General features: G+C 39.0%; 17 protein-coding genes across 21 annotated transcripts; 11 read left to right on the forward strand and 6 right to left on the reverse strand.

The window, feature by feature from the left end:
- The first annotated feature begins 511 nt into the window (after positions 1 to 511).
- On the forward strand, positions 512 to 14,271 carry LOC146626848 (cadherin-related family member 1a). Of its 2 annotated transcripts, XM_085360852.1 has the most exons (18): positions 512 to 572; positions 816 to 818; positions 1,016 to 1,111; positions 1,469 to 1,614; positions 1,707 to 1,757; positions 2,025 to 2,114; positions 2,257 to 2,343; positions 3,564 to 3,680; positions 5,123 to 5,266; positions 5,354 to 5,432; positions 5,561 to 5,661; positions 6,709 to 6,912; positions 7,551 to 7,703; positions 8,354 to 8,518; positions 9,187 to 9,254; positions 10,570 to 10,798; positions 11,472 to 11,726; positions 13,729 to 14,271. In XM_085360852.1, exons 1-18 carry the CDS (start codon positions 512 to 514, stop codon positions 14,269 to 14,271), a joined length of 2,592 nt encoding a protein of 863 aa, XP_085216978.1. The 2 variants fall into 2 exon arrangements, with proteins under 2 accessions (XP_085216978.1, XP_085216977.1); XM_085360851.1 differs by lacking the exon at positions 816 to 818.
- Positions 14,272 to 21,999: 7,728 nt separating this feature from the next.
- Positions 22,000 to 24,101, reverse strand: LOC146626849 (leucine-rich repeat, immunoglobulin-like domain and transmembrane domain-containing protein 2). Its single transcript, XM_085360853.1, has 3 exons — positions 23,992 to 24,101; positions 22,993 to 23,774; positions 22,000 to 22,787 (listed from the first exon to the last, which is right to left on the reverse strand). Exons 1-3 carry the CDS (start codon positions 24,099 to 24,101, stop codon positions 22,000 to 22,002), a joined length of 1,680 nt encoding a protein of 559 aa, XP_085216979.1.
- A 1,567-nt stretch (positions 24,102 to 25,668) lies between these two features.
- Positions 25,669 to 28,336, reverse strand: lrit1b (leucine-rich repeat, immunoglobulin-like and transmembrane domains 1b). Its single transcript, XM_085360854.1, has 4 exons — positions 28,215 to 28,336; positions 27,435 to 27,895; positions 26,881 to 27,186; positions 25,669 to 26,747 (listed from the first exon to the last, which is right to left on the reverse strand). The coding sequence occupies exons 1-4, from the start codon at positions 28,334 to 28,336 to the stop codon at positions 25,669 to 25,671; spliced, it is 1,968 nt and encodes a 655-aa protein (XP_085216980.1).
- A 4,150-nt stretch (positions 28,337 to 32,486) lies between these two features.
- rgrb (retinal G protein coupled receptor b) lies at positions 32,487 to 38,720 on the forward strand. The gene is made up of 7 exons (XM_085360856.1): positions 32,487 to 32,863; positions 33,180 to 33,336; positions 34,833 to 34,954; positions 35,389 to 35,542; positions 35,678 to 35,795; positions 37,876 to 37,989; positions 38,234 to 38,720. Exons 1-7 carry the CDS (start codon positions 32,788 to 32,790, stop codon positions 38,372 to 38,374), a joined length of 882 nt encoding a protein of 293 aa, XP_085216982.1. The 5' UTR covers positions 32,487 to 32,787; the 3' UTR covers positions 38,375 to 38,720.
- Positions 38,721 to 44,311: 5,591 nt separating this feature from the next.
- slc18a3b (solute carrier family 18 member 3b) lies at positions 44,312 to 45,880 on the forward strand. The gene has a single exon (XM_085360857.1). The coding sequence runs from the start codon at positions 44,312 to 44,314 to the stop codon at positions 45,878 to 45,880; it is 1,569 nt and encodes a 522-aa protein (XP_085216983.1).
- Positions 45,881 to 47,995: 2,115 nt separating this feature from the next.
- chatb (choline O-acetyltransferase b) lies at positions 47,996 to 57,169 on the forward strand. 2 transcript variants are annotated; one of them, XM_085360858.1, is made up of 14 exons: positions 47,996 to 48,040; positions 48,757 to 48,948; positions 49,439 to 49,557; positions 50,886 to 50,939; positions 51,050 to 51,230; positions 53,238 to 53,415; positions 53,516 to 53,685; positions 53,762 to 53,862; positions 53,972 to 54,100; positions 54,194 to 54,316; positions 54,413 to 54,554; positions 54,791 to 54,853; positions 55,257 to 55,394; positions 56,903 to 57,169. In XM_085360858.1, exons 1-14 carry the CDS (start codon positions 47,996 to 47,998, stop codon positions 57,167 to 57,169), a joined length of 1,902 nt encoding a protein of 633 aa, XP_085216984.1. The 2 variants fall into 2 exon arrangements, with proteins under 2 accessions (XP_085216984.1, XP_085216985.1); XM_085360859.1 differs by having other exon boundaries at positions 53,981 to 54,100.
- An 18,494-nt stretch (positions 57,170 to 75,663) lies between these two features.
- On the reverse strand, positions 75,664 to 99,823 carry LOC146626854 (poly(ADP-ribose) glycohydrolase). Its single transcript, XM_085360860.1, has 17 exons — positions 99,296 to 99,823; positions 99,118 to 99,206; positions 98,273 to 99,021; positions 97,876 to 97,998; positions 96,352 to 96,438; positions 96,034 to 96,108; positions 92,329 to 92,421; positions 91,595 to 91,749; positions 88,656 to 88,735; positions 88,510 to 88,570; positions 88,315 to 88,390; positions 87,043 to 87,190; positions 82,644 to 82,722; positions 81,758 to 81,866; positions 79,024 to 79,129; positions 77,718 to 77,846; positions 75,664 to 76,384 (listed from the first exon to the last, which is right to left on the reverse strand). The coding sequence occupies exons 1-17, from the start codon at positions 99,406 to 99,408 to the stop codon at positions 76,209 to 76,211; spliced, it is 2,448 nt and encodes an 815-aa protein (XP_085216986.1). The 5' UTR covers positions 99,409 to 99,823; the 3' UTR covers positions 75,664 to 76,208.
- Positions 99,824 to 100,006: 183 nt separating this feature from the next.
- LOC146626855 (disintegrin and metalloproteinase domain-containing protein 9-like) lies at positions 100,007 to 106,146 on the forward strand. Its single transcript, XM_085360260.1, has 14 exons — positions 100,007 to 100,013; positions 100,616 to 100,710; positions 100,793 to 100,869; positions 100,955 to 101,033; positions 101,115 to 101,222; positions 103,087 to 103,217; positions 103,399 to 103,561; positions 103,749 to 103,838; positions 103,959 to 104,154; positions 104,285 to 104,396; positions 104,896 to 105,076; positions 105,229 to 105,315; positions 105,390 to 105,495; positions 105,989 to 106,146. Exons 1-14 carry the CDS (start codon positions 100,007 to 100,009, stop codon positions 106,144 to 106,146), a joined length of 1,590 nt encoding a protein of 529 aa, XP_085216386.1.
- Positions 106,147 to 108,181: 2,035 nt separating this feature from the next.
- On the forward strand, positions 108,182 to 116,549 carry LOC146626856 (disintegrin and metalloproteinase domain-containing protein 9-like). The gene is made up of 22 exons (XM_085360861.1): positions 108,182 to 108,251; positions 108,552 to 108,658; positions 108,745 to 108,821; positions 108,901 to 108,979; positions 109,063 to 109,139; positions 109,358 to 109,550; positions 109,642 to 109,704; positions 109,959 to 110,030; positions 110,123 to 110,292; positions 110,422 to 110,512; positions 111,032 to 111,162; positions 111,661 to 111,832; positions 112,662 to 112,751; positions 112,863 to 113,058; positions 113,187 to 113,298; positions 114,362 to 114,542; positions 114,697 to 114,783; positions 114,878 to 114,983; positions 115,346 to 115,466; positions 115,555 to 115,654; positions 116,261 to 116,298; positions 116,426 to 116,549. The coding sequence occupies exons 1-22, from the start codon at positions 108,182 to 108,184 to the stop codon at positions 116,547 to 116,549; spliced, it is 2,457 nt and encodes an 818-aa protein (XP_085216987.1).
- Positions 116,550 to 119,199: 2,650 nt separating this feature from the next.
- Positions 119,200 to 122,055, forward strand: pstk (phosphoseryl-tRNA kinase). The gene is made up of 6 exons (XM_085360862.1): positions 119,200 to 119,464; positions 120,165 to 120,402; positions 120,486 to 120,687; positions 120,793 to 120,868; positions 121,651 to 121,744; positions 121,841 to 122,055. Exons 1-6 carry the CDS (start codon positions 119,246 to 119,248, stop codon positions 122,053 to 122,055), a joined length of 1,044 nt encoding a protein of 347 aa, XP_085216988.1. The 5' UTR covers positions 119,200 to 119,245.
- Positions 122,056 to 124,028: 1,973 nt separating this feature from the next.
- LOC146626858 (zinc finger protein Pegasus-like) lies at positions 124,029 to 125,946 on the reverse strand. 2 transcript variants are annotated; one of them, XM_085360863.1, is made up of 4 exons: positions 125,922 to 125,946; positions 125,485 to 125,641; positions 125,205 to 125,393; positions 124,029 to 125,028 (listed from the first exon to the last, which is right to left on the reverse strand). In XM_085360863.1, the coding sequence occupies exons 2-4, from the start codon at positions 125,618 to 125,620 to the stop codon at positions 124,100 to 124,102; spliced, it is 1,254 nt and encodes a 417-aa protein (XP_085216989.1). In that variant the 5' UTR covers positions 125,621 to 125,641; positions 125,922 to 125,946; the 3' UTR covers positions 124,029 to 124,099. The 2 variants fall into 2 exon arrangements, with proteins under 2 accessions (XP_085216989.1, XP_085216990.1); XM_085360864.1 differs by lacking the exon at positions 125,922 to 125,946 and adding an exon at positions 125,773 to 125,803.
- Positions 125,947 to 126,551: 605 nt separating this feature from the next.
- acadsb (acyl-CoA dehydrogenase short/branched chain) lies at positions 126,552 to 131,232 on the forward strand. The gene is made up of 11 exons (XM_085360865.1): positions 126,552 to 126,618; positions 126,947 to 127,112; positions 127,201 to 127,301; positions 127,400 to 127,606; positions 128,417 to 128,587; positions 128,900 to 129,025; positions 129,113 to 129,205; positions 129,284 to 129,373; positions 129,477 to 129,614; positions 129,909 to 130,008; positions 130,531 to 131,232. The coding sequence occupies exons 1-11, from the start codon at positions 126,586 to 126,588 to the stop codon at positions 130,605 to 130,607; spliced, it is 1,302 nt and encodes a 433-aa protein (XP_085216991.1). The 5' UTR covers positions 126,552 to 126,585; the 3' UTR covers positions 130,608 to 131,232.
- Positions 131,233 to 133,516: 2,284 nt separating this feature from the next.
- hmx3b (H6 family homeobox 3b) lies at positions 133,517 to 134,669 on the forward strand. The gene is made up of 2 exons (XM_085360866.1): positions 133,517 to 133,796; positions 134,077 to 134,669. Exons 1-2 carry the CDS (start codon positions 133,517 to 133,519, stop codon positions 134,667 to 134,669), a joined length of 873 nt encoding a protein of 290 aa, XP_085216992.1.
- Positions 134,670 to 136,449: 1,780 nt separating this feature from the next.
- On the forward strand, positions 136,450 to 140,467 carry bub3 (BUB3 mitotic checkpoint protein). Its single transcript, XM_085360868.1, has 7 exons — positions 136,450 to 136,575; positions 138,441 to 138,635; positions 138,726 to 138,795; positions 138,898 to 139,049; positions 139,560 to 139,718; positions 139,829 to 140,006; positions 140,247 to 140,467. Exons 2-7 carry the CDS (start codon positions 138,441 to 138,443, stop codon positions 140,465 to 140,467), a joined length of 975 nt encoding a protein of 324 aa, XP_085216994.1. The 5' UTR covers positions 136,450 to 136,575.
- A 13,552-nt stretch (positions 140,468 to 154,019) lies between these two features.
- On the reverse strand, positions 154,020 to 172,344 carry LOC146626862 (uncharacterized). Of its 2 annotated transcripts, none has more exons than XM_085360870.1 (7): positions 172,236 to 172,344; positions 171,704 to 171,823; positions 170,624 to 170,724; positions 170,225 to 170,373; positions 169,132 to 169,360; positions 167,192 to 167,412; positions 154,020 to 155,445 (listed from the first exon to the last, which is right to left on the reverse strand). In XM_085360870.1, exons 2-7 carry the CDS (start codon positions 171,820 to 171,822, stop codon positions 155,278 to 155,280), a joined length of 987 nt encoding a protein of 328 aa, XP_085216996.1. In that variant the 5' UTR covers position 171,823; positions 172,236 to 172,344; the 3' UTR covers positions 154,020 to 155,277. The 2 variants fall into 2 exon arrangements, with proteins under 2 accessions (XP_085216996.1, XP_085216995.1); XM_085360869.1 differs by having other exon boundaries at positions 171,704 to 171,828.
- Positions 172,345 to 190,531: 18,187 nt separating this feature from the next.
- LOC146626863 (G protein-coupled receptor 26-like) lies at positions 190,532 to 194,217 on the forward strand. Its single transcript, XM_085360871.1, has 3 exons — positions 190,532 to 191,199; positions 191,827 to 191,940; positions 193,989 to 194,217. Exons 1-3 carry the CDS (start codon positions 190,532 to 190,534, stop codon positions 194,215 to 194,217), a joined length of 1,011 nt encoding a protein of 336 aa, XP_085216997.1.
- Positions 194,218 to 207,130: 12,913 nt separating this feature from the next.
- On the reverse strand, positions 207,131 to 235,990 carry cpxm2 (carboxypeptidase X (M14 family), member 2). Its single transcript, XM_085360872.1, has 14 exons — positions 235,545 to 235,990; positions 232,882 to 232,983; positions 228,419 to 228,528; positions 225,793 to 225,932; positions 220,884 to 220,968; positions 219,202 to 219,352; positions 218,821 to 218,909; positions 215,673 to 215,796; positions 215,302 to 215,498; positions 213,449 to 213,628; positions 212,438 to 212,735; positions 212,045 to 212,184; positions 211,618 to 211,717; positions 207,131 to 207,776 (listed from the first exon to the last, which is right to left on the reverse strand). Exons 1-14 carry the CDS (start codon positions 235,825 to 235,827, stop codon positions 207,520 to 207,522), a joined length of 2,256 nt encoding a protein of 751 aa, XP_085216998.1. The 5' UTR covers positions 235,828 to 235,990; the 3' UTR covers positions 207,131 to 207,519.
- Positions 235,991 to 244,261: the final 8,271 nt, after the last annotated feature.

Raw genomic sequence — 244,261 nt, forward strand, 5'->3', positions numbered from 1 at the left:
ACCAACACTAGCCTTAGCTGCACTCATGCACTTACAGCCAATAAGCTTTCTTTAGATCTTGCAGTCTACTTTCCCCAGGAAACCTAGTGACCTGCCAGGTGGCCCGTCTCAGCACAAAAAAACATGACAAAACAAACCGCTGATAATAACAACCAAACAAAAATCTGAGCTGCAAACATTTCCTATCAATGTTTCCAGACTAAACATGGATTCTGTGCCTCATGTGTGCGCCTGTCATATGTGTGGCGAGGTGCGATGATCACACCATATTGTGTGAAACTTGAACTCTCGTCTCTCAATGATCCAGGAGAATTTGGAGTGAGAGCAATGTGGTAGAAGATGTGTGCAGAGAGAAGGGATGCGTCACTGGATTAGTGCCTGAGACGCTGTCCCAGCCTCTTCCTACTTCTGAGCCTGCTGAGACGCTTCAAGAAGGGCACGACACTCACTGCTCGCTTTCCCTCCACCAAGCCTTCCACATGAGCCAGCCAAGCCTTACCTCCCCACCAGGATGAAGAAAGAAAAGAAAACGCATGCTTTACTGTTTCTCCTTATGCTTCACTTCACCTCGGGTAAGGCTCTGCTTTTCTTTTACTGTCTTTGTTGTGTGTGGTTAAGACTTCTTGCCTCGCACTTATCTGGTTAATCCTCTAACACAGAGAGGGCATGTCTGTCTTAGTGTGGACTTTCATGTTGCTTGTACTTCATAAATTTCAACATGCAATGCCGTTTTTGTCTGGGTCTTAATACTACAGCCTTATTATTTCTAATTTAACTCTTTTCTCCTCCCTGCTTTCAATTCCTGCCCTTGTTAGCAAGTGAGTGCAACTCTTCTCACTGTAAAATAATAATTAAGGAGAAAAATAATTTGATGTGGTGAGAGACATTTGTGGGGTTTGTACAGTGTGTGGAGCAGCTTCCTTTTAGATTAGGTCATTGTTTTTCTTTTATATCTCTCTTCTGCTCAAATAATGTGAATCGTCTTTTTCTTTCTTATTTTTTTTTTATCACAAAGGGCAATCAGACTATGCTCCATATTTTTACGATAATGGTCCCAGCAGTACAAATGGAAATATGGCCTTGTTCAGCATCTCTGAGGATACACCCGTTGGTAAGGCTCCCGTAAAATTACATTTTTTTTAAAAATTATTATTGTTATAATTTAATATTTTTAAGTTTGGTATAATTTGAGCATGTTTTTACATTTAGTGTAGTTTGAGATGTGTGTTTTAAGTGCCTAAGTGTTGTATGAAATGATCTCACATGGTGCTAAGGCTCCAGCTAATCGCTATAAGATCTTTTGGATTGTGACGTACATCACAGTCTTACGGGAAGAAAACATTATGGGTAGAGGGCTCATCTGACCTAACCTGTCAAACGTGCCTTTTACACTAGTGCTGCATATAGACATGTCACGTTTCTGCCCCATTTCAAAGGTTTTGTCCCTGTATGTGTTCTTTTCTCATAGGAACACAGATATATGTCTTGAATGGCACAGATCCGGAGGAAGATCCAGTACGATATGGTCTTGCTTTTGAAAAGGGCTCTACAGAATATTTTAGAGTGGACCCAAAGTCAGGAAATGTGACTCTAATTCAGGAGCTCGACAGAGAGGTAAGCATTTTAATAAAGACTCCTGGTTTGGAAACACACAAAAAAAAAACCCACTTTGGCTCAAAGTGATGTGACATCTTTATTTTTCATAGAAACAAGATGAAATCTCAGTGCACGTGAGCATAACGGATGGCCGTAATAAAGTAAGCTCTATAAGCTACAGTGCAATTCAGTTTACAGTCACATTTTAATACTGCAATTTAACTGGAAACTCTATCATAAATATTAGGATTAAATAGTACTTCAAAAAAGTGCCATGACAGCCTGTAAAATCTATTTAACTGTGCATCATGACATTTTCTCTGATCGCTATTTAGATTATTTCTCTGCAAACAATGTCATTTTTTTAATAAGCTGTAGCAAAAGCAGCTGTTTTGGAAATTTGTAATTGCTTTTCACATGTGTTTCAGGTTGTTGAGACAGTGAGAGTCTTTGTCATGGATACCAATGACGAGCCACCTGAATTTCTAAATTTGCCTTTTATTATTGATATTCCAGAGGTATATTATATAAAATAACTATACAGTTACATGCATGCATTCTAGAGTGTTTTTTCCTGAATGTAATAAAAGTGTCAAACTAATTAAATAATCAAAATTCAATAATGTTTGAAAATTATTGAACTTTTTGCTCCTTTCCCAGGACACTGCTCCAGGAAGTAGCATCTACAGAGTCCAAGCAGTGGATAAAGATATGGGCTCAGGAGGAAGTGTTTCCTATTATCTACAGGTAACTTCACAGCCTCACTGTAATGTGCTTTTGTTACCATGGCAACTTCAAAACAACTTGAGTAGTAACTCCCAAATTGCAAATATTTTTGAAGTTGAATTGAAGTAAAGATGCACAAAGTCACCAGTAAAATTCAGGCACGTTAAAGAAGCTGTTGTGAATTTTAAGAAGTTTTGTTTAAACTCAGGTGAAAAATGCCAGCCACATATCACAAATTAGAAACTATATAATGCACAAAGATCCAAATATCATACTTGATTAATTCTGGCTACTGCATCTATGTTTACTGAGCCATCAGTCAGAAAAAAGCACTCTCCAAAATATAGCAGCTAGGCTTCTACGGCAGCACGTGCGCTGAAAAGTGACCCAGTGTAACCTAGGCTAAAGTTAAAGCTTTTTTTAGCCGCGTTGCACATGGCGTCCAGATGAATACTGAGTTGATTGTAAGAGAGTACTAATCACAGAGAGGGCTCTTTATAGCTTTACACCTCTTTACATCTTCAGCTCTCTTAACTCTCACATCCTGGAATACTCCCTGAAGTCTGCCAACACCTTTATCCTCTTAGAGCCCAAAATGTATTTAAAACTGTTAACAAGTTGGGTTTTTTTCATAATTTTAGCATTTCATTTTTTTCATATCTTAATTTTTCTGGTTGTTCTAGGTTTTTTTTTTAAGCTCTTCTATGGTTTGATTCAATTTCTGCTTTGCAATCCATTTAAAAATCAATTACATTTTTTATTACCAAGACTGCAATGCAAAATAAGCAAATAGCAACACTTTTAACTAGCGTTGTATGACCCTAACACTCAGGGATAACCAGAGGTCGACCTGACATCACGAGCATTGCGCGTGATGGAGGGAGGAAAAGGGCATATGAGTGATGGGACAGTGATGCAGGGAAAGATTAATCTCATACCATAGAGCAATCTGGAAATCGTGTTACTTTAGTGGATTAAATTTCAATTACATTTGAGCATGGCATTGAAAGCTTAATAGGGGCTTAGGTTTGGTCTGGGCGAACAGCTGACAGCACAGTGGTTGTTAGTCTCCATGTGTCAATTGTGAGACAAAGCTACCCTGAAATGCCAAGGTTAAAATGAGCCAGGCTAAAATTGATCGGTACCATATCAGAATTAGCTTTATTGGTTTTCATTGCTAAATTTAAGTCGAAATAAAGCACTCCTACTATCTTTATTAACTGTGACTGTTATATTACCAGACCTCCCCATTCACCAAGTTCACCATTGATGGACACAGTGGGATCCTCAGAGTTAAACCTGGTGAGACTTTGGACTTTGAGACCACACCAACGCATTTTGTGACAGTAGTTGCAAAGGTGAGAGGTCACTGTGACACTTTTACATTTGGGTTGTGCCTTTATTTGCTTAATCAAATGGTCTTAATACATGTAAACACAGTAAGTAGCTTAGTTTGCAGGTATTTCTGTCCTCAAATGTAAAGGATTTTCAACTTTAAAGTCATGTATTTTTGACATGCAATTGCATCAATCATGGGGTTTAAAAAAGATAAATGAAATTGCAGTTTAAAATTATTTAATTCTAAGTAGAAAATTACATAAAATCTAAAAATTAGTTATTGGAGTTTATCAATAACATTCCTTCTGATACAATTTGTTCATATAGAACCAAATCCTGCATATTGTAAAAAAACAACAACAACAAAACAACAACAACAACAACAAAAACAAAAACAACATTATACTAAATACACACATAACATAATTATGTTCTATGAGCAACCCATTGCAGTGACTGAGAGGAAAACTTCCTTTTAATATGAAAAAAAAAACCTGCTGCAGAACTAGATTCAGAGTAAAAGTTGTTTTACCTTCACTGATTTGGGTGAGAGAAAAGCAAAGAGTGAAAAAGGGGAACAGGGAGCTAAAAAAAAAATCTGTTGGGAAGTGGTGAGATTTTAAGTTGCTGGTCTGCTGACGCACTGAAAGTCCTGCTCCCAAAAATAAGTATAATTTATCACTGTGAATAATAGTTGGTGGTGAGAGCTAGTTTATTTTTTGTAGCCTCGGCTCTGGCTACTTAAATACCTGGCTGTGTAACATTTAGTAGATAATCCAGTTATTAAAAAGGTAAAGCTATGATGTATAAAAAATATTATATTATAGTGTTCCCAATTAAAAATGAATTTCATTGCCTAACTTTTGATTTTTATTAAGGTGCAAGTTTTTCCTAGGTTTTTTTGGCCTTTTTCAACTTTAGTCGATAGACACAGTGAAGATAGGACAGGAGAACAGAGGCAGAGAAAGAGGGGAAGACATGCAGCAAAGGACCTTGGGTTGAACTCGAACCCGGGCCAGCAGATCTCAGTTGTATGGCACGTGGTCACAAGCTCAATGCACTGAACTAAAGTGGCAAATAAGACAATAATTGCTTCTAAAATTATACTAAACCATGAACATGTATCTAAAATCTTATGCATGTTCTTTCTGCAGTTTGTGATTTTTAGCAAGTTAAGAAAAAACAAACTCTTAACTTTTTCAAGCAAGACATCTCTTTAAAGTGCAAGTAACATAGCATTTAGGTTAGAATACTAAAAAAATGTATATTTTTGGTTAAACTAAATTTTTAGTGTTTTTTGTGAGCTGGCTTCAAGCTGTTGTGACAGATAACATGTAGCAGAGATCCCATAATCCCAACATGGCCAAATGTAAAATAAACTTAACCATGTCTTTGATTAAATATAAAGGGTTAGCTAATTATGCCATGTGGTAACTTTGCTTTTACCTTGTTGTTGTCACAGGATGGAGGTGGAAAGTACAAGGGGAAGCATCAGGTGTTGACTTCCACAGCCACAGTAACAATTAATGTTATTGATTCCCAAGACATGCCTCCATACTTTGTAGGAACACCATATTTTGGATACATCTATGAGGTCTCTGTTCCTGTAAGTTCTTGTCGCATTCACTGAATTAAATTTGATTTCAGTTATTGCTTTTGTCTCCATTGTGTTGATGTACTTTTTTACTTCTAGGGCTCTGAAATATACACAGTGTACGCTAAAGATGGTGACCAAGGCAATCCTAAGCCGATACATTATTCCATTATTAATGGTAAGAACAATAGCAAAAAGAGAAAAGTGCAAGATTTAGTTGCTTGTTTGTAAGGCAAAAGTGTGTTACTGTGTCTTCTTTTAGATTATGATCAGATTTCAAACAAAACTTCTATCAACACCTTTCAGGTAGTGATGGTGTGTTCGACATAAATAGCACAAGTGGTTGCATCACCCTGACAACTTTTCCATCTTTGCTGAAAAATGAGCTGTATGAAATCAAAGTCAAGGTAACAAGTTATTTTCTACTTATCTTCATTTTTAAAAGAAACTTTTCACCGCAGTAGCTTTTGAAACCACCTTCAGCAGCCATAAGTTGAACGGATAGATTTTTTTCTTTGTACGACTTTATTAGTCTCTCACATGGTTGTGGATAAAGTTTGGTCCACTCTTTACAATATTGCTTCAGTTCATTGAGGTTTGCAGGTATTTGTTTATGCACAGCTCTCTTAAGTGCCAATCAAAGTATCTTAATCAGTTTTAGGTCTGGCCTTTGAGTGGGCCATTACAGCACCTTGATTCTTTACCTTTTCAGCCATTCTGTTGTAGATTTATTGCTGTGCTTAGAATCATCATCGTGGTCCATGACCCAAGTTTGGCCAAGCTTTGTCTGTCAGGCAGCTGGGCTCACATTTGACTCTAGAAAGTATAGAAAGGAGTTCATGGTTGACTCAATAATTGCAAGGTGTCCCAGTCCTGTGGCTGCAAAACAAGTCCAAATCATGACCCCTCCACCACCGTGTTTCACAGTATGAGGTGTTTGTGATGATATGCTGTGTTTGATTTTCACCAGATGTAGTGCTGTGGATTAAGGCCAAACATTCACTTTGATCTTGTCTAGCCAAGGGACATTGTTCCAGAAGTCTTGGAGTTTCTTCAGACACAACTTTGCGAACCTAAGCTGTTCTGCTATATTCTTTTTAGACAGAAGAGACTTTCCTCTGGCAAACCTTCTAAAACATGTTTGTCAGGTTTTGCCCGGCCTTGGGGCGTATTTTCTGGGATGTCCACTCCTAGGAAAGTTGCTACATTGTGTTAACATACACCTGAATGCTCCAGACCAGCAAAATTCCAAAACTTGTTATCGTACAGAGGTGGTCTCGCTGATGATCGGTTAAATAAATGCATTTGATTAGAATCATCTTGCTGCTTCTTCTTCTGCTTCTGGAATAGTTTTTAACAGGACTGCATAGAGTCCCATGAAAACCTTTTTTCACCGGTGCTTCTTACTCTCATTGACTATAATTTTATTTACTTGTGTATTTTTTAAACTGAAGGCATCTGAGATAGGCCCAAACAATGAGCTCCAGGACTATGATGTTACCACAGTGACTGTCCGTGTGGTTGATCTCAACAACCATCCCCCAACCTTTTATGGAGAAAATGGGCCACAGAACAAATTTGAAGTCACCATGTATGAGCATCCACCTGCAGGGGAGATCCTCCGTGGCTTCAAGATCACAGTCAACGACTCTGATCAGGTACATGAATTCCCAAATTGCAAATATCTGATTCATTCCTTGGACATGCAGCAGTGTGCTATTACTAATCAATAACTGTGATCAAAGGTGGTGCAATAATATTAAAATTTAAAGAATATTAGCCAGTTGACAGATCCATTTAAAGAAATTACGTACAAAGTTAACTAAATATGTGAAAACAAACGTGTTGTGCAATAATGCCGCCCCAAAGTTGCAAATATCCAGCAAAAGTATTGAAAGTAAAAATGTCACTCACTATGCCACCATGGTTAGTCTCCTCTACCTGTTTATAATAGCTCATGTAGCATTACATGACACTCTTATACTCTTATTTATGTGGTGGCAACAGCTCAGGAGGTAGCACAAGTTATGTTATAATGTTAATAATAAGTTGGTGGTTGCTCCAGTCTGCATGCGAAATCCTTGGGCTAACTGCAAACCCCAAGTTGCATCTAATGGCGTGTGAGTGTGTATGAATGTATGTCAGAAAGCACTTAAGCATAAAAAAGTGTTTGTGTGAATGGGTGAATAAGACATGTTGTATAAAGCGCTTTTAGTGCTTAGGTAGAGTAGAAAAGCGTTCTAAAAGAACCAGTGAGTTTATGTAATGGATTTCTGTATTGTGCTGACATTTTTAGGGAGCAAATGCCAAATTTAAACTGAGGCTAGTTGGGCCGAGCCGAGTGCTTCGTGTGGTTCCCCAGACAGTCCTGAATGAAGCACAGGTGACCATCATTGTGGAAGACACATCCGGCATCGACTATGAAAAGGGGCCAACTCTCTCTTTTAAGGTGAGGCGCCGTATGGGCAATATTACAACATTACAATACGTTATTATTAACAAGTGTCGAAGAAATAATCCTGTTAGTTATTTTACTGGGTGGGTAATCTCTTTTGGTTACTAGGAAATATGATTTTGATTAATGGCTTTAGCCCATGAATTAACTGCATTTTCATTAACTTAAGCTTTGCCTGTATACTAATACTTTGTGAATGTTGCAACATAAATACATAGCTCACCTTTTGTAAACTGCCACAAAGATAATTTACTCCAATCATTTGTGCTTTGTAAAGGACCCAGGCTAGAAATCCATCTATCAATATGACTGTAGATAAGCAATAACAACATGAGCGCCCTAGCAAGTCTCTGATTTATTTCACTGACTGCAGTGACATTAATTTTAAAAATCATAAATCAAATCTGAAAATATTTTCTTTGCTTGGTTTACAGTTTCACAGAGTAGCCAGTGTGGCTTTAGATATCTGTATATCCATGAACTCATTGATTATTCATTCATTTATTTGTTCATTTTCAGGCACAACAAATACCTATATTGAACATAAAATGCACAAAACAAAAAACAAAAATTGCCTGAAAAAATTATGAGTTGACTAAAGCTTTCAGCACTAATTTAATCACTCTGAGTGTGTCTTCCTGCAGCTCCTGGCAGTGGAGATTGACACTCCCGAACGGTTCAGCGCAACAGCGGACATAGTGATCAACCTGCTGGACACAAATGACAACATCCCTAAATTCACATCTGAGTATTACATCGCCAGGGTCCCTGAGAACTCTCCTGGAGGCTCCAGTGTTTCATCTGTAACAGTGAGTCAATCACAGTTAAACTCAGCTTTAACCTGATCAAAGTGATTATATAATCCATCTTTCCTCTATTAAATGCATATTGCTCAGCACAGTTCATTAGATAAAAGCAGATTGGTGCCAGACAAAAACAGGCTTAGCGCTCTCTTGCTTCAGTTTGCTACTCCTGGTTATGAAATTTGTTATCTCCATGTCACAATCTGGCATGTTGGCCTATGTTACTCCTCATCGAGGGAGATTATTAAAAAATATATTGGCACATTTGTCCCTTGCTTGTCATCATACTGTAGAAACCCTGCAACCAGGCAATGTGTCCAAGTTAAGCAGTGAGAAGTAAAAAGCTTAATTTTGCTTCAAGGTTAATCATGTTGACCGATGCTTGCTGAACATCCCCTCGCAACACACTGTATATGAGCTTAAGACTCTATCTAGTTGTCCACAGGGGGTTTTAGTAAAAATAAATGACACAATAAATTATTTTCAGTCACCTTAAAGTAATCATATTTATTTAAGTTACATATCTATACACTATTATGATGTAATTTTCCAAATAAGTAATTAAAAAATTTTAAAGTGTAATTTTTTAATATTTTGTTGTGTAAGCATGAGTATGTATGTGTGGTATGTAGGAGTATGTAGGTGTATAATCGCCTTCCTTTTTTTCTCTGTAGGCAAACGACCCAGATTCCGGGTCTTGGGGTGAAGTCAAATATACGATTTATGGATCAGGATCTGATTTGTGAGTATAAACCTTTCATTGCTGCCAATTTAGGTTCATTCTGATCAGATCTTTAATTCTGGCATTTCCACAAAATGCATTTCACAGCCTAAAGTTATTTTGAAAGTATGAGTCAAAAATGCTCAGAGGCTCAGGGTGTTTAGTGCCAGCAGGACACTAGTCTTGAGTCATCTTTGTGTCTTTGATGAAAGAGGTAAGCGGGAAACTGGTTTGATCGGCCCCTCTGCTGCACAAACAGCTCGCTCTAAAATGGCTGTAAGATGCTGGCTAATCTCCTAATTGGATTGGTAGGTTAAAAATAGAGAGCCTGGCCCATCTCACATAGGCAGAGCCAATTAATATGCAATGTGACAGCTGGAGCCACAGAAACGGCAGCTTTGAGAAGCAAGGCAACATACAGCGAAGGGAAAGTGAGAATTTATGCCTGTCTGCAGGCTGCAACCTGAGTTAATTGTGTGAAAGTTATCAGTTCCAAGAAAACTTGTGAAATTTCACAGCGAAAAACAAGACAGAAAAGTCTGCTGAATAAAATGGCTGCATGCCCAATGTTGAACTAGAAGGCACTCAGAAAGCTCCTGGCAAGCTTTAAAATGAGTAAACCTGCTGTGTGTACGAGCAAGTATTTATTCCTTATTGTATCCCTGAAATTGTTATGAATGTGTTTTTAGGTTAGAGAAATATAACAGGTGGTAAAAAAAATTAAGCCCTACAGGGTATAGTCAAGCTCTCCTGATTAGTGATCACTTTAAAACAACCTCTGGAAAGTCTGAAAATCTCAAATATACATTCACAATGTTTGAAATGACAAAATAGTTAGAAGCTTTGTGGTTCCAGATCCTCAGAAAACACAAACAGTGTATAACAATAAGAACAAAATTGAAAAAAAAAACTTGGCAATTATTGTGTAAATCAATATTTCTCTACAGATGTACATATGCATTTCATATGCTGGAGATCTGTCTTTAAGGAAGCAACTCATTAAACATATTCTCCCTGCAAATCAGGGTTCAGGATTTTTCACCCAAACAAATAAGCATAAGCAGCAAAAATGTACAAGTTTGTTTTTCCTACACGTTTTTTAAATCAACTGGATTAACATCTGAAGCCTTACAGTACAACACGTCTGTCCAACGATGGCTGTAAAGTTGTTTTTTATAGCAAAGTGTGAGTCATGTAGAGATTCACAGGGAGCAATGAAAATCTGTCACTTGAGCTGTGAATTACGATGCCTGTATTAGAAACGCCTGGTTAGTTGAGATGAAGCTAAATGGACATCTGTGGTTGTGACTCATGCACTGTGTGATCTGAACTGCAGGTTTTCCATTAACGCTTCATCAGGCCTCATCACCACACAGCCCTGGACCAGCCTGGATGCAGAGGTCAGGTCAAAGTACAACTTTTTTGTCAAGGCTGAAGATTCAGAGGGGAAGTACAGCTTGGCTGAAGTCTTTGTCACAGTCACTGACATGAACGACCACGCGCCAGAATTTGATGAAGTGCTCGTGGAGAAGACGATGATTATTGGCACGCCTGTCAAAATAGAGGTACATTTTGCTTTGAAATTGATCTATCTCGTCTCTTTTAGCTTAATCTGTGATTCTACTTTCACCAAGTTTCAGCTTTTTTGTTGTAAACTGAATGTTTTGGGAGCTTAGATAACAGTAAACATTCAATGTATTGAGCTTTGGTTCTAGAAAAGTTATGATTGCATAATTTGGCATCAAAAGACTAAGATTTTGGTGTGTAGAGCTTTCTAAATTTGTTAATATTCCATGGCTATAAATACAAAAAACACTATTTGCGCCTTTCTGATAAAGACTACAAAAAACAGCTGTTTAAAATGTATTCAGTTGTGTGGATTAACTAGAAACGTGTAACTAAATTAAATAAAATTTGATTTCAAATCTAAGGAAAATCTGAAGCCTGCAGTGGATATTCTGCATTAATACCTGGTTTAAAACACTTCTTATAAAGTAATCAGTGTGACTAATTAAAATTATTAATAGGGAAACAACAATTCCATAGCCAAGTATACGGATGATAAATTGACTCATCTTAAAATGTATGCATATATGTGCCAAAGCTAGGTTAAAGAACGACATATTGCATGCAATATGTCAAATCTAATGCATTTTACAGAAACATCACAGCCTAAGAATAAAGATTTATTCGTTTACATTTTAACTAAACGCTATTGATGCATGATGCTTTTTACAGGCCGTGGATGAAGATGCGGAGTCTCCAAACAACGTCATTGAATACTCCATCATGACCGCAGATCCTGACAATGCATTTGACATCAATGCTGACACTGGCGAGATCAAGCTGAAGCCTTATATTAAGTCTATGGAGATTGTACAGAACATCACCAAGCAGAAGGACTGCAAGTGGTCTGTGGTGGTCGAAGCCAGGGACCGAGGCTCTCCGTCCTTCAGCACAACAGCTGTGGTCAACATCGATATCACAGAGGCGGTAAGACTTGTTCCGACTCGGAGCATGCTTGCAGTGCTTCCTGTCCCAGAGCTGAGCTGTAGACGTGCATTTTAACATGAGTCAATAGGGACTGTTGCCATGCTACTATATGCTTCTGCTAAATCAGCGTCCTTGTTTCAGCTAGTCACATTTCACTAAGTTCATCTACTTTAAAGGATAACACTGGTAATTTCTTATAGTTTATTTAAAGATCAGAACTAACAATAAAGTTTCCTACTAAGAAGTGAAAAAAAATCCATTAATACTAACTGGACTATCAGGTTCTGAATGCAATCTAATTTGTGGCTTTAAATATGAATTATTACAGAGTTTTAAAACCAATTAACTCTAAATTTGTAGCTTTCCCTTTCAGAACAAAGTTTTATCATAAAAAATTATTTGGACAAAAAAACAGTTTTAACCATTCTGGGATTGATCCACTGAACAGTCAAAGGCCACTTCATTAGTTACACTTTTTCATTTACTGGTTAACACAAATATTTAATCAGCCAATCATTTGGGCTCACCAAATAAGACAAGAGGAGACTCAAAAATGTTGCCTAAACTGATGAGTCACAATTGTTGCTGCAGCATCCAGATGGTGGGTCAGAATTTGGCATGGGCAACATGAATGCATCAATCCATCCTGCCTTGTCAGCAGTTCAGGCTGGTGGTGGTGATGGTGGTGTAATCATGTGGGGAAATTTTTTGGCATACTTTGGGTCCCTCAGTACCAAGTGAGCATTGTTTAAACACCACAGCCTATCCGAGTAATGTTACTGCGCATGTCCATCCCTTTATGGCCAATATGTACCCATCTTCTGATGGCTGTTTCCAGCAGGATAATGTGCCATGTCACAAACCTCAAATCATCTCAAACTGGTTTCTTGGTCATGACCTCCACAGTCATTCAATAGAGAACCTTTGGGATATAGTGGAGCAGAAGATTTGCATCTTGGATTTGACACCAACAAATCAGCAGTAACTGTGTGACGCTATCAAATCAATACTTAGCTCTGAGGAATGTTTCCAGCACCTTTTTGAATGTATGCTTTGGATTATTACAACAATTATGAAGGCAAAAGAGCCAAAGCCAACCTAGTGCTGGCAAGGTGTGACTAATGATGTGGCCAGTGAGTATATATGGTCATGGCTACACATTTTACTTGTTGATGGAAAAATTCACACTCATTTTGATCTTTGAAATATTGATATAAACATTAGCATTATCCTTTGAAGTTTTTGCTCATTTGCATTGATCCATATTTTTCTAATACTTTTTGTGTTTTCATCCTGAATCCATTATTTCACTCTCCATGATGTTTTTGGTTCTGTTTGTGTGTTGTGTATCGTGCTTTTCAGATAAAAGGTCGAGTTGTTTCATACTTCATGGGCCTCAGCAAGCGTCCGCTGACTGTTTTTGGAATTTTTTTGAGCATTCTCACGTCCCTTGTTTTACTAACAATCTGCATATCCACCATCCTGTACTGTAACGCAGTGAAAAAGTCCCGAATCAACCCTGAGAGTAACTACATTAAAGTGGTCCGCAGAGTCAAGTGAGAAATAACCAATGCCTCTCCTTCATTTTCATTCATGAACATTAAAATAATGTTTACTGGCTGGGTTAGGTCTGTAAAAGAGTACCGGTGTACATTGAAAGAAAAGTCTTTTTTATTATTTACTATTTTTACTTCCACAAACTTTTTTGGTCCCATGAACTGGTCATTATTATTGTTTAGCCCTCGTCAGTCAAAGAGAAATCCTAATGCATCGCACTGCCAGACGCATTCCTAAACATTAGAGACATATGTAGTTGCTAGCTTTCCTGTATTGTAGGGCAGAAGATGGATGTCTGGGTGCGAGTGTGAAAGTGCTAGAGTGTTCATAGACATGTTGTTTGGGCCTCCTCTGTCAGTGCTTTGGCATCCAATTTCATGTTTGCATGCTTTTGACAAATACTTGGAATTGAGGTTCAAACTGTTTTATTTATGCTCTTTTACAGACTCCTCTCAAGGGGCCTATGGCAGCCTTTTTAATGAAAAGTAGGGACAATCCTTTAAAAGCTCTAGGCATGGTCACTTTTATCATTAGTGTTTTGGTAGGAGGGACTGTCTTGATCTCTACGGCTATGTACATGCGCAACTCAAAGTCCAACAGGATCATGCCAGCACGCCGCATCATTAAGAGGCGACCCAGGGACCAGCAGCCTTGGACCTTCAAGATACCTGTTATCAAATTCACCAACCCTGGAGAAAAGTTCCTCATAACCAACCCGGAGAGCAGCCTCCAGCAGGAGACAGGTAGCCCCCGGCTGAAGCCTCCACCTCCCATTGCTCCCTGTCTTCCGCCTCCACCTCCCTCTAACGTGCGGCCCAATGAAAGGCTGCGTGCAGTCCCAACAATATCTGGCGCACTGGCATCCAAAGGCTCCAAGAAGGCTAAGTCCAGCCGCCGTAAGGAGGGAAACATCAGCTCTGCTTTAGTGTCGGAGCTTAAAATGAAGCTTGAGCAGAAAATACACGAGAACAACCAAGGTTATTATTAACTTTAATGCACAAATATCTTCTTTGATGGCTCTTAACTCACTTCATCCGAGTTCTGTGTGATGATGAGGTTACGTGAGCCTACCTTTATGTTATTTACAAGCAAACAAAAGAAGAGAGTGGTTTACATAATTATGTCTTAAGACAAGATAGAAGTGGGCTGCAGTGTATTCTCAGTTGACCTGCTTTAGATAAAAACAGGAGACAGCTTGAGTCAGCAGTACAGTACTAGATAATTCACCACACTGCCATCTTGAGGAGGATTATCATTTTAACATTAAGAAGCATTACAAGAAATTGAAAGCTGAGAAGTTGCTCTTTTGTATGATGAAAATGTGCCACTGTAGGTTTTCACAGTAAGAGCATCTTGCTTTTATTTTGTTGAGTGAGTAACTGTAGAAAATGCTTTTATATAAGTGGATGTGGATCTATTTTAATTGTACAGCACTGTAAACATGGCAAAACCGCAGCTGTATCATGATGCAGTAAATACAGCAAAGTCAAAATTAGACCGTCTAACTCCTCTTGAAGGATGTTGTTGATAAAAATCAGTCATATGCTTGAAATTTTTAAGCTCAGATTACTATTTATATAAGCTGCTTGGACACTTAATTCATATGGGTATTTAAATGTAGTGTCAAAAATGTAGGGTCTTTGCACTGCTACTTTCCAGGTTACTTTTAAATGCCTTCAAATGTAGGCAAATACAGTGTCATCACTGCAAGAAATATGATGTTCTTGATTCTATCTTAGCTTACTATTGTAAATAAGTTTAGAAAAACTATATATGTTACATATAAATAACACTTGCCTGGTATTTCAAAGTAACATATTTGTACTGTCTTTGTACTGTCTTGATTTTGAATAAATATTCAAAAATATCTTGGTCTGTGCTCAATTTTGTCCTGGTGGTTTGATGTAGTTTTTTAGTTTTTTGGGGTTGTGGTAAAGACACAAAAACTAAGACACTGATTAAAATAAAGAAAACAATACATACATTATTTTTACACAGCAACACTGTCCCCATAGTTGAAAAGTTCACTGCAAATAATGCATTGGCTTAAGTGGACTGGCTTAAGTACAGCGCTTAATTTTGATGTTTTGGTACTTTTTATGGTTAATCTTGCCTTATGAAGATCATAGCAATGCAAGGGGAGGGATCACTAGTGCAAACAAGCGTGGGACTAATGTCAGTCTGTTATGTAATGTAAATCACAATGTTATAGCAGCTGTGCTTTGTTAGTCTCTTGTTGTTGTTGTGAATTTCTAATGTAAATGTCACTGTTTTCATGGCTGAGGGTGGAACTCAACCTGGCTATCGATGAACCACCATGACTAATACTACAGCAGTAAGTGGTAACATGTGGCCACCCTTTCCATGTCCAAATTCCAGTACAGTTGTAGCCATGGGTTTGACCAGTGCATAGAAGTCTTTACCTTCTTTTAACCCTTGTATGGTGTTCGGGTCTGTGAGACCCGTTTTCAGTTTTTCTCAAAAGAAAAATTAAACAATTAATTATTTTTTCAACCTGAAATTCATTGGCTTTGGCTTATTTTCTGTGAAGAACATGAATCCGAACTAATTTTCAATGACCTCATACTGTACCTCCCCCCACGCATTTACATTACATACAAGGTGTTCGGGTCCACTGGACCCAGGCCTAATAAAGGAGGTGGAAGGAGATGGACCAAATTGATCTGCAGGCCTACTTTGGGGTTCTTATCCTTGCAGGAGTTTTCAGGTCCAAAGGGGAATCCACAGAATCCTGTGGGATGCAGAAACCGGCAAGAACCTTTCCATGCATCAATGTCTCTGGAAAACTTCCACAAAATTTCCAGGATTATCCGTTTTGATAGCCGAGACGACAGACCAGCTCGACGGCAGAGAGACAAGCTAGCTGCCATCAGGACAGTGTGGGATAAGTGTGTGCACCACCTACCCCTGTTTTACAACCCTGGGCCTAATGTCACCATTGATGAGCAGCTGATCCCATTTAGTTGTGAAACATATTGCTTCACGTGTAAATGTGTTGTCTTTCCACTCACTCCACTTGATTATAACTGATTTATGTTTTTATAACATTTTATAAAAAAAAAAAAAAAAAAAAAAAAAAACGAGAAGCACATTAATTCATAAATGTGATCTAACAAAGGTAAAGGGAAAAAATTAACCATGTTTACTGTTCATATGGCTTGTAATTGGGATGAAGTAAACATCTGTTGAGTAATTTAACATAAAATTGTTTGATAGTGTTAATTTGGAAAGCCAAAACTCTAGCGGGTCCACCAGACCCATGAACACTGGCTGAGTAACAAAAATATGAACACCACACAAGGGTTAATTGTTGAGCTTATTGGGGTTATGATGGTAGGTTGTCTACCTCCATCCTATCCCTAGCACTCTCTGACATGCCAATCATGAGTATGTTCTCCTCCACTCTATGGTCTTCTTCTGTTCCTTCTGTCTAACCTTTGCTCAATATCTCCAGTATCCCTCCTCTGCACATGTCCAAATCATCTCAGCCTTGCCTCTCTAACTTTGTCTCCAAACTGCTCAACCTGAGCTGTCCCTCTGATGGACTTGTTTCTAATCTTGTCCGTTCTAGTCACTCTCAACTAAAGTCTAAGCATCTTCAGCCTCACCACCTGTCTTCTTGTCAGGGTCACTGTCTCCAAACCAAACATCATAGCAGGTCTCACACCCCTCTTGTAAACATTCCCTTTCATTCTTGCTGCTATCACAATTCACCCCTGACACTTATCTCCACCAGCTTCATGGTGCCTACACTGTCTTCTTTATCTCTCGTGTGCACTGTCCATTGCTTTGAATAGCCGATCCCAGGTATTTAAACTCATCCAACTTCACTATCTCGATTCCTTGCGTCTTTACCTTTCTACCAGCCTACCAGGTTTCAACGTAACTTTATTCTTTCATGAGTTATTTACAAGTTTCTGACCACTTATAAAATGTGTTCAATGTGCTGCCCATTGTGTTGGATTGTCAATGCAACCCTCTTCTCCCACTGATAGCAACACCGCAGGAGAAATGCCAGCACAGGCATCCAGTATCCGTAGTTTCAGGTGCTGCACATCTCGTATCTTCACACCATAGACAATCGCCTTCAGATGACCCCAAAGATAAAAGTCTAAGGGGGTCAGATCAGGAGACCTTGGGGGCCATCCAACTGGCCCATGACGAACAATCCACTTTCCAGGAAACTGTTCATCTAGGAATGCTCGGACCTGGCACCCATAATGTGGTGGTGCACCATCTTGCTTGAAAAACTCAGGGAACGTGCCAGCTTCAGTGCATAAAGAGGGAAACACATCATCATGTAGCAATTTCAAATATCCAGTGGCCTTGAGGTTTCCATTGATGAAGAATGGACCCACTATTGTTGTACCCTATATACCACACCAAACCACTCTCCAGTGACGTGCAGCGAGTGCTACGCTGTGGGTTCTTGCTGAATGAAGCTAGGACAGCCACTGATGTTTCTTCATTAGTGACAGTTTTCTTGCGTCCACATTTTGGCAAATCCAACACTGAACCAGTTTCACGAAACTTAGCAAGCAGTTTGCTAACTGTGGTGGTCTCGTCAGGTGTCTTGCATTGAAATCTGCTGCAATGACCCGGTTATTGCATTCACCAGATATCAACACAATTTTGATCCGCTCCTCACGTGTTAACCTCTTCGACATGTCAATGGCTGTGAACAAAGAGAAACTTGTAAATAACTCATGAAAGAATAAAGTTACGTTGAAACCAAGCACACCATTGTTTTTCTTGTGACATTACCAATAAGTTTGATATGTCACATGGCCCTCTTCCTATTGAAAAAACAAAAGTTGTATCCAAGATGGCCGACTTCTAAATGGCCACCATGGTCACCACCCATCTTGAGGAGTTTGCCCCCTCACATATACTAATGTGCCACAAACAGGACTTTAATATCACCAAACATTCCCATGTTATTACGGTGTATCCATATAAATGGCCCACCCTGTATTTCTCCAGGCTTTCTTGCACCTGCTCCCTACTCTCACTACAGATCATAGTCTCATCTGTGAACATCACAGTCCACAGAAACTCCTGCCTGATCTCATCGGTCAACCTGTCCATCACCACTGCAAACAAGGTGCTCAGGGATGATCCCTGATGTAATCCTACCTCCATCTGTTACTCCAATAGCACCTTTCCTCACAGTCTTGCTACCCTCATGTATGTTCTAAAAACCATGTCTTCACTCACTAGTATATTTGCATCTCTAACCTTATTCACTTAATCTACTGCACATCCTTTCCAGCTCGATTTCTGCCTCTAGCCAACTAGTACAAGTCCTTTTCAAGACTTTCTTGGCTTGGTTTTTTCTCAATCTTTCCAGAATGTCTGGAATGTGAACAATTTCTAAAATACTTTACTGATAAAATTCTATCTCTCAAATCCTCACTCCCCCCAGTGGTGAGCCTTGCTTTCACTGGAGAATGTGCTTCTACTTTTCATCAGTTTGAGCCAGTGTCACTCTGTACACTTAAGCAAATTGTCAAGCAACTGAAAATTACTAGTTCTGCATATGAACCTCTTCCGTCTCGCATTGTGAAGGACGGCTTTGATGTAATTGGGCCCAGTATTCTATTTTTAATGAACTCATCATTGTCTTCTGGCTATGTTCCCTCTGTTTTTAAACATGCTATAGTGCAACCTGCTCTCAAAAAAAGGTGTCTTGACCATTGTGATTTTGTTAATTATAGGCCGATATCCAAACTTCCATTCCTCTCCAAAATCCTAGAGAAGATAGTTCTCTCGCAACTCCAGGCTTACCTGGATGCGCATGACATCTGTGATAAATTTCAGTCTGGTTTTAAACCACGCCACAGCACCGAAACAGCTTTGCTGAGAGTCCTTAATGATCTTCTCTTAATTACTGATTCAGGGCATTCTGTTGTATTAGTCTTATTGGATTTGTCCTCAGCTTTTGATATGGTTGACCATAATATCTTATTAACGAGGTTAGAACGCACTGTGGGCATTCGGTGTGAAGCCCTTAACTGGTTCAAATCATACCTTTTGAACAGGTCTTTCTCCGTTACCTTGGGTACTTATTCTTCCTCAACTGCATCCTTATGCTGTGGTGTGCCCCAAGGCTCTGTACTTGGCCCAGTGTTATTCTCATTATATATGCTCCCCCTAGGCTTAATCTTTCTCGAGTGCATGAGAGAAGTCAGAGAATGGCTTTCAGGCAATTCCCTTATCCTGAATGATAAGAAAACGGAAATTGTGGTGTTTGGCAACCATATCCCTTGGGGCCTATTAGCTGATACCTTTGGTTCCTTTGCCACTTCTTTCTCTGACTCAGTTAGTGACCTAGGTGTCCTGCTGGATAGCTCTTTCAAATTTAACAAACAAGTGTCCTCAGTAATCAAATCTAGCTTTTACCAACTGCGCCTTATTGCTAAGGCTAAGCACTATGTTCCTCATAAAGATCTTGAAAGGCTCATTCATGCTTTTGTGACTTCTAGATTGGATTACTGTAATTCTCTCTCCTTTGGTCTTCACGCCGCTCTCCTTCACAGACTCCAGCTTGTCCAAAATGCGGCGGCTCGCCTCCTGACTGGCACTAGAAAGCATCACCCCTGTTGTTATTGATTTGCATTGGCTACCCATAAAATATTGCATTGAATTTAAAATATTGTTGCTCACCTTTAAAATTATAAATAATTTAGCCCCTCGTTATCTTGTCGATCTTCTTAGTCTATATGTCCCTGGGCGAGCCCTCAGGTCTTCAGCCCAATTACTCTTGACTCAGCTTAGATCTAGACTTAAATCTAGGGGTGACCGTGCTTTTGCCCTGGTTGCACCTAATCTGTGGAATAACCTTCATCGCTATCTGTGCGTCAGACTCCATTTTATCTTTTAAATCCCGTTTAAAAACTCACTTATTCAACATAGCTTTTCCATCTAGTTAGTGTACTTATTTTATATTTGGTTTAATTTTTATTTATGTACTTTACCTTTTAGCTTTATCTGTTCTTAGTAACTTTGTTCTTATATTCCCTTTTATTGCTGTATAATTAGTGCCCTCAACCTGATGACATATGTGGTACTTTGTAAATAGTCTTTTATTTAATCATGTCTTAATTTACCTGTTTTTATTGTAAAGCACTTTGGTGTACCGCTGGTTTTTTAAACGTGCTATACAAATAAAGTTGTATTGTATTGTATTGTATTGTATCTTTCCATAATACACAAAATCAGTCTTTTTCTTTGTTTTTTTTAGCCAACTCCTACAACAGGATCAAGAGTTGGCATCTTAGGCTCCTGCAGGTACTTATGAAGATCCAATATTATAATGTTATTTTGACACCTAACAACCACCAAAAAAATACAAATCACAAAGTTTCTATAGCTTGGACAAGTACTAGCTGCTATAATGAACGTACATTAGGGTTCCCATTGTTCTTCTAAAATAAGCAAAACCTTCACTAAAATTGATCAAAGCTGAATTAACCTTGTTTTTTTTTTATTTAGAAATACATTTATTTGGAATAATTTGCTATACTGAAAGAAACAGGTAACAAAAAAGAAGAAGAAAAAGAAAAGTCAGCATTACATAACTTTTCCAGTCTTTTACTACTACTGTCCCTACTTTTCATATACCATCACTTTCTTTTTAACTGGGCTGTACATATTATATTAAATCAATTTATTAATCAATTAATCACCTTTCGGTGATTAACTTCTTGAAACAACTATGTCTGGAAAAAGTACTATATATTAATATATTATCTAAATAATAGCCTTTTTCAATTGTTTTATTTATCTATTAAAACATAAAATTATTATAACATGCAGTAACTGATGCACATGTAAAAATCATGTGAAAATACAGTCACCGTGTGGACACAATCAGCTCAGAGGCATTAAATGGAAATATCATGTTCTGCTGACTAGGATTCAGATAGAAAATCACTTTAATCTGCTTAGCAGTGTATGTATAAATTCATGGGAAAATACAGCTTATGTAACAAATCCTCTGAGTGATTGTGATAAAAAAATCTGAGTATGTCTCAGCATTTGTCTTTGACTTCTTTTTAATCCACATCAAACGCATTTCATTCAGTCATAATAAATCTGCAGTCCTTAAGAGAAAACACAAAAAGATTAAAAACATTTTCAAGACAAAGTAAATCAAAGCAAGCCAGAAACACACGTACAATCCACAACATCATATTGCAGTACTGCATGATAACTTAATTACACACGATTAATTTTTTTATTTCACAAAGTGACACTAAAATAGAAAATAAACCCTCCATTTAACAAGGAAGAAAGGCATCTCCATTTTCAGGTGACAGCTTGCAATATACATACATTCAAAGTGGATGTGTGCGTCTGAGTTTATATAAGCAGCAAAGTCAAAAAGAGGAATTATAACAAAAGTCCAACACTGAAAGGGAAAACATGTTTACCCCATGAACAAATGTGTTACTTTACCACATAATATATGTACAATTCAATTTTTTTTTAAAGTTTTATTTTAATGTTTTTACTTACATGGTCACAAGAGTCTTCAAAGTGTGAACCAGAAAAATAATGGTGCATGTATTTTAGAAAATAGTATACTTAGCTTTGTAATTCAACTGTAACACATACATTTAGAGGCACAAACTTAAACTACAAATAAACTTCATGTAGAAATGTATTATGAATGCAGTTCTTGACTTTGATGCTAGTACAGGTAAGCTGCACTTCCTCCTTTGGACTTATCCTCAGACCTCCGTCTCTTTGTTGGCTTTTCCATCGAACTTTTGCACAAAGCTTCATCGCTGGTTGCCTGCAGGCTGTCAAAAGTGCCCTGCCTCGCCCCCTCCTGCAGGTTTTCATCATGCATTCTGTGCATCCTCCACAGATCCACAAACCGGTCCACACAGCTGAACCTGGCCTCTGTGGTGCAGGCATACATGCCAACCGGCACAGCCAGCACCATTGCGCACACAATAACTATAATGTGGATTAACCTTTCTTTCTGCTCCATCTCACTAATGTCACTTCCTGTTACAAACACAATGCACTGACCTTCCCTTGGTGGGTGGTTCTTCAGGGTCACACACACCTCGTATTTGGTGACAGGAAGCAGATTACTGACCGAGTAACTGTTGATGCCCGGGCCAATGTAGATCATTTCCTTCTTTGGTGAATCATATTTGCCAAAGTGGATGGTGAACCAAGTTTCTGCAGGATTTTCAGTTGCTGCGTGCCACTCTAAGGTAATTCCATAAACTGTCTGTTTGGCTATGTGTATTTCAATGTAGGCATTCTCCTCAGATGACAGCATAGGGACAGGCGGGAGGAGAGGAAGGGAGGAATCAGAAGAGGCGATGTTAACTGTAATGTTGACAGAGGAGTTGCCAATGAAATTGTTGGCCGTGCAGGTGTAGAGTCCTCGGTCTGCCAGATGAAGAGAGGGGATCAGGAGCTGGGAAGAGAAGGTCTCCTCATCGATGTTTGTCTGTGATGCTGCAAGGTGAAAACAGCATCAGAGCAAATCACAGGATTTTTTTCATCTGGTAATGACATGCTCAGGTATTCTGATATTATGCAGTAAGTATTGTCTCTTTCAAAACACTGCAGCCTGGGAGTTCACTATATATACTTCGCTAAGTGCTCCAACAGCAGGTTCACAACAATTTAATGGATGGTAGTGATTAAAAAAAAATCTTACCAACAAATCCTCTTATAATCTTCAGACTGTACATCCACTGAATGGTCGGCTCTGGCCTGCCCTTCACTAAGCATGTTAGGGTTGCATTTGCTCCCAGAGGTAAAGTGATGTTGGTTTCTGGGGCAGAGGTCACTGGCCTCATGCATGATTTTAACTGAATCTCGTGGAAAAACTTGTGAGCTTTGAGAGCTGGACCTGAACACATCAGATAAGAGTTCATCAGGATGATGGGAGGGCTGACTGCCCTGGTGAACTCCACAAAGCCTTTGAGGCGGCAGTCACACAACCAGGGATTATCATGCAGCCCCAAAACCACATTTGACACCATCCCTTCTTTTGCCCAGGCTTTCTCAGCTATTTGAAAAAGGGGCCAATTAATGAAGACTTCTTTTGCTATGACACTAAGCTGATTGAAGGATAAATCTAAGTAGGTCAGTGCAGGTAAATATCTCAGAGCATGTTCGGGTAGCACATCCAGGTGATTGTGTTTTAGGTCCAAAATCTTGAGTTTTGGTGTATCCTGAAATGCTGTCCATGTTACTGAAGTCAGCTTGTTCCCTTGTAGCCTTAGCTCAGTCAAGTTAGTGAGCCTCTCTAGGCTTTTCATGTTCATCAGAGCGATCTCATTAAAATTTAGCCAGAGGAACTCCAAGGCAGGCACTTTTGAGAAGGATCCTCGAGGTAACTCAGTCAGATGGGATTTTTCAATTCGGATTTTAATGAAATCATGTGGGATGTCCACTGGGATTTCTCCCATGGAGGTTTCCATACATAGTAAAGACCTAAAATGACAGACAAGAAAATTTGTGCTATACAAAGATAATGGTGTAGTACACTTAGCTTAAACGCAAATTTTGGATAGTGTTTATTTGGGCATTTCACACTAGTCATGCTATAAGTAATGTTTATTGTAGCACGTAACTTATTCAAAAGAGGACAGACTCATAGCAAATATACAACCGAGCTTTACAATGTAGCATATTTTTAGTGGCCACTTACCTTCCTAAGATATCATCTGTGCAGGAGCAACCGAACAAACAAGTTGACGATCCAAAAGAGATGAACTGGAATACCAAAGTGATATGCAATGTGACATAAAAGGCGTCCATGATCCTAGACACGCATATGAAATAGGCCTGTCAGGGCAGGACATGCTCATGGGCTGCGTGAAAGAAAGCCCATTACCTTAATCTCCCTTGACGTAACCCTTAAGAGGCCAAATGACATGTGAGACACAGGTGTATTTATAGCAATGGTCCACTTTTTCTAAACACAATGTTAGATCTTTTCAAAAGGACATAAAGAGTTAACATTCACAAGTGTTTTTCAGTCGAGAGCTATGAGTTCGGCTTGATAGTAGTTCTTGTCTCAGATATGACCCCAAAATGCTTCGCATCAGATTAATTTAATTTATTTGTTCCCCACTAAAGCAGCAGCATTGACATGACAGGAGGCCCATCTGTGTTAAGTGGGCCGGAGCCCGTCAGGCTTAGCAACACTGAGAGGGAGGGCTGCACAGAGACAGAGACAGATGTCTGGAGAGGACTGACCTCAATAATCTAAACACTGTTTGTCTCTCAGGTTGATAAAGGCCAAATCAGCATATACCAAAGCGAGTGCGAAAACAAACATCTACACTATAGCTCTGCAGTTTCACATCCTTTAATACCCACGCTTTTTATACATGCGCATTATAATTTAACAGATAAACAGATTAGCCACATGTTCAGCATTTCAGGAAATGTCTTTTACATAAGGCATATCATAATCGTCGTTTATTGCTACAGTTTGCTTGAATGCTGAGTTAATCATACAGAGACTGTACTAGTAGGTAATTTAGATGCTGGAGCACCCATAATCAAAATGATAAAGACTGATCCAATGGAAAATATGAATATTAGTCCAAATTTATGCCATTATATGTATCAACTGTAGTGATTCATATATTAATGCTACAAAAACTGCCTTGGATTTGTCTACAGCTGTATTAATTGATTGTATTTACTTAGTTTAAGCATGTTTTGTAGCAGTTTATAGATACAGGGGATACGTGTGGGTGTTTTTAAGGAAAGTAAAGATGTAGGAAAAAAGTAAGCATAAATCAATATAAAAATATTTATTTTTATACAGTACATTCATACATACACATATATTTTAGGTTACAAATATTTACACATTACAAAATGTACTGTATTTCAGGTTTTTCACCCAACAGTAAACCTGGCACATTCACATCATACTGACATATAAAACAGGCTAAATAAACTATTGTTTCCCTAAATACGTGTAGAATAAAGATTTTCACACAAAGCATAAGTTACATCTTAGGAAAAAACAAAGAAAAGTGAATGTATTGGGTTTAAGAGAGTTTAGGGCATCGAGAGAGTTTTCTCTTATTCTTAAAAGTGCACGATGAATTAAAAAAAGTTATTTCTACACCACTTGTAAATTTACAACTGCGTTACTGTGTATATTTTCCCTTTTTGTTGTTTCCCACCAAATGAATGGTAGCTTTTACTCCCACAAGGCTGTAATTTATTTGAATAGATCCAGTCCTAAAAGAGCTACAAGTGTCCTCTGGATACCCCTTTAAAAAGAGGATCATTTGAATCTTTCTAACAGTGGAGCACGGCGGTGCAAAGTGCATCCTTTGGGAACTGAGGCATATGTTTGGTTTTAACAGAAGTACTCATTAGGTAGCCCTTCAGTCCTGGCTGTGGCCTCTGAGTCAACACTAGATCTCGCTGAGAGCAGCCTGTTGGATTCGTCAGGATTTAGCCTCGTTAGATACTCGCCTTCCATCCCCTTAGCTTTGGTCACAGGGCCGAGGGTCTCAAACGTGACATACGAGTCCTGTATTTCTTTGGATTGCTTCCCCAGCAGCTTTTGGCAACGTTTCTTTATTGCCCCACAGCACACAATCAGTGTAAGAGGAACAGCAATCACGCATGCCACCGTTATCACCACCACATTAATGAGCTTCTGAGTGCCACTGGCACTGGCTGCTTCATCGGTTGAGAAGATTACACACTGCTCCTTTTTTGGGATCAGGCCTTTGACGCAAACACAGGCAATGTACTTTGTCTTTGGCACAAGGCCGTCAATTGTGATTCTGTTTCTTCCAGAGCCCACATTGATTCGACGCATGTCTCTCTCACCAAATATAGCATATAGGACGCTAAACTCGGTGGTATTTGTGGCTGTAGGGGCTCGCCAGTTCAGAGAGACAGTATGGTCAGTGTCACCAATCACCTTTACAGAACGCACTATCCTTTTCTTAGGAGCTTGCTGTAACGATGAGGCATTGGCCGATAGGTTACTTAAAGCATCCTGTTGCACGTCCAGTGGCTTCTGTGCATCCGAACCTTTGCCTCGTCCCTGAGAAACACCATCAGAGATGCTGTAGCTCTCAATCTCATACTTCCCAGTCACCCCCTTGCCATTAAGAGGTTCAATGATGGGCTGTGCAGCTGTAGATGTAGGTGGAGGAACGTATCTGGCAATAAGCTTTTCCTGGTATGCCGCTCTGCCAATGCCACCATTTTTCTTCCCCCTTGATCTCTTAGAAGTACCACCACCGCCACCTCCTGCTTCTTCTGACCGAAAGGAATCTGTGATCACCAAGGAGATGACAGCGTCTGCCGTGCCCACAAAGTTGGTCGCCTTGCAAACATATTTCCCAGAATCCCGGTAAGAGACAGCAGGCACGCTCAGAATCGACCAAATGATGCCTTCCTTTGAGATCTCTTGCTGAACTGAAAAAACAAAAAGGTAGAGATCCACAGAGATAAGCAGATTGATAAAAAAAGAATAACTTTAATGTAATTGACACGTGTGCAGAAATAAATCAAATCTAAGCACATCTGGAACAAATGCAACAAAACTCACTGGTGCCGTTCATTTTCTTGCCATCAGCACGGCTCCAGAACAGCTCTGGGATGGGGACTCCAACTGTGCCGCAACGCAGCAGCACGTTGTTGCCCAGTGAGCTCCGAACACGAGCCACAGCCGTATGCACTCGAGGGCCTTGGCACCTCTGCAGCTCTGCTTCAGTGAAAAAAACCCCTGATAGGCTCTCAGGATCAGCGCATCTTAGTCGAGTGTCAATGAGAGCCACGGAGGACGAGGGGGACTTCTGAAACTGAACCAGATCATAGAGTCGACAGTCACACAGCCACGGGTTATCATGAAGACCTGCAGAGGAATGTATGGAAAGACTTTATTAGTGAAAACAATAAATTAAGTTGTTTTACCCAACACTGAGTCATTTTAAGACCAGACCATTACCTGGGATTGAGTATAAATAAACATAATTAGCCTAACAAGTTGACACACTGCACACACAGTATATTCACACTAATCCCTAACTGAGCTTTAAAGAAGTAGCTCTCATACAAGGCAGATTACAAAGAAATCTTAATACATTAACATTCAATCCTCACCAAGTATTAGTTTAGAAGAATCAGCGTCCTGGGGTGGCTTCACACTTAGCCACATTGTGAGAATTTCACCAGGAACGGTTGTGAGACTGTTGCTAGACAAGTCCAGGTAGGTTATGTTCTGTATATACATGATGGCTTCTGCAGGCATGCTGGAGATCTTGTTGTTGTGTAAGTCGAGGAGCCTCAGGTTTGGCATGTCTGTCAGAGACTCCCAGGGGAAGGAGGTAAGGGAGTTGCCATCCAGCCTGAGCTCATTAAGGTTGTAAAGACCCCGGAAACTGTCAGGAGTCAGGGAGTTCAGGGAATTGAAAGACATCCAGAGAAACTCCAGACTGTTGAGGTAGTGGAAGGTGCTGCTAGAAATCCGTGTGATTGCCGTCTTCTCAACGCGGAGCTTTGCCGTGTCAGTTGGGAAATTTTGAGGAACCACAGTGATTTCCGGATCATTGCAAAGAACACTCCTGCAAGAAAATAACAATAAAAAAATATGACTACCTCTACAGAACATGTAGCAGTAACAATATTAAAGATACTTTTAAATTCAAGATGAAAGCATATTTTATACGTTAGTTTTAAATAAAAAAAATAAGTTTAAAAAGTTCAGTTTATTAAAGAAAAAACGTAGCAGACTATTTTTGAGTTATACGCAAATGGGATTAAGGAACAAATCCAAGTTAATTCCAGCACACGGAGTCACTGAATATAGCAAAGCTATGTTCTCACTTTTATGGCAAAGCATAATAATACAATTGTGCTCTGAATTCAATTCACAGAGTTTACCTCGCTTTTGATCCGTCGCTTAGTTTGTGAAAGAAGCAGCTGCACTGGGCAGGACACGGACTGCTCATCAGAGGAAGAAAAACTAAAGCCAAACAAAAAGCTGCAGGAAAATGTCGACTCATTTTGCAAGCTACTGAACACTATGCAACTAAACTACAGTTACAAAGCATGCGCCGCTACTCGGTCTAACGGGACGCGGGATGCATCGTGGTGTTTTGCACGCTCACAGATCCACTCTGCTCCGACTGGTCTGAATCCTGAGATAAAAAGGATAGGCAGGGATTAGAGAAGGACTTGGGTTATTTTCATTCACACGATTAGGCTATTGCTTCCTGGAAGCTGATAGGTTACCGCGTTTTTACTTTCATTCTTAGACATACTTTCCAAGCAATGATTGGATGGACAGTTATGTCACAACTACCTGCAATTATAGGACATAAAGAAGCAGCAGGTGGACGAACTACAATCGCTAAATCTACCATACCTGAGTGAGCATTTGCTTCTTTTTTTTCGAGTAAAAGGGGAAATATCTGAACACATTTAAAACGTTATTCTTATCTTATCATTTTTATCCGTCTCTAGGCTTTCTGCTCCACGTAAATTGACCAAGTTTCACCAAAAACAAACAAACTGAATAAATTCTGATATGAAACACAAGACGATAAAAACTCCTCTCGATTAGGTTTAAATGTCCTCAAACCGTCGTTTTTGTTAGAAACTTCATTTACAGACTGTAGTTAAATAGTAGCAGTGAGCGACCACTAGATGGCAGTGGGAAGTCACTGAGTGTAAACAATTGTTAAACACTTACACTGCTTGTCTCCGTCCAGGTAATCAGTGGGTTTGAATACAATTTTAAAACAGTTTTTCTTATGGAGAGAATTTCTAATCTCTGCAAGACTGCATGAATCTACTTCCCCCCAAAAAGAACATTAATAAAAACTTGGATTTCATCATGCTTTGTGATTTTTTTTCTGTGCTATTAACACATGTACATTCATACATCATCATATGCAGGCTATCTGAGTATGACATACTTTGTGGATGACAGATGTATTGTCACAGTCTGAGGGTTTTTTTTCACAGGTAAAGAGGTTTAAAGACATGGCTGCTCGGCAGGGTTTTCAAATCCTTTAATCCAGTCATCTCTCAGTCTCTTGATAATACAACTTTGTTCCATTTCTTTCAAGAGGGCTGTCCCAGACAGGAAAACCTCCAACCCCGCATCTGTCCCTATAACATTTCCCCATATGACCCCACATCTTGAATTGGGGTGTAAGGCGCATCTTTTAATAATGCCTTTATAGCAATTAAGATTTATTTACAAGAATAAATGATCTATCAACGGGAAAGTGTTATAATAATGAAAGAAACTGATGCAAAATGACATTTTTCATTTTTCATTACCAAAAATATACATTTTAAATAAATACAATTATTAATTTAAAAAATATTAAGTCAAAATAGAAGCAATTCTCTACATTATGGAAAAAAAAACATGTATCGCTTTCACAGGACTCTATGCATAGATTTTTTTTGAAAACAAAAGAATTAAGAAGGCAAGTAGCAGCAAGGGGCTGACAGTCAAACACGGCAGCCTGCACACTAAAGAAATAATAAGACTTCTAAAACAATATCCTTTGGACAGGGAAGGAAAGATATTTGCCAAAATGCACAGTTCATGAAATCCTGTCCTTGACCAGTTCATGAACTCCTCTGTCTACCAAGCAATACAAAGTATTCTACAGTCAAATTTGGGGCCATCTGTCCGACAGCTGAAGCTTGGCTGAAATTGGGTCATGCAGTAGGACAATGATCCCAAGCACACGAGCAAATCTACAACAGAAGGAGCGAAAAAGAAAAGAATCAAGATGCTGCAATAGCCCAGTCAAAGTGAAATGCTGTGTTAGGACCTCAAGAAAGCTGTGAAGAAATTAATGTCTGCAGGCCTCAGTGAGCTGAAGCATTGTTTTGAAGAGGGGTGGGATAAAATTCCTCCACAATAACATGAGAGATTCATAAAATCACACAGAAAACTATTACTATTATTGTTTATAACGGTGGTTCTACAAGCTCTTGCTCACTGGGTGTTCTTAGTTTTTCACAGGAGTCCTGTGAAAACTTTTCTTTTCACATGCCTGAAAGTACAATACCTAAAGTAGGTGCTGTATGTAAACACAGTATATTGGCGCCTGTATGTGCACTGGGGTGGGGGCATTTCCATCTGAGCTGTTTATGAGAAAAAGGTAGAAAAAGACCAGTGTCTAGAAAATGGGAGTTATCCCATTTAACTGCTTCTAGTTTTAAATTAGGAAATATATTTTTAAAAATGCTTTCAGTTCCTGGTCATTTGTTCAAATGGAGTTTCAACAATAAAGCCTTTGTTTCATTGCAAAACCAACAGATTATGCTGCAGTAATTAACTATTTGTCAACGGATCAATGTTTAGCCTTTGTAGGGAGTTGTAGCCTTGTGTTTTATGCCACAGTTTCATTTGTGTGTGGCTAAACACGACGAATTCTCTCTGACTGAGATGATGTTAATTAAACAGTTAAATTAAAGAAAGCTACAGTCCTGATCTCTGGCATTATGTTAAGTCTGGCAGTGCAGGTCATAGTGCAGCTGTTGGACTAAAACTTATTCAACCTCAAAACGCTCTTTAGTTACTTCAATGCTCATATTTTAATCCTATTTTCTTCACACTCAGCCCCAGCAGATTAACAGATTGTGCTATTAAATATTTTGAAATTGAGAAACTGGCATTGCTTTATGTTCCTGAATGGCATCACACTGCTCCACCAGCTTCTAACAAACACCTCGCTAGGCCTTTTGTTGGGATTGAGGGCACCACACAAATATTCTTCGATGTGATTCAGATGCTCCAACTTGTCAATTTATCTGTGAAATATTGGCATTTTTACCGCCCCAAATGTTCCAGAGCAGCAGATGCCAGCAGATGACAAGTACACATGTCATAGCTTTTTTGTGTGTGTGGATTGAACACAGAGCTTACAGAAAAGACAAAATGGACAGTTTAGAAAAGGGTATTATAAGTCCATTGGGACAATTCATTACTTCATAGTTAATGAGGTTGTGGTAATCTGTGGCAAGCTTAGTGGTGCAATCAGACTCTACCCAAATGTTACATTTTAAAAGGTTTAAGCAGCCACAATAGCCAAAGGTAACTTAGGACAGCTGTGACATGGGATGACAACATGCCATGTCACAGATCCTCAAATCCTCGCAAACTGCCTTCTTGAACATGACAGCAAGTACGTAACAGCAAGTATCCAAATGGCCTCCACACTCACCAGATCTCAATACAATCACAGACCTTTGGGATGTGGTGGAACAGGATGTAATCCCACACGTGCAACCAATAAATCTGCAACAACTATGATGCTATCTTGTCAATATGGACCACAATCTCTTAGGATTTTTTCCAGTACCGTGCTGAATCTATGCCAAAAGGAAATAAAACAGTTCTGAAGGTAAAAGAGGTCTACTTCCTGAAAGTGATGTGTAGGCTGGTCTGGAAAACATTTCGTTCTTACAGCAGAAAGAAAAGAGATAGCCTGATGTAGTCATGAAAGTGAGTACTGGCTCTTGACATTAAGTAACTTACGGTTGTTCCCAAAGTTGCCTGAAAAGCCTCCAATTAATCCAAAACTCAACAGTGACTCCCTGTTAAACCCAGAATTGAATTTAAGATCCTTCTTCTCAGATACAAGGTCTTGAACACCTCCCTTGTTATCGTAACAGAGCACTTGTGATTTTTGAAAAGAGCTAAAAGTAGAATTGGAGGAAAGCCTTCAGCTTTTAGGCTCCTGTGGAGCCAGCTCCCAGTTTTAACTCAGGAGAAAGACACCTTCTCTACTAGTTTTTTGGAAACCTGGAATGTAAAGGTCTCTTTTTCTAAAGCACTTTGGGTCAACGTCTGTAATTTGAATATGCTATTTACTATAAATAAAATAGACAGGACGGTCAACACAAAAAGTGCATGTTCGAGGTATATTTTTTTTTCATTTGCAAAAATTTCATAGATCCGCCCACCTCTATTCTCCACTCCCCATGTGTTTATACACCATTATTACATTAGTCTGTGCTTCATCTTGTCTTCTTATGCCCACCCCAATCGGTGGGGTGAGGCCTAAAGTGCATTTAAGAGTTGTAACTGTCCAGACTGCCGGTCAAAGTCTGCTTAAGAGTCCAACACTCTTTTAAGTTAAAAGACAACATTTCCCATGTTTCCTTTCTCTTATCGCTTACAAAGCTGTAGGTTGGTTTCGCCACAGAGTGTTCGGCAATAAACTTTCAGAGCCTTTAGATGACAGAATTGCGCAGAAAACTCGCAAAGTGTTTGCAACCACTCACTTGCAGAATGTGTGCAGGAAGTCTGCTTGTTAGGACATTCTTCGGGGGATTGTAAAGAGGGCTTTGCTAAGATTAGCGCGTTCGTGCTTTTTCACGTGAAAGCACCTTTATAAGGCCTTATTGTGGCACAGACTGTGGGTGGCTACGCTGCAGGAAAACGACTCGTCTTCTTTGCAAAGTCTAATTTGTGTGCTTCATCATGGCAACATATACGTTACCGGAGGGATTCACAGAGTTTGACATGTTTACATTCGGTTCAGCACTCCTTGTTGGCGGTAAGTGAAGCGCGCTGTATGGTTATACAAGAAGGAAGGACCCAGATAACCATGAATAAATTTGGAAGAGCTGTATTTTTAGCGGGATTCCTTGTTTTTGTTTGTTTGGGGGGGGGGGGGGGGGGGGGGGGTAATGCTTGGAGATGAGTTAGATGTTAAAAGTTCCAAACCAAAACTACTTAAATTGCATTTTGTTTGTTTGCACACTTTGTGGGCCAAAAAACCAATAAGATCGGCCATGCAGACAAATACAGCTAGAGGTTAAATGTGAAACCAAATAATAGAAACGTAATTTATTCTTTGTTTTCACTTTTAGGGATGCTGGGATTCTTCCTCAATGCCATCAGCATCCTTTCTTTCCTCAGGGTGAGGGAGATGCGCAATCCCAGCAACTTCCTGGTGTTCAACCTTGCTGTAGCTGACCTCAGTTTGAATATTAATGGACTCACTGCAGCCTATGCAAGCTATCTCAGGTAACAAACAGGGCATGCTCTGTTAGAAATGTATTTTCTGGCCTTCTACAGTCACTTTATATCTGAATCTTTCAGCAGAAGTTTTCATATTAAGCTGTCCAGCACAAGCTGACTAAGTCTCGGGGTTTCATAATAAAATCCACAATCTACTTTGTTCACATTTGGCAAGAAAATATGTTGAAAGTGACCAAACAGCCCAAAGTTTATAAAACTTAATGTGCACTGATGTTGTGAGACATTTCCAGCTTGACCTATTAAGAAAGCTGATTTTTCCTTAAAATTATTATGTAAAGTGTTACGCAAGACAGTTGTTTTTGTACAAACTACAGTGGGGGGTTTTAATTAATACATTTATTTAAGTAAAATCAACTTGGTTTTTGCATTTCTCTTCTCATTTTTTGCTTATTGTAAAAATGTCCACGTGTTTAATTGGAATCCAGTTATCAAGCTAACCACTTTTTCAAATTTTAGAATCAATTGTTTAAGTTTAAGTGGGATCATTTGTAAGTACACCTTCATGAACCCAGCAGCCCACTGCACTCGTAGTGTCACAGCTATCATAAAATGAAGTTAAACTTTATTTAGTTTGTGCAGTTGAACATAATGAAACACAAAAACAACAACTTATTATGATACAGATGTGTATACTGACCCATCATATGATATTTCATATGCTTGTTGTCTGCTGCTTTTAATATGTGGCAAAGCATCCATCCATTCACAATTCAAAGACTTCTCCTTCTAGAGAATCGATCCTATTTTAGTGACACGTGCATACAACGATAACCTATTGATGCTTCACCCAAATTCTGCTCAAGGTCAGAGACACATTTGGTGTTACATTGGGACTTTTCCCTTTTCACAACATAAGCTTTATGGATTTTATTTACAGTTTGAATTTAGTGTGCACAAAATGATAAAGAAAACTGCATGAAATACCAAATGAGGTGATAGCTTGACTTTTTGCTTTGCCTCACATGTGCCCTACATGGTGATAATGACGTTATTGTTCATAATTATGGAGGGAGTGATCCTACTGGTTGACTCCCAGTTAGGGCCTTTCTGTCACCACTGTCTTAACATCAGTGATATGGTCACATATATTTATGCCGTTTACTGAATGGCGATGGTTACTGCTGACCATGTAGTCATAACACTCCTCAACTTAAACACTTTTATTTTGTGTTGATCTACATTAATATGTCCTGTATATGACTATTTGTGAAACTTTTTGACTTCTTTCAATTTAAATTCTCATTAGAGAACTCAATGACGAAAAAACTTTTTGTGCTTCACAAATTACAACAACCTATGAATTATGATGGGTTGTGATCAGAATAGCCTCCACATCAATGAGTTTCTGGTTATTTTATTTTATTTTATTGAGCTGTATACCTTTATACCTAAGCACTTTGTTTTTATATATAAGTTTGTGTAACTTTAGGTGCATTTTTCTGCAAGTTGTAGTATGACACATGTTTCTTTGTCTTCTTCAGATACTGGCCATTTGGTCAAGATGGTTGTGCCTATCATGGTTTCCAGGGGATGATATCCATACTGGCATCCATCAGTTTCTTAGCTGCAATCGCTTGGGACAGATATCACCAGTACTGCACCAGTGAGTAAAGGCACTACAAATAGGTGTTCAAAATGTTAGTTAATGCAGTTTTATACACAATTGAAATGAGATATTCAGAGAAAGTCAGTCTTAAAAAAAACTGAAACATGCATATTTTATCTGCCCCTGGGAAATGGTATAACTTTTTATTTATTCATTTTTTGTTTCATGTTGGGCAGGGGATAAGCCGCTTTATAAGCCGCTTTGTAAACCATGTGGAGCAACTCTTAAACGTTTACATTTTATATTTCTTCATGTTTTTGTCAACTGAATCGACTTTATATTTTGTCGGCGATAACCTTGTGATATTTAGTCAACTTAAAATAAAAGCATTTCGATTCCCAAAATAAGACTAAAACTAAGTTATGCTCACGTCAAAAGTTTGTGACTAAAACTAAATCAGATTTTTCTGTTAAAAAATGAACACTGTGTAGGACAGAAGCTTTTCTGGACCACATCTATCATGATCAGCAGCATCATCTGGATTCTCTCCATCTTCTGGTCTGCTGTTCCTCTACTGGGATGGGGCGTCTATGACTTTGAGCCCATGAGGACGTGCTGCACGCTGGACTACACCAAAGGGGACAGGTAAATGTGTAAATATTAAAAGATAATCTTACCATGAACAATAGTTTTCTGTTTTCATACCTGCCAGTTCACATGGAAAACGGGTACATAGACTTTTACAGCTGTTGTTGTTGTTCATGGTTGTTTTTCTAACAGGGACTACATCACCTACATGCTAAGTCTGGTGGTGCTCTACCTGATGCTCCCAGCTTTTAACATGTACTCGTGTTATGATTTGATCTACAAGCATTTCAAGAAGATCCATCACCACCGGGTAATACATGCTGCAGTCTTACTAAAAATCATTGTGTATTAGCACATCCAATTGTGCCTTCAAAATATTTTGTTTTGTTAAGTATTGGACAGTCGTACAAAAGAGTCTGATCACTGGCTGTGTAGAAGAAAGCAGCTTAAATGTTATTTTGCTCTAATCAAAGGGGCTCTAATCAAACCACGAGTTTAAGAAGATTAATTTTACGCATAATGAAACACAACCTTTAAACCTGCTGGTGAGTGCTTTTCTTTTTCTTCTTTATTTTATTTAATCTTTAACAGGCTTATTATTTCTCCATTCTTCTATTTGCATGCCACTCTTTATTGTAGTTTTTTTATGCTGAGCATAGAAGTGAGACCGGTTGCAATATTAGGGCCATTGTAGGTAAAAATAGTCATTATTATTATTAAAGCACTCAGGTACAAAAGGATAATAAACTCAGGCAAAAAAGTAATTTCCAAGAATAAGGTTATGAATAAAATAAAATAAAAACAGGGCAATTTACAGAGGAAAAGTCAAGAAAAACATTCTCTGAAAAAATATTCTGTATTTATTTATTTTTTCTGTTAATTTCCAAAATTGTATTATTTTGCTTAAAGTCCACAGACAATGAACTGAAGCAAAGTTGTAAAGAAGAAAATCCTCCAAAAATGTGAGATAATGATTCATTTGTATAGAAAATGAAAATTATGGCTTGATAAAGGCACGGCACTTATCTTAGACAGCAGTCTAAGCAAATAAGCCCAGATTTCCCTCACCCTAGCCACTTCCTCCTGCCCATCTAGGGGTATTAAGCCCAGAAAACCTCACCTAGGAGGTGTCCGGGAGGCATCCTAGTCTGCCCAAACCACCTCAACCGGCTCCCTTTGATGTGGAGGTGCTGCGGCTCTATTCCAAATCCCTGTTGAATGATCAAGCTCCTCACCAACCCTGAGAGAAAGCTCAGATGGCAGCCCTGGCATTGTCCAACACTAATCAGAATTAAGTCCGACTTACACTTGGTCAGCATTCTGGTGGAGTGCTGGAGAGGGTTTCACCAAGGGACTCTAAGAAGGCTGGGCCCTCTGAACTGTCATTTGGCATATAGGCACAAACAACGGTCTGGATCTAATCTAAACCCCAAAACACAGGCAGCAAAAAACAGGGATACAAGTATAAAAAACAACATTAAGCCTGACCATAGCTTCTCACCGAAACTCCAGAATGGAACAGAGTCAAACCCCTCAGTGAGAAGGAAACTGGTTCCATACCCCAAGTTGTACGTTGAGTGAGTCAGACTATATCTATATCAGCTTGGACTCGTCCCTCATAAGTGAGGTGATATTGAATCTACCACAAACCAGTTTTGGAAGCCAGGGATCAGAGTACCAGGACCTCTGCTCTGACTGCCAGTCAATCCACTAAGCACTGAACACCTCCTGTGGGCCCCTCCTGTGGGTGGTCAACAGGAGGATGGACCTATGTTGCTTTTTCAAGCTGACACCAGCTGGGCCCCATGGCTTAAGGCCTGGCCATCAGACAATTGTCCTCGAGACTGTACCCCAGGCCTGGCTCCAGGGTAAGACCCCAGTAACCCTATCCCAGGCAGAGAGCACTGGACCCCTGGATTGTTACGCTGCATAGGTTATGTGTACCACTGTTTTGTCATAGGTAAGGAGTCAGACAATCTGCCATGGCAGACCTTACCAGAGCAAATTGCCCCAACCACATAGCTCCTAGATCAATGGGAAACATAAACCCCTCCACCGTGATAAGGTGGCGATTCATGCAGGGGATCTCAAAAAGATGGCAATCTGAAAAGCAACCCATGTAAGGTTCTGAGTTGGTTTCCATCCTATTCAAGTGTGATCTGTTGTCTATTAATTATTCATCCAGCAGTTATGCCACATTCTAACCTTGTGTTGACCACATACTTTTGGTCACGAAACCACTGAAGTGCATCTCTACTTCATCTCTTGTTTCAGCAACTACACACAAGCTTGATAAGATCATTATCACTATCATTATTAGACTAATTGTGACACACTCTTTCTGTTTTTGAAGCCTTGTTGTATGTAACACAATGGATTTTATTTTACAGTTTAACACCAGTTTGCCTGTGAGGGTACTGCTGATGTGCTGGGGCCCATATGTCATCATGTGTGTCTATGCCTGCTTTGACAATGTGAAGCTCATCTCTCCAAAGCTAAGAATGGTATGTATTTATTTTGTTTTTTGCAACCTAACACTATGTGAAAATGAAACAGTTAAACACCTCTTTCTTCTTCTTATTGTTGACTTTTAGTTTAACAGTTTCTTAGTTGCAGTTTCAGTCATCATTCTTGTGACTTATTCCACAAGCAAGACAATGAAAGGAGTCAATCATTTTAATGTCACACTTGCCATAGTATGTGAGACAACTTAAACCTTTGCTTTTTTGTGTGCCTTTTCCCTTGTAGATGCTTCCAGTTATTGCAAAGACAAATCCTATATTTAACGCTCTCCTCTACTCATTTGGAAATGAGTTCTACCGAGGGGGAGTTTGGCATTTCCTCACTGGACAGAGGATTGTTGAACCAGATATTAAGAAGTCAAAGTAAAAGAAAACCCAGTAAAATCGGGCAAAAATCCAAGATCATCAACTGCTTTCATGATAGGTTCCTCATTCAAACGTAGTAGGATGTTTTGAAATAAACATTGCCAGGTCAGAGATGTACAGTTGTGTTATTTTCATATTTCATATTTGTACAGTACATGACATTACAGGACGGTCTGTTTGCTTGGAGCCACCATACCTCATGTTGGACTTAGCTCAATCAACAAAAAAACATGCTGCAGGTAATCTGACCATTTTAAATGTTCATGCATTCTTTCTTTCAGCAGCTTGACTTTAACCTGCACTGCTCAAGCATCCACGTGAATCCAGTGACAATAAACACAGATGTTGCTCCTCTTCTGCTGTTTGCGCTTTCTATTTTAATCTGATTAATGGAGATGCTTGTAAGCAAGAAGCCTAATTGCTGCAAGCAGAAATGTGCCTTTTATCACATGTCAGTGTCAAATCTAAAGTATTTTAATAAGCAGATTATTTAATAGTGGTTTTGTTTTGTAGACAGCTAAATAATACAGCCCCTCTGTACAGTGAGGAAATATTTACTGTGTTAAGCCCGTTGCGCAATTAAGCTCCTTCTTAGGCGACGTGGACTTAATCTCATTTCAGGTACTTGTCTAAATTAGGAAATGCATACACTAAACTACACAGAGTTTGGTAGCGTTTTGTCTTCATTTCATATTAACTTACACTGAGCTAAATTTGATGACATATTCAGTTATATTTAAACATATTTAACAATTTTGTTTTTACTTTTCAGTGCGCCGAATAGTTCTAAAACAAATGCTGTAGTTTTTTTAGTAAATAGGCAAACGTTTGCATTTTCTGTCTGCATGCACATGAATAGATGCTTCAGAGCAGGAACACAGTTACCCTTAAGCTATATTGGCTTAGCAATTTCATAATACCAGCAATGAAATGTCTTTGTGGGTTGAGTTACTAAGCCACGTATATTCCAAAGATCACCACAGAAGGGGCACATACTGTAGAGCAGGGCTGTCAAACATAAGGCCTGGGGGCCAGATTTGGCTCATGGAGGACTCTATTCCGGCCCACTTGATGACTTTGGAAAATGTGAAGGAGGGCATAGATTTTGGATTTTTAACTGTTTTACAGTTTTTCCTACTAATAAGGAACCTCCTTTACTGTCATTCATACTACATCAAAGTAATTAAGTAATAGATAAACAATAACAAAACACAAAAAAACGGTTTTATCGCAATCTACTAAAGAAATTTATGTTAAGCTTTAGAGTAAATTTAGATTTAGCTTTTTCTGTCATTTTAGACATGCTCACAGATGTCAGCATTTCTTTATTGTGTAGAAAAACTTGAGTTGTACTGCTGAAATTGCACTTCTTTTTCTTGGATTAAATTGGATTAAATGTCTATATAAACTTCTTTACACTGACAAATAGAGGGGTTTCCCTGCTTCGGCCCACTTCAATTCAATTCAATTTTATTTATATAACGCCAAATCACAACAAAAGTCGCCTCAAGGCGCTTCAGATCAAAGTGGGCTATATGTGGCCCACGATGTAAAAAGAGTTTGCCATTTCTGCTGTAGAAGAAACAACTCCAGCTCTGATGCTAAATGTATCCACAGCAGAAATAATCCACTGTGAGACGATCCTTGTCACACTAACCTCCGAGGTGTGACGTTGTTGCCCGCAGGCTGGTCGTAAGGGGATTAAATTCTCTCACCATCAATGGCAGCCTTCTTTAAGGGAGAAGGACTCAGCCTAATGAGCAACAGTGAAGCAGTCCTGAAATTAGACTGTTGGCTGCTTAAATTAGAATGATGAACCCCTGCATTTAAACGTTGAATTGCATGAAGTCATAGCCCTGATCATTTTTACCCCAGTAAGGCATCTCTTAAAGTTGCTATTTGAACGCTTTTGTTTTTAATAGTGCAGACAGACAGAAGACTCGAGTCAACTCAGAACTAATGTACAGTATGAACAGTGACAATACCTGCAAATTAAATGATATTCCCATTTGCTTCAACTGCACTTTCAGTAGCATGCCTAACCAAAATAAAAGGCTGAACATTGTGCTAAGTTAGCAATGTCTTTGTGAGTTTGTATTTTTTTCTGTATCTTTTCTTGAATGTAAAAATGTGACAAGTGGGGATAAAAGTAAGTTGAAAAGCTTGAGCAGGGGGAAAAAAAATGCATCGCCTAATCAGAAGCTGCCTCGGGAATGCTGTTATGCAGCCTGCTCATTAGCATCGGATTTCCTTCCAGTATATGAGCAAGCTCTGCTCATTAGGAGGAGTTAAATATTTGGCACAATCATGTCCTTCCTCCAACGTCTCCTGCTGCGATCAGGACTTTTCTTGAGAAAGATTAAAGAACTAAAAGATCAGCATCAAGTTCTTAGAAACAGTTGGCTGATTGTGTGTGTGTGGTCTAGTGATCTAATTTGGTCAGAGCTGTAGATAGACACTGTGGTAATAGCAGAAAGTTCACAGGAAGAAAGTAGAACCTGTCACAGACAGATAAAGCCTGACTGAGCCTTCCCCCAAAACAAATAAGCGATTACAACCCTTTTCATCCAATAGAAACGTTAAGATTTGGGATCCACCCACCAGGCAAGCTGAAGGTTAATAGAAAATAGAGGTGTGCTAAATTTATTACTCTTCACAGACAATGTTAGAAAACAGAATGATGCCTGTCCTTATTTGGCAGCTTTCTCTAATATAAGGATGAGGATAATAATAACTTCAATTAAAAAAAATAAATAAATAAATAAATACATCCCTAGAAAATAAAAGTCCAAGATGTTTAAAGAAGAGCCTTAAAAATCTACTGTGTGCCATTTATATTTGGCTGGAAAAATAAATTAGGTCACTAAAATACAGAGGATATCACTGCTTTAACATTATCTTCAGTTCTAAAAAACACTTATTGACCTACCACGTCAACACCAATCAATTGTAGGCTTGGTTAATGAAAAAGCGTCATAACTTCCAGTGTTGTAATCACTTGTGAAGATTGTTCTTTTGCATGCTTCAAAAGAACCTCAGTTTGTTACATGCCCTCCCCTACTCTTCTATCCTAGTTTAAATTGGCACAATAGTGTTTAATTCCGAAACAGCAAGCCGATATAATGGAAGTGTATCATTCCAAAAGCATTTATTTGTGCAGCTGAATTAAATTGGTGAAAACATTTTGAAGAATTTTGGTCGAAGAACACTCGCTTTGCTAAACGGCCCTAAAATATCTAAAAACAGGAAAAGTGAGTGATGCAAAAATCATCTTTGAAGTTTAGCCACAAGGGGCGGCTGAGTGAAAACACTATTTGTAAAACCTCCAGAGACACTATATGGACCTAGCTGGTGAAGTCCTGCATGTTTACAGCATTAATACTGAGCATGTGTTTACTCATGTAAGAGACAAAGGTGAAAGCTGCCTATCAAAGAAGAAAGCCAAAGGGCAACTAAACCCTCCATTAAATATTACACACTACAGTCCAGAGGTCAGATCATATCAGTGGAAGGAAGCACGTTAGATGGTAAAACCCAAGCTCTGATGCTTGGCTTAGTGTTACATAATACTATCTGTTCATAATAGTTTCTCGGTCACAAGTGTTATCATAAATTTTGATGCCATTAGACCACGAACTGTGTCAAAGATGTGACATATCTGAAGTGGATTTTTCATGCAATGATTTTTAAAGAATTAGATCACGCCTGTGTCACTAGGCATCTAGAAAACCTTGCCCCTAGTCTCATCCATTAAGCCTCTCTGTTGTACTGTCTTCACGTCAGAGGCCGAGTCATCATCCATAATTCAGCTCTGAGGATTAGGCTGAAACTCTTGACTCTGCCAAGTTATGCATGAATGATGTATAAGGCAATAATATTATACATTTTTTTAAGTGTTTATGTAATATGTATGTTTATCTCTCTCTCTCTCTGTGTGTGTGTGTGTGTGTGTGTGTGTGTGTGTGTGTGTGTGTGTGTGTGTGTGTGTACCTACACATATACATATATGTATATAAATCACTTAGGCACCGTCACTTACATAAAGCACATGCTGCTTAATCTTTATATCTTTTTTTTTTATCTTTTTATCTTCAATATTTAATATTTAATCAAACTCATGTGCATATTCATACACTTTCCTGTGCAAAACTCCTGAGCCACCTCTCCCATCTCCTTATTCCGTGTTTCCAAGGAATAGAGCAGAATTATTTTTAAAGGAATGACCAAGAACTATTTGAGCCTAATTATTATTCTTATTATTACTACTATTGTTGTTGTTGTATTAGCAAATTTTAATTTAATAAATTTAAATGTTATTCTTTTTTTTTTACCCAGATTGCTGTACTTCAATTAATATTAGTTTTCTAGTACCAACGAAGAGGTGCCAGTCTTGTAGTCTGTCCTTGAGCATGCGCTACCCTGTGATTTTAATCATTTGTAGGTCGTTATCGCCCTCTACTGACAAACAGAAAGAAGTCTTGTTAAAATGCATATATTAGAATCACACACTGACAGAAAGTAAGAATAACAACTATAAAAAAAATATTTTGCAGTTTCTTTTGTAGCGTCATACAACGAACAACAGACTTAAATAGCAATAGTACTGCGCAAGACAAATATTTGAAAGAAACCGAAACTAAAGCACTTAATTGAAATTCTTTTAATGGGTCCTTTGGGTAGTAATAGCCTGTAAATAATTCTACAACTGTATAAAATGTCAGGACTGTAGTACTTAGTAAAGGTAATGCAGTGATTTCCACTCCTGTTGTTTGTACCAATGAATTTTCTCCACGAGGTGTCGCCGATGTTAAACTTGTACCCTGCACAGTGTCTGCGCTGATAGCTGAATGCGACATTATTCCGTGTAAATGCAAACGCTAACAAGAGCCATGACTTTTGGGAGTTTAGGCAACATTTTTAAGAAGGCCATGAAAAGTATCTTTGCTTCAAAAAATGAGTGAGAGACTCAAACCTGGCCGTTTAAAGAGCCCGTGGGGGCTGAATCTGTCCACGGTACTGGAGTCTTTTGGGTGCAGAAAAGGGCAGTGTGACAAAGTAACTTTAAACAATAAGGTCAATGACGTTACTGGCAAGTCTAAGAAATGTCGTAAATGTTGTGTTTTGTGCGATTGATATGGATAGACTTTTATTCTGAAAACATGTACCGTCTCTTGTGCGTATATACTGGTGATGACAAAGCGCAATATATTTTTCTATATCTCCAAAGTCTAGAGTCACACACTGAGAGTACGAAACGATTTTTCTTCTGCGCCTTTGTAATAGTGTTCACCAGCTCTTATTGGTTGAAGTGATTGCTGCCAATGGTTGGAGATTAACATAAAAGAGACAAGTGGAGAAGGGATCCACTTGGGGGCAAGCTGGTGATGCGTCATAGCACTTGCTGAAAAGAGGAGACAAAAAAAGGGACTAAAATAGCGCCGAACCTGCGGGTTAATGTGCACCAATGGCCACGGAGTCACTCGTGGTCTCGGAGCAGAGCGCAAAAGTGCCACAGGTGATAGGAGGTATGACAACAGAGATAAGCGAGATTGAGTGTTCTCTGTTGTGCAAATAATTATCAAAATCGCTCCAAACAAAAACTTTGATATGTAAGAATAGAAGCTGAAACCTCTGCAAGGTGCAGAAAATCTACGATTTCACCACGTCACTTCTCGGGAGATCATGAAACATCATCGGACGTGGCTGAGCCGAGGACAAGAGGAGAAAGCTGAAGAAAACCATCTTCACAGATGAGGCAACCAAGTTCATCTGCGCCTCTCCCTTTACGCACAGGCGAGGTGAGGACGGAGAGCGTTACTTCAGTGTAAAGAAAGCACCAATGAGTCATCCGAGGTGTTAAAAAGATCGGCATCAGACGGAAGAAGCACAAATACAGTTTTGAATCGAAAATCCTTTTTTTTTTTAAGAAAAGCACACCATGGATGGAGAAGGAGGCTCTTCGGGGCTGGCCAAATCAGCCGCTGTAAAACTGTCCGAGATGGGTGAAAGAACCAAGCAGTTAGGCACCGCGATGCGGGATCCTCACCAGCAAAGACGGATCATACTGGTGATTGTTTGCGTGGCTCTCCTGTTGGACAATATGCTCTACATGGTAATCGTGCCAATTATTCCAGACTATCTTGCTGATCTGGAGCTTGAGCAGTCAGAACACGTCCACGTTGTGATGCACTCCAACACTTCGGCAAACAGCACAAGCCAGGACAAAAGCAACAAGGACAATTTAGATATCCAGATAGGAATACTTTTTGCATCAAAAGCCATCCTCCAGCTCTTAGTTAACCCCCTGTCGGGAACTTTCATAGACCGGGTGGGATATGACATTCCACTTTTAATTGGACTGACTGTCATGTTTGTCTCTACCTGCATCTTCGCTTTCGGGGAGAATTACGCGACTCTCTTTATGGCCAGAAGTTTGCAGGGCCTCGGTTCTGCTTTCGCAGACACCTCTGGAATCGCAATGATAGCTGACAAATACACGGAGGAGGGAGAGAGAAGCAGGGCGCTCGGCATTGCTCTGGCGTTCATCTCTTTCGGGAGTCTGGTGGCGCCTCCCTTCGGGGGCGTCCTGTACGAGTTTGTCGGCAAACGAGTGCCGTTCATCGTGCTCGCCTGCATTTGCCTGGCGGATGGCTTAATGCTACTGACCGTGATCAAGCCATTCTCTAACAGGACTAGAGAGAACATGCCAGTCGGCACCCCCATATACAGACTCATGATTGATCCCTACATAGCTGTGGTGGCCGGGGCACTGACAGTGTGTAACATCCCCCTTGCCTTTCTAGAGCCAACTATAGCCAACTGGATGGAAACCACCATGCACTCATCTCAGTGGGAAATGGGGCTCACCTGGCTCCCAGCCTTCTTCCCTCACGTTCTCGGTGTTTACATAACGGTTAAATTGGCAGCACAACATCCAAATTTGCAGTGGTTTTACGGAGCTGTGGGCATGGTTATCATAGGGGCGAGCTCCTGCACAGTTCCCGCATGCAAAACTTTTGGGCAGCTTATCGCCCCGCTGTGCGGCATCTGTTTTGGCATAGCGCTGGTAGACACTGCCCTGCTGCCCACACTTGCATTTTTAGTTGATGTGCGTCATGTTTCTGTGTATGGTAGTGTTTATGCTATTGCAGATATTTCCTACTCTGTCGCTTATGCTATGGGTCCCATAGTAGCCGGGCAGATAGTGCACAGTCTCGGTTTTGTACAACTTAATCTTGGTATGGGTCTTGTCAATGTGCTTTACGCACCAGCCCTGCTGCTGCTGCGCAACGTGTGCCAAATGAAACCGTCCTACTCAGAGAGAGATAACCTGCTAGACGAAGCTCCGCAGGGGCTGTACGACACAATCAAGATGGAGGAGAGGAGAGCGAAGAAGAAGGGCTACAGTTCGGCAGGGAATTGCCTGTCGGTAGATGAGAATGGGTTTGACCCTTTCAGAGGACAGCGGTCCTTGTCAGAAGAGTCCTCCGGCCCGGAGTGCACTTAGACCGGTTACAATCCGACCGACAAATCAAAACATTTGTGAGATTTGTGAGGCAGACAAATTACAATGTAGTGATTTAAAATTTTATGTAAGTACCGATGTGCAATATAAACACCTAGTCACCAACGTCACAACTGTGTGACTCGTTTTTCAAAGTTTTCTTTCATCTTTTTTCTGACTGTGGTTTCATTGTGTCAACAAACAAGTCTATGTAGCGTTTGTCAAGGATGTATAACTCGAGTTTTGTGAGAGATCTTTCAGCTGCCGTTGAATTTGTGTGTACTATTCAGTATTATATATACAAACTATATAAATAGATATAATGTGCGTACAAAATTATATGGGACCAACTGTAAGCAGCACATTTCTCCCCTTCTCAAAATAGCCTATATTTTTAGTCTCGGAGGAAACTTTTTTCACTTGCAAATCAAAGGCCTCTTTCTGTTTTGTTGTTAAAATTGTGGATTTTAATAAGTAGGCCTCTTTGTTTTATTTATTTATTTTGTTTGAAATTAAATGTATCATAATAAATGGATTTTGTACATATGTGGATACACGCACAATGTAAATTGTTCAAATAAAAAAAATATATATATCCGTGGATCTCTACAAAGTGTGTATGCCGTTGAGCGCGGGTGTGTGTGTACGAAACATGTTGTCAAGACGTAGCTAATGATGTCAGTCCCCTTAAGATGAACTAATGTGTATTAATTGAATAATTGTGGTTTTAATAAATCTCTGTTTGGATCAGTGTGACGGTGGTGATTTCATTTTCATAATTTTAATTTCAAATGAATAAAACAACATAAATGCCGGATTTGTTTCGATATTAATATAGGAACTGTAGACGATAAAAGTGGCTAAAAGTCCGCATCACCCCTCCTGCAAACATAAAAACACAAGAGAAGTGTTATTTGATTTCATTATTTATTTATTTTTTAAACGATCAGGAAAAAATCTTTATTTTTGAATGTTTGCTTGCTGACACAGGAGGCGCACATTAGTCACAGTGCGTAAACAAAAATCGAACAAATTCAAGTGTAACACGCATAAACTGATTTAGTTCTCGGTTATAACCTCACCACGTTGTCAAACCCGAGACCATGAGACAAGCTTAGCATTTAAATCTAAAAAACAAAAAAACAAAACTGTGGACCCCGCAGGGTGATCACAGGACACCTGAATGACAACCAGACGCTCGGTCAGTTTTTGATATATATTAAAAATTTTATAGGGTGTGGGCGGGAGGGGGGAAGCAAGCTGTCAGATAATATGTTCCGCGAATAGATTTCGATGGGAGGAGTTTCTTGCCTCAAGGGGGTAGGTAAACGCAAACACCTTCAGCATCTTTTCCAAGGCGTGCTTTAATGTGGAGCCACAGCCGTATGGCGACGCGTGGGGACAGGGGAGCAGTCCGTCTAAACGGAGTTTTCCTCTAACATGGGCTTTCACCGCTTGGACGTGGGAGGTGATGCCAACTTTCACACACTTCTCTGACCTTTTGATCGCTTCGCTGATCGGGTAAGGCTCTGATAAACTGTAACAAACGGAGACTTGGTGTTCATTTCAAAAGTTACCATCATCATCATCATATTTCTGAGCCTGTTTGGCGCACAGCGGGGGGAGATTTCTTTACTTTACAGTTTTGCTCAAGTTAAGTTTTAGTTAATCAGTCCACTTGTTTTCCACTAAAAAGACTTGCATCTAATGATGCTCCTCTTCATTGTGTCTCTTTAGGATTTTAGCACTTTTAATATTAAAATTGATGTAAAAGAAAAACCTCTTTATTTTGTTTTGGATTTTTTGAAGGGAAGGAAATAGGAAAGGGCTTTTTAAAATGTTTATCTGTCTGCAGTGAGTCAGGAGGCGCAGCTGGAATGCAAGCACAGGAAGTAAATTGCGTTAGGCTGCAACTTGATCAAAAATGGAAGCCTGCTGGCTCACTTTCAGACAGCTCACAATTGTGTAGTTACATTTTATCAACAGGCCTAATTTTTATTTATTTTTTGCTTCTTTTCTCTCCTTGAACACGCTTCATGCAGGAACGGCTGAAGCCAGACCCTATTAAGGGTGGGGGGAGATTCCGAGTTATATTCACTGGTCGAGACTGGACTAATCATGCCAATCTTGGAGAGAGGGACGGCGAGAGACCGAGACAGCCAAGTATGAACACACACCGCTGCTTCTTTACGTCAGCTTTACTTTTTTTGTGCCGAGCGCCGCCCGTGGTGCCTAAGTTGGCAAAGTAAGGGTACTGGCTTTCAGCACCACGGACAGCGCCAGCTTCATTTGCCTAACTGGCCGCTAGGGGCAAAAAAAAAAACCTTCATTCGTGAACATAGAAAGTATGTTCAAGACACTATAGCACACATTAATTTTGTGCAGAAATTTGATCAAAATGATGCAGCAGACTATAATATAACAGAGACAATGCTGCGTTTACAGGGTCAAACCAGTGCTTAATTAAATTTATTTATTTATTTATTTATTTATTTATTTATTTATTTATTTATTTATTTTCTAAATACCAATTAAGGACCTTCTGAAAATATCTAAAGATTTCCAAGAATTTGCAGATACATTGTTCTGCATTTGCACTGCACGTCTCCATATTATAATCTTGGCTTACCAACAGCATGCAAATGACCAAACATCACACAGATAATATTATCAATTTGAACTTACCTCATGGGTAATTTGCAATGCACAGGAGACTGTGTAGTTTATTCTCAAATTGGCCTTGAAGCAGTCAAAATGCATTATTAACTTAGGTTCTAATAATAAACGACTGCTTTAGCTAATGAACACTGAATCCCATTAAAATGCTGACAGTTGCTTTCCTTCCATTACTCTTCGTGTGATGTTTTTTGTGATATCAGGTGCTGCCAAAGGTCCCCGTTCCCCTGCTGAAACAAACCCTTGACACTTACTTGAAGTGCGTTCAACACCTGGCGAAGGAGGAGCAGTTTAAGAAAACAAGAGCCATCGTGGAGAAGTTTGGGGCTCCTGGGGGCGTGGGAGAGACTCTCCAGAAGAGGCTTTTAGAGAGGAGGGACAAGATGGCAAACTGGGTAAACACAGACCTAACAGATGAAAAGTTGTTTATGTGCATGAACAGGAAAAATTACAGTGTGCATCCTACTTCTATCAATAAGGAGCTTCTGTATTGTTTTGACTTTATGACTATATAAATACCTGCATGTGTTTTTGCACTGTTTGTTAGATAGTTGAATTGCTGAAATCAGCTGTAAATTATTTTATTTAGGATAAAGAAATTAGTTAAAAAAGTCTTAAACTCCGTGATAAACATTTATCCCTGTCTCCGCTTGTGCTTTGTCTGGGTGATCGGTCAGTCCACTAGACATCCAGCTCAGTGAAATCTATCACACTCCCACTCTCACACTAGCACCACTCTCCCACTCTCCTTTTCATCTGGCAGTGATACACTGTAATGGCTTTTTACTTCACTGCACAGGTCTCAACTCTGAAAGTAATAACTTGAGTCCAAACACATTTAACAAAGCAACATTTCTCAAAAACTGTCCCTGTGTTCACATTTAGGTCTATGACTACTGGCTGGAGGACATGTACCTGAACAACAGGTTGGCCCTGCCAGTCAACTCCAGTCCTGCCATGGTGTTTCCTAAGCAGATGTTTAAAGATCATAAAGACGCCCTCAGGTATGTTCTGGACTTCTGCTATGATGACTTTTTTTTATTCACCCTTCCTTTGGAGGTTGTAAAACCAAAGTTTTTTTTAGAATAAAAGGTCAAACTAATCAAAATCGAAGATGCAGATGTTTCCATTTCGGTATTTAAATTCTTTAGCAGGTGATATTTGAGTCAGATAAACATCCAAATTTAGTTTGATTCTCTGTAAGTTGTCTTTCTAGGTGTCTATCAAGGGAATGAATGACAAAGAAGCATATTTATCCAGAGGGGAAAAGTCTCAATAAGTCAGAACAAAAATAAATATAGCTTTCTTTTATTAACAGTGAATCTACCTTTCAATTACTGTCTTAAATAACAGATTTCTTTAAAATTTGAAAACCATCCGAAATCATGAGTTTATTTTTCTATATGATCCAGAAAACACAAGCTGGAACCTTTAAATAGTTGTTTTAAATGTATGTAAATGTGCTGAAAATATTCTTTTACTTATTATTACTGTTATTCTCTGATCATCTATCCTTAAAACCAATATTCTCTGTCAAGCTGCAAGCAAATGTGGGAGAACTACAAAGTAACTCACTTAATATGTCACACAATGACTGAGCATAAAGTGAGTGTGCGCTGTAAGTTCTGTACCAAAGGAAAAAAAGGCCACATGCTGAATGTTGCACACAATACTGCGCAAACACATAATCAGCTCTTTAGCTGCTGACAGATTTTTATGTTCTTTTGTATAGATGCAGACTCAGATTATTATCTGAATTTTACAGTCATGGAAAGAATCTTTGACCGTTATTAAATGAGCTGTGGTCTGCCAGAAATTACACCGGTCCATCCAGCCCTGTAGCTCAACATTAGCTTTTGTCAGCTTGCACAGCCACTAAGTGAATATTTCCAGAGCACCCCAAGCAGCTGGTAATCTACTGACACGGCCACTTATTAGATTGGGAGTGACAGGGCCAAGCTCTCCACGGAGACTCTTAGTCAGGCCTCATTTAGGGGTGTGGTGCACTGAGGCTGCCTCCTTTGTATTGATCTGGCTTTGAACGTAATAACACCAAGACAAATGATATACAACATGAGACCTGACAAGCCGCTGCGTTTTCCCTCTTTGCCCACTCACCCACTCACACATACAGACCGGCTCTCTCCCTCTCGCAGATGAACACACGCAACTCTCACACTGTATCCCAGTAATTCACCATAATGTGATTACTGTTAGTTCTTTGAGAGATGGGAGTATATGTAATTACAATCACAAGCCATTCTGCTGTATAACTTTGGTGTTTCACAACAATACCACTTTCAAATTTCACCCTCCTTCTTGCTCTTTTAAGATTTGCCGCCCGTCTCATCAGTGGAGTTTTGGAATACAAGGCTCTCATCGATACGTAAGTTCAACCTGCAAGCTATGTGGATTGAAGATTAAAACCAAAATTATATAATAATGAATCACAAGTCTTTTCATAGGTGATCTGGTGTGTGTAAAAATGTCTCTCAGGCGATCGCTGCCAGTGGATTTCACTCGAGGCCAGCTAGCTGTCATGCCTATGTGCATGGAGCAGTACTATCGCCTCTTCACCTCCTACCGCTATCCGGGATTAAAGACAGACACGCTGAAGGTCCAGATGAAGGCAGCATCCTCAGCACTGGAGCACATGATTGTGGCATGCAAGAATCAGGTCAGGACACTGGCCGTTGAGGAGACTTCTCACACTCAGTAATACTGCTGATTAAAGAGTGTTTTCTGTCCATTTGAGAGAATACATATAGAGTGACATACAAGTCAGTTTCTATGTAGCAGAGATGCTCAAGTCAGATTTTAAAGTAAGGACTAGTCTAAGCACCTTTACTTGAGTGAATATAATTATACCTTTTTTTCCCTGTGGTAACAGTAAATAAAGAAACCTTTTCTACACCCCTCTCAAATACAGAAAAAAAGCTAAGAAAAATAATAATTGTAAGTAAAGTCATTATTGAAAGGAATCTGAGAAACTTACCCAATGTACCCACTACTGCACCTCCTGAGGATCATCTTATAGACCTTTTGCATGAAGGACAGATAGAACAGAATTAGACCTGTTAGTTATTTGACTAATTTTAATTCTGCTGTAACAGGGGAGTCAGTTCTTTCTCAAAAAGCAGCGCCTGCTATGAAAGTGTGACTATCTGTGGCTGACTGTGTCTATTTGAATATTTAAACTGGCCAAAGTTTCATACTGGGACAAGACGGACCAGGAAGTACTAAAAAGGAATTGTCATAATAGACAGCATGTAGCGGTAAGGTAAGCTATAGTTTCACAGCAGGAGCCAGGTGACAGAAGTCATTTAAATCCCCAATAAGGCTCTCCTACTTGACTTTTATAGTTTAACTGCTTTATTTTAAACCCAGCTTTTAACCCAGCTTTAAAATAAAGCAGGTAAGAATTATGTGTGTGTGTGTGTGTGTGTGTGTGTGTGTGTGTGTGTGTGTGTGTGTGCGTGCGCGCGCGTGTTTAGATATTTTCGTGAGGACCAAAAACTATACTTGCTACTATACTTGTGCTACTATACTTGTGGGGACCAACAGTCTCTTAAGGGGACAAAATAGCCGTCCCCACGAGTTTAAAGGCATTTTTGAGACTCAAGCTGTGGTTTTAGTGTCAGGGTTACAATTAGGTTATAGTTAGGTTTAGGCATTCAATTTTGATGGTGAGGTTTAGGATAAGCGGCTAGGGAAAACATTATGTTAATTAGATGTCCTCACTAAGATATTAAAACAAGTGTGTGTGTGTGTGTGTGTGTGTGTGTGTGTGTGTGTGTGTGTGTTCCTGTCTAGCTATCTTTGTGAGGACCGAAATCTGCATTCTACTATGCTTGTGAGAACCAACAGTCACTTGTGAGGACACACTCACCGGTCCTCACAAGTTTGAAGGCCTTTTTGAGGCTCAAAATGTGGTGTTAGTGTCAGGGTTACAATTAGGTTATGGTTAGGTTTAGGGTAAGGGTAAGGGTTAGGAATTCATTTTTAATGGTTATGGTTAGGGTAAGGGGCTAGGGAAACCATTATGTCAATGAAGGTCTTCACTAAGATAGCTGAACGGGCTTCTATGTGTGTGTGTGGTCTTTTCCTTACCTATCATCTAACACAATCCCCTGTACAAAACAGCCTGTACTCATTATCATCTCATCTCAGAGTCACATCAAAGTCACCGATCCACATTCAAACACATGCCACCAACATCTGCAGCATCTATAGCCCATGGCTAATATATTGATTTTTATGAAGGTTAAGAATGAGACTGCAAATTAACATGGAAAAACTCAGGAACTCTCCCCTGGAAATGATTCTGGGAGCCATCAATCTGTAGCCTCTAAGGGCCCGTCCCTATGGAGATACAGCGAGTTAACTTAATTACTGCAGATTAAATCGGCCACTTTGTCTGAGAGCTTCCTTGAGTCGCATGTTAAACTGATCGTGGAAGAGAAGCAGGTAATTGGCCCTTCTCAGTCCCTGTCATTATTACTAATGTCGTTATTATCTCAGCTGTTCAAACAGTAGCCGTAAGGTTAGCTATAAAGCGCAATTAGCATGCAAGGAAATATTTTAACTTAAATATTCTCTTGTCAAGTTGAATCACCCTGGTGAAGCTGTACTTGATGGAACAGTTGAGAGACTTGTGATTGCTGTAATTTATTTTTCTCACTAGTTTTTCGTGTTGGATGTAGTCGCAAACAGCAAGCAGCTCAGTGAGGAGGAGATCTTATCCCAGCTGGAGAAGATTGTGAAAATGTCTGAAAACGCTGAGGAGAAGCTCCCCCCTTTTGGCATCTTGACATCTGATGGAAGGACAGAATGGGCGCAAGCTAGAGAGGCACTAATAAAAGGTCTTACCACAACTTCATTCTTACTCAATTTAACATTTTAATCAAATTTTTTTAGAAAAAGCAAATCCAGGACATGGGTTTCCTTCTTTCATCTGTCCAGATCAGATCAACAGGGACTCTCTGGCACTGATTGAGAGCTGCATCTGTGTGGTGTGTCTGGATGAGCCCAGCGGCCTGCAACCCAGTGACACCAACAGGGCCCTGTTGATGCTACATGGTGGAGGACATGAAAAGAACGGTGCAAACCGCTGGTATGACAAGTCAATGCAGGTAAGACGATATTGCAGGTGCTTCAGTTTTCCATGACTGTAAAATTTGGATAATCATTTAATCCCCATTTTCTCAGTTTGTTGTAGGCATGGATGGGATATGTGGAGTGGTGTGTGAGCATTCACCATTTGAAGGGATCGTTCTGGTGCAGTGCTGTGAATACATAATGAAATATATGTAAGTTAGCCCACTGTAGCAAGACAGGCTGCACACTGAATATGGTCATCTAAATGAATGCTGATGAGGCCAGAAGTGTCTGAAAGAAACGTGTTGTTGTTCTGAACAGAATGGAAAGTCCTTCCAAGATGGTCAAGTCCTCCAGCTATAGAGAGCTTCCTCCTCCAAGGAGGCTACGCTGGAAATGTAACCCACATATCCAAGGACTCTTAGCAGCATCTGCAGAGAGATTGCAGAGGCAAGACTAGCACAAACACACAACTACAATTATAAATAAGTACAGATTTTTTTGAGACTGGAAGTCACAAAAATCTACTGTTTTCTTCTTCAGGCTGGTGAATAATCTTGACATGAATGTTTTCAAATTCAAAGATTATGGGAAAGAATTTATCAAGCAGCAGAAGATGAGTCCAGATGCCTTCATACAAGTTGCCTTGCAGCTTGCATTTTTCAAGTAACAAATATTCAATGTGTGATATCATAAGCATATCTCTAATTGAACTGTTTGCCATCAAGGTGCAATTTCAAATCATGTCTGCCCTGCACTTAGATGCACTGGAAGGCTCGTGTCCACTTACGAGAGTGCATCAATTCGGCGTTTCCAAGAAGGTCGCGTAGATAACATTCGCTCAGCGACCGCCGAGGCCCTGGCCTTTGTAAAGTCTATGGCAGATGAGAGGGGAGCGTTCTCTGTGAGTCATTTTTCTCACTTCCGCTTTAATTACTAACTCCCACTTTACTGCTCATCGCGCCTCACTTATGAAACAGGTGCGACTGGCAACCTTGGCAAGGAAAAGTCAGTCAACCAGATGATCCCCCTGAAGATTTAGCGGATCTATGAAAAATGGCTGGCTTTGCTGCTGTCTCGATGCAACAAATGTCCTGTGTCCACTTTTTTTTTCATTGAATGACTTTTCTTCTCTGACAGGACTCAGAAAAGATGAAGCGACTGGGGGATGCAATTAAAGCCCAGACAAGTTATACAATTGCAGTGAGTATTAATCCAAAGTTCTCACCACACCAGCCAAGAAATGGTCGACATGTGCAATAAAGCATGCTATGTAATTAGCTTTAAAAGTACTGGTAGATTCTAGATTCTAGATTCGATATCTATAATGCACAGATGGAAATTCTACATTAATCTCCTCATCTAATTTTTGGTAAAAAAAAAAATTAGAACAAGTTTTACTTCCAAAATTCTTTTTTTTTTGGTTTTGCCCCAAAAATGACAGTAAGAGGCTGGTGAAAGCTTTGATGAGGCTCTGGTTGTGGCTCAGCTGTATTTCAAAGAACAGTGAGCCACATTTCTGGGATAAAGAAGTCCGTTTTAGTGAATGGATGTGGAAAAGTAACTATTCATAAAACCCTTAAATTGTCAAAAATATGTTTTTCAGGCGATTACAGGAATGGCGATAGACAATCACCTCCTTGGACTTCTGAGGATCGCAAAGGAGCTCAACATGGAAAAGCCAGAAATCTTTTGTGATGAGACATATCTGGCCAGTAACCACTTCATCCTCTCTACCAGTCAGGTACTACATAATCATATGCTATTAAAATATATATATAATTGATACCAGAAATACAAATCCTCTGCAGAACCTACACTCTTCAAGTTATACGTTTCCCTTTATCGGGACAGATGAAACACCAGATGTTCCATGGAGACAAAAAGAGAAATACAGATGTTTCTCTGCTTTTCCACAAACTAAGAATGAAAAAGAAAAAAATGATGTGTTAATATACCTGTAAAGCACAAATAAATCTGCTATTGTGTTTTCTGCAATTTGAGGATACTCGTGTGCATTTAATTCAAGTTAAGCCGCTGTGGAGTTTTTTAAGGGCAAATTTTCATTCAGTACCACACTCTATAACCAACAAAGACAATCAAGAACAATGAAGAGACCTCTTAAAGAGAATCACTAAACCATAAAGTAATTATTTTAAAGCAGTAATGGAGTCTGCAAATGTGCACGTGCCAATTTCCAAACTGCAGAAGCCTAATTAAAGATATTAGGTTTAAGGAGATGCAGAGGAGAGAGGGCAGTGGACTTTTTCACCACATCGTTTGTCACAACCTTAGAGACTGAGATGACGTCTGATGAATGGAGAACAAGTGTACTGGTAGCAGTTTTTAAAAACAAGAATTATGTGGACATCTATAATAACTACAGAGGGATAAAGCTGATGAACAACACCATAAATAAATGGGCAAGAGTTGTTGAAGCTAGGTTAATAAGAGAGAGCCCCTTCTTGTTTGCAGTGGTGATGGACAGGTTGACAGATGAGGTCAGGCAGGAGTGTCCATGGACTATAATATTCGCAGACAACATTGTGATGTGTAGTGTGAGCAGGGAGCAGGTGGAAGAGAGCCTGGAGAGGTGAAGGTATGCGCTTGAAAAGGAAAAGAAGCAGATGTTTGTGAATGAGACGGAGACAGGTGTATCAGTGAGGCTGCAAGGAGACATAGTTAAGGTAGACGAGTTTAAATACCTATATGGTCAACCCTCCAAACCAATGGACAGCCCACAAAAGAGATAGAGAAGGGATGTATGGGTGGGTGGGTGCAGATAGCAGCAACAGTGAAAGGGAAGGTTTACAAGACGGTAATAAGGCCTGCTATGGTGTTTTTAGTGAGATGGTAGATGATCCACTAACAGCTTAAAGAAGAAGAAAAGGAAGATGACAATGATGATGTTGTTTATCCAACCAAAACATTTTTTTTTGTTTTTGTTTCTTTGCTAGACTTCACCTGAATCTGACGTCCCCTGATAGTGAGTTTATTCTGTTAGACCATCTTTAGATTTAGCTTTTGCTTCCCTCAGAACATTTTCACCCCACAGTAGCAAATTAATCAGGTCTATTCCCGTCCTTTGGCAGCTTCACTGGCTTCCTGTAAAATATCACATTAATTTTAGGAATCTGCTTCTTACCTTTCTATGATGTCTTCAACTGTGTCCTTTAGTGTTTTAAAAGGCACCTATAAATAAAATGTAGTATTATTATGATGATGATTATAATTATGTGGTCTTGACTCCAGGTTCCTACCACTGTGGAAATGTTCTGCTGCTATGGCCCAGTAGTGCCCAACGGTTATGGCACCTGTTACAACCCACAGTCAGACCACATCATCTTCTGCATTTCTAGTTTCTGGGACAACACAGAGACTAGCTCGGTCGTTTTCGTTAAAGCCTTGAACGAGGGCCTGCTGGAAATCAGGGACTTGTGCAATAGAAGCAATGCTACAGCTAGCAAACTTGCTGTCTCCAGCCAGGGAGCCAGCCAGCCTCATAAATCAGGGAAGTAAGCCATACTGAGGGAGTACGCCCACTCAGCTGCTCCACTCACCACTGTTAGGCTTTAGCATTAGACTCAGTAGTTAAGATGCCTTCACATGTCTTTGTTGTCTGTGCAATAGTGTTACTTTCATAACAAAATTTAAAGCCTTAAAGTTCACATGTAACTGTATATAAAACATGTACATTTAAAAAAAAATTATATATATATATATATATATATGAAAACTAAAAGAAGAAACAAAAAGTTTTCTCTTGGATCTGTGTGGACAACAGAACGATTTTGGTCCAGCACTGATCCTGCTTGACTTGGTAGACTGACATTAACTGGTCTGCTGCCTTTAGGAAACTAAAGCCATGTCCGCTTTGTAGCACTGATCTGAGGGTCAATTCCTCAGTCAGTGAGAGATTCAGCCGAATGATCCTAGTGTATATTTTAGACTAGTAACATACTTTACATGGCAAAAAAAAATACCAACACTAAATAAAAGTCACTTATAACAATCATAACATCCTGTAAATGTGATTCTGCAAACCTCACTTGTTGTGTGCTGTAAGATTTAAATGTTCTAAAGTTAGTTTTTTTATTCTTCTGATGCCATCAGGTTGCCAAAGAGGCTGTGCAAATGTGAAGTCTGTGTGATGATGAACTTTAAGATGTTTATGTCAACGTGTGTGTGAATACCTTCAAACATAGAAAAGTGGCTGTAAGTGAGTTATGTGATATGGTTTCAGTGGCACATTCAAAGTTGTCTAGCTATAATGTATGTACTGTATTTAATAGCAATAGTTATATTATGTGTAAAGTGTTATAAACAGTGCCGCATTATAAGCAAGATACAGTCCACTAATGACTGAGGCATACCACTGTGTTCACTTATGTAAGTGCTTTTTATTTGCACTTGGAGGTAGAAGGAAGTTGATGTTAGCTACACTGTAGGTTCTCTGTGCAATAACACAAAATCAAGGGTATATGTGCAATTTGCCAAAACAGCTCATTAAATGCATGGAGCTTGTGTAATTTTAAATTAACTACAGTGACCATTTTTAATATTCAGAATAAAACAGAGTACGATTTCAGTTAATTCCGGTGATCTACATCATGCATGATGTTATAGCATTTAAATGTTCACTAAAACTGGGATGTAGATTTGTCTACACATATAAATTGTGAGTGGTTTTTTTTAATCTCGTGTGGTGGCTTGTGTTACAACGAAGCAAATCCATGGTTAATTAGTGGTGCGGTGTGTGAGAATATTAGTTGTGTGCAAATGACACATAGGATATGTATCTGTGTATCATCAGCCAAAGTGAATGTCACAATTTCCAAAACTATGACCAGAAAAATTACTAGGTGACACATCCATGTTTATTCTTAGAATAATAGCTGTATTTTTATATGTCTGTGTGGAAAGTCTTATAATATAGTGAAATATTGTTAAAGAGAATTTAAAAAATGCCTTAAAACTAAAGTCATGCAAGCTGTTTTCAATAATTTCAATAAATTGTTATAATCTATTGATGTTCAAAGCTTTGATGTTAATTTGATGTGTTTCCTCTTGGTGTTTGCTGTCTAATCTGGGTGATACATGTAAAAGAATATATTTGTAGCAAAGCAGCCTGTTTAATTAATGTTACACTCATCCATGATAACATTTTTATAAAAGTAATTAATGTGTAACATGTCTCTGGCAGATCAGACATGGTGTTTTATGAAGTGCAGTGAAAAGTCCAGTCTTCTTTATTTTGACAAGGAAAACAAAATGCTAATTTATTTTGAAAGGCAGTAGCAATATTTTGTTCACAGAAGAAAATACACGTAAAAGCTGTAATAAAACTGTCATGTAGTAAAACTGGAAACTATTCCATAAATAAAAATAACTTAAAACTAAAATCGCGTCAGTGTTTTATTTTTTATTTTTTTCTTAGAAATTTGATGCCGTGTCTTGCTAATTAATCAGGTTTTATGGCGGTTTTGATTTTTGTGAAGGAGACGCTCATGACTCATCGAGTGTCACCACTCACTGGCTAATCAGTGCATGCAGTCTGTTATTTTCTGCATGACTTTTTCAGTCTCTCACATCACTGTGGAGGAATTTTGACCTACACTAGTTCACAACGTTGCTTGAGTTCATTAAGGTTTGCGGGCATTTGTTTATGCAAAGCTACCACAGCATTTCAATGAGCTTGAGGTCTGGACTTTGAGTGGGCCATTACAACACCTTGATTCTTTTCATTTTCAAGCATTCTGTTATAGATTAGCTGCTATGGTGGGATCATTTCCCAGTTTGCCAAAGTTTTAGCTGACAGATGGTCTCACATTTGTATAATTTGTGAACAGTGGAGCTCATGGTCAATGACTGCAAGGTGCTCAGCTCCTGTGGCTGTAAACAAACCCAAAATCCTCACCCTTCCACCACCGTGTTGACAGTTGGTATGAGGTGTTTGTGCTAAAGTTCTGTGTTTGTGTTTCTTCATTTTGGTCTGATTTGTCCAAAGGACATTGCTCCAGAAGTCTTATGGCTTGTTGCATGCAGCTTTGCAAACCGAAGCCATGCTGCCTTTTTAGATAGAAGAGTCATTATCCTGGCATTGTTTTTTTTGTTTTTTTATTGTACTGTCACCCAATTTAAAATGTAAGGACTGTAGAGTATGATATGTAGCTCTTGGGTTTTTTGCAGTTTCACTGAGAAATGCATGGTTTGACTTTAAGTTGAATTTGCTGTCATTGGGTTAAAATACAGCTGAATGCCCCAGATTTGCAAAATGTCAACTTCGACTTTTTTGCTTTTAGAGGTGGTCACTCCTTCCAATGATCTATTAAACAACTGCATTTGATTAGCAATGCCTGGCTGCTACTTACCTTCTTAACTCCTATGGATGCAGTAATACAGTAAATTTCCTTTTTCACATGACTGGAGAACCTCAATTAAAAGAGAAAAGCCTTGAAATTCACAGAATTGTTTAAATGGGGTATCGTTTAACATATTCTTGAACTGCTAATTTAAACATTTACTTTGCACAGTTAATATGTTGCTATGCTGCTGTAACTGGGAATGGATACTGTCATCCATACCTGCCCTCCCCCTCATTTCTTTTCTGTTAATGTGACCACACTGCAAACTCGGAAACTGAGCCCTAAAATCCAATAAGTATGTCACGAATTGCTATAACATTAATTGATCATCTCGATTACTGATGCAGCTGTAGCTTTTTCAATCTTCCAAACATGCAATAAAATCTGTTTAATCAACAACCAAAATGCCTGGCACTAGACAGTCTAATAATTAAATATCAGATAACTAACTATTACTGTTCAGATGCTGTGAATGGTTTCAGGTCCAGTAGTCTTAACAGTTGAGCAAAACAGCCTCATCTTGAAGTAGAATGTCAGACAGACAAATACAAATGAGCTTACTTTAATTTCTGTTAGTGCAAAGCTAACATAGCTTTAAAGAAAACCCTAACAATGATGATTAGTCTCAATTACAGCTGTATGTAACTGGACTCATTTGCATGGGGTTTTCTGTTTGCAGCATTGCCACTTGAGTCACACGTTCTCAACAGATGGCCTAATTTCATTGGCATCAGATGAGGTCTTTAGGGAGAGAGACACATTTAATTCTCCATTGGTTAAACCACTGAACCAGGTCGACCAAGTGCCCATTTAGCAAAGCTTCCATGAACTGGTCCAATTAAATCTGGACTAAAAATTAGGCTAAAGAAAAATGTGGACTCATGTGGATGAAACAGCTCAATGTGTCAGTGGTAGCACACTCATAGCTGTCCAGTTCCACAATAATGCAAATCATCATCTCTGTATTCAGTGAAACAGTGAAAAATGTTTAATTGAATCAAAGCACCCAGGAATACAGGATACACTCTTGTGCCTCAAATGCCTCCAGGTTAATGTGGGATTTTCTGATGCTGCCTTTACTTTAGTCAAGCAAATATTCTATATCATGGATCAGCTGAAGAAATAAATTAGTTGCAAGCAACTTCTTTCTTGAAGTATTTACATCTAGCAAATACTACTATTGGTAGTAACACTATAGAACTAATCGGTCCGTGTCTTCTATCTTGCTAAGGGAAGGAGAAGTGTTTTCTGGTTTATTTTATTTATTTATTTATTTTAATGACAGCCAGTATCTGAGTTTCCATTTGACTGACCTCCTGCAGCCTGAGATGATGATCATCTGCAGTACAAACTGTGCCAAACCACTGAGGGGCTTTTAGTCTAAGTGGCACCCACCAGAGAAACGGGCAGAGCTGAGCTCCCATGTCTTTTTGGGTCTGCTTCTTCCACAGATAGGAGTTTCAATTTGGTCTCAGGAGTTCTTAACAAGTCTTCTTCAACAATCCACCCAACTTATCATTTTTATAATGGATTGCATTTATATTTATATATCAAAACACTTTACAATTCCACTATTCATTCACTGGTGGAGTAGCCACAGCTGACAGAACTGACTGACAGAAGCGAGGCTGCCATATCGCGCCATCGGTCCCTCTGGCCATCACCAGTAGGTGAAGTGTCTTGCCCAAGGACACAACGACCAAGACAGACAGAGCTGGGGATCGAACTGGCAACCTTCCGGTTAGAAGATTAGCTTCCCAACCCCCTGAACCACGGTCGCCCTATTTTATGGTCAAGGGGGAAACTGGACCCTATCCCAGCTGTCACAGGGTGAGAGGCAGGATACACCAAGGAAAGGTTGTCAGTCCAATTCAGGGTTAACACAAAGCGACAGCAAACCATTCCCGCTCACATTCCCAGAGAGAACCAGAGACAGGGATACAGGAAATTCTCTCTTGCTGTGAGAGAGCAACCTTTTCACACATATTGTATTTACACTGATCAAAATAATTAAAGGAAGACTTTTTTAATCAGAGTATAACATCAAGTCAATTCATTTTCTGGGATATTGATCTGGCCAGTTAAGTAGCAGAGGGGGTTGTTAATACGTTTCACCTGCTTTGGTGTTAATGACTTCATGGGGGCCTGAGAGCCTGAGCCCAGTGTCTAGTGGGCCCTGTGCTCACTGCCTGTTACCATTAAGCCTGGCCTTGGCATTTGCTATAGAATACCCAAATTAGCAAGTCCATCGGCACCCTGTGTTTTTCAAAAATGTTACAGATGTGACAGAGACTGGAGAACGTAATGCTGCCTGTAACGTCGTTCAGCATGACCAGAATGGTGGTGAGTTTGTGATGGTGTGGGGATATGATGCATGGAGGGAATGCATACAAGCACATGTATACAAACTACTGAGCACTATTTTGAGTTGCTGGAATTAAATTTTACCAAAATGAACTAGCTTGCCACGTCTTTAAATTCAGCCCTCTGTATTTTGATAATTTTCATTTCAAACAAACAATCTTTCATTCCGAATGCATTTTAGTATAGATATCTATTATCTTTTTTTCTTTTTTACATTGAAATCTGATGTGTTTCTTTAATTTTTTTGAGCAGTGTATAAAATATGGATACAGATGGATGTAACCCTCATGATGGTCTAAAAAGTGATGCACACTAAAATGCCACTGACCAGCACAAGGCTTAAAAACAGTCCGCTATCTGACATCACCCAGTTCCTACTAATGGTAAATGGACTTGTAATTTGGCAGTGCGTTTCTACTCTGAATCTCAAAGAGATTCAAGCAAGCACTTGTTGTGTCTAACATTCACACGCGCACTCCCAGTCTGATGAATGCACCACTTACAATAATCCTACAAATGTACTGTTTACACAGAGTGATTAAACAGGAATTTGTACTTGCATCTGACAGGCCAAAGCAGTGGCTTGACAAATAAAGTGCTTACAGAATAAGCATTGTTTGTAAAGAGCTCAGGACGCCAACTAATGCAATAACTTTTTTTTCCGTTATGTTTGTTGACATGACGTCATGAATTAACTGAGTGAGAATGCAGGTGTAAATTCTTCAACCTAAACGCTATATGGAATTATGCCTATATGCTTGCTTTCAATAAACTCTGAGCTGTTTATTGGCTGAATTTAGCTCCACAATAAGGGACAAACAGCTCAAAGGTCCAATATTGGCTGTCCAGCTCAAAGGTCTATTGACAGAACACTACGATTGGTTGTGAAAAGTGAGTGCTGATGGCAACCAGCGCTTTCACTTCATGAGGAGCAGCCTGTGACAAGACTTGGCGGTGAGATCAATGGCGGAAGCCCACCTGGAGATGGATGATGGGAGAACATTACCACTAATAAGCCTCTGCCACACTGCCGACAGAGTCAGGACCTTGCTTGCTAGCTGCTATCGACTAGAGAGGGAGAGTAGAGCAGAGCTGTCCATTCACATATCCTCTTTCCTGCTCGTGTGCTTGGCAGAGTACAAGAGAAATGAAAAGCAACTCTCTGTAACAGAGAAACACGAAGGCAAAGTAGGAGAAGAGTTCTTGAAAACTGAGAAAGTATTTTCAAATATTACTTCTTTAAGAGTGCAGAAGCACTGAGGATCACAAATCATGCAACAGTTATAATCACTAATCCCGGTGTACTGTGCTCATAATGAGGATCAGTAATTGGACATATGAAACATGTATATTTAAAAAAAAAAAGCTACAAGATTACATGACTCCATTCAGCAGCTAATTAGTTACTCTGAACCTGTCCTTTCACTGTTAATATTATCATCAGGTAATTCAGAAACCCAAGTACTCATGCAGCCTGCTTTGAAAATGAAAATGAGCTTGACATTTTCCCTCCAAAATGGGACAGGAAAGAAATGTCCTATTGTCTTGTGTCTCAAATATTGACATTTATGAGGGAATTCAAAGACATTACCACTGCCATTCTTACAATATTTCAATTAAGGCTGGGTTTATAGTTAGCTGTCTGTTTTCCCTCACAAAGGTATACTGATAATGGCCATACTGGCATTTATGGGGAAGCTGATCCCAGGGCAGGAGCTACATTTAGACATGTTCTTGAAGCCTAATTGGGTGAGAAGTGAGGTCCCATTAAATAATATGTCACAGAACAGTATGTGCCAAGAGCTGAAATGAACTACTTCCACAGTACCGGTCCCATTTAATGTAGATGTGAGAGGATCATTCACAGTAATTTCCAAACCTGGTGCATTTCAGCTTAGATTAAGCAGCTTTTTCAGAGAAGGAAAGACAACATTAAAAGCTAGGCGAAGGATTTGTTTCCATCAAATAAAGAACTAACTATTCATATTTTCTGACGGACTGCAGAATAACAGCAATAATTATTACTGAATGAAAATGTTGAAATGACTCCAGTCTTTATCACACACTTGAATTTCACTGTAGTAGAGCGGCTAACTTCAAGCTCTTCACTTCAGCAACTGTCAACAGTTTCTTCAGCTGTTGTGATAATGTTATAATGAGGCTCTGTTGGATGACAGCATGACACCCATTCATCTCAAAGCACACTGCCTCTAACTTATTTTCCTATTTACTCTGTTCAGCCCAGGTACTTGTTTTCTCATGGTTTCTAAACTATAATCCATCCCCAGACTGCACATTATCCAAGCCAGGCTACTGTAAACGTAGCACCTAAACAGTGTTGGCAACGTATGATTCATTTTGTGATTGGAAGATCAATAACCAATTTGAAGATGACCTGGTGGAGAGGATCAAGATTGCGAAGCTATGCTCCGATGTGCAGTGTAAATCTCGGCTGGTGGATGTGTGTCCAGGCCTGCCACAGGCTCCTGCTCCGGGGGAATGATTTATGCCTCGGCCCTGCGATGAGTCCAGCAGTGGTTGTACTTTCATCGAACAGGCGTGGCTAATTTGAGTGGCCTTGATAAAGGAGGTTTCTGTGTGAATAGTGGGGACGGTAAGTGTAAGGGTTTTACAGTTAGAAAAAGTGAAGAAAGTTGTGTGTCGGGGAGGAGGAAAAAACCTTAAGAGTCATTGAGCATTGCAGTCATCAGCATAATCATTACTATAAGCACCTCACAGCAATAAAGATGTCTCTATGTCTTTGAAACACTTGCATGCGCTTATTATATTTAAGGAGACAAACAAAAAGAAACAGAAAGTCTTAGTCCATGACTTGAGCAAGTTAAGAAGGTAAATGGTTGTGCCAGGCCATCATCTTAAGACCAGAGTCAATCATACACTAAAGCGCTGTGAAGAGACAAACGCTTAAATGCTCTCGTCACATCGAAGTAACAACCGCTCGTCTGACTGCACGACCTCCCAGTTCAGCATGAGAGCTGGTTGCATAAGTGCAAAATATGAATGGATCCAAGGCGACAGGAGGGAGAAAAGTTAGATGGAAGGAAGTCATTAGGAGAGCTGCACTCTCCTCACAAACCCTATCTCAGTAATGCAGAGAAATTTGCAAACTGGCCATGAGTTCTGAAGGAAATCTCATAACACTTGACAAGTGAAAATCGCCACCAGGCAGCTAATGGCTATGCTGTCAAGAGGGCAAATAAAAAGGCATGAGTTCGCATGCATGTAGGCTTTGTGGCTCTGGTCATGTGAGACATGTTTTCCAAAAAGGCAATTCTCTCATTCCCTAAATTCCCCCAACAGATCTACTTAGCTGCCAGGCCAGATGTGAGGTGCGGGGATCGTTGGCCTTAGGAAAAAGAGGTTGACTGAGGAGAAGAGCGGCGAAAAAAGGTGTGCTTCATTAAGTGCTCAAATCCCAGGTGGCCATTTGTCCCAGTAGCACTGTCCCTGTGGAGCAGAACTGTGTAGGGTGAAGAGGAGATGAACAGAGGCCCCCGTCAGCAGAAGCAGCATCCTCGAGCCCACAGCTGCCAATGCCTCCATCGGTCTCAAGACGTCAGTAACTAAACCACACACCACGAAGCAGGGCTCGCTCCCTGACCGCTGCCAATTACAGTGACCCATTAAGAAAAACAACTGCTGCTTCAGCAGATGGAAGAAAATAAATGTTTATTTGCCTGTTCTGTGAAAGAGGAGTGTAAACTTATTTTGAACCTCTCATCTAACTGAACTTTACTTTCTTATTTTCACGTAACATTTCAGTTCTTAACATGCCAGAGGGTGTTTTAAAGGGCCATTTTACCAACCTGACTTAACAGCATTGTCCAGGAATGTACATCTGAAAAAGCAGTTTCATTGATGTTTTTTTTTTTTTTTTCAGAAATTATGGTACAGTTATTGAAAAGAAATCCACACACCTTGTTGTGTGCAATTTGAAGCAGGAAGTATTTTCTTTTGCAGAAGCATGAAGTTAACTGACATAAGGGGGACACCGGTCATGCACTACCATGAGCCTCTCATCATGGGTAGGTGCATACTTTCTTCTGTCATTCTGTAGAAATAAAAAAGTCCTATATGAAGGGGCTCAAGGCTTGTGGACTTTTCTGATTATCCAGGTCCAGATCCAGGTTTTCCGGAAAGGCAGAGCAAGTATTCTTATATTCATGAAAAGCCAGATATCTCTACCACACATAGATCACCAAAATTAGATAATTAAGGCCAGATTTTGAGAAGGAAAAAAGATTTTAAGGTGAATTCTAAGAAAAAAAACTTTGTAGTGTTATTTTAACATGTACCGGTATTGTTGTTTATTAAATTATTTTTTTTTCATCTTTCCTATTAAGAAAGATGAACTGTTACCGATGTTTCTGTGTGTGACCTTATCATAAATATAGTTTATGCTATATCAACAAAGACCATACATTCCCATTAGTTTCTATCCAAATCAGCAAAATAAGTACTGTGGATATAAGCTAATTTCATCAGCCTTTACAAAGCTACATTTACCTGATACCTGGAATGTTGGTAGAAGTAGTTTTTATTTTAATCCACGAACCTAACTAGCAGAAAGGAATTTAGATTTTTGTTTATCATTCTTCCCCTACTGGTAAAGCAAATATCACAACTGAAATACAGACAATACCATAGGGAATGCACATACTGTGATCAACGAACACATTATGCAACATAGTTCACAGGGGACTTCCCTGTGATATAAACTTAATCCAACCATGAAGAGTTCTTATGAGAAATAAGATTAAAAACTTTACAGACGGCACAGCTGTGAAATAATGCCGCGTGACCTCTTTTCACAGATACAGCTTAAGTGTTTCCTGTACATTCTTGGGCTCATTTGTGTCTATTTACTTCCACGGGGCCGTGAAGGCACATGAAGGAGGTGCTGAGAAGGCGAGTCAGCGTCGCAAAGTAATGGTCCCGAGGTAAATGAGCAGCTGCAGCTTGCAATATCTGGTGACACAGAGAATCCCTTTGCCGAGTCTCTCTCACAAGAGAAGGGCTCATCTTAAATCATCCTCTGATTTCTACAAGCAGCGCAACAATATCTCACTCCAAAGACCGAAGCTGCGGCTTTTTATGGGTGCTCAGGTAATTGAGCAGCAACAGCAGAAAAGATCTCATTCACTTATGCGTGAAGGAAGTGTATCTAAACTAAATGACTGGTGAACTGAAATGGGGATCCCACTCTCCATCTCTTTGTCGCCTTTTAGGAATATGTCAATAAGATGTGTTTGTGAACTTGCAGTGTTTGGCACTGGAGCGATGGCGTTATCTGGGCTACATGTGTCCTGGTGTAAATAAGCTTGTCAGTTTAGCCACAGGTTCATATGTAATAGAGGACAGGGCTGAGGGATGACGGTAGTGCTGCTTTATAGCTCCTCAAGCCACACTTGTCAAGGGAAGTGGCCTACAAGACAGCTCAGATAGGCACAACAAATAGGCTTTGTGTCTGTAGTTTACAATTACCCAACACTGAGATAAACTATAAGGCGACTGACTCAGAAATATATGCTAGCAAAGATTCACCGTTGCTTATGCCAGACAGAAGCCAAACATCATAAAATTTTACAACACTGACAGCTATGCAAAGAAAAAATAAGAGAATAAGGATTTTATATTATGGTCGCATGAAAAAGAACGAGAAAAAACTGCCAACATTTGTAAATCTATCCACTTTTTTTCTTTTGTGATGCGCTTTAATATATCATATTAACCTCATGTTAAGAACTCAGTCATGAATAATCTTAAGCAGAGAGGAAAGATAAAATAGTCTTTTTCAATTAGAAGCCATAAATCCCCTGAGTTATCTGAGGTAGCTGCTAGATGTTATTATGTTTCATTTACTATGTGTTGATTAAAAAAACATGTCTCCTAAAGGACCGGGGGGCTTTAAAAAGGCCAAGCAGGAAATTACATTTTAACCAGGAAATCCTCAACTCTCGCCCTGTGGGAACAAAGACAAGTACTACATTTGGTTTCTTAATTTATCTGTGACTAACAGTCAGCTATGCATTTCTTGTCCTACATCCAGCAAAGGGACCACTGCATTGTGTGCTGCCACCCTAACAGTGACAGTTTTGTAACAAGCCCAGTGCACAGCAGAGCCTTGGGGTTCACTCTGCCAAAGCTACTCTGAAAAGCCCTGAAAGCGCTTTCAGACAACTCCCTTCACTCAACGGACAGACAGAAACAGAGTCAACATGCGACACGTGACGGGTCCTTGCCTCGAGTCACCACGCAGTGCTATTCTCCATGGTCCCCACCCTGTCAAAGACCCATCACATACATGCACAAAACAACATATCAAGCATTTTATGGGATACGTTAAAGGAAAAATTGCAGCTATGGCTTTCTATTGAATGTTTAACTGTTTGAAAGTTAATCTCAGTATTGAAAAAATGTAAAACTGCAGGTTTGTCCGATAAACAGTGAAAAACTGTAAAGATCTTCAATTTGCAGTGCAACATATCCTCATGTTTAAATTAGAACCCACCATATTTTGATTCATTATCTACGTCTTAGTGAGTAAAGTCTACTTAAACTTATTTTTGTTACTTTGTTTTCTCCCCAGTGACCGTGTGTTGGAATCTAATCATATCCTGAAAATGATCAAGGCCAAAAGCCAGGAAAATGTCTCCTTTGAAATGTTTGGGAAGCATCTGCCTCCGGCACCTTTGAAACCCCGATAGAGACATCTGTCTGATGCGGTAACATGCCCAAAGTACCCGAAGATCAACACTGACATGTATATCAATACATTTCACTTGAACGTGTGGCTTTTTTCAAATAATACAGTAATTTGAAATATTTTTAAAGCCTATTTTAAAGGTGTGTTTCATATTCCCTAATAAGATTCACTGCTTTGAAATTTTTGCCAGGGAACGAAATATGTTTTTCTCTTTCTGAAATTATGATTGGTCTTGTGCGGATATGGAACAGATGGTGTTATCTACCTCACGGGTGAGTGGAGCAACAAGTGTGCAATTAAAGGCCCGAGGAACTACTTCATTCAAAAACACAAACTCCAGAAAGCAAACCAGCACAACTTTAAAAAAAAAAAAGAAGAAGAAGACAACTTCCTGCATGGTGCATTTAGAGAGTTAAATTTGATGTAGTGAATCCAAATGCATGGCAAAAATGGAAAATCAGCAAACATGGGCACTAATGAACAGTTCATGCAATTTTATGTGGTCAGCACTTTGCAGGTTCTCTCAGTTTTATACACTCACATTTGAATGTGCTCTTTCTTCTGCAAAGGACTATCCAGCAGATTTTTAAGAACTCTGACACTGAATTCAATAGAAATGCTAGGAAGCTAACACATGCATTTTCTCCCATATACAATTATGGCCAGAAGAACTGCTCTTTTTCCAGTGTGGAATGATTGTACAGCAAATGTCTTTAATGAGGTTTAAAAAAAAAGAAATGCTCGCAAAACACAAATTGAAGCCAACATATTCCTACTCCTGCATGCCAGAAGCGATGGCCTTCCTTCATCTTTCATTGAAGCCGAGTCAGTATCAATCACATGACACTCCAGTGACAAATAGGCAATCAAATAACACAAGGAGCAAAAAATTATTTCACTCACTCACTCCTTGACCTTACAGAACGAGCAGTCAGTTTAGGTATTACTGCTGGCTATCAATTAAAATTGATTTTTCTTTTGGATCAATTGCTGTGTAAACATTTAAACAAAAATGGTCATAGAAAGCTGTCACTAATAAATAAAAACTGTTTAAATGGATTTATCCACTACCTCCACGCTCTATACAACAGCCCATATTTATTTTGGCTGCTGGCTGTTTAGGCCAAATAAAAGACAATGCAAGCAAATTTTCTGGGCAGCAAAGGAACTGCCTTTGGACGAGGAACCATCTCAGCATGTGTAGAGCCGGAGGAGAGACAAAATTACCATCAAACGATGGCAACTATGCCACTGCTGAGGCACCACACAGGACGCAGAAGAAGTAGTCAAACATTTAGGTCACACTGAGTTCAAACACACACACACACACACACACACACACACACACACACACACACACACACACACACACACACACACACATACACAGATACAGCTGTGTGAGAGGGCATTTACAGATACAGCTGTGAATCATGATGGCACAAATCTGATTAAAGGGCAAAGCAGTCTGAAATTTGTTAGGTATATTTGTTCATCTGCTCTCTAACACAAATATCACATGGAAACAACTCAGTGCATTTTGACATTTAGAAATGATCAAGATAACCTGCTCAAGTTCAAAGTAAGCATCAGAATGTGGCAGAAAGGTGATTTTTGTGACTCTGAATATAACAAGTTTGTTGGTGCCAGTGAGAGTCAGCCACGTCGAGGAATTAGTGGTTTTATTAAGTCCAATATGGCAGAAAAATATCAAGCAATATGTGTATGGTGTCATGTGAGAAACCTCAATAAAAGATTAGAAAGTGTTGTCTGGTTTAATAACTTGTTTCTGCTAAAACGTTCAGGCCAGGTCAGATATGTTGGCATAAACAACATGAAATCGTGAATCCATCCTGCCTTGTATCAGTGGTTTAAAGCAGTTTCTTGTACATGAAAATGAGTTCACTGCACTCAAATGGAGTAACCAGATCTGAATCCAGTAGAGTTCTTTTGGGATGTGGTCAAACTGGAGATTCCCATCATGGATTATGGAGCAACTGTGTGACGCTATTAATTCAGTTCAATTCAGTTCATGCAGCAGCAAATCACTACAACAGTCGGAGGAAACCTCAACAATTATACAACCCCTTTGAGCAAGCACTTGGTAACAGTGGGAAGGAAAAAATCCCTTTAAAGAGGAAGACCTGTTAAAAGGGCGTTTTAACAGGTCTTCTAATACTAGATTGGAGTCCAAGCTAATATTTGCAAGGTGTAAGTAATAAAGTGTATATCTAAACTTTAAAACAAACAAACTACCACTGCATTACACTTCAGTAAGAAAATTTCCCACTTTTCTCTAATTAAATAAAACAAACCAAAATGGAAGCTAATGCACAATTTATTTCAGCTGCTGTTCTGCCAGTGCATCCCTAAATGACACATCTCGTATTTCTTCTCATTTACCTTTGACTTTTGTCGTAGTAAGTGCAACAAGGGACAAAAATGTCCTGCACATAAAGCGGGACAACCTGGTCACTCTAAACTTAGCTGACTGTGTCCCGCACCAGCAATGTAGCTACTTTAATAGGATGTACCTGCGTTAAAGATCTTGCTAAAGAACATTGTGCAATAAAAACTGCAGCGCGGAGATTAATTAGAGCACGCTCAGAGCTCTTTGATGTCTAAATATTTAATTATAAAGAGGTCATTTCTTTAAAAGTTCAGTCATTCAGTTTTAAAATGAACTGCTTATATGCACAATGAAGACAAATTAGGACATACAAATCCCCCAGTTTGATTCTACATAGGCTGACCTTGGGTGAAGTTTTAGGTTAGTACGCTTAGTTCTGTCTATTTCGGTGTTAGCAGTGACTATTTTTACATATATTAACCATCAATGCTACTACCAATACTGTAAAAAACACAACCTATTTTCCTAGATCAGAATCATTTGCAAATTAGCTGCATGCCATTAGAACTCAATTCCCCAGGTGTATTTGCAACATTCATCCTTTTTTTCCCCCATAAGGACTTTACCATGGAAAAGGACACAGTATGAATAATTAGCAAAAGGCTGCTCGTGACAGCGAATCCTATTTTGGTTTTATGTCTTCAGTCCAAACAAATACAAGCCGCAGCTCCCAGGGTTTCATCAAACATATCAATATTCAGCTGATAATACCTTTAATCTGTGGCCAAGAAAACCTTGCATAACTCCTCAAAATGCTACAGGGAGTTTCCACTAATGATCAAAAATGATGAGGAAATATGAAGTAAATAGCTTATAATTAATTTTAATAGGCCTCCCAATTTATAATACAGCACCCTACATTATCCAAGCTGACCCCCTTGGATGGAAACAAAACACAAGTGGATGTTTTTTTATTTTTCAAACTTCAAAACGAATTTATTAATGGGCTGTTTAATGTGTTGTCTTTGTTGTCTGGGCTGCATTGATGATTCGGTCATAATCATCAAATAAGATGGCTTTACATTAGTACGCCATGTAGTCTATTTTTACAGTGCATGTGTAATTATTTCTGCTAACTCGCCTTATTTAACATATGAAACATAAACTTAAATTTGAGTTTGTTTTATTATCATACTGCTGATAATTTCCTCCTAATGATGCAAACAAGCCCCATCCAACCATTCACGTACACAGTTCCACAAGTGCCTTTTGTGATGCCTACGCACATTTAATGTCACAATCACATTGTGATGGATGTATCGGGTCAACTCGGGGTTCAGTACCTTACCCAAAGATACTTCAACATGTACACTAGAGGAGACAGGGATCAAACCACCAACCTTAATAGGTGACATGATTTAACTCCTGAGCCACATCTGCCTTAATTAATAAACATAATAACCATCCACCCATCCATTCATTCACTTCTTATCCCGTTCAGCCACCACTGGACAGGTGGTCAGGATATGGTAGACGATTCTCGAGGACAGCTTTTTCAATGATAAACTTCCTGAGTACCGCACTTGGAGCCTAGCGCAAAGCCTGGAAAAAACGTACACTGCTGGAAACTTTGTTAATAATTACTTTGTTAACAGTGCAGTCACCATGGGGAAAAATACCCCAAGTGGCACAGGAAACCTTTTTCCAAAGTCCAAATTTATTTACTCAAAAAGCTTTTTTAATAGTCTAGTGGTTTTTATTTGGATCAGCCTGCTACAAAAGAATCACCTTTTACTCCAATGCCAACTTTTGTTTCTCTTTGAAGCACTAAAGGGGCCGATCTTTTGTAATTTAGCTTTAGAGATGTGTACATTTGTCTGCACTAAATTTCATCACAATCCATTTACAATTTTTTTTTAGAATTTAGCATTAAAGCAAAAGTGGGTTCCCATATTAATTAGGATTAATCACTGAATTTATGTACACAGTGTCTTGCTCGATGTCTAAAACAGCAAAAGATATTCTACATACTATAAAATAAATAACCAGTGGAAGCAAGCTGAAGAGCTAACAGAATATAAGCATACACAACAGAAAATTACTTTAAAGGACCCACTCCATACTGAGATCAATCTCGAAACTCCATTATTAATAGGACTTTTCATTACCAGACTGCATTACAGAGATGTTTAGAAGACTAAACACAGGGCATGTTTGTGACTTTCTGACAGATGGCAGGCTAAAGGTCGAAAACACACATGAGGCTCACTGTAGAGGGATCAGTCCAGTAGGATACCCCTGTGTGTCTATGGTGGAACCCCTCTGGAGAGATGCCACCAAAGGCTTTTTTGAAGCCAGCAAGGTACAAAGAGAGACCCCCTGCTTCAGGCCCTGATTCTATAAAGGCAGACAGCACCAAGCTTAGAGGCACCTACATATCTCTCATTTACTTACAAGCTCCCATGAATCCATTCAGCAAACAAAACTAAATTAACATTCAACAAAAAAAAATATCATATAGTACTGTGCAAAATTCTTGAGCAGATTGTAATTTATGTTTTACTTACAAATGAGTCAGGCTTTCTTGGGACAGTTGCTGCTTTTTCACTCATTTTCAGTGCAGTCTTTGTACCTGACAATTTTCAGAAGAATTTATTTTCATTTATTGAACAACTTGGCAATCATCTATACATCCTTGAAGCTGAAAAAGACACCTAACTCAAGGGATAAACCAGTGTTGTGTCTCCACACAACAGACAACTTAGCAAAGAACCAATTTTATATTGTACTGAATCCTCAGTAGAGCTTTGTTACTAGCAACGTGTCACAAAAAACACAATTTGTTGCCCTTTCTTTTGTTGACTTTATTAAAAATGCCAGTTGTAAATGAGTATTTAGCCCCAAATAGCTATTAACAGAAATATTGCAATGTTTGCAAAGGTAATTTTGAGGTTTTGAGGATCTTGTCAAACTCAATGGAATTGTAAATACTGAAAGGTACCATTAGATTTTGATCCACCATGCATCTCCAGCACACTCCCAATGCGGTTTAAGCATACCTGGACAGAAAACACTGGAACACTATCAGTCATGAATTAGTCTCCTTAAAGCCTGGTACTCAGCATTATTGAATCAGTGTGGGGTCATTTTGAAGAGAACAGAACTAAAGCCAGCCAACAAGCAAAGAAGAGCCATAAATGTGGTTCAATAAGACTGGAGAACTATTCCTGAAGACTACTTTTCTAAAAGGGTTCAGGCTGATTTTGAAAAATAAGGTGGTCCTACCAAATATTGCCTTTCAAACTCACTTTTCCTAGCAAAATAAAGAAATGACAGGGGGCTCTAGATTTTTTTTTCACAATAGTGCATATAGACCTCTGCAGACTGGCCAATCTATAAATTGAAAGATAACAACTTTTGCGTTTGAATAAATGATGGTCAAATGTGAAATAAAACATCATCTATTTCATTGAAGTACACAATTACAGCTTGAGCCCATGCTTTAGTTACCATTAAAGGATAAAACTGTATCAATGTCAGACTGCTAATGGTGTTAATCAGCTTTTATTTAACACAAATTGGCTTAAATACATAATTGTAATAAAGACCCATGGAAATCCATGAAAGCTAAACACATTGTGCCAAAGATCTACCTGCAGAAACTTCGGTCAGCCAGCTTCTTGACGCAAAAGAAGCTGCATTTTGTATAACAGGCAGACGAATCACACAGATTCCCACTACCTGACTCCCAGATCTGACTGGATGCTCTATGATCTACTCTTCACTTAATGAGGTGTCATGTGCAGTTTATATAAAAGGTGTGACCTTATTAAACTGTGAAGGAAAGGATGAAGCAATAGTTGGGGACAGATAAATGGTAAGGCTGTGTAGAAAGTCATTTTGCTATAACATCTGTGGGACAAGGAACCATCATTCATCAAGTCAGAGATGAGATTTGTGGCTCAATTTAAATTGTGCTGTTGATTTTTAATGTAACCTTTTTTAATTCTTTGAAAAACAAAATTTGCCAAGAATATTTATTTTAATTCTAGTGATGTTATATAAAAATTAAAAAGGCAAAGAAAACTGTTTTACATTGAAATGAATGGAAGACGCAAACACTTATTTTTTAATATCTTAATTGCAATCACAAACAGAGAAACACCCACAACAATGTAATCTGAATGGATCCATTTTCAATGCCTGCAAATAAATAAACACAGAAGTTAAGCGATTATTGCTGAGAAATAGGCTGCTCTTTAAATCAAACCACTTTTCTGGGACCGCAAGCTTTCCAACACACAATTCTTATTACTCTTTTCCTCTAACTTGATTTCTGACAGCCAATTCAATTAGGCTGGATATGTGCTGGTGTAAAAAATAGGCAACATGACAAACTGAGAAGATGGATGGCAACCTTTGCTTCACCATTAAAATCACAATCGCGTCACACTGAAGCTCAATCTACTGCAGTATTACCAGCTACAGCCAAATGAACACATCTTGGAGTACAGTGCCAGACGCGGCCATAACTAACCACCCCCTGCCTTTTTTAAAGGGTATGCATGCTAGACCTTCATTATCATTTTTATCAGCCTGTGGTTAAAACCACATCTGGTACATCCACCATCATATGAACAAAAGAAAATAGATTTTGTTAAAAAAGCAAAGGAACTGAAAATATTTTATTCATTTAATGTTCATTTTTTAAAGGCAAATCACGGTGACTCATTTTTAAGGGTCAGCGAAGGGTTAATGGCAGTCAGTGGGTGCGTGTTGTCTGGCTGAACCCATGTTGGAGTCATCAGGCGCCAGGGAGGAGTTGACCTGCTGGTAGATGAAGGAATAGAGGCTGACGTCAGGGCGTCGACCAAGGCAGTTCTTGCACTCTGAGCTGTAATACTGCCCCAAGAGATCATACGCCTTTCCTGTAACAAGACAAGGAGATATTGTCTAATCTTCATATTAGACTGAAATATAGGATGGAAATTTCATGGTTCATGAGATCATATTATTTTCCAAAACTCATAACAAAAAATAATTGGATTATTACAGCTGGTAAAAATAATAAAAATTTTCTAAGTAAATATGTTTCGAAAGGTGCTATTGTAATGAAATTCTCACCAGATGTCGGCAACAACCCATCCAATCCAGACATTCAAAGAAATCAAACCATAGATGTAACATAATTATGTTACATAATGAAGTGACACGAGAAAAAGTATCGAACATGCAAAAGCCTGATCGTGATGACAGCTTGAAGACGCCTCCTGTATGGAGAAACTAGTCACATGCCACGGCCATTCTTTCACACAGTCTTCAACTCCTGAAGGTTTCGTGGGCCCCTTCTATGAACTCTGAGCTTTAGTGCTTTCCATAGAGCTTTATGTGCTTTCTCCAAAACCAACTGAAAGTTTCCTTGGATGTTTCCATTGTCTTTTGGTAGATGGCAACAGATTTTTAGCAAAAATATCCCCAGTTTTTCCATTCATCCTTCCTTTTTGTAGCTCTCCACAAGTCAGTCAACTCCATTGTTCCTGAACAATTCTTCTGATAATTATTTTCACTCCTCTGTCTGAAATCTTGTGGGGAGCACCTGGTCATGGCCAGTTTATGATGAAATTATCTTCTTTCCACTTCTGGATTGTGGCCCCAACAGTGTTCACTGGAAAATTCAGTAGCTTAAAAATTCTTCGGTAACCAATATCATGAGTATGTTTTACAACAATAAGGCTGCAAAGGTCTTGATAAAGCGCACTGATTTTACCCATCATGAAATGTTTCTTGTGTGACACCATGGTAACGAGATACCTTTTTATAGGCCATCGGTTGGGAACCAAACCAGTTGATATTAATTTGCACAAAGTGGCAGGATTGCTTTCTGATTACTGATAGATGTCAGCTGGTGTCCTCTCTTCCCATGCCTTTTCGCACCTCCCTTTCTTCACGTGTTCAGTACCATTTCTGTGTCACTTCTCATTGTTACATATAATTTATGGACATCTATGGTTTGATTTCTTTGCATGTATGGACTGGATTGGTTATTACAGACATCTGGTGAGAATTTAATGTCAATAGCACCTTTAAAACTTATATTACTTATATTTACTTAGAAAATTGGTGGCGTGTTCAATACATATTATCTGTATTTACTTTATTTCTTTAATTGCATCTTTGACAATTTAAAAATGTTGAATGTAAAAGTGCAAAAAGTTTCATAAAAACAAGAAGCTGGCATGATGCCTGGGCTGTTCCCCTTACCAACACTGATATTTTTCTGAATGAGGAAAGAGTGCATGTTGTGGACATCTGTCATGAGCTGGCTGTCACCAAAGGTGAAGTAGGCTACGTCTCGGCCCGCCTCAGCAGCTGCCAGCATCTGGAGCAGAGCTGGAGGAAAAGAAGGCAGTGATGAGCCTCAATAGTGTATGTGACACAAAATATGTTTCAATGCAGTATATCAACTAAACTGGACTTTAAAAAAAATTTTATTTATAGTTCGAAAGGAAAATAACTGAGTATTCAAGTATATTAAGGATTCAAGCAAATGCTTGAAAGGAAAATATAGAAGCTAAAAACAATTTGAACATTCTTTTGAAGAGTTTTCCACACACGTTCATAGATTCAGTTGCAAAAACAAAACAAAGACAAATAAAACAGAGGTCTGAAAAGTCATCCAATAGCTTTTGTTTAAAACTGAGAAGTATCAGCTTCTGTAGCCTACAGCAAAAGGTAAGTTATCTGGGGAACTGGTCTCACCCCTACTGAGTATGCTGGATTAGTTACAAAGGGAGTCCAGGTCTGGCCCCGGTGAGCTGTGAATATTTTAAGAGACCGGAAATGTGTCTACTGATTAATGAATGTTAGTACACTGCCAAGTTAATGAGCAAAACTGAATCAACATTTTCACAGGATTTCTGAGCTGAATCTCTTCATTTCAGCTGTTTCTCTCCCCTTCTCCTTTCAACTCTTTCCTCAAAAATTATCCAGCAATTAAAAAAAAGGGGGTCTATGCGATGCTACAGACAATAAATCGAGGCAGAGAACAGCATCTGAATTACAGAGCTCTTCCCTGGAGGCACATCATTAAGCAGACAGTAGTGATAGTGCCTATAACGGACTGTACCTTGCTACAGCTAATTAATAAATGGATGGATGTATACTTTGTAAGCACAAGGTCTCCAAGTCAGATAGTAAGTGAGAAGCAGAGCTATTACTGCAAATTGTTGGCAAAAAGGAGCTCCCTTTGCTGTGACAGTGATACAAGGCACAGACAGAAAGCTGCAACAGATTGATGGACTCAAGCAGGCGATCAATTTCTCTATTAATGAAACATATTAACTTTGTCATTTGATCAATAGAAGGAAGCCAACGAACAGGCCTTAAGTAAATGAACGCATTCCCAGAAGACAAATGGAGCTCACACTGATCTGCTGGAGCTTTTCTATCTAAAATACATTCTGTTATATCGAGGAAGAGACTCCAATTAGACTGCCAAGTGCACAAAGATTACAGGAGCCCATTTCGCCACGAGATCCTCTGACGGCAGTGTTACGTCAGTGCTTACCTTTCAGACGTGTGTCACCTCCGAAAACCCCACAGCCCCAGTTTCCTGTCGCAACTGCTGAAAGGTTCTGACTTTTTTCTTCAGGGCATGCAAAGCCACAGTAAGCCTACACAAAGACAGCAGAAAATTAGAAATGCAATCATTTAATGTAATTATATTGTAAGCAACACGAAAGGACGGATTCATTTTGCCTTGTATCAATGGTTCAGGCTGCTGATGGTGGTCCTGTAATTTATGGGGGATATTTTTTGGCCCCAAATGAGCATTGCTTCAACACCACAGCCTACCTCAGTGTTTCTGGATTGCAGTGGCAGGATGTGGTTTGTGGCTTGGCTGTAGGGTTCAATACTGAGTACATGTCCATCCATTTCTGATCACAGTATACACATCTTTTGATAGCTTCTTCCAGCAGGATAACATGCCATGTAAAGAAGCTCAAATAATCTCAAACTGGTCTCTTGAACATGACCATGAGTTCACTGTTCTTCAAAATCCACAGTCACCAGATCCTAGTCCGAAAGGGCAACATTGGGATTTGATTAAATGGGATCTTAACATCACGGATGTACAGCTAAAAAATAAACAGCAACTTTGTGATACTATTGTGTCAACATGGACCAAAGTCTCTGATAAATTTTTCCACAACCTTGTTGAATCTATGCCATGGCCAACTGAGGCAGTTAAACCCAGTACAAGCATGGTACACCTAACGAAGTGGTAAAATAGTGTAATTGTCCAGCTGTGATGTAAGTGAAATGGTTTGACTACAAAAAGTAATTGAATATTTGTTTTGTAATAACAATCATGCTGCTGACAGGCCATGAAAAATAAGGTTTGGTTGACTAGGCTGAACATGTCTTTTTAACACGATGTCATTTAGCATCATTGTTCCACTTCATGGCTATTCACTCAATGTTATCGATTCGTTTGACTAAACCCATGTGTTATAACCAAAAACATATGAAATCACATGTTGGGTGGGTTGTAAGTGACATGGCAAATTATTTGCAAAAGGTTGTTACATGAGATATCTGCAGGGGACTCTTAACATTAATGATGTATACTGAAAACGAATTGTAAGTGCCCGTCCTCCAACTGACCAGTCATAAATTCTTCCTGTGAAAGGGCAGATATGACAGTTAACTGAACAATAGTCGAACTGGGATTGATCTTCATGTTGGTCCATTTTTTAAATCCTTGTCAGAGCTGTCAAACCCCTCCATGATTTCTGACAGCAGACCTGACAACATCAACATCTTGATTTTCTATTACAAATAGATATGACAACCATGGGAAGATTACACATAACAAAGGACTTTTGTTTTTGTTTTTTGTGTCTTTAACATGATGCAAATGTGCTAACGGTGATTAATTGCACTAAGGTTAATTATGCTTATTAGAATTCATGCTGGGCCTAATGGACAGTGTAATGAATATGATTATGTTTATTCTTTACAAATACAGCAATCTATCAGTACGTATTACATGCATATGGCACGTCATAATTCATCTATTTAGCCTGAGAAAAGTAAACACAAGTCAATATCAACTCAGGTGACATTTGTGATGAGACTTTTTTCCCCCATTCGCAACCAAATGGCTTCAGACCATTAAAACAATGCAAATCAAAATTCTAAAATGAAATTACTTCAGTGGCAGTGATAGAAGTTCCCTACAGATTCACCATCATGAATACAAATTTGTAAAAAATTAACCGAGAATTTAGAAATTAAGAGTAGATTTTTTTAAAACCTAGCTGCTCTATAGTGTAGTGGTTAACAAAGTCACTTGGCAGGCTAGGCTGCTACACATATCCCTCTGCATGCAGTGTAAAAATTTGCCAAATCAAAACGTACAGTGCTGCCCTTAAAAAGGGGGGGAAAAAGTATATTTTCAGCAGCACTCACTATGTATGACAATTTTCTTTTTTTTCTATCTAAACAGGTGTGAAGCATAAGACAAATTATAGACTGGATATAAAAGATGGCTGCACCTACTATGACATAACCAACTGGTTTGTGGATTACATCTGTGAAGTTTAGTTATCTGTTGTTTAGCTATTGTTTTAACTGCATCTGGGTATTGCAGTGGCTTGGCTGTGGGGTTCTATGTGTTTCAATTCAATTGATTTCAGTTCATATAGTGTCAAATTCCAGCAACAGTAAACTCAAGAATTGGAGGGAGGGGTGGAGCAGGCACACCTGATAATTATTCTCTCTCCTCATGTAGCCGGTGCAGGGCCAGAGGAGATGACAGAGATGAAGCACAAAGTCATTAACGCTTACCGGAGTGAATCTACTACAAGGATAGAACTGGCGAGTTAACAGTCAGCACACAATAGGTATGAAGGTGCAGCCATTATTCACTATGATAATAAATGGGATGTTAATACTGGCTAATATGAGACAGCCTTACAACAAAACCAACCTGGCATGCAAAGAGACCACATCCCTTATTATACTAAATTTAGGCCTTTAAAGATGTGTGCTATGGTAAAATTCTTCATAGGAAGTTGTAAACATAATTCTTTCTGCTGCAAAGCTGTCCATGAAGTCTGTGAGGACTCACTTTTGGAGCTAGCTATAAGTGACCACACCGAACTCCGAGATTTATGGTCCTAATTTCAACAATTTTGGGCAAATACTTTACTCAACTCATCGTAACATACAGAGCGAAGAAAAACAACTGCAAAAAATAACACAAAATAAGGAGTGAAACAAAAGTAAAAGACAACCTTGTTAAGTTCTCGGTTGAGTCGATCTGGTTGAAATTGTTCAAGAAAGTTCCTGAACTGCAGCGCATCGATGGCCACAATCGTAGTGCATCTTCTCTGCCAGCCATCACTGAAAATGAAATAAAAATTCAATCAAAGAAATGGTTTTGAAATGTTTTAGTGGAACAAAATGCTGCCCTGAGTCAGAAAAGACAAGGCAATCCATCCATTGTGAGATTTAAAGTTAAAGGAAAACGTATGTGTACTAAATATGGTAACCTTTCTAAATGGGATCTCAGAGTGGGGCCAGCTGGCCAGTGGAAACCTTGGTTGAGTTTGTGTGTGGCTTGCATGCATTTCAAGGAAAGAATCTACCACTGCATGTTTCCTTCAGTAACTCCTTTAATAATTGCAGCTTAAATTCCATAGCTACCACATCACTATTTAATGAGAAATATATAAATTTTTCTTTCAGATTCACAAAATTCTGTCTGGACTCTGAAAGTAATTAGTAATTGTGAATTTCTATGTATGTAGATGGCAACAGATTTGCAATATCTGCTGATTTATCAGAGTGAATGGCCATATTATCACAAACAGATTGCTTGTAACTGGCAACTTGGTCTCAGCCTGATAAAAAACTGATTCCATCTCATTTGGGTTTTATGGCTGTGTTGACATAGCAACTATTTCAGAAGCAACAATTTCACAGGTTCATTGCACACGCTGGCAGTAATTTTGGTCATGCTACAGTTTGACTAGTGTGACTATTTTACAAGATATTTCTAGACCAAGGTGGTGAAAAAGACAAGCTAATCAATGTAAGGAGATCTAACAAAGTTACAACAGTTTTTATTTATTATTTTAAAATGTTAAAGGTCTTAAACCAAGTAAAATTACCAGATACCTTGGAGTTGTGTCCAAACGGCTGCCACCCCACTGGTAGGTCTGTGCATATCCTGTGTATTTACTGTACTGCTGCGTTCCTAATAACAAACAGGAACTTCAGGCACACTTAAGCAGGCAACATATAAACATATAAATCTCAATTTTATTTACACATACTTAGAATTAAAGATTATTTATCTTTCTCTTCATGATTCAAAACTAATATGTGGGTTAGTTTATTGTGTTAACATACAGAATAACAAATCTTTGATAGGTAAAAGCAATGACATTTAAAAACTCTGTTAGGGCTCCCACCTAAATGCTATCAGTAGTTGAAACCCCATGTTACTATACTTTAGTGTAACACAAACAACTGGCTCCTAAACCCAGCTCAATGCTTAAAACCACAAGGAAAATTAATATTGTTAAAACAAGTCATGCACACAGAAAAAGAAAACAAATTATTACTAATTTTTTGCACTAAATACTTTTTAGGGGGTTAAAAGTGATCGAAGAGCATCCGATTGCTGAAAAACAGAAGGTCAAGTTGTTACCCCTCTTGAAATGATGCAAGCAGCAATGACTGACCACCAGCACACAGCGAAGCACTCAACACCCGTAAAGAGGGAGCAGAGGGGGGTAGACAACAGGACAGTCAATATAATTGGGCCACAGATTAACTTCCCATTCATTAACACTCATTAGTACCTAGCTGTTGAGAGCACTTGCAGAGATGCTTCATGCTGCAAGGTGAATAAACCAAGCGATTAGTAGAGAAGCCTTGGTCAGCAGCTATTATTAGTAACACATGGGGGAATCTCTAGGGTGCACTCCACTTGACAGACACATCATTAATAATTAACCAGCCTCTATTTTTTTAAATAAGCAAAATGAGTAAGACAATGACATACCTCGTGTAGTTTAACAGCGCTAGAAAATAAACCTTCTACATGACTTATGTGCCCATATGAAGTTTTTTGAGCTTCAGTGCCATTGGCACATTTGAAATTAGAGATGCATACTTTGGGTCAAAAGGTCTGCAAAAGACTGAGGTACATGCAAAGGTACTTTTCAGTCACGCTATTGATGGCAAACACATGTCAACTTGCACCCAGCACTATAACTGAATAAAAAAACCCATAAAGCTACTACTTAATAAATACTTTCGTGATGTTGATATCTAATCTAAAGATGGGATATTACAGCTGTTGTACTAGATGGTTTTGTGTGCATACACTATGCATACACCTGACCTTTACTGGTTTTCCAAATAAGATTTCTTTTCTCAAACATTTTTGCATTTGAATGGCACATTCTTCAGGAGCAAAACAGATTACGCTTTTGCTTTTTATTCAACCCATTTGCCATTTAAAAATTTATTCTAGTAAGAATTGAAGAGGATCGATCTTGGCTAGAAGAAGATGTGTCTGTTCCTTAGAAATTATTTATAAATGAACAGGTCGTATTAAAAAACAGCGGGTGTAATTCACTGAAGGTCGTCCCATTCATGTGTAAATGCATCAAAACAAATTGTCTCACATTCTTGTGGAAGACCAGACACTAGAAAGTCAGCAGTGTATCTCATTTTAACAAGTTTTACTTCTGCATTTGAACGAAAGAGGATAGCACATGGGTAAAATATAGCTTTAATTATGTTCAAATTGTAGATGCTGTAAAAAAAAAAAAAATACTGTGAAAAAATAAAAATGAAAAATCCCTATGACTGTCTCCTGCATGCACCGAGCATGAACCACATTTTCTGGTCAGCACCACCATTCATATGGTTCATATGAGTTCTCCTTGATACTATTTATACTTGTGACCGCCCCACTGGCAGCCAGATATCTAGCAATCAAGGAAAATTCAATTAGGATAAGGCACTTTTGCAAATTTCAGTGCAGGAGTACGATCCATTAGCTTCAGTACTGTATGCCAAAATGTATCACAAGGGAACATGATTTACCACATGACCACATTGCAGCAAAGGCTTGGACTTTTACCGTGGAGGACAAGAGATACAGCCCGGGTTTAATAAAGATGATGGAATGGAAGAGTCCATTAGTAGAGCAGGTCTGAGTCAGGTCTTCCAGCTATAATTAATTCTGGGCCCAAGTAATAAAGTTAAGTGGCATAAGCAGAGACGCGGGAAAGGCGGCCAGCAAGAAGTCTCAAGGTGACTCTATGAGAGCGAGAAACTCTTATGCTGCAGTATGACTGGTGCCTCTAGGACCTCACTTCCTGTTCTTACCCAATGCACGTGCTATGTAAGGAGGACGTTTAATTTAAGATGTTTTTATTTAAACATGATATAATGTAATCCATGATGTTTGTTGTCCCTTAAGGGTATCGAAATGAGTTGTGGATTAACCAAAACATTGCAATCAATGCAAAACAACAAGCTGAAATAGGCAAAAACATAGTAGATATTTGGAGTACTTCATAGTGATTTTACTCAGCATGATTTCAAAAATGTGTAATATGTGGCCTGTGCAGACACCTGGATTAATTACAGCAGCTTATATGTTCTATCAGTTATACAAAATAAAATAACTCAAATAAATGGTGCATAAATAAGTCCGGTGGGGCCAAAGAGAGACAGATCTGACTAATTTAAATTTTTTTTAATACACATATACATCAATGGAACACAGTCAAGTCCATAAGTATTTAGACAAGGACAAATTGTTTTGTTTTTGTCAAATCAAAAATTCAAGCTGTGAATAAAGTGCAGACTTTTAGCTTTAATTCTAATAGTTTAACAAAAGAATTGCATTAACTGCAAAGGAATTATTTACATTACATACCTCTGACATCTGCCAGAGGCTCAAAAGTACCGTAATTCCCGGACTACAGAGCGCACCTGATTAAAAGCCACATGCTCTAATTTTAGAAAGAAAATCAATTTTGTACTTGTACAGGCCGCACCGGATTTTAAGCCGTATGCGTTTCACTCGTAATATGAGATATTTACACAGAAATACTACATGTGAGGATTTTTAACGTTTAATTCAATCCGTAAGGTAACATAAACATGGTAACATAAACGTTATGGTAACATACAAAAATACATACTGCAAATGCTTTTTTTCCCTCGAACAGCGCCTGTAACACGGCTACCTTTAAGTATACGTACGTATCGGTAACACACAAATTACGTTGCTTATGGTTTTTTTACGGAACAGTGCACAAACAACATTACAACGTCTCTTAACAACCGCTAAAAATATATACTGTATATATACTACTTATCAATTTTATTGGTCTACTGTTACCAGGCAAAATGTTTTTGGCCGCATGAAAAAAAAAATGCATTAGCCGCACGTCAGTATAAGCCACAGTGTTCACAGTGTGGGGAAAAAGTAGCGGCTTATGACCTGAAAACTACGGTAAATGGACTAAACTAACAGAATTTTAAATACTGTCTTTAATACTTGGATGAAAATAATTTTCTGTCAATGACTACCTGAAGTTAGAGCGCATGAACATCACCACATGCTGTTTCTTCCTTGAGATGGTCTGCCAAATCTTTGCCCTAACGTACTTAAGTTGATGATTGTTTCTGAGTTTCTCTGTATTCACTTTAAAGCTTTTAATAACTGAGTAGCACACTCTATTGAGCGGAGATTAGATGACTTGGCCACTGAAGAATATCAAATTTCTTTGCCCTGAAAACTGCTTTGGTTGCTTTAGCAGTATGCTTTGGGTCACTTGCACAGTGAAACCAATTAATCTATTTCTGTTTACTTCTATCAGAAGGCACATCAACCATACTCACTAGTGTGACTTGGTTCCACTAGCGGCCTTTACTGTCACATTATATTTGAGAATTTGAGTATGGTTTGTTTATTTTGTTTGTTTTTTTTGTTAGTTTGTATCTTGGTTGGTTGTCTAAAGTCTTCATCGAACACAATCAAGCCACAAAGCAGACAGGTGCCATCAGCCTCCTGCTGGGGCTCCCTAAGGGATGCTCTTGTTACTGGGTCTACTGGCCTGTTCCAGCCTTGTTTGTGGCAAACACTCCTTTCTGAAGTATTACTCAACAGAAAGCCCCAACAGCGCAATCAGAACAGCATAGTCTGTCTCCAGAATTTACCGTGTGTACCCAATCAAAAGAAAACAGGTGACAAGGACAGATACAGAAAACAGGACAATTGCCACAAACATCCTTTAGCCCCATGCTGAGTCAGAAAGCTGTAAACTGAAGCTGTGCAATGTGTTCTCCATGCTGGGTTTGACTAGAAATCAATGCAATTTCTCTACTGTCAAATTCGAAAAAGCAAAGTAGAAGAAAAGTAGAAGAATGAGACTATGGCGTTATTGATTTGATCGGAATCATATGATTAAATTGTGAATCATTGAATAGGATTCCTTTAGTAACAACTACTGTTTAACAAGGTTAAAGAGTGTTTGTCACTTACCTGTGATAATCAGACATTCATTATGATCCAGTGCTTCAGTGAAGAGACGAGAAACAATTAGCTCGGGGTTAATAAGGAAACGTATTTCCTCTTGAACCAGACCAGACCCGGTGACACCTCCTCCCACAAACTGATTAGCAAAATCCACCTGCAAATCAAGACAGATGGTTGATGATGAAGGAAAGATTATGAAACATTATTAATACTCTTGCAGCATCTATTGTTTTGTCACATGTGAAAATGTTAGAAAATAAAAAGAAAATATCTAACTGCTAACATTCTGTCTGACGTTAAAATGGACAGCTTTGGAAACAGGAAGAAAGCACCTCATGAAATGGTCTTTGCCCTTTTTATTCAGTTTGTGACAGAATCCCTGACAAGCTGATTGGAAAGGTGCCCTAAGGTGCTGGCATTACTCAGAGATCTGTCCTCCATGCCAAAATAAACTCTTCCCAGGAGAGGCATTTCGGTATGAGGCTGCCAGTAGCAAATTTCAAATGAAGAGAGCAGTCCTACAGGTGAAAATAAACATATTTCTCCAGTCACAAATACTGCTATTTCAGTCTGTTTGTGATTCAGAACAAACGTTCATCTCATTGATTCAGCTCAGAGAGACGTGAATTGATTGTTTTAGTCAGAAAGCACCCATGTGGAACATATAATCTTACAATTTCATCTCTGACAGTTGCTCATTGGCCTGTAGACAGACCAGACCAAACCCCTCACAACCCCAGGAAGAAGCTGCAAAGGGATGAGCAGCAGTTTGAGAGCAGATCTCCCTAAACTGGTCACTCATCTCTGGGACAGCGAGCCAGCCTCCAAAGTCTGCTTTGACAGGCTGTCAACACCTCACCACAGCCCCCACCCCAACAAAGCATGGAGCATCCATCAATCCAAGTTGCAGTGTGCCCCGGAGCTTTTCATGTGTGCACATCAACTGTCAGTTTGTGGCAACTGGAGGCAAACAAAAGGTGAAAGCCAGAGCAGGCCATCCTGACAGTATACAGGAAGTATCGTCGACCCAGAGAGCACAAGAGGCTCAGAGGCCTCGACCCCAGTCCCAGCGCAAACTCCCTCCGACACATCAAATGCTCCCTCAAAGGCCTTTTCAGCAGTAGTAAGCATTCTGGGTGGAAGACTCTAGAATGAGGCGGCTCAGTAAAGGGAAAGAGGATGGGAACCAAGCACACTCCAACAAACAGCTCGTTTGGGCAAAGATTCAATGGGTTCAAGTCTCTCCAACTCGTGCATTCCTCGCATACTCTCTCTTACCTGAAGCATTCCATACCCATCATCTTCAATGGTTCCTTCACAGGTGATGTGGAGCTTCGTGAGTGGAGTCTGTGAGCTGAAACAGTTTCCAGTTTTTAATCAACATCAAGAACATGTGAACATGTATCCATGCTAGTTTCCAAACAGCCCAATGAATACATCATATAATATTATTTTGACATCATATTATTATACCTTTTCCAATTTGGTGGCTTATTCAGACTTTTTCGGGTGAATGTTACAAGACCTGTAGGCACTGCAAAAAACAAGGGAAATGTTTTATCTGGCAAGACAATTATGTGGCAGTAAATTTTTAACATGAAGAAAATGTGACCACTCACTTTTCTCAGTAACACTGTTAAAATAGCACATAAGGGTTTTCAGCTTTTCAGTCTTCTTTGCAGAGGACCCCTCAAAAAGCCTGCAGATGAGAACAAATCGTGGATTTAATTACATAACTGTTGATATTGTACATCCGGTTTTTTAAACAAAAATTAAAAGCTTACTTCTTAAGAAAGTTGGTTTAACACAGCATCCCAACCAAATGCCCAACCCTCACAATCAAAATGCCACAGCTAGGACCAAGAAAAATTGAGACACAGGATGTCCACTTTAGCCATGTGAGTTCAGTCATGCTTTAACGTTTGATATGAATTAGTTCACCTCTCACTCAGTTCCCTTTTCAGTCAGTAGCCGGTTATGTAGGAGCTCCTTCGCTGTTACGACAACGGAGTTGCCCCAGGCTTGCCATCACAGAGCAATACTCATGTGCCACTTCACAGCACTCACTCAAAAAGGGAGAGAGAGAGGGAAACAGGCCTCCCTCTTTGGGGATACATTAAGAAGCCCCGTGTCCCTTTTAAGCAACAGAGTCCTCAGGAGGCAAAAAGGCAATCCCCCTAGAATATAGCACAGATACACACAAAGCTGCTAACAGCGAGGCGCAGTGGATGGGTTTGAATACACTTTGAGCATTAAGCCCACCATCTCCCACTCAAGCACACTCTAAAAAACCCTGCAGCTCACCCCACATGCCACAATATAAAGAGAGAAATTCCAAGTGAAGGAAATGAAATAATGACAAAAGCTCAGTGCACTGAGAGCCCTTTAGGGGATGGGAAACTCATTCATTGAAGTCAGTTCCAGCACTCATTTCTCTTTGTCAGCGTGGACTCGAGAAACAATCATGCCTCATGTAGTCCCCGGGGAAAATGTCTTAGACATAAGGTAGCTACTACATAAGGCAGCCTTTTAGTAACAGATCGCCATACAGTCTTTAGGGAATACGGTATTAATATATAATTATATAACATAAATTTACCTCCAACTGATGTACAGAAGGTATGATGCAACTCAGTAAAAGGGTGTATATAGCTACATTTAGTGTAACTGCTGGGTTTCTAATAAACTTAGCTGCACTCTGTGGTAAAATAATAGATACAGTTTCAGGAAGAACATGTTGAATGGCAGAGTCAATGCTGGAAAAAAACCCTCAAAGATAATAGTGTTTATAGTCACTTTTGTCTCAATGCAAATAAGAAGACTGCTTTGAGATAAAAATAAATAAATAAATTCGCAGATAATGAGTGTTTGTTTTTCCTTTAGTAACCCTCTGGGTATTCCTGTGAAATAAAAATGTATTAAGGATTTTGAATAATGAAATAAACTTAATTTTCTGTCTCATACCACATAGGATATTTAGGACACTTTTGCGCAGGAAGAAAAGGGGACGATGCTGCAGTTTCTTTGAAATTACAGCACAACCATAACATAAATGAAATTCAGATGCCAGTGAACTCCTTTACTGCCTTTTGCAAAATAGCCAACGGCCTTCTCTATTGTCACAAGCAGCCATCTGAGTCAATGTTAATCTAATTTCCTCTTCCATTTAGGTAATTACAATGTGATGCCAACAGAGATGACTCTGCAGTGAACTGCAGACTCATTTACATTACACCGCCCACACAATCTCCACAGTGAAAGTTTGCAGAATTAAGAAAACACCCTAATGTTTGTCGCATGCAGTGTTTTTGAATGGAATGCACTTGTTTTTACATTCTCATACTGGAGAAACGTTCAAGTGCAAGAGAAAGCAAACAGTAGCATCGTTCAAATTCGATGAATAAATGTAAATTTATGTTCAACGGAAAGCACCAGCACCAGTTCGTTCAGAGAAACACTCCCTTCAGGGTTGGCTCTAGCACATTTCTGTTCAACCTGTCATTTAGGTCATAGTTTGTCACTTAATCTTTGCAAGATTATTATAGTTAACTGAAACTAAAGCAAAAACTAAAAGCGGGTGTGTAAAAATTTACATAACAAAAATAAAAATAGAAACTAGACCTAATTAGAATTAATTGAATAACTTTAATGATTTTCCTAACTTAGAAAACTTAAAAAAATGCAGGGAACATCCATATTTCTAGTATTTGTTAGTTTGGTAAAATTGTATTAACAAAGTGCCTGTTGAGGCACTGATGGGCGTGTTTATTGAGACTCTGTAAGTTGTGTTTTTATTCTCATAGCTGTACCAATTTCCTAAATCTTTCCTCTGACAAATCACCTTCAAATAATAATAATCAAAAAGACAAAAAATTAACAATGAAACCAATGAAAACTAAAATTGAATATTTTCAAACAGCAAAAACTAAACTGAAACAAGAAAATCTACTCTGGACTCTAACTGAACTAGACTGCATTAAAAACAAAAAAGAAAAAGGAAATGAAAGTTAAAATCAAAATGCAAAGAAAATGCAAAACTATGTAATATCTCTAAATTCTTGAATTGAGCTCACATACATTTTACTGATGAATTCCCATGATGCTTTTACATCTATCTCTGAAGCAAATTTTCATGAACAAACATTTCCTGAGACATCTGTGTTCACTCAGTAGAAAAAATCCATGTGAAAATGCGCCATTATCTATCTTCTTCTATGTATGAAAAAAGTTCAATGATAGGCTTGATGGATGATTTGCATTTACCAGGAGCTTGCTGCGTGGCTCCATTAGCGAACACTGATACTCCTATGTTCAAAATGTTTTACTACAGGATTCCCTTTTTGCACATCCTGGGCCCTGGTTTCCCTCAAGCCATGCTTCATACTTTCCAAGTGAAGACCTACATTGATAATCCTGACAAAGACCAGCATTATGTCATGTGACAATAAGGAAAGCATGCATAGTGAATGAAGTTAGTTGTCCCGAATACATACTTTACCGAACAACATCATATTACGTTTAGCACCATGAGTCAAAGAGTAGTACATCCCCAGATTACCTGAAAAAGTTAATGTCTGGGTAGTTGGAGTACTCGGTCTTTCTAGAGTTCCGTCGGGGGAAGGTGCAGAAGAAGGCGTTGGCGAGCAGACATGCCACCTGCTCCTGAGACATGGTGATGGAGTGGTTCATGCCTGCCTTGAGGAGGGGTATTGGCTAGAAGAGGAAAATAGGTACAACCGAGGAAGGTCAAAATAATTTGTTCTGTCAATTTATTGAATTAGACGCTGAAAAAAATCCTAATAATCTTGCACCATTATGTGCTTCCTAAATCAACCTTTAATTTAAATCAAAGTCCATACACCCTCATGTCTGGGAGATTTACAGTTATGATTTTATAAATAAATTTGTATAAGCAAGGAAGAACAATGCGGAGTTTGCTACATGAATAATGTTCCCTTACAAATCTGTTTGGCTAATGTGCCTACTTGTGAGGGACCGTTTGAGTTTTTAAATGAATCACAGTAGAAATAAAATCAATGCAGTGAAGTAATATTTAACAAGATGATAGGCTGCTTGGTCAAATTAGGGCATGAATTTTTTTCCTACTGCAAAAACACACTAACTACACGATGTAAGATCCAGATGATCAAAACATCTCATCTTATGTGTTTTGAACTCATAATTTTTACTATGATTTTACAGGATTATATGACTTTTCTGATCAATGTGCTGCAATGATCTATAATGTTAAAGACCAGTATGTCGGTCTCCATTGGTTAGCAACGGATTTACCTTGGTACAGAGCTCAGATGCTCTCAGCGCTAATTGCACCATGTCTGGCAGCAGGGACTCAAACAGATGTTCAGCAGCATCAGGCTCCAGGACCTTGGAGAGAACCAGAGATCTGTTTATATTTGTTGCTTTGCCACAAATATCAGCTGTGACATTATTAGCTGTTTCGGCTGATTAGTTTGAGACAGACAGAGAAAATCACGAGCTATGATCCATATCAAAATTTTTAGGGTGAAACAAATACTGTTGAAATATCTGCACTATAGAAAATCAAAGGGCATTCCAATCCACAATATGCAGATGTAAAACATCTATGGGAGCTCAATGACTGTTACAGCTAACTGTTCTCTTCTTATACTGATAATTAAAAAGAGAATGTGAAAGATGTGGTGACATATTATAAAAATACATCAAGTCTAAGTGGGACAGGTCATCTATGTTAATAATAATATCACCCCATAGTAGCATATCCTCCATGACTACACCACATTTATGAATCGTATAGATAACAGACATTATATATTCTTTTTTTTTTTACATCCATATTGGCTACAAAATGTCAGAATGATCAATAACAGAGCAATTTCATCAAGGTTACACTTGCATGCCAACTGATTAAACAGTCTTCTTGGAAGAGATGCAAATGACCAAGTGTCTGAAATAGAAAGGACAGTGTGTTCCCAGCACATGAAGCCTTTACTGTTGATTTAGCCTTGGACATTTATATTATGGCAAAAGAAGCCTGACTAAACAGTGTTGTAAGTAATGACCTAGCTGACATCGTAAACTGCTCCTACAGGCATTATAAATTAAGGCAGCTGACGGAGGAGACAGTAGAAATAGCTGAGGCAGTATAAGCTGAACTCTTTAAATCAGAAGAAGACGTGCATCAAATCAGCTATACTAACTCTCTGTATGACCTCATACTGCTCTGTACATCGCACCGAAATGACAAAGCAATCAACCAAGACGTGGGGGTGTAAGCAGCAAGAAACCAGAGGTTTTCCCAACAGGTCTACAAATTAAAGCAATCTGCTTAACCAAGTCCACGGACATGAGACCATGTAAAAGTAAAACACACATGCTCCTAACTGTAAATACAGCACTGACTGGGCGGATGAAAGAGAACAAAACTGATGCTTTCTGTCAACAGCTGTTCACTTATTCATAAGGAATCCGTCCTCAGATGAATATTCAATGAAAATGCCTGGCCCGTCACTCCATGCTATTCAATCCCTCCTTTTCTCTGACACTCAAATCATACAATGTGGCAAGGAGCACGGGAGACGTCAGGAGGTGAAAAGCTGCGTGCATTATTCTACGCTGTTCGCTTTTCCACACAATTGGAAGTAAAGCAAACGCTTTTATTTTTAATTAAATGTCAACAAATACTAAACTCTACTTGCTCTCTTGGATCATTTACACACATGAAGACTATTGGCTTATTCCAGGGTTAATTCTGGGTTCAACTAGGAGAATTACCCTTTAGTAGAAATTAGTTCCACTGAAACTATAAAAAGCAGAAGACTGACAGTTATTTAAATTTATTGTGTCATTTGTGCATTTAAAAAACAAGCAATCTTATTTTTTCTGTTTATTATAGAATTATCATTCAATAAAATATTGTATCTAAAAGAGCTTATAGGATTAATATAAGAAACTGTGTTTCCATTAGTAGAATAACTGGAATAGCTGTCTTTTAATTCTTTACTTTTTATTCACTTGGCATCTCCTGAATTTGTAATAATAAGTAATAATAAGTCTACTGTGGCTAACTTTACTGTGTTTAAGGGGCAATTCTGTATGCGAGTTTGTGATGCTGATGGAGCTAAAGCTGAGCTCTAACAAGCAGTGATTTCGTTATCGGGAGGTGGAGCTCGGCTCTGGTGGCCTCAGCCCTTTAATAATAATGATATAAAAATCACAGATTTGTAACACATGAAAGTTCTGAGTAAATTCTATATGGCACAAAAGTAAAAGAGTTAAGTACGGTGCCCATCAGTGACACTTACGTCACTAGTTATCAGCTGGTATCAAACATAACCCTCAATTATACCAATTTTTGTTTTTACAATTTAGCAGTCAAATGTGCACACAAGCAGATGTTTGATGTCTCTATCTACACTTTACAAGGGGCCTCATCTAAAATGTGACTTTATATGAAATGTTCATTGGTAGTTGGTATTTTTTTGTATGATATAAGACAACTTTGTCATTCAAATTGACAAATGACACAATCCAAAGCCAGCTGAAACAATAATACTTAGCCTATGGCTAAAGCTTCTCAGCCTTAACATGTTGAAAATTTGCTAACAGAATTCCCTTTATAACATAAATTATATCATACATACACCATACAATTTATTTAACATCATAAGGCTGGAATAAATCAGTTTCCGAGAATGTAAACTCAACCACTTTCATTTCTGACAAGTTACTAAATGTGACCTTTTGACTAAAGACCAAATATTTTCTCGACTCCCATTTTGCCTGTAAAGGGCTGCAGGATTCTGTCCCGCTGTTAAATCCATTATTGCTCAGCAAAATAACAGAAACCCATTTGGTATAATGACATTGATGAAAAAAGGTTTACGTGTCCTTTTTCATGCGGCATAAGAGATATCGGTGAAACATATAGCTGATGCCATGTAGTACATGGTGATGTAGCAATACTTCACCGTGAAAAAAAAAGAGTATTTCTTACTCTTACGGGCTCAGTGCTACTTATATTAAACATAAAAACACAGCTATCGCTTCAAGTGGAATATTCGCATCCCCTTCATGAGGCAGATTGTAGTACAGTCCTCTGTGATTCTCTACACAGAATGACACAGAGCACATTAAGACAGATGATGGATGGGCTCCAAACAAGGCCGGAGAAGACGCTGACAACTCTGAGCAAAGACCTGTGAACCAACAGTGCTCTGGAAATTATGATGCAACTCAGGCTCATCTTTGTTTGTGCTTTTACTTAGCTTGGGACAGTACCAAAAAAATCATGTAAACAACATCTTAAAACCTGTGAAATTCTCTATAATTATGAGCAATGTTTTCACTCTCATGTCTGTAATGCTGGAAAAGGAAAGTCTGAAAAAGGGCAAAACAAATCAAATGTTTTCAAGGGGAATCTATCAAAACTTGATTTCCTTACATTAGTAAGAGAACTTTAGAATAATTTAGAATTACCTTATATTCTCCGTTAAAACAATTATCTTAAGTTTTTATAAGGTACAATTGTATCATTTTAATATCCTTTTAATGAAGTCCAGGTGTGGATGGCAAGGATTTAACCAGACAAATCTCTCTTAGTATCAATAACCTCAAACAAGTTGTGTCTGTAATGTCTTCATAGTATTTGCAATTATGGAGCTGCAAATTTGGTTATTAGTCTTATCTACTGATACTGATTCATACTGCTTTTTAATAGTGTTTTTATAGCAGAATAATTAACAGATGAACACGGTGCTTTCTGCTGGCAATTAAGCATCGTGATTGGACAGTTAATACTTAGCTACTTAATACTTTATTATACTACAGCTAATCTTTTGACATCTTTAAGATGTGCTTGTGTGTGATTACAGACCTCTGTGTCAGTATTAATTCGATGACAGCTCCAAACAAAAGATGCTTAATTCACTATATTTTCAACGCGATTAAAAAATCAACAATTATTAATCATCACACTCTGATAGCTATGCTGTTTACCTTTGTGCAATACAAATGAAGCGCTGCGAAGTCCCATTTCTTGGCATGTGATGCACTGTACTTCAACATTGCATTCTGTAATATCACAAAAATAAACATATAAGATTGATAATCAAAATTAATCTTAAACATCACTTCAAGTCACAATTACTCCATATGTATGCATCCCTGCATTTTTAAAGTGTCAGCTTACTTAAATTCTGTGACAGTATTTTGGTTTCTGGGTTAATCATGCCATCTTATGGTAGAGTCTGGTAACAACAACTGAGACATACTAGAGGAGACATACTGTCTTGCCAATGAAGGGACAAAACGTACCTTCAGCTCATGAGGATTTGTAAATGTCTTGTTTAAAGTTTCCTTGATCAGCTCCCACCGACTTTTATTCTGCAGTTCTTGTGTTTCCTGTGGAAGTATACATTTCAGGTCTGAGATTTTTTATGTATAAACAATAATACTGTGTTGTTTTGTTGTACTTCATAACTTCAGAGATGTGAGGAATCTTTACAGCTATTGTTGAAGGAATAACCCCAGCCTGGATGAATAAGCACCATACGCTTTGCTATTTTTTGACATCTTGCCAGCTATAATGTTACAAACTTAGAACTGTTCTAACTATTGCAACTAACAAGCAGGAGTTAAAGTGAGCTGGCAGGATCCAGAGCAGCATTAATGAGTTAGTGAACCACATTTTAGAGTCCATTGAATTCACAAAAATATCAAAGGAGTTGATTTTTTTTCTGTGTTGCAGCCTGGTGCTGCTTACCTCTGATATCAGCGAGAAATTAACGCCACCCCATGGTCCCATCTGCACACTGCACACATTGGTTTTTTTTACTTCTCATTCCTGTCATGTGTTCATGTCATTAAAGCAAGTAAAGTTGCAGTTTTTGGACTTAGCAATTCATGAGCAACCATAAACAGAGTTTAAGATGCTTCATTTTTAAATGCAGCTCAACAAATATCAGCAAACATACAAACTCCCTCTGTGCAGTTTGTAACACAACCTGCATCAATTGCTCTATTTCCCTAGAAGAAGAAAAATCTTAAAGTGTGACAGCTTTACTCTCTGAAATCAAGAAAGAGGCATGAAAGAGAAGACAGGAGAGAAAGATAATACTGAGGTCAAAGGTAAGGCCTAAGCACGTGACATTTGATGAACAGTAAATTTAAAGGTTATGCATTAAATTTTAATTAATGCAAGATTTTTTTTAAATCACAAAGTACATGGAATGTTCCTGACGTTGTTTATTATTAATAAAAGTTTTTGATTTAATATAAAGAAATCTTTAAAAACTAACTGAATTATGATACCTTTATGTTATCAAAGGTTATTACAGACAGTAAACAAAGGCTAAACTGGGTAGAGTTTACAGTGATGGCCTATGTAGCACTGGTGCAGAGAAGCTTCTAGCATCCACTGTCACTGTTATGTTAGGACACTATACGAGTAAGACGTGACACTCAAAACACTATGTGATTAGTTATTTGAGCATGAAGCATCACTGCCTCATCAGATAGGACATTGCACCATGCACATTTGTCCTAAATATTCTCTTTTCCACATACTATTAATTTACTATGACTGTTTTTTACATACATCTTGTTTTTTTTACATTCATTCATCATCCATAGTTTTGCCATCTAATTATGGTTCTCTTTAGATGCTTTAAATAATTAAATAGTTGCCTTCAGTAATGTGTATCATGTGACTGCACTGATTACATAACCCACAACTTAAACAACTTAAGTAGAACTTGCGAATTTATGCCCTCAACCTGTAACTTCATGTGCATTTCTTAATTCACATCGAAAATAAGTTTTAAACACTTGAGCCTTTACCTCATCTTCTATAGGAAATAAGTTCCTGCTGGAACAAGGCATCTTGACATGTACATCATCCCAGGCATCCTGAAATCTAGTGGGATATGGAACAGGAACTTTATCCTTTTGAAGAAGATCTGTCTGTTAATGGGAATCAAAATAAATGACATTAGTATGGACATTCCACGTACACAAACCAAACAGTCTCATGATTAATAATACAAGTATGTCTACTCTATATATTCAGGATAAACACTGAGATGAAATCACAACAAAATCTCTTAAAATCACATGTGAATTTCAAATTCAATTAATATTGAATTCTTGAATTTTTAGGTTTAACATTAACTTCTTGAATTGTTAGGTATATTACTATATCTGTGCTGTCATCTGAATAGAAGAGAACTGATCAAACCCTAATCATCACGGTGTGATGGCCAGGAACATTCTTCAGTGGAGGAAGTGGTTTGCCACATTCTGGCATCCTCTTTAGCTCATTTATTGGTGTCCCGAGCCAACTGACTTCAGAAGGGTTAGGTTTATTTTCTGTATCTTGTTTCTCTGGAGACTTTTCTGACCTGCGTCGTTTCCCAGGAAAACCTGGTGATGACACCCCCGAAAAGAAGTCTGTAATTTTAGAATTGAGTTTGACTGAACCATCGGAGGTTGCTGGGCATGTGTCCATTTTTGTTGTTTCTAAATCATCATCACTTTGAAGCAATGTTGGTGTAAGATCACTCCCTGCAGAATCTTTGGCAGCTGGTGATACAGGAGGATCTTGATCTAAGTCTGCTGGAGTTAATGGCTGGGTTTCTTCATCTGTGTCAGTGACAAAAAGTATTTCAGCTTCTTTGGACTCTAAAGACTGAGCTGAGGTGCTTTGAAAACCATCATCATCCATCATTTCTTCATCATTTTGGGTTTGGCACACATCTCCTGTACTCGAGGTTTCCATTGGCTTGATCAACCATCTTTCAAGAGTATTTCTGAACTTTTGTTGCTGTGTTGGACCAATTCTTTGAAGGCGACCTTTCATTTTGACACCTCTTAAGTCACCTGCTCCACTTGTTTTTGGCCTTATTACCACCTTTCTCTCGGTTTTATTTTCCATTCTTTCTTGATCTGAAGTCGCAGCACCGACGCTCTGACTACTCGAAAGTGAGCCTGACAAATAAAACACAGAATTTTTATTTTACAAAGGGGGGATACTGCAATGTAGTAATATGCTCTGCAGGGGGGAAAATATTTTTAGACAAATACCTCCACGAGAAGATGAAGACGACAATGGAGCACTTGTTCCCACCTTTAGTCGTTTTGCTAAAGGTTCTAAGTCTGTCAGTGCAGTCATTCTACAAAAGAATAGAACAACACATAAAACATGTCCGTGCCGTGCGGGTTCAATTTAAACTTGAAGACTGCACCGTACATGTGCACTTACAGGACAACTTGAGCTGACGCCAAAGATAAGATGCTGTTTTTTGCACAGACTTGATTCTTATACAGTCCCTTTTTCAGTAGATGAACAAATCCTAAAAAATGGTGCGCAGCCATACATAACGCAATCTCTTTTTAGAAAGTAGATGCCAGTGCTTTAGTTATGAACGTAATTACTAAATTAGCCCATTAACTTACTAGTTATCACACTAAAAATTTAATGCATGGCAATAAAGGGAAACATATGTTTGCATTTCACATTCAGCAGATAGTTGATAGGCTATCTACAAACGACTCACGCAGTCGTATCTTTTTGGTTAGCCTACGTGCTAACTATTTTTGAGCCAACAATGATCCAAAAAACTTGAGCAGCTGCTGTGTTAATCGATAGCGTTTTACTTAGAAAGAGACTCGAAGGACAGCATAGAAACTTTTCCAGCCTTTTGTTATTGTTAAACCGTAGACCCGTACTTTTTTACTTCACTGAAGCGATGCTACAGTTTATTAGCTTACTTTAAAAACAACAAACACTTCCGTGAGAGTGACGTAAGATCTCTACGAGAAAAACGCGATAACTCAAACGTACATCACTTGAAAGCGCCCTTCGAAGGCCGGAAGTCTAACCTGCTCTTGTTGCATCACACCCATCACACGATACTACCGTCGTGGTTTACAGCATTGTTTTATAGAAACAGAGAAAATCGTTATTTTTATCATGTTACGTAAGTGTTTCACATATTTGAGGTGTATTTGGGAGCTCATTCCATTCAACAGCTCTACACACACCTGTCTTAAAAGTCCACACATATAATTAAAATTAAATAGGTGCACCAATGCATACCTGTTGTATGACAAATATTTTAAATTGCTGTTATTTTCCGCCTAAATTTATCATACCTGTTTTTCCCGTCAAAGGAGGTTCCTTATTACAAGCAAGCAAAAAACAGGTAGACCTACTTTGGTTTGCCTCGAATTAAGCATAAAAGACACTCAGTAGACTCAACAGGCACGAGACCTGGATACATCACATTTGAGATGGGCTAAATGTTGTGTTGTTTGTCTGCTGAACTTTTTCTTTTGTACACTCATAACGACAATTGCTACATATTGTTGTTCATTTGTATTTTCATTATTACTCTGACTAAGAGCTTTGTTTGCTCTATAGTGTATACTTAATTCTTTCTCATTTAAAAGGATTGGATCGCAGAAATCTGATTGTGTTTTGAGTGTTGGCATTTAAAAGACCTTTTACTGATAAGTGATAATGAGATTATAAGTGAGTACTTCTCAGTATTTATAGTATCTTACTGAATTTACCTTCCAGATGTTTTCCATGGGGTTTCCAAGTATTCCATTGTAAATCCTCAGATGATTCACAGATTGTCTAGGAGCATTAACAGTCCACAACATTCAAAAGAGGTGGGTACCTGATACCTGACCTAATCATCTTTTCAGCAGATGGTCTAATATGGAACATTTAACATTTTTTGTATACATTTAGAAATATGGAGATGAGACCTTGTCATATGCAGTCACTATAGACAATAAAAAGCATGTCCTTCATCTGAAAAAGAACAGGTATGTGCAGCATTAGGCCACACAGATATTAATGTAAGTTCCTTTTTTGTGCTTTAGAATAATTTTTTTTTTCTCTTCCATTCAGAGACTTCTTACACTCAAATTTTGTTCAGTATTTGCGTGATGCCACCGGTAACTACGACACATCATATCCAGCAAATCAAGTAAGTTTAAGCTCAAACTCATTTGTAAGGCTGGATCTGAAGACTAGTTCTAAAACCTGTTTTTTTCTTTGCATTTCCCAGGTGCATTGCTATTACCACGGAGAAGTGGAAGGATATAAGAATTCACTTGTAGCAGTTAGCACATGCTCTGGTCTCAGGTATAAACAACTCTACTTCATCTGGAGTCAGGCTAGTTTTGTACTCCTTCTCCTGATAACTGGAAGTAGCTTTCTAGTTCCTCCTTCAGTGTTAGGATCCCTGCGTTTTGGTCCCAGTTTTTTTGCGTTTTTTGTTGTTTTCCCATTTCCTGTTTTTATTTATTTATTAACAATCTATAGTTTTGTTTCTTATCTAGTTCTGTTCTGTTTTGCTTATATTGTATCCCTGTCTGTCCCTACAGTTGTGCCCTATGTCTTCCGTTCTAGTCTCGGCTTTTTCCCCCTCTTTCTGTCCAGCCTCTGTGTCCTGTCTTCAAAGTGTGTGTGCTCTCATTGTTTGTTCACATTTTCCCTATGTTACTGTAAATTGGAATGTCTGTGGTTTGGTTCCTGTTTTATTTTGACAGTCCCTCACGTTGCATGTTTTATGTTCTGCTTTGCTTCCTGATATGTGCTGGCCATTCAATGTACAGCAGCCCTGCTGAGATAATACATAGGCTAATGTTACGTTTCGGTGTGTCAGTGTTTTGTTTTTGCGTGACTGTCATGTGTTTCCTGTTTTACTTTGAAGGTCTGTTGTTATCTTAGTGTGTTCAGTTTACATTTTCCCTGTCTCGTCAGTTCTAATTTGCCCCAGCTGTGTTTCCCTCCTGTGGTCCATTCCCTAATTGCTCCTTCTATGTATTTAAGCCTTGTGTTTCAGTATGTCATGGTCGCGATCTCCCCCGTGTTGTAAATAGTTTGGTGTTTTGTTGTGAATAAATAGTCTGTTGTAAATAGTTGTGACTGGGTTTGTTAATACTTTCGTCATGGGATATTTTCGTTTTGGGATTTTGGTGGAGAGCCTTCGTGGTTTTATTTTTCCTTATCTTTGTTTTTCTACGTTGCACCCCGGTTGCCTAGGCCGGGGTGTAACATATGGGGGCTCGTCCAAATGCTGGGGGGGGTCCGTGGGGCCGCCCCGGCCTTCGTCGTCTGCTGGAGGGTCCGTGGGGCCGCTCCAGCCTTCATCTGCCTCTGCTGGAGGGTCCGGGGGGACCGCACCAGCCTTTGTCGTCTGCTGGAGGGTCCGTAGGACCGCTCCAGCCTCCATCAGCTTCGTCTGCCTTTGCTGGAGGGTCCGGGGGACCGCTCCAGCCTTCGTCGTCTGCTGGAGGGTCCGTGGGACCGCTCCAGCCTCCACCAGCCTTCATCCGGTTTTGATCAAACATTTCACTTGGGGTTACATGTTTGATTTTTGGGTAGGGGGAAATGTTACGTTTCGGTGTGTCAGTGTTTTGTTTTTGCGTGACTGTCATGTGTTTCCTGTTTTACTTTGAAGGTCTGTTGTTATCTTAGTGTGTTCAGTTTACATTTTCCCTGTCTCGTCAGTTCTAATTTGCCCCAGCTGTGTTTCCCTCCTGTGGTCCATTCCCTAATTGCTCCTTCTATGTATTTAAGCCTTGTGTTTCAGTATGTCATGGTCGCGATCTCCCCCGTGTTGTAAATAGTTTGGTGTTTTGTTGTGAATAAATAGTCTGTTGTAAATAGTTGTGACTGGGTTTGTTAATACTTTCGTCATGGGATATTTTCGTTTTGGGATTTTGGTGGAGAGCCTTCGTGGTTTTATTTTTCCTTATCTTTGTTTTTCTACGTTGCACCCCGGTTGCCTAGGCCGGGGTGTAACACTACATACCACTGGATATGTAATAATGTATCAATTTATATATATATGTATGTGTGTGTGTGTGTGTGTGTGTGTGTATACACACACACACACACACACACACACACACACACACACACACACACACACACACACACACACATATTGCTTACAGAGACATATATACATTTTGGCATAAATGTTATTAAAATGTCACAATTTAAATATACTGGTGGGGTTTTTTTTACAGTTCAGCGACAACAATTTGGCTTTTGTCTCCACTGTGGTGGCCCATGAGATGGGCCATAACCTGGGCATGAATCACGACACTGTGAACTGTCTCTGTAATGGAACAAGTTGCATCATGTCAGGAAGTGCTAGGTAAGACATTTTCCACAAATAAAAAAGTGTGATTTATTGTGTTTTCTACATGCTTAATTTTTCAGCATTTATTATTCCTTCAAGTGGAATCATATGAATTATTATTATGCAATTATGTAATTGGATATGAGGCATATCCAATTGCATATTTCTATTAATGGATTATCCCGTTACTTTGTAGTGGTGCCACCAGTTTTAGCCAGTGCAGTGCATCAGACTTTGAAACACTGATTTCAAGAGGAGGCGGCGTGTGTCTGACAAATCAGCCCACTGCATCATATGTGACTGAATGTGGCAATGGCCTACTGGAGAATGGGGAGCAGTGTGACTGTGGCAGACCAGAGGTACTACTTTAAGATACGGTCACACACACTGGAAAAAATACCTAATGTTATCATTTGTATTCTTGGTGCAGTGCAAAATCTAAAATGTTACGCATTTTATTAACTAGGGTGCACATAAACATCTGCGTCATGACATATCTTTTTGTCTGTGTAAGTAAGAATAATTATTTCCATCTATTATATACAGGAATGCAAGAATGAGTGCTGTGATGCTGCCACATGTAACTTTACTCGTGGGTCCATGTGTGCTCATGGAGCATGTTGTGACAACTGTCAGGTCTGAAATGTGTTGGACTTTGCTTCTGTGTTGCAATTTTTCATTTCTTGTGCATTCCAAAAACATAAAAGTAGGTTTGATTTGAGTTTTGGGTTTTTTTCGTTTTTTCTTTTTTTTAAGATCATGGCTTTGGGAACACCATGCAGAAAGTCTGCTAACACCTGTGATCTTCCTGAATATTGTGATGGCACAAATGAATTTTGTCCAAATGACTTCTATCTCATGGATGGCCTACCCTGTGAAAACAATACTGCGTACTGCTATGAAGGACGCTGCCAGACATACGATTATCAGTGCAGACATCAGTTCGCACCAGGTAGATCCAGTAATAATTTATTACTTTTTTATGCTTTTAGTTTTCAGTAATGTGGTTACGATCACTAGGCAAGATAAGAATTCTCAGATTTGTCTTGTTTTTATCTGGATATTATTTCTCTTTTTGGCAGATAATGCAATAAAAGCAGCAGATATTTGTTTCCAAGATGCAAATATGCAGGGAGATCGGTTTGGTAGCTGTGGAATCAACAGCAATGGAAACTACATCAAATGTACTTTAGCGTAAGTACTGTCTTTTAATGATTAGACATCATTAATTTAACATGTTGTGAATTTAAGTAGTTTGCTCTCTCTGTACCTCCATTGGTTCTCCCTTGGGTATCCTGCTTATTTCCCACAGCTCAATTAGGTTAACTGTTGATTCTAAATTGGGTCTAGATGTGCATGTGAGCATGAGCTAATGTCTGTCTCAATGTGATAAACTGGCACCTTGTCTAGGTGTACAGTGCCAACTAATGAAGTTCACTGTTCGTAAATATTACATGATTACTTTTAGCTACCTGAATCGTTTATTGTGAACCCACATCAGCGCTTGCTGAAACTTTTTGTGGCAAGATTAAAATTTTCAAATAAGCTATACTTTCCGTCCAAGTGAGATAATGCGAAAACTTTTAATAAAAGTGCAATTACAAAGAGCCTTTGATTAGAATAAAGAAAATAATGGCATCTTTGGCATACCATTTAAAGGTTTGTTGATTGTTTCTTTGACTTCCTGATGCAGAAATGCCATGTGTGGAAAGGTGCAGTGCGCCAATGTGGATGTGTATAACCCTCCTCCTGGTGTCACAGTCAGTATCAAAATAGTTGCTGGGAAGACTTGTGTTAATGCAGACTTCAACCTTGGTACCGATGTGGTAGATCCAGCCTATGTTAACCCTGGCAGCCCTTGTGGTAAAGGAAAGGTGAGCAGACTCTCGTTGCTAATGACAACAGAAAGAAATGTAACAAGTAATGCAAATGTGATTTCACTTTTTCTATGACAATAGTGTTTCTATAAGAAGGAAAATCTTCTAATGACTCCTTTTAACTGCAGCAGTAAGTAATTTTTTTTCAGGCCTGTCTGGACTTTCAGTGTGTGAATGCCTCAGCTCTCCTGCCCAACCTGGACTGTGATGCAAATACCACCTGCAATAGCCAAGGGGTAAAACTGCATTTTCTTTTTTCATACAGACACTTAGGACATGTCAGACTTTCTCTTTTTAATGTTTATTTCAGGTATGTAATGATCAAGGGCACTGCCACTGTGAAGATGGCTGGGCCCCACCTAATTGTGACAAGTCAGGGCACGGTGGCAGCATAGACAGTGGTCCTGCTCAGGTAGGTGGACTTGAATAGACCTATGATCATCAATGCTGAGTTGGGCTAACAAAGTCCTTTGAATTCATCATTAGAGACACAGTATTTCAAATTACTGTTGAATAAATTGTTCTGTTCCTCCACTGACATGGTTGTGGTAACTTATTCTGATCTAGGCAATTTGGTGAAACTGTTTTGTGTAAATTTCCCAGTTTAACTATATGCGTGTTGGATCAGAAATAACATAATTATCAAGTTATGATGTGTGATCATCCATGTTCTATCTAACAGTTGATGCCTGCACAGATAAAAAGCTAAAACTTTATCTGGTTTAAATTTGGTCACAACAAGTGAACTATTTGTGCACCTCTTAATAGCCTCTGGCACTGATACTATTACTTGTTACTATTTATTAAAAGTCACTGATTTTTGGTAATCTGATTTAAAAACATGACAAAACAAAAAGTTATTGATATACGTTGCTAATCCATTAAGTAATAAGACTTTCTCTACCACAGACTGCTCTTTCAGGAACAGCCTCCTGGTCTTCTTCCTGTTGGTGGTTCATCCTCTGGTCTTTCTCATTCTGGTGTCGCTCTACATTTTGAGACACACTGTAAATATCTTAATCATCTCGACAGAGAAAGGAAACACTGCCTTTTTTGTTGTTATTTAAGGAAGAAATGATGCTTTTGCTTAAAATGTAATCAGTGCAGGGGCAAGGGAAGTTGACTAAATTAAAATTAAACTCATATTTTTAATGTATCTTTCAATAATATCTTTATGTTCACTGATTTCACATCTACCTTAAAGGGAGATACACAAGCTGATCTGCCTAACTGGTTTCACTTGAATTAAATGTCAGTGTTTGGTATGGAGAACTGGAATGTTGGAATTCAGAAAAACTATCAGTTCCGGTTCATGTTCTCCTTTGTATTTTTTTTTTATCATTAATACCTGTTCAGGAAAACCATGTATGAGCCAAAGGTTCAGTTTGGAAGAATAGAGGAGAAGGGATGTGTGGTTCAGTTTTGTCATGAAACCGTCAGCAGGGGTCACTATTTTAAAAGCTTTTGTAGACAAATAACACAGGTCAGTGGATTGAGATCAATGATAGAAACGGTTAATAGCTCTGACACAAACAAACTGAACAATCACTTTAATTTTTCTCAATACTTTGAAACATTGACTTCTAATTACTTATCCGTCTTCTAAACCTTAAGCATACTTTTCTGCACTGAGAGACTCCAAAGTCAAGGCAGAGAGACATTTCACTGGATCAATCAGACCCTTTGCTCCTTATTGTCACCTTTGCCCTGCCTTGCACCCATTTAGCATCATAGTGCGAGCCATTTTATTTGCTGAAATCCAAATAAACCTACCTGAGACTGGAGAATTGAGACTAGAGTTTATCAGGTCAGCTTTTTGGACTTGAAATTCTGTGTAAGTAACTATTATTATTTCTGTCATTATTGTAATGTATATTTTCATGCAGTTCACAAAGGATCTTCTTTTGATTTGGCCATTGTAAATCTCAAGTCTGCTTTTAAAAGACAACCAGTTTGCAGCCAATGGTACATAGTAAAACTTTTCATGGTGACGAAACTTGAATGCTTGGTTGTCATAAATAGGTGTACCTTTGGTTGGGTGTTGTCTGGAATGCAGACTCAAAGTACACTGAAAAGGTACTTTATTAAGGTGAAGCCAAAGATCCAAAAGGCCATTATACAAACAGAATCCAGAAATTCAACCAGTGGCAGCTCAAGTAGCCAAAAGTAGTATAATGTAACAAAAATCTAAAGCAAGAAGTGGGCTTAAATACATACAAAGTGATCAATGGAAGTGGACAAAGCAGGATAATGAGAAACACCTGATTCTGATCAAAGATAATGAGGCAGGAAGGTATTTAATTACAGCTCATTTTAGCTGCACTTCTTGTCACACTGAACTTGGTAAGAATGGATTTGACCAATGAAATGAGCTACCAAAAATAAAATATTAATGAATTCATAAAAAAAATATGAAGCTAAATTCTGGTTGTTTTTAAAAAAAAAAAAGAAAAAAAAAGTTATAATTACATCCATCTGCAGTTATTTTTTTCATGCCTTCTAGTTTGTAAACGTGAATAATGTGCTTTGTCTGCCTACTTTTTGAACTTAGACTGTAAATGTCTTTTGTACACAGGTATTTCTTGGGGAAAATAAATCTTGATCTCAGTGATACAACCTGTTTAAATAAAGAACGTAATGATAATTTCTGTGTGTAGCCTATACTATGTCATCACTAGACTAATATGCTATAGTTGGTTTATCCAGAAGCTCCTCGAATTTCTGACTTCCAAATAGCCTCCGAGATCTTAACCCTGACGTAATATATATCGAAAATATCCACTCAGCAAGTATTGTTAAAAGATTGCAATCTTTATATTAACAACACAAACAAACGGAGGCGTCTCTTGGTAGAAAAGTTATTTGGGACAAAGTTGTAAGGTAGGACTGAAATATAACCTTTAACGCTTAAAAGAAAACTTCTCATATAAAAATCCTCTGACAAATCGCTTTGAATTGTCACTGCAACAAAGTCCGGTTTTCTAAGGCGCTCACCTGTCCAAAGCCACACCCATCGTTAGCCACCTGACAAGGAGCAGGAAGCAAAGACACAACGCAGGCACTCTGTGGGCCTAACCGGGACGCAATCTACAGACTTCAAAAATGATCATCAAAAATCACATCCTAATAACTGTTTTTGTTTTTTCCTTTATTTCTGGGATCGATAACAAAGGTAAGACTCCTCTGAGCTTGACTAAATGCGTAGGCTGTCGATGTTAAAGGACATACAACGAAAACTTGGAATTTTTCATTCTTAAAAAAAAAGGGGGGGGGGGAGTCCAGAAAAAAAAGCTGTGTGTGATTAATCAGGACATATTTAGCTCCTGAAAGTACAGCAAAATAAGCTTAAATGTTGTTCTGGTCATTTTAATTTGGGTGTATTCTTAAATGTCTCTTTTCCTGAAGACTAGCATTATATAATCATGGAGCGACTTCTCTATTTTTATAGTATCTTGTTGAATTTACATTGCAGATGCTTTCCAGGGGTTTACATCAAAGCTTTCCAAGTATTCCATTGTAAATCCTCAAGCGATTCATAGAGGGTCTAGAAGCATCAACAGACAACATCATTTAAAAGATGTGAGTACCTGATACCTGACTGAATTATCTTTTCAGCTGATGGTTTAATATGAACTTTTTTTTTTAAATGCTCTTTACATATTAAGAAATATGGAGATGAGACAGTGTCATATGCAGTCAACATAAACAACCAAAAGCATGTCATTCATCTAAAAAAGAACAGGTATGTGAATTTGGTTGTAGTGACATTATAAGCTTATATTAATGCTGCAGACAAATATATATACATCTTTTCTTTTCAGAGACTTCTTACACCCAAATTTTGTTCAATATTCACGTGACGCTGCCGGGAACTACAACACATCGTATCCGAAAGAACATGTACGTTGAAACACACCTTAAGTTATAAGGCTGGTCTTGAGCATTAACTCTAAAACCTGTTTTCATTTTGTTGTTTTTTTCAGGTACATTGTTATTACCACGGGGAGGTGGAAGGCTATAAGGATTCAATGGTAGCGCTGAGCACGTGCTCTGGTCTCAGGTTTGACTATCCCTATTTAAAACAATTCAAATTATTTTCCAGTTATTCTGGTTATTGGGAAATGCTCTCGATAAGGGCCAATGATTTGCTTTAACCTTTTTGAGGAATAGTATCTAAGTTTCCTGAGCTCATAGTACCTGCTACAGGATTGCCATGCCAAGCCCCTGAATAGAATTAGAGCGTTTGTCACTTAGAATGTCTTGAATGCTTTTCTGTAGGGGTGTGATCTTCTTTGAAAATAAGGCCTTTGGCCTGGAGCCTGTGCCACAGTCCACAACCAATGACCACCTTCTCTACCTTTTGGAGGACGTTCAGACCGAGCCCATCACCTGTGGAGTCGTTACTGAGGCTACTTCAGTGCCGAGCCACGAACCCTTTGAGCCTGGCCAATCCCTGACTTCTCTGCTGCGGGTTAAATGCTCATTTGTTACTTCAACATATATTTGCAGTGTTAAAAGGTTATGCAACATGAAAATCATTGGGGTTTTTGTTGCTTTAACAGAGAAAACGCAATTTACCACAGACCAGTTATGTGGAGTTGGTGCTGGTTGTGGATAATCTCAGGGTGAGTGTGTAAATATATATGTAGATAGATATATATGTGTCTATGAACTCACTGATATGGAAATAATGACTAGGCTTTTGTAAACTGATGCAGTAAATGAATATATTACTCCTGGTGTCACCAGGCATATAATAGTTTTTAAAATAACTTTTCCCACAAAATCTGGAGTGCTTATATTGTAAAATATAGTGCCAAAGCTATTGAGCAGCATGTTAATGTAAATGCCATTAAATACAAATTAATTGTGTTGACAGTATACTTTTAAGAAAAACAATGCAACAGCAGTGAGAGAGGAGATGGTGCAAATGGCTAATCTACTGGACGGGGTGAGATTTTAAGTAGTTTGTAAAAGAAAACGTGCCTAATTAAACTAGATTCTGTACTAAAACACTGGTATTTTTTTTCCTCTTTGCTGTAGTACTACAAGCAGCTGAACATCCGAGTTGTCCTGGTGGGCCTGGAGATTTTTAAGGATAGTAATCCTTTTAGTGTGGACGGCAGTGCAGGAAATGTGTTGGGAAATTTTGTTCAGTGGAGGAAGACTTTTCTGATACCCAAAATCAGGCATGACATTGGACAACTCATTGTGTAAGTAACACGTGGTCTTTGTCCTTTGGTTTATTTATTTATTCTGAGCAAGATGTTGTATCAATAATGCTTAATATCAGAATATCAACTGCTCTCTGACACATTTACCCCTTTTTCCATATTTGTTAGTGGTCAGTCTGGGGCATATCCAGGAGGTGTATTAGGTATGGCCTTTGTGGGCACAGTCTGCTCTGCCTCAAGTTCTGGAGGAATCAATGTGGTTAGTTCATCTCTGTTAACTTCTAACACCAGCTGACACACAGAAACTGATACCAATCATACATTATTCATAAAAACTGCAGCTTATTCTCGCAGGCTTTGAATACATTCTACTCTAGTCAAACAAGTTATACTTGAATGCACTCCACCACCGTGACAATGCATCTTTCTTTGTATTATTACAAAGTCTTTTTGGAAACTGCTTTTCTTATTAGTCCAACAACATAATGTATAACATGTATCAATTGCTATTACTATTGCAGTTGAGAAAGTGATTACATCAATAAATTGATTTCTAATATTAATAGAAATCTATATGTACTATATAATATTATATTTTTTGTAGATATATTTGATATATGCTTTTAAGTTCATTTACATTTTTTTTCTTCTGGCTATACACGAATAATGATTTATCATATCATTGATTTAAACTCTCATTTCAAATTCAGGAGCTGCAAATTGGGCATAAATTTTGTTAAAATGTCACCATTTAATGTCCTGTGTTTGTTTTTTACAGTTTAGCAACAACAATTTGGCTTTTGTCTCCACTGTGGTGGCTCATGAGATGGGTCATAACCTGGGCATGAATCATGACTCTGCGAACTGCGCCTGTAATGGAAAAAGCTGCATCATGTCAGGAGGTGCCAGGTAATACAGTTTTCACTAATGTTCAAAAAATGTTTAATTTATTGTTTTTTCCGTAGAAGTCTTTTTTTTAACCTTCCTTACAATTCCAATTCTGAAAATTTGGGACGATATGTCAAATTTAAGGAAACAATGAATCCAATCACTAGTAAAGGTCTAGCTGTATGCGAACGTTATCTGAAAACGCCGTCACTAGCTCATTCCAAATGAACTGAACCAAAGTGAAAAACTGTTCTGTGGTTGTACGAATCAAAATTTGAAATTCTTTTTCGGAAACCTGGGTGCTGAACTGAAGAGGAGCGTTAGTGCCTATGGAAATGGCAGCTTTAACATCTGGAATGGCACCATCAGTGCTGAAAGATATATAAAGGTTTTAGATCAGTATAGATATTTAGAATTTGACAACAGAAACCTTTCACTATAGTAGGGTTTTTAAAAACATCTATATGAGGCCTGTCCAACTGTATATTTCTATAAATGATTTATCCTGTTATTTTGCAGTGGTGCCACAAATTTTAGCCAGTGCAGTGAAGCAGATTTTGAAGCACTGATTTTAAGAGGAGGAGGCCTGTGTCTGAGAAATCAGCCCGCTGCATCAAATGTGATTAGCAATCCTGAGTGTGGCAACGGCCTACTGGAACAAGGGGAGCAGTGTGATTGTGGCAAACCACAGGTAGAGTACTACTGTCAAATATAGTACTGTGCAGAAGTCTTGAACCAACCCTCATTTCTTTATATTTTGCTTCCATTTATTTATTGAACAATAGTTTTTCAGACTTTCTAAGAGTTCATCTAAAGGTCATTTCTTTTATTATTATATTTTTTAAGCTACTTCACTTAAATGTTTGAATATTCAGGAAATACCAAAAATAGCGTAGTTTAGCAATCATAAATTGTATTTTTGCACCATCAAGGTGATTGCCAAAGAGCCATTAGCCAAAAAACATGGCATGTTTGGTATGGTGTGCAAATCTTTGGGGAAACTGGACAGATGGGGGGGGGAGGGAGAAGTGACACTGTAGTTCCATGTATGTTTGCAAATTTCAGTAAATCACTGCAATTATTTTCCAGTTTCCTTGCAAACTATAATGAAATAAAGGGTTGCTTAAGTCTTTTGCTCAGTACTGTAAAGTCAAACACACTGAAAATAATACTTTATAACAAGCATTAACAATAGGTAATCATGTAAAGGTTTTTCTTACATGCCTTATAAATTTGAATTAACAGTACCATCTGTTAAATTGCATCAAGTCTTAAGAGGGAATATTAGATATCATATCATATCAGGATGTCTAAATATGGAAACGGACATTTACAAAGTAAATACAATGTGCAAAGAATTGCAACCTTTTTTGTAAATTAATTTCACTTATTGCGGCACAATTACCCAATTACACTTCTGCTTCATGCCTCTGAGAGTGAAAATGCTCTGGCGGTGTTGAAGTTTTGTATCTTTTGTTTAAATAATTAATAACTGTCTTTTTTTCATCTGTTTCATACAGGAATGTACGAATAAGTGCTGCAATGCTGCCACATGTACATTTACCCACGGATCTGCATGTGCTCACGGAGCATGTTGTGAAAACTGTCAGGTCTGAAATGTGTTGGATTTAGCTTTATGGTTGATTATTGTGCTTTTTGCACCAAGAAAAAACATTTGGAAATGTGGGTGAGTTAACTTTTTTCTCTCTTCTGTTTTTTAGCTGAAAGTTGCAGGAACGCCATGCAGAAATTCTGTCAATACCTGTGATCTTCCTGAATATTGTAATGGAAGAAATGAATCCTGTCCGAATGACTTTTATCTCATGGATGGTCTGCCCTGTGAAAACAATGCTGCGTATTGCTATGAAGGACGCTGCCAGACATATGATTATCAGTGCGGACATCTGTTTGCACCAGGTACATCTAATAATAATTCATTACTTTTTTCATGCTTTTAGTTTTCAGTAATGTGGTTACGATCACTAGGCAAGACTTCTCAGACTTTTCTTGTTCTTTTTTCTGGATATTATTTCTCTTTTTGGCAGATAATGCAATAAAAGCAGCAGATATTTGTTTCCAAGATGCAAATATTCAGGGAGATCGGTTTGGTAACTGTGGATCCAACAGCAATGGAAACTACATCAAATGTACTTTAGCGTAAGTACTCTCTAATGATGTCATTAATTCATCATCTCATGAATTTAAGGATTTTAGATAACATGTGTTGAAAAAGTACTGCGCTAGTCATGTTGAACATCGACTTTGTTTTTATAAAGTTGGTCAAATCTGAGAAGAATTCCCATCTTAATCCCATCCCCTCAGACTTTGCTCTTTTTGTACAATGATGTATAGCTATATCTAATGAAAACATGGACAATTTTACTCTTATAATTTGGCACTTTCTAAGTCCTCTTATTTTCCATTTTTTGATCCCCTGTTGGAGTTCACTTTTCAAAGATGTTTGGTTGAAATAAGCACCTTCCTAACTATGGTTTGATACTTAAATCTAGCCATGATTTCTTATGGAACAACATTATTTGTGAACAAACTTGTTTCCTTTTACTTGCCAAATGTTAAATGTGAGATTATATTTACTCATTGAACAAAAACATGAGAAACCAGAAGTGTAGATTATACTTGTTTTTAAAATAAAAGTGTGGTTCTTGGGTTTTAACTTCAACCTATTGCTGATAAGTATGATGTCATGAATCTCCTCTCTCATCGTGAGCATGTGAAGCTTTGCTGGTACACTAAATTCAGCATGTATTCGATTAAGCATATGTGAATGTGTTTGAAAAAAAAGTAGCATTACTTTATTTTTATTTTTTTTTTACTATTTAATTTGTAAAAATGTGTATACACACACACACACACACACACACATCCAGAAATGCATATACTATTATATATTGTACATATATTTATTAGTTTCAGGTTGGCCATTCTTGTATTTTGCTCGTTTGTGTTGTTGTGTTTGCACATCTCTGTTGCTTGTGGGGCTCGCACACAAGAATTTCACTCGCATGTGCTGTGCCAGTGTGCCTGCACATGTGATGTGACAATAAAAGTGATTTGATTTGATTTGATTTTGATGGCAGTAACTGAGTGATAAGATACAATTGTAACATTTCAGTTAATGATTAGATTTACCTTTTTTTCATCCAGTGTTTAAGTCATTTGCAACTGTGATTCATTTTCTTAATTTAACTCTGTTACACAGAAATACCATGTGTGGAAAGGTGCAGTGCACCAACGTGAATGTGAATAACCCTCCTCCTGGTGCCACAGTCAGTATCAAAATAGTTGCTGGGAAGACTTGTGTTAATGCAGACTTCAACCTTGGCACAGATGTGCTGGACCCAGCCTATGTTAACCCTGGCAGCCCCTGTGCTACAGGAAAGGTGAGCAAACTATTTTAATGACAAAGTAAAGAAATGTAACAACTAATGCAAATACGGTATCACTTTTTTTACAAAAATACTGTCAACATCATAAGGAAAAACTGCTAATGACTCAATCTAACTGCACCAGTAAGTAACATTACTTTTCTTTTAGACCTGTGTGAACTTTCAGTGTGTGAATGCCTCTGCTCTCCTGCCCAACTTGATCTGTGATGCAAAAACCACCTGTAATGGCCGAGGGGTAAAGTTTCTTCTTTTTTTTTTTTTGTCTGTCTTTACTCAGATTCCAGCCACTTAGGACCTGCTGGATATTTACTCTTTAATGTTTATTTCAGGTTTGTAACAACCTAGGTCACTGCCACTGTGAAAATGGCTGGGGCCCACCCTACTGTGACAGGTCAGGGTGGGGTGGCAGCATAGACAGCGGCCCTGCTCAAATAGGTACGTCTTAATTCACCGGTTATGACCTATGACAAATAAGTCCCCTAATACCACATGTGTGGCAATATGACCATCTGAATTCATCATTAGATACACAGTCATCTGTTATCCCCTCATTAGTGGAGACATTATTGCCGTAGCATTTGTTGTTGTATCATCTGTATGGGAAAATTTTCATTTTTACCAACGACATGCAGGGTATGTCTGCTGAATCAAAAACAATGTGATAGTTCACTATTAATTTTCATCTAATAAAAAGCAGAACTTTTAGAAAGTTCCCTCCTGGTGCAATAAAATTTTCACTATTGTTCCTAATTCACATCTGAACTTAATAAAGAACAAACATCTCTTTTTTGCACAAGACTACTCCCTCAGAAACGGCCTGCTGATCTTCTTCCTCTTGGTGGTTCCTCTTCTGGTTCTTCTCATTTTGGTGCTCCTTTACATCTTTAGGAGAGAGTCCTTAGAGCCTTGCCTCAAAAGGTAAACTTCAACTCAAATTAAGTGTACATACTAATAGTTTTGTTTTTCATATGGTGTTGTACATTTTGATTTTTTTTTTCTTTTTCAGGTTACGTAAGACTCAGACCAAAAACACAAATGCAGGCTCAAACAGCAATGCTCAAACGGGTGCCAGACCCATACCTCCACCTGAGCGTCCCACCAACCGGGTAAATATATTTATCCACTTATCTTCATAGTTATGGTAAAAAGAAAGTACACTCTCTGTCGATCCAAGGCTTTTACGTCTTAGGGCATGTTACAAATGTCCTTAACAGGTTCTAAAATGATTTAAATGCAAGAGGAAGAAGTTGACCAAACTTTGCAAAGCAAATTTGTAACATTCTGAAAAATAAAGGAGCCAAGTCAAAGAATGGCCCAGTCAAAGTCCAGACTTAAACCAGGACTTTAAGAGAGCTGTGCATGCAAAGCTCAATTAACAGAAGCAACATTGTCCACAGTCACGTGAGACTTATAGAGAAAATGATTACATGAAGTTATTGCTGTTTAAAGTGATTTTAGATGCTGTTGGATCACAGGGTGTAGTTCATTTTTCACACACTGTTTCTGCATTTTGGCTGACATCATGCAATATGTCATATCCTTGTGCGTAAAACCTTAAAACTTAAAGAGTGTGTACTTGTGTGAAGGACGTGAAGTGCAATGTTTGTTTATTTTCTAGTGAAAATGCAAATCCCTAAACAGGAAAGGTAACTCTGTTAGATGTTTAGTGTTTAGTGTTGCTCATTGTTGTGTTTGCCTTGTTCTTATTCTAGCCTGCATTTCCAGCAGCTGCCTCAACTCCAGTTTCTGGGTATGAACGGACTTACTTTTTTACTTAACTAAATCCATACTTCCCTCATAGATAAATGGAAACTGAAGCTGTCAGTACACAAACAAACATGTGTGATTGGTTTCTGACTTTAAACATAATCTGTCAGTTTCAAGTACGGAGAAACGAACTACTGGGATGATGAAAACAGTCATGACCCCCCTGAACAACCACCTCCTGTACAAGGCCCTGGAGTACCCAGACCAATCCAACCGAAACATCTACCAAGCTAATTGCTTTCATACAGTATCATTTAAATTATTTTCTGAAGTTATGAATTTGCTACAGATCAAAACTGTATGAAGAGACTATTTTAAAATACTAATTAAAGGCACGCTGTTTGTAAGATTGACTGTTATTATGTGGTAGTGGATGAGGCTGGTAAATGTTTACTGACTGTTTTATTAGGTCTTTTTACTATTTGGGGATACATGCAAATAAAATTCAAAAAGAGTTTTATATTTTACATCATCGTGCTTTTAAAAAAATAAATATTATTGATGTTTCTTGCAGTTAAATGCAATTGTTATAATGTGTGCGATGTAATAATGAAGGGTATCAAAAATGGACTTTGATTGTTTCGTTGTAACTGAGTAAAACATTCTTGTGGCTTTTAAATTATTTCTACACTAAGAATAGAAACAGAAACACTGTGTGTAGAATCATAGAGTCAAAATGGCAAAAAAATAAATAAAATGTAAAACTAAAAGCTTCAGCATCCAGCCCATTTTGGCCACTTAAGATGTGTTGATAGAACTGCAATTTATTTATTTTGAAATTTCTGTTGCCCTCAATACTATGCCTCTTTTTTACTCTTTTGTTTTTGTTTTTTAAATAAAGGGTATATAAAAGTGGCTTTGCCAATAACAACTTCTTGAGGCTTCTACCTTGTGACAGGAATGTGACTCAAAACTAACTTGAAATCATTTCATCACATCAGATATTTTTGACATATTTTGAAAGATGATAGAATATTATTTCAAACATGCAAATATAATTGAAATAACAAGAGAGAAAAAACAAAACTTAAAAATCATCAAGTTTTCATATATATTTCTACATAATGTGTGTGCTTGAAAAGGAGTAGGATGAAGTTTACACTTTTCCTGTTCCTACCCCCTTATTTCAAATTTCATTGCTTACAAATCCATCTCCAGAATTCAACATTATTTGATCCATATATGTTTAACTATGTACAAGTCTAACACATTGAACATACACAAATAAAACCATTTTCAGCACATAAACCAAAACAACAACAAACTACATTTTTACATAAACTAATCACCCTGTGTTTAACACTTGCTTAATGTGTGAATTTTTGCATTGATTTACTTTTCTTGATTTCATCAATTTCATTGATAAAAAGTGGATTTGAAGGTTCTCTTGAAGTAGCTTCATTTGTTATCCTTATTGCTCTTTTTCTGCAGAATGTATATTGGATGGGTGTGTGTTTTGTACTTGTTTCCCCACACAACCACACAGTATGTCATGTACCGCAGTATGATAGAACAATACAGAGTATATAATGATGTTTGATTTATGAGATCCTTAACCTTGCCAGAGACTTCGATATTTTGCCTTTGATATAAGTAATGTCTGGAATCCAGGATAGTTTGTGATGTATTATCACACCAAGGAATTTTATTTCAGGTACTGTTATTTATTGTCAGTTTACTATTAGTAGAATATGTGCATTTCCCAAATATTATGAATTTTGCTTTACTCAGGTTCAATGTTAATTTATTATGGTCAAACCAGGTCTTCAGATTATTTAATTCATATTCTAGTTCATTCAGAAGTTGTTCCAAGTTACTTCCACAGCACAGTAAGTTTGTATTATATTATATAATATTATTTTCAAAGATGTTGAAATTGCACATATCTCATTAATGTACAATATGAAAAGCAGCAGCCCCAAAACTGATCCCCAAGGATCAGTTTTGGAACACAACGGATTTCAATTCTGACTTTATGGCATTTATTTGGGTAAATTGTTTACGGTTTTTAAGGTAACTGTTAGCCCATGATAATGCCACCCCTCTGACCCCATATGTAGTTTGTTATGTAAAAGGTTGCGATGAACTGTATCAAATGCTTTCTTTAAATCTAAAAAAAACTCAGACAGCATATTCTTTGTTTTCAATAGCAGTTGTTACTGTATCTATAAACTCCATTAAGGCATGCATTGTGGTCATTTTAGGTCTAAATCCATACTTGCTTTATATATAGTACATTGTTTTTTTGTGATAAAGTCATATAATCTATTGTAAAATATTTTTTCAGTATCTTAGAGAACTGCAGTTGTAGAGAGATGGGCCGATAGTTTGCTATCTCCAGCTTTATACATTGGATCTAACTTTGCGATTTTCATCTTATCTGAAAATAATCCACTTTGTAATGACAGATTACAAATGTAGGTAAATGGTTTCACAATACATCCAATAATATCTTTAATTAAGTCCATATCAATGCCATCACAGTCATTTGGTTTCTTGGAGTTAAAGGATGTAACTACATCCATAATTTCCTCTTCATCTACTCCCCTCATAAACATTGAGTTTGCTACATTGATAGTTTTAGGAGGGTGCCCAGATTTTACAATTTCTTTAGCCAAGCTAGGACCAACATCAAGAAAAAAGTCATTAAAACAATTTGCGATTCGTTTTATGTCACTAGTCGTTGTATTTTGTATTTGAAAGTTATTTGGATATTCCAATCCTTTCCTTTATTTACAATATTATTTAGTACTGTACAACACAAGGTTGGTCAAGACGTCGTTTACAATATTATGTGCTTTTATTTTGAAGGACGTCGGTAGGAAATGGCACGCGGAAGAATATGAGGAAGTTAATATCCAACATGGCTGCAAACAGAGTACAATTGTAAGTAGTAGAAGCTAGGTTGTGAAGCTGCTCTTTCGTAGCCCATGGCAACTGAGGAGGCCGTGAGTGTCAGCAGGGCTTCGGCCTGTCTGTGTGTCCTCTGCGGGCTACCCGCTGCTGGGAAGTCCACCCTGGCCCGCCGGATTCTCAGTACCGCCGCACAGCATGGATGGAGAGCCACTGTGGTGCCATACGATGACCTGATCCCAGAGCAAGCTTTTCGAACCAAAGTGGTCGAGGATGGTGTTAACCTGCAAGAAATGGTAAGGACATGATTCAAATGTAATGTGAACCAACCATCCTGCGTAATATTATCTATAGTAGGGCATTATGACTATTAGAGAACGCAATCAAAATAGTACAGCTTTACATTAAATAACATAGTTTGGTGCTAATTAACAGAAAAGGTAAAAAATAAAAATAAAAAATTTAGCTCTTTGACAGCACTAAGTTAGGTCAATGTACCCATCCATGTAAGTAAATTGCATGTGTTCAGTGCTTGAAGATTAGAGGTTAGATTTGTTTTGGGGTCTTTTGGCTAATTCAGGTAACTCTCACTACACTTTTCCATCAAATGTTTTACCCTTTCCCAGTTTAGGAAAGGGTAAAACATTGACATAGATAAAACATCAGCTAGTTTAGGCCATGGTAAATTTTAGCACTTGCATCATAGGATATTTGAGGATAAGTATTTTGTCCAAGGACACTTCATCATATACAGTCCAGGAGCTGGGGATTGACCCAACATTAGTAAACAACCTGCTGTAAGTCTTGAGCCAACATAAACAACAAGCTTCTTAATTTCCCTGTAATGTTACCTTCTGCTACACGATATGTGACTGTATTAATTATTCAAAGTACTTTTATTCTGCAGCAGATTGTTTTTAAAATCCATATTGTCTCCATACATCATAAGTAGCTTGAGTATGTCCTAGTAATTTTAGAACTGATTCTCCTCTCTAGCACACTGAATGGAAGTCACACAGACAAGCTGTGTTGTACTGTATTGAGCAGTTCTTGCAGAAGTCAGAAATACTGCCAGAGGCACCAAGCAGCTCTGGGATCAGTGTTGCTGCCTGGGAACAGTGCACTCAAGGTCTGATGGGGCCTAAAGGTCTGAAGCCACCTCTCGTCTTCCTACTGGACGACAACTTCTACTATCCAAGTATGAGATATGAAGTTTGTCAGCTTGCAAGGAAGTGTAAGACCCCTCTTATCAACTGAATATGCCACTTAACGTATGCGGCTCTTCAAATATTAGGTTAACGTCTTCTGATGTTGCAGATTCGCTGGGTTTCTGCCAGGTCTACCTACAGTGTGATTTAGAATCATGCATCAGCAGAAACCAGAGCAGGTCTCAGCCCGTTCCCACTGAGGTGATACTGGAGATGGTGAAGCGGTTGGAGTCTCCGAATCCTCAGAAGAACTCATGGGAGATTAACAGCATTACACTTAACAGCACAGGAACTGTGTCCAAATCTGACATGTAAGGCAGCAGAAAGAGCAGCCATAAAGATTAATTACCAAAGTCAATTCATAAGTCAGGCTTTAATTTGTTGCCTCTGTGTTCTCCTATGTGGCTTATCCTCAGCCAGAGGGTGATGGAGTTGATCTCCTCTGCACTAAATAACCCACTAAGCCTGGGAGAAGACAACAAAGAACAAAAGGTGCGTCACTGTAGAGTAAACTTGAGACACATGCTAGTGATGTAGCTACAGAAGCAGATCATTTCTATCATTTCTAAAGGTTTAACGTATGAAATAACGCATCGTCAAGAGTCCTCAAATCAACAGTACCTAATCAGAGGGGGCCAACCTCAAGCATGACCCCCCCTTTAAAACAGCCCACAGACCCTAAGGAGTGAGACTGTTTATAAGTGGGTTGTCAGTTGAGTAAAATAGATTTTTGTCTATCTCAGTGGTAAAGAAAGTGACCCAGAGCCTCTTCCATGTAACTCTGAAAGTTTTAACCGTCAGCTATATTGGAACATCATTACACCAAGCTACCGTTAAGGGGATGGATGAGGGATGGGAAAGGAGACAGAGAAGGAAAAAAATGAAGGGGAGGGGTTAAGATATAACAATTATTACCATCATCATCAACATGCAATAATAATAACAATGACTCATTATTAACACATACTGTTTAAAAAAAAAAAAACTCACTCATGATCATAAACAACAGTACTAGCAGGTAGTCTTGTCTTGATATTACATAGTAATAACAGGTCCCTTAATACTACATATTATAAGTGGAAAATTAGAAATATATTAAAAGGACGGTTTTGCACTGAGATAAGAATGCATCATTAGTAGTGGAAATACAAGAAGCCAGAGAAATACCATCATGCATAACTGATTTTTTTTTTAATCTATGTTGCTGTTTTCATATATACATTGGTATTGGCTTAAGACATGCACCTGCACATATATCATCATCTATTTTGCAGGATGCTGATCGTCTGAAATGTGCCAATAGTGTTGTCCACCAGGCTGACCAGGCCTGTCGACGCCTCATCTCTGAAGCCATGAAGACTGCCAGAGGTCAGCTTTGGATAATATTTATTATTTCAAGTTTACCAGAGCATGCTGCCACTTGAAGCCTAGCTAAATGATCAACTCGTCTTTCCCTAATTTTAGAGAATAAAGTACCTCCTGAACGCATGAGGTCTTTGGCTGCTCAGCTGAGTGAATCCAAAGCAACGTTTCTTCATAACCTGGGGAAACATTTCCTCCATGAAGTGCCATTTATCCAAGGAGAAGAAATCAACGTAGAGCATGCAGCGAAGAGAGCAGCTGAAATTTTTAATGATGACTTGAAAGAAATCTTGTCTAGAATCATGAATGACAAATAAGCTTGACTGAATAGCCATTACATTAAATGTAAGAATTTAAAAATGCTTTTTTAAAATTATTTTTCTGCTACTAAGTGAAACACTCGTAAATGGTTGTAATGTAATAACTTGGTTATTACAACTGTGAATGAAATGTTTATTTTTTAAAATAAATTCTCCTCAACTGATTTCAGATGTCTACGTGACTTCTCTCCTGATATGGTACAGTGGTGTAATTAAGAGTATCATTATTACATTTTCTGCCCATACTAACATTATCATGTACAAACAAGTTAATGTGTCCAAGATTTGCACAAACGAAAAGCCACTAACATTAGTTCACATTACATGTAACATAATGAGGGTTATATGGGATCTATAGAGCTTAGAAAGAAAAGCGTCTGGACTTCTTTAAGTTTCTTGAAGATGTTTCACCTCTCATCCAAGAAGCTTCTTCAGTTCTAGGGTCAAATGGTGGAGAGTCCCAGATTTTAAGCCCTGTGGGAGTGTCCCTCCAAGAGGGACAATGGACCCCCTTTTGATCCTCTACCTAATCATACGAGCCAAGGTGTGAAAACGGGTGTAGGTCACAATCAGCCATGGTTTCATGTAAGCTCATTGTGAAACCCTATCATGTGATTTCCTGAGGTCAGATGGCCCAGAATGTGAATGGGCGTTGCGGCGTCTGGGAAGGGAACTCAAACTGGATTATAGATGGCAGACAGCTGGCATCATAAACCACCCCAGGTTATATGGGATCTTTAATATGGCTCAGCATTGGCTAATATACAGACAGTAAGTGGCTACAATTAATTTTAAAGTTGTATGTACACAAAGTTACTTGAGACAGTATATAAATATTTTTTAAAAAGGGATATAATACAACTGTAAAAAACAAAACAAAAAAAAACCTACTAATTGTAGTCTCTGAGGTTACATATAAATAAATATTAGAACTACAACTCCCACTGAGGAATGTGTCTGGCTAATTTAACCATGATTGAGACTTTGGTGTATAATTATTAGGCATACAAGCAATTTACAAATGGTGGTGAGAATGGCACCTCGACGGCTCCACTGTGAATACAAAGCTGGTTGAGCTTGAAATGTTTGGTGCTTAATACTGCTTTGGTGTTGTATTTTTTTTTAAAAAGCCCCACACCCAACAGCCACAACATTAAAACCACCCTCATAATATTGAATTGGGCCCCACCTTCCTGCTGGAAAACAGAGATCTAAGCATTCACAGTGTGGACACAGCACCTTTGGGATGTTGGAAGCAGGGTGATTCACTGTGGGGCTTGTTATGGGTGTGCTAATATGTGCCACGTGAGTGCTACACATTGTGCCACATGCAAAATCTTCCCATCTGAACACTGGCAAATGAACTGGTACTTGTATAGCTGCAAGACTTCATTCACCCAATCACACCACACATTCACACAGCACTTTGTAACATTCTCACGTACACTCCAACTGATACTTTGGGGGCAGTTTGAGGGTTCAGTAGCTTACCCAAGGATACTTTGAGGATCAACCAACCAACCTTCCAGTTAGTAGACAGGCCACAGAAGCCCATTTCATTGCACTGTAACTAGATAATCACTGTTATTCATTTTGCCTGTCAGTGGTTTCAATGTTCTGGCTGATCAGTGTATATAGCTGCCTTTATAAATGTGATTACTCAACAGGCTGAATGAAATCCTAATGACTCACTCCAAAGTGATGAAACACTGCAAATCCCATCCCAGTCTAATGCCAAACCCAATAAGTTGCATGAGCAAAGGAGTACAGATATCACAAGGCATTAACTAACTCTCACAACAAACTATGATGTGTTGTAAAGTGTCATTTGTGGTTTTGTACGTTCACAACTAATACGACAAGCCCAAAGTAGGGATCAAGGTAGAAAAGCAGTAAGGCAACAGTATAGTGCAGATGTAGAAGTGTAAAATGAAAAAACAACTTAAAACATGAAATGTTAAACAGTCTCACTATGTTTAGTTGCTAAATATAACCAATATAATAAAAACAAGGACTCCATATAAGTCTGTGCTGTCAGGAATCACTTTTTATGTTGGCCACGGGCAAAATGGCAGGCAAAATCGTATTTGTCTGCGCATTTATGCCCACAGCTGTTGCACTGGAATGGATGTTCATAGCCGTGGCAGCCCATGTGAATAGTGTAGAGGATATTGTCAGAAAAGTGAATATCACAATGTTGGCAATTATACACGACCTGCTGGTCCGGTATAGTCAGGGCAGGGGCGGGTGTGCCCGACTGGCTGTTGCTAACACACGCAGTCAGAGCGTTCATGTTGTTCTCAAAGCCAAGGCTCAGAGCAGGACTACAGTTCTCGTGGCGTGAGGTGGGAGATTCTTTTTTAAGTGATGATATCTGCACTCCATTTGAGCACATTGCAACCTGTTCACTGGAGACATTATGTATTAGGATGGGCTTCTCATCTTTTATTGACTCCCTGTCTGGGGACACGGGAGTCTGAGACTCAGGGTGGAGCTCAGCCAACTGACCGGCTAGTGTAGACACCTGGTCGAGTGGGTTTTTAAAAGTCAAACCATTAGCACTCCTGTTGCGACTTTCCTTCTCATCTACCCTGGGAGCGTTCTTATACTCGCTGCTGTTTAAATGGTGGATTTTGTGAGACAAGTCAGTCAGAAAATCCGATTTTGGCATCATCACAGAGGCCGGGTTGAGATTGATCAGGAGGCGCCGCCCGAACCCCAGCGAAGCTGTCCTCTTCTGCAAAGCGCTCAGCATTCTCTTGTTGGAGAAAGGAGAGCGTGCCACCCTGGTGGGCAAAAGCTTGTGGCGGCGTCGCCGATGGTGTGACAGGTTGCTGCGGTCACTGCATCGGAAGGCGCAGAGGTCACACTTGTAGGGCTTCTCTCCTGTGTGTGAGCGCATGTGGGCTTCCAAGTGACGCTCATACGCAGATGCAAATGGGCACAGCTGACAGCGGTGAGGCTTTTCTCCTGGGCAAGGAAATAATTGCAGTTATAACTCTGATATTAACCAGCATATTTTACTGTGATGGTTTGCACAGAGGTAGGGAAGTGTCTATTAGACAAGGTTTAGACAAGGTGAAGCTTTTCAGTATTTCACTTTATCAGCTGTATATTGGGAATATTTACATGGTGGGAACGCTGACCTGTGTGGATGCGGATATGCTCTATTAAGCGAGCCATGCCCTTGTTTGCATAGCTGCAGTAGCTGCATTTATACTTTCCATCGCAGGTCCTCTCCAGGCCATCCATCTGCACATCTGACCCATCCTCCACAGACAGTCTCACCTCCACAGACGGGGGGTCCAGACCATTTTGCTCGCACCTTGGGGCAACTACAAACAAACACAGCATGACTTCAACATATGATTTTTCTTAGAAAACACGTAAATCAGTTGTTTGTATATTAGTGTGCTTCCTTCTCACCGGCTTGAAACGACTCCGCTGTCTCTTTTTCACCACACACGGAGCCTGAAATCATGTTGACATGCTGGGTTTGCTGGGTCAGGTATTCTTGAAATTCCTTTACAAAATCCACGGGCTCGGTCTTTATCTCCTCCATGTTCCTTCTCGTGTGCTGAGCCTGAAGAAAAAGATTCAAATGTGATGGCGATGTACTACAAGTCTGCTTTGGTATTCTGACAGCAGCTAACCTACTGCTGCTAGCGTTCTTAATGACTAGCCTACTGCTTTTAGCAGCAGCGCTAACATTACCTAGATTTAAGCTCTTGTATTTTAAATTTTAACACCCAAATTAAGCACAATCGTTACTGTGGTCCATATTTTGCCGTAACAACTCTAACAAACGCTTTTTCTTCGAGCTAACAGCAGAGTTGGGACAGTTTATCATCTCATGCTGTTACCTGGCGAACATGCGATCGCTTCCGTTTTTTCTGATATGTTAGCGGCCACCCAAACGCAACTGTTGCCTTCTCTATTATCGGAAAAACATAGCCTATGTTTATTTTCGTATGGGGCTGTCGTTCTCTTTCTCCCTCTCACTCTATCTATAATATATAACTGGTTGTCATTAATATATATTTATATATATATATTTATTATATTTTTTAATATGTATAAATCTGACTGCGTGAACCACACGGATCACACACAGAGATCTGAATACGCGCACATGGGTTTCAGTACGCACAAACAGATGGAAACACACGCACATTCTCACAAGTCTTCAACAATGGCCCTATATTTTTGCACAGGACACATATATGACACTGACATAAGTTTGTATATTTCGTTTGATTTCTTAATTTAATAAGTACATACAAAAAGTTAAAAATTCACAACATTAACAGGACAGACAGTGAAGCACTTGCCATTTATGTTTTTTTTCTCCACTCCTGCTCATAACGATAATCCCACAAGGACATGTTAATGATTAATGTATTGCCATTAAAGTCTCCTACATAGTGTAACTTCTCGTGTCTGACTCTTACAGGAGGTCACTGAAGGCAGAAATAGAAATGAGCCCTCTGGTGGACGTACGCTGCTGAACGTTTCATAACAAACATCATGGCTATCCCGTTGGTCAGGATTTTCTCAAAGGTTATACAGAATATTTAGGTCATTATTATTTGCATTTGAAGAGTTTCTGCGCTCATTTGAATATCTTTTCTACGGTATAACCCTTTTTTATCATTGAATTTTGTAACCTCTCTGGCTCTTGCCTACGTGACGTTTTTAGCTAACTGATGCTAATATTTGCTAAAGCTCAAACCTAAGTAGTTTCATCCCAAAATAGTTTCAACACTCAATCCTCAAACAGTGGTCAACCGTGCCCGAGATTACTGCGTAATGCTCAGTCACACTGTGTGTTCATTACTAATTATTTTCTAAGCGATGTTACATATTTCTACTGCTGTTTGTTTTTCAGTCTTTCAAACAACTCTCTCGTCCATGGGGGGCATGCCAGGCAGGATGGAGGAGCACTTCCTCCAGATCTGTCCCAGATGTGGCTTCACACCATCCCGCCGAGGTGGTCTCCTCTTTCCCTCCACTTCAGACATACACAGAGGAGGAAGGCATGATGAGGGAAGCAGGTAAGCAGGACCTCTTGTTTCATGTTGTAGTGCACAGCTGGAGACAGGGTTTCTTAAAACGCTAAATATCTGCATTGCTGCTTGACAGTGAAAAAATATGCACAGGAGCGCATCTTCCCACTTGTGTCACAAATGGATGAGAATTCGCAGATGGATAAGGAAGTGATCAAATCCCTCTTTGAACAAGGTGTACGTAACTAATTTAATCGCGAATTAACGTATATGTCATTAAAAGTACGCCAGTGTGTCATTTTTTTCCCTTCTAGTGACTCATTTGATTTTTGCAGCTCATGGGCATTGAGATCGACCCCGAATATGGCGGGACTGGCTCCTCGTTTTTCTCCTCTATTCTGGTCATCGAGGAGCTGGCGAAGGTGGATCCCTCTGTGGCTGTACTATGTGACATCCAGAACACTCTGATCAACACGCTGTTTGTCAAACTCGGTACCCCAGCTCAGAAAGAGAAGTACCTCAATCGACTGTCAACAGACATGGTAAGCAGCTTGATAATCTGGAAGAAATAAAAACAGTGTACATCAATTCAATGTTAATGTTGTCAAGTGCAACTGATTAATGTTTTCTGATCATGCTTTCAATTCTGTTTAGTTTTATTTATTTATTTAGTGCTCACAGCAGCAGTTGAGTAAAGGAGTGGACATGGTCAGCAACAAGACTATTTAATTGAAGTGTTTAAATGATGCTTAATTGCTACTAAGGGGCCTAAAGGGTAATATGAAAATATCTCAGACAGTGATTTTACATTTTAATATTGCCAAGTTTATGTGAGCCCTTATAAATTGTGGTCTCAGTTTTCTGTTCTTAGTTTATACAAGAGAAACCTGGTGTGGTCTTCTGCTGCTCCAGCTCATCTGCTTCAAGAGCACTGAAAGATGCTCTTCTCCAGGACTTGGCCATAACCAATAGTGATTAATTGCCTTTTATCATGAAATAAGCATGGCCTTCCACTGAATAAGACACCTTCGATATGCATTTATGTGTCCCTTTACTGTCACGAATTCTGGCTTTTGAGCTTGTACACTGTTGGTCTTTCTCCTCATTAGTCCAAAGATTTGCTATTTGATTCCAAAAGTCATCAAAAAAAAGGAAACATTCTTTGTTTTATCATTCATCATGTGATTTGTGTTCTTTGTACTGGTTTAATCTGCTGTTAAGTCAAAGAGCTTTATTTATATATATACATATATATATGCCGTTCTTTTTTGGAAACCGTATGTGTAATTTCTCTATATTTGTTCCTTGTTTATTTGTATTTTATATTAGTATTTTTGTATTATTTATACCAGATTGGAAGCTTCTGTCTCTCTGAAGCAGAGTCGGGAAGCGATGCTTTTGCTCTGAAGACGCGTGCTGAAAAGCACAAGGACTATTATGTAATCAATGGATCCAAGATGTGGATCAGTAATGCAGAGCATGCTGGTGTTTTCCTGGTAATGGCCAATGTGGATCTCTCTGCTGTGAGTAACTGCTGATGTTTCTATTCTCAGAGTGTGCAGTATTTCTTTTTGAGCCTAGATTTTTAAGGCCCCTCTCAACAGTCGCTTCTGAGCTTATAAGCTAATAACAATATATTGATTGCGTTTTTTTCTTTATCTTGGAAATTACCAAGACATGCTGGATTTTTTTTTATCAAATTCATTTAACAAAAACATCAAGTGAAACTATACTTTATAATACCCACCCTCTATAGGTTCTATTGATGCTTTGTGGTGATTAAATGCGTTCCCCTGTGACAGAAAGGTAAATATAAAGTCATCTTTGTTTGGCAGGGATACAGAGGCATCACCTGCTTCATCGTGGACCGGGACACCGAGGGGCTAGAAATTGGCAAGAAGGAGAACAAGCTTGGACTGCGGGCCTCCTCCACCTGCCCGCTCAACTTTGACAATGTCAAGGTGCGACCATACATCATGTACGTTACCAGAGAAATGCCTGGCAAGTGCGTTAGATAGATTTTTTTTAAACTCTGCTCTCTGTTCTAGGTGCCAGAGAAGAACATTTTAGGAGAGATCGGTCATGGCTATAAGTATGCCATCGGGATGTTGAATGAGGGTAGGATTGGAATAGCAGCACAGGTAAATTAAAACACAAAATCTGCTCTGTTAAAATGTCAAATTCAGCAGGGCGGTGTTCTAACTCTGTGTGTGTTTCAGATGCTTGGATTGGCACAGGGTTGCTTTGATCACACTGTTCCTTACACCAGACAGAGGGTGCAGTTTGGAAAACGTATCTTTGACTTCCAGGTCACGATCCATATTTGGACTTTGGATTTTTTACAACACCTTGTGGTGATAAGGCTTGGTTCAATAAATTCTGATGCTGCTTTTGGTGCTCCTTATATTCCAGGGGATGCAGCACCAAATTGCCCATGTAGCAACACAGATTGAAGCCGCTCGGCTGTTGACGTACAACGCTGCTCGTCTGAAAGAAGCCGGAAGAACTTTCATTAAAGAGGCCTGCATGGCTAAATACTTCAGCGCAGAGGTGAGCTTACTGTTTTTGTGGTAGTACACTGTAGGACAGAATAAGGATATTTTTGGACCTGTTTAGGTATGTTGCCATAACGTTATTTGTGTCATGATTTCATACAACCAATGGTAGAAGAAGTAAAAGTTGTTGCTGAGACTCTCCTGAAGCCATGGCAGTTTTTAGGTTCTGTTACATCCTATCATTTCTGTGATATCTCTGCTGCTGTCTCAGCTAGTAATTATTTTTACAAGTTCAACTCAAAAAGTCTTTTTATTTTCTCTGTCTCTTTTTATAATTTACTTTCTTCAGGTTGCCACCCTTACCACATCAAAGTGCATCGAGTGGATGGGAGGAGTAGGCTTCACTAAAGACTACCCTATTGAAAAATACTACAGAGACTGTAAAATTGGTGAGCCTAACTCGACAAACGTGCTTGGACTCTGGATCACTCTGCAAATATTGGCTTGTGTTTGTATGCTGTTAGTGAGATTGCTGCTTAAATAAGGTGTACTTAGTGTAACTGTGGCTGGAGTCCTACTGTGAAAAGAACGAAACTTGTGAGTGCTACAGGAGGGTCAGGTGTAGATGTTCGTGATTGGAGCAGAGTGGGGCGGAGAGAGAAGGCCCGATAGCAGTGGCTGTAATCGGACTCTGCTGGAATTCTCCAGTCTGACCCCTCAGAGTGCCATTATACCAGCACACAGCCAAGGAAGCTGCCATTTCAAAATGTTACTTTTCCTTTCATCACTGCCACTTTGGCTCCCGAGCTCTCTGGCTGGAGCACCGGCAGACCTAGCTCCACGCTAAGCCTCCTTGTCTCCTGCTAGTGAAAGCGGCGGATGCATGTAGTGTGCAGAGGAGTTTGACAAAATGGACTTTGTTGTGTATGGCAGGAATCTGTGCTAATGCTTTGTTTTCTCTCTTTGTGCAGGTACCATTTATGAGGGCACGACGAATATCCAGCTGTCCACTATGGCCAAGTTCATTGATAAGGAGTACAATGTTTGAAACTCTATGAGCAAAGCCTAAACGATTGTACTCTGCGATGTTACACTCCGCATTTTTCCCCCCAGTGATTATAATGGGATTGATCCAGACCATACTACTATAGATTAGTTCTCGTGCAGCAGCTCATAGTTACTGGTGTTTTGGTTACGTTTCTTCAGGTTTAGAGATAAAGCTGCTCTGGTTTAATGATGTTTATTTTGCTTTTTGTATTCAGTGAGCTTTCCATCGATTCAAATACAATGAGTAACAAACTGTATATCATTTTAAGACCTTTACAACCTTCACCCCACATTTGTTCTAGGACTATTATTAATGTAATAGTAACATAAATGATCCATACATTTGCAATGTGGGAGTTAGTTGTTGAAAGCTGATGATTAGGATTATGTTTTGGTGCCTTCGGAAGATTTGCGATTACTGAGATCAGTGATGTAAAGGTGTGTGTTCTCTCTGTATGATTCTACATCCTTTTAGGAAGTCATCTGTAAAGAATGATCTGTCAGTACTATTAAATGTGAAGTATGCTGTAGTGCAGTGTATGGTTGTTTGTATTTGCTGAGGAGTCCAGGTTAATACCAAGTTCTCTCACTAGATGGCAGCATTTTCCCGAGTGACAGCCGCTCACAGAAGCGGCAGTCAATTATCATGTCTTTTAACAGCTTGTCACCTCTAATGATATTTTATATCAATTTAATTATGCCGGTGCTTCAGATGAAAAGAGCTCGCCTTGCATAATTGACTCATTGATAATTTTGTGGGTGTGACTGATTAAATTTGCACAGGCTACATGTGCTGTGCAAAATAAGGTCTATTGTTTGAACAGCTTTTAAACTTTTAGCCAAGACTTCTTACAAATAATTATGTGGTGATATTTTTTATTACTTTTAAATAATGGAGAGGGGAAAATTAAAACAGACACGGATACTATTTGATGATTTTCATTAGTCACACCGTTTCCTAATACAGAAACTTAATGTTTTTGTAGCAGATAATTTTATATTAAAATTTGCTTTTGCTTCTTATTTCATGTATTTGTATAATACATTTGAAGAGTGAAAGGGACTGAAATGTATTTGCCCTCATAAAAAATTTAGGATTATGTGTGTGTTTCTAAACGATCAGTATAATTCTTGACACCACCACTGTATCTGTAACAAAAGCTTTGAATTTAAATATGAATTGAGTGTTATTTACTGCTGGGACTTTGCTGATAGAAGTTAGAATCAAACGTGCTAGGCTGCAGTGTAATTGCATACAAACACCTGTTCTTTAAACCTAAATTTCTGTCTTTTTTTAATCACATAAAGATAGAACAGAAAATCAAGCCTGCATTTACATCACTGATTGAGTGTACTTTGTTTGCCCCTCTGATCCACTCTGACTCGTGGACCCTCCCCCCCTCTCTTTAATGAACATAATCTGATGAAAACACAGCTATTTGCTTTTCACTTTGCATCGGCAAAATGCTGCTCAGCTAGCCTCTTTCTCCGCCCCCATCTTTAACACAGCTATGAGACCTCTAATTATGCAAGGATTCAAGTAGCTTTTCACAAAACACAGTGTTGTCCTCTAGAGCTGGAGAGCGCTCCACGAGCTAAAAGGACAGGCTGCATATTTGCAGGTTGAGCAAATTCAATTTGTTTGATTAGTTCTCTGCATTTGCTTCAACTTTGGTTTAAATGGTGCATCTTAAATGTTTTTAGTGTCTCTTTTTTTCTTTGCGTATGCCTATACCAAATAGACACGCAAAATGTTGATATCTCTTCCGTTTTTGGAGATATATGCTCTTAGTCTAAATAGAGATCAGAAAAGCAGTGTACTTATAAATTCATTTTCTTTCCTGGTCTTTCTTTCGTTCATCATACGCACAAATAAAATGTGACCAAACAGCTCTTATACATGTCTCTTCAGGTACACAATTGAAATTTGCTTAATTCAAGTACTAGCACTGTTGTATGTGTGACAGAAACAGGCCTATTGTCATCCTCGCGCATTAGATCACCTGCTGCCCCTGTGGGTTTGTCTGCTTTGGTACTAAGCTGATGTGAAAAGACTTTATCACGATGGTTAAACATTCAATTTGATGTCTGCCTGTAGCGCTTCCTGGCTAATAAAATTACACCGAAGTCAATGCGCTCCGGTGCAGGTGAAACGAACAGCTTTCCTGCCGAACACACGCGCGACAGGACGCAACAGAATAGTGGCACGCCGAAATCGTGCGTCATAGTGTTCAGCGTCCGCGTTTAATGACAAAAATCATTAAATGACTAAATATTTAACAATTTTCTGAATCTTTTTGTGCGTTAAGAATAATACTTCGCCATTTTGTTATTGTATATCGTAGCTTACATTCGTGCGTAAATCCTATGCGTAATTTGTTTAATAAGGCTAAGTTGCTTGATTTCGCTGGACCATTTAATCAATGGACCATTTATTCAATTTACTGACAGGTAATTGTGGCTCGCGCACACCCCTCATAACCCTGATACATTTTCCTCTTTTATCTAATTGGTTGACAAGTGGGTGCGTACTGCTGAGCCCGAAGCCAAAACTCTCGCGCGGCCTTTTTCTTTGGAGTCCATTCTTGTCAGACCCCCACGCGGTTTCATCTCAAATCCCATTTGCTATTGTACCTGTCCAATAGCAGCGACCGAGCACGCTTTAACTCGGATGGCATTTTTATTTCATCACCACGGTCGGGAGCAAGTCTGACTCAGTGATCTCTGCGCTCTCACGCTGATCATTCTCGTGGGGGGGAAGCTGGGCACAGCTTTACGCGACTTTCTGAGTTTTCCCTCCATCTTATGCGAACTATTTTAGCTCGGACTTTAACGCCAGAGAATCCTTTAGATCTGTTTAATATCTTTTTTCAGCTTTTGATGGTGATCCCTGTCGGACAGTAAACGGTGATGGCAGACTCTGATACTCAAGAGGCTCGCCAACCTGCAAAAGACTCGCCGTTCTCCATAAAGAACCTGCTGAATATTGAAGACAAACCCACGAAGCCAAAAAGCATCCTCAGCTCGCACAAGGGGGTTTTGGAAGGCAGTTTCTTTTCTCGGCTCGGTGATTTGTCTGTTCCTCGATTTGAGCTGCCAGCACAGAGAATTGGACTATCCGCGCAATATCTGGAAAGAGCATCTACCTGGTGGTACCCCTACACGCTTGGAGCACATTTTAGGACTGGAGGTAAATTATTGTTTTGCTTTAGACGAGGGACGTATAGTGTTTTAATATTAATTCACGTTCTTCTATCGGGAAAAGCTGTGGTGTATTCATCATCGTGAATGGATACGTAAATCTTAATAAAAACGTTTTAAATACTTTAAACTCTAAATTAAACTTAATGTATCCCAACAATAAACCAATTACATAAAGGGGAAAATAGAATAGAGGTAGGATAGCTTTCACTGCAGAATTGTTTGTCGTTGAAGAATAGGTTTTAACAAAATAAAATGTTTTTCTCCAGGGTCTGAGAAGGTCAGCTTAAGAGAAGCATCACAGGCACCGGACAGGCGCTCTCCGGATCTCCAGAAAAGTGATCAAGATGCCAAAGATGAAAGCGCCGACGATGACATCGCCCTGGATGAAAGTGACTCGGAGGAGCCAAAGAAAGAAACAGACCAGGAGGACGACTGGAGGAGAAAAAACGACGAGCTGGACTCCGAGAAGAAGCCCTGTCGGAAGAAGAAGACGCGCACCGTGTTTTCCAGAAGTCAGGTCTTTCAGCTGGAGTCCACTTTCGACATTAAGCGCTACCTGAGCAGCTCAGAGAGGGCAGGCCTAGCCGCGTCTCTGCACTTAACCGAGACACAGGTGAAAATCTGGTTCCAGAACCGGAGGAATAAGTGGAAAAGGCAGTTGGCCGCCGAGCTGGAGGCGGCCAACCTGAGCCATGCGGCGGCACAGAGGATTGTGCGGGTTCCCATACTCTACCACGAGAATGGAGCCCCAGAAACGAGCGGGGGCCCTGCTACAAACTCACCGGGCGGCCAGGCACTCCTGGCTTTCCCCCACCACATGTACTATTCTCACCCAGTCCCACTGCTGAGACCCGTTTAACATTTGTGTCATAAAGCATTGTACATTTGTTTTTAAATGAGAGTGATTAACTGAAAAAAAATTGTTTTGTATATTTTGTAGATTGAACGGACACAGTTATTATTATTATTATTATTATTATTATTATTATTATTATTATTATTTGTAATCATGCTTTCTTCTACTAAAGTGTCCTTGAGCAAGACAGGGTCCCTTTTACAGCTCCCACGCGTGTGGGGAACAAAAGTAATGGATTTTCTGGTTATTTTCTTTTTTCTTTTTAATTATTATGATCCATTTTGGGTGCATATATTTGAACGTATTAAGTTGAACAGGGTTGGCTGTCTATATGTAATTTACAGAGATTTGTGTCAGTGTTTGAATGTGGAATTAAATATTTTAATATTTTTCAATATTGTGCAATACTGTTGGCTTTAAATTAGGCTGCCAGCCTTTGTCTCCCATAGGCCTATAGCTCACTTGGTAATAGTCAGGACAATCATGTCATTCTTAAAAGACCCCCCCCCCCCCCCCCACCCCCACCCCACCACCAAAAAAACAACTGCAGATGATACAGGCATTTGTCTTTTTGACGCAGTGGTTGGCGTAATTTTAAAGCCATGAAAAAGCCAAAAAAGCCTCTGTTTTTTGTGTATGGTTTTCTTCTGATGTTGTTATTGAAATTCTGTATATTATATGGTCTCGCACTCAGTAAAAATTAATTCAAGCAAGAAATGTTTCCTTTTATATAGCCTTGGTGTGTGCAACACGAATGTTTATTCAAGTCATGTCGTTCTTGGTTTCAAACATTTGTGAGGGGTATGTTCTTAAGGGTTCTTAAGCTTCCTCTAATGCTGATCCGTGTTTTATTTTCGAGCCTATCGAAAATAAAACACGGATCAGCATTAGAGTGGCAACAATATTTATACCGATCACTTAGAAAAATAAACAACTGCATAGGAACGTTGGATGAACCAAATGTTGGGTTTCTGTGAAGCATTTAGGCCTCAGCGTCAGCTCTTTTCATCATATAATTTTTGCTTTATATAATTAAGAAAAAGTATTGCGGAAAACATGTCCTATAATTAGAAGAAGAAGAAAACTGTCACATATCCACACAAATTAGAATGTACTAGCCTAAATTACAAAATGAATCAGAAAGATTGAGAGCCGGCCTTCTTAATTTTTCATAAAGTCATCACGTTACTATATGCTTTATTTTATTATTCTTTTTTATTATTTTCCTTATTGAATAGCGCTTGAGAGCAGCTTAAACTAAAATATACCATTACATGTGCCTCAATATGGTTGATTTATGGTGGTTAATTTATGTGGTAAACTCCTAGTCAAACTTCAAAAAGCAAAAGCAAAAAGCCAAAAACAAAAAAATGGACAACAAAAAAAGGCGCATTGTAAAGGTGCCTGTTTCAAAATGTGCTCACTTTTCTCTCAGCTTTTCTGCTACATGTTTATTTAACATATGAGCTATACAACTTCATGATTTTAGAGTAAAACCACAGATAAATGCTTGCATAGATAGATAGATAGATAGATAGATAGATAGATAGATAGATAGATAGATAGATAGATAGATAGATAGATAGATAGATATCAGGCCTATTCATCTTAGATAGGCTCTAGGAAGAAATACGGCGTAAGACAGAAAAGGGACCCATGTCACGTGTTCTGTATTGCGACAACGGAAATAACCATAGAAATCAGCTCAGCCAATGAAATCGCAGGCGCGAACTTGAACATTTCTTTCAACCAATCAGCGCCTTGTGGACCGTCGGTAGCGAGCTATCCTCACGCAGCCACATTGTGTTCTCGTATATTCATATATTTTTATAGTTAACTAAAAAGGTATAATAATCGCTCTTGGCAAATAAACCAACTGATCACGTCCGAACGACATCTGACTGAAGCGGTAAGTGAAGTGAAACTACTAACATTTGTGCTCGTTGCTTTTGCCCTTTCGAGCTAGCATTAGCTAACACCAGTGGCAAGAGTAGTAGTGGGCTTGGTGTAATTCCTGGATTTAACTGAACAATGAGTCCAGTCAGTGTGGAACAAAAAGTAATGCGGTTATAAAGTCACAAGTAGCGCAGTCATTCAACTGACAGAAAGGCATATAAACATGTATTTTAGTTTATATGGTTGCTAGCTACTATTTGGGGCGGGTATTCTGTCGGTGGGCTGCATTGAAAACAAGCAACAAAGCCTTTAACCAACTGCTGTTAGGCTGTGTTTGCGACCAGGGAATTTATGTAGCTTTATAATGTGTATGAAAACGCATGTTTGGTTTTCACTGAAGCCACTAATAACTTCTAAGTAATAGTAACCCTTTATAAGGGAGTCACTGAAAGACGTGGAAATTCAAAATTTCAAATCTGAAGTGTCATTGGAGCACGTTGTGTTGCAAATCACAATCAGTATAATGACTTCTCCCCATCTTAGGTAAACATGTTTCCAAAAAGTGTGTCTATAAAATAAAGTACTGGAAAACTTAGAGATTTTAGGGAAACATTTTTATCTTGAATAATACTGGCATTTGTCACAACGATAACAGCAGTCCTGTTCTGTCACAGGCCTTATGATACTTGAAGCTTCTGTAAGGTGACATAATTTCCAATAAGACATTGTAACTAAATATTTATCATTTTCAGCAACAATTTAAGTTTTTTCGCTGCATGTGTATCCACCTGGATCTAGGGTTTATATACGGCATGGTACTTAAAAAAAAAGTTCCAACTACACAAATGCAAAATAAAAGAGAGAACATAAATATCCAGCCATCTTTGAAGGTGCGCATTAACAGTGAAGCCTAAAATGAATCTAAAACGGTGATGCAGAAATTGTAAATGTATAACAAGGAGTAAAAAATGGTATAACTAGTGGTGGTACCACTTATTTTCTCTTACATGTAATTCAGTCCAAAATAAATTAATCGCATATATTGAAATACTAAGTCAATTTTAGCAGTAACAAGACTCACGGTAAAAAATACATGGATGTATGCTTATAAAATGAACTAAATATAGCATCTGTGGTTCTATTTATAGCCTGAAAATGTCAAGTGGAATACATTTGTCACTGAATCACTTTATGTTATTACACAAACTTGTGGCAAGGTTCAATATACAATTGACATCTGCTGTCCTACGTTTATAATAGTTTTTTATTTTGTTTGTTTTTCATAACACAAGTATGGCTTGCTAGATACATCCGGTGTATGTCTAAAATGGACTTGACATCCCTTGTACCAGTTTCAGGTGAACAGGTCATATGATCAAATATGTTGCTACAGTTTTTATGCCACACACGTCTCAAATTTCTAGAAATCCTAAACAAACAACACCTATGTCAACTTCTATCACAACTATACAACTGGAACTATATATATATATGACCTGATCTTTGCTGACTCACTGGGAGGAATCCATGGCTCTACAATTTCAATATGAAGCATTGGGGTGCTAATTTTGGCTATTAAGTTACCAAATATAGCTCCTTGCCCAATAAAGTGTTAAAAATTTCTGTACAGACATTTTTTTCCAAATGAATGAGGAAATGAATAAAATATGTGTTTTGACAGTGTCATAGATGTTCATAGTGGAGCAGTATTTAAAACTGGGCAGTTAGATCGAAATTAACAGCCCAGTTTATAATGTTTGACCTCTGTTGTGTCCTGTTGTGATTCCAGTCTAAATGTCAGTTAGGTTGCATTAAAACACCTTGCAGGGTTGATTACTATTAAAGTTGAAATCGCCTGCTCATTTTTCTCTGCTGCAGATGACAGGCTCAAACGAGTACAAGCTCAATCAGGGACCAGAGGATGGCATCTCTGCTGTCAAGTTCAGTCCCAGCACAGCCCAGTTTCTCCTGGTTTCCTCTTGGGACTGCACTGTCCGTCTCTATGACGTGGGAGGCAACACCATGCAAATGAAGTACCAGCACACGGCTCCAGTTCTGGATTGTGCATTTTATGTAGGTCACATATTTTCTGCTTAGGTTTCTTCTTGTTATGTTATAGCCTTGAAGTCTGGTGTGCTCAAATGATAAACCTTTAACTTTCAGGATCCAACACATTCTTGGAGTGGAGGTTTAGATGCACAGTTAAAAATGCATGATTTGAACACAGACCAAGGTATGTTACTAATCTGGTAGGTGGATTAAAAACTTCCAGTAGTAAAACATATTTGTTGGAATGCTTTCATCTATATTCTGCTGGTTTCTTCTCTTTAAACAGACACAATTGTTGGAACACATGATGCTGCCATTCGTTGTGTAGAGTACTGCCCAGAAGTTAATGTCATGGTAACAGGTAGCTGGGATAGATCAGTTCGACTGTGGGACCCACGAACGCCCTGCAACGCTGGCACCTTTACTCAGCCAGACAAGGTAAAGCAGTAGAGCCACCACTGAGCTTAACCATATTGTTTATAAGATTGTTATATACATGTTTTCAGATCTAAATCACTAGAATTGCTATTAAAGTTTAAAAAAGAAAACATGACATTTTTGGAGATTCATCCTTTTTCAAAGCAACAAAGTATTTTGGATTCTCAGGAGGGCATTACAGGTTTAGCAGTTGTTATTGAGAATGAGTTGATAAGACTATTAATGAAAACAGGAAAATTTTTTGATGGATTTTATTTACATTTTATTTTGGCTTTACTCCTAATACTGGTACACAGTGATGTAGCTATTAATATATTTTCTAGAAAGCTCCCTACATTAGACATTGTAATTGTATTCATTTACTTTCCCATAATGGTTAACAAAGAAAAAGATGTTAAGTTTAATATGTTTGCATGTGGTTAAGTAATGTTGTATGCATATACATTTCATATGATTTTTGGCACTGCTAGTGATGTCGCCATCTTGTCTCATAACTTGTCTTTGTCAAAGGTGTATACCCTCTCTGTGGCTGGAGATAGGCTGATTGTTGGCACAGCAGGACGACGAGTACTGGTGTGGGATTTGAGAAACATGGGATATGTGCAGCAAAGAAGAGAGTCCAGTCTGAAGTATCAGACGCGCTGCATTAGAGCCTTCCCCAACAAACAGGTAGACTATAAAATATGAAGACTGTTAAAACCTGGCTGATAATTTGTTCTTAATAGAACCTGATAATATAGAGTCAAATTTTAACCTCATATTTTCTGTCTTGGCTCCAGGGGTATGTCTTGAGTTCAATTGAGGGACGTGTAGCTGTAGAGTACCTGGACCCAAGCCAGGAAGTTCAGAAGAAGAAATACGCTTTCAAGTGCCACAGGCTGAAGGAAGAAGGAATCGAGCATGTTTATCCTGTCAATGCCATCTCATTTCACAGTGTTCATAACACCTTTGCCACAGGTAAGATTGGCTAGTTAGTACTTGACAAAAGCAGGTATTTGTTTATTCTTAGATCTGTCTTAGCTTATATATGTATATACAAAAAGAGTCAGCTACAGAAAATATCTTAGATTTTTCTCTGACCTTCACCTCTTAACTGCCAAGGTTGCATCCAGAACTCTTGTTAATATAGATCCATATCTCAGCAATAACAAGGCCGAAAACTTTTTGAGGTTGACCTTGAACCTCTCCTTTTACCAGGTGGCTCAGATGGCTTTGTGAACATCTGGGATCCATTCAACAAGAAGCGTTTGTGTCAGTTCCATCGGTATCCAACCAGTATTGCATCACTGGCCTTTAATAATGATGGCACCATGCTTGCAATCGCCGCTTCCTACATGTTTGAGAAAGGAGACATCAGCCACCCAGAGGATGCCATCTTTATCCGCCAGGTCACAGATGCCGAGACAAAGCCCAAGTGAGTCTTCCTCTTGTCTGCTGTGCAAAGTACTGCTCAGAATGGCAGTTTCATACCGCTGAATCTCTGAGCAGTGCTGTTTACAATGTGCAGGTCGAGCTGCAGCATATGCTGATCTTTATCTCTGTCCATCCACTTTTCAATATCCGATAGTGAAAGATAGATGAGAACTTGAAGTCCTCCTTTCACTTTGTACATCTGTGGCTGTTATAAATATCTACTCAGTGACCAAATAAACATAAACCTTCTATATAGCATGAGGCAGTCCATTAAAGTGGGCCTGTTATAAATACTACCCCTGTTTTGTCAAAGTCAAAAGAATTGAGGTGTTCTTTTGACTTGTTTTTCAATCCAGACCTAAAGTATTTTAAAAGGAATTCTTAATATTTCCCTCTATATCTAATTTGAAATAAATCATAGATTTTATTAGAGTTCATTTTCAGCTTTATTTGAGTAAGCTGAATAGGTACTGGCAGGTAAACATCCATAATAGTCTATAAACATCACAACATACTTTTCAAATACCAGATTGTCTCTTTCACCGTCAGCCATACTGGTTGCAGAGCTCAACAGTTTCTTGTCATGTGTTTGGTAACCACGACCTGGCATTTTGAGGCTTATCTTTGTGGTGTATATCATAGCCATGACTATACTGGGACTCTGGCCAAAAATCCAAATCTCTTTAAGGTTATCTTTTCCTTCACCTCAGGATGCCTTAAATGTGCTTTTTTTTTTCATTGGAGCTTTTAGATGTAGAAAGACTGATTGTAATCTCAATAAGCAGATGTTAAAAGTAATTTTAAAGTACCGACTTAATTAAAAGGTGAGTGGCTTTTGTCGAGAACTTCGAAAAGAAGCAATGATACAAAACTGTAGTTACCAAATGGGATATGACTTGTCTCCATGTATCAATTCAGTGATTGCTCAAGTTAATTGAATCTCTTCTTGTGTTTTTTGGTTTACAGGTCAACCTAAGTGCACAGAGGAAGACTTCCCTCTGCCTTTGAAGCCTTTATCACATTGGATTTATCTGCTGGCATCCAGTGTACCATTACTATATCGTTTCCTGTCATTTCTTTCCATTCCCAAACCGCATTTGTAATTTAAGTAACAGTTGTTACATTTTCTGCTCGTTTCTGGTCTGTGTTAAATATTTCATTCTTTTATGTATTTGTCTTGTTCTTTCTCGACTAAAATCATTTTTGTATATACTGTACCTTTTTGACTTTTCTTTCCCCTTGGTCTTTTTGGTATTTTGACATTTTAACAAGGCACAGTTGCAGCTGTTCGTGGATCAGTCTTTCAGTGCTCACAGTTTGATACTTGGAATTTAATAAATGTTCAAATATGACCATCATGAAGTTAATTTATACTTTGTCACATACTACCTGCATGAACAACAGCTGGAGAAATGCTAGGAATGTGTCAAGGCAATAAGGATTGTTCTCTTGATGATGTGTTGAGGGAAAGTGATGATCCACTCATCTTGCTGTGGGCTCCACTTGCCCCCAGACAGTGACCTCTGCTGATAGACATCAGAGGTCTTTGGCCTAAACAAGATCCAGGTTTATTACTGGGGAAAATTGGGAGAAAAAAACAACTAAACTTGATGACCCAGCCTATTTAATCATCCTTTTTTTCATCATCCATTTTTAAGTGTGTGTGTATATACATCTCTCTCCCTCTCTGTCTCTCTCTCTCTCCCCAGATATAGATATATCCCTTAGTAGTGGATTTATGGTAACTTCCAACCTATAAACAATGAGCTAATTCTGCTGTTTTAGCAGATGACAGCAGTGATGTTTCAGAGGGCTAAAACTTTTTAAAAGTGTATTATTATCACTGAATTTATCTATAGACTGTGCCAGTTGTTACACTGATGACAGAATTAGATGCAACACAGGCTTTTGTAATGCAGTATTTGGTAATATACGACTGGCACAGTGCAGCTCTGGAAAAATATAAGCGATGTCTTTTTCCCGCAGATTTTCAATGGCATCTAATGCAGTTTCTGAAACCTTTCAGCCTAAGCATGAGAGAAGATATAGATGTCAGTTATTCTATTTAAGAGATCCTATTTTTTTCCCAAATGGTTTTATCTGCTTCTGCAGTATCCTGGAAATGATTAGTCCACTTTGGTGAAATGATGTAACTAATTCCTGTGATTGTCGATAATGAGTCTGTCTTTGACGTTAGATTAGGACTGCAGCTTAATATGAAATGGCATTCATGGAAATAGAGGGAGAATGGGCAGGGGTTTGTTATTATGGGTGTAGTGAATTACCTTGTTTCCTGCCATTTTTGGCTTCTACTAAATTGCGAAATTTAGTGTGTTCATTAAACCCATATTGGATAGGTGTTACACAGGAAAAAGTAATTTAGCAGTCTATTTGAAAGGTGCATTAAGGCAGTTAGTATTTTTCCAACCCTTTTATTAAAAGATGTATTAAGCTCTATAATTTAACAAATTGTTGCAGATAGCTGGATTATCTATCAGCATGTTCTTCCAAATGTCTTTTTTTTTTTTTAATTTCCTCTAGCAAATGTTCAGATAACCACATCTGTGGTTGTGTGGCTGGGCTCTGATTTCCAACCACTGAAGTGTTGCAGACACTTTGGCTCTACATGAAACCGTTACATGACAATTAAAATGGGTGATTGTCCTCCAACAGCCTGTCAGGTGCATTTAACCCAACCACAAAGGGCTCTTATGTTCACTCAAGAGGGCGCAGATGACCTTCAGCAGACACCTTATCTCTCAAGACTGGTTTCTAATATTATATCAAGCTGATGATAGCCCTGCGTCGTTCGTGAGCTGGGGAAAAATGGGGAAATCACATGATGCATCAGGAAAATATTGACCACATTCTGGTTTGTCTTACGTTTCATTGTTACTTACTGTAGACCACAAAGACACAAAGTGACACCATGCTATAATGCAGTTTCTTCAAGCTTTTAATTGTGAAATCACAATTTTAAATGATAAAAATTAAACTATGGTAATTTTTAATGAGCATAAATTATATTTCATGCTGGAAGAAAACTGATTACAAGATTTCATAACCATATCAGCACACCTACTATGGTTCAGTGTTCGAGGTTTTACTGACACCCTAACAAAGCCTCCTTTAATACTTTACAGTGCTATGAAAAATGTTTGCCCTCTTCCTGGGCAAACATTTTTTCAGTTATTTTTGCATATTTGTTACACAAATTATCAAACAAATTTTAAAATTACAATAGAGTGATAGTCTGGAGCTGCTTTGATCCTGAAGGAGAATGTCTGGTCATCAGTTTGTGCCCTAAAGCGCAAGCACACCTGGGTTTATGCAGCAGGACAAAGATCCAAAACACACCGGTAAACTCACCTCTGCTCAAAAAACCAAAATGAAGGTTTTGGAGTGGCCTAGTCAAAGTCTAGCCCTAAAACTGAGATGCTTTGGCGTGACCTTAAACAGAAGGTTCACGCTCGAAAACCCTTCAATGGGCTGAATCAAAAAAAAATTGTCAGTAGGTCAGAATTCTTCCACAGTGATGTGAAAGGCTCATTGTCAGTTATCACAAATGCTTGATTGCAGTTTTTGCTGCCAAGAGAGGCACAAGCAGTTATTAGTTTTATGGGGCAATTACTTTTTGGCATGGGTGAGGTAGCTTTGGATAGGTCTTTCCCCTTAATAAATGAAACCATCATTTCAAAATAGCATTTTGCATTCACTCTAGTTATCTTTGTCTAATATTACAATTTATTTGATGATCTCAAACATGTGAAAAACATGCAAAAAAAAAATATGGATGGGGAAAGTACTTTTTCATAGCACTATGCCACCAGTGAGGTTAAAAAGTATTTTATTTTGTAATTTTTCTAAAATATCATTCATACATTTAATTTAATAAAGAAATATAATCCAATTTTATAATTTTAAAGACCTTATTTTTATAAGGTCTCTAAATATTTTTAAATGATTTAAATAAAGATTTGGACTGCACTGTATTTAACCTAATCTCCAGCGCAAAGCTTATGAGCCAAAATGGAATGTCAAACCAAATATCTGTGACCCCCCCTTGTCATGCCCAGAGATTTTTAATTTACTATAGTCCAGCTCCCAGAGGAGTGCCCCTGTCCCCTGTCAGCCCTGTAAAAGAGATGGATAGCTGTGAGTGTGACACCTAGCAGTGGGTTACATGGCCTTAAGCTTTATCGCCTAATTACGCTCTAATGTAACTACAATGCTCTTGAGAAGATGTTGTCTCGCCCACCAAAGTTCCTTTAAAAGCCTCCCTGGGGCAGGGGCAGATAGGAGCGAGGCAGGCCACAGCCATGCCCGAGTGAAAGGGTTGGGTTTCGTTCCCCCGAAGTTTGGATGAAGTGGACACAGCATGCTAAATCTGGGGAGGACAAGACCATGATCTTTACTTTGGAGACTGTAGAAACTGAAAGAAATTATACCAGTGTAACAAACTTGTATAAAAACTCAATTGATGCTGTTTTAAATTACTGAGCCACTAATGTGTTAATCACACTACCACATCTTATTAGGTTTTACATTTAGACTAACTTCACTATAAAGGGCATCGCATAATAAATGTATTTCTGTGTTTTACACAAACAGCGTAAACAAACTTAAGCATTAATATGTGGAACGTTCGGCTACCAGGTTATCAGTTACACTTGTGTGTATCTTCCATCAATGTAAACTGTCCAAGGCCTCATAAATGGACCATTTGACCACTTATTCTTTAGAAGAGTGGTTAGCAGATGCAGATGGCACATTCAGTGGCAGAAAGTAGCTGTGACTTTTTCATAAAGTAATAAAATGCAGATTTTTTTATAGTTACCTTTGTCAAATATGAACATTTATTTGAAGATTTAAAACATTTAAGTGTGAGAAATATGGAAAAAACTAAGAAATCATGAAAGGGACAAATACTTTATCAAATGTCAAATATAAATCTGGTTTGTCCGGCATCTGGTTTTGAGCAAACACATTTACGTTTGGTGCTAATTAGCAAACGTTAGCATGCAATCAATGTAAATTGGGATACTGTTGTGCATAATAGCATTCCTGGTAATGTTTTATCACTAGCATGGTTTTGTATTTTGTCTGGCGTGTTTTTAGCAATCTATGCCTAAATGAAAGTTCAATCTAAATAATTAAGGTTGGTGATTCAGTGGCAATGCTTTATTGCTCCTGATCATAAAGAACACCTTTTCCATGTACAGGGTGTCATATGTTACCATGACTGGGTTGTTACCCTCCAGGGCGTGAAACCACAAGCACTTAGACATAACTGATCTGTCCTGTAGAGAGACACCCAAGTTCTCTGTCTCACACAACAGACTCCAGAACCTTTTGCATTGTACAGATGATTTGCGGTCAGTTCTGGAGTGACAAGCAGTCTTACTTTAAATACAGGGAGGGCACATCCCCGGGGAACCTTTGAAAAACAGTAAGTAGGTATCCCCATTTAAACTGAAATCAGATTGCAGGTCTTTTCAGGCAAACCTCTTTGTGCACTCTCCATACCTATGAACTCTCTGTGCTGTTTAATGGGTTCATGGCCACAGGGCAGGGGTTACAGTTTGTCCTTCCTGCAATTAGCATTCACGGTTAGCTTAGCAGAACTAATGCACCAAATCTTTGAGGCTCAAGTTTCCTCTGTGCCTCTGGGTGAGTGTGGCCAAGATTTAACTTACTCCTTGTATCCATTTCAACCTGCTTTATTAGAGGTTATTGGCAAAATCCCTTGCAGAATACAATTTCAAGACAGCCATTATCAGACAATTAAGTGTTAGTGTCAAATAGAAGAAGGCACAGCTAAACTTGGGCTTACCATGCAATCATACAGCATAGCTTAAGGTTAAATACTTGCATTTATATGAACACTCAGGTCACAATGGGTGAAAGGAAAAGCCACAGTAGCCAGTGGCCTTCATTTTCAGTTCAAATCAATATAGTCCATTTCCTTTTCACTATCAATCTATATTTGCTTCTTATTTATTTGTCTAAATCCTGCATTATAAGAAAATGAAAACCCTTAGGACTATTATTGCTTTTTGTGTTTGTATATGCCCTGTGACATTTGGGTCAAGACACTGATCACAGGAACATGTATACCAATGCTATTGTCATTGTGGGCCATGAGGATCTCATGGGTCTAGAGTAACATAACTACTTAAATGAAGCTGCTTGGAGCTGTTTTCTGGTATTAGCTTTCTTTGTATTCAGTAATATTGACTAGTTTATATTTTGTATTTATTTATTTATTGTCCACAGGTCCTTTATACAAGGACCTGTGGACGTTTATGTAGGTTGACCATAGTATTGTTTAAAAACTACAAGTTATACTACGATATTTGGCAGTACTGATGCTAAATAATATGCACTCAAATGCCACTTTGTTAGTTACACCTGTTCAATTGTTCAACTGCTCATTATGTCAAAAATCTAATCAGCCAATCCCATGGCAATGACTCAGTGCATTAGGCATGTGAACATGGCCAAACAACCTGCTGAAGTTGAAAACAAGCATCATTAGGGAAAAACTATGATTTAAGAAACTTTGAACATGGCATGGTTGTTGGTGCCAGATGGCCTGGTCTGAGTATTTCAGAAACAGTTGATCTACTGAGATCTTTCCCCTAAACCATCTCCAGGGAATGCCTTGTTGATGCCATAGGTTAGAGGTATGAAGTATGAAGAAGTATGCAGAAGAGCATCTCTGAACCCAAAGCATGTTATACCTTGAAGCAGCAACCAAATGGAAACCGAGGCTAAAATACACACGGGTTCACCAAATTGGACAACATAACATTAGAAAAAAGTTCTGGTCGAATCATCTCAGAGTTATTTCTTAAACATGAAGAGAGAGCACCGGGATGTGGTGGAACGAAAGATTCGCATCACAGATGTGCAGCCAACAAACCTGCAGCAACTGTTGATGTGATCATACTGCAACATCCCAGATCCCAAGCAGTTCAGTGACAAAAACTGAAGGGAATTTGAACTGTTACTACATCTTTGTTTAAACACAACGACCTATTTTAAACATGTTCTTTGTCCAAAGTTAGCGTCGGTAATTGTTATAGAGAAATACATTTGATTGCCCCTCTGTTTAAGCTCCAACCTGTTACCTAAGCAAGGGGGGAAAAATCTATGTTATTGAATATAAAATACATTTGTCATTTTCTAAGTGCATTTTGTCTGAGTGATTAGTGATTGCGGTGCATTATGCTGCCTAATCAATGAGACAAAAAAGGAGATGCTTTCATAAACAGCTTTTGATTATTGGACATGATAAACTTTTCTGAATTCGGTGAAGTGAAACAGTATGTTGTCCCATCGACTCAAATACAGATTAAGCAAACTAATGTGAACACAGAGATCAATTCATTCATCCAATAATGTTTCTGTGTGTAGAACAGCAATGCACTGAGAAGTCTGGCTCTAATTCATCATTGTCCACACATTATATTATTATTGATGGCTCTTGCCGTGGGCAAGTGCATTTGTTTTTCAGATTTGTGACAGGCGGCAGAATGCTGGATGAAGGTTTATTCTGCAGCCGGGCCAGAAACATCGCACGCGTCTCTCTTATTTCTGTATTGATCGTCATGCCTCCCCATAATCTGGCACCTGACACATTTCACAACATTATGTGGAAGGGGTCAGAGGACAGTGCTAATGAAACTGCATGATGGATGCTGTTATCCGCAGCATTAACCCAGCATTTACTCACACATAACTGTGACTCTGAAGAGCCTGCTGGAATTGTCATAAATAATAAAGAGCTGAGGTGGTCCAGAGGTATGATTGCGACAAAATAAATAAATAAAATAAAGCATATTCAGCATAATAAAGCATATCAGTGTCGAAGTGGTTTACTTGTTTAGGTTACAGTTTTTCAGCAACGTTTAAATGTCCGTGTTTTAATGAAGTAGACTGACTTCCAAGACTAAAATCTCTTTTGTACCCAAATGTTTAAGATAAAAGAGCACAGTGAGCAGATTTGTGTGGAAGTCTTAGGAAGCAGAAAAAAACTTGGAAAAATCACATCGTGTGCGAGCACTGTGAGTGAAATCATAAGAGATCTGTAATACCGGGCGTGAAGTGAGCTGTATGACTGCGAACTCTCTGCTCTGCTCCTCTCCACCACATCCATCCTGCCAGGCTAATGTATCCCTCTCAATAGCCGGGGATAAGGGGAGAAAAGACTGCTTGTGTGAAGCACAAAAAGCCCCACCGTGGCCGCATTCGCAACAGTAATTGGCAAGGAAGCTTTATTTTATTCACTCCTGTATGTCTTTTGTTGTCCTGTAGGTTCGTTCAAGTGTGGTGCTTTTGAAAGTTGTTTCAAAACTGGCTAATTTCTGCAGCCTCCTGTCTCTTCCTGCCTGCGTTATTTATTTATTCATAAATACACAACTGTTTGATTATTTCCTCTTTTCTTTTCTTTTTTTTTTCCGGACACTGAAATGTGTTAAAAACTAAACATTAAATTGAACATTTAATAGAATTTCGATGACACTTAATTTCGAACATCCGCAAGAGGCGGGAAAATGTTTAATCTCTTACGAGTCCTGCTGCTTTCACACTCTGAAAGCTTTATTGCTGTTCAGCAAAGTAGTGGTGACAGAATAGGGGTTGGTGGGCATTAGAGGGGCGGCTCGTCTCCTTTTATCATCACATTGTAGTAGTTGTATAAAAGCCTGTAAAATGTAGCTTGCAGTTGTATTTTCACCAAAATTACACTTTATGCTGCAGTAAAATGCATTCAAAGATTTTTCGCTGTGTTACACCAGTACATTATTCTCTTAAGCACTCTTAACCCTCTCATACATTAGTTTTATAAAAATACAGATGCCAAGAAAGTTCTCAGGGGGAATATCTACTATTTGCTTTTGCTGATATTTTTCAGGATTATTCCCAGCTCATGATTTTTTGATTTCCTCATGGATACTGTGCTATACGTGAGTATTTTAAGCATTTACTATTCACACATGCAATAAAATTACATCACAACACTTTAAAGTATAGCAGTGGTTTGCTTGTAAGCCTTTTTCAACCCTCTTGTCACCCACATCTCTGAGCTGTCAGTTCAATCAATGATTCATAACTGATTTACCTCTTTCGATTGTTTCTTTTTTAGTTTTGGGAAGCAGAATTTTGTTCCTTATTCATTTTTCTACATCTTCACAAATCCTGGCCCCATTATTTCTTTAGTATAAAGATTGAAATATGTTTACTGGAGATTAAAATGTGTATCCATTGATTTTTAGCTGCGTGAGTTTATGGATGGATGTAAGCTTTTTGGTCTGTAAGATCCATGACCAAAAAAATCTGGAATAACTGTTGGTACGAAAGTACCAACAGTGCGTTTTTCCTTCCCACTTTCACTTTTAAGTACTTCATCATAGAGCGCTGTCTAATGGTTTCTAATTTTGGAGGGTCTTTCAATGTGCGACTGTTGTCACAACTTGGTGCTACACAAATAAAATTTAATTGAACTAAACTGGTACAAGGTTTTACTTATCTACTATGATATCTTAGTACTAGCACACAGTACTCTGTAATGTTTGTCCATTTCACACATTGGTAATGCTTTTGCAATAATTCGATTAATATTTGTAGGGTTTCTGATCAGTTTTGTTTTTGTGAAATTTCTCAAAATATATGGATTTATTCCCCCACCCCACCCATTGTCATAACACCTTTCCATGAACAGATTGAATTAGCTTTTACACTAATTACACTGAATTTAGCCAAATCCCATGTGGTTGATAACTCAAAAATGGACACATGCAAAATTTAAGTAAGAAAAACAGCATTTTCAAATTTGGGTGACCTGACCTGTTCTGGTGATTGTGTAAGATTTTGCCAGTTTTTTTGAGTTCAGGATACATTAAAGTGTCAAAACCGGGACCAAAATTGCCGCTGTAATTACAGGCAGATAAGAGATGCAGAGTAAAGTCGAGAATTGTTAACTGCTGAATACAAATTCACTGGCAATTTCAGGCATTTTGATGTTCAGAGTGTTTATGTTAGGGCACAACCAGAGCCAGGAGTTATTCCTACCCATTTCCCCACTTACAGTAAACCACAGGGTTATCACGTAGGGTTAGGCTCTGAGTACAACACAATTTCATCTCTAGGGCCCTCTATAGATGAAACAGGCTTGCATCTCAGAAAATATTACAGTTAAAAAGAGTGCATTGACCTGGGTCTGATCAGAACCTTTGAGCTAGTCGAGCTGAAGCAGCAACATCACAGAAGATGTGCCGCTCACATAATGGGGTCAAACTGTTTGTTGGATTTGCGCAGTGCTGACATTCTAGTGGGAAACTGCAGGTGAAAGGGAGTGCAGCAAACATTTTGGAGAGGAAAAACAGTTAAGTCCTCAAGTACTGACTGACCTATGTGAGTACAGTTACTGTGGTGTAGAAACACAATGGTTGTGGCTGAGACAGCGGCTTGTTCGCTGTTATTTGAGAGGGATTAAGCCTTCATCTCTAAGTTGCAAGAGTTCCATGTCTTGTACAAAGAAAATGTCAAACCAGCTACCTGACCTAGCCACCCTTGGGACCATATTGAATGACGAGAGGTCAAAGTTGGACACCTGTAGGTTCAAACGATAGGTTCAATTCATGAATGTTCTGGTTCAATGAGATGTTCAGAACACCCATCCGCAGGTTACCAGACATATTCGTACAGCTACAGCAAGGGACAGCTGTAAATTTACAGCTGATTATGTACTTCCAGATTCACCTAAACTCGATATCCTGGAGAATTTCCATTTTAACAGAACCCTCATTGATTCAGTTTTTTAGAGGAATTACAGCCTGGATCAGTTTACCTTGTTACATTGTCACACTATGTTCTGGTCTGATCTCCATGTCCATTTCCGCTCAGCCTCCCCTCCCAGTCACCACAGCGCTGTCCAACAGACTTTTCTTTGTCCCTGTGGCCAGCCATCCATTCCTAATCTCCAGTCTTTTACTGTGCTGGAGACATGCTGCATGCTTTCAAAGAGCAGGGTAAGCTGTTGATGGATGCCCTCCATCTCACTAATAAGGCTTTGAAGAAACCTTGTGGCCCAGTAGTGACAAATGACTTTGTATATGGGGTTCACTATTACAGATACCTTATAGCTTTAGGGAAGCAATTAGGTACAATATTAAATATAAGTAAAAACATCTACCTAAAAACCCTACTTTTTTTCCAAGTCTTTCAGCAAACCTCACTTTTACTTCTTAAATATTTGAAAAACAGTTTCAAATTATTTATGTCACGACTCCGTCATAGCAAAGTAACAACAGTGGTGACCAACAATCATGAAATAGGTTTAGACGACTGACTCAACCTCACATTTGTCTTCCTATCTTAATCCTGCCTATGACACCCATTTATCACACAATTATATACAGACAGTGAAACATATTGTCGTTAAAGGAAACAGAACATGAATATAATATGAACAAAAATATAAAAACCCAAATTTTCACTATACAAATGTGATCCTTAATCAATGTTATTAAAAAACACTGTGTTTTTTATGTTTATCCGAGTCCTGATCAAATGTCACACCTCAAAGGTATCTTGAGCCCACAAAGGTCTGAACAAGCTATGATTCTAAATTCAGACATAATTGAAGTAATTGTATCTGGAGCATTTGGTTTAAGAGATCAGGTAACTGTCATCTGAGAACAGTGAATTCATCATCATCTTCAAGAAACCCCTTTGAAATATTTTGAGCTTTATGATATGGTAAGGCTGTTCGATATAACGATATATATCGGATGACGATATAAAAACGTCTATCGTTTCATTTTACGCTATCGTTTGTTTCGTGGTGTCGCAAAATAAACTGTTTACGGCAATATTTTTTCATCGTTTTGATGGTCACTGTAGTGGCTATATTAATTTCTTAAAGTTCTCTCTTTCTCTTATATTTTATATAACCACACTACAGACGGACAAGCGCCTGTTTTTATGCGTTGTGGTTAGCAACAACGACGGTAACAGCATCACGTGTCCGCTTGTCTATGTTCCACATAAACCTTTCACAATAAAGCTGTTGAGACTTTTCAAAATAAACTGAATCACGTGAAAGAGCAGATTATTTAGGGATAAGAAGCAAAAAAGAGCCGCCAGGTGCTAAAAAATAAACCTTAGACTCAAACGTTAGAACAGGCTTTCCCCCGCAGCACGCCGTGTAATAAATACTCACAAAGAAAACGGCGGCCTTTGCAACTTATGTATAAAAATGTATAGTTTCATGCATCGGTTAAAACACTCGACTCCAGCTACATGACGCGCAGCAGGAAACACTTCCCGCAAGACGAGCTGCCCGAGATTCACAGAATTTACAGAAAATGTTACATTTTTGTGATTTATATCGTTATCAGGACGATAGAATTCTTATATCGGGATATGAGATTTTGGTCATATCGCACAGCCCTATGATATGGTGCATTAATCTTCTGGAAGCAACAATTAGAAGATAAGTATGCTGTAGCATTTAAAAAATGCACAATTTGTACTAAAGGAGCCAAAGTGGGCCAAGAAGACTTCATTAAACCATTACACGAGCAATGGTGTATGAGCAGCAGCATAACTTCGATACAAGGCAGGATGGATCCGTGAGCCATCCGTGTTTATGCCAAAGCAAAAATCCAATTTTGGTGAGCAATTGTGATTTGTAGCTTCGGTTTCCTGTTTTTAGCTGACAAAAGTAGCACCTGGTGTGCTCTGGTAGCTCATCTGATACAAAGTTCAGTGTGTTTTGTGTTCAGAGTGCCTCCTCTGCATGCCTTGTTGTTGTAATGAGTGGTTATTTGAGTTGACTGTTGCCTTCCTATTAGCTCGAAGTAGTCCATTCTCTGACGTCTGGCATGAACAAAACTTTTTCCAATGCTCGATTGAACTTCAGCAGGTTGTCCTAGTTACATGAATAGAGTGGTTGCCATGTGATTGGCTTATTAGATTTGGCACCATGCTTCTTAGTATACTCAAAGCATTTTCCACTAAAAATTAATGCAGGAGTTGTACCTATGCGTAAGTACATTCTAGCATTCACATGCACATACAGTGAATAAATACACTGGGGGCAACTTGGGGTTCAGTATCTTGCCCAAGGACACTTTGGCATGCAGACTAGAGCTGTCAGTGATCGATACACTGACATTCAAATTGGTGGACAACTCTTAGCCAAGTTGATCAGATACCCCCAAAAAAGTGGCTGTGGAGTGTATAATTGTTATGAGACACTAATATGCATTTGTTACGTTTGGATGATTAAGAACATTACGATAGTTTGGACTCTAAAACACCAGAATTTAAACCAAAATGCTGCAGCATAACATCTAAGAACTACAGAGATAGAGCTGCATCGGCTGATTCCAAACCATTCCTGTTATTCTGCTGTATCCTAAGATGATTCAATAACGACACTACAGAAATAAAACAAACAAACAACAACAAAAATAGGACTGAGATGGTTGAGGCCACTTCAGTCCAAAATGGTAAAAATAACTAACTGAACCAACCAATAATCACATCTCTTTATTACAACAACACGTGGTACAAACATTTGATAACACTTGATAACTCAATGACCTAAAAACCCCACACACCAATGAATCAAGCAAGCATGCCTGAATAAATCAACTGAGAAGCATGGTTCAATGTATAATGAAATTACAGTAAAACGTGCATGCACCCACCACTTATCAGATATTTCCTTGAAGTCCTTCCCATACCAGACCATCTGATATTGCAAATATTGTTTGTCAAGTGCTTTGGAGAAAACAGTTCCTGAGGACTATGTAGGTTTAAATATGTATAGGCAATAAATTCATGAAAACACCTATAATTTCAAGCAATGTTGACTCAAACCACAAAACAACCAGTCTCAAAAATGTGCAGCAACCAATGTAAACAACTGAGTGATGGCTTTAAAACTACAGATGATCTACCCCTCAGGTAAACCAGTAAACAGACATTTGAAAAAGCGAGTAGCTTGAGTACAGTGTAATGATGTTTCAGGTAGACATGCCATACAGAAAGATACCATCAACAGAGAGAGCTGTTAGCTAAAGGCACTGATATCCTGTTGGGAATAACTTCATTATGACCACTGCCAGGCCCAGTAAATGCAATTGCTAGCTGTTAGCGCAGCTGTGGAAGCCTGGGCAACTGATGGAAAGTGACTCAGACACAGTTATGAATGGTGCTGGTTGCTGTGCCTGTGTGCTCTTGAATAGTTATCATCTCCTCCGTGCGGTGGAGCATATTAATAAAGCACCTTACAGTTCCACTGTCTAAACAGACCGTAAATAACTTCCGATTAAACCCACAGAGGCAGTTACATCCTCGGCCCTCGACGTGCCAGAGGCCACCGGTTTTTAACCGCCACAATTAACACATTAAACACTTCAGTCCTAAATCGGTGTGACACAATCAGCTTGCATAATGATTAATTAATGGCTAGTGTAAAGTGTGGGCCAGCTCTAGAAATTCAAAACAAGAGAAAGCTAATCGTGCTAATTGTCTGAAACCATCTACATTAACATAATATTGTCACTAAGGAGAATCAGGGAAATTGGCAAATGGGACCTTTTTTCTTTTTCCTTTTTTCCCCGATAAATGCGCACATAAAAACATCTGGAAGTCCTACAATATTGCAAAGTACAATCACTGCATGTTAAAATGCACTCAGTTTTTAAAAAATGCTACACACAAGTAAGCAATTTTTCTTCCCCTTGCTTCTTCAGTGCCATGTTGCGATGGCGATCCTGTTTGTATTATCTCCACACAGTCATATGCTGAGCGTGATGCTGTGAATGGCGTTTGCTGGGATTTTAGCATCTGATTCTTCGCCGCTGATCCTGAAGATCACAGAGGTGTTGGAGGGGATGGTGGTGGTGGCATTCAGGGCCTTCCCCAGCCAGCTGTTAGATCCACGCTTATACATTTTAACGGTTACCTGCAAAGTGCCAAAGAGAGAAATAATTAGAAATTTTGTTGGATATTTCTTGGTTTTAGGACCGTGTATACAACCTACGTGGTGGTGGTGGGGTGGGGGGGAGAAAGTCATTCTGCCCGGTGGAAAAAATGACTTATTTTATTGGTGTAGAAAGTAAACATCTTTGTTTACCTTGAGGTCAACTTTCCCCAGAAGTCTAGATTTGGCAATCTATTATACTTCGTGGGTATTCTAAGGAATAATAGGATAAAAATAAACTATACTTGGGAGGTTTTTTTTAGACATCAAGATGATCTACATGATAACTATATGAATTTGTATAGAGCCGAATCATAAAGTCACTTCCAGATTAATTTAATTTCCAATACCATCTACAACATATAACTCAGAAAGAAAGTCTGTTCCACTGTTGGATTTTAAGTTACTGATGCAGTGAATTGCATTTTGAATGAGGTTTTTCAGCTGTTGTCTTTTAAGCTCTCTATAAAACTGAAGTAGAAGGTACTGGTATATATTTAGATGCATCACACCTGCAACGTACTAAAGTAGTACTTCAGGTAATGATGTTTTTCATGGCTGGAAAATCTACAGTTTCTTTTGTTATCACTGTATCAGTTTATAACAATGTTGAATGAAGGTACTTTCACCTGCTCCTTGTTACAATGGGTGTCTCTGCATATGAGTTTTAACGGCAGATGCCACGACCCAAAAAGGGATTTATGTCTTGCGCTAGAATAAAACCAGCGACTTGGCAATTGAATGTGTAAACCACAACACTATAGAATCAATTTATAATATGTAAACCTTACTAAAATAATTGTAGCGTATGCATATATATCTGTATGCACCCCATCTCCTCCCATCCTTAACTGCTGGGCCAATCTTGAATGAAACCTTGCGCCAACACTGACACGCATACAGCGATTATTACCATCTATGTTTTGTTTTTTTAAAGATGTATTATAATACCGAAATCTGTATCTGACTTACCTCTAAATATGGAATGTGGAATTAGAAATAAAGTTCTTGGATATCACAGACATATAGCTCAACAGATGATGATTAATTATGGTAAAGTAGAAGGCGTTCCTGACGACCACCAAGACTGCATGACCCCATGTAAATTTTAAAATGTTATAAATTGTAAAACTGTATTTTTAATTTGACATTTTTTGTAGTTGTTAATTTTTCATGTATTATATACAGAACAGATTTAAATATAGACGTTCAGTTATTTACTATGAAGTCAGCAGTTTGAGGTTAACTGATCAGTGGGCAGGTACATTTCAGGTAAGATGTGTACAATGTGTATTACAACTGGGATCTTAAATTATTGACCAAACAAAATAATACATGCACTATATTACTATCTTTTTTTAAATTACAGGGTAAAGGCACATGTTTTTCTTTTTTTAGATTATCACAGACAACACCAACATTAAGGCATTTACTTAAACATCAAACTCAAGGTTTACAGGTTGGGTTTTGTGTGTCTTATAACTGAATATATAAATAATACATAATATCAAAGAAATTATAAATTATATAAGAAAAGGTAAAACTAGTAAAATATTTGCCAGTCTGCTAGTTTTGTTCATCAATATAATGCCCGTCTGCATGGCCTAGTCTAGTCTGAATTAGGTCAACTGTTTTACACAGTAAAACAAACCAGATTCTGCTTCTATTGGATGCTAATCCTTCAATACTCCTTAAAACATATTTAGAAACGTTCTTTTCAAGCTTGTTCGAATATTGAGCTCGAACTCTGTTAGAACAGTGATCCAAATGGTAGCCCGAAACAGACTAAATAATAAATTAACCTCGGTCTCACTGTGAATTTTAATTCCCTCCGCATCTTGAATGGAGTCATACCTCTCTTGATTCTATGTAGGTTGTAGGGCATAATACGCTTTAACACTACAAAAACTGCCTGTTATGTTTCGAGCCCGACAATGGAAGCCTTAACTAGATTTAGACATGCAGGTAATTGAACCACATCCATTTCAAAAAGAAGGCCTTGCTGCATCTCTTGTTTGGCTGCATTTACCGGGGATAACAGAATATTACAGTGCCTTTTCACAGTTCCATTTTCTTTCACTTTAGCATTAGGCAATTTTTCAATTATTATTATTTTTTCCATGTACTTTCATCCCCGGCTCTCCATAATGTCTGGGCCTTTTAGTTAATGGTAGCGACAGTCAGAGCCCAGTATATCGGCCCTTGTCCATTTTGCAGGTCATTGTGAAAGCCCAATAGGCCTTTTATTACGCCGACATCAAAAGGCAGATAAGCATTAGAGGTGGGGAAAATACCCTGCACTAGATATGTTCCCTCTTTCCTTTGTCTGCTATTGAAAGTGATCATTTTAATAGTGAAGAGGTTGGTGAGCTTTGGGGCTGATGGAAAGTGCGACACCCCTGACAGCCTACGAATATGAGCAAGTCGATAACACAACATGAGCACACAGTACACCCTCAACACCTGCACACTCTTGCTGCTAACCTAATTATCTACAACAAAGGCCACTGCGATTTCAGACACACATCTTTCCAGCATTTACTTACTTATTACTGTGCATTAAAACAGGGATAAAGATGAAAAAAAGCTAAACAATTGCATCTTATATTGCAGCCTTGGCCAAATGCCATGTGGCTTCTGCTACAATAGCATCAGACACTTCAGAGTGAGTGAGTGTCTATTAATTTGGGATACATGAAAAAATAGCTTAATGACAGCTGGTGGCAGAGAGGCACACAAACCGAGACAAAGACATCAGAAAGGAATTATTCTAACAAATCACAGCGCAGCGCAATAGTTCATAATCAGCAATTAGCTGATTTAATGGAGCCAAAGTTGAGTACTTCCATACTTGTAGTGCACAAGAGGCAGACAATATAAAACCCACACTGAAGCAGGGAAGCTATAAAACCCGCCGCAGAACAATCCTGCAAATTATATTAAGAAACATATTTACAGTAACAACCATGCTAATTTGCTGCCCGTGGTTGCTTTGGAGTATACATAAATCCTGTCTGAGAATGTTAGCGTAGAGATGAATTGTGTCAAATTTAATTTACAGCCATTTAAATTCATCATCGTCCATTTCTGCGGCATCATCCGCCAAACAATAGTTACCAAGTAGGTAAGCTACAGATTTCAAATACAAAAGAGCAAAACAAGTTTCTGTGTGGTCTAGACAAGCTGCCTGCCAGATGTTGCTCAGCACGGACCACGTGCCAGGTACAGGAACTGTCACTGCATGTTATCCCTCAAGTGAATGAGAGGGTGTGTTAAAGAGTAAAAGATCATGCTGTATCTGACTTGCAGCAGAAGGAAAAAAAAGTAAAGTAGCTGCTGATAGAAACCAAAATGTCATTTAAAGTGCAATCTCTATCCGACACTTAAGATGTATTGCAACGTGTCACGGCGACACACTCTCCAATAAGCCAAAACGAACACTTTAAAGTCACTAAAATTAGGTATTAGGTTTTTCTGTGATTTGTTCACAATTGTAAGGGAACCATCGCTACTTCAAGCACCAGCAGGCCAAAATGGTGCATTTCATGGAAAGAACAAGACCCTTGGGGCTAAGGCTGGGTGTCACACAAAGGGCTGAGAGCTCACCTAACGGTGTCTACCCTGATCTCCCTCTCACTTTCAGTGTCGCAGAAGCCATGTGAATGACATCACTCCTCACATTTCAACAAGACAAACTCATTCTTCTTATTTACCGTCTGCTACTAGTCATAAATCCTATGTCTGGTTCACTGTTCACCTTTTAACCTCTTATACTCAACAAGACAACTCATTCTCTGAAAACTTCTCCATGCAAATTGCTGATAGACATCTCCAGTGGTTTCCTTATCTCCCATCTGCAGGGATCTCCACGGTACAGATTCAGAGCTAGTTCTTTTAAAGACCGTTCAGGCATCCTAAATCACTTCTGCTAATAAAACCAACATGAATCAATGATGTTTAATTGTGACTACAGAATTATTTCTGTATAAATGTATTTACTGGTCATTAAGGTCTGACAGGTATGACAAATCCGAGGAACTGTGTAATTGGGTAGGGACATGTCACCACCTGCATGTATTGCCATTCACAAAGTTCAGATTCTTCCCCTGATAAAGTCAAAGAATCCCAGCGGTGTATCAGTCAGCAGAGGCTGTTACCTGGAGCCATGGTGCAGTGTTTCAGGTGAACTCAGAGTGAGCGTAAAGCCACACCAGCTTCAGACGACGGGCTCTTTGTTCCACTTCGTGTCTCACTAGACACGGACAGAGGGGGGGGGGGAGGACACTGAGTAACACACCTTTGGTGCACCAAACCTCTTTGTCGATGGGCCAAATGTCATGGAAATGGACCAAAAATGGTTTGCAAGGCAATTAGGTAAGCACTGTGTGGTTTGGCTCAGAAGGTGAATATATTAACAATCTGTTGAGTGAGTGACTACCAGCGGTAATTTGATTCAACTCAAGTCATGATCTTGATGATCTGACTCAATGATTTTCCATTAAGACACAAAACAGAATCTGATTAACAATCAGCCAAAAGTGTCCCCCCCCCCCCCCCATAGAAGCGGCTAAATTAAATAAGCCAGCTTTATTCTAATTTAATACATAATAGATTTTGTTTTTACCTGCTAATTTTTTGAGGTTACAAGATATTAAAAAAAAGAAAAAAGAAAAGAAATGTAAACAGCATCCCATATTCTGAGTCCAATCTCTATCTCTACAATACATTCACCCACTGAGTTAAATTCACCTGTTAAACTGCTTATTAATGCAAACAGCTAATCAGCCAGTCACACTACAGCAATGCATTTAAGCGTGTAGACATGGTCAAGATGACCTGCAAATGGTCAAAACGGGCATCAGGAATGGCTGTGTTGATACCAGACATCAGGGGAGAATGGCCAGACTGCCATATAACCACTTGTTACAATCAAAGCACATAGAAGAACATCTCTGATGACACAACATTTAAAACCTCAAAGCTAATGGGTAAGAGTAGCAGAAGACCACAACCTGGTGTCACTCCTATCAGTTAAGGACAGGAAACTGAGGCTACCGTTCGCACAGGCTCACCAAAACTGGGCAGTAGAAGATTGGAAAAATGTTAGTGATGAATGAGTGAACGAAGACGTCAAGAAACGATGGGAAGTGGCAATCACGGACAAGATGCGAGAGTCGAGGCTCCGATGGTACGGCCACGTAGTCCCTAGCGATGAGAACTCCATCGCTAAAACAGCCCAACGATTAGACCGGTAACAGGCCAAGAGGAAGACCAAAAAAAAAGCTCTGGATGGACCGAATCAAAAATGATATGAAGGCTGCGAATGTCACACCAGAAGACGCTCTGGATAGGAAGAAGTGGAGGAAGGCGTGCAAAACACCAGATCCTTCATGAGCGGGACATGAACCGCTAGGAAAGAGAGCTTTGAATAGAGGGCTAGAATTTGGCAAAATGAAAGCATTAGTCCATCTACAATTCAGGCTGACAGTGGCAGTATAATGGGTTGGGGGATATTCTTTTGAGAATACCTTTTTGAGCCCATAGTATCAACTGAGCATCATTTAAATGGCACATCTTACTCGAGTACTGTTGCTGACCCATCTTCTGATGGTTACTTCTTCCATAATGATGATGCACCATGTCACAAACCTCTCCCAAACTAGTTTCTTGAACATTACAGTGAGTTCACTGAAGGGCCTGCACAGTCACCAGACCTTTGTCCAATAGAGCACCTTTGGGATATGGTGGAACAGAAGATTTGCATCATAGTTGTGCAAGCAGAAAAATCTGCAGCTACTGTGTGCTGCTATCATTTCAATATGGATCAAAACATCTGAGGAATGTTTCCAGCACCTTGTTGAATCTATACCATGAAACGTATCAGAGCAAATCAGAGAGCTAGAGACATAAAGTGAATATCAATTAATTTAAACATTTAAATTCTGTATTTTGTTGTTTTTTTTCCTTTCATTTATATGAATCTTGGAATGGCTGTACTGTGATACCAATGTTATCTTGGGTAACGTACTGAATCATATCACGAGTTTCTATTTGACTCCCAACCCTATCCATTAAGATAGAGGTGGTGACATTACTGTCCATGTTAATCACTGTGCTCGTCTGAGGCCACAAAAAGAAATAAATAAATTATATATATTTTTAAAAAATGCCCGGTTAAGTTCCGATTAGATATGACTCCCCTTCCAACCTGCCTCAGCTAACAGGAAGCCATTAGGCTGGGCAATAACCATTTGCATGCAGTCACCCAGCTCTGACTGTATTTCCATCCACATAAGTGCATTTTCTGCGAGAGGTTAAAATATGAATCCCCCTCCTTTTTCTCCTCAATAGGTCTGGTTGTCTGGCTGACTTGAGAGGGCACAATCTATGACTGATTTAATTTGCTCTTTACGAACATCTCTAACAGCATTACCCCCAGAGCATACACTGACTGCCCCCATCTGACTCCATTAACTCCCAAATCAGGTTTAAAGACCATATTGATGCCGTCCGTTATTAAGGGTGATTATCAAAACAACAGACAATGGGCCAAAGTGTCTGTTAACTAGTTTATCCATAATTTCACATAACTGTAACAGATGGCAGGGCTGTCAATTATATACTGTATCTGCAGTGCACAGCAGTCACACACTGTCTGGATATGCAGCATATTAGCATTTACATTAAAAGAATGAGAGTCTGCTCACAAATGGTCAAAGAAAGCCTGAGAACAAAAATAAACTAAATATAAAATACAAATGTATCTATTTGAAAACAAAGGTGAGAACTTGGATCCATCTGGCTTTCAGGTAGAGGCTTGCTGTAATTTAAAAAAAGAAAAGTGACAAAAAAAATTTTTTTAATAATTTAAAAAAATTACAGTTTTTGCCGTTTAAGCCACTTCAGCACCTTTATTCTCCTCAATTAACGAGAATGGCTTTCGAAGCTGTAATTAAGTGCCTCTGCTCCACTCGGCCTCTTCATTATTCATGAATCCCTATTGATCATATCTTAGCACCTATGCTGCGGGGATCACTCTAATATCCTGAATCCATAAAACAAATAACTGAGCCTACAGAGATAAAAATGAACATGTTGGCCAATGACCGCAGAAAAGTTTCTTTTAAATACTAAAACCAGCATTTAATGCCAAATTAGATAATGTCACAGAACTGGGGAAAAAAAAGATATCTATGAAGCTTACATGGTCTTATTAAATGTGCTATGACAAAGGATTGTGCAACAATTCAATAATGGTTTCACAGGTGATCACAGAATCATATAGTATATTTTTTTCCCTTTTTTGTGCAGTTTTACAATTAAACAACAACAAAAATAAAGTATTTTGAAATGAAAATCATTAGCTATGTCCCTACATAGCTAATGATTTTCATTTCAAAATACTTTATTTTTGTTGTTGTTTAATTGTAAAACTGCACAAAAAAGGGAAAAAAATTCGTTCTAATTCTTTATTTATCTTGCAAAAGAATCAAAGACAGAGTTTTGATCTTCTAATTTTTTAAAATGTACCTATGCAATATTTATTATGCTTTCAATTCAACATTTGAATGTTGAAAATGTTCAAGTGAATATTTTACATAGCTGAACATTCGGATATTTGAACTGAGTGAAGAATCGCCCTGAAATACAGTTCACTGCATGGAACTTCATATTAAATGGTAAATGGTAAATGGCCTGCATTTGTATAGCGCTTTTCTAGTCCCTAAGGACCCCAAAGCGCTTCACACTACATTCAGTCATTCACCCATTCACACACACATTCACACACTGGCGATGGCAAGCTACATTGTAGCCACAGCTGCCCTGGGGCGCACTGACAGAGGCGAGGCTGCCGGACACTGGCGCCACCGGGCCCTCTGACCACCACCAGTAGGCAAACATGGGGTTAGTATCTTGCCCAAGGATATTTGGCATGCAGCCAGGAGGCAGCCTGGGATCGAACCACCGACCTTCTGATTAGTGGCTGACCTGCTCTGCCACCTGAGCTACAGCCAGGTGGCAGAGCATGGTGCTAACATATTTAAAAAGAAAATCCTGTTACTGCAACCATATTACAAAACCCTATTAATGCACGCGCTGTATTTTCTAGACAAAGTATACAAATTAACAATATTCTATATATATATGCATGCAGTAGAGCAGATATTATTACCCACAGTGCCCTGCAAACCCGGGCTCATTCCACATTCACGGAAATTATTTGCTAATGAATAATAATGGCTTGGAGCTTAATCTTAAACATGTATTCAAATTTAGTGAAACTCAAACTCCACCTGTGTTAAGTAGGAATGTGTAAAACATGAACTCTAACGTTTCATGTTTAACTAAATTAACAAAAGAGCACTTGAAGAGCCCTCTAAAATGACTGGAACTGCATGCTGGGTGATGAATTTGGAGGAAACACATTGAGTCATCTTCAAATTGACAGATGCAGAATCTCTCCACGGGACTCTTCACTGCGGTTCAGTGCTCGAGTGAAAAAATAGATTTTTTTTTTCTTTTTTTTTACTAAGTTTAATCACATGCTATTACAAGGCAGCTTTTATCATTGCCTTCCACTGTATAAGTGCCGGTGTCTTCACTAGTTCATTACAGACACTTGTGATTCTGCAGCACTCTTCTCATGCGTAATTGCATGGTTATTTTTCCTCCGTAGCTTCCTACACGCTCTTTGGCGCGAATTATTTCCAATTCCAGTTTCCTTTCGAGAGCGATCCTCCAATTACAGAAATCTGAACATCATGGTAGTGTCCACATAATTTTCATCTCTGCTGGGGAAATGCAATGCAACCAATAGATCTTTCTTTCTAGAAAAAAAAATCAATCTAAAAACTTTTCTTTGAAAACTTTTCCACAATGGAGATATCATCCTACGCACTGCGTCCCTACAGGCTTGTTGGGTACGCAATGAAATAAGTGAGCTATGAATCTGAAATTAGCGCCTAAATTGTAGTCTCAGTGACACAACTTTAAAGTGTGCTTTGTTTAATTTTGCATAACTGAAAAAAAAACTACAGTTGTCTTCTTTCTTTTTTTTTCTTTTAGTGAAACAGATCCTTTGATAAGTGGAGTTATAGCCATGCTCACACAGAACACATAGAATATGGTTTCTAATGATTATCATAAATATTTGAAAGTAAGAGTAATGGGGAAGGCATATATTTACCTCAAAGGGGTGAATGCTGTTTTTTTCACTACAGTAAAAGAAACCCCAAAAGACACAGTGGCTGACAATATTATCTATTTAGACAGCAGAATTTGCAGGCTTTGTAAATGGCCTGCTCCTGGCCTTTTGTGTGCCTCCATTCATTATCACACAAAGCAGTTGATGTCTACCCTCTCTGCCTTTTCTGTGCTAAGCACCAAGTGCACCAGCTGTCCATTACAGGCCCGTGACGCGTGCAGCCTGGGAGATGGCCAAATGGAGAGGAATGTCATGGTGGAGTTAAATTAACAAGCTACATTTGTGTGGAATCTGTAGCTCGTCAGGGAGACGAGATGTATCTCCGGCAACCGAGATCTGATTATTTGTACCATTCTCCGTTAGCCAAGATGTTGTCTGTGAATTTGCAGATTTTCACCTACCGGCTTTGCCTCTATTAATCAGCTAGGAGGGGCTGTGTAGTCAAGTTACGCTCAAAAGAACTTAATTGTTGCTTCACAGCTCTGCAATTAATAGATGCTCTGTATAGGCTGACTGCAAGTCAGAAACTTTTTTTTTTTTTTTAAATCAGGGTCTTCTCTTGAATAAACTGCATTATATGAACTGGCCTTATTAGAAGAGGGGACAATATGAAGATGAATATCACAAGTAACCTGCACTTTAAATTATGACATGAATAGATCTTCAGCTCTTTCTTTCTCCTTAACACACACAGACACACACACACACACACCGTAATTACCCCTCAATCCATACAAATTGAATGAAGCCAGAACCGTGGTCTAAGAATATAGACCATAATTAATAAATTACAGCCACTCCACTCAATCATTCTCCACTTTGGTGCATGTAGACATCCCATTCTCTGCAGAGTAATTGCCTGCGCTCACAGAATACACACCTACTGCCTCCATGGCAGCTTTCTGAATGCATCTGGTGCCACTTCATGCAACCTAACAGATGCCCGAGAGAAATCGTAGGTCATGTTGGAGATCTTCTAGCCTGTGTTTACAAGTTAAAAAAAAAAAAAAATCAAAAGCATGCATTATTTGTAGGCTCTGAAAATGGGGGTAGCTATCAGGTTTCTTTGCTGCCCCCCCAAACTTCCCCTGGCAGCTGCTGCACATGAGCAGAGAGCATTTTTTTCTCTCCTAAAGACAAAGTAGGTGACACAGTGAATTAAAAAGGCAAAACCTCCAAATATTAAAGTCGATTTCCCCCGGTGCGGACTGCATCAACACACCTAGAAACCGATCAGAGAAATAAAACCAATTTCACAAAAGCATATTAACCATCTATTCTCCAATTTCCTTTTTTTTTGTTTTTAATATGAGGATGAGGTTTGCATCACTGTGCCTCCATTTGCAAATATCTCTTTGAAAATAATATATTTTCTTGTCATGTTTTGTGTCCCCCTGGGCAAGAAAAGAGCCCACTGGAGACTGTCTAATGACTGCTGGGTCATGTATCAAATACACAGCAGCTGGAGGCGAGGGGGGAGAGTACATACAGTCTGGGGTGCTGGGTGGTGGTGGGGGCAAACTAATGCCTGAGCAGGCTTGCATGGACATCGCAGGCTGAGTGTCTGGGTGTTCGAGGGTGGGTGTGAATCTGTAATGGATGCTGAGCTGGGTCGCACTCGCTGGTCTTTAAAGAGGTAACATTTAGTTAACTGACAAGCAGAAAAGAGGCACCACTGCCAAGTGAAAATAATTAAAGGTTCGATCCTGCTTTTTGGAAGAAAAGAAAATGTAACGAAATGACATTTTTTGTGTGTGAATCTAACGTTCTATCATCATTGCAATTTAACTTCTATATAAACCACCTTTTTCGGTCATTGCTCTAGTGACTGCTAAGATTTGCCAATCGCATCCCGAGAGGCAACATTTACCGAGTCTGAATGAAATCTGCTTATTAACCCAAAACATAAAATCAATTTTAATCAGCTCAAATTACTGTGATGCAAACAAAATACCTGCCCTAACGCTTCAATAACACCCAGGGTGTCCATTAAAATGATCTGAGAGAGAAAGAGTGTCGGTGGTCGAACTGGTTTTAAAAAAAAGAAAAAAAAGAACCAAATTTACATTTTGTGAAAAAAGCATTTGTTTGGAAAATTGGTCAGTACAATTTAAATTAATTTATATCTAAATGCTGAACACTGTACTCAGTTAGACCGCTCTCTGTGGTGTGGTGAAAAAAAACAAAAAAAAAAAAAAACGGTTCACTTTCTTATCTTAATTGCTAAACTGTATCACTTCATCTGTGTTTATACAGTAATTTTCTCATACTTCTAAACAGAAATGATCCTAATTGCATTCAAATAACTGTGAAATTGGTGTCATGTTTTGGGGGTCTTCAGCACAAATCAAACCTGTGTTTTTCCAGTTACCAGAACAACAGAGGATAATTGATGGAGGCAGTCATAAAGTGCTACTGCCACCTGCTGGTTCATGATGAGCGTGATGCTTCACATTATCATTTGGACAAAGCATTCGATCCCAAGTTGTGACTGGTTCATCAGAACCACAGTAGTGGACTGACCTGAGGAACGTGTCCCAGCAGGGCCCAAAGCGAGTCAGCAGAAAGGGTCTTGACACTGGAAAACTCGAGGGTGTCCGTCTCCTGGCGGTTGAGAGCGATATACGGGCAGCTCTGGAAGTCTCCTTTTAGCTGCTCGCCACAGTGCAGCCGCACCAAATCCCACGTTCCCACCCTCCTCAGGACGTCTCGCACTGATTCCATCTGCCTGTACGACAGATGACCTGCAGGTCAAGAAAAACACAAGTTTAACTGGCTTTTTATGAGCCTTTGCCAATTTAGTCATAATTATTGCTAAATTTAAGTCAGAAGTTTACAAAACCCCATGAATGTCATGGTAATTTGGGTCGTAAATGATTTCTTTGAACTGTTCTGTTTACAGGTTGGAATAATTGCACAGCATAGATCTTCATAAAACAAGGGGTTCACAATTGTGAATTGATTTTGGATTGCCTCTAATCCACACACGGTCAAAAGTATAAATAAAGGCTAAAATCTATACATACATTTACTTCAACATTTTAATAAGTAGTGCTAAAAATTATACGATGTCTTTTAACTTGACAAGGCCAAGGCCAACTAAGTTTCTCTTTCTCATAAAAAGGATATGTTTGACAGCTCTCGTTGGATTGATCAACACGTAGAACAATGGAGAAGGAACTCAGTGAAGATCTAAGGAGCACTATAAAGTTACAGAAGTTGAGATGGTCTCTTGGAGGGATTGGTAAACTGCAGATTCCAAGACCATCAGCTCAAACAACTGTATGAAAGTACAAGTTATTCAAATGTATGACATCTTTGCCAAATGAGAAGAAAATGGTTACCATGCTCAGGACCAACTCAGGAACCACCAAGCCTGCCATGAATTAGAAATTGCTAGAATGCTAGCATCACTATCCTGTTGGTGGTAGCATCACTCTCTAGGGCTGTTTTGCTGCCAGTGGTAGTCGTGTATTGCACAAAGTGGATGATAGGGCTGTTCGATATAACGATATATATCGGATGACGATATAAAAACGTCTATCTTTAATTTTACGCTATCATTTGTTTCGTGGTGTCTCAAAATAAACTGTTTACGGCAATATTTTTTCTCCGTTTTGATGGTCACTGTAGTGGCTATATTAATTTCTTAAAGTTCTCTCTTTCTCTTATATTTAATATAACCACACTAAGGACGGATTGTTTATGTTCCACATAAACCTTTCACAATAAAGCTCAAGATCCTGTTGAGACTTTTCAAAATAAACTGAATCACGTGAAAGAGCAGATTATTTAGGGATGAGAAGCAAAAAAGAGCCGCCAGGTGCTAAAAAATAAACCTTAGACTCAAACGTAAGAACAGGCTTTTCCCCGCAGCGCGCCGTGTAATAAATACTCACAAAGAAAACGGCGGCCGTTACAACTTATGTCCAAAAATGTATCGTTTCATGCATCGGTTAAAACACTCGACTCCAGGTACCTGACGGGCAGCTGGAAACACTTCCCGCAAGTCGAGCTGCCCGAGATTCACAGAATTTACAGAAAATGTTTTTGTGATTTATATCGTTATCGGGACGATAGAATTTAAACATATATCCAGGCAGAATTATGCAAGACACTTGTTGATGGCAATCAAAGGTGTGGAACTTACTAAGGAACAGTTAACCAAATATTAGTGGGGGTATATGTTTATATTAGGCCTGTATTGATACTTTGGCCATGTATGGATTAGAGAAAATCCTAAATAAATTAAAAATTGATAAATGTATGCTGTACAAATTACCAAGACATTCATGCCCATGATGAGTGTCTGTAAATGTTCGATTGATTCCACCAGAACTTTAGGCAGCAGTGGATATTTTCACAAGTTTTAGGACATAATAACAGACATATATCGTGTTATTATAGATCAGTTCTTTTTGCAATGTGTTGGAACACTGAGCGAAGTGTTAATGCATATTCACCAGAGATCCAGGAGGGCGTCACCGCATCTGATATCCAGGCAATATAGCCCTCCTTGAAAGATTTGAGGAAGTCCTCTATTTGGCTGTGGGAGACCAGCTCCCTCTTCTTCCTCAGCTCCTTATCCAGTTCACAATCTGGTGAGAGGAAGATGATTCTGGGGAAGAAGAGACTTTGGCGCACAGACACTCCACTCCTCTTCAAATGACTGCATAAGTTTGCTGTTTTAGTCTAAGAGACAGACATTAGGTAGATACTTATTATTTCATTTTCTTTATTAGTATCTAAGTAATAAAAACCTTTTCAGACGCCTGGATCGTTTTGGTTAAAAAGATGATTTGTTTCATCCAACACTGATATCCACTTTGCATAAAACACCTGGAGAAAAGTAGCAAAATGTTCAGCAGTTATCGAATTTAAAGGCCAGCCGATTAACTTATTAAATGTTCCAGTATTTACGTGAACAATGCTGAGACTCATCAAGTTTAGCATGCGCTCACATTCACAGGATGTCTCAACATTCCTCCTGCAATGACCTGAATCACACACTGTACTTTTAAATTTCAAAGAGGGCCCATTTAGAGAAATTATGTAACCTCAAATTTGTCGTGTTTTGTGTAGATTAATGAAGTTAATAGATCCAATTCACGCAGAACACGTTTCAATATTGCAGTGTGTGTTTGCCATTGAACTGTTCTGTCAAGCTTCAAGTCCAATTTGAGCATCTATAGAAATGGAAATGAATGACTCCTAACAGACCCAGCCACATAAGGTGACAGCTGTGTTTAGGCACCTGCCTGCTTTCATTCCCACCCCCCACCCCCACCCTCCTCAAACCGTGAATACAATTATGGCCTTTCAAATGAAGAGTGCCCACTTAGGAAGTTTAGGAAGCACTTCTGTATTTAAAATTTCCATATAAATTGTTATAGTGACTCAGAATCTCTTAACCCGACCACAGTTTGGATAAAAACAGTGTATTGGACAATTGGTTGGACCTTGGACTCAAGTGTGCCAGACAGTTTGACATTTAGGTTTTCATGGAGCCATTGCAACATTTCAGATAAAACTTGTCTTTTTTTAAAAATTTTTTACCATGATAGCTTTGAGTGGATCTTCAATCTGCTCAATGCACGTATTGGTAAAGTTCTGCTCCTCTTCTTTCACTTGCACATGCCAGTTTTGGTTGTGAGCAGACACTGTGCCTCTCCAGGGTTTAACATCTATGCAGAAGATCCCATGACCTTAGCAAAGAGATCAAGAAACATTAATCCTTGTCACTAGTCTTATAATATTAGTGTTATTGTTAGAATATAACTTATCCTTCCTAAAGCCATTTAATTCGTAGCATGCAGCAAAATAGACGATTACAAAAACTGTTGTCCGCTTAAATAATCTTAAACATTTAGATGGAGATGCTAAATCTTACATCCCTATGTCATATGCATATTATTTTCATATATTATTCCATGCATTTCTTCAGCAGATACCCACCTGAAAGGATAACAAGGTTGATGTCATCTTTGGTTGTCTGAAGCTGGTCGGGGATACGCAGATTACAGAAAACATATTCCTTTTTCAGCCCGGTGAGTTTCCTACAGAGGAAGTAAATGGTAAAAATATATATTTTTGTTATTCCACTTGAGCACAGTGGTACAAGCTGCAAGCAGAATTATCATTTTGCCTTTAAACTCCACCAATGCTACCCCCATAGAGGTTATATTAGATCACCATAAGCTGCTCCATCTCCACTATTATGCTGTTGGGTGCTGTCACAGGTTGTGGACACCAGTGTTAGGGTTGCAGGTTGTAGGCGATGGACAAGAACAATGAGGTGAAAGACACTGCAATGCTCAGAGTGAAGTGCATGGGCAGAGGATGGATTTCAGTGATGGGTAGGGGAACAGTAATTACAGGCAAAGATTGTTATAAGGGACAACTCTACCCAACTTAACCAAAAAAACAAAACAAAGATTATGGGCTTTATTGCCCACAATACTGCTAGCTGGGGGTTTGGTTGATGCATTACCTGTAATGGTAGGCAGGACCACAGCCACTTTTTCTCAGATGTTACAGAATTATTCTGTCTCTTAAATTTAAAGTATCTTATTTTATTTTATTTCATTGTTTTATGAACACAAATCTTCTATATTGCTACAAAAAAAGGGAAGCTGTACAAAATAAAATTCCTTTACAGTTTTTAGAATTTCTGATTTGGACTGTATTGCAACTCACTTCACTTTACTGCCTCAATAAAGCACTCTGTGCTGAAATAAAGTAGAAAAGCACCTCTCCACCACACTCTTACCTAATGGGACCAAGATCTAGTTTAAGGGTAGACTCTTCCGCTGCTCCTTAGAGTACAGGTGCTACACCTTTAATATGATGCATCAAGAAAAAGACAGATCTGGACTTCAATCATTTCTAAGCCCCATTTAGGGCCCAGTGACCCCCCCCCCCAAATAAACTGTGCCCCTGGGGGTTTACCACTGCCAGTGTATCCCTGTACTTTACTTGACACACACTAACTGTACGACTAAGGTTAGTGCAGGTTTAAGTTGACCTAATACTTACATCACGCTTTGTAAAAAGTCAGGTACTGTCGGTGTCTGCTTTGGGATTTGGCCATGGGCAGCTTCTGACGCTTTGGAGGTTAGATGGAGCTGACTCAGCAGACTTCCAAGCTGAAACATTCTAGTCTTCATTATAAGCACATAAACAAAATGAGAATAAAGAAAAGCATAAGCATTCCAGTTGTTGGGGTATTTTTACAGAAACAACGCCATTGTAAGGAAATGTAAATGATTTGTCTATATGTAACGGGAGATGTTTCCCTTAACTCGTAAACTGGAGACCGAAACCCTTGTTGTCGTAAAAACAGCATGTTTGTGTACACTTTTGTCCCCCTTTCTTTTCTCTTTTTTCAGTCCAATCAAACTTTTATCACTCCAGCATTTGCACTGTTTGCGTTTAACGGCGTGCTCACAGCTACACTCGGTTTAACCGCATTGTTGACGGTCTTTGGACGCTTGAACTTTAACGAACCTCAGAGAGGAGAACAAAGAGCGAGAGCAAAGCGGCATGCTGACGCCAAACAAATACGTACAGTTCAGGTATCGCGCTGTTTACGGAGCCTCTGAAGATGGAAACATCAGAGAATTCAGTTCGACATTTTCCCGACGTTAACGTCAGCCTGCGCGTCTTTTCCCCCCTCACCACGGTAACCCTATCCAGGACAGCTGTTTCAAAATTTTGCCGACTCCCCCTCCTCCCCCTGTCTGGCTGCACTTCCACTGTTCCTGGAAGAAGTAAACAACAGACCACGTGCAAGACCTGCAGCATCAGATTTCTCCCACGGAGGAGTGACGTCACTCAGCCATCACTGCAGCGTTTGCATGATGATGCATTCAGGGAACCATTACTGTTGCTTTCATCCGCTGTGTAAATCGCAATAACACTGTGCAAAAGTACAAAGTCGGTACATGAAAAAGCCACACAATGATATGTGTGTGTAAATGTAAACAAGTGTAGGTGCATTTGGAGACTGACGTAGTGAAAAATGAACATTAGCAGAGTCTAGGAGAGGAAAAATATTAGACCAAGCTCCATCTGCTTCACACACACGGGCAAAACAGCCCCCCACCCCTCCACGTGACCTAAAGGAGGAACAAATACCCCCCCCCAAAACCAACAAGAGGTAACATTATGCGAGAATCTCGAGGCTGCAGTGACCATACAGCTTATTCCAGAACTACAGAGGGGGAAGGGGGTCAACTGCCCACCCTGCTGTAGAGCCTTATTTATCCCTCCTTCCCCTATTTTAAGCTTAAGCTCTCCTAAAAGAAATAGATGACATTTGATTTAGATAAAACAGTAATTTAAGCTCTTTTCCTGCATTTGTTGTCTTTTTTATTCCTTTATTGCTGTATTTGTTTTGTATTTATTTGGGGGAAATGTTTTTGTTTTATTTATACCTAAAATATTCGTTTTCTAAGAAGAGATCATGATACAATGAATCGTTTTAAAGTGTTTTTGTGTATATATTGTTGATTCCATTTACACATAAGGGATTTTGACATACTTTAATGAAGAGGTATCTGCCACCCTGTGTATACCTCTTCACACTCGTTTGCCCCCCATGTAAAACTTTCTAGATCCACCTGTGACAGTTCTGCAATATCAGACAACTGGCAAGATGTAGATTAAGGTTGATGTAGTATTATTTTCTTTCTAATCAGAAACCATGTTTCTATTTCACTGTTCATGTGCAGCTTTAAATTTTACATCACGATCATTCTGTTTTCTTTCATAAAATTTCAAAAGGAATAGATAATAGAAATAAATAGTGTTGGGAGGAAAAATATCACTCCATTCCCATGGTATGAAAAACAGCTCGATAACTGGTACCAATTGGACATTCATTGGTCTTCTTTGGCTCTTGTCTGCCTTTGTTCTGGTATCTGTTGAGGTCCGGGTTCTGATGAGGCCAATCCATGACTGAAACTGCTGTCAGGCATTTTGTAGATGGCATTGCATGATGGATCAAAATCTAATCATACTTTTACTTTTCTGCATTCATAATTCCATCAAATGATGAAATGCAGGTCCAAACCATGAAAGAACCTCCACCTACAGCCACCTTTACAAATGGCTTACACCGACATGAATTTTAAATTTAGATTCATCGCTTCATAACACCCGCTGCCACTGATTTTCAGTCCAGTTTTTGTATAATTTGGCACATCTCATCCACTTCCCTTCTTTAAGAATGGCTTCTTGACAGCCATCCTTCCACTAAGACCATTTCTGATGAGGCTTCAGTGAACAGTAAATGGAGCAACTGAAGGGAATGACTAAAGACTGAAAATGTGTGAAAAAGCAGCAACCCCCCTGCAGAACTATTGCTCAAAACCATGTTAAAAAATACAAGAAAGTCTGGCTCCTTGGAGGCAAAACATGAAATGTGCGTCAAAACTTTTGCATACACGAATAACCTTGATTTGTCCAGGTAGTAGTGGGCTTTTTTTTTTTTACATTACACTGTATCTGAGGTCACTGGAACATCTTGGACATGCTGATGAATATGAATGTGCTTTTGGGTTAATGGGTTAATATTCACGCTACCAAGTCCAGACTTCAAAATAACATAGTGAAGCTGCCTAAAATAGTGTGACTTAACATTTTCAAAGCATACACAGATGACAAATATATGTTCCACGCTGTTTTTTCTTCCTGAATTCATAGATCGTCAGCGAGGATTTGCTGGCACATCCAACAGGATTCTCACATCCTGCATGAGCCTACAGAGAGGATATTACAAAAGTGATGAAGAATATTTAATTCAGCAGTAAATACACAGTGAATATCTCAATGCGGTGATAAACAATATCCGGATAGCACAAAATACTATGAAAGAGCAGATAGCCAAATCAGCTCATATGGGCTCAATGGAAGCCAATAAACAGAGGCACTCTGCCTCTCCTGACCTTCACTTCTGGTTTAGATCGGGGCGATAAAGCAGGCGCAACCTCAATAAAACCCGTACAATGGAGTAAAATAAATAGATATTAAATTAAAGCAGAGGCGATACTGGCTGAACCGCCGCAGGAATTTGAGAACAAAAGCTCCTTTGTGAAGTTTAACATTGTCTACAATCACCACCTTATGATACATTTGCAATCAATTTCATCTCTTGCCTTGATGTATCAACACATATAATCATCTTGTATTGGAACTTGCAAATGACTTGTGTGTGCGAGAGGAGCCACGTTTAGATATTAAATGTGCTCCGTGCTCCCAGTTTGGCCTTTTCGGTCGGCATTAATATCAAATTCATAATCTCTGAGTCTCATCGGTGACTGGCCAAGGGAGGAGTTTATGGTGTCAAATATTGACATGAGTGTGTGTTTGTCTGGCACAAACTTTACACTGATTCATTCGATGCTCTTTTAGGCTCATCAAATTTTCAAAAAGAAGTATTTTGCAGATAAATTTGAAACTGTTTACAGATACTGCTGCTGCAGAACCTGCACTGTTATCTTCTGCCTTTTGTCCTGGACTAAAATATGGGTGCTCTTCAAGTCTATTGCATCCTTGAAGTGGATCCTGAAGCCACCATTGTTAGCGTCAATATAATTTTCACCTAATGCACCTGAAGAGCTCCACAGCGTGCACGTGAGGAGTTTCGGGTCCCCTTGTGAGGGTAATTAGGCTCAGAGTTCACACTTGGGGGCTTAGCTACTATTGTGTAAAGGGCTTGGTGGCAGTAGTAGAAGGAAACACCATAATCTAAAAAATGCTAGTAGTATGGATTTCATGCATTTACATTGCTAGTATTGTGCTGCAGTGTACATGAGGTGTCTTGCTCTGCAAAAGGAGGTCATTTTTCACACTGATGACATTTCCATTTTAAATCCTTCATATTAAATACCTCATTTGCAGAAGTAATGACTGCGCAACATCACTGATGCTCTGCTCACTAATTTTTACTCATTTCCTGTGAATTATTTATATGAGAGATTCTCCATATGCTCTCTGAGGATTCATGTCCATTCGTTTCACAGAGAATTAGCATTTTACAGTGAAGAGTATAAAGAGCTTAACTGCCCCAATCAAATAGGGTGATTTAAATCCTGTCTAATCAAGATGTTTAATAGGGGGGGTTGCAGCTGGATGTCTCAAATAAATGGTCTGAAAATATCCTAGGTCCCTGAAACAGACTGGATGCTTGAAAAAAAGTTGTTTTGGGGGTGCACTGCATAAAAAGGAAACTCAAAATGGACAAATAAAAATGTATTTGATACAATAAATACAGTTAAGCCTGATCTAATAATGAAAATCTGAACATCAGCCCCGGGACTGACCCTGGATAAGCTTCTTTGTGACTGGCCTGCTGTTATAATTAGTTGTGCTTTATGAAGAGGTAATTTGTCTGCTAAAGTTTAATTGTTCAATTATCACTGGATGTGAGAGGATGCCTTGATGCCATTTCATCAGGTTTGAAAATAGTGTTGAACCCCTCATGCCACGTATTGTAATAGTTGGCAATTACGAAGAGAGCCCTCTACCTAAGTTGAGTGATGCATGCTGGCCCTGCTGAAAAGCCTTTGCTACCTGCCTGCTGCAGTTGTTGGCAGTGAAGAGTGGGTCCATTCAGGCTCCAGAGCTGAACCAGACAGGCTCTCAGTGCAGAAAAGGACCTCAACCAGCTCCTGATAGACAGCATAAATACCAACTATATAAGCACTGCTGAGGACTACATGTCAAAACAACATTATCGCAGAGTAAACAAGAGAGGACAAATTGAGCTTTCAGTCTTTTCATAAAAGAAACGCTTGTTCCTTTTCGTTTTGAAAAGAGGGCGAAATCAGTATGAGCTGAAATAAACTGCCTCGTCCTCAACGTCACGTTTCAACCTGTGAAACACGGCACTGAAACACTGAAACTTCTGAATGCGTTTGTTGTTGAGCGCAACTCACCTGCTGATGAAGTACTTTCCAGTTGTTTTCTCGATTTCTCTGGAGAAACAGCAATATAAGAAAATGTACAAATGCATTATTATTCTATTTCAAACAAATTTTTCCTCAATGCCCTTATTGTCAGATTCATTATGTTCTATAAGAAAACATTTCATAAAAACTAAAAAAGACTTAGTAAATTAGGAGGCAATCCCTATTTAAGAAATCCACAGTATCCATAGTATACAGTCTGAAGAAAACAACAAAAATACTAAATCTGTGTGTTTTTAGGTATCGTTAACAAAGACATTTATCATGTAATTACAGCAATATCGTCAGTTTCAAATGACCTGGGTTGTTGACCAGTGATTATGGTCTTTTCAGGGGCCCAGATGGAAATCCAGGAGCTCACCCAGCAGCTTTTCAGTATTCTCATTAGTGCTTTAAATTACCATGTGTTACCAATGTGTGATTAGTCCCTATAGCACCAGGGATGACACGGCAGAGAAAAGGTCTACTCTATTAAAGGTGACAACACAAGATGTCTGTGATCAGTTTTTGGGGTTGTGACTAATCCTATTTGTAGTCAGGGAACCACTAACGTCCAAAATGTTAACACAGTAAAGCTATTTTTCTATAAGGATGTCAGCAGCAGAAATGTTTGCCCTCTCTAACGTATACATAAACTAAATGACGCGTGTTTGGTTTCATACTTGACCCTGTGACTCAGAAAAATTAGGAACTATTTTTCTGTCCACATTTGCCAATGCTAATAATCACTTTGCATTATCACTGGAACTCTGCTAAGGGGGGAATACATTTAGTTTTCTGTCAGGCTGTCACTACCATTTAGGAAGGTAGTTGGATGCTTTCATCTGTTAACTAACAAGGTGAGTAAAAAAAAAAAGGAAAGCTAAAGCAAATTTTTTTTAACAAAACAACGACCACAGGGAAGACATAAATTTGTTCTTTGTTTGAAAAATGCTTTTTACTCATTATTGCATCAGACTCTATTAATGTCTGATACAACATTAGTTTTTGTTCTGAAGAAACACTGTTGTATGTGTTTATTGCCTGTTTACAGGAGTTATAATTTAATATTTTTTAATATTACCCACAGAGCCACAGCAACCCCACTCTGGATCTGCAGAAGGACCAGGGAACCTCCTAATCAGAAGGTTGGTGGTTCGATACCTGTCCGCTGCAGTCTGTGTGCCAAATATTCTTGGGGAAGATGGGCAAGAATGTTAGACAGAAAGCACTTGTGGGGTTTTTTTGTATTTTTTTAAGTGATTGTATGAATGAGGCAAGTTGTATAAACTGTGTTATGTACACAGAGTAGAAAATTACTATATAAGGGGGGAAAAGTAAATGTAATCAATTTGTTATTATCTTTTAGGATCATTATTATTATTATTATTATTATTATTATTATGAATTCTTACAATACTTTGGAATGTGTCAGGGAATTTTTTTAAATTAGACTAGAAGAAACATAGCAATTTATACAACATGCATATCTGAATGCCATTATAAATTCTAATGTTTAAAATATTGACAATCATGTTGGCAAAAACCAAAAATTAAGGCAATTTCTGTACATTTTATTTTGTTTTAGTTAGTTTTATAAGTACAAAATACTAGTTTTTTTACTTATAGTTTCTTTTGTTGTAAAGCCTAAAAAAAAGTTGTTTTTAAAAATAATAAATCTGTTTTACCTTTTTCATTTTCTGAAGTGATTTTGTGCACTTATTTAATTACTTATTTAACACACGAATCACTTGTTAAACATGTACGAATTCTATGGTAGTTGTATTTCTAAAAATAAAGATCATTCTTTTTCACTACTACAGCCTGTGGTAGTAACATTGAAAGTCCCTTTAATGAGTGATTTGTTAGACCAGGTACAACAGCAGATATTTTCAGCTCTATCCAAACAGTAAATATCCCTTTCATGTTCCTCCAACATGGCATTCACAATCTGAAACAAGGGTACAATTGTGGTTGTCACCAAACAATGACATTTTTTTCTTTCTTTTACTCCCTAAATTCCCCATATCATCTCTACACTGATGCGCAATTTGTCTGTCATGAAGTCCGGGTCATCGGCCCACTCTGGGCCTATTTCCACTGACAACACTGTTATTAGTGGTAAGCTGAGCCAGTGGCCAATGAATCTGCTTACTGTTCACAAGGCCGGGGCTCTTTTCAGCGATTAATTTGATAAATGTATTAATTATGAATCTGGATGACAGTACAATCAGATTGTCAGGCTTCCAGACTTGGCCTTTGTGATAATTTGGCTTTGAGATTGGGGCTCCTCGGGTTTCAGGAGCTATCATCCCCAGAGCTCAGCCTCTTATCAGCGCCTGACCCATTCACTCAGTAATTTCCTGTGTGTTGTAATTAAATGGGGGCTTTCTGATTGCAAGTGACTCTCTTTAAGAGGTCCTTCTTGGGTTTCAGGTGGATGGGATGTTCAGTGGACTGGCTGTCTCCTTTGCCCTCTGCAGGACTCAGTAGGCACTAAAATTGCCCAACGTATACAGACGTGTGTACACTTGTTGGCTGTTGTATAAGACACTGTTTGTCTAGCTGGTTATATATAGAGTATATAAACTGCTTCGTAACATCACAGTCTAAATACCACAAACTCCAACCACTACTCTCATATTGACTTTGCTTTGTGAAACCTGACTTATGGTATAGTTACTGGTGTGCTGGGATCTTATGTCTACTGCTACAAAGTTTAGGAAGTCCTCTGCTGGTTGATGACAGTAGACCACGGAGGTCCAAGTGGAGATAGATTCTACCAGTCTGTCTCCAGTTGGATACTGTTACAGAACTGGATGATCAGCATCCTGAGCTAAGGCGGGGCCTGAAGCAGCAGCCTGTCAGTCTAGCCTGAGTTTTTTCAGTGAAACACTTCTTCCTGCTGTATAATTTCTATACTTGTAATTAAAATAATAATAAGATAAATGGGATGATAAATGCCATTTTAACATTTATGTTTTAAAGTCAAAGCCTAATAATGTATATGACAAATACTTTTGCCCATAAACTGTGGCAAAAGGGCTATTTTTGCCCATATCCGAGTTGAATTTGGCTTGTAAAAATTGAACTTCATCAGTGGCGGGGAACACTAACTAGAGAAAGAAGACCAACAACACCACCCAGGGATTTGTACTCTACAAAATATGAATATAATAAACCTTAATTAAATTACCAGTTGGTAGTAAAAGCACACAGATTCAGCATGGCAGATTCTTTCCTTCAACAAAAGAAGGAAACTTAAAATTCCCTAAAACAATAGAAATAGATCAAATGTAAAAATAAGATTAAAATATTACCCTGAATATCATTTTTTCAAGAACTTGAGTCTGTGGAAATATCCACAGTTTATGTTTGAAAGTCTCGCGATACACATTAAATTTTAATAACGAGCCATCTTGAGTCCCCTGTAGTAAAACACCTCCTTCTTTTGGTGACAGAAGGTCTCCCTGCTTCCCCCTTTTCACATTTTCCTTTTTGTTTCACCGAGGCTTACAGCTAAAAATCTTTTTCTTCTTTTTTTCTTTTTTCATGTGACCAGGGAGCATCATTAATATAGAGAATGGAGCCATTATGGAGGTTGTGGCTCCCTGGGTAGCACTGGGGAAGAGGTGGGACAATGGCTCCTCAGCATTAATGGCTCCTGTGTGCGCCTGCTATTAATCTCAACAAGGACTGAAGTGGCGTTACAGCAGCTGCAGAAGCAGGACAAACCAGTGCTGAGATTAAATGGAGTTAGTCTTGGGTCCTTTACTCTGACCTCTGACATCACCATAGCCGCAATTTACATTTGCTTAACATTACTTTGTGAATAAAATCAAGAATATTGCTATGCCTGAAATCCAGTTTTAGCACAAGCATCTTGGCATTTTGGACTGCCTCAAAAAATATGCTTTGGCTGGAAGCCATTTTTATGGGACGCATCCTGTTTAGCTTCAGAGATGTCAAATAATTCATGTAACCATGACAAGCTGGGCAAGCAATTTAGAGATTATGTTCAAGGAGTCAGGTACTTTAGCAGAAGGAATATGACAAAGTGGGTAAAAACAGCACTGACCTTGCTTTGCCACAAGGAGGACCCACTGATTAAATTTTGCTGCAGTCTCATTCATTCCAACAGTTCAAAAAACCCTTGGAGACTGCTTGTAATACTGCAGAGTTTCACTAGATGGCAGGAATACATGAGCTAACGAGCGAGATCCTGGCAATTAACTTCCAAGGCAATCTCTTTCAGAAGCAAACCACCTGAACAAACAGGACAGGCACACCTTTTGCTTTGTAGTTTAACAGCAGTGATCACTGAGCTATGAAGAAGGTTTCTCTGTAGCATTTTAATTAAATGATAATTAAATGGTCCGGTGCTAAATCCAAGCTACCAGGCTACATCACATTCCTTCATAAACTTAATTAAGCTTGTCCTTCAGAAATCTGATCAGGTTTCCATCTGCACAGCAGCATATGTGTTAAAGAAAGGCTGGTAAGTTAATGAGACATTAATGGTTATATCACTGTATGAGCTGCATGCTTTAAAGGAGACACCAGAAGTTAATTGAAGTCTCGTCAAGCTTGATAAGGTGCCTCAATGCAAACGGAGGGTGGTGGGTATAGACACACATTCATGTAAACATGCTTATATGAGATTGTTTTTTTAGCTGATATCTGCTGTCATCCCCTTGTTCTCATGTATTCATGTGCTGGCTAGCTTAAGCTGGAAATAAAAGAATAATTATGCATTAGCGTTTCTAATTAGGGCTTCTCTCAACGGTGAATGGACCACTGATGAAATTTTGGGGGGACTTATTAAATTACTGTGAAATCAAATTAGAAAGGCAAATTAATCCTTGCAATGAATTAGATCAGTGAATGAGAAAATTGACTTTTCAACACAAAGCAGGGATGAGAAGGTGGGATTGGTATAAAGCACAAGAAGGACTGCAAGCAGCCGAGTTCAGATTACTATCGAGGAGGCATGGCAACAGCTCTTATTTCACTGACCACGCAAGTACCTTATTTACATTTAGGTGGGAGCAGAGAATCCACAACAAATCCAGGGGAACGAGAAACTGATTCGTCTTTTAATCTGGGGCTACTCCAGAGCACTTCGATTTATTCTCTCACACATAAGTGCATATGTGACATTGACTCTAGACATGCTCTTGCATACCATCACTTTGCTGGTATTTTCACAGTGACCTCAGAGTAAACCTCATCCAGGTAATATATTATTTTTGACTTATAGAACTGTTGTTTTAGTATGTTAAATATGAGGATGTATATACTTAATATACACTCACCAGCTACTTTGTTAAATGCACCTTTTTAATTGCTTGTTAACTCACATATCTAATCAACCAATCACATGGCAGAAACTCAAGTCAGCAACCCATTCTGCACATAGATATAGTCAAGACAACTTGATGTTGAAAAGTGATTTAGAAAATGTTGAACATTGCATGGATGTTGGTGCCAGATGGGTTGGTCAGAGTATTTCAGAAGCTGCTGACCAATTAGGAGTCTCCTGAACAGCCATCTCTAGGGTTTAAGAGGAGAGTGAAAAAAGAGAAAATATCCAGTGAAGAGTAGTTCTCTGGGGAAAATGCCTTGTTGATGGTAAAGCACAGAAGAAAATGCCAGGCTGCTTGGAGTAGACAAAAGGTGACTCAAATAACCGCTCGTTACACCAAGGTATGCAGAACAATGGACAGCATGTTGAACCTTCAAGCAGATGTTAAATCCTGAATTCAACTCTTCTCCTTGCATACAAGGCCCACTAAGCCCAGTCTTATCTTAAAGACCTGTCCTGTCTTCCCCCCATTACCTCCAACTGGTTGTGACAGATGACTGCCCCTTTCTTGAGCCTGGCTCTGCCAAAGGTTGCCAAGCGTTTGCTCATAGGGGCTTGTCTCGCTGTTGTAGGGTTTTACCGAACAATAAAAAATGTCTTGAGGTGACTTTCGTTGTGATTTGGGGCTATATAAATAAAACTGAAGCAGATGAGGTCCAGCAGCAGAAGACCACACCAGGCGCAACTTAACTTTCCAGCAGCATGTTGAATAAGAGCAGTTCTGAAGTAAAAAATTCAGCCAAATTCTAAAAAGATGTAAATAACAAAGTGACTGGAAATCTCTGAATTCAAGGACAGATTTTGCTACCTTTGAACACAACTGTTTCTCAGTTTCTTCAGTCTTTATGCTAAGATGGACTGACAGCCTTCAAGGTCCAGTTTCGTACAGACAGACTTTCTTACAACACATTTACAAAAAAATATTCAACTTTTCCTTTAAGTGTCATCTGGTGTTTTAACATGATCTGTCAAATTCAACTTTTTCAGGGAGCATAGAAAGGTTGAGGGAAAGGCTGCGTAATCATTATTTGCTGTGTTATCACAAATAGTATCAATAAATTATCTCTAAATTATCTTCTTTATCTTTTTCTTTCATTTTTCCTGTCTTGGTTATCATTGTTATTTTTGTTACATCTCAGAGTTTTTCAACATTTTGTTTTTCGACTTCAGTAATTAACAGAACCAAATGGCTCCTGGATCATTGTCATCACAGGAGTAGATTATTTGTACTTTTTATGGCTGCCTTTACTGTCAGTGAAGCAGGTTTCACCTACAGTTTGATGGTGGGATAACACCCGCACTTAAAATAACAAATCTGGCACACTGCGTTAACTGTTGCTATTAACAGCATAAATTTCATGATTTGATATCAAAGGAAGATAAATATACAGCAGAGGTATTAGATTCAGGTTTTATTTGGGTCACAAGGTTCAGCCTCTGTCTCGATGGCTCATAGGGAGAACTGATTACCTGTCAGACATGCTCTGTAATTCTTAAGCCCTGCATTAAGGTGACTGACTCTTATCAAATTGTTGGTAGTAATAGACTATCTGGGTCCACAGGAAAAAGAGGATTGCTTTCTATTTTATGTATCTGAATGAAAAACTGATTTAAATGCTGTCAAGGGGAAAGGGTTCAGATCACAGTCCAACATGGGGGAGGAATCTAATCAAGTCCAAGTGAACTGCATTATGAAAAAATACAGGCCGCTAAAGTGCACCACAATAAAAGCTCTCATGCTCCAGAAACACTAGACAAAACATATTTCTCCCATCAGTGCTCATCTAGATACTTCCAGATAAAAAAAAACAAACTCTGCATCTTGGCATCACATCCTGACACTTCGTGTTCTGCCAGAGAATTGCTAATAACGAGATCAATACACCGCAAATTGTGTTTGCTTTCTCTCTTTGATGTACCACAGGCTTCGAGGAACGGCTGACAGTGTCGCTGTGAACTCGTCTGTGAAATCAAGAGATGAAAGACGGATGTATTTGACTTGATAAATGATCTAAATTTACAAGAGTGAAAGTGTCTTTTATTCTTATTTATTCTTAAGCCTATCCAGCTGATTTAAAGCTCCCTTGGATTTTTTTTTCTTTCTCCTTTGTCAACACTGGAAAAAATACAGCTCATTCCAGCTCCGTCCTGTAAGGTTCAACAGTTTTAGATAATTATGCTATAAAACTGACACCATCCTACAAAATCTGGGCAGCAAATGTTTGCATAAAACTGTCCCGCTGAAGATAATTATTGCACTCCATTGTTTTAGAGTACAAATATCAAGCAGGAGGCTGAAAGCAATTTGTCGGCACCTATAATAAAACACTGTCAAGCTGGAATGCTTTGTGCTTGTGTCTGTAGGAGTTGGCCAGCCTTGAACACACACAGCCAGCGCCTTCCAGGATCCATAATGAAAACAAGCTTGTACTAGCGTCTGTATTAACTGTGCACTGATTATACATTTCTGGTGGTGAGATCAGAATGGGTGCTGGGTTTTCTCTGCCTTGCCATATGTGGAAAGACAAGTCTCAGATACTACAGGAGGATCGGTATGGTGAGCAGCTCAGCAGGGCATACAGATGGAGGACATGAACAAAAGCTTCTTATGAGGGAGGCTTTTTTAAATTCATATGCAGCACTCAGTATTTTCTGTGATTACATTATTCTATTATTGTGCCCACAAGCATCAGTCGCATTTAATGTAGCTGATCGAGTTGGAATTCATTTCAAGTACTTCTGGATGTTGGTGCATCAATAATAAAATTAGAATTCGATATCTTTTAAAAGTCTTTGAATGCAGTTCAGTGGAGTACAACATTTTCAGGAAACCGATGACAGGAAAAGAACTGAAAGATTGTCCAAAATTTATGTAATTATGTAGTAGAAATGCAGCTGCTGATTGGTTCATGTTTTAAAAAATGTAAGGTGTCCAGTATATAAGTGAAAAACTACCTCAATACATTTAAATAAGATCAAGAGCCTATTTAGAACTTTTACTGTACTGTGGGCCATATTGTGATACAGAGAATGGTCTCAAAGAGAGAAAATATACATTGAGCAGCAGTTCTCCAGGCAAAAATGTCTTACTGATGTCAAAGGTCAGAGGAGAAAGGCCAGACTTCTTCAAGCTCATTATGCAGAAGAGCATCTTTGAATGCTGAATATGTTGAACTTTGAAGCAGATGGACTACAGCAGCAGAAGACCACACCAGGTGCAACTTTTATCAGCTAAGAGCAAGAAACTGAAGTTTGGAAAAACATTGCCTGGGCTTATGAGTGTTTGATTTGTCACAAACAACATGAAAGCATCGAGTCTCAGTTGTTCAGGCTTGTGGGAAAACTTTCCTAGCACAGTTTGGCTCCTTAGAAAAACTCGATAATAACACAAAGAATGTCCTAAAGCTCAGATCATTTCAAGAAATTTTCTTGAACATGACTCATTAAATAGTTTCCACACTCACCAATTTCAATCCAGTAAAGCACCTTTGGGATGGATGGGCAGCAAATCTGCAGCAGCTGTGTGATGCTATGTCAATATGGACCAAAGTCTCTGAGGAGTGTTTCCAGTACATTGGATAATCAATGCCATACTTGTATATTTCTATTTCTAATCAGTACTCACTTTATGGTTACTAGACAACGACTCACACTGACTTTGGTACTCACCTGACTCTCCATACATCATCATGAAGTACAATGGGGCCAAGTTATGAAAACAAATTTACCTTTTATTGGTGTAAATGTCCTTTACCTGTGTAAATGCACTTTTTACTTTTTTATACGCCAGAATTTAGTCATTTGCAACAAATTATTATGTGGAGCTCTCGCCTACAGTATGTGTTGCACATCTCTGGGGGTTTTGGGACTCCACTTTGAGAACCAGTAATATCTGCTTCAAGGTAGTAATGCCAGTAATAGGTTTCAGAAACTCTACCAGCTTCACTCAGTAATTCTCTGCTGCTTCAGGTAACTGCTTTGTGTTTTAACATATGTACAAGCTTTATTAGATATCAGAGTGGTTGCATTGGTGATGACTAAGTCAGAAGTGACAGGAAACTGGCCTCTCTCAGCGTTATAGCTAGCTGTGTAAACACCTTCCTTTTCTCCTTACTTGCAAAGTGGCACTTCACGATGTTTATATAAAGCTTCTTGTATGAGTGAGCATCCCTACCGTCTTCACCGTGAGACCTTTATGAGCCATAAGGCTGCTGTTCTACAGCTTGCATGTACTCTTCTGAGTTACATAACTCAAGTCTTACTTTTACAAGTTTTCCAGTTGTCATATTTGCAGCACAACTTCTTCTCGGCTCAGAAATCCTGCATTATTTTTCTTGGGAAGGTTGGAAATATAAGTGACATGTCTATATTCACATGAGTCAGGAAAACCAAGAAGCTAAAGCACAGCCTATATCAACTGTGGGTTTTAAATATATACCAGCCTGCCAATCAGAGGGAAGTCAAGGGTGGAATTGAAACTGGCAGCAAATTCAAATTCACACTGTCACAGCATAAAGGAGGAGTGCCGCAGGCTCTCTCTCAACCTACTGTCTCTCACAGTCAAGTCCTGCACTTGTTAAATCTTTTGACAAGAGGTATTATCTTCAAAGTGAAGATCTGCAGACTTGAGATTTTTTCTCAGCCACAGTAAACCCGAAGGATTCCCTTACAAAACAGAGATTTTAAGTAATAAAACCCCTAAGTTACACACTATGGGGCACTGTGATAGATTAGTAATTACAAAAGCTGTAATATTAAAAAAAATTAAGAACATATCAATATTCTCAATAATAATAATAATTCATATAATGCAGTGTGTGTCCCCAAACCTCCTCCTGACATTTCAGCTGACTCTAGGTGCCTTATCACTGTCTATTAAGTGTAATTGTTCCTTTTTGTGCCTTTCTGTAAAGTGATGGATATACACTCTCTCCATCTCCTGACAAAATGTTCGTGAAATTCATTTAACAGAAAAAAGGATGAATGACCTGAAGATGAATCCTATTTGTTCTTGTTCCAGTCGGTAATAGAAATAAATAATATAGTTGGTTGGTTTGGTCCAGGTCTTGTGCCACCAAGCAAAGACTCACTTACTGGAAGAAATACACTGGCTGGCCAATTTGTTAGGTACACCTGCTCACTTGCTCAAATTAGTAGCAAATTAGTGCATTTAGGTATGTAGAAAGAAATGTTATAGATGAATTTGATTGTTTAATTATCTGTAGAGATCATGATAGTGTTTATTCTTGATTGTTGTTTTTGTTCAAATGATCTTAGACTGTATCAGAAACCTTCCAGGTCTTAAAAGTGAAGTCTGTTTGGAAATGTCTTAGAGCTGCACTCTTTGCAATACTCAGCAGGGGGTAAATTCTCCTAGATGCAGCTGGATAGAAGCCTCTTATTGACGCCTGATCCATGCCTTCAGTAAAAAGTTTCCTGATGAAGCCTTAATTGCTAATTTCAAGTTTTACTTAGTAAAGCACGTATTTTATTTTGGAACTTATGGTCCCTATCAATGTCCCGAAGAATGAGTGGGGTATGTTGACAAAGAGCGTTTATACACTCAGTTAGCACTTTATTAGGGATACCGTGCTAAAACTGTTTTGAGCCTACTTTTGCCTTCAGAACTGCTTCAATTGTTTGTGGCTTTGATTCAACAGTTAGGTGCCAAGAAAATATCTCCCACACCATTACACCACAACCAGCCTTTACCTGAATAAAATGTCACTGCATAAATCAAAACACCTCATCGGGTCATGATTTTGAAATCATCTGTTGTTCAGTTTTGGTGAGTGTGAGTTGTAGCCTGTTCTTAGCTGACAGAATTGGCACATGCTATATTCTTCTGTTGCTCTAGCCAATCTGGTTCAAGGTTCAATGTGTTCATTTTATGTGAGATGGTTTTGCATTAAGATCCCAGTAGATGAACAGTTTCTCAAATACTCCACCAATACTAACAACCATGCCACACTGAAAGAGTCTTAAAACACCTTTCTTCCTCATTCTAATGCTTGACTTGAACTTGGACAGCAGGTCATCTTGACCGTATCTACATGCCTGAATACATTAAGTTGCTGCCATGTGACTGGCTGATTAAATATTTGCATTAACAAGGAGTTGAAGAAGGTGTACCCAATGAAGTGACCAGTCAATGTGTACATCTTGAAGCCCTAAACCTAAATTTTATTATTAATCAAGTTAGGGTATTAGTCAACAAAAATGAGAACTTATCCCAAAGGAAATAAGTCCAATTAAGCCCAGAAATCAAGACCCATCAATGTTTGTGTAAAGATGTGTAGATTTGGTGTTTTTGCACATGGGACTGGACCATTTTGAATGATCAGTACTTTTTGTTGCATTACACAAATATAATGTTGGTTGTGGGTAGACACAAACTTGAGACAACATATTGAATTATGTGTCATTCTTTAGCATTGTTTGATGAGTCAGTAAATGACCTCCATAATGTTAGTTTGTGTAATTCTTAATAAACCACAGTCGATAAGATTTGTGGGAACTAGGCATTATTTAATTGACACAACAGGAGCTGTGTACAGTGTTTTTATCCTGGGTAATCTCACGGGATGCCAGGAGGTATCAGAACCCATGTTTCCTTGAACCAGGCCATATTTGGATCTGTAAAGACACAGTGCTCTCTGAAAACAAGCCTTCTGTAAGGTGGTATTAAAATTAAAAGGTTTTCCTTGGCATATTTGTCTAATGTGGTGTAGTGCTGTGGAGAAATGTGAATGTTCTAAATAGTAAATCCTAATAAAAAAAATCTGCATTTTAAAGAATAGTATCCCCTTGTCTGTGGATATTATTCATCCATGTCCCTCTGTCCCTTCTAAGCCATATTTTTAGAGCACTTTCCTTAGAGACATTGTCTCTGGACCTGACATTTAATTATGAAAAGAATAATTAAAATGATGCATACAAAAAGCTGCACTTGTGCCTGAGATCAACTGGTGGCTCTGTGCTGATAAGTCCCTTTAAGTGACGAGATAAAAGCCGCAGAAGCAGTTGCTTGACAGTATGCAAGTGTCCGCTCCTGCAAAAGCTGATTGTCCCATCACATGTACAACATGCTGATAATGCATCCATCACAGCCAAAGCCTCATGGGGTCCAAGATGGAGCTCCATTTCTGCCTAATCATACACAGCAGCTGCCAGGGTTGTCCACCCCTGCAGCCACCTTCTCTTTGCATCAAGAACAAACACCACCCCTATACTCCACTACCTCATAGTATACGACTTTAACGAGGCTCACTTTCAACACAAATCCTCCTCTTTTCCTCCTGTTTCTGTTCACGTTTAGCCAAAGAAAGAGGACACGGTAGACTGCATTTATTACATCCTCACACTCAAATATCACGTATGTGTGTGTGCACGGTAACAATAACTCCTTCCACCCACACACTACCCCCTCCCGTCCCCCTCCCCTTCTGAAAACCACAACCACCACCTCACACACACTGCTCCAGCGCCTTCAGTGGCTCACGTGCCACAGCACACTCCGCTGAATCCCACGCTTCAGAGGAAAAATTCTCCCCACACTGAAGTCCAGAGGGGCAGCAGAGTGTGGGGGTGTTATCCAGCTTTCAGGGAAATAGAGGATTTTGCTCTTTATCAATGTGATGATGCAGACTTAATTAGTAAAGATGAAGAAGCAGTACTGCTGGCAATCGTGATTTGGAAGAATGAGATCAGAATCAGGCACGAGAACTCATGTTAATCTCTGTTTTATTAATGAGTTTGACAGGTTTAAGGATTTTAGGTGATTTGGTGAAAAGTCAGATTCGTGCCTCTTAATTGTGTACCTTATATGCTCTTTAGTGTAGTATTTATATTCTTCTTTCACCTTGATTATGCTGTCTATCTTGTATTTATTGTCAAGATAATTCCAACTCCCTTTTTACAAAAGTCCTGAAGGAGAGTTTAAAATGGAAAAAAGCCGTTTTGCGAGTTTAACATTTACAATAGTCCAAAATAATAATATTTTTTTTAATTTTGAAAAAAACAAACAAACAAAACAAGCACGCTTATTTTGACCATATCTGCCATTTTCCGTTAAATGAGCTTAATAATTTCTCATTTTAGCTGTAACTAATGCTCTTTTTTCCTCTTACTTTTACCCAGAAGAGGAGAGAGGAGAGAGATCAAGTAGCCCACACACTGTGCAATGTGTGCGGAGGGGTGATGCCTCGGGAGCGCATCACAGGACACAAAACCCCACTGCAAGACGCAGTGCCAGAAGAGAGCAGCTTTGGCAAGAGAGCTTGTTTTCTGTAGATTAGAGTGGGGAGAAAGAAGGAAGTTAGTCCGTTAAAAAACTAACAAACATAGGTTTTCTATCATGTCGGAATCCTCCTGAATATCTTTGCCGAAGAAGAAACAATGTAGTTGAAAGAAAAGGGAATCTCCACCGGTGAAGAGATCCGGGGATGCATGGACACGGTTACGGGTGATTAGTGTAATTTTGCAGCTGCAAAATAAAGACTGGATATGCGCAGAAAAACTGGAGAGAAGTGAGTTTCGGGTGTCCACAGGATGGACACTGCGGAGGTAATTCTCTCGGTGCTGGTGGTTGTGATTATTATAGTGTCGCTGCTGTCCAACGTCCTGGTGCTGATTTGCTTTTTGTATAACCCGGAGATCCGCAAGCAAGTCCCCGGTCTGTTCAACCTCAACCTCACCTTCTGCAACTTGTTGCTCACCGTCTCCAACATGCCGCTCACTTTGGTAGGACTTGTCAGTAAAGCTCAACCGGGGGGAGATGGCTTCTGCCAGATCGTGGGCTTCTTGGAGACTTTCCTGTCCACGAACTCGATGCTGAGCATGGCAGCTCTGAGCATCGACAGGTGGATCGCGGTGGTGTTCCCCCTGAGGTACCACTCCAAAATGCGCCACAAAGACGCGGCTTTTGTGCTCGCGTACACGTGGGCGCACTCCATGTCCTTCTCCACGGTGGCCGCCTGTCTCTCCTGGGTTGGATACCACCGGCTTTACGCATCCTGCACCCTGTCCAACCCCAGAGCGAGCAATCGGACACAGTTTGTCGTCTTCACCATCTTTTTCCACTCTTTCACCTTTCTTCTATCTTTCATAGTATTATGTGTCACATACCTCAAAGTACTTAAAGTAGCAAGGTTTCACTGTAAGAGGATCGACGTTATTACAATGCAAACTTTGGTGCTTCTAGTGGATATACACCCCAGGTGAGCTACTTTAAGTTATCAATCCTGCAACTATAACGTTATATGGTATAGCAATCTGGTACCTTTATATTTGTAGAGCTTGAAAAGTATTTAAAAATTAGTTAAAAGGAAGGGTTTAGCCTCTTTTATTCTCCTATCTAAAACAGCGAATCTTACATGTGAATTGAGTCCTCGCTCAAAATCTAATATAACTGAAATGTCATCTGGGGTGATTGCTTTATTCTGTCTCTGTGCAGAATAGCTCCCATGGAAATACTATACAATCTCTGAGTGTGTGTGTGTGTGTGGTTGAATAGCCTACTGCAGATTATAAATCCTGTTATTACTCACACAGATGACCTCTATTTCATAAAAAAAAAAAATCTCCAAAGCAATGTGTCACCATGGCATCACAGCTGTGGTGCACTCAGGTATCACACAAAACCATACAGGCACAGAGAAAATGATTAAACTGGAATTCTTAAAAGGGAGATCCCCACTTTGAGCCTTTAATTTGACCCAGTTGATTTACCTGAACTCACCCTATACTGGATCTCCCCATGCTTTACCCCTACATGACACCCACTCCCTGTTGTCTCATATTAACCCACTTTGTGGGCATCCCTCTTTATGTGTTTGTGCTTGTAGTGTCCGTCAGCGTTGTCTGGAGGAGCAGAAGAGGCGACGACAGAGAGCAACAAGGAAGATCAGCACCTTTATCGGCACCTTCATGCTCTGCTTCGCTCCCTATGTGATCACGAGGTGAGTAGTAGAGAGACTGGGTGACCAGAGGGAATCCATGCTGGACCACCATGCAGAGTATGCAACCCTTGGATACCTCCTTGCACTCCAGTCACAGATACCCATATCCCTCCCCTCCTGCTTCCTTTCTCTCTCCCCTCCGCTTCCTCCTCACACTGGCCAGAGCTGGAAGATGAGATTGGCTGACCTTGTGATAAGTAATATGCCTCTGCTCTGCTGTTGCTGCTGCTGCATTAGCACTTTTTCTCTTCGAGTTCGCGGGGTGCATATCAGTTTGTCAGGTAGAATCCACTCACATCAATCACTAAACAAAGACAGGATACCAAATAAGGCCTGTAGTGAGTGAGACACATAAGTCATCGGGTTGCTGTCATGTGAGACATTTACTTTAATACAGTCAGACCCACAAGCATTTGGACAATGAGAACCCACCACCACAACAGAATTTAAATCAAACAATCAAGATTGTTGTGATTGAAGTGCAGAATTTCAGCTTTAGATTAAGAGATTTGACAAAAGAATCTTTATGCATAGACCTGCTGCACTGTAAAGGGGTTGCTGTAAAATCTACAGCAACTACATGGCAGCTGGATGCCAGTAACTTACTGTAAATAAAACTCACAGTAGAAAAAAATTGAAGTAGACGTGATCTGAGTTAAATACAGTAGGCTTTGGCAGTAACCTGTTCTTCTATGTGGACAACAAGTGCTCCCAATTTATTGTGTTTTCAGTGGATAACAAAGCTTAGCTGCAAAGTAGGTATGACCTCAAATTACTTTGTCATATCACCTAAGCCATAAGTTCTGGAGAATTTCCTTTCTCCTGGAAAAGCAGTTTTGCCCTCCTAACAATTTAACTGTAAATATAATTACAGTAGCCTATGTAATGTTACATTATGAGATAATATGTGCTGAAAGCTCTTGTGCTAACTGTGTATCTGTGTACGATAAACAGAGATTTTGAAAAATGGACTCTGCTTAAAATTGCTTTGGACCACTGCCTACCATTTCCCTAACGTCTTTACTTCTACATAATGGGATGAAACCTACTAGCTGCATCTTCAACCAGTTTCCAAGAGGTTCGGTTTGGGGTATTCATTTCATGTTAAATTTTCCGATTTCCCCTGATCCTCTGCTTTGTGGAGTTCTAGCTTCTTCTGTGTTAACTCGTGTGAGAAAACACCTTTGCATTTGTGTGGCGCTGTGACCAACATTCACTCGTTCTGTGGAGTGTGTGTGAACAAATGACAGGGATGGCTAGTAGCCCATGTAAGGCCTGTGGTAATACGCTGACAGAGCTCTATTTTGGATGGCCTAATCATACAGAGTGCAAGTGTAGACAATCAGCGGTTTTATACAGCTTTATGATGGTTTAATAACTTACACTTCACACAAATGTGTCTAAAAGCAAAAACAAGTTGGGAGTGCCACGAACTGCTTTGAGATGCAGACCTCACAAGACTGTAAAGCTTATTAAGAGCTGCTTTAAATTAAATATTTATATTATATTATACACTAATGAGATGGTGTTTTTTTGTTTTTTACCAGACTGGAAGAATTCACTGTCTGACATTTTCTGCTCAGTCTTCAGTCTAATGTGGTTGTCAGTTACAATCAAACTTTGTTCACAGACACTCATTACTGCTTATCTGTTTTACTCTTCTTTTGTCTTTTCTGGCTTTAAATATTGCTGACTGCAAATTAGAAATGAAATCTAATATAGCCCCACACTGTAAATCCACATTCACGACAGAAAGGCGGGGAAATCTTGTACTGTCCTTTGACAGCTACCTACTTTTTTTCTTGTGGGTAGATGAGAAAAATAACTTTATACAAATATGTGTTTAATGGGATTCCTGTATTTATAAAGAAGCAGAACATTTTCGTAAGTAACTCCCTGCTTACTATGGGGGAAAAATAGAACACTGTGTTGCAAATGTATTTCAGTTTCTGCTCAATAAGCTTAAGGCATGCATGTCTTTTCCAGCATGTTGACTTGCCTTTCTACCACGCTCTCTCTCACCACCCTCTGTTTATGCTTCCCTGCAGGATCGTGGAGTTATTTCCAGCGGTGCCTATCAACCCTCACTGGGGAATTGTCTCCAAGTGCTTAGCTTACAGCAAGGCAGCTTGCGACCCATTTGTGTACTCCCTCCTCCGACACCAGTACAAGAAGACATGCACTGACATCATCAACAAGCTGCTGAATCGCAGCTCCTTGAACGCGTCCGGACACCAGCACGAGAGCCAGGTGAACAGCATACCCACCGTGGAGTGACCGGCATTGCCCCGATGGGAAGGTTAACCCGACAACTGTCAGGGAAAAAAGAACCTAGTTTAGTGTCGATGAAGAAGTGGAATAAATTTTGGTAGTTCCTGTCCATGTCTGCTTGAATTTGGTCTACAAAAAAAGGAAAGAAAACAGAACAGACAAGGTCAACTCCCTGTACAGGAATACCACTGCGCTTTCATACCGAGTGCCCAGAACAGCAAATCAGTGCAGTGAACTTGCTGTGAGGACAACAAAGAGCAGCAGATTCCATGTCCACCTGGAGAGACAGATGTGCTTACCCAGGATGAATGGCCACCTAAAAGTTTTATTATTTTAGGGTAGCTTACAGTCAGATATGAGATACAGTTTATTATATACAGATTTTGCAGTGTGTCTGTTTGTTTTGACATAACTGTAATATTCATTTTATCTTACAAAAAAGGGGGGAGGGTGGGCTGTATGTCTGTTTTAGTCTGTGCAAAGTGTTTGCAGTAATTTATACATTAATTCTGTATGTAGCACTGAAGACTAGTCTAACCAAAACTTGACAAAGTAGAAGAACAAGTTCCCAAATTGTATTGTAGATGAAAACATACAGCAGACTGTGCACACTGCACAGGATGGCTCAGGTATAGCCCAGTCCGAATTAAGCAAATTCTTTGGGTATTTTTTATTTTTCAATACATTATCTGGCTGTATTAGCACCGGATGTAAATATATTTTGTTTTATGTGTACTGGCATCGTTCATGCTTTAGCACCCATTTTAAGGACTTACTGATCTGTCCAAGCAGAGTTTTAGCAGAAAGAAAAAACCTTCAAACCGACTGCCTTTGCTGTCATGACTGACATGTGGCCCTCAGGTTGTTAAGTCAAGTGAAGCATGATCAACTGTATTTGCCTGGGTTTGTACTCACAGTCACAAGTGACCCGTAGAGACTGCTCGGTGCTTTTTCACACACACAGGAAGGAAAATGCACGGGACATGTCTTTTGGCAAAAAGATGAGATGATTTGATAGAGATGACAGCCACGGACACGAGAAAATAGTAGAGCAAAGCACCTCTGGATGCAGAAATAATCAGTTTGAATGGGTGAAGTAAAAAAAGAAATATCTCTGAACAGCTAAGGCCAACTAAATGTGCAATGGTAATAGTTGAGAGCACCTTTACCACATAATATTATTAAAATCAGTCTGAATTACTGAATATGCTCAAAACAAGGGATGATAATCCTAGCTAAACTAAGATAGGATTAATAACTTGGACCGCAAAACTAAATGATCCTAGTCTGTGATTCCTATTAGTCTTTTTTTTTTCTCAGATAACCAGCAGCAGGTTTTCCAACTACTTTGCCAGGAAGTCAGCGACAGGAAAGAGCTAGTAGTGATAATAGATAAGTGGGCAGCTAAGCTACTAACACAGATATTAGATATTGATACTAATGCAAGGACTAATAGAAGGACTCAATTGTATTTATAAATATAACATATTGTTGTCTTTGCTGATAAAAAGGTTTTTCTTTTAAATAATCACCTGAAAGCAGTAGAAGGCAGATGAAAATCATCCAGTGCCACTTATATTTGTAAAGCTTTGGCAAATGATGGTGGAAGGCACCAAGTAGAAATAATTATGACCTTATAAACTTTATTTAAAGGAGACGTGCAACAAACAAGTCTCTAACAACACCAGGCTACCAGTTGGACCCTAACTTTAACCCACCTGTCCCACAAACCCTAAGTTATTTCATTTTTTTTCTTGGTAAAGAGATAAAAAAAAAAAATAGTTTTAAGCAATTTAGAATTATTTTGTTGGTTTGGTCCATTAAATCGAAACAAAAACATCCAAAGATACTGTATTTGATTTTATAGAAGACTTTGATAGAAGACAATAGAAAACCAGTTATATTTACTCGTTTACAGTACATTTTAATTTTTTTTTGTCATGTGGAAACAAAATGCATTAAACAGTACATCTGACAGTGAGATGGGGAGTGAAAATGCAGTGCCAAAATTACTGATGATGCCCAGTGAGCTAAATATAAGCAGATGTAATTAATTTTCTAAAAGCAGAAAAGAAAACAAAAGAAGTGAAGGCTATTTATGTAGGGTGTAAGGATTCATAATTTTACAAAGGAGAAACAGTTGTCTTGACTATATCATGCATTGTACGACGCTCCAAGACAGCTGATGCCTTAAATTCTATAATATGTTAGTTTTAAGTTTTTCAGACATATAGATATCTAGAACTATATTACTGGAATCAATAATTGCCTTATTCACTTCTGTTCATCAACGTTACTCGAAATCTGCTTCCTTTTTGTTATCCTCTAATTCTGATTTCCTGAAGTTCTCACTTGCCCACATTAAATGTTTCTCATAAATGATGACTAAAACGAAACCTAAACCTAAAACATGTCGACATATTTAGATGAAAGGCAATGTGAAAAGTATTTTTGAGTCTTTTGATATATGTAAATGTAATTTATTGGGATAATTTATTGTATGTCTGAGTTTTACAGAATGTGCTGCTACAAATGCAAATGAAGTTTATCCTGTTGTGGATCGGTGGCAATGAGTGGAGTGTAATATACCTCATTTTGTTTATGAGTGACTGACCTGACTGCCTAAAGTGTTTTGTTATGTACCTCCTGATTTATAAAACCATGGCTCGATGCTGCTGCTGCTGCTAAAGATGGCTAAGATGACAAACCCACGATGTTGGCGGTGATGGGATGAATGCTTTTTCCATAATATTTTTTTTTAATGGAGATTGTAATTGTTATGTTGGTAAAAATGACAAAGATGACTGTTTTAGATTTTAACCATGATGATTAAACTGATGACAACTGTTATTGATGCGACAACAAAGAAACACTTACTCTCACACTCACACCATCGTAACACAGCTCACACTTGCACATATAACTTTAGTTCTATTTGACATAATGGATAAGATGAATCCATAAGAGGTCTTCATGAAGCTTCTCAGCCTCTCGTAATGGAGTCTTTGTGTCTTTGTTCACAGACATAAACACTAGTGCATCTTAAACAATTGAATATTGTGAAAAAGTCAAAATTTTCTGTGATTTAATTCAAAAAGGTAAAATTCACACAGTGAAATAATTCACGTCTTTTTGTTTTAATGTAGCTTTTTATGGTTTATAACTCACGACAATCAGAAACCCTGTATCTGAAATTACTAGAACATTTCATTTAGTGTTTTGAGTATATTGCTTTTCAGACAGTGTCTTATTCGCTACATGCAACCACAATCACAGGAAAGACTGCAGACTTTGCAGTTGTTCAGATGAAGGTCGTTAACACTCTCCACAAAGCACCGCAGAAGGTCACTGCTAAAAAGGCTGGCTGTTCACAGAATGCTGTATCAAAGCATATTAATGGAAAGTTGACCGGAATCGAAAAGCGCAGAAGGAAAAAGGTGCACAATCAACAGGGATGACTGCAGCCTTAAGAGGACTGACGTGCAAGGTTGATTCAAGAACTTGGGGAAGCTTTACAAGGAGTGGGCTGAGGATTGTGTCAGTGCATGAAGAGCTAGACACACAGAGCTCTTGAAAGGAGCTACAACTGATGCATTCCTAATATCAAGCCACACCTGAACCAGAGATGTCAGAAGGGTCTTACCCAGGCTGAGGAGAAAAAGAACTGGACTGTTGCTCAGTCCAAAGTCTTTGAGTTGCTGAAGTTGGTGTCCGTATCTTATCAGGAGCCATATTTCTTTTCCTTTTTTTCCCCTATTTTTTCTTTAACTTCCTGCTTTAGCAATAACAAGCAATAACTATTTGGTTTTTTTAGATTTTGAGAATGCATCTGTGTTGGACAGAAGGGGGAAAAAAGCAAGGGTTTGACGAGATGACTCTCATGTATCTGCGGCAATTCAGACTGTTACCACGAGCAATCAGTCTGAGTCACAGGGATGCCATTTTTTCTGTTCACACCACAATGCAGGTGGTAATGAAACAGCACCAGCTGACAGAGAAGGGCCTGGCTGTAAAACACTGACATCCTGTACACTGATTACCACCCCAGGAGCCAGTGATTATCTACAGGTGGGTGGCACTGACCATCTAATACGGTTTAATGGTGGTTAGCTTCAGCCCACTCGGGCTTTTTTGGGGGGGGGGGGGAGTTTCAGTGAGAAATATGCCACAACTCAAAGTGAAAAGTAGACACCTCACACAAAAAGCAAAACACAAATCAAAAGAATATGTTGGGATCTTTTTTCCTCCATATGATACTTTTGTTTAGGACTGGTTAGGTTAGGTTCAGACATAGGTAACATAGGTACGATTTGTGAAACTCAATTATTATAAGAGTTTAATTTTTAAATGTAACTCAGGATGATTATTATCTTCCTGTGTGAAAAACCCCAAACATGTGGGGCTTATTCCTGCAGTTGTCCTTTTCTTTCTCTCCCATATGCTACCACATGCTTTTTGTTTGACTATATTTTTTTTATATATATAAAAAAATGTGTGACATATTCTCACTATGCTGCTATGTGTGGCTGCTGCAAGAATATACTTTCACTAAAATGATAAATGTACTTGGCCTTTTTTTTTTGTTCCTTTGTTTTTCCTTTTTTTATTACATCCTTACACATGCTTTCACTTATTTGTCTGATTACACTTTTTTAAAGCAGCCCATTGGACAAAAACATGAAGTGCTTTATTAGCAAGGTGTGCCCAGAGGTGTATCAAACACTGAACACTGGTGCTCCACAGGGGTGTGTACTGAGCCCTCTCCTGTACTCACTCTACACCTACGACTGCACAGCCACTAACAGCTCCAACATCATTGTGAAGTTTGCGGACGACACTACAGTGGTGGGTCTTATCACCAACGGTGATGAGACGGCTTACAGGGAGGAGGTCAGCGCCCTGACCCACTGGTGTCAAGACAACCATCTCACCCTCAACGTCGCAAAGACAAAGGAGTTGATAGTGGACTTCCGGAGGTGCAGAGAAGTACACACCCCCATCACCATCAACGGCGCTGCTGTGGAGAGAGTGAGCAGCTTCCGGTTCCTTGGAGTACATCTGGCTGAGGATCTTACATGGTCAGTACACACAAACAAAACAGTGAAGAAGGCGCAGCAGCGCCTCTTCTTTCTCAGGAGACTGAAAAGATTCGGCATGAGCCCCCGCATCCTCAGGACCTTCTATCACTGTGCCATTGAGAGCATCCTCACTGGATGCATCACCACCTGGTATGGCAACAGCACCGCCTACAACTGCAAAGCTCTCCAGCGAGTAGTGCGGTGCTCTGAACGGATAATTGGAGGTGAGCTTCCCTCCCTCCAAGACATCTACAGGAAGCGCTGCCTGAGGAAAGCGGGGAGGATCATCAAGGACTCCAGTCACCCCAGCCATAAACTGTTCAGACTGCTTCCATCAGGAAGGAGGTTCTGCAGCATCCGGTCCCGTACCAGCAGACTGAGAGACAGCTTCTTCCATCAGGCCATCAGACTGCTGAACACGTCATAGACACCTCAGCTTCACTACTGGAACTTCAACATTATGCACTCCACACTGTATATAAATGCCACTTGTTTTGCACATATTCAACTCTGTATATTTTATATATTTTATTATTATTATTATTATTATTATTATTATTATTATTTATTTATTTATTTTTTTACTATTTAATTTGTAAAAATGTGTATACACACACACATACACACACACACACACACACACACACGTAGGAAAATATTTAGTATACACATCCAGAAATGCATACACTATTATATATTGTACATATATTTATTAGTTTCAGGTTGGCCATTCTTGTATTTTGCTCGTTTGTGTTGTTGTGTTTGCACATCTCTGTTGCTTGTGGGGCTCGCACACAAGAATTTCACTCGCATGTGCTGTGCCAGTGTGCCTGCACATGTGATGTGACAATAAAAGTGATTTGATTTGATTTGATTTGAACAAATATACAAATCTGCTAATGAGCATCAATAACGTACCAATATAGTAAAAGAATTTCACTAACACTTGTAAACTTTTTTAGATTATAATGAACCATGCAGCAATTATTTCTCAGATTGCTGCACTGAAAATGTTCCTAAAGGTACCAAACAGCTAGCAGTCAGCTAGCAGCCAACCTACCAATCAAAGCTGACCTACTATAGATCATGCACAGTGTAGAGACTTTAAATTAAATTGTTATTTAAACAAAAAATCTGTTACCTTATAGTTTTCACAAAGTTGGTAATTAGCTATAATGACCAAAGTGGTTTTTGTTCCCATCTTGAATATACTGTATTGCCAAAAGTATTCACTCACTGATCCATATCACTGAATTCAGGTTTTCCTGTCCCTTCCATGGTCAAGTACCTAGGCTCGCTGTCACGAGTGAAGTCCTGTGCAGCAGGTCCACTCATAAAATCTCCTTGCTACTAAATATTCCACAATCAACTGTTAGTTGTATTATAACAAAGTGAAAGCAGTTGGGAATGACAGCAACTCAGCCACAAAGTGGTAGGCTATAGAGCGGGGTCATCGCACGCTGAGGCAGTGAGTGGGCAGAGGTCGGCAACTTTCTGCAGAATCAATCACTACAGACCTCCAAAGATTATATAGCCTTCTGATTAGGTCAAGAACAGCGCGTAGAGCTTCATGGGATGGGTTTCCATGGTTGAGCAGTTGCATCCAAGCCTGACGTCACCAAGCGCAATGCAAAGTTTCGGATGCACTGGACTCTAGAGCAGTGGAGACGTCTTCTCTGAGTCACACATCTGCACCTGTCAGCCTGGGTTTGTTGGTGGCCAGAAGTACTCGTCTGACTCCACTGTACCAAGTGTAAAGTTTATTAGGAGAGGGATTATGGTGTGGAATTGTTTTTCATGACTTGCCTCTTAGTTCCAGTGAAACTGGACCAACACATTTTGGACAATTTCATGCTCCCAACTTTGTGGGAACAGTTTAACGATGGCCCCTCCTGTTCCAACATGACTGCACAAAGCAAGGTCCATAGAGACCTTGCTTTGTGCACAAAGCAAGGTCCATAGAGACCTAAATGAGCAAGGTTGGTGTGGAAGAACTTGACTGGCCGCCACAGAGTCCTGAATTCAATACGACAGAACACCCTTGGGATGAATTAGAATGAGCCAAGCCTTCTCTTCTAATATCAGTATTTGACCTGACAAACGCACGTCTGGAAGAATGGTCAAAAATTCCTATAAATGCACTCTTTAACATTGTGGGAAGCCTTCCCATAAAAGTTGAAGCTCCAAAGGATGATCCAACATCATATTAAACCCTATGGAATAAGAATGGTATGTCATATGTAAGTGAATGCAGACAAAAGAATACTTTCCATTCTCGATTTGGGCATTCAATAAAAATAATTGACCATTGACACAGATCCAGCAAAAAGCATTAAAAGGCATTTATACATTTTTCCTTAAGCTCACCTGACTATCATCATTGAAGTAACATTAAGTACAGTAGTCTACAAAACCTCCCAAGTATAGACATATAAGATTTTACTGACTACAGATCTTTCAGAATACCATCTGTGTGTGATCACTCCGTGCATTGTGGTAGTGGTTGCATTTGGTTTGCTCATAACCTGCGACATCTGTGCTGGAGCTGCTACAGTTTAAAAAGTGTATCTCACAGGGTGGTAACCTCTTCTTGCAGTTTTTTTCTTTGTTTGTTTGCAACCTCCCACACGATACTTCACCACTAGTCTGCTCAGTAAGAGGCCAAATCTAAAATCAAAGTCTCTCTGCAGATTTTGATGCCTTCTTCCAGAATAATGTGGCCATTTCAGCTTTGTTTAAAACCTTTTAGTTGTCTGACTGCTCATGTTTCTTGCTTCATCAGACTTTGTATTATTTTTTCAAATTGGCATTTACTTTCTTAAACAGGCTATGTAGCATATGACCAGGCATGAAGACTAAAGCCAACTAAATGAGACTTTTTGAAATATTTGTTTTATGCTCATTAAGGAAATGTAAACGAGGAATAATGTGTCCAGTAAAATGAATCCAGAGTTTACAAAACTTCTCAACCACCATTTCTTCATGGATGTGCTTAACTAGCAGGGACCACTCCCTTGGTAACGATGGGCGATGAGGGATGAGGAAGTGTGATTAGTGCTGCGGTTTGGGGAAGGCCTTGAAGGGGACTGGCGACGGCTCTCGGGCCGGGCAGAACCCCCTGTACTAACGAGAAGTAAAGGGAGGAAAGGAAGAGAGGAGAGGACAGGAGAAGAGAAGAGAGAAAAAGGGGGGGCAGGGGGGGGCATGAAAATGAGAACAGCGGGTATTGGACAAGGGGGGCTTTTATAGGCTGAGGCCAGAAGGGGCGTGAAGGAGGAGTGGTCCTGCTCCTGATATTCAGATGATATCTCCACTTGTCGCTATTAGATCAAAACCAGAGTGTGTAATCTGTCTCGGAGGCTCCAGAGAAGCAGAGGGGAGACAGGTTAAGAGCTGGTTTACCAAAGCTTTGTGACGTCTCACTCCTGTTATATCCAGAATGACGCTCTAACACTTCAAAGGCTGGACTGACTTCTGAAGAAGCACTGGCCTTTTAGCTTCTGGCAAGGTCAGCTGGTGCCTGTATTTTCCCACACATCTGCATGGTATCACAGCTGCTGGCCACAGCAGCTACACTGCACACACCCTACTTACAGTACAACTCCCCGACCCTCATACCCTGTCACGATTTACACAGATTTTATCTCACAGGGATTGTCTGCTATCCATATGGAGCAAGTATCATTAGTTTGTCTTGCAAGTTATTACTATTCATGAACATCACCAGTATTTTATAATCAATGTCCAATGTCCCATTTTTAACAAGTGACTTGCTTCTTTAGGTGGATTCAGCAGCTGTTTGATTTAACATTTACAAATACAGTAACATGCAAGACATTCAAAGGTAAGCATAGGAATGTAAATTAAGTACATAGTCAGCATTTTTTTAAAAAACAACTCTATATTCGAAGGTGTGGTGAACCGAAATAACCACATTTCTTCTCTTACAGTAGAGAAAAGGGTCTCCACTTAAATCAAAGGCTGAACCCTGGTTCTGATTTTTTACAGAAGCAGAAACAAAAGCTGAGCTGGAGACTTCAAGTAATTAAAAACTTTAAATAGAGGTACAAAGAAGTGTAACTGTTCAATGTCTATAAAAAAAAAGTACAAGTAACTATGTAAGACTAACTCATAAATATGGTGATCTTGGGTTGTTGGGATGATGAGATGTGTCTGTGAAGGTTCTCAGTCATCCAGGTCATCGTAGTCTAAGGAGCTTGGAAAGAAAAGCGTCTGGACTTCTTTGAGTTGCTTGAAGATGTTTCACCTCCCATCCGAGAAGCTTCTTCAGTTCTAAGGGTCAAATGGTGGAGAATCCCACATTTAAACCCAGTGGGAGTAACCCCCCAAAGAGGGACAAAGGACCCCCTGATGATCCTCTACCTAATCACATGAGCCAAGGGGTGAAAGCGGGTGTGGGTCACAATCAGCCAGGGTTTCAGGTGAGCTCATTGTGAAACCTGGCCCCACCCTATCATGTGATTTCCTGAGGTCAGATGGCCCAGGATGTGAGTGGGCGTTAAGGCGTCTGGGAAGGGATCTCAAAACTGGATTATAGATGGCAGACAGCTGGTGTCGTAAACCACCACCTCTGTTCAAAGATGGTCACTCACAGTGGACGTAAATGGCTTCTTTCACTCCTCTTTCAAACCATCTGTCCTCTCTGTCCAAAATGTGATCGCTGGCATCCTCAAAAGAGTGACCTTTGTCCTTTAGATGCAGATGAAATGCTGAGTCTTGTTCCGTGGAGGTGGCTCTTCTATGTTGTGCCATGCGCTTGTGAAGTGGTTGTTTGGTCTCTCTAATGTAGAGGTCTGGGCATTCCTCACTGCACTGTACAGCATACACCACATTGTTAAGTTTGTGTTTTGGAGTTTGTCTTTTGGGTGAACCAGTTTCTGTCTGAGTGTGTTGCTGGGTCTGAAGTACACTGGGATGTCGTGCTTGGAGAAAACTCTCCTGAGTTTCCTGTGTTTCTTCTTCAGTCACCTTTTTCACTCACTATGTGTTTATACACCTCTCTGCACTTTCCAGCCAATGGGATGGGTAATTTTTATAGTTATTATTAATCTCTGGCTCAGATGGCCACCCCTCCCTGAGCCTGGTTTTGCTGCAGGTTTCCTCCTGTTAAAAGGAGGGTTTTCCTTCCCACTGTCGCCAAAGCCTTTGCTCATAGGATGGAACCTTAGATTTACATCAACGATATACCAGTGAAAATTCAAACCAGTACTTGCAAATTGTACCTATGAAGTGACCTGTGAGTCTATATCCCCCCCCAAAAATGGCATTGAGTATTGTACTATTGGCAGGCTAAAATCAACCTTCTTCTTCTATTTTTATTACTAAATATCTGTAGCAGAAGTAAAACCACTCTGAGTGCTGTACAGTACAAATATACATATACTGTTTAGAAGCCCTGTGGTTTGTTTTAGTGGTTTTAAACTCTCCATCTCCCCATCTGCACATCATATACATCTCTGTTTCATTTGCCATCATATAAATCCACAGAAAATACATCAAATTAACAAGCTCTGTTCTTCTATTCTCCAGTGCTCTGAGATGATGACAGGTTTGCGAACCTCCGTTCAATAATCATTGAAGAACAAGTTAAGAGGCTGAGGTCCTCCTCTAATTGCATGTTGGTCGAACAGAAAGAAGGCTGGTGTTGTTGTCAGAATAATCCAGTGATGTGTAAAAGCCCCAACAGAGTTCTGATAATTAGAGTCTTCCTACCCTGACACTCCTACGATGCACCACTCGCCACTCCAGAAATCAAATTAGATGGTGCTTAAAATTAACCACAGTCGTTACTACTACAGTATGTTATGGGACTGAAATGGAGTTCCATCAGGGAGTTTCAGTCAAAAGGTGGAAGTAAAATGTTTCTCAGTTTGAAAATTAATCATACACATAACCTGCAACATCATAGTGAATCCCTTGTGGCTCAATCAGTTGATAATCTTGCTTGTTTTTTTAGTAGTATTTTAGTATTGATCTGCACTCCCCCTAAATTGCATGTTCGATGGGCTGAATGCTCGCCACTGCTGATGGATTCGGGGGTAGGTGTTTGCCTGTCAGTATGTGTTAGCACTCTGCTGGAAGGATTATCTTCTATTGCCCAGTGGAGACAAAATCCAACTCATATTGCCTTGGCAGGAATCAGTGTCTAAAAAGGGAATTTAACAGAGGTGTCTTTACTTACTTACATATATTTATAGAATCACTGGTATATGTTGTCAATAATCTCAAAGAAGCAATGACATAGTACAGTAGTTGCAGCAGAAATAAAATGCCTGGTACATCCAAAAGGGTTTTGTCTTTCATCTAATTTTTCCTTTCATGATTTCTGTATAGGGTTGAACTTTTATATGACTTCATAATGATAAGGTTTTAACTTATGCATGTTTTATGGCATGATCGCTTTGGGTGACAGGTAGCTGTCATCAAGCTGTCACCTGTCTTCAAGCATCAAAGTTATTTGAGTCACTGAACTGGGCCTTCTGACCGTTCTTGTGATGCTGCTCACATCTGAAGACTTTTTAATGTATTTTTAAGTTTTTTAATTAAATTATCTGACAAGCAGTTTTTTTTACTGGCACATATCCATGCTACAGTATTGTTTGGCCTGTTTTAGCAACTTCATACTGTAATAATATATCCTGATAGTTGAGAATTTATCAAGCTGAACTACTTTAGAAACTAAAGTGATACACTGTTTTCATAAGCTATTATAGTGGATATATTATGTCTGATTTATCCACATATCATTATGTGCATACATGCTAAACGTGGTTAATTTTAGCCCACTGCTAAGTTGTTGCTAGGCAGCATGATGACATCATAATATCAGATATAGATAAGAACCTTCAGGTGCTTAAGATGAACCTGTGTGTCAAGTTTGGTTGCTCGGCTCCTGATCTCTAGAGAGAGTTCACCACACAGACAGACGCAGATTTTGTGTATTATAGAAGATTTTAGTAGTAATAAGCATGTAGAGATCATGGATCACCCATGCCCTTTCCAAGCTATATGACCACTTCTGGCAAGATGGCAGTAATCAGTCGTGATGATTTTATGGTTTATAATGATTGCTGTGAAATTTTAATTTCTTATAACAAATACTTAGATATATATGTACAAAAAATTACATTTTTGCGTTTCTAATACCTCTTTGAATGTTTTAAACGTCACCTGAACCCCCCCACCCCCCACCTAGGGCAATGTGCATATTTTTGTAAATGAAAGAATTCATCTGTTTAGCCCAATTACTTTCCCTTATTTCTAATTATAGAATCATCTGGGTACTCCAGTAGGTTCTATTTGTATTAGACTATATTGATATTTTTGTTTTTGTGGTAGAGTCTGCTCAGCATGAAAATTGAATAAAAACAGCATTTTCTTAATTTCTGTTTCTATATGTAAGAAATTGTCTCTAGTTTTTTTGGATATGTCTCTCCAAACTTACAGATTCTGATATGTAACTATTTTCAGGATGTCTCATGCAAATTATTAGAAGCTTAAAGTTTTATACATGTGGTGACAGGCATAGTGACTAGCAAAAATCTGTATTAAAAAGATGTTACACAGTTTGGCTTCCTGAGTTGAATTCACACACAACATAATCAGCTGAACGAGTTCACTTTGTGCAAAACACAGCTTTTATTTTAATAACTAAAAGAAAAGTGTATAAAACAGAATCAATGACAAAGGTCACTAAGTCCACAAGCTTTTTAAGGACTCAACATTATACAGCTGTTGGTAATAAAGCTTTTGTAACTGTTTATATAACTGTGTTACATAAGTTATTAAGTATGTGCATAATGACATTCATGGTAGTTCCTCACAGTGGCTTAAATTTCTATAGTCATTTATTAAAGAAAAAATAGCTCTAATATGATGACAATCTCTTATCTGCTGTTATAGCTAATGCCACAAGATTTGCCCTATTAACAAACTTGACCTTCCACCAAATGAAAAGCATAAATGTTTCCCGTTGAGATGAGAGAAAAGTTGATGATGACAGTGAGTGCAAAGAAGCTCTAACCAAACAAGAAATCAAATAGAGTGCCCCGTTTAAATTAATCCACATTTTTAGTCTCAAAACACTAATTCCACTGACAGCACTCAGAAGGAATCTGACACAGATCCAAACCCAGGCTTGGCTTTCACCGCAGTCTGATCAGAGCAGATGTTTGTTTTTAATTCTTCCTCCAGCTACCTCATACGGTCATTATGTTCCCAGACGTCTCCTTCTGGACCCCCGGGCCGCAAGCTGCCTCATGGGCAATTTGATGGGTTGCTTTTTGAATTTTTCCATTATTTCTTTAATTCGTGACATGTTGGTGCGGCCAATGGTGAAGTCGCAACGGGTGGCACCCATCTCATAGCCCACCTCACACTTCTTGCTCAGGAGGCTGTATCCCTCAGCCCTCGCTGTTACTCTGTACTCCCCTGGGTTCAGCAGGCGCCAGTAATCACCGTCAGCAGCTGAAGACACAAACACTGAAAATTAACTTTGTTCGTAGGAAAGTGCTGTAGCTGTCATGGCTATCACTGAGTAAAGAGGTGAGCAGATTTTAGAAATACTAAGCACTTAGTGCTATCAAAATTAATATGTTAGCATCTGTGATTAAATGAATAACTTTCAGATAGTGTTCATTTGTTGTTTTTAGGCTTCCCACTTCTTTCATCCTTCATTTCTCCAGCTTCATCAAGTTTTTTAAGGACACACTGCATACAGTACTGTGACAGGTTTCTAGGTAATAACGCTTCGGGAATCACCTTGTTGGCACCAAAAGACTTTTTTCATGTCTGTAAAACTGTGTTATCGTTGGCATTTTTTGGCATATTCAACAAAATAAATAGCAACACATTTTGTTTTTAGTTTTTTTTGACAGACTGGTAGAGTATCAAAGTGTCTAAAGATACAAGTTCCTTTTCTTCCCTTTGCTAAATTGTTTAAGTGCAGACACAACACTGGTTCATCCCTTGAGTTAGGTAACTTTTTAAACTTGAATGAGTCACAGGTCAGTGTTAGGTGGCTTAACAAACAATGCAACACCATCCATCCATCAATTTTCTTCCACTTATCCAATTAAGTGTTACGGGAAGCTGGAGGCGATTCCAGCTGCCATAGGGCGAGAAGCAGGGTTCACCTTGGACAGGTTGCCAGTCTATCACAGGGCTAACACAGGAAACGATTCACACCTATGGGCAACTTAGAATCACCAGTTAATTTAACCTTACAAATTGCATGTTGTTGGACTCTAGGAGGAGGCCAGAGTACCTAGAGCAAACCTTGGGGGGAGAACATGGAGAAATCACACAGAAAGGTCTCAGTCCAGCCAGAATTTTAAAAAGCAAAACAAACAAACAAAAAAAAAAAGAAAAAAAAAAAAGAAGAAAACAGGTTCCTCTGAAAATGGTTGGCTATAAGGACTGTATGGAAAATGAGTGAAAAAGCATGTTCATAGAAAAACCTTCTGAAATGTTCTGAAAGCCTGAAAAACTACCATTAAAAACCACCTAAATGTCAGGGTCCCTGTGCCTACCCGGTCGGCTCAGTACGGCTACATATGTTTTGTATTCCTTTTTTTATTTTTTTCCTGCTCTCTCCTTTCCCCTCTTTCCCTCCTCCCTCTGCCTGGGCGGAGCTCACCTGCGGGCTCCTGCCCTTGGCCCACGCACCTGTGGCTCATCACGAGTGATCCAGCTCCTTTATAAGACGGCTGGACCGTTGCCGACCCTCGTCAGTGTAACCCCAGCTCAATGACTTCAGAAGTGTTTCATAGCGATTTACCTAACTACCCATTCGTGTCTCTGTGTACAGATTCCCTGGACCTACCCCTGTGTTACCCGAGTGAGTGGAGTGTGAGGAGGAGTGGACGGAGAGTGTGCGAGTGTGAAGAGGAGTGGACGGAGAGTGTGCGTGTCTTTCCCGTTCGTGTGTGGACCCCCGGAGCCCGGCTTTCCCCTCACTTTTGTAAATAATCACCTGGTGCATCATAATAAAGACTCTTGTGCTTTCAAGACCTAGAGCCTGCGCGTGAGTCCGTTCAGTCCCGTTGTGACACTAAAAGTTATCCTTGGAAACAAAATATAAAGAAATGACAGGTGGCTCAAGACTTGCACAGTACTGTATATGTCAAAAAAAAAAAGGAACATATGTCCATTTTAAGATTCTATAGAAAACTTTGTTCTCTTCAATGTTTTGCTTAATTTTACCTTAATTATTACTTAATTATGAGAAAAACATGCAATTATGACCTTTAATTAATGGAAATAGTGCAATTAATTAGCTACTTTTTATCAGTTGACAGGACTTTGATGTGCTTGTGCATACTTGCCATACAGCCAAATTATTATTCCCTTCAGTTATACTGTTGGCCAACCAGTTTCTTTTCTCTTTTTCAAAAGCATGATGAGCACATTGATCAGAAGTAGTAAATTAGCTAATAACATCTTAATGGCTTGAGAAAAATATGCACCGACTCAGCAGTTCATCATAGAAGCTGACACCTAATGAATTTTAGTCTTTTAGATCCAGAGTTTTGTAATGCCCTTTGCATCTTTAGGCTTCACTTTTCTAATCCAGTGACTACGTCCATCTTTAATATACAGGCCATGATATAAAGCTGAAGCATAAATTATGGTGAAATTGATTTCTATAGTCTTGGCACAGCCACGAGTAAGAAATTTTACTATATGTGATGCACCCTTAAGTGTTTTACATATTATGGACTGTGAAAACACATTAAAGCACACTATTTTTGCCACAGTTGCAAAATGCAAATTCTGTCCTAGAAATCTGAATTTGAACAGCCCAGTAAGCAGTGGCAGAAAAACAAGCATCATAAAAGCCTTCATTTGATGCCTAAAATAAATGTTGGCGAGTTCTGTGTGTTCTACTTTTGACGAGGTAGGTGTTGTATAAAAGTAGAAAGAAGCTCTTTTAAAAGGAGCTCTGCTTTGTCGTGTTGGATTTTCTTGGTCTCTCTGTGCCAAATACTGCCTTTACGTGACCTCAGTACACCAGTGCGCCTATGGAATATTTTCAGCCTTTGACTCACTCACAAAAACGACAGTGTTGCGTCCCTCCTGCCATCCAAACACCCACCTGACGCGTCTGAACAACCACTGAGACAAATGAAATATGAAGGCAGGTCTGGTTCTGCTGCTGTCAGTCCAAATAGTTACACAACAGCATCCATGCTCATATTACTAGATGGAAGAAGAGAACTGAATTGTTTTCTGAAGTCACTGCATGAAAAATGCAATGGAACTAGAGCGTATTTCCATTATCTATTGGATATCAGTGTATCAGCAGTACCAAAGCTTTCTGTCATGTCTTCTTGGTGACTACAGCTGTTTCATCTTGATAAGAGAGAAACCGCCTTGCAAACGCCTGTTTCTAAAGGTCCATAAAGTTCCAAAGGAAATTCAAAGCAGCTGAAAAGGTACAGTCATCAAAGTAAATACCCTCACATCTTTCCTCTCTGCAGCTGAGAATAGTGAGAATCCTAAGAGGAAGCGCTGACTTAAACTTAGTTCCAGGAATAATAATGGCCAATGTCCTTTTGAACATTTGATTTCATGCTCTAAGTACAAAACTACTTTGGCTTGGAAAGCTGCATTTTTTAGGCATCAGAATAGATTGCCTTGAGGACTCACACTTGATTGTTAAATTCGGAGCAGGAGGCCTCGGCAGCACAGGCTATGACTGTGAATTGAGTCAGAGCTCCGCTAAAATACATAACCTGCTTTTGTTTGTGCCTTTTATCCCGTCTTATACCGAAATACCAACTCGTTGCAAGAATGATTCATTTCTGAGGAATAAGCTGGACTGTGGAGACAGTTGAGTCAGAGCGCCCCGAGGCAGCTTCTTCTGCTTTGATTGCAAAATCTGAGCTTACTCGCAAAAAATTTCAGATGAATGCAAAAACGCTGCTGCAAAACAGACGCTGACAGCTACCCAGGTCCAGACAATTGGAAGGGGGGGTTTCCTGTAAATATGTTTACTTTGTACTAGCTTACTAGCTCAAACCATTAACCGTTAATGACTCAGAGTACAAACAGAGATCAACAGTTAGTAGCTACTGCTATTGCATGAGCTAATGGGGATCTCAAAAAACTAAAACTAAGAAATGGCCTTTCATTTAGATGTCAAGCACACACATATAAAGTGGCAGACAAATAAAAAATAAACACACAGCTCACAGGCAACTTTGCAGCACCAGTCACAAGGACAATATTTTTCCATGTTTACACACATACAGAGGATAGACCGCACTGTCACAGTAATAAGAATCAGGTAAAAGCAGCATGATACCTGTACGAATGTCATGGTTGATGCCCTCCACAGAGATGATGGCATTAGCTATTCCACGACCTTGGTGGTCCTTGACTACACCTTTGATCCCACGGTGCACCTGTACGTGGAAGCATGGCACATGTCATCGTGTGTGGTTTAATGATGTGAAGTGTACCGTATGTTGACAGTTAAGGATTCTATAATATAGTTCCTCCTCATGTAGCACCGATATTCAAATAACAGCTAGCTAAACCTATATTTGACAACAGCATTAATTTAGTATAAAACAGTTATGGTATTGATATAACATTAGTAAATTAAAACCATGTACATTATAAAAAAGCTCTAAAATATTTAAAACACTCATGTTTAAGTGCCTTTATTGGTTATTTGTTAAGTTTTTTATGTACATGTGTGAAATTTAGGGGCTCCTTTGCCTCTGTACCTGCTCCATGAATACAAGAAGAGACTCGCGATTGTTCTCCCACTCCTCAGGCAGGTCACTCTCATGAGGAAATTTGTCACAACCCACATACATCGACAGCTCAAAGCAATTTGTGTGCAGATAGCTGAAATCATTCATACCTGCCAAGAAAAAGAGACAGCAGAAGCCGGTCAGGATTTAGTTCACTTACTGGCCAGATCTGTGAAATTGGGCTTAAAAAAGCCTTTCATTATTATTTGTTTGTCTGTGAATTATTACATAATGCTTTGGCTAAAACCTAGAAGCTCTGAAAGCAGAAGTTTTCCAAATATGCAGATATATGCTAACAAAAAGCTACAGCTCAAAGGCTCAGAGCTGAGCAGAGAAATCCACCCTCCAGATATGGACACTAACTGCCGGCTGCAGTGTGCCAGGATGCGCCGTTGATGGTGCCATCCTCCTTGGCAAAATCTTGTGTGTGGCAGACCCGTCGGTTGGCATCAGTCATCAGACGGTGGGTGGACGCGTAGGAGAAGGCCAGCCAGCGGAAGATGTGGTCATCTGGTGTCGAGGTTTGCTCCCTGACCACCCCTTGGGAGCGAGTTCTGTCATACGGGAAGGTCACCACAAGCTCCCCACCCTGGAGGTTACCACCCAGAACGAAGGGCATCTTCTCCATCCATGCTATCAGAGCTCGTGTCTCCAAGGCAACCTACAGGCGGGAGGGGATACAGGAAAGGGAATGATAATGTACTTCATGCAATCGTCTCGGCACAGTCACTAAATAAACTCACTCATGCTGAAAACAATTTGCTGCAATGTGCTGTCAAGAGGGAGTAATAACAATATTTAAATGTTAAAATACTGCAGTAGAATTTTAGTAAAATCCACTTTAAAAAGTGGACAAATATTCATCAAGAGGCAGGAAATTGATAAAATTGCCCGTGCTGTTCAGGCTCACGTAACCCCTTTTATCTCCAAGCACAGGCTGAACCAGTTAGCCAGGCAGGCAAGGATAGTTTTCACAGCTTTGTGAGCACAGATGGGGATCCCAGCTCTACAGCTGCAGCAGCTATTCTGGAGGCTTTGTATGACTCACTCGGGGCTCTCACCAACGTCAAAACACTCGTGAGGATGAGCTTTAAATAGATTGCTGGGTATATTTTAGCTCACAGCCCCTTTGTCGTCACACAGCGAATGCATCCGCTTCTCCCAAAATAGACAGCACTGATATGCCCCCGTGAAATGTTTACCCTTTTCAAAAGACTGATAATCTTCTCTATGAAATTTGTTTGTTACGCTTCTAGGGAGTCCAAGACAAAAATACAGTGTCAGAATTTGTCACCTGAGGGAAAAGTCACTGGAAACCAAATGGCAATCACAATTTAAAAGACAGACTATGACGGGGAAGATTTACTGACTTACTGAGGCATTTGTGGACTGGTACCAATCTGGGATGGCGATATGGTGGTTGAACATTTTACGAGGAGCCCACTTCTTTGCCTCAACTGCCCACAGAATAGCGTTAAGATCAGGAAAGTTATGGTGAATGTCGATTCCATCGTTGCTCCATCGACCCAGAGACCAGCCGATGAGCTCGGAGCCCTGCGTAAAACAAAAGAAAACCACAATATTTGGAAAATTCAAAGACAGTGGGAACACAAATCTATGATCACAGATGGAATTCTGTCAGCGGCGGAGGTGGGAAGTGTGGAGTTATCATTAAGAGGCTTAGCAGAGGTATCAAGCCAGGCACAGGAGGGGCAGGGGTTGCAGAGACTGATCAAAAAATCCTGTGGTCCATCCGCACAGTTTGCCAAACAAACAACATGCTGTCGAGTGGAAGGTCATCACCTGCAAGCAAAAAGGGCTTAAAGCTGCTTTAAGTGTTTTGTTTTGTTTTTTTATCACTGCAACACAGTTTAAAGCATCCTTAATAAAAATTTATGGAAGATATCTGTCCCTCCCTACCTTCTTGCATGCCAAAACAGCATTTTGGGGCAAAGTCGCCATGCTTTTATTTGACTGATGATCCATGCAGCTTTAAACCCATCAAAATTAAAGTTAGTGGTCTTGTTTGCCAAAATATCTGATCAGAACTGGTGGCTGCCGAGTGCCATGGCAACTCATTTTTATTTGACAATATAAAGCCTAAATTTTTAATCTGTGTTCCGAGCTTGGTTAACCCATTTGTTACATCTTTCTTTTTGATCATTGCTTGTTTGGGAGTGGACACTGATAGTGTTTGCTGAAACTAATTGGCTATGGTTTGATGAGACTTGGGGCTAGCAGGAGCCAACTCAAACTTAAAGGGTATGTAGAGCCACAGGACCAAATGCTAAGTTGAGATGCAGAGCTGAGCATTTAGTTTAAATGAATGCAGCAGTTTTCATGTTACATAAGACTTTTATACACTGAACAAAAGAAACTGTGATTCAAGAAACTATTTTTAAAAAAGTCAAGTATGAAAAAAGCACTAAAACTTTATAATACAGCCCACAACTAAGGGCATAATCCCCTATAATTAAATGCCATGTCAACATATTTTATTTGAAATTATAATGTAATTATATTTATCTACAAATACCTAAAGGTAGGTACACTAGAATAAGGGGGTAAAAAGTCTAATTTTTACAGGAAACAAAGAAATAATTGTAATGTAAGTAATTGTAAGTAATCGTAGGGCTTTTGCAACTGTTGTTGCAATTTGGCTTTATATAAATACCATAAAAAGCTTTAATCCATGGCTCCACAGTGTAGTAGTCATTCACCTAACAAGCTAAAGTTTCCTTGTTTTCCTGGGAGGAGACACAAATCCCTTTGGGATTGCATCAGAAAGGGCAGCTGGCGTAAAAGAAATCTGTCAAATCAAACATACACAGCTACCTGCTGTGCCAACCCTGGTGAATAAGTGAGCTACCAAAAGTAGCTTCTTCTTAAAAAAAAAACTTTAATCACTTTAATCAGTCAGGAAAACAATAACTTTTAAAAAAACTGGCTTGCCTGCTGCCTTTATATAAGCGTCACAGGGTTCAGTAGCTTCATCTCTTTTAACTTTGCATGTACTGAAGTAAAACATGACCCTGAAACTGGTTGTTAGCTTTTGTGAAAAGTGTGTTACAGTATGCGCTCACATTGAATGATGTACAGAAAACGAACAAACTAATTTTCCAGCACCACATGCACTTTTATTAGGAGGAGACCAAGCAGAGAGATGCTGCTTTCACCAGAGGCCAGATCGTGGTAGGAGGTCACAAATGGCTGTCTTGCAGACCTACCACTTCAAAGGCTTTCTCGTACCCATCAGGGTTGACAGATGGCAGTAGATGGATTCTAGTCTCTTCCACCAGGTGACGTATCCGCTGGTTGCCAGATAGGTACTCCAGGCACATGAACTGCATCAGCAGGAGGAGCAGTTCTCGTCCCAACACCTCATTACCATGCAATCCTGCCGTGTAACGAAACTCTGGTTCGCCTAATCAACAGTTTCACATTAAGGGAGAGATGGAGAGAGAGAACAGATGGAAATTTATAGAGCCATCACTACAACTGTAGAAAGAAAATAACTCTTAGGAACACTGTGTGTCTTTGATGTTCCTTTTTTCTGCATTATATTCAGCAATCATAATCCACTTACTTAACTACTCACCAACTTCATGTTCTCCCGGATTGTCAGAGATCTCGATCGCATACAATTTGAGGCCACTCTGACTTTTTCCTATGTTATAGATCCGGGTTATGTTGGGACACATTTCATTAACCACCTTCATAAGCTGTGGAAAGCAAATAATGAGGCATTAGCTACTGATACTCTATATAAAATCTGACCTAAATGTGAGAGCTAATATCTACTGCAGAACTCACATTATCTTTGGGGCTCCGAAAAACTACTTTCAGAGGTACAAGAGATCAAAAAATACATTTATTTAAACAGCTAGGTGGAATTTTTGTGGTATTTACAGCTGAGATACAAAATTTTCAAAGTCACAGAAGTGCTCAGAGGGACAGAAAATCACGGCACATCAGTCATTTCATGACAAGACAACAGCTGTCATCTTCTGAAAGCTGCCCAACAAGCGAGCAAATCGACCTTGAGTTGAGATTGTTTTGACAACTGCTGTTTTCAAGATAATGAGCAAACTGTTAGGCTCATCATATGCACTAGTTTAAAGTTTCACATTTTTTAATCAGAAAATGGTGACGAGTGGGTTTGGTCACAAATTTGTCTGCTTCTTCACATTTGTCTGAGGAAACAGATAAAGCTTGTTTTGAGTTGCATGGATTATGTTGTATATAATCAATCAATCAATCAATCAATCAATCAATCAATCAATTAATCTTTATTTATAAAGCACTTTTCATACAAAAAATGTAGCACAAAGTGCTTTACATGGTTAAAAGCAGCCCACCCCGCCCTCCAACTCACTCCCCACACTCTCATTAACATAAACAATGTGAATACACACATCCCCCCCCCCTCCACACACACACACACACGCACACTTAAAGAGTAAAATTGGGCTTGGTACGCATGAGCCAAGTGAGGAAACACTATCACAGGGAGCCGTCTGCACCGGGAGCCGGTCACAGATCGCAGCCTCCAGGCTGGGCACACAGCAGGAGGGAGGGATCACAGCCCCGGTGCAGAGAGCGCCCTCTGAGGAAACACTGGAGATATGACACAATAGGATATATACAGGGTAAAAAGATGAAATAAATAAGAATGGGATACAATATAAAGTAAGAAGATAAAAAATGAATAAGAATAAAATCAATCATAACTGCAAATGCCTCCTACATGTTGTAACCTGGCATGCACCTCATTGGAAATTTCACATCTGCATGCCAGGTTACAGACTATAAAGATCCATCACTTAAATCTAAATCAATAGTTACACTAAGTTTCTTAAATGTCCACTGAGAGCTGGCATCCAGAAGTGAGTTAATCTGCATACGTTTGCTTAAAATATTCAAATTTAATGATTAAATTAACAAATTAGCACATATTAAAAATATATATTTTTGGTTTAGACAAAGTTTAAGCAAAGTGATGCCTTGGCTGTTCGCAAGAGGTCACCTTAGCTAATTCACTGAACTGGGTCTCTCTACCTTGTTTGTGTTATTAGTGCCCTTTGGAGCAATTGTGATTAGTTTGAGTTTTATTGCTAACAACTTGTTCAAGAGCACTAATTCAATCTATCTATCTATCTTAATAATGGCATTGCTTAGTTGTAAGAACATGTGCACATATCCTTAAAATATAAAAATAAATGACACTCCAGAAACACATTCTCCAGTGCTGTGTTAAAGCCCTTATTTGATAACACTGCAGCCAGTGTGAGGGGCTTTGCAGCAGCAGTCAAGGCAATTATGAAGCCTGCAAGAAAGGCCCATTGAATGTCCCCCACAGAGGCAGATTAAAATAGAAATAATTATTGTATACTCCTCTTTGTAAGAGTGGTGACACAAAGAAAATGTGCAGTTGGAGAAAGACTAACTAGCTGTTAAGTAAAGAAACCCCAGTAATGTCAGACATTTGTGTGTGCTAGCTCTTTCAGCTGCAGCAGAAGTTATTAGCCGGTCATGGGGTTTAAATCAAGTCTGTGTTTAACGTAACTTCTCATGTAAATCATTAAACAAACGTCTGCTTTTTATTGATAGAAATATAGGATCCTAAGTCTCAGCTCAATAAAGCACAGCATGCCCTTGATAAATAAACCTGGGCTGTTATTTACCATGATCACTGGGGGACAATCTGCCTTAGAAGAAGGAATCTTTTGCCCACTTCTCTGTAATTTTTTCTTACGGAAACATAATAAAACAGAACACAGCGCATGCTATATGCTTAAACTTTCTACTTACGCTAAAGCTGTTATCAAAGAGAAGCATCTCTGCCACCGTGTTCTCGGGCAATATTAATTTAGAGCGTGAAAAGTGCTCTTTCCTCACCATTTATAATGTCTTTTCACTGTCTGTGTTTGGCAATATCAGTAATCCCAAGGGCGCTGTATTATAATCAGCCGTGGTTTACAGAAAGGACAGTCCTTGAGCATCATAACGGATATCTTGTTCATTCCCTTCATTGGACACGTGCTTTATTCGGGAAGCCGCAAAGGGCTATTTCCAATTTAAAGTTCTGGCACAGCAGTATTTAAACAGCAACAGATGAAGGGGAGATATGGTACATACAAGAAGAAGCAAAATGCCAAGGGTGCAAGAGCCCTACAAAAGGAGTTTTAAAAATAGCCTTTCTTTATGGAGGCCTATTGGTGCTTGAACTTCCTGTGTGAGACATGTTAGCTTTAAAAGAAAAGAAAGCAAAGAAAAGCAGAAACTTTGATATTTCTATAATATAATTTCAGGCACTCACAGCAGCTTTCTAAAGACTCATACATAGCAGTCTGAGTGTGTTAAAGAGCAGTTCAGAGCACCTGTAGTCGAATGTTTGACACATAGAACTGCTACATTAGAGACAATTACAATTCACAGTCACCCTGGCAGAGTGTACGCAGTGACAAATACAGCTGTCCTCCTTCTCAGTACAAACTAGGCTTCTGCTCTTGACAACTATATGAATAAGTAATGTCACAAGCAGAGATGCTTTATGAATTTTTATGTGGCTGGCACTGTTCGCTTCATTTGTTACACTTGTACACTTTGTTCTTGCAAAGGACACAACTTGTCTAGTGTTGGCTCGAAGTTATACGCCATTTTTATTGCTTCACGCTCTGGTCTGAATAAGAAATAGGTTGAGTCTTTTCTCTTTTTTTACTACTGGTCTGCTTACTGTAACTCACCTGCCTCATTTCTTTGTAGCTGTGATGTCTGAAGTCCAAGTCATCTGTTGTTATGACTTCATTGCGTCTGTGATAATAATTATTTGGATCTGGAATCAGAAGACATACAGTTACTGGTTTTTAAAGATTAAAAAGCTTCAGAAAGATTTAAAATTTGCTCTCTTGGTTTCAGTTTAGGTTTAGCCTGTGCAAAATGAAAACATTTTCTTTCTTGTCTTGTCCTGTCTTTTGCACCAACAGTGTCATGATTACTGTGGATAATCTCTGCAGATAGAAAACCTTTAACTGGGAAAAGCAAAAGTAAATGCATAAAAGCAAAATCTTCCCTGCGAGAAAAATTAAGGACTAATTGTATCTGCTTTGTCCATACAAACCCGTCACCTGGCATAGGACAACCAAGGATCTCCACTCGCATACAGATGCTGCCCCTGGTAAACCAAGAGCGAGGGTTAATTCGAATGTATCGACTGACCACAGGTTCTGGGAAGATGTTCCGGACTGGGATCTCTTTTTCCCTGTTGCCCTTGAATATCTACTGAGACAAAAAGATAGACTTACATAAAATAAATGCTAAAGAGGCTTTTAAAATATATATAAAAACAACCAAAATATTATAAATATAAATACTTATTAAAAGAAAAAAGAGGTTGTACAGTTAGAACCTGAAAAGACCAACGAAAAATATAAAAACACACATAAATGCACCTGTACAATGTCATGAGACTTTGATACCACTGGGAGTTTATTGTAAATTTTAACACCCACTGTTGGAGCTGTCATCCGCACCTTTTGGCATTTTGAAAGACCAACAGAACAGTTTGGCATTTGGCTCAAAAGGTGGATGAGAGGGAGGCTTGTAGCAGACATTAAATTACCATAGGGATATTATCTCCCACACTGATGACATCACCAGCCAAGGGAGTGCACAGTTACACCAAAATTTAATTAACTGGGATGTGAACCACAGAGGGAGCAATGAGGATATGATTTTCCACAAAAATATTAACTTGATCCGATTTGCATGTGCAGAAGAGATTATTAATCTTTCCTTTTTTCTTTCTTGCTTTCTTTCTTTCAGCTGTATTTGGTTTCTGTCTATTCAGTTACATAAACTGCAGAAGTGTTAAGTGGGGAGAAAGATCCATCTCTGACAATGAGCCAGGATGAAGTTCCTATCTGCTTCAGCATCCGCACTGTTTTTCTATTGCACTTCAGCTAAGCTAAGAAATAACCAGGCGTCTAAATCTCTCTGTGTAATTACTCTGTAGCCTTTTTTAAAAAATGGTTCCATCCAACCATGGACACGGAAAACAAGAATCCTTATTAAGCTATGGTTAATAGGAATATTAACAGTATAAGTATTTTTCAGTATGATACATATGTCAGAAGACTTTAAATACACAATACTGTATGAAAGTCTTGAGTGGAAAAACAGTATAAGAGTTTTTGCAATTCTAACGAGCTTGAAAGTCAATATTTGGTTGGATAGTGGCTGATTGATTTCATTGTATGTTTTTCTATGCAAGTATGTTTTAGTGCATTGGAGTGTGTTTGGCATCATTGTTGTGCTGAAAAACAAAGCTGTTGCCATTCAGATGCTGTCCACATGGTATTGCATGTTGGATCGAAATCTAATCTAATGAATCATAATTCTGTGAAATTTGAAGATCGCCAATACAGCTGACTGAGATACAGCTCTAAACAAGTCTCCATCGTCTTTTATAGATGGAGTAGACACTCACTGTTGTAGCTCTCTCCTGACCACAAATTGGATTTGTCACTCCAGAAGTCCTGTTGCCACTGATTTTCAGTCCTGTTTTTGCGTAATTAGAAATACCTCAGCCTTTTATCCCCGTTTCCCTTCTTTAAGAACGACTTATTCACAGAAAATCTTCCACTGAGCCCATTTCTAATAAAAAGCAGATGTATCAGCTGAAAGGCCAGATGCAAAAAAGAAATTCAGAAAAGCCTGAAAAACCTCAGAAGAAAGTCTGGCTCCTTGTCCAAAATATAAAGAAATGAGGGGTGGATAAAGCACTTTAAATGTCTAGATTGTTACTCACCAAGTCTTCTGAGCCATTGTTCAGTGTTATCCAGGTATGGCTGTCATTGCTAAACATGACCTTGTACGAGGTGACCCAATCACTCCTGTTAAAAATTATAAGAATAAGGGAGAAATGTCATTTGAGGCAGTGCATTAGAAAACTGCACTGCAACTATGAAATCAAGATTTTTTGTAGAGTATTAATCATGTTGAATAAAAGGAGCATTCAGGCCTAGACCAAGCAGTGTGCCAGATTCACTGGGGGTCTAGTGGGAAACACTCAATTATAATATCAGGCTTAAGAAGTTATCTTATTTAGATGGGTTCTGTGCTCTGAAAACCTTCTGTCTTTTAGTCATTTTAATCTATTTTCCAGGCTTTTCCAGGCATCACTTGAGCTCTATTAATCTCCTTAAAGACTAAATGTCATGATTCGTTGTGTGGCAGGCAGGAGAAGGACCCAAGATGCAGACTCACAGACACGGGGATAAACTTAAAGATCACAGTTTTAATGCTGGCTTAAAGGTGAAACACAAAACAGTACTGAACTAAACTGGAAAAACTAAACATGAGATGTACCAGGAACCACGGGGAGAATAACACACAACATGAGGGAGAACGCGACGCTGAACAGAGGAAGACACAGACAGAAATACACAGAGGGTTAACGAGGAAAGTGGGAACACACGGGGAACACAGCTGACACAGATAACCATAACGAGACAGGGCGGGGTGAACATAACACTGACGGGAGACGGGCAGAGTCAAACAGGAAGTACACAGAGGTTCAGACAGGAGGAGAGAGCACGGGGAGAACACAGACATAACAGGCTGGGGAAAACATGGAATAAAACACGAAAGGGGACAAGGGCTCATGAATACATAGAGGGGCACACAGGGGGTGAGAGTCACAAAGGGAAAGCACACAGGGAACAACATAACAGGGCAACTCAGGAAACAGAACCTAAACAGGGAACTAAATACAAAAATACAAGAGAACTAAGAATACTGGGCCAACACGGCCCAGGACCATGACACTAAAATCTATTAGTGCACTCTTGTAACTTGCTCACGCTGTTTAATCCATCACAGTGAGCATCAAATCTGTAAGACTGAGGACAATATGCATCAATCCTTCCTAGAGTTACACCATACGAACTTTTAAAACCAGGCCTCGACGGCATTATCATAGAACAATCGGGGCCATTACACAATTTTTCTTTAGGGAGATGTTGGTGGGCTACGTTGCACATTTGAAACTCACCATGTTGACTGTTACATAGGCAGACTCCTGCAATTAAACATAAACATACTGAAAAATAAATGGTGAACTGAAAAAACTCAGTTATACATATTTCTATACAAACTAAAATAAACTAAACAGAAAGAAATGTAAAAAATAAAAAAGAGGAATTTTATAAATATGAGAACAGAGGAGAAGTAATTAATGAAGTGTGCAAATATACCAGCCATGTCCTTTAGAGGTACTTTATGTTGAACACAGACAGGTGAGACATCACTCAGTACAATGCCTTTTAAATATGCCTATATAAAGAACTCACAGATGGCTTAATGTCCCATAACACCAGACAGACCTCTAACCAAAGTCTGCAGTATGTAGGTTGGCAGTAACTCCCTTGTGCCTCCTATGCTTCTGGATAAAGACATCAGTGCTGAGCTGGTCTAGCCTGGTAAGAATTCCCAGCTCTGTTAATTAAAGCACTGTTATAGAAGGAAGCCCCTGAGCTGGCACTGCAGACAGTTACATACCCTACAGAGCTAATTGCAGAGAAATTCTGTCTCGGGCATCTGTGTCTTCTGTGCCATTAGGTTGCACCAGCATTGAAGGGAAATTACAAACACAACTTGGTAAAGTCTCTCACCTTGCTCTCTGACTACATAGCAGTTTTCTACAAAGTCTGTGCCACCCAGTCCACTTAATAAGTACAAAGGTCTGAAGTGTTCAAATAACATTGTTGAGGGAAGTTGAGAAAGGTAGATGGCAGGGGAAAATCTGCTGGCCTTCTCGCTTAAATGCAAATGTGGTCCTCAGTTCCCTCCAGTTTTCCACTTTCTTGTTGTCAAAATTGCTTTAACACTTATTCTAACAATTTATTTAAGGCTTTTAGGCTTAATAGATAAGTACTGCTGTCCATCAGTCCGGAAGGGCTTATAAGGGCATTTCCACATAACGTGAAGTCCACCATACTGCAGTTAAAAATATTATTCACAAGTGGAAAACATTTGCCAATCTTCTTGGGACTGAATGTCCCAACAAATTCACCCCAAGGTCAGACCACGCAATGCTCAAAGATCTTTTTAAAAACAAAAAGTCTAAAAACAACATCGCAGACTCTGCAAGTCTTGTTTAGGATGTTAAAAGTTAAAGATTATGACAGTACAATTAGAAAAAGTTTGAATGAGTATGGCTTGTTTGAAAAGACTGGTGGGAGAACACCTCCTCTCTCTAAAAAGACATCAGCAGCATGACTTAGGTTTAAAAAGTTGCATGTGAACAAACCACAAGATTTCTGGAACAATGTACTTTGGACAGACCAGACCAAAGTGGAGACTGGTCATAATGCACAGTGCCACATTTGGCGAACACCACACAGCATATCAGCACAAACACCTCATACCAGCTGTGAAGCACGGAGCTGGGTTTGTTTTGGGTTTGTTTTGCAGCCACAGAACCCTGGAAATTCTCAGTCATTGAGTCAAACATGAACTCCCCCGTACACCAAGTATTCTGGAGGCAAATGTGAGCCCATCTGTCCAATAGCTAAAGCTTGGCCACAATTGTATCATGAAAAAGACAATGATCCCAAGCACAGCAACAAATCTACAACAGAATGACTAAACCAGAAGAGAAGTCTAGACCTCAACCTGACTGACATGCTGTAGTGTGACCTTAAGAGAGCTGTGTGTAAACGACCACCTGCAAACCCTAATAAAATAGAGCAATGTTGTAAAGAAGAATGGACTAAAACGCCTCCATGATGTGACAGACTGATACTGAACAGTTACTTCGACATACGCAGCTAAAAGTGGTCCTAGAAGCTGGTAAATCATGGCATGTGCGTAGTTTTTCAGAGCACTGCTTCTGTTTTGTGGCTTCATTTTTGTTAAAATATTGACATGATGAAATTTGTTTATTTATGTTTATGTCATTTTAAAAACTTCAGAAGCTGCTACAGTACCAGACGATTTTTGGTTATGTCCTGATATATAAAACCTTGGAATTGACAGAGTGTGTGCTTTCTTTACAAAGGCTGTCAGTTTGTAAGTAATAAATTGACCAGATTGAAAAAGTAGAACACATATAGTATCATTCAGTCTAATGTTGGCCCATTTTGTTACCTTTTTGGCTACATGGGATGCAATCAAATCTAGTTTAAATATAGTTTTTTCACATTTGTGGGTCTCTGGTAGCAGAAAAGCTCTTTTGATGTACTAACATGTATAGTTGCAGTTTTGTATAACAAAAAATGAAGATGACAAGGTGTTGTGGAATGTGTTTGAAATGTTTTTTACCATTCTTACACACATGCTTACACACAAAATGACTGAAACAAAGCTGCGGCAGTTTCATAAATCAGTTGATACAAACCTAGATAACTTTCACTCCACCTAGGGTGACTTACCCACAGTGAAGTGTTTGTTTCCTGCTCTGTGCTGTGGAAAACACCCTGATTTGATTTTAAAATGGCTTTAAAAACAGTATACACTGCGGCACAGTAATTGAAGCAATAGTGACTTGTAGGTGGTTTCTAAATTTAAGAGTAAACGCATGTGTGGATACTCAAAGAAGACCTGGCACACTTGTTGTTCAGATGTAGCAGTGGGAGGTGGGAGATATTTATAATTAAGTACATAAGACTCCACTGAGCCATTATGGTGCTGCAGTTTTTGTTTTACATATAGCTGCACACTCTTTCTAAAAGCATTTTTAAATAATAATGCCTACTTGTTGCATCTCTTTTTCCCTCTACATCTGACTGTGTTCAACAAGTCCATAAGGCTGTACAGTCTCTCTCCTCTGATGTGTTATTTCTAAAAATGTGGTGACCTTTTAAGAGTAATGAAAGAATCAGGCTGCACTCCAATCAGTCATATTCATAAATCCTTAATCCCACTGTGAGGGGATCAGAAAAGCCTCATGAAAAGGCCAAACACCAGTGAAGGTTCGGTGTCATGTAGACAAGATTGAAAAGCTTGTTTTGTTTATGTTCGTGGAGTTAAATTTTCCAGATGGATTCAAGGGAAAATCCAAGAATTTCGGAATGGTTATGTCCGTCTACGTTCAGTTTTATTACGGAGAGTCATTTTGAAACTCGTGCAACATGTAAACTGTTTTATGACCATTTACTGTGCTTGAGTTTGTATTAGCAACGTTAAGGGCGCGGCTCCATGAGTGGCAAAGCTAAATCTGTGACTCTGCCATGCGAGATTTACAGATTCATACTGAAACAGTATAATGTCATACTGTACTGAACAATAACTGCATAAGAGCAGAGAAACAACATCTGCAAAGCAAAGGGATTCTCAATATTTACTCTTGATGGAAAATTATTCAAGTTTCTCTATTCAAAGTTCAGGTAAATGGTTGCATGATAATGTTTTCAGTCTTGATTTTATCTCCCTGTTGTATAAAACATAAAAAGGACTTAATCAAGGTAAGTGGTTAATGCAAAGATTGCCTACATTCATAAACATTACATAACACTGCGCTTGATATTCAGTTATAAATCTCCTTGCAGATTTTCTTTAGAATTTTTTTCACAAATATATCAAAACAGGCTCCAATAGCCTGCATAAAATCCATCCCACATATTTATCCTGTTATGTTTCATGGACAAGAACAATCTAGATCCTCACTGTGCAACCATCTGCAACTCTCCATACATGTCTGCTGGGTTCCTACTCACGACCAGAGGGAGCTCCTGCCTTGTGTGATGACCCCAGTGAACTTTGTCAGCCTCCTGGCATCCACCTCAAACCACTGTAGAGTGTCATCTCTCCCAGCACACCAGGCCCCGTCATAGAGGTCATCTTCATAAAGGCCAGCCTGCAGGTCAGAAAAAGCCAATTTAATTCCACGTGCGCTTACAGTCTGAATATGGTCCAACACACTGACTGGGAACATTTTTTCTTTTATAAAATTCTAATTAAAACTTACTATTGAAGTGTTTTATAATGGAGACAGTGAAGTGTGAAGAATATCTTCTGAAATAAGGTGTATTAACTATAAATTTTACTATGTACGTACAAGCCTACTCTTTTTTTCTGTCACATAAAAAGAGCGAACAAGAGAAAAAAACAGAGCCAGTGAAGCAGAGTTATAGGAATGAGCACGTCTATAAAACAGGGCTCAGTGTTGAAAACTGTCCTTCCTCTCCTGCAACTCTTTCCAAATCCCACCATTTCTGTTTTTGTGTAACTCTTTTAGTATGATGTACGAATCTGGTGCAATAGCTGAAAATGTTGCACTGATTATAAGGGATCAAATGCTACTCTGTAAAGCCTGTGCTGTACCAGTCAACACACTGGCTCAGAGTACGAACACTCATTTTCATATTGCATGCTTACAGGCTTGACTGTTTATTTTTATCATCTAAATTTAAACATTAGAATGAGATACTTCACTACAGATGTTAAGGGCATGGAGTCATTTCCTCCTTACCATGACTTTCACATGCTTTAATCAGAAAGATTAGGATGTTAAAGGCCATAATATAAATTCAACAGCTGATCCTAATTCCAGTTACAAAGGGGTTAGGCAAGGAAAGGGAAGATACATTAACTTATGAAATCCAACAGACATGTGAATGTCTTTATATGCTTCTTTAATTTATATTAGTGTGTAAAAATGTCTTGAGTCACTCCTCATTTCTTTATATTTTCCTTCCACAGAGTGAGAGTTTGTTGCAGGTTTTTAAGTTGTGTTCATTATAGTTCTCCAGGCTTTCTTTCAGCCAACATTTTCCTTGACCCTGACATTTTCAGGAAATATTTTTTGTTCTTGTTTGCTAAGGCAGTTAACACTGACTGACAAATTACTAAAGAATAAAAAAGACACCTAACTCAGGCATGAACCAGTGTTGTGTCTACACATAACAGACAACTTAGGAAAGAATCAATTTTAAATTGTATTTTTAGGCACTTTGTTACTAAACACTAATTTCTTTCGTCAAAGCAGCAAAAAGTGCCAAAGATATCACAGCTTGGCCTATATGAAATAGTATGTTTGTACCAATGAAGCTCTGTTTTCACTTCTATTTATCTTTGCATGTTTTGCTGCATTTTACTAGAATAACATAATGAAATATAGAGGGACTCAAGAGTTTTGCACAGTATTCGAGCCATAAGAATATTTGGCTTATTTGAATTAAACACCTGGTTCATAGATGACATTTGTAGTCTCTTTTATGTTCTGTTTGTCAGCCAGTTAGAAGGGCGTCTCGAGATATTTTAATGAAAGATGAAATGCGCTGGCTACAGAAAAAAATATTGACTCCCGTATCACGTGTCTTGTCCAGGTGCAGGCAGTGAGACCTTTTCATGAACTATTTAGTAGAATAAAAGAAAGATGGCACATCACTTCATACAGTATGTTCTGCTACCAGATGTAATGTTTCAAAACGGAGTCTCCATGTATTACAGATACAAAATTTATATAGGGCTTACTTTTCCTGGTTTTGCTTTCTTTCAATTTTGTTCCTCCATAGATTTTCCTTCTAATGCATGTCTTTCAAACTATAGTTAGGGGTTAGGGTTATATATAGTTATCTTATAGTAGTGTTTTATGTATAGTTAAATGAATCCCAGCTCTTTCAGTATCTTTCATCTAAACAACATATAACACTGAGCACAGGCCTGAGTCAACAGACATCTGCTTTTTGTGGTCCTCCTTATTCTCTTGACACCATCTGTCTTTCTATCATATCTGCGCTTACACACGCACGCGCACACACACATACACAAACACAACAAATCCTCTGTTTTGTCGTTTGCCATTTAATGTCGTCTTGAGTGGATTAAGTGTATTTGTGCGTGTCATTAATTGTGCAGATAGATTTGGGGCGGTGGAGCTTGCAGAATGTTAGGTTAGCTGCACACTGCATGCAGGCTAATGCACTCAAAGCAAAGCTTGCACTAACAGGAAACACTTCTCTTCTCCCAGATGCCAGTTATTTTTTATTAGGTTTGGGGATGTGCCCCTAGTTTGATGGTAACCTTATTACTTTCACTGTTTAGTTAGCTTTGGGGTATTAAAATATTCAGTGAGCTGAAACAAGAGGATAATGTCATTCAATCTTACAAGGGAAAAGCCAAGTTATCACAGCTCACATCGTTGAGTGCAGCTTAAATATGGATTAAAAATAATACTATCTTTCAATCTTATTTTTTTGTATTTATAATATGGAGCCGGAAAGAAAATGCCTTCACAAAATGTTAAAGCTTCTGAGGAAAGACGAGATAGCCCAGGGTATAATACGAGTCCCAACATTTCTGGTAAGTCTGCTATGCCAACACTTTACATTTCCGTCTCACCTGAATGTTAAGGCGACCTCTGTGTGCACCAAGGCCATAGCGTTTGGTAGATGATGCATGAAGCTGAAAATCATCAATCTTCAATGACTCCAGTCCAATGGGAGGGCATTCTAGGTAATGAGAATTACAAATTGGCTTGTGATGGTAATGTTATGTATCATGTGCAGCTGTGGTAGAAAGTTGCTTTTTGCAGAGTATGCAGATGCCCTGAGTCAGACACAATGCATCTGTATAGCTTGAGTAAACAGTAAGGTACAGTTTAGACTTTTCACAAGAAAATTAGAGGATCTAATGATACAACACATAGTTTTATGTGACCACTTTCATTCTAGTAAAAGGAACAATTCTCAACCTTTATCATAGCTGTTGGTGATCATTTTGTGCCTCAGTCCAACTTAGCATAGGGGTCTCACATGAACTACATTTACTTTAGCAGTCTCACAGTGTGATCTTTGTTTTGATTGTTAAACTGATATGAATTCCAAAATGTGTCAGCCTTCACGGGTGATTAATGACTCTGCTTTGAACGCTTGCTTTTTATAATTTAGCAAAGCACACCTATCAAAGTCATCAATCTACACCCTGAATACATGATTAAATAGCTAAAACGACTAAAGCGATATCAGTATCCCGAAGGAAGGAAAAAAAGGGGAAATTGCAGCAGCTACTGCTTTTAGCCTGCTGATAACTTTTTAATGTTATAAATGAGAACACGGCTTGATTTGGGGGGGGGGGGGGGGGGGGGGAGGTCTATTTTCATTGTTTTAACATGCATTAACCTGCACTAAATAATGAGAATATCAGATAAAAATGAAAACAGATGTTTCTATAACTTGTTTTTTTATGTTCTTTGGCGTAAAGCTAGGGTTAGAATTATGGGAAATTAAAATTAAAATAGATAAAACCATAACCACAATAAAACATCATCTTGAAATTTTATCTCTTATATGGATCAGGCCAAAGAAACTTTCAAGATGTGGCTTCCATTGTGGGATCATTTCCTGCAATGCAACCTGAGCCAACCCTTTCAGATAAACTTCACAACCACCATGTGTGTCATTTTGTTTTTGAACTCTTTCTATAAGCTGAAGGTAAAGTAATACTAATTGGATGTAGCATCATTTCGCAGACTTTCTGACTTTCAGACCCAGAGCATGCAATTGTCTTCACAGGCTGAAAGTCCCCATTTAACCACCATACATACGGTATGAAGTCAAGCAGAAATGCTAAAGTGTAAACAGAATACACTTGGCTTGCACAGATCATGCTAATTAACTGCAGATCTTATTTGTTTTTTTCTTTTAGCTTTTCCTCACTTGAGTCTCTCTGGAATATCTTTATACTTTCACAGTGTATGTGTCAAAAATGTTACTTTTATTATCACAAGCTTCACACTTTACAAACTGAGATGACACAACATATTTTTTTTACATCCTAAACTTTACGGTTTTATGTCCAAATTACAGATTTAGAAATCTACATGAATGCAACTCCAATAAAGAGATGTCTAATCTCTTATCCACTGGATCCCATAAAATACTGATAGTTTCAGTGATGACAATTAGCAGCCATCAAATCAAATAATCAACTGATAATTATCTCTGTGAGTGCAGAAGTTATTCAGTATCACCAACTGATGCTCCAGCAATGGGTTGGTTGCCTAGCACCCATACTCAAGATAGATTTCCGAAAAGCACGCAGATAAAACTCAGTCCCTGAGAGCTGCACATCACTAAAAGAGCTTTTGTTTGCTGCTGTAGAGCATTTGGAGTTTATTTGGACAGATGCCTGTATTTAAGTGATTGCAGAAACTGAGGTGACGTATACTGAACAGAACTACTTGGGTGATATTGGCTCATCTTTTAACAGTGCAAGGGAAATCATCCAGTGAGGGCCAAATGGGCAAATCAAAGTTGACGTGTGAAATCTCTGCTGCCCAAAAGCTCTTTAGGTCAGATCAGGCTGTTTGCAGACTTCCCTGGATCACAGCAATGGAATTTCAGCGCAAGAATTTCCGATTGGGCACCAGAGTGTTTGTACATGCGGCATATGCTGCACATGTCGCTGTCACACAGCCAGGCTGGCCTTCATAAATGAACAACCAGAAGTGTAACAGGCTGAAAAAAAAGACAAGTGAACTTTCCTTCTTTTACCTCTGCAGTAAGATTTAAATTTCTTCCAAAAGATGAAGCTGACTTTGCATACCTGACTGAAATATTTCAAACATTGCCAACCACAATCCCTGAGAGACACAACAGACAAAGAGGATCAGCATGCAGAATCTGCACATGCATGTCTTGATTTATGTTTGATGCATAAAGCAAACATAGCTCGAGCTCAAATTAATTCCTGCTGTAAAACTGAAGCGTAAAATTTGATTAACAAGCCAAAGGCAAAGCCGCTGGGAAGACCAGCTAGCGTAGTATTTATAGTAACTCTATACAGTAATAAAATGTGTTGCTGCACTTGCGACCCTGTGAATATATTTAAAATGCTCTCAGATTCACATTGTAAGTCCGTGGGGCTTCTGAATGCAGCGATCACAACATATTAGGGACAAGCCTAGCCCACAAAGCAGCCCAAGGATCAAGGTTAGCAGAACAAAAAAATAGATGGTTGTCTGCTTTCCTGCAAAGTCCTAAATCATCATTACCATCTGCATCCAATCCTTCACAAGAGGACCCCCACATACACACATCTGCCTTCAAAAGCAACGTGTAATAAAAATGACAAAATAGATACTGAAGGCATTGCTATTTAGGCTAACTGCCTACTTATCGCTGAGGCCAAAACCTAATTCTGTCAGTTACAAGCTCTCATTTTACATTTTGTGGTATAATAATGAAATATTTTCTGTGTATGATTTATTCATATTAGGATGTTTATGTGCTGTGAGTTTGAAACTGTTTCCAAACTAAAAGAAGTCAGCCCTTTATTTATTAGATACACTTTGAGGAAACACTTTGAACACTTGGGCAACAACTTCAACTGTTTCCAGTAAACTTTATTTAGTTTTTTAAACTAAGTAAATAGAATCACCATCCCTTGAGTTACAAAGCCCATATGATCACTTCACCATCAGTAAGTACTGCATCCAGTGCTAGGAAGTCAACTTTGGCACCCACCAGTGTGTTGAATTTCTCGACATTTCCCAAGACTGTAACTCATTTTTAAATGACACAATACTTACTATTTATTCCCCTTACAAAAGCGACATTGTTTCGCCGTAATAGAAAAATTATTTAACAACTCAGTGTGCCAGAAGTAAGCCTCCCTACAACCCTTAATCCATTTTCTTTTCACTTTTCATCAGCCGAGCAGAAAGAAGAATGGGGTTTTTATCAAAGCCAGCATCTGCAGCTTTACAGAGTACATGTGACAAATCCTAGTTGAAATATTTGTTTCAGCTGATTTCTGTTACATCCGACGTGAATAATGAATGAGCTGTTGAAACATCTGCTGAATGAAACCTTGAAAATCCCTTTTGGTCTCAGATTACCAAAAACTCTCATTTGTTTTGGTATGTGCATGTGGCAGACACTCATGTTCTCCTTGACTTTTGACAACAGCCAAATAATTAACATTTCAGAGGTGGAACAAGTTCTGAGTATTGGAGGTCTTGATCTATAGAAAGTATAAGCCCTGAATTCCTGCCTCTGATAAATTAGCTGCTACCAGAAGCTGCTGAAACATATTCAAAAACCAGATTGAAGTTTAAGTCTTGATTTTTTAAGTCTGCACCGCATCTTGACAGTTCAAGGCATGCCAGGCATGTCGGCATAGAGTTCCTATTTTCCATCATGAAATAGTATCCAACTTTCTGCTCTGCTGCATGAATGCCAAATTAAAAATGGCAACCTTTCTCCCTGTCTTGTTTGCATAGCTTCAACATAAACACATAAATTTGCAGTTGGCCCCAGTCACTCTTAATTTCCCAGTATTAATAAATAGAGCTTCCTGCAATAGAAGAAAAAAAAAAAGAAAGGTCTTATCCTGTGTAAATAAGTCAAATAATGGCAATATTAGTACATTATGAGTTGTGGAAATTGTGAGGTTAAACCACACACACTTTGCACTGAATCACACTTTGAGTGGAGCAAGTTGACGTGCCAAAAACACAACTGGGGCATCCTGGTTTTAGTTTATATACAAATATACTGTGATCCATGGAAACCAAACACAATGCTTCATAGGCAAAGAAGACATCAGTGCCTCTGCGGCTAGACTCCAGTTCTGAGAGCATCATCTTATACTGCCAAACCTTTCCTCTCAGGGAAAATATGGTTTCTGAAAACACTTACTCTACCCAAAAGATTTGTCATCTCTGAGAGAGCTTGTATCTTTTCCCCCACCATAGAAATGATCCTTGCACAGTGCAGTATAGATGATTTTTTATGAGATCATGAATTTCCCATAACAAGTGAGTGTCAACTTTGATTTGCCCATTTGGCTTTTTTACTCACCCTTTTTTATCGGGTTGTATTGTTGTTCTCCTTCTGAGACGCTGTTTGGGTTTTTCACTGCAGTCTTCTTGGTTTTCTCTGCCTTTTTGTTGGGGGATTTTACTAAGGAAGGAATTGAAATGTTAAAAAGGGAAAAGAAAAGAAAATTATAAAAGGTTGAATCACATTTTAAATTGCTGATCCACTGATGTCAACGCAGAATTTGATAGGAAAAGTGATGACAAAGGAGAAAATGGTAATGGATTCAGGAATGGGGACTGAACCAAAAAATTATTTCTGGGCACAGAATCTGAAAACATTTAACTCTTGTGCTCCCTACATTCAGTTCATGTCTGTCTGCCTCTCACGTTAGATAAATAATGCATTTTAATTTGCACGTTTCTTGAAGTTCTCATATTAAATAATCAGGAAATCAAGGTTCAAATACATCATAAATACACCCAGTACATGCAGCAGGGTATGGGGCAGTGAGTTAACATTAAAGGTACTGAAAATGCTTTTTATTTGACTGAAGTTTGGGATGGGCTCCACATGACAACAGCTCTTCTCACATCTGTAAGTCTTTATCTGCATCTCTTTCTGGGGACAGGTTCAACTCCGCAGCGCTCTGAGCTCCACATGTGCTTCAGCAAAACCGATTAAGAAAGCACCAGCATATGGTTGTTGAGACACTGGTGAAATACTAGCACTACACATGACATTTAGTTAATCATAGTACAGTAGAAATATGACATTAAACTCCACTAAATGAATTCCAGAGATCCTACTTACGAGAAGCAGTGAAGGGATGGGTTCTTCCACGCAACAATCATCAATAAAAAATGCTCACTCTCCACATTTAAACTGTTCCCTACACTGACACTAAGATGTTAAGAAACTTCCATTCTTCTTCTCTTTTTAAGACTCTTAAGGTAAAGTAAAATATTGATTGTCATTGTGGATTTCAGTTGAAAGCAAATCTCAATTCATGACTAATTCTTTTTATTTTTTTGACACTTCAGTGCAGTCGTGAAAGCTGGAAATACAACATATATAACATGCAAGGAAACAATCGAGTCTTCTGCTGGCGCACCTCTAACTAATGGTCCTACACTAGCTTTGTTCACCAGCTAGTTTCTGTGCATTCCTGTTAGAAAAAGGTAACGTACAGCTTTTTTTGTTCTGTAGCTCGATGTCTATTTTGTCTGCAGAAAGATGTAGCTAGTTAATATTAGGTACAATTAATATTTAAAAAGAAAACCGTTTAAAAGTGCAGCTTTAAATACAACACTTGCATCTAAACATTTTCTTTGGCTTATCCAATTCAGGTTTGCATCTGGGCTGGAGCCTATGCCTGCTGTCATTGGGTAAGAGGCGGGGTACGTGCTTAGCAGGTCAACCAGACTGCCACGCGACTAACGCTGAGACATCTATTCACACCTACTTTCAATTTAGAATCAGCAAAAAAAACAGCAAGCTTGTGAACAGACTGCAGGAGGAAGCCTAAGTACCCAAAGAGGCACAGAGAGAACATGAGGATCACTCGCAGACAGGCCCCAGGCCCTGAGGCTCTGAGGTGACAGTGCCACCTCACCGACACAGATACTGTAAATAACTTTATCTGGAAGACACTAAAGTGATTAAGATGCATTTAATTCGATAAAAACTGTAATTGTAGGGAAGAAGCAGCTTCTGTATCACTGTTAACACCTTCCTCCTCCAGTCTCACCTGCAGCAGGTATCTCTGCTGAGACACGTGAAGTCAGATGCCTGAAACATGAGGTCACTTTCTACACAGCTGCACTACGCCATCAGCCACCAACCAACACAAACCCTCACAGCCTGTTACTGTCTCCCAATCACCTGGCAGCATTTCAAACACACCTACAAACCTGCTCCTGCATGAGCAGAAACTCTTTGAGAATGAGATTCAAGCTGTCCATTTCAACATGGACTACAGGAAGACCGCACTGCTGGTGCTTGTTACTTTTTGGGATAGCACAAGTTTCACATGTGCACTGCACACCACCACACAGTGCAATCCTAATCTCAACCATGCATGAAGCTTTAAATCCTGCTGTTGTGCTGCAGCCAAACAGAAACATGGGTCTGTATGCATACTGAGTAGTGAGGAGGACGACTACATCATGAGATCATTATTTTTATGAGTCAGTGAGCACATCAGGGTTGAATACGATGCCTCCAAATTTTTCATCTCTATTCATCGATTAGCATGAGCGTCGGCTGACTCTGGTGACTCTGAGAAAAGGTGATTATGAGTGATGTTTCCCTTTTTCCACACAGAAAGCACCCAATGATGCAAAATGCCAAATAATATGACATTTGTGATGTTATTTAATTCCAAATAATATTGACTATGAAAAATAAAATGCTAGAATGACTGTTTTAAAAACTGAAACCTGTCTCAACACTATCTCATAAGTTTACCTTTCCTATGGATTTAACAGAAAAAGAGGTTGCAGCAGCACAAGATACTGTTAGAATTGTCTGTTATCCAATCTTAAAGATCACTAATGCTCATTGATTGCTAATGATCATGCTTTTGTAGAGGATTTCTAAAAGAAAATGTACAGCAATACACAAAAAACTGATAAAAACTCACTGATATTGTTTTTCTTTAAAAGTTGCTTAAGTTGCTCTCTAAGTCACAGCAGTGTTTTTACCCGTTTTTGCATCTGCTGGGGTTTTATCTGTCTTCTTACTGCTGTCTGACTTCGCCTTGGCAGTCTTCTTGGCAGAATGCTCCTTTGGGTCTTCCTCACCATCGGGTATAAAGGAATTTTGCTTCTCCAACACCTGGACCTGGTTGTATTGTTCTCTTATCAGCAGCCCCTGCATGTAGTAATCCTCATCCTCACCGACAGAGCCGTGGCTAAGGTCTGCCAACCCCACAAGGAGTCCCAGCAGGGCCAGGGGGGTTAAGAGCCTGAGGTGTTTTCTTATCATTTTCTGGGGATTACCTCCAGTTGAGAGTCCTGATGCTGTCTCCAGAGGAGCCTGCTGCTGCTGCCATCAACTGCTCGCCTTTCTCTCCCTTCCCACTCCAACAGGAAGAGTTCATAAAGTTTTCAAAGCACTCCTAGTCACTGACGAAAGCTGGGAGCCAGAGGGTCCATGGACGCCTCTGCCTGAGAAAAATGCAGCGAGGGAGGGAGAAACAGAGAGCAGGAGATGAGGAAGCAGAAAGGGAAGAGGCAGGAAGACAGACAATACAGTTCTGTTTAGGATGCCACGAGGCATGGTAGAGACAGAAACTGACACATTTGGGATCAGCTGTCATATTCATCTCCTCCTACCTTCTCTGATCAGAGAAAAGTTTACTCTATCATGTGCGGGGGAAGCAACTGGGAGACCTAAGCAACCCTTAAACAGTTTTCAATTCTGGATCTTCAAAGGAAAAGCAGCACTAAGTATCCTTCTTGTGCCCACATGAGGTCTAAATTGGCACAACACATGTATCACCAAGCAAACAGGCACCGTGATCCACCTTTTTTTAGTTTGACGAGTCGGTTACAAATGTGTGTGCATCCGATAGTAAAAGTGTATTTAATCAGCGACCATTATACATCCTTTGCTTCAGCCAAGACATGTGTGGACTCTTCAGTAGTCTGCACGTTAACAAGCAGTGGAAATTAACAAAACACAGTCTCTGTGGAGCATTCAGGCATGTTCCAACACAGGGATGGAACATGCCCTGTGTGTCACTGCTTATCACATCATGAAGCTTTTCCTCTTTTTTTTTCTTCCCCTCTCTCTCCCTCGCTTTCATACAGCCATGACTGCAGCAGCTGATGGAGCCTCACTTTCATAACAAGATGATAACAAAGCCTAAAGCGAGAGTCAAACTGGCAGATTCTTTATTAAACCATAATTTGTCCGCTGAAGAGAGTTTTCTTTAGGTAAAATTAGAGGGGAAAAAGAGATAGAGAGAAAGGTTTTCTCTTGAGTGTGTGCTTTTTGTGTTAATGCTAAGAAAAGAAATGTCTAGCCTTGGGCTTAAAAGATGTAGTCATAAGGAGCGGGGATTCCACCAAGCATTCGCACAACTAATAGCTACAGCTTCTGACATTTCATCAAGCTGAGGCAAGACAAACTAAGGCAGATATAATAATCCCTTAACAAGCCTGGTGGCCTGCCTGAATGCTGCCCAATTTAAATGTGCTGGTTCATTACACATAACTCATGTAGATGGACAGAAAACTGCAAAGGTTGCCTGGAAATCACTCACACCTGAGACTGAGACAGCCTCTGAACGGAGGCTAAAGTGGGCAGAGGCTGCAGGCTAATCACAGAAGAACAGGATCTGGAGTGGGTGGACAGCTCAGGGCTGGAAGACTCTGTTCAGCTGGCATAATCCTTCGCCAGCTAGGCAGCCATTCACTGCTCGCCCACTTCTCATCTAGACTACACCCATCCTGAGCCGTATGGGAGGAAAGGAAGGAGGGATGAGAAGAAGGCATCCAAAAAGGACTATAAAACTTTACTGAACAGGCTTTGAGACAAATGTCAGCCCTTTCTGCTAAAGCAACCACAACTGTCAGTGAGTTTCTCAAATGCAGGACCGCACCGTGGCTGTGATGCCTCTGCAGACAAGAATGTCTTGTATTAAAAGCTGGTAACATGACAGATCGCTTCTTTGAAACAGCCTCTAGGATTTCAGCTTTGATTCTCAACAAGTTGTGTTGCCCAGTTATTTTTTTTGTAACTGAATCTAACTAAAAGGAAGCTATATTTTGTTTTACTAAACGCAAAATAGGCACGCAAGAATTAAACAACCCCCTTTAGCCCTCTGCACATCAGCTGACTCTTTATCTTTATTCTCAGGCACATCTTTCTTTTTATTTTAACATGGTGCACAAAACACGCTCTTCAAATATTTACCACAGGCGTCAGTGCATTATAATATTTGTGACATCAGTGGACAGATCATTTTGGCAGTTTCAACAGGTTCACCTTGCAAAGTTTCATATAAGAAGCATTAGAAACATTTTGGGGGAAATGGCAGCTTTTAGGATGAGGTTTGATTAAGTAATAATAATTTAATATTATGAGAAGAGAGTGTGTGTATGTGGACTAAAATGAAGGTGTTTGGAGTCTGCAGAATTATCTAGGTACTACTCCACTTGTCTTTGTGTTTTATTTTCAAGCTCCTGTTGTTTGCTTTGAAAATTAGTTTTCGCTGTTGTTGCTGTGCAGCTTTCAAAATGAAATGCGGATAGCAAAAAGGCCCAACAACCCTTATGTAATCTTCCACTTCATTTGTTAGTAGAAATGTGACCTACAGAACGGATATATTAGAGCGTAGACGCTATTTAATCTTGGTTAACATTTATTAAAGCATGAAATGATTTCCTAAACTCGACGTCAGAGTTTAATATACCTGATCTGGTGCCGGCTTATCAAACAGCTGCTTATCAGGCTGTGAAGTATAGAGCAGCTTGAGGCAGGAATGTTGTGACAATAGCTGTCTTTCTCAGTGAAGAACACCCAAGGTAGGAGTGATGGCCTCTGCCTCTCTCCATAATCTCTCACAGGGAGAAAATCCCCTGGCTGAATTCTCATTAACTGGGCGTCAGTGCCTAGAGTGACAGGTTAGAAACTCAATGGCAAATTTCTCCCTGCTGCTGCTTTGTCACTATGTAACTGATGAAAAAGGGGACACTGACTTGAGACTGTGAATCCAATGGTACAGTAGGGCATGGTAAGGCCAAGTTTGGTGGACAGTGGTAATTGTAATGAGTGCTTAAAATGGAGAGTGCTTTGCTTTTCATGCAAGGAGAGAACCTCATTAATGTTTTAAAGTCTCACACAAAGAGGCTGAAATGTATGCATGCAAACACCTTCAGTGATCATCCATCAAAAACAACCTTGGATGTGCCACACTGGCTTGTGCCCTATATTTCTACTAAATTCACATCCAAAGAGTTTATCCTGCCTGAGCGGGACAAACCCACCTTTACCTATTTATTTATTTACATGTAAAACAAAATGTGATATGACACATTTATAGATCCAAAACAGGGCATATTGCAACCTTGGGATTTACTGCTTTAAAGTATGTACATTTCATTAGGAACGACTCTCAAATCTTGGCACTACGTCTGACAAGCGGCAAGCTAAAGCTGAAAGCTAAATCACTGAAAGGTAAATGTGTTCCACACAAGGATGAGGCTGGTGCTGTCAGAGTTTGAATGTAAAAGCGGTGCTATATTAACCCAAATGACGCAGGAATACGATAAGTGCAGTAGAGCTTTGACACACTTAAGGCTTGGAATGCATATTAGAATGATCATATTTAACAATCCATAAAAAAAGGAATGTCTGCCACATAAAAAAGTTTAAAAAACTGTGTCTGTATCACTAAAATTGGCGAAATTAAGTGGTGAACATCTCTCATCACAGCATAGTGTGACAAGAAGGTAACAGCCCAGTGCTGGGTCTTAGCAATATTTCTTCTGTGTCCATGGAAACTGTGAGAAATGTGGCAATGGTCAATTTGCTCGACCAGCACACATGCAGAGCAGTCTGTTTTGAGACTGGAGGTCTGTGTCAGCTTATGTTTTCATGGTGTCCTTCATGGAACTCAGCTTGTTTCACCACTCAAGATGCCAGCAAATTTTTACTGGTCTGATTATAGCCAATAGATCCAATGCTTAATCTTGCTTTAGGTAGTGGGATCACAAAAGATGGTGAGATTTCTTTGCTGTTGTGTAATGCTATAATGAATGAATGAAATGAAATAACACTCCTCTCTATTTTTCACTTTTATTTGATTTGAACAGATGGCTTTAGCCTCTGGATATAAAGACAGTATAGAAATACTTTAGAATTATCTTAATATTTTAATGGCATGTAGAAGATGACTTATGTGGTTGCAAAGATAAGTCAGTGACAAAATGAACCTACTTCTCAACTGATTTGTGACCTCGGTAAGCAATTTCCTAATTACCTCCACCAAGGAGGTTATGTTTTTGGTACCATTTGTATGCGTGTCTGCATGTGTGTCACACTGTCTGTTTGAAAACAAGGTAGCACCAAAGGTTTTTATTGAATTCTGTTACATCTTTGTTGGGGTATAGAGTGGGATCATGTTAATAATCCACTAAAATTTGACTTACATCCACCAAGGCCCTCAACTAAGGTCACCTTAATGATTTACTGGTTGAAAATTGACGGAAAGCCTTATAACTTAGAAACTATGCTTCTTACAAGAGTAGTGTATATTGTAAACTAATCGAAAGAGTTAAAATGTCATGTCACATTTGACCTCTGACCCCTTTTTTAAGGTCAATAGTTTGATCTGAAGGTCAAATTCATAATAATGCTACACAGAGCTATTTAAAACAAAGTTTCTTACTGGTATTGTTTGTACTGCCAATATATGGGCATATAGGGAATTATATATGTGGGTTCCTCGGATCTCACTTTACCATTTCATATCTGCCTTTCTTTAAAAAATAACTCCACAATGTATTATATGTTTGTTTATGATGAGGTGATTAAGAAAATGGATGGATGGACTGATGTGATGACATTCAAATGATTCATTTCTTTCAGTTTTGTTTTTATTTATATATTAAATCAAATTATATTTAGTGCAGCATAGTGGCATCTTTTCCTAATCTTTATAATGAGAATATTGCTAAAGGAGAACTGCCCTGTCTGGACTGGAGCATGAAACGTCCTGCAGTTTCTATACACAGCATTTCAACAACTTTGAACATTGCTTTGATTGCTTTTTCATCTGGATTATTTCTAGAAGCTGTCAGCAGTTAATTCTACCCGTAAAAATACACCCCATTTCTTAAAATTAGCAGTTAGTTGGTGCAAAGAAAAGTGAATACTCATAATTCATAATATAATATTAGTATTATATGCAATTATACATTGTTTATAGCTTATTTCTACCATGGTTAACTAACTACAATACTTTCAGGGCTAAATATTACTGACCTCAATTAAAAAATCTGTTAAAGTTACTTCTTCTAAATCCTCAAAGCAAATGTTTAAACTGGAAGTGAATAGTGGTTTGTCACTGTGTGTAGTGTCTGGTTTATTCAGGCCAGCTAAATATACTTGGACATCTGTCTTTCACACTGGGTACAAACCAGTCTTTTGGTTTTCTACTTTCGCATTGACTGTGTTTTCATACAACAGCACTGCGTGGTTACTGTAGAAACTATTACATTTATTTTATTTCTGCAATTACGTGAAATTTATTTCTGTTTTTGGTTTGTTAAGCTCAGAATGTCGCCCCACTGGGGACCTGTAAAGCATTTTTATCTATTTATCACATACTCAGACCTCAAGCTGTTCTTCAACAATGTCAGTTTTATAACACAGTGGCCTGGAGCCTGTTGCTGTACTGATGTGTTTCAGCACAGCCGCCCTCAGTTTCCTCCCAGAAAAGATTCCCTTCCTGAACACCTGTGTTTCTAATTCTTTGTCTAAATCTGCCCTGGCTATGACTGGGGCAGATTCCAGCTGGATGTGACCAAAATAAGGCCAGATGTTCACATCTAATGTCAGTGATATAAAGAGAGAGTTTTTTGAATGAATGAATGACTGAAACAAACTGGTTTAATATTGCAGCTGCATCCAGTGAACTGATACTAAAGCACTGTTCAAGAGTGGGCACCTCTAAGGACATGTGTCAGTTTTGCTTCAAGACGAGGATCCGCCCAGACACAGATGTAACCACATTAGAATTCTGTGCTGTTCTCAGATGCTTGGCTAGAGTCTGATGTGAAAGCTAATGCAGAGCAACGACCATAGATCCAGTGAACCTTGTTGAACAATGACACAATTTCAAGGGCACAAGAGGCTCAGAAGAAGCAAAGAAGTAACATCTGGTTTAACACATTCTCCACTTTTAAGAATTTGCCCTGATTAAAAATAGCTGAAGTGACAAATATGCCATATGGAGACTTGTCAACACTAAACAGAACCATATAAGGACAAGGAGGTAAACAAGCATGAAAGGCAGTGGCTTCCCTTATTTGTGGAGAAACGGCTTTCTAACAGTGCCATCGTGTCTTAGCTTAGTTTAGACTATGTGGAGAAAAAAACATAACCAGGCCAATCAGTAATAACAATCTCTGCCAAGGACCATTTCTATTTCTATGTGTGTCCAAAACAGATAAAACTGCATAGCACTGTATATCACAAGCAGATGTTTTCAGCCCTTCCAACAAAATCAGAAAGCTGAACAGATCTCACAGGACTGTTCTGTTTAATATTATCAGCTTACTTTTGCATTCTTGTGTATACTATTAAAAAAGTTAACTGATTAATATTGCTATATTTTACCTAACTGAGGCAATGGTTTTATTTTAAAGATTGCGTTCCTCAGTCTCTCTAACGTCAGTGGGCATAACTGGGCCTCACACAGCCTCTTCAGATACAACTGGCAGGCTATCAGAGCACTTAATTAGCATGATGGATTGCAAATGTTTGTTGCATAAACTTGTTTATCCAGTCTTTCTTTCTTGTTGTCACAAGAAACTCTCTGTGGCACTCTCTCTTACAGACAATAGAGACACACAGAACTGCGATTCAAAAGAATATACTTTTTCTTTTTTTTCTCAGCTCATTTCAGGGTATGAAGGATGGTTATGAGCAAGAATAGCAGCAGTAAGGTTCCTAATATAATTTTATACCCAGTTGGTCAAAAGTCTGAAGGTCTAACATTAACTTAAAGGACCACTATAGCATTAAGAATCCCGGAAGATCCGGGACAGTTTAATTTGACAGAAGACTAAAGAGAGCTGAGAAGGACAGCAGACAACTTGGAGGACAGCAAAAGAGTTAAGAGATATTTGATGAGAAGAAACGAAAAAACGATGGTGTAAAACAGGGAGCCCTCGCTGCTAAAGCCCTGCTTCGAAGCTTATCCAAACTGACAGAGAAGAAATGGACCTGGGGAGAAAAGGTCTCCCAAACACATCTAAGGTCCTGTAGTGAATATCATAAATGTGACCTGAAACACGATGTCTGCATCGTCATGCTGCTGGCATACACCCCCAACTCCTCTTTTTTCATGTTTTCCTTTTAGTCAACAAATCATATAAAAGAATGTTTTAACTTCTCATTATCTTCCAACCTTCCTAGCCTGTCTGTAAAACTTAGACACCAGCCCACTGATTTATACACAAATCTTTGCTTCTAACACAAAGTGGCAGTGGGGATCTAACATGTGTGCAGACTGACTGAAAATAAGAGAGTGGACGCGTTTATAGTAAAAGACAAAAAGCATAAAAAAAAAAACAGTGTAGCAACTTGTCTCATTCACATGTTTTTTGACAACAGGTCTCATCATAAAATTGAAAAATCGTATTTTGATGCTGCTACTATACCAGAGCTATATATTCACTCACAGGACATGAGGATATCTGTTTTATTTGTTACACCTTTCTAGTACCAGGATTCATAGACTCAACAAGGTGCTGGAAACATTCCTCAGAGATTTTGGTCCATATTGACATGAGAAGTTTCTGCAAATTTGTAGGCTACACATCCATTATGCAAATCACCACATCCAAAAGTTGCTCTGTTAGATTGAGATCTGGTGAATGTAGAGGTCATTTGAGTACAGTCAATTCATATTCAACCTGATGGGTACACTGCTCATAATCCCAATGTCACAGCAGAACTTGAGACTCATTAGACCAATCTTCCAATCTTCTATGGGGTCCAATTTTGGTCAACCCATGCAAACTGTAGCCTCAGTTTCCTGTTCTTAGCTAACAGAAGTGGCACCCTGTCATGGTGACTAGGCTGGACTCAAGTGCAGGACTTAGAACTGTTCAGACAGAACAAGGTTTATTTACAGCAGTGGGTGGAATAATTACATATGTACAGTGAGAGGGAGAAAAGGGGTCCAGGGATTCCAGGTGTAGGTCCAGGGTTGGGGAACAGTCACGCTCACAGTCCTCTTCAATCCGCTTGTGAAAAACACACACTCAGTCCAGATGTCCATACCTTTCCTCACTCACGCTCTTGCTCAACCAAAGGGTTTCCAGGGAAGGCAGGCTGGGGTCCAGGTAGGTCTGTGCAGGAGGAGATGGAGAACCAACAATTAGCCGCAGAACCAGGGAGCACAAGGAAAAATATCATAGAGAGCTGGGCTACACTAACTGAAAATAGCACAACAATCCAGCAAGGACCAACACTCCACTGAGGCCTTAAATGGTGTCAGGGGCAATTAGCCAGAACCAGCATCAGGTGAGTAGAAGGAGAGTGAGGCTCCAGGAAGGCACAGGTGTCCAGACGCCACCCTAGCAGAGAAGTTGAGTAACACATCTACAGCAGAAGCTTGACACACCTGGTATGGTCTTCTGCTGTTGTCACCAATCACATTCAAGTTTTGACATTACATACG

The sequence above is a fragment of the Diplotaxodon limnothrissa genome, linkage group LG8 (genome assembly GCF_057381915.1).
Source record: "Diplotaxodon limnothrissa isolate DT_005_m linkage group LG8, D_limnothrissa_male_GT1.1, whole genome shotgun sequence".
NCBI lineage: Eukaryota > Metazoa > Chordata > Actinopteri > Cichliformes > Cichlidae > Diplotaxodon > Diplotaxodon limnothrissa.

What these genes read in the sequence shown, in the direction of transcription:
- LOC146626849 (XM_085360853.1), bottom strand. Translation starts at nt 24,101, where the DNA reads ATGGACGCCTTTTATGTCACATTGCATATCACTTTGGTATTCCAGTTC. An exon ending in ACAGATGATATCTTAGGAAG is followed by an intron (nt 23,775 to 23,991) that starts GTAAGTGGCCAC and finishes CTGTCATTTTAG; the next exon opens with GTCTTTACTATGTATGGAAA. An exon ending in GATTATAAGAGGATTTGTTG is followed by an intron (nt 22,788 to 22,992) that starts GTAAGATTTTTT and finishes TTCACCTTGCAG; the next exon opens with CATCACAGACAAACATCGAT.
- bub3 (XM_085360868.1), top strand. Translation starts at nt 138,441, where the DNA reads ATGACAGGCTCAAACGAGTACAAGCTCAATCAGGGACCAGAGGATGGC. An exon ending in TGATTTGAACACAGACCAAG is followed by an intron (nt 138,796 to 138,897) that starts GTATGTTACTAA and finishes CTCTTTAAACAG; the next exon opens with ACACAATTGTTGGAACACAT. An exon ending in CCTTTACTCAGCCAGACAAG is followed by an intron (nt 139,050 to 139,559) that starts GTAAAGCAGTAG and finishes TCTTTGTCAAAG; the next exon opens with GTGTATACCCTCTCTGTGGC.
- chatb (XM_085360858.1), top strand. Translation starts at nt 47,996, where the DNA reads ATGCCAATCTTGGAGAGAGGGACGGCGAGAGACCGAGACAGCCAA. An exon ending in GATCATAAAGACGCCCTCAG is followed by an intron (nt 49,558 to 50,885) that starts GTATGTTCTGGA and finishes TGCTCTTTTAAG; the next exon opens with ATTTGCCGCCCGTCTCATCA. An exon ending in TAGAGAGGCACTAATAAAAG is followed by an intron (nt 53,416 to 53,515) that starts GTCTTACCACAA and finishes TCATCTGTCCAG; the next exon opens with ATCAGATCAACAGGGACTCT.
- pstk (XM_085360862.1), top strand. Translation starts at nt 119,246, where the DNA reads ATGGCAACTGAGGAGGCCGTGAGTGTCAGCAGGGCTTCGGCCTGTCTG. An exon ending in TTGTCAGCTTGCAAGGAAGT is followed by an intron (nt 120,403 to 120,485) that starts GTAAGACCCCTC and finishes CTGATGTTGCAG; the next exon opens with ATTCGCTGGGTTTCTGCCAG. An exon ending in ACTGTGTCCAAATCTGACAT is followed by an intron (nt 120,688 to 120,792) that starts GTAAGGCAGCAG and finishes GCTTATCCTCAG; the next exon opens with CCAGAGGGTGATGGAGTTGA.
- LOC146626855 (XM_085360260.1), top strand. An exon ending in CATCATATCCAGCAAATCAA is followed by an intron (nt 101,034 to 101,114) that starts GTAAGTTTAAGC and finishes TGCATTTCCCAG; the next exon opens with GTGCATTGCTATTACCACGG. An exon ending in TACATCAAATGTACTTTAGC is followed by an intron (nt 104,397 to 104,895) that starts GTAAGTACTGTC and finishes TTCCTGATGCAG; the next exon opens with AAATGCCATGTGTGGAAAGG.
- lrit1b (XM_085360854.1), bottom strand. Translation starts at nt 28,336, where the DNA reads ATGAGTCGACATTTTCCTGCAGCTTTTTGTTTGGCTTTAGTTTTTCTT. An exon ending in TTCTTCTAAACTAATACTTG is followed by an intron (nt 27,187 to 27,434) that starts GTGAGGATTGAA and finishes ATTCCTCTGCAG; the next exon opens with GTCTTCATGATAACCCGTGG. An exon ending in CAAGAAAATGAACGGCACCA is followed by an intron (nt 26,748 to 26,880) that starts GTGAGTTTTGTT and finishes TTGTTTTTTCAG; the next exon opens with TTCAGCAAGAGATCTCAAAG.
- rgrb (XM_085360856.1), top strand. Translation starts at nt 32,788, where the DNA reads ATGGCAACATATACGTTACCGGAGGGATTCACAGAGTTTGACATGTTT. An exon ending in AGAAGATCCATCACCACCGG is followed by an intron (nt 35,796 to 37,875) that starts GTAATACATGCT and finishes TTTATTTTACAG; the next exon opens with TTTAACACCAGTTTGCCTGT. An exon ending in TCTCTCCAAAGCTAAGAATG is followed by an intron (nt 37,990 to 38,233) that starts GTATGTATTTAT and finishes TTTCCCTTGTAG; the next exon opens with ATGCTTCCAGTTATTGCAAA.
- LOC146626858 (XM_085360863.1), bottom strand. Translation starts at nt 125,620, where the DNA reads ATGGAGGAGATAAAGACCGAGCCCGTGGATTTTGTAAAGGAATTTCAA. An exon ending in AGCGGAGTCGTTTCAAGCCG is followed by an intron (nt 125,394 to 125,484) that starts GTGAGAAGGAAG and finishes GTTTGTTTGTAG; the next exon opens with TTGCCCCAAGGTGCGAGCAA. An exon ending in GCATATCCGCATCCACACAG is followed by an intron (nt 125,029 to 125,204) that starts GTCAGCGTTCCC and finishes TTCCTTGCCCAG; the next exon opens with GAGAAAAGCCTCACCGCTGT.
- cpxm2 (XM_085360872.1), bottom strand. Translation starts at nt 235,827, where the DNA reads ATGATAAGAAAACACCTCAGGCTCTTAACCCCCCTGGCCCTGCTGGGA. An exon ending in GCTACAAAGAAATGAGGCAG is followed by an intron (nt 215,797 to 218,820) that starts GTGAGTTACAGT and finishes TGCTTTCCACAG; the next exon opens with CTTATGAAGGTGGTTAATGA. An exon ending in CAACCATGACATTCGTACAG is followed by an intron (nt 207,777 to 211,617) that starts GTATCATGCTGC and finishes TTGTGTCTTCAG; the next exon opens with CTGCTGACGGTGATTACTGG.
- hmx3b (XM_085360866.1), top strand. Translation starts at nt 133,517, where the DNA reads ATGGCAGACTCTGATACTCAAGAGGCTCGCCAACCTGCAAAAGACTCG. An exon ending in AGCACATTTTAGGACTGGAG is followed by an intron (nt 133,797 to 134,076) that starts GTAAATTATTGT and finishes GTTTTTCTCCAG; the next exon opens with GGTCTGAGAAGGTCAGCTTA.
- LOC146626856 (XM_085360861.1), top strand. Translation starts at nt 108,182, where the DNA reads ATGATCATCAAAAATCACATCCTAATAACTGTTTTTGTTTTTTCCTTT. An exon ending in GACATTGGACAACTCATTGT is followed by an intron (nt 110,293 to 110,421) that starts GTAAGTAACACG and finishes CATATTTGTTAG; the next exon opens with TGGTCAGTCTGGGGCATATC. An exon ending in GTTCTGGAGGAATCAATGTG is followed by an intron (nt 110,513 to 111,031) that starts GTTAGTTCATCT and finishes TGTTTTTTACAG; the next exon opens with TTTAGCAACAACAATTTGGC.
- acadsb (XM_085360865.1), top strand. Translation starts at nt 126,586, where the DNA reads ATGGCTATCCCGTTGGTCAGGATTTTCTCAAAG. An exon ending in CCAATGTGGATCTCTCTGCT is followed by an intron (nt 128,588 to 128,899) that starts GTGAGTAACTGC and finishes TTTGTTTGGCAG; the next exon opens with GGATACAGAGGCATCACCTG. An exon ending in CTACAGAGACTGTAAAATTG is followed by an intron (nt 130,009 to 130,530) that starts GTGAGCCTAACT and finishes CTCTTTGTGCAG; the next exon opens with GTACCATTTATGAGGGCACG.
- LOC146626862 (XM_085360870.1), bottom strand. Translation starts at nt 171,822, where the DNA reads ATGTTTCAGCTTGGAAGTCTGCTGAGTCAGCTCCATCTAACCTCCAAA. An exon ending in CAACCTTGTTATCCTTTCAG is followed by an intron (nt 170,374 to 170,623) that starts GTGGGTATCTGC and finishes CTCTTTGCTAAG; the next exon opens with GTCATGGGATCTTCTGCATA. An exon ending in ATCCACTCAAAGCTATCATG is followed by an intron (nt 169,361 to 170,224) that starts GTAAAAAATTTT and finishes TCTGTCTCTTAG; the next exon opens with ACTAAAACAGCAAACTTATG.
- LOC146626863 (XM_085360871.1), top strand. Translation starts at nt 190,532, where the DNA reads ATGGACACTGCGGAGGTAATTCTCTCGGTGCTGGTGGTTGTGATTATT. An exon ending in CTAGTGGATATACACCCCAG is followed by an intron (nt 191,200 to 191,826) that starts GTGAGCTACTTT and finishes TTGTGCTTGTAG; the next exon opens with TGTCCGTCAGCGTTGTCTGG. An exon ending in GCTCCCTATGTGATCACGAG is followed by an intron (nt 191,941 to 193,988) that starts GTGAGTAGTAGA and finishes GCTTCCCTGCAG; the next exon opens with GATCGTGGAGTTATTTCCAG.
- LOC146626848 (XM_085360852.1), top strand. Translation starts at nt 512, where the DNA reads ATGAAGAAAGAAAAGAAAACGCATGCTTTACTGTTTCTCCTTATGCTT. An exon ending in TTGTGACAGTAGTTGCAAAG is followed by an intron (nt 3,681 to 5,122) that starts GTGAGAGGTCAC and finishes TTGTTGTCACAG; the next exon opens with GATGGAGGTGGAAAGTACAA. An exon ending in GCACGCCTGTCAAAATAGAG is followed by an intron (nt 10,799 to 11,471) that starts GTACATTTTGCT and finishes TGCTTTTTACAG; the next exon opens with GCCGTGGATGAAGATGCGGA.
- slc18a3b (XM_085360857.1), top strand. Translation starts at nt 44,312, where the DNA reads ATGGATGGAGAAGGAGGCTCTTCGGGGCTGGCCAAATCAGCCGCTGTA.
- LOC146626854 (XM_085360860.1), bottom strand. Translation starts at nt 99,408, where the DNA reads ATGGCTGCGCACCATTTTTTAGGATTTGTTCATCTACTGAAAAAGGGA. An exon ending in CAAATCCTCATGAGCTGAAG is followed by an intron (nt 96,109 to 96,351) that starts GTACGTTTTGTC and finishes GTGATATTACAG; the next exon opens with AATGCAATGTTGAAGTACAG. An exon ending in CATCTGAGCTCTGTACCAAG is followed by an intron (nt 91,750 to 92,328) that starts GTAAATCCGTTG and finishes TTCCTCTTCTAG; the next exon opens with CCAATACCCCTCCTCAAGGC.